Below are 288,358 nucleotides of genomic sequence, written 5' to 3'. Positions count from 1 at the left end.
ACACATCCGGGATCATCGCACCCCTCGCATAGGGCCCTGTGTTATTCCTTGCGGCGATGCAGCATCGCCGCAAGGAACACGGACATGCTGCGATCTGAAAAGACGTGCAGCATGTCCGGAGTCGCAGGGCCGCCGCGTGCGTGTTTCCACGCATAGTGGACACGGGATTTCAAAAAATCCCCTCCACTATGCTGGAACATCTGGACGCTGCGTGTATGACGCTGCAGCCCCACGCAGCGTCAACCACGCAGCGTTTCCTGACCGTGGACACGTACCCTAAGGATGTGCCGCTGCTAATGGGCCACTGCTGTGTACTTGCCCCCCAGGCCAAAACTTGCCAGCCAGCCCCTGGGTCTAAGTGTCTCTTTGGAGTGCAGAAGGTTTCTTTTTTGGGCTTTATTTTTTCTCCCTCATCTATAGAGATGGATCCGGTTAAGGTTCAGGCCATTCATGATTGGATTCAACCCACATCTGTGAAGAGCCTTCAGAAATTTTTGGGCTTTTCTAATTTTTATCGCCGTTTCATTGCTAACTTCTCCAGTGTGGTTAAACCCTTGACCGATTTGACGAAGAAAGGCGCTGATGTGACGAATTGGTCCTCTGCGGCTGTCTCTGCCTTTCAGGAGCTTAAACGCCGATTTACTTCTGCCCCGGTGTTGCGTCAACCAGATGTTTATCTTCCGTTTCAGGTTGAGGTTGACGCTTCTGAGATTGGGGCAGGGGCTGTTTTGTCTCAGAGGGATCCTGTTGGTTCCTTGATGAAACCGTGTGCCTTCTTTTCCCGTAAGTTTTCGCCCGCTGAACGCAATTATGATGTCGGCAATCGGGAGTTGTTTGCTATGAAGTGGGCGTTTGAGGAGTGGCGACATTGGCTCGAGGGAGCTAAACACCGTATTGTGGTCTTGACCGATCATAAAAATCTGATTTACCTCGAGTCTGCCAGGCGGCTGAATCCTAGACAGGCTCGATGGTCCTTGTTTTTTTCCCGTTTTGATTTCGTGGTCTCGTATCTTCCAGGTTCTAAGAATATTAAGGCTGATGCCCTCTCTAGCAGTTTTTTGCCTGATTCTCCTGAGGCCCTTGAACCGGTCGGCATTCTGAAAGTAGGGGTGGTCCTTTCTGCCATTTCCCCTGATTTACGACGGGTTCTTCAGGAATTTCAGGCTGACAAACCTGACCGCTGTCCAGTGGGGAAACTGTTTGTTCCTGATAGATGGACTAGTAGAGTGATTTCTGAGGTTCATTGTTCTGTGTTGGCTGGCCATCCTGGTATTTTTGGTACCAGAGATTTGGTTGGTAGGTCCTTTTGGTGGCCTTCTTTGTCACGTGATGTGCGTTCTTTTGTGCAGTCCTGTGGGACTTGTGCGTGGGCCAAGCCTTGTTGTTCTCGTGCTAGTGGGTTGCTTTTGCCTTTGCCGGTCCCTGAGAAGCCCTGGACGCATATTTCTATGGATTTTATTTCTGATCTTCCGATTTCCCAGAGGATGTCGGTTATCTGGGTTGTTTGTGACTGGTTTTCTAAGATGGTTCATTTGGTGTCTTTGCCTAAATTGCCTTCCTCTTCTGATTTGGTTCTGTTGTTTTTTCAGCATGTGGTTCGTTTGCATGGTATTGGTATGATTTGTCTTTTTCTTCCGCATTTCATCCTCAGACAAATGGCCAGACCGAGCGAACTAATCAGACTTTAGAAACTTATCTGAGATGCTTTGTGTCTCCTGATCAGGATGATTGGGTGGCTTTCCTGCCATTGGCCGAGTTTGCCCTTAATAATCGGGCTAGTTCGGCTACCTTGGTTTCGCCCTTCTTTTGTAATTTTGATTTTCATCCTCGTTTTTTCTTCGGGGCAGGTTGAGCCTTCTGACTGTCCTGGTGTGGATTCTGTGGTTGACAGGTTGCAGCAGATTTGGGCTCATGTGTTGGACAATTTGGTATTGTCTCAGGAGGAGGCTCAACGTTTTGCTAACCGTCGTCGGTGTGTTGGTTCCCGGCTTCGGGTTGGGGATCTGGTCTGGTTGTCTTCCCGTCATGTTCCTATGAAGGTTTCTTCCCCTAAGTTTAAGCCTCGCTTTATTGGTCCTTATAGGATTTCTGAGATTATTAATCCGGTGTCTTTTCGATTGGCCCTTCCGGCTTCTTTTGCTATCCATAATGTCTTCCATAGATCTTTATTGCGGAAATATGTGGTGCCCGTTGTTCCCTCTGTTGATCCTCCGGCCCCTGTGTTGGTTGATGGGGAGTTGAAATATGTGGTTGAGAAGATTTTGGATTCTCGCTTTTCGAGGCGGAGGCTTCAGTACCTTGTTAAATGGAAGGGTTATGGCCAGGAGGATAATTCTTGGGTTTTTGCCTTTGATGTCCATGCTGTTGATTTGGTCCATGCCTTTCATCTGGCTTGTCCTGATCGGCCTGGGGGCTCTGGTGAGTGTTCGGTGACCCCTCTTCAAGGGGGGGTACTGTTGTGAATTCTGCTCTTGGGTTCCCTCCGGTGGTTGTTGGTAGTAATGCAGTTGTCCCTGGGTTGCAATCCTGGGCAGGTGTCCCTGCTGATTGCAGCTCTGACTGGGATATTTAGGTGTGCAGGATTCATTAGCCCTTGCCAGTTGCCCATTGTTCTTGGAGGTTTTGCATCTCTGTCTGGTTCCTCCTGCCCTGCTGCCAAATCAGCAAAGATAAGTGTCTGGTTTTGTTTCTACAGCACACATGCTGTGTGCTTACAATTCAGTACTATTCAATGTTTTTTCTTGTCCAGCTTAGACTGTGTTTGGATATTTCAGTCAAGTTGGATTCTCAGGAGATGCAGATATACATTCCATGTCTTTAGTTAGATGGTGGAATTTTTGTATTATCTGCTGTGGATATTTTTAGGGTTTTAATACTGACCGCTTAGTATTCTGTCCTATCCTTTCCTATTTAGCTAGTGTGGCCTCTTTTGCTAAATCCTGATTTCTGCCTGCGTGTGTCTTTCCTCTAATACTCACAGTCAATATTTGTGGGGGGCTGCCTATCCTTGGGGGTTCTGCTCTGAGGCAAGATAGAATTCCCATTTCCATCTATAGGGGTATTTAGTCCTCCGGCTGTGTCGAGGTGTCTAGGATGTGTTAGGTACACCCCACGGCTACTTCTAGTTGCGATGACAGTTTAGGGTTTGCGGTCAGTACAGGTTCCACCTACTCCTGAGAAAGTCTCATGCGGCTCCAAGGTCACCGGATCATAACAGGTTTCGTATCTTCCGGGTTCTAAGAATATTAAGGCTGATGCCCTTTCTAGGAGTTTTTTGCCTGATTCTCCTGAGGCCCTTGAACCGGTTGGCATTCTGAAAGAAGGGGTGGTCCTTTCTGCCATTTCCCCTGATTTACGACGGGTTCTTCAGGAATTTCAGGCTGATAGACCTGACCGCTGTCCTGTGGGGAAATTTTTTGTTCCTGACAGATGGACTAGTAGAGTGATTTCTGAGGTTCACTGTTCTGTGTTGGCTGGTCATCCTGGTATTTTTGGTACCAGAGATTTGGTTGGTAGGTCCTTTTGGTGGCCTTCGTAGTCACGTGATGTGCGTTCTTTTGTGCTGTCCTGTGGGACTTGTGCGCGGGCCAAGCCTTGTTGTTCCCGTGCTAGTGGGTTACTTTTGCCATTGCCGGTCCCTGAGAGGCCCTGGACGCATATTTCTATGGATTTTATTTCTGATCTTCCGGTTTCCCAGAGGATGTCGGTTATCTGGGTTGTTTGTGACCGGTTTTCTAAGATAGTTCATTTGGTGCCTTTGCCTAAATTGCCTTCCTCTTCAGAGTTGGTTCCGTTGTTTTTTCATCATGTGGTTCGTTTGCATGGTATTCTGGAGAATATTGTGTCCGATAGAGGTTCCCAATTTGTTTCTAGGTTTTGGCGGGCCTTTTGTGCTAGGCTGGGCATTGATTTGTCTTTTTCTTCTGTATTTCATCCTCAGACAAATGGCCAGACCGAGCGAACTAATCAGACTTTGGAGACTTATTTGAGATGATCAAAAATGAAAAATACCCGCGCTAAGAGAATACCTAAAGATGAAATTCTGTCCCAGAGCACAGTCTTTCAAATGAGGCTCCGGTGCATTGGTCCGGTATCGGCAGTATATAGATAAAGCACAATTACCTTGGGAGTCTGCGGTGATGATAAACAATCTTCCGTGCAGCTCTATAGAGGGTGCAGCTTTCTTTGCGAGGTCTTCAGGTAGGCAGGCTGTGTGCGCCGCCCCGGCCGGTGGCAGAACGCCACAAGCACGCCTACCACAAGTAAAGGTGAGCGCTGGTATAGCCGTTAGGTGCTCCGCCGCAGCAGGACCTATCGTGACGTCACGAACACGTGGGTGAGCACGTGATTCGGCTAAGGAGAGCAAGAAGGACCAAAATCCAACGCGTTTCGGAACTGCCGCGTTCCTTCCTCAGGGATCGCGGCAGACTCCCAAGGTAATTGTGCTTTATCTATATACTGCCGATACCGGACCAATGCACCGGAGCCTCGTTTGAAAGACTGTGCTCTGGGACAGAATTTCATCTTTAGGTATTCTCTTAGCGCGGGTATTTTTCATTTTTGATTATTTATTTGTTATTACTATACAAGCAGGGTGGGCTTGTGTTTTTACCTGCAGCTCCTTGGATTGGCGCTACTGGTTTCTTTTACTAACTTATTTGAGATGCTTTGTGTCTGCCGATCAGGATGATTGGGTGGCCTTTTTGCCATTGGCCGAGTTTGCCCTTAACAATCGGGCTAGTTTGGCTACTTTGGTTTCGCCTTTTTTTTGTAATTTTGGTTTTCATCCTCGTTTTTCTTCTGGGCAGGTTGAGCCTTCTGACTGTCCTGGTGTGGATTCTGCGATTGACAGGTTGCAGCAGATTTGGGCTCATGTGGTAGACAATTTGGTGTTGTCTCAGGAGGAGGCTCAACGTTTTGCTAACCGTCGTCGGTGTGTTGGTTCCCGGCTTCAGGTTGGGGATTTGGTTTGGTTGTCTTCCCGTCATGTTCCTATGAAGGTCTCTTCCCCTAAGTTTAAGCCTCGGTTTATTGGTCCTTATAGGATTTCTGAGATTATTAATCCGGTGTCTTTTCGATTGGTGCTTCCGGCCTCTTTTGCTATCCATAATGTCTTCCATAGATCTTTATTGCGGAAATATGTGGTGCCCGTTGTTCCCTCTGTTGATCCTCCGGCCCCTGTTTTGGTTGATGGGGAGTTGGAGTATGTGGTTGAGAAAATTTTGGATTCTCGTTTTTCGAGGCGGAGGCTTCAGTACCTTGTCAAATGGAAGGGTTATGGCCAGGAGGATAATTCTTGGGTTTTTGCTTCTGATGTCCATGCTGCTGATTTGGTTCATGCTTTTCATCTGGCTTGTCCTGATCGGCCTGGGGGCTCTGGTGAGGGTTTGGTGACCCCTCCTCAAGGGGTGGGTACTGTTGTGAATTCTGCTTTTGGGCTCCCTCCGGTGGTTGTAGGTGGTAATGCAGTTGCCCCTGAGTTGCAGTCCTGGTCGGGTGTATCTGCTGATTGCAGTTCTGACTGGGGTATTTAGGTGTGCAGGATTCATTAGTCCTTGCCAGTTGTCAATTGTTGTTGGGAGGTTTAGGACCTCTGCCTGGTTCCTCCTGCCTTTCTGCCAAATCAGCAAAGATAAGTGTCTGTTTTTTTTTCCTGTGGCACACATGTTGTGTGCTTCACAATTCAGTGCTATTCCTTGTGTTTTCTTGTCCAGCTTAGATTGTGTCAGTATTTTCTCAGTCTTGCTGGATTCTCTGGAGTGGCAGATATACATTCCATGTCTTTAGTTAGATTGTGGAACTTTTTGTATTATCTGCTGTGGATATTTTTGGAAGGGTTTTAATACTGACCGCCTAGTAATCTGTCCTATCCTTTCCTATTTAGCTAGAGTGGCCTCTTTTGCTAAATCCTGTTTTCAACCTGCGTGTGTCTATTCCTCTCCTACTCACAGTCATTATTCGTGGGGGGCTGCCTATCCTTTGGGGGTCTGCTCTGAGGCAAGCTAGCATTCCTATTTCCATCTATAGGGGTATTTAGTCCTCCGGCTGTGTCGAGGTGTCTAGGGTATGTTAGGCACACCCCACGGCTACTTCTAGTTGCGGTGTTAGTTCAGGATTGCGGTCAGTACAGGTTCCACCGACTCCAGAGAAAGTTTCATGCGGCTCCAAGGTCACCAGATCATAACAGAGTTCTTGCTCCTATTTATTAGGTCACTCCCCACATTAGTAGAACTGGTGACCTGTAGGGAAAGTTAGTTAGTTGCTGACTGAGCTCCGCTCAGGTAGTTGGTCCCTGACAGGGGTGGGATCCTGTCAGAGAATGAAGGAGAAGGACACGGAGCTGTGCATGCCCTCAGAGCTGCAGCTCCTAGAAAAAGACATTGAAGGCAGAACTGTATTGCAGTGAGCATGCAAGGAAGTCGTAGCAAAGGAGTGGATACCAAAAGGGGACCAGCCCTACACAGGCTGCCTCTTTCTGAGGCGCAGAATCCTGGTAGCCAGAACACCGAGGGAGTAAAGACCTTTATGCCTTGCTCCAGAGACCGGCAGGACAGCTAATTTCACGTTACCTGTCCGCCCTACTCCCAGGGGGCACGGTGGCACCCCTTAGTGGCTGGGGCATTATAGAGTCCCTATAAACCGCCTCAAGCCACCAGTCATACGGGTTTGTCCTATCCTATATGGGGGACAGAGAGAGAGACATTACATCTCTGCGGACCTTATGTGAAGCCTTAGGCAGTAAGGAACTACAACACTACGGCGCTAGAGGAAGGCTACTGATTTCCACCTGGACAAGGGGCCTCTGGACTTGCCTCCAAACTGGCCGGACTCTTCCTGCCCTGTGATCTGGTGCCCTGGACTGTGGATGCTGAAGTCTTCAGTAAAGGTAAAGAGACTGCAACCTTGTGTCCTCGTTTTTCTCTGCACCTCTCACCATCCACCATCTACACACCGGGAAGCCCTGGGGATACACTTCACCTGTGGGAAGGTATACCATCTAGCTGCCTTAACATCACCCCAGCAGACCTCTTGAAGCAGCGTCGGTCACCCTGACCAAATACCACAGGTGGCGTCACGAACATTTCCCCTTTAAAGACCTTTCCCTTTTACACGGACGTCCCAGTGCCACGGACCGGGTCAGCCACAGTGACATCCCCCTGTGAACCGAAGGACCCGGTACCGAGTACCCCACGGCCCTATGGGGGTGCTCCACTGTTCTGGGGGTTTAGTCAGCTCACAGTTTCTGCATTGTTGGCACGCACCTTTAACTGCATTCCTCATTTGTGGGTGATACACCAATCTCTGTAGCCACTGGAATGTTTTCTCTGTACCGAAGTGAGCCCCTCACTCATGAGCATCGGTGGCCACCATCTTGATCGACTTCTCCAGCAGCACTATTTGCCAAATGTCTCCCTCTTTGCGCAACAGCTGCACCTTCTGATATAACAATCCATCTCTCAAGCAGAGTCGTTCCCATTGTCCTAGAATCCGCAGGACAGCGCATTCCTCTCCCTCCGACTAGGAAGTTGCTTCAATGCCACCCACTGTAGCAGTTGAGCAGTCTTTCTTGATCATCTGTTGGATTTGCATCCAGTCATCTTGGGACCTCCCCAGTACCTGATCTTCAGACTCTTGATCGATCTGTCTCTGCATCGCCACCCACGAGGTAGACAGGTTTCGAAATGCAGGAATCTCCTTCGCCTCAAGCTCCTCATCTCAGTCACAGCCAGAACGTTCGTGTGTCACCCTGGAGAGGGTGTTGGCATGAGTTTTCTCATCCTTGGCCCTGTAGACAATCTTGTACCGGTATTTCCCCATGGGGGCCACCCATCGTTGCTCCAGGGCCCCTAGTTTTGCATTTTCAAGGTGGGCTAAGGGGTTGTTGTCCATCCTCATTAGAACCTATGATCCGGATAAGTACTCTGCAAACTTCTCAGCCATGTGCCATACCAGGGCCAACAGCTCCAACTTGAAATAGCTATAATTGTCCGGATTTCGCTCTGAATCATGTAGTGAGCGGCTCATGTAGGCTATCACCCATTCTTTTTCTCCTTGTGCCTGTGACAGGACTGTTCCCAGGCTATGTAGACTCCTGTCAGTGTGAAGGATGAATGGCTGTGAAAAATCAGCATAACCAAGTATGTGGGCTTCAGTGGGGGCCATTTTCAAGGCTCGAAAGGCTTCCTCTTGCCGGTCTTGCCACTAGATGGTCCAGTTCTTTGAGCTGGCCGACACTCCCTTCGGCAGTTCCAGCAAGGGGTTTGCTATATGGGTGAAGTTTTTCACAAATCACTGGTAATAGCCAGTAAGCCCTAGGAAAGCCCATACATCTTTCACCGGCTTAGGAGTGGGCCATTCTTGCACCGCCGCCACTTTCTCTCGTGCAGGTCTTACTCCTTTACTTGTCACAATATGCCCCAAATACTCAATTTACTTATGGAAAAGATGAAATTTATGTGGCTCCACCTTCAGGCCATGATTCTGTAACCAGCTCAACACTAGTTCTAGCCGCTATAGGTGTTCCTCAAAGGTGGGCACGTAGGCAATGATGTCATCAAGGTAGATCAAGGTAGCCTCAAAATTCAAATCTCCCAAACATCACTCTCTTAGGGTATGTGCACACGCTGCGGACTGGTGTGTGGATATTTTTGCACTGATTTTGATAAATCCGCAGGGCAAAAACACTGCGTTTTTGCAGCGGATTTATCGTGGATTTTCTGCGGATTTTCCACGGTTTTTGTGCGGATTCTTCTGCGGTTTTACACCTGTGGTTTTTTAATATGGAGCAGGTGTAAAATTGCTGTGGATTCCGCACAAAGAATTGACATGCTGTGGAAAATAAACCGCAGCGTTTCCATGCGGTTTTTTCTGCAGCATGTGCACAGCGGTTTTTGTTTTCCATAAGTTAACATGGTACTGTACATCGCATGGAAAACTGCTGCGGATCCGCAGCGTCAAAAGCGTTGCGGATCCGCAGCAAAAACCGCAACGTGTGCACATGGCCTCAATTTCTGGAATGTCCCTGGAGTGTTAAGGTACCTTCACACGAAACGACTTTGTAACGATATCGCTAGCGATCCGTGACGTTGCAGCGTCCTGGCTAGCGATATCGTTGAGTGTGACACGCAGCAGCTATCAGGATCCTGCTGTGATGTCGCTGGTCGCTGAATAAAGTTCAGAACTTTATTTGGTCGTCCGATCGCCGTGTATCGTTGTGTTTGACAGCAAAAGCAACGATACCAGCGATATTTTACACTGGTAACCAGGGTAAATATCGGGTTACTAAGTGCAGGGCCGCGCTTAGTAACCCGATGTTTACCCTGGTTACCAGTGTAAAATGTAAAAAAAACAAACAGTACATACTTACATGCGTCCCCCAGCGTCCGCTTCCCACACTGACTGAGCGCCGCAAAGTGAAAGTGAAAGCACAGCACAGCGGTGACGTCACCGCTGTGCCCTGCTACTGCCGGCGCTCACACAGTGCAGGAAGCGGACGCCGGGGGACGCGAATGTAAGTATGTACTGTTTGTTTTTTTTACATTTTACGCTGGTAACCAGGGTAAACATCGGGTTACTAAGCGCGACCCTGCGCTTAGCAACCCGATGTTTACCCTGGTTACCCGGGGACCTCGGCATCGTTGGTCGCTGGAGAGCTGTCTGTGTGACAGCTCTCCAGCGATCAAACAGCGACGCTGCAGCGATCGGCATCGTTGTCGCTATCGCTGCAGCGTCGTTTCGTGTGAAGGTACCTTTAGTCAGACCAAAGGACATGAGATTGAACTCAAACAGTCCCATGGGCAGTTCAAATTCTGTTTTCGTCCGGTCATATATATAAATATACATTTATATATAAATTTTTGCCTATAGTAGTCAGGCTATTAATACTATTCAGTGAGTCACTAGTAATTTATTTTTTTAATATTTTGTAAAATTAGTGGTTATTTCTAGGCCATGGCATATTAATTTTGTATTCAAATCCATTTGATATTATTGTTTTTTCTTTTCCCCACATGGGCATATGGGATGTATCTAATTATTTATATAAACTTGTAACTGATTTTTGAAGTATTATGGGACCAATTAGTGATATATTTACCCTATGATCTTTTTAATGTATTACCTCTCCTTTTTTACTTGTTTTTATAATTGTTTAAATAAAAATTTGTGTTTTATAATTATTTGTTGTTTGTGGGAGTATTCACTTAGATGACCCTTTATAGGTTTTTGTGTATTTATTTATTGGGTTAAAAACAGGATTGTTGTTGGCAGCGAGAAGTGTAGGGTTATCGTGGAGTTAGCAGTGATCGTACAGTGTGATATACACATATTTAATCATGACGTGGATAACCCGTACGCTCCCTATTACGTTTCTGAGGAACTAATTCTTGTGAACAGCCTGCGGCCTCCTCGGATGATTCAAAAAAGAAGAAAGATATGCACACTAGTGGGATCAACCAATAATAGTAGTCTTTATTACAAGTAACATTACAAAAAAGGCAAAGACAAGGACACGCAATTTAAAAACATTTAAAAGACCAAAAGGGCCAAATAGACCAACTTTAATCCCCCAGGAAGGAAAAACAAATCACCAAAGAAATATATATTTTCTTATGTATACATGGGCTCATCCAGCAATAAATAGAACAATATATTAGAGCACATAGCAATATGTGTAAATATGAAACAAATTGACACATACAGGGATAAATAGATTTACATAACAAACACCAATAACCTGTGCTGCCAGCTGTCATCAAATCATACAATAAGAAAGATAACCAACATAGTTTGAACCCACAATGCTGAAGCGATTTTGGTTGGATAAAGGGACACTTCCCCTGATGAAGATGCTCTAGCAGCGTTGATACGCGTGGGACCTTGATTCCCCCAGGACCTTGATTCCCCCAGGACCTTGGTAACCCTGGCATGCATTGTATTCATCTTGATACAGGTCTATACGCACTGATTGTCCAGGGGGTAATTCAGGAAATCTCCTTTCCTTCCCTTTATCCAACCAAAATCGCTTCAGCATTGTGGGTTCAAACTATGTTGGTTACCTTTCTTATTGTATGATTATTGGTTGTGGTAGACAACTGTGCATCATCCAAATAGGCTGTATTGTGATATTTTGTCTATTTTTGCATGTAAATCATGGGTTACCAACTTATATATGGACTTACGCCATCCATTTGAGGACAGCTGGCAGCACAGGTTATTGGTGTTTGTTATGTAAATCTATTTATCCCTGTATGTGTCAATTTGTTTCAAATTTACACATATTGCTATGTGCTCTAATATATTGTTCTATTTATTGCCGGATGAGCCCATGTATACATAAGAAAATATATATTTCTTTGGTGATTTGTTTTTCCTTCCTGGGGGGATTAAAGTAGGTCTATTTGGCCCTTTTGGTCTTTTAAATGTTTTTAAATTGCGTGTCCTTGTCTTTGCCTTTTTTGTAATGTTACTTGTAATAAAGACTACTATTATTGGTTGATCCCACTAGTGTGCATATCTTTCCTCTTTTTTGTTTTCTGTGTTTTTTATATGCACGTGGTTGATCCCTGTGTAATAAATTTGTTGCGGTGCCCGCCCCCTCTCTGCTTTTATACTCCTCGGATGATTCGTCGCCCAATCATATCATTGCCTGGACAGTAGGGGCCAGCTGAGAGCTACTGTATTCGTTACAAAGATCACAGCGCTTGTTTCTGTATGACTCATGGCCTGTGATCTCTGTGATTATTGCATGGTCACTCCAATCTGTTGGGCATGGAAATGCAGCTTTTCCACCTTATGGATACAGACGGTTTCCAAAAGCAGATGGCCATCGCAGTCCCCCCAGTTCCAGTTGCCCAGTCACCATTACTTGTCTAAAAAAGATGTGCCTGTGCTACAGCAAGTCACAGACAACATTACCCGCTCCCTGAAAAATTCTATGTCTGCCAATGTGTATTTCAAGAATGACACCTGGACGAGCAAGCATGAGCCGGGGAGTTACATCTAGATGACTGGGCGACTCTGGTGGCTGTAGGGGCAGTGTTATGACCTGGTGGTTAGGAGCACCCGAAGTGACCTGATGGTTAAAACAGAAAACCTGGGACAAGCTCTGAGGAAGTGGTAACTCTACTGACCGCAATACCTAATCCTATTACACACACTAGAAATAGCCGTGGAGCGTACCTAACTCTCCCTAGACGCCTCTTCACAGCCTAAGAGCTAACTACCCCTAAAGATAGAAATAGCAGCCTACCTTGCCTCAGAGAAATTCCCCAAAGTAAAGGTAGACCCCCACAAATATTAACTGTGAGTTAAGAGGGAAGTGACAAACATAGGAATGAAACAAATTTTAGCAAAGGAGGCCGAATCTTCTCTAGAAAGACAGAGGATAGGAAAGGGAACTATGCGGTCAGTGTTAAAAACTACAAAAACCACGCAGAGTGTGCAAAAAGACCTCCACACCAACTCACGGTGTGGAGGTGCAGCTCTGCACCCCCAGAGCTTCCAGCTAGCAAGGAAATATCATAATAGCAGGCTGGACTGAAACATAGCATGTACTGAAAAATATATTCAAAAATCCAATGAACAGCAAATGACTAGCAAGGACTTAGCTTCTGCTGGAGTAGTCAGGTCATCAGAGAATTCCAAGAGAGATCTGAACCAGTACTGAAACATTGACAGCTGGCATGGACTAACGACCTGGGCAGAGTTAAATAGGGAAGCCAGCAGCAGCAATAAACGAGAGCAGCTGAGAAAGCCAACCTCAAAGATCAGCAGTTCCACTCAAAGCCACCAAAGTGTCCAAGGACAGAACTCACCAAAGTACCATTCACGACCACAGGAGGGAGCCCGAGAACGGAATTCACAACAGTACCCCCCCTTGAGGAGGGGTCACCGAACCCTCACCAGAGCCCCCAGGCCGATCAGGACGAGCCAAATGAAAGGCACAAACCAAATCGGCAGCATGGACATCGGAGGCAACAACCCAGGAATTATCCTCCTGACCATAGCCCTTCCATTAAACCAGGTACTGAAGCTTCTGTCTCGAAATACGAGAATCTAAAATCTTCTCCACCACATACTCCAACTCCCCCTCAACCAACACCGGAGCAGGAGGATCAACGGAAGGAACCATAGGCGCCACATATCTCCGCAACAACGACCTATGGAACACATTATGGATGGCAAAAGAAGCTGGAAGGGCCAAACGAAACGACACAGGATTGATAATTTCAGAAATCTTATAAGGACCAATGAAACGAGGCTTGAACTTAGGAGAAGAAACCTTCATAGGAACATAACGAGAAGACAACCAAACCAAATCCCCAACACGAAGTCGGGGACCAACACAGCGACGGCGGTTAGCAAAACGTTGCGCCTTCTCCTGAGACAACGTCAAATTGTCCACCACGTGAGTCCAAATTTGTTGCAACCTGTCCACCACAGAATCCACACCAGGACAGTCAGAAGGCTCAACCTGCCCTGAGGAAAAACGAGGATGAAAACCAGAATTACAAAAAAAAGGCGAAACCAAAGTAGCAGAACTAGCCCGATTATTAAGGGCGAACTCGGCCAATGGCAAGAAGGTCACCCAATCGTCCTGATCAGCAGAAACAAAGCATCTCAGATAGGTTTCCAAGGTCTGATTGGTTCGTTCGGTTTGGCCATTTGTCTGAGGATGGAACGCTGAAGAAAAAGACAAATCAATGCCCATCTTAGCACAAAAGGACCGCCAAAACCTAGAAACAAATTGGGAACCTCTGTCCGACACAATGTTCTCCGGAATGCCATGTGTTATGATCCCTAGTGGCTGAGGATCACAAATAGATCAGCAAGTGATTAAACTAAGGACGAGCTCTAGGGAGATGGTAACTGGACTGATCGCAAATCTGAACCTATCCAACACAACTAGAGGTAGCCGGTGAACGTGCCTAAAAAATTCCTAGACGTCTCAAGCCAGCCTGAGGAACTAGCTACCCCTAAAGAGAAAGAAAGACCTCGCTTGCCTCCAGAGAAATAATCCCCAAAGATATAGAAGCCCCCAACAAATATTAACGGTGAAGTAAGAAGAAGGCACATACATAGGGATGAAATCAGATTCAGCAAAAGAGGCCCACTAGTACTAGAAAGCTGAAAATAGAGCAGGGGTCTATGCGATCAATAAAAACCCTTACAAAATATCCATCCTGAGATTTCAAGAACCCACACACCAACTAACAGTGTGTGGGGAGAAACTCAGCCCACTAGAGCAACCAGCAAGCGAGGGAAATACATTTTAGCAAGCTGGAACAGAAAACATGATAAACACTGCTGATCAAAAAATGAGCAAACAAAACTTAGCTTATCCTGGATGGACTGGGAGCAAGGTAGTCAGAAGGAATCTGAGTAGCACTGATTACATCGACAGCCGGCAACAAGTGGAAGTAAAACAGAGCTATATAGGAACCTCCCAGAGGATAACGAACCAGCTGATAGCCAGAGACCAGCAGGATAACAGACAAAGCCACCAGGGGGAGCCCAAAGCAAAAGTCACACCATACCACCAGTGACCACAAGAGGGAGCCTGAACACAGAGTTCACAACAGTACCCCCCCTTGAGGAGGGGTCACCGAACCCTCATGAAAACCACCAGGGCGATCAGGATGAGCCACATGGAAGGCACGAACCAAATCGGCTGCATGAACATCAGAGGCGACAACCCAAGAATTATCCTCCTGACCATAGCCCTTCCATTTAACCAAATACTGGAGCCTCCGTCTAGAAATACGAGAATCCAAGATCTTCTCCACCACGTATTCCAATTCTCCCTCAACCAGCACCGGGGCAGGAGGCTCCACCGGAGGAACCACAGGCACCACATACCTCCGCAACAACGAGCGATGGAACACATTATGAATAGCAAATGATGCTGGGAGGTCCAGACGAAATGACACAGGGCCAAGGACTTCCAGAATCTTATAAGGACCGATAAACCGAGGCTTGAACTTAGGAGAGGAGACCTTCATAGGAACGAAGCGAGAAGACAACCACACCAAGTCCCCAACGCGAAGTCGGGGACCCACACAGCGACGGCGGTTGGCAAAGAGCTGAGCCTTCTCTTGAGACAGCTTCAAATTGTCCACCACATGATTCCAAATCTGATACAACCTATCAACCACAACATCCACTCCAGGACAGTCAGAAGGCTCCACCTGACCCGAGGAAAAACGAGGATGAAACCCCGAATTACAAAAGAAAGGAGAAACCAAAGTAGCAGAACTAGCCCGATTATTAAGGGCAAACTCGGCCAACGGCAAAAAAGTAACCCAGTCGTCCTGATCAGCAGAAACAAAACATCTTAAATAAGTCTCCAAGGTCTGATTAGTTCGCTCGGTTTGGCCATTCGTCTGAGGATGGAAGGCTGACGAAAAAGACAAATCAATGCCCAATTTAGCACAAAAGGTCCGCCAAAATCTAGACACAAACTGGGATCCTCTGTCAGAAACAATGTTCTCAGGAATCCCGTGCAAACGAACCACATTTTGAAAAAACAGTGGAACCAACTCGGAGGAGGAAGGCAACTTAGGCAAGGGCACCAAATGGACCATCTTAGAAAAACGATCACACACCACCCAGATGACAGACATTCTCTGAGAGACAGGGAGATCTGAAATAAAATCCATGGAAATGTGTGTCCAAGGCCTCTTCGGGACAGGCAAAGGTAACAGCAAACCACTGGCTCGAGAACAGCAAGGCTTAGCCCGAGCACAAATTCCACAAGACTGCACAAAGGAACGCACATCCCGCGACAAGGAAGGCCACCAAAAAGACCTGGCCACCAAGTCTCTGGTACCAAATATTCCAGGATGGCCCGCCAACACCGAAGAATGAACCTCGGAGATGACTCTGTTGGTCCATCTATCCGGGACAAACAGTCTCTCCGGTGGACAGCGATCAGGTCTATCCGCCTGAAACTCTTGCAGCACACGTCGCAAATCTGGGGAGATGGCAGACAAAATCACCCCTTCTCTAAGAATACCAGCCGGCTCTGAATCTCCAGGAGAGTCAGGCACAAAACTCCTAGAAAGAGCATCAGCCTTCACATTCTTCGAACCAGGCAGGTACGAAACCATGAAATCAAAACGAGAGAAAAACAACGACCAACGAGCCTGTCTGGGATTCAGCCGCTTGGCCGACTCGAGATAAATCAAATTCTTGTGATCAGTCAAGACCACCACACGATGCTTAGCTCCCTCGAGCCAATGTCGCCACTCCTCAAATGCCCACTTCATAGCCAACAACTCCCGATTACCGACATCATAATTCCGCTCGGCAGGCGAAAACTTTCTTGAAAAGAAAGCACATGGCTTCATCACAGAGTCATCGGAGCTTCTCTGCGACAAAACAGCCCCCGCTCCAATCTCGGAAGCATCAACCTCCACCTGGAAGGGAAGTGAGACATCTGGCTGACATAAGACCGGAGCCGAAGAAAACCGGCGCTTCAGCTCCCGAAAGGCCTCCACAGCCGCAGAGGACCAATTAGTAACATCAGAACCTTTCTTGGTCAAATCCGTCAAAGGCTTAACAACACCAGAAAAATTAGCTATGAAGCGACGGTAAAAATTAGCAAAACCCAAGAACTTCTGAAGACTCTTAACCGATGTAGGCTGCGTCCAGTCATGAATAGCCTGAACCTTGACTGGGTCCATCTCAATAGTAGAAGGAGAAAAAATGAAACCCAAAAAAGAAATCTTTTGGACTCCAACAAGACATTTTGAGCCCTTCACAAATAAAGCATTGTTACGCAGGACCTGAAAGACCATCCTGACCTGCTTAACATGAGACTCCCAATCATCCGAAAAAACCAGAATATCATCCAGATACACAATCATAAACTTATCCAGATATTCACGGAAGATGTCGTGCATAAAGGACTGAAAGACTGAAGGAGCATTAGAAAGTCCAAAAGGCATCACCAGGTACTCAAAATGGCCTTCAGGCGTATTAAATGCAGTTTTCCACTCATCACCCTGTTTTATACGCACAAGGTTATACGCACCACGAAGATCTATCTTGGTGAACCAACTAGACCCCCTAATGCGAGCAAACAAATCAGTTAACAATGGCAAAGGATACTGAAATTTGACCGTGATTTTATTCAAAAGGCGATAATCAATACAAGGTCTCAGGGAACCATCCTTCTTAGCCACAAAAAAGAATCCCGCACCAAGAGGGGAAGAGGACGGGCGAATATGTCCCTTCTCCAAAGACTCCTTTATATAACTCAGCATGGCAGCATGCTCCGGCACAGATAAATTGAAAAGTCGTCCCTTAGGAAACTTACTACCAGGAATCAAATTTATAGCACAATCACAGTCCCTATGAGGAGGTAGAGAATTGAGTTTGGGCTCCTCAAATACATCCTGGTAGTCTGACAAAAACGTAGGGACTTCTGAAGGAGTGGACGAAGCAATTGACACCACAGGAGCGTCACCATGAATTCCCTGACAACCCCAACTTGACACAGACATAGCTTTCCAATCCAGGACTGGATTATGAGTCTGCAACCATGGTAGACCCAACACAACAACATCATGCAAATTATGCAATACAAGAAAGCGAATCACCTCCTGATGAACAGGAGTCATGCACATGGTCACTTGTGTCCAGTACTGAGGTCTATTCATAGCCAATGGCGTAGAGTCAATTCCCCTTAGTGGAATAGGGAATTTTAAAGGCTCCAAATCAAAACCACGGCACCTGGCAAATGACCAATCCATCAGACTCAGGGCAGCACCTGAATCTACAAAGGCATTAACCGGGTAAGATGACAGGGAACAAATCAGGGTAACAGACAAAATGAACTTAGGCTGTAAAGTACAAATGGTGACAGATTTATCAACCTTTTTTTTTGCGCTTAGAGCATGCTGAGATAACATGAGCTGAGTCACCACAGTAAAAGCACAACCCATTTTGCCGTCTATAATTTTGCCGTTCACTTCTGGTCAGAATTCTGTCACATTGCATAGATTCACGTGTCTGTTCAGAAGACACCGCCAAATGGTGCACAGGGTTGCGCTCCCGCAACCGCCGATCAATCTGAATGGCCAGAGTCATTGACTCATTCAGACCTGCAGGCGTAGGGAACCCCACCATGACATTCTTAATGGCTTCAAAAAGACCTCTGAAATTTGCAGCCAGGGCACACTCATTCCACTGAGTAAGCACCGACCATTTTCGAAATTTCTGGCAGTACACCTCTGCTTCATCTTGCCCCTGCGAGAGGGCCAATAACGCTTTTTCAGCCTGGTTCTCAAGATTAGGTTCCTCATAGAGCAATCCAAGGGCCAGAAAAAACGCATCCATACTGAGCAATGCAGGATCCCCTGGCGCCAATGCGAAGGCCCAATCTTGAGGGTCACCACGCAAAAAGGAAATAATAATCTTAACTTGCTGAACAGCACCACCAGAGGAACGAGGTTTCAAAGAAAGAAACAACTTACAATTGTTCTTAAAATTCAGGAACCTAGATCTATCTCCAGAAAACAACTCCGGAATAGGTATCCTAGGCTCAGACATAGGACTGTGAACAACAAAATCCTGAATACTTTGAACTCTAGCAGCAAGATGATCCAGACTGGAAGCCAAGCTCTGGACATCCATGTCAGCAGCTGAACTCAGAGCCACACCAAGATTAAGAGGAGGAGAGAAGCTAGCACAGCAGCTAGACACACGGCAACAACAAGAAAAAAAAAAAAAAATTTCTCAAGGCTTCTTTTCTCCTGCTTCTGCCATACAATTAACACTTTGCAGGCCGGCTGTACTGTTATGATCCCTAGTGGCTGAGGATCACAAATAGATCAACAAGTGATTAAACTAAGGACGAGCTCTAGGGAGATGGTAACTGGACTGATCGCAAATCTGAACCTATCCAACACAACTAGAGGTAGCCGGTGAACGTGCCTAAAAAATTCCTAGACGTCTCGAGCCAGCCTGAGGAACTAGCTACCCCTAAAGAGAAAGAAAGACCTCGCTTGCCTCCAGAGAAATAATCCCCAAAGATATAGAAGCCCCCAACAAATATTAACGGTGAAGTAAGAAGAAGGCACATACATAGGGATGAAATCAGATTCAGCAAAAGAGGCCCACTAGTACTAGAAAGCCGAAAATAGAGCAGGGGTCTATGCGATCAATAAAAACCCTTACAAAATATCCATCCTGAGATTTCAAGAACCCACACACCAACTAACGGTGTGTGGGGAGAAACTCAGCCCACTAGAGCAACTAGCAAGTGAGGGAAATACATTTTAGCAAGCTGGAACAGAAAACATGATAAACACTGCTGATCAAAAAATGAGCAAACAAAACTTAGCTTATCCTGGATGGACTGGGAGCAAGGTAGTCAGAAGGAATCTGAGTAGCACTGATTACATCGACAGCCGGCAACAAGTGGAAGTAAAACAGAGCTATATAGGAACCTCCCAGAGGATAACGAACCAGCTGATAGCCAGAGACCAGCAGGATAACAGACAAAGCCACCAGGGGGAGCCCAAAGCAAAAGTCACACCATACCACCAGTGACCACAAGAGGGAGCCTGAACTGTCATGATTCCCCAATGGCATGGGAACATCAGAAACACAAAAATAACAGACTAGCTCTCGGGTGATGGAAACTCAAGCTGACCGTGACCTAAATCTACCACACAACTAACAGTAGCCAGGAAGCATTCCTACGGCTGCCTAGATGCCATGCGCCAGCCGGAGAACTAACTACGCCTGGAAGAGGAAGGAACAGACCTGGCTTACCTCTAGAGAAATTCCCCAAGGATGATAGTAGCCCCCACGTATATTAACGGTGAGTTCAGAGGAAAAGACATACACAGTATGAAGGTAGATTTAGCAAAGCGAGGTCCACTTACTAGATAGAGGAAGGATACAAAAGAGGACTTCACGGTCAGCTGAAAAACCCTTTCAAAAAACCCATCCTGAAATTACTTTAAGACTCCTGTGTCAACTCATGACACAGGAGTGGCAATTTCAGTCCACAAGAGCTTCCAGTAACAGGAAATGACAAAACTGTAAACTGGACAAGAAAAACAAAACAATAAGGACAAGAGTCCACTTAGCTGATCAGCAGACTAGTAGCAGGAACATGCAACTGAATGACTCAGGTTACAATGATGACCGGCAAGGAAGTGACTGGAGAGCAAGGCTAAATAGGGAACTCCCAAAACTGATGGAAGCAGGTGAGCTGAGGCAGAAAAGCACACACAAGTCTCCAGTACCACCAGCCACCACCAGGGGAGCCAAAAAGCGGATCACAACAGTACCCCCCCCTTAAGGAGGGGGCACCGAACCCTCACAAGAACCGCCAGGGCGACCTGGATGAGCCCTATGAAAGGCACGAACCAAATCCGAGGCATGAACATCAGAGGCAGTTACCCAAGAATTATCTTCCTGACCATAGCCCTTCCATTTAACCAGGTACTGGAGTCTCCGCCTGGAAATACGGGAGTCCAAGATCTTCTCTATAACGTACTCCAATTCACCCTCAACCAGCACAGGAGCAGGAGGCCCAGCAGAAGGAACCACCGGCACCTCGTATCTCCGCAACAACGACCGATGGAACACATTATGGATAGCGAAAGATGCCGGAAGGTCCAAACGAAAGGAAACAGGGTTAATAATCTCCAAAATCCTATAGGGACCGATGAACCGAGGCTTAAATTTAGAAGAAACCCTCATTGGGACAAAACGGGAAGACAACCACACCAAGTCCCCAACACGAAGGCGAGGACCAACCCGACGCTGGCGGTTAGCAAACCGCTGAGTCCTCTCCTGGGAAAAATTCAAATTGTCCACCACTTGTTCCCAAATCTGATACAACCGATCCACCACAGCATCTACTCCAGGACAATCCGAAGACTCCACCTGACCAGAAGAAAAACGGGGATGAAACCCCGAATTGCAAAAGAAAGGGGAAACCAAAGTGGCAGAACTGGCCCGATTATTAAGAGCAAACTCCGCCAACGGCAAAAAGGCAACCCAATCATCCTGATCCGCAGACACAAAACACCTCAAATACGTCTCCAAAGTTTGATTAGTTCGCTCCGTCTGGCCATTAGTCTGAGGATGGAAGGCAGACGAAAAAGACAAATCAATGCCCAACCTGGCACAGAATGCCCGCCAAAATCTAGAAACGAACTGGGTACCCCTATCAGAAACGATATTTTCAGGAATACCATGCAAGCGAACCACATTTTGAAAAAACAAAGGAACCAACTCAGACGAGGAAGGCAACTTCGGCAATGGCACCAAATGAACCATCTTAGAAAAACGGTCACACACCACCCAGATAACAGACATCCTCTGAGAGACAGGAAGATCAGAAATAAAGTCCATCGAGATGTGCGTCCAAGGCCTCTTCGGAATAGGCAAGGGCAACAACAACCCGCTAGCCCTAGAACAACAAGGCTTGGCCCGAGCACACACATCACAAGACTGCACAAAAACACGCACATCACGAGACAGAGATGGCCACCAGAAGGATCTAGCCACAAAAATCCCTGGTACCAAAAATTCCAGGATGACCCGCCAGCGTAGAAGAATGAACCTCCGAGATGACTCTACTGGTCCAATCATCAGGAACAAACAGTCTACCAGGTGGACAGTGATCAGGTCTATCCGCCTGAAACTCTTGCAAAGCACGTCGCAGATCTGGGGAAATAGCGGATAATATCACCCCATCCTTAAGGATACCTGTAGGTTCCGAATCACCAGGGGAATCAGGCTCAAAACTCCTAGAAAGGGCATCCGCCTTCACATTCTTAGAACCTGGCAGATATGAGACCACAAAATTAAACCGAGAGAAAAACAACGACCAGCGCGCCTGTCTAGGATTCAGGCGCCTGGCAGACTCAAGATAAATCAGATTCTTGTGATCAGTCAAAACCACCACCTGATGTCTAGCACCCTCAAGCCAATGACGCCACTCCTCAAATGCCCACTTCATGGCCAAAAGCTCCCGATTACCGACATCATAATTTCTTTCGGCGGCAGAAAATTTTCGAGAAAAGAACGCACAAGGTCTCATCACTGAGCAATCGGAACTTTTCTGCGACAAAACCGCCCCCGCTCCGATCTCGGAAGCATCGACCTCAACCTGAAAGGGAAGAGAGACATCGGGCTGGCGCAACACAGGGGCAGACGAAAAGCGGCGCTTAAGTTCCCGAAAGGCCTCCACAGCGGCAGAGGACCAATTGGCAACATCAGCACCCTTCTTAGTCAAATCCGTAAGAGGCTTAGCAACACCAGAAAAACCAGTTATAAATCGACGATAAAAATTAGCAAAGCCCAAGAACTTCTGAAGACCCTTTAGAGAAGTAGGCTGCGTCCAGTCACAAATAGCCCGAACCTTGACAGGGTCCATCTCAACAGAAGAAGGGGAAAAAATGTACCCCAAAAAGGAAATCTTTTGAACCCCAAAAACACACTTAGAACCCTTTACACACAGAGAATTCTCCTGCAAGACCTGAAAAACCCTCCTGACCTGCTGAACATGAGACTCCCAGTCCTCAGAAAAAATCAAAATATCGTCCAAATACACAATCATAAATTTATCCAGATATTCACGGAAAATATCATGCATAAAGGACTGAAAAACTGAAGGCGCATTAGAAAGGCCGAAAGGCATTACTAAATACTCAAAGTGGCCCTCAGGCGTATTAAATGCGGTTTTCCACTCATCCCCTTGCTTAATTCGCACCAAATTATACGCCCCACGGAGATCAATCTTGGAGAACCACTTAGCCCCCCTTATGCGAGCAAACAAATCAGTAAGCAGCGGCAACGGATACTGATATTTGACAGTAATTTTATTCAGGAGTCGATAATCAATACAAGGCCTCAGCGAGCCATCCTTTTTAGAGACAAAGAAAAACCCAGCTCCTAAAGGTGATGAAGAAGGACGAATATGTCCCTTTTCCAGGGACTCCTTAACATATTCTCGCATGGCAGCATGCTCAGGTACAGATAGGTTAAACAAACGACCCTTTGGAAATTTACTGCCTGGAATCAGATCTATGGCGCAATCACACTCTCTGTGGGGAGGGAGAGAACCAATTTTAGGCTCTTCAAAAATATCCCCAAAATCCGACAAAAATGCAGGAATCTCAGAGGGAATAGATGACGAGATAGGAACCAAAGGTATGTCCCCATGAGCCCCCCGACATCCCCAGCTTAACACAGACATAGTTTTCCAGTCCAGTACTGGGTTATGAGATTGTAACCATGGTAATCCAAGCACTAAAACATCATGTAAATTATACAACACGAGGAAGCGAATCATCTCCTGATGGTCTGGAGTCATACGCATAGTCACTTGCGTCCAGAACTGTGGTCTATTACAAGCCAGAGGTGTAGAATCAATACCCTTCAGAGGTATAGGAACTTCCAGAGGCTCCAAATCAAACCCACAGCGCCTGGCGAAGGACCAATCCATGAGACTCAGAGCGGCGCCAGAGTCCACATAGGCATCCACGGTAATAACTGATAATGAACAAATCAGAGTTACAGACAGAAGAAATTTAGACTGTAAAGTGCCAATAGAAACAGACTTGTCAACCTTCCTAGTACGTTTAGAGCATGCTGATATAACATGCGCGGAATCACCACAGTAGAAGCACAAGCCATTTTTGCGCCTATAATTCTGCCGCTCGCTTCTTGACAGAATTCTGTCACATTGCATTTTCTCTGGCGTCCCTTCAGAAGATACCGCCAAATGGTGCACGGGTTTGCGCTCCCGCAAACGCCGATCAATCTGAATCGCCATTGTCATGGACTCATTCAGACCTGTGGGCGTAGGAAACCCCATCATGACATCCTTAACGGCATCAGAAAGGCCCTCTCTGAAATTTGCCGCTAGGGCACACTCATTCCACTGAGTAAGCACAGACCATTTACGAAATTTTTGGCAGTATATCTCAGCTTCATCTTGCCCTTGAGACAGGGCTATTACAGCTTTTTCAGCTTGAATCTCCAAATTAGGTTCCTCATACAGCAACCCTAAAGCCAGAAAAAACGCATCCACATTGAGCAACGCAGGATCCCCTGGTGTCAATGAAAATGCCCAATTCTGAGGGTCACCTCGCAGCAAAGAAATCACAATCTTAACCTGCTGAACAGGATCTCCAGAGGAGTGAGGTCTGAGAGAAAGGAATAATTTACAATTACATTTGAAATTCCGAAACCGAGATCTATCTCCGGAAAATACCTCTGGTGTAGGAATCTTAGGTTCAGAAATAGGAGTACGTATAACATAATCTTGTAAATTCTGAACCTTCGTAGCAAGATTATTTAAACCTGCAGCCAAACTCTGAGGGTCCATCCTTAAACCGGAGAGATCAGAGCCATTCAAGGATTAGAAGGAGAGAAAGGCAAGGCTGTAAATAGAGCAGAAATACAACTGAGCCAACTAAGTAGCAAACATGAGAGGAAAAAAAAAAAAAAAAATCTACAGACTTCTTTTACTCTCCTTTCTTCTGCAAATTACTTTAACAGCGGCCGGTCATACTGTCATGATTCCCCAATGGCATGGGAACATCAGAAACACAAAAATAACAGACTAGCTCTCGGGTGATGGAAACTCAACCTGACCGTGACCTAAATCTACCACACAACTAACAGTAGCCAGGAAGCATTCCTACGGCTGCCTAGATGCCATGCGCCAGCCGGAGAACTAACTACGCCTGGAAGAGGAAGGAACAGACCTGGCTTACCTCTAGAGAAATTCCCCAAGGATGATAGTAGCCCCCACGTATATTAACGGTGAGTTCAGAGGAAAAGACATACACAGTATGAAGGTAGATTTAGCAAAGCGAGGTCCACTTACTAGATAGAGGAAGGATACAAAAGAGGACTTCACGGTCAGCTGAAAAACCCTTTCAAAAAACCCATCCTGAAATTACTTTAAGACTCCTGTGTCAACTCATGACACAGGAGTGGCAATTTCAGTCCACAAGAGCTTCCAGTAACAGGAAATGACAAAACTGTAAACTGGACAAGAAAAACAAAACAATAAGGACAAGAGTCCACTTAGCTGATCAGCAGACTAGTAGCAGGAACATGCAACTGAATGACTCAGGTTACAATGATGACCGGCAAGGAAGTGACTGGAGAGCAAGGCTAAATAGGGAACTCCCAAAACTGATGGAAGCAGGTGAGCTGAGGCAGAAAAGCACACACAAGTCTCCAGTACCACCAGCCACCACCAGGGGAGCCAAAAAGCGGATCACAACACTGAACACAGAGTTCACAACAGCCATGCAAACGAACCACATGCTGAAAAAATAATGGAACCAAATCAGATGAGGAAGGCAATTTAGGCAAGGGTACCAAATGGAACATCTTAGAAAACCGATCACAAACCACCCAGATGACAGACATCCTTTGAGAGACAGGAAGATCAGAAATAAAATCCATGGAAATATGTGTCCAGGGCCTCTTCGGGACAGGCAAAGGCAAAAGCAACCCACTGGCACGAGAACAGCAAGGTTTGGCCCGAGCACAAGTCCCACAGGACTGCACAAAAGAACGCACATCCCGTGACAAGGAAGGCCACCAAAAGGACCTGGCAACCAAATCTCTGGTACCAAAAATCCCAGGATGACCAGCCAACACTGAACAATGAACCTCAGAAATAACCCTACTAGTCCATCTATCAGGGACAAACAGTTTCTCCACTGGGCAGCGGTCAGGTCTATCAGCCTGAAACTCCTGCAGCACCCGCCGCAAATCAGGGGAGATGGCAGACAGAATCACCCCCTCTTTAAGAATACCAGCCGGCTCAGGGACTCCCGGAGAATCAGGCAAAAAACTCCTAGAAAGGGCATCAGCCTTCACATTCTTAGATCCCGGAAGGTATGAGACCACAAAATCGAAACGGGAGAAAAACAGTGACCATCGAGCCTGTCTAGGGTTCAACTGCTTGGTGGACTCAAGGTAAGTCAGATTCTTGTGATCAGTCAGGACCACCACGCGATGTTTGGCTCCCTCAAGCCAATGTCGCCACTCTTCAAATGCCCACTTCATAGCCAACAACTCCCGATTGCCGACATCATAATTACGCTCGGCAGGCGAAAACTTTCTAGAAAAGAAAGCACACGGCTTCAACAAGGAGCCATCAGAACTTCCCTGAGACAAAACAGCCCCTGCCCCAATCTCAGAAGCATCAACCTCGACCTGAAAAGGGAGCAAAACATCTGGCTGACACAACACAGGGGCCGAAGTAAAACGACGTTTAAGCTCCTGAAAGGCCTCAACGGCCGCAGGGGACCAATTCACCACATCAGCACCTTTCTTCGTCAAATCAGTCAAAGGCTTAACCACTCTAGAAAAATTAGCGATGAAGCGACGGTAAAAATTAGCAAAGCCCAGGAACTTCTGAAGACTCTTCACAGATGTAGGTTGAGTCCAATCATAAATGGCCTGAACTTTAACAGGATCCATCTCGATAGTAGAAGGGGAAAAAATGAAGCCCAAAAAGGAAACCTTCTGAACTCCAAAGAGGCATTTAGAGCCCTTCACAAACAACGCATTAGCACGAAGGACCTGGAACACCATCCTGACCTGCCTTACATGAGACTCCCAATCATCTGAAAAGACCAAAATATCATCCAAATATACGATCATGAACCTATCCAGATACTTCCGGAAGATGTCGTGCATAAAGGACTGAAACACAGATGGAGCATTAGAAAGCCCGAATGGCATCACCAGTTACTCAAAATGGCCCTCGGGCGTATTAAATGCTGTTTTCCATTCATCGTCCTGTTTAATACGCACAAGATTATACGCCCCTCGAAGGTCAATCTTGGTAAACCAACTAGCCCCCTTAATCCGAGCAAACAAATCAGACAACAGAGGCAAAGGGTACTGAAATTTGACCGTGATTTTATTGAGAAGGCGGTAATCTATACAGGGTCTCAGAGAGCCATCCTTCTTGGCCACAAAAAAGAACCCTGCTCCCAACGGCGACGAAGACGGGTGAATATGCCCTTTCTCCAAGGACTCCTTTACATAGCTCCGCATAGCGGCATGTTCTGGCACAGATAAATTGAACAGTCGGCCCTTAGGGAACTTACTACCAGGAATCAAATTAATAGCGCAATCACAGTCCCTATGAGGAGGTAGGGCACTGGACTTGGGCTCATCAAATACATCCTGGTAATCTGACAAAAACTCAGGGACTTCAGAAGGAGTGGAAGAAGAAATTGACATCAAAGGAACATCACCATGTATCCCTTGACAACCCCAACTAGACACAGACATAGATTTCCAATCCAGTACTGGATTATGAACCTGTAACCATGGCAAACCCAACACAACAACATCATGCAAATTATGCAACACCAAAAAGCGAATATTTTCCTGATGTGCGGGAGCCATGTACATGGTCAGCTGAGTCCAGTACTGAGGTTTATTCTTGGCCAATGGTGTAGCATCAATCCCCCTTAAGGGAATAGGACTCTGCAAAGGCTCCAAGAAAAAACCACAGCGCCTGGCAAACTCCAAGTCCATCAAGTTCAGGGCAGCGCCCGAATCCACAAATGCCATAACAGAGTAGGACGACAGTGAGCAAATCAGAGTAACAGATAAGAGAAATTTAGGCTGCAAAGTACTAATGGTGACAGACCTAGCGAACCTCTTAGTGCGCTTAGGACAATCAGAGATAGCATGAGAGGAGTCACCACAGTAAAAACACAGCCCATTCTGACGTCTGTGTTCTTGCCATTCAGCTCTGGTCAAAGTCCTATCACATTGCATAGGCTCAGGCCTCCGCTCAGAGGACACCGCCAAATGGTGCACTACTTTGCGCTCGCGCAAACGCCGATCAATCTGAATGGCCAAAGACATTGACTCATTCAGACCAGCAGGCGTGGGGAACCCCACCATAACATCCTTAAGGGCTTCAGAAAGACCTTTTCTGAAAATTGCTGCCAGGGCACTCTCATTCCATTGAGTAAGCACAGACCACTTTCTAAACTTCTGGCAATATACTTCTGCCTCATCCTGACCCTGACATAGAGTCAGCAAGATCTTTTCTGCCTGATCCACAGAATTAGGTTCGTCATAAAGCAATCCAAGCGCTAGAAAAAATGCATCCACATTAAGCAATGCAGGATTTCCTGGCTCAAGGGAGAATGCCCAGTCTTGCGGGTCACCACGCAACAAAGAAATAACAATCTTTACTTGCTGAATGGGATCACCAGAGGAGCGGGGTTTCAGAGCAAGAAACAGTCTGCAATTATTTTTGAAATTCAAAAATTTAGATCTATCCCCAGAAAACAAATCAGGAATTGGAATTCTAGGCTCTAACATCGGATTCTGAACTACATAATCTTGAATCCTCTGTACCCTAGCAGTGAGTTGATCCACACAAGAGGACAAACCTTGAATATCCATATCTACACCTGAGTCCTGAACCACCCAGAGGTTAAGGGGAAAAGAAAGACAAAACAAGTTGCAAAGAAAAAAAAATTGACTCAGAACTTCTCTTATCCCTCTTTTGAGATGCATTAACACTTGTTGGCCAGCTGTACTGTTATGACCTGGTGGTTAGGAGCACCCGAAGTGACCTGATGGTTAAAACAGAAAACCTGGGACAAGCTCTGAGGAAGTGGTAACTCTACTGACCGCAATCCCTAATCCTATCACACACACTAGAAATAGCCGTGGAGCGTACCTAACTCTCCCTAGACGCCTCTTCACAGCCTAAGAGCTAACTACCCCTAAAGATAGAAATAGCAGCCTACCTTGCCTCAGAGAAATTCCCCAAAGTAAAGGTAGACCCCCACAAATATTAACTGTGAGTTAAGAGGGAAGTGACAAACACAGGAATGAAACAAATTTTAGCAAAGGAGGCCGAATCTTCTCTAGAAAGACAGAGGATAGGAAAGGGAACTATGCGGTCAGTGTTAAAAACTACAAAAACCACGCAGAGTGTGCAAAAAGACCTCCACACCAACTCACGGTGTGGAGGTGCAGCTCTGCACCCCCAGAGCTTCCAGCTAGCAAGGAAATATCATAATAGCAGGCTGGACTGAAACATAGCATGTACTGAAAAATATATTCAAAAATCCAATGAACAGCAAATGACTAGCAAGGACTTAGCTTCTGCTGGAGTAGTCAGGTCATCAGAGAATTCCAAGAGAGATCTGAACCAGTACTGAAACATTGACAGCTGGCATGGACTAACGACCTGGGCAGAGTTAAATAGGGAAGCCAGCAGCAGCAATAAACGAGAGCAGCTGAGAAAGCCAACCTCAAAGATCAGCAGTTCCACTCAAAGCCACCAGAGGGTGTCCAAGGACAGAACTCACCAAAGTACCATTCACGACCACAGGAGGGAGCCCGAGAACGGAATTCACAACAGGGCAGTCAGGGAAGGGGCTGCTCCACAAGTCTTGCAATCCCCAAGACTTGCAGGGTGCTTGGTGATGGAGAAATAAACCCCTAGCTAAACTACTAGACAACAGGGGTTGAAGAACTAAACTACTGCAAAACTAAACAAATTAACACCACAACATGGAGAGCTAAACTAATAGATAACAGGGATTGTAGAAATAAACTACTAAATAGCTTGGGTTGGAGAATTAAACTAGTAGACACCAGGGGATGGAGAACTAGTGGCAGCAGACACCAAGGTGTCACTAGACACCAAGTCTTGAAATCCCCAGGGCTTGTGGAACAAACCTCTGTATGTAACAGTTCCTGCAGTGCTTCTGCCTCCTCCACCTCCTCTGGGGTCTCCACCTGCGCCCTCAACCTCTACCTTAATTAAACACATTCCAACACTGCAGAAAGGATCCCTCCCCCACGTCCGTACTGCGCAGCCAGGGCTCACCGTAATCAAGGAGTGTTTACAATAATATGCCTTGGAGATCGCAGTCATACAGATCAACAGTTGTGGACAGCTATCCATGTTGACTTTGAGCAATGGCTGTCTACACTTAACCTGGAGCCAGGGAAGGCCGTGTGTGACAATGGTGCAAACCTGGTGTCGGCCCTATGCTGGGCCAACCTTACACACGTGCCTTTCATGGCTCGCATCCTCAACCTGATGGTACAGCAATTCCCCCACCACTGTCCCAGCCTGGATGCCCTGCAGCAGAAACCACTGTCATGCTGACTTCCACCATTCCACTTCAGTTGGTATAGAGATCTTTCTTACTACCAGTTAACCGGTTGATGTGCGATATGACCACACCGTGGAATTAAACTCTGCATATGTTGTAGCAACTCTGGCAGCAGCACCGAGACCGACGGATTGTAACAGCCTCCTGTTGTATAACAGTTGTCATCCAAAATCTACTAAAGATAGCCTCCCCAGATCACAATTTAAAAGAGTGACCAGAATTGTTTCCAACCCCTCAACCAGAGAAACTAGAATACAGGAAATGACCAATAAATTCAAGGCCCGTAATTATCCAACCAACATCCTCATGACAGAGTCTACTAAAGCTCTCAATGATTCTGATAACATGGCCGCCACTCTGCAAAAAAACCTGATACTTCCTTTTGTACACAACCATCACCCCACCATGCGTAAGGTACACAACCTCATTCAGGGACATTGGCCCCTTCTGAGCAAGGCTTATCCGACCATTCCCATTTTTAAAGATCCACCATTGATGTGTACAAGATGACCCAAAAACATATGGGATAAAGTAGTAAGGGCGGATCTAGGATCACAAAAACCATCTCTCACCAGGACACTAACTGGTCAAAAAAGAACGGGCACATTTCCCTGCTTGAACTGCATGAGTTGCTCAAACATCAAGGGTAAAGAAGTAATACATCCCCGTACTGGGAAGTCATACCCGATCAGAGACTGCTACACCTGTGAAACCAACTTTGTGGTATACATTATCAAGTGCCCATGTGGGCTATTGTACGTGGGTGAAACTACCCAGGCGATAAGGGATAGAATATCCAGCCACAAATCCACCATTAGGTGTGAAAAATTGTGGCTACCTCTACCCCTACACTTTAAGGAGGCTAAACATAACGTAGCCCAACTTAGATTTCAGGTTGTAGAAAAGGTCCCCTGCCCCAGGAGGGGAGGAAACCATATTCAATTATTAAAACAATGGGAAACCTTTTGGATTTACACTCTGGATACCCTTCACCTGAGGGGATTGAACCGAGAAATTGATTGGCTAACATGATTAAACTCTATTTTTCCTAGATAAACTGACCCACTGCACATGTAGCCTCGGCAATTTGCATACTCGAGATGTAAGAGCCATAACCTATAGATTTTCCATAAGTTTAATTTCTTTCAGTTTTTCATTTTTATTTATTTTTTCCATTTTTATTTTTTATTTATTTTTCCACCAGACTTTATTTTTATTTTTTATTTTTTAAAATTTTTCATTATATTTCATTATTTTTTCCATTTCCTCATTTTCATTTTATATTTATATTTATTTTCATTTTATTTCATACTGATGTTACCATTGTTTTCAATAATTTTTTCAATTATTATTTTTTTTTTATATATATTTTTTCAATTACTTAATTAATTTCTTCTATTATTTTTCTATTTATCCATATCTTCCAAATGCCATTTTCTCTTAACCTGGCCATATCTTGCTTTAGTTCCATATGATCACGCAAAATCTCTCCATACATCATTCAGTTTGGACTCCTACCATATATTTCTGTGTATGTACATTATGTGTTGTCTGTTGATCAGCAATTCAACTGTTATTGTGGTTCATGACACTATTATCACATTGCTGTAGCAAAATTTTTATTTTGACAGTGTTATCCCTTCAGCACATGTACCAAACCATCTCCATCCAGCTCTAATCTAGATAGATACTTAGTATACCAGCGATCCGCGTCCCAATGGTTATACAGATGCAGTGGCTGGGGACGGCACTATTGATCCTATATGAGTACACATTGCGCATGCGCCAGCGCCCTGCATTTTACATCCACCCACTGAGAATGATATGGCTCTCCTACCTTCAGCGCACACCGCACATGTGCCGGTGTCTAGCACCATGTCCGGTCACATGACCGACCGGGGCTTTATACAGCTGGACCGCCTCATCCACTGCAGCCTCTCCTCTGCTAAGACATGTCTTGTGTCAGCTCTTCCTACTTAGCCACCAACGTAGGCTCTAACCACGAGGATCACTGCTACAATTGGACGTGAGACAACTCAATTCATCAGATAAGTCACTTTCTCATCTCTTATGGTTTCACCTTACCTTGATTCCGCTTTCTTTTTTACAGTTTTCTCCCCTCATATCCTCCCTCTGGCCACTAAAACAATACAGCGGTATCAGGGTCTGGACCTGGCTGTCTATATATATTGGCAGGTACTGCGCAGCCATATACCCATTGTCTAATGACTCTCTGGGTACACTACCAATTGTATCCCCGTTTTCTCCCCACAGCTATACCCCTGTATACACTTCAGCCCCATTCAGCGATGGCATCCCAGCCGATATATATACCTGGCTCTAGCCACATTTACACTATGCTGGCAAGTATAATATAGCTACTTATCCACTTGTTGGTGACTTATAGGGTCCTGTGAATTCAGATGTGCAACTAACACTTGTGGGACCCCACTACAGCACCACACTGTACTCTGATCCTGTTAACTCTACACACATACCTACCCTGGTGTCTGGGTGTGAGTTGATAGTGCCAAGATTTCCCATGAATGTCACGTCCTGGTTTCCTTTTTTCTGAGTAGTTGCTTTCTACCACAGGAGTACAATACCCTGTAGTCATACCACCCTTGATGTACACCTCTCCATATACTATTCTATATAGCTGCTCAGCTAAGTTATTTTCCCTTTGCTTTTGTCTTTGCTTACTACCCCTTGTCACCCTCAACAGGATCAAACACCTCTAATTCTAGCTGATTTCCACAGCAACACTGCATACTCATCCTAGAAAGAACCTCCATTAAGGGTATGTCTACCTTCTCTAGTGTATAAGATGGATGCTTTGCCTCTGTAACCAGTTTCTCTATAGCATGTCCTTGTATTATACCATACCAGTATGTACCTGTAAAAAACATATATATCTCTAGATATGATTTTTCTTTGGCAAATGGTCCTGACATGTTTTCGAATTTGTATATATGCTTCGGCAACTGTATATATTTATATTTGATTTTGTATATGTTCATTTTGTATTTTTTTGTCTGTTACAGCGATATTGTGATCAAGGCCACGTGTTGGCCGAAATGTAAAAATATTCGCCTATCGCTCCACTACTTCAATATTGTTCAAATAAACTTTCACCTGAGCATTTTCCATGGTACAAGTGCAGTGATTATATTATTCTATGATTGATGGGACCTTTGGCTCCGTTCACTAGCACCGTCACATTCACACCAGTTGAGTGCTAGCCTTTGGTATTTTCTACTCCTTCCAGAGAGCAGAAGAAAAGTACCTCTCACTGTTCACTCCCTATTAAGATCTTATGTTCTGGACAGTGGATCTCTAGTGCAGCCATAATGGACTCTGGCGCAGGGGGTAATTTTATGGATATTGCATTCGCCAAGGAACACGGTATACAGATTCAGCATAGAGCCTCTCCAATTGCCATGGAGACGGTGGATGGGTCACCTTTAATCTCTGGGCCTGTTGATCAGTAGACCATACCTCTTGCCATTTTGTTGGAGCCAGACCACCAGGAGCTGCTTTCTTTTTTATTAATATCTTCTCCTCATTTTCTTGTGATTCTAGGCATTCCCTGGCTGTGTTCACAGAATCCAACGATCAACTGGGAGAACAAGGATAGTACATTTCCAATAAGGAGTGATTTAGCATTAACAGAAAATGTTATGAAGTCCCTTGATTTGCAATCTCCTGAACCGGTATTCAGCTTATCTTCTGTGTATAAGGAATTCTCTGACATCTGTGATAAAAAGAAAGCATATCAGCTGCCCCCACATAAGCATTATGATTGTCCTATCAAATTGCTTCCAGGGGCAGCTATTCCTTTCAGTAACGTATATCCGATGGTGGCTCCTGAGCTCCAAGCTTTGAAGGAGTATATTGATGAAAATGTGGCCAAGGAGTTTATACATCCTTCTTCCTCACTGGCAAGGGTGCCTATCATTTTTGTAAAGAAGAAGGATGGGACTTTAAAACCCTGTATCGATTATTGGGAACTCAATAAGTTGACCATCTGGAATCGGTATCCTTTGCCTTTGATTCCAGAATTGTTGGAAATAATCCGTCATGCCAAGGTGTTTTCTAAATTGGATCTTCGCGGGGCGTATAATCTGATACTTATCCTTCCTGGTGATGAATGGAAGATGGCATTCAGATGTTGGTATGGACATTTTGAATACTTGGTGATGCCTTTTGGGTTGTGCAATGCCCTTGCAACTTTTCAACATCTTGCCAATTATATTTTTAGAGATTTACTGGATCAGTGTGTTGTAATATATCTGGACGACATTGTAATTTTTTCTGACGCTTTACAGGAATATCAAGAACACATTAAATTGGTTTTGAAGCGTTTGCAAGAGAACCATCTTTATATCAACCTGGAGAAGTGTGAGTTTCATTGTACTGAGATACAATTCTTAGGTTATGTCATCTCTCCCCAGGGGCTAAACCTGGAATCTGGTAAGATTCAAGCTATCCTTGATTGACCAGTGCCTAAGAATGTTAAAGAAATCCAGCGCTTTATCGGCTTTGCAAATTTTTATAGACGTTTCATTCAAAATTTTTAAGAGATTGCCAATCTCATCTCTTCTCTGACTAAGAAGAAGAGATCCTTTAAGTGGTCTTCACAGGCTCAGGAAGCTTTTGATCGGCTAAAGTCATGTTTCACTTCAGCTCCGCTTTTGATTCATCCGGACCCTGCACTTCCTTTCATTGTGGAGGTGGATGCTTCTGATTGGGCATTGGGAGCCAGTCTCTCTCAAACAACTGGAGAGAAGGCTCTGCTACAACCTTGTGCTTTCTTTTCCTGTAGACTTACCTCTGCAGAGAGGAACTACAATGTGGGAGACAAGGAACTTCTGGCGATTATTGCAGCCTTTAAGGAATGGAGGCACCACCTGCAAGGGCTAATACCTAAAATCAAATTTTATTTAAACCATTTAAAAATTTTTTAAGGACAAATTGCCACAGAACCTGCAGCCTGCAAAACAAGTAATTTGATCTTAATTAAGCAACAGAACCCCCCCAGATGGCCCTTCCGGACCCTAATAAACCCTTCCTATCATCAGAGGTTGGCACCCTAGCTTGTACGCAATGTGGAGCCCTTGCTCAACGATGGCTTGCCCTGGATGCAACCTGGTAATCCCTAAATAACTAAATAATTAAACGCAACCAGTCAACAACAATTCACCCTGTAAACAGGAGAGGATGGTGTCGTTTAGGTTATGAAGAGAAGAAAAAAGAAAGAAAAAAGGGGGGGAGAAAAAATGGAACTAAGAAGGTGATGTCTATTCAATTGCTGATAACACTTGTCAGCCTTATACTTCTCAGGAACCAAATATGAGTAACTACAGTCAAATTAAGAATAACCAAGAAATCAAAAAACAATTTGGATACCCAGACAAAGATAAATTGCTTCAGGGGCAGATGTGAAGAAATGAAAGGCCTATTCTAACTAGCCCTCCACTCACCCTAATTTGTTTGTTCCTTCCTTGCTGCGGAGGTTGGCACCCTAGATATAAACGCAAATGGAGCCCCCGCTCTCGTTGGCTTCCCCTCAATTACCCTTCACACTTACCCTCTTAACTAAATAAATGATAGGAATAGCCAAAAGGGGAGTGACGGAAATCACGTGTGCAAGGAATGTCTGAAACATGAGTGCTAGGGACAAAAGGGTCAAAAAGCCCAGATCCCACAGTTTAAACTTGGTGCGTTCAAGGGTAATAGTGAAAGGTCCAACCTGGACCAGGAGCAATAATGTGTGCAACACACAATAATTACTTAGAGCAGACACAAGTGCCGATCCACTGGGCTTTTTGGTCTTGCAGATACGGGGTCATACCTCCTACAGCTCAGCCTTGGACTGCTAAATAATCAATGCAGTCACACCTCAGTCAGAGTCACATATTAAGGGTGTCATTGTGTTACACCTCTTTTAGTGTATTCCCCAACAGTGTCAAACAAAGCAATTGTGTCATTATTGCAACCTTCCCCTATTGCACTATATCCAAAGCAGCAAAGTAGCACTCAAACAAAATGAGATCTTATCTGGAGTTCAGATGATAAACAAATGCCTCAACGCGTTTCCCTTCCATGATGCCAGTTCATCAAGAGGCAAATGGATCAACCGATGCCAGAGGATACATGACATACGGCTGTCAGGACATCCTGGTATGTCATGTATCCTCTGGCATCGGTTGATTGATGGGACCATTGGCTCCGTTCACTAGCACCATCACATTCACACCAGTCGAGTGCTAGCCTTCTATGTTCTCTACACTAAGAATCTAAGACTGAACGCTCCTTCACAGAAACTGGGACAGAAGTTCATCGGTCCTTTCAAGATCAGCGTGTCATGTCGGACGCTGTTCAGACCAGGTCGTTCGACAGACAGCGGTAATTCCGCTTTTGACCACTGTTTGCTCATTGGCGTCGGCTAGATTTTATCTAGCTGTTCCGGGGTTAATTTACCTGATCCTCGGATTGGAAGCTGGGCCATGCCCATTGCCTTTAAATAGTTCTCCTGATCATTGGGCGTCGCCGATTATAGCTTCTGTCTTGTGCGTTGTTATCTCGGTCTGGAGTGGAGAGCTGGTTGTTGGAGATTCGTTGCTGGTGGTGTATTTTCCTTAGTCTTATTTACTCCTTCCTATATTTGTATTTATTTTGCCCTGCACATTTATAGTGTATTCCTGAGTGACTGCGGCGTGGTGTATAGTTTCCTTTATCCTTGTCTGTGCTAACTGTGGGTATTGGTGTATTACCTCTTCACTGGGTGGTGGGCGGAGGTTTCAGCCTAGGGTTGAAACAGAAAACAGGGTGAGGTTCGAGGCCTGGACATGCACACCATCAGTGTAAACTCCAGGTAGAGGGTCAGTCAGGATTTCCCTAGTCTGAGGGAAATTGCAGGGGCCCGGGTTATTAGCTCTCGCTCACCTAGTCTTCCCGTGACATTATAATCGGCCCAACAACAAAAAAGAAAAAAAAAAGGGGGTTTCTTTTTTTTTCTTTTGTCATGGATCCCATGACTTCCATAACCCGCGAGTTGGAGGCGCTGTCCCTACAGGTCACTGAGTTGAGGGGGGCAGTTCAGCAACAGGGACTAGCAGTATCTAATGTGCAAGCTGGAGTGACAGGAAGAATTGCTGAGCCTAAATTCCCTTTGCCTGAAAAATTTGCTGGGGAACGCAGTAAATTTGTTTCCTTTCGTGAAGCTTGCAAACTATATTTCCGTATGCGCCCGATCTCCTCGGGTAATGAGGCTCAGCGTGTGGGCCTGGTGTTGTCATTGTTAAGCGGGGATCCCCAAGCATGGGCGTTTTCTTTGCCATCTGATTCTGCTGCATTTGACTCTGTGGAGAGTTTTTTTTCCTCTCTTGGAAAAATCTACGATGAACCTGACAGAATGGCTCTAGCAGAATCTAAGATACGCACTATTCGCCAGGGGGAGCGAGTTGCAGAGGATTACTGTTCTGAATTTCATCGCTGGGCGATCGATACACAATGGAATGATCCAGAATTGCGGAGTCAGTTTATTCACGGGGTTTCTGGAAGGGTTAAAAAAGCCCTTCTGATGTACGAGACTCCTGCTTCTCTAGATTCCGCTATGAGTCTGGTTGTTCGCATTGATCGCCGTTTGCGTCAGGGGGAGCATGAAACACCGCCTATGGGAGAGGGTTTAGGTTCACGTGAGGTTGCTGCAGGTGAGCCCACGGAACCTATGCAAATCGCTGGGGTGTCACATGTTAAGCGCCGAGCCCCTGAGCTCAGGAAGCAGGGAGCCTGTTTTTACTGTGGTAAAACTGGTCATTTTATTAACATCTGTCCTCTGCTGTCTAAGAAAAACGCAACGGCGGAAAACTTCTAAGCTCAGAGGGTGTGGAGGAGACCAATCTGAGCTTATGTATATCCTCCATGGTGGTTTCTCAATGCATGCTCTCTGCTAAGGTTTTTTATCGCTGGCAGTGAGCTGCCAATTACTGTTTTTGTGGATAGTGGTTCAGCCACAAATCTCATTGATGAGGAGTTTGCGCGCACAGCAGGTTTTAGGATTGAAAAACTGTCTCATCCTATCCGCGTGGTCACCATCAATGCTGCTCCTCTCTCTCAGGGGGAGATTACTGAATTTGTGGCTGAGGTGAAACTCCACATTGGGGTTCTACATTCCGAGCGGGTTACATGTAAGGTGCTCAGGAATCTTCCTGCTCAGGTGGTTTTGGGTTTTCCTTGGTTGTCCATGCACAACCCGGTAATTGACTGGAAAACTCAGGACATAATTCAGTGGAGCGAGTTCTGCCAGGAGAATTGCCTGGCCACATGAGTGGCTGCGGTGACTTCAAGCGTTCCGGAGTCACTTCTGGATTTTGTGGATGTGTTCTCTGAAAAGGGTTGTTCAGAGTTGCCACCACATCGTCCCTATGACTGTTCTATCAGGTTTAAACCAGGGGCCAAGTTGCCGAAAGCAAGGATGTTTAACATCTCCGGACCGGAGAGACAAGCTTTAAAAGATTATATTGCTGAAAGCTTGAGCAAAGGGCACATCAGGCCGTCATCCTCGCCGGTGGCAGCAGGGTTCTTCTTCGTGAAGAAGAAAGATGGCGGATTACGCCCGTGTTTGGATTTCAGGGAGTTGAACCAGATTACGGTTCGTGATCAATACCCGATGCCACTGATACCAGATTTGTTCAACCATGTGGCGGGTGCTAAGTGGTTTACCAAGCTTGACCTCAGGGGGGCGTACAACCTCATAAGAGTCCGTCAAGGTGATGAGTGGAAGACGGCTTTTAATACCCCTGAGGGTCATTTTGAAAATTTGGTGATGCCTTTTGGGTTGACTAACGCACCTGCAGTGTTCCAACATTTCATCAATGATGTGTTCTCGCATGTTTTGGGGAAATTCGTTATCGTGTACCTAGATGACATCCTCATATATTCTTGCGACCGTGATGCTCATTTAAATCATGTCAGGCAGGTGTTACAGCTTCTCAGAGAGAATAAGCTGTATGCTAAACTTGAGAAATGTGTATTTTCTGTTCAAGAGTTGCCTTTCTTGGGTTATATTGTGTCTGCTTCTGGTTTTAAAATGGACGCCGCTAAGGTGCAAGCGGTGCTGCATTGGGAACGTCCTGATAACCTGAAAGCACTTCAGCGGTTCCTTGGGTTTTCTAACTACTATAGGAAATTTATCAAGGATTTTTCCATCATTGCTAAACCGCTAACTGACATGACTAAAAAAGGTACCAATTTCTCCGTTTGGCCTGAGGCTGCTGTGCGCGCATTTGAATTTCTTAAGAACAGTTTTGTTTCAGCCCCCATTCTTGTGCAGCCAGACGTATCAAAACCCTTTGTTGTGGAAGTCGATGCGTCTGAGGTTGGTGTGGGGGCGGTACTATCTCAAGGCTCATCTTTGAGTGGTTTGCGTCCGTGCGCCTATTTCTCCAAGAAACTGTCGTCCGCCGAACGTAACTACGATATCGGCAACAGGGAGTTGTTGGCAATCAAGTTGGCCTTTGAGGAATGGCAACACTTCTTTGAGGGGTCGGTACATCAGGTTACTGTTATTACCGATCATAAGAATCTGCTGTATTTGGAGTCAGCCAAGCGTCTGTCCCCCAGGCAGGCTCGCTGGGCATTGTTTTTCACGCGGTTCAATTTTGTCACTTACAGACCGGGGTCTAAAAACACTAAGGCAGATGCTCTGTCCAGGTGTTTTCCGGGGGGTGAACCTCGGGAAGATCCAGTACCCATCCTCCAAAAGGGTGTTGTGGTTTCGGCTCTCACTACCGAGGTTGAGGCTGAGATTGCCGAGGCTCAGGAGGAGGTACCATCTGAGCTTCCCATCAACAAATCTTTTGTACCGCTTCTTCTCCGCTTAAAGGTTTTGGCGGAGCATCATGATGCTGTCCTGGCTGGCCACCCAGGGGTTAGAGGTACCTTGGAGTTGGTGTCACGTCGGTTTTGGTGGCCCAAGATCCGACAGGACGTGGTCTCATACATGTCAGCTTGTATCACGTGCGCTAGGTCTAAGACGCCCCGCTCCTGTCCTGTTGGCACACTACTTCCTCTTGAAGTACCTAGTAAGCCATGGACGGAAATCTCCATGGATTTCATCACTGATTTGCCCTCATCAGCTGGGAACATGGTCATCTTGGTGATTGTTGATCGGTTTTCTAAAATGTCGCACTTTGTGTCTTTGCCTTCGTTGGCTAACGCTAAGACTCTGGCTCAGGTATTTGTGCAAGAGGTGGTCAGACTTCATGGGGTTCCGTCTGACATCGTGTCTGATAGGGGGTCTCAGTTTGTGGCAAAATTTTGGAAAGCATTTTGCTCACGGCTGGGGATCAAGTTGTCTCATTCTTCGGCGTTCCATCCTCAGTCAAATGGTCAGACTGAGCGTATGAACCAAAATTTGGAACAGTACCTACGCTGCTTTGTCTCTGATAACCAGGAGGAGTGGTCTACCTTTCTTTCTTTGGCTGAGTTTGTCATCAATAATCACCGCCAGGAGTCGTCTGGGGAGTCTCCGTTTTTTGTGTTTACGGGCTACATCCTCAATTTTGTACCTTGAGTCAGAGGGGCTCTTCCGGCGTTCCGGAGGAGGATCAGTTAGGAGCACAATTGTCATCAGTCTGGAGGAGAGTTAAACAGCGCCTGTTGAGTGTGGGTGCTAGGTACAAACGTGTGGCTGACAGTAGGCGTGTGCCAGGTCCGGACCTGAGTGTGGATGACTGGGTGTGGTTATTCACAAAAAACATAAGACTCAAAATACCGTCCCTTAAATTGGGTCCACGGTTTATTGGTCCATTTAGGGTCACCGCCGTCATTAACCCAGTAGCGTACCGATTGGAGCTCCCTATGGTGTATAAGATACACAACGTGTTCCACAGGTCTCTTCTAAAGAAGGTGGTGGGTTCTGTGGACGCGGCGCCTATGCCACCTACAGTCTTGGTGGATGGTAATTTGGAGTTTGAAGTCTCCAAGGTGGTTGACTCTCGTGTAGTGCGTTGCTATTTACAGTACTTGGTACACTGGCGTGGTTATGGGCCTGAGGAGAGGTCCTGGGTACCAGCCTCGGATATTCATGCGGATCGGCTGGTCAGGTTTTTTCATTGTCGCCATCCAGACAAGCCGGGTCCTATAAGCCGTGAGGGTCCTGGGGTCCCTCGTAGAAGGCGGGGTACTGTCATGTCGGACGCTGGTCAGACCAGGTCGTTCGACAGACAGCGGTAATTCCGCTTTTGACCACTGTTTGCTCATTGGCGTCGGCTAGATTTTATCTAGCTGTTCGGGGGTTAATTTACCTGATCCTCGGATTGGAAGCTGGGCCATGCCCATTGCCTTTAAATAGTTCTCCTGATCATTGGGCGTCGCCGATTATAGCTTCTGTCTTGTGCGTTGTTATCTCGGTCTGGAGTGGAGAGCTGGTTTTTGGAGATTCGTTGCTGGTGGTGTATCTTCCTTAGTCTTATTTACTCCTTCCTATATTTGTATTTATTTTGCCCTGCACATTTATAGTGTATTCCTGAGTGACTGCGGCGTGGTGTATATTTTCCTTTATCCTTGTCTGTGCTAACTGTGGGTATTGGTGTATTACCTCTTCACTGGGTGGTGGGTTGAGGTTTCAGCCTAGGGTTCAAACAGAAGACAAGGTGAGGTTCGAGGCCTGGACATGCACACCATCAGTGTAAACTCCAGGTAGAGGGTCAGTCAGGATTTCCCTAGTCTGAGGGAAATTGCAGGGGCCCGGGTTATTAGCTCTCGCTCACCTAGTCTTCCCGTGACACAGCGGTATCGTTAGTTCTGTGGCCTGCCATCTAAAGCTGTCGAGGACTATGAAGGTACCCAAGTATTTCATGTCTCTCTATTGAAGGCTGTCTCTCCTAATAGCTTCCAGGGACGCGTTGTGCCCCCTCCACAACCCGTACTGGTAGATGGGCAGGAATAATTCTTGGTGGAGGAAATCATTGATTGTAGAATCCGCAGAAATCGACTTCAGTATCTTATAAGATGGCAGGGGTATCTACCTGAGGAGTACGCTTGAGAACCCGTGACTATCATCTGTGCCCCGCAGAAGATTACTCAATTCCATCAAAGATATCCTGAGAAACCAGGTCCGGGATTGTCCTTAGGCCGCTGTTAAGGAGGGAGTAATGTCAGGACTCTGGATTCCCTGTTCATCTTTTGTTCTTTATAGCCCTTTTTCAAGATGGCGTCTGCTGTCTCGCTCCTGCTCATGTGATCCGCCTTCTCTGTCTTTATAGCCCTAGTTTGCCTTCCAGTCCATGCTTGTGTATTCTGCTTGAATTGCTGGCTCTGTGTTGCGACACTCATCCTCTCCAGAGAATCCGGTTTAGCCCTTCCAGCAAACCTTCCCAGCTCGCAGTGGTACTTGTGCTTCAAGCCTTGTGTCTGTGTTTCTCTGAATCTTCATCAGCTTACCTGCTTAGGACACATAAGGTTGGCCTGCTTCAGCTAATCTGTTTGTGTGCAGTGGCAGTATATTTCACTGTTCTGGACTTCCTAAGAAACTCACAGCTCTGCACTGCTTTCGAGTCTCCTATTCAGAGACTGCCAGCCCTGTTGTGAACTGTGTCTTCTGATCATTATTCCCCAGTGTTGTTACCTCTCCCAAGAGACTCTGATTGCAGCAGTACTACATATGAAATACTTTTAGTATCTCCCTGTTTGCTATGTTTCCTTGAACTGTTGCTCTTGTGCTGCACCTATGTTTGTGTAATACAAACTCGTTAATCATACTCTTGTTCAATTGAATCATTTGTCTCAAGCCAAGAGGTTCCTGAGTGTTCCACTATAATTGTTACAGGGGCATGACGACGGTGGAAATGGGAACGTACAACAGGATCAATAACAGGGCGGTTATGGGACATAGGAGATCCAAGATCTAGCCTACAATGATTACTCATTTACCCAACATCAATTACAAGAGAGTGTTTGATGCTCGTCAGAAGATAGATGTAACAGATGTGCCTTTCAAACTAGGCATAAAAGATGCCAGTGAGAAATTGGATGCTATAGATGCACATAATCTAGAAGATAAGCTCAAAACATTTTCAAACTCAGATCTCGGCTGTTGTATCAAATTTGTAAAAAAAATATAAAATTAATTAATTTTAATGTGGAACAGCTCTGCACATAGAACAATTTCAACGCCACTAAATGAAAAGGTTGGATATAACGGGCTGTATCACGTTTATCAACAGAAAAAAATCAATATTTTAATGTGCTTGAGGTCTGCAGACAGATTCATATCACCACCACAAAATGACATTGTGGGATACGGTGGGCTGTATCATATTCAGCAACAGAAAAAATATTTTTTTTTAATGCGCATTAGGTCTGCAGACAGTTTCATATCACCACAGCACTAAATGACAAGGTGGGATACAGCAGGCTGTTTCACATTTAGCTAGTGAAAAAATATTATTTAGAAAGCTATACACGAGTATAGCATGGAGCACAAAAGAAGCAGTGCACAACACACTTGTATTACATGTCCCCTGCTGGCTTTGTCTGTGGATCTCAGTAATGGCCCCACCAAAAAAATGCTTGAAGGTAAATTTAACAGCCACACTGAACACTAGCTAGCTACACTATATGACTGATATACAACCACCTAGCTACCTATCTAAAATCTTGCTGCTAACAGTACCAGCGTCAGGAGCAGCCTCTCTGCGCTGTAAGGCTATGTTCACACTTTCAGGATTTTCTGCAGAATTTTCCTGAACAAAACCAGACTTTTTCTACAGGAAATCAGCATGAGTTTTTTTTGTGCGTTTTTTCCGGAGCTTCCCAATGCATTAAATAGCTGGAAAAACGGGAAAAATCCACAAAATTAATGAACATGCTGCGTTTTTTAAAGCAATGTGTTTTTTTCGCGGAAAAAGGCGCATTATGTGCACAAAAATTGCAGAATGCATTAAAAATGATGGGATGCCTAATGTATGCATTTTTAAGTGTTTTTATAGCGTTTTTATAGCGAAAAAACGCGAATAATCCTGAACGTGTGCACACAGCCTTACAGTGTCAAAATGGTCCAAATACTAATGAAATGTATGTAAATGTTTGACTTTGAAGTAAGTAATAAAAATGCATTAACACATTCTCTTTCATTATTCTGGCATTTGGCAAATATTAATAATTATGGTAATCCTAGTTGACGTAAAATAGGAAAGGTTTATTCTGATTTCATGTAAAGGCACAGATGATTGGCCTCGGGGAGACCAAAACATCCAACACCGCGGAGACACCATCACGTGTTTCTCAACGCAGTGATCCAGAACACTGCCCCCATCCCTTATGGGAAATATGCAAACGCATGTAGGATAGCTGCGGAGACACCATCACGTGTTTCTCAACGCAAGCAGTGAATAGCCAGACCTTTCCCCGGGAAGGAACAACCACGGGAAGGGCAGCATCCAATAAAGGAAAACATCCAATACAGGAAAACCACCTATGCCAAGCATGGTATCCATCCACAGACAGCTGTTTCGGGGTGTTTGCCCCTCATCAGTGTGGAGTAGGAATCTGGCTATTAGGAGCAGTGCCTAGTAAAAGGCTGTAAAGGCACAGATGATTGGCCTCGGGGAGACCAAAACATCCAACACCGCGGAGACACCATCACGTGTTTCTCAACGCAGTGATCCAGAACACTGCCCCCATCCCTTATGGGAAATATGCAAACGCATGTAGGATAGCTGCGGAGACACCATCACGTGTTTCTCAACGCAAGCAGTGAATAGCCAGACCTTTCCCCGGGAAGGAACAACCACGGGAAGGGCAGCATCCAATACAGGAAAACCACCTATGCCAAGCATGGTATCCATCCACAGACAGCTGTTTCGGGGTGTTTGCCCCTCATCAGTGTGGAGTAGGAATCTGGCTATTAGGAGCAGTGCCTAGTAAAAGGCTGTAAAGGCACAGATGATTGGCCTCGGGGAGACCAAAACATCCAACACCGCAGAGACACCATCACGTGTTTCTCAACGCAGTGATCCAGAACACTGCCCCCATCCCTTATGGGAAATATGCAAACACATGTAGGATAGCTGCGGAGACACCATCACGTGTTTCTCAACGCAAGCAGTGAATAGCCAGACCTTTCCCCGGGAAGGAACAACCACGGGAAGGGCAGCATCCAATAAAGGAAAACATCCAATACAGGAAAACCACCTATGCCAAGCATGGTATCCATCCACAGACAGCTGTTTCGGGGTGTTTGCCCCTCATCAGTGTGGAGTAGGAATCTGGCTATTAGGAGCAGTGCCTAGTAAAAGGCTGTAAAGGCACAGATGATTGGCCTCGGGGAGACCAAAACATCCAACACCGCGGAGACACCATCACGTGTTTCTCAACGCAGTGATCCAGAACACTGCCCCCATCCCTTATGGGAAATATGCAAACGCATGTAGGATAGCTGCGGAGACACCATCACGTGTTTCTCAACGCAAGCAGTGAATAGCCAGACCTTTCCCCGGGAAGGAACAACCACGGGAAGGGCAGCATCCAATAAAGGAAAACATCCAATACAGGAAAACCACCTATGCCAAGCATGGTATCCATCCACAGACAGCTGTTTCGGGGTGTTTGCCCCTCATCAGTGTGGAGTAGGAATCTGGCTATTAGGAGCAGTGCCTAGTAAAAGGCTGTAAAGGCACAGATGATTGGCCTCGGGGAGACCAAAACATCCAACACCGCGGAGACACCATCACGTGTTTCTCAACGCAGTGATCCAGAACACTGCCCCCATCCCTTATGGGAAATATGCAAACGCATGTAGGATAGCTGCGGAGACACCATCACGTGTTTCTCAACGCAAGCAGTGAATAGCCAGACCTTTCCCCGGGAAGGAACAACCACGGGAAGGGCAGCATCCAATAAAGGAAAACATCCAATACAGGAAAACCACCTATGCCAAGCATGGTATCCATCCACAGACAGTTTTTTTTTTTTTTTTTTTTTCCCCTCAGATGGGAAGTTCCACAGTCAGGTAACCAAAACTATAAGGAACTCATCTCCCAAAACAGCGTGCCACACACTTAGTGCCACCGCCATTCCCATCATCATTGGAAAACACACAAAAAATGTTTTAATTAACAACCAAAAACCACTTCAAGATACATTAACAAAATGTTTCCACTTTTTAGTCTTCCAAATTCCCTCTGCATCCACCTCCCCTCTACTCCTCTGATCACATACAAAGCAAAAATACAATTTTCCCAAAATAATTTTTATACAATTTTTAACCTCAATATCCTTCCTTTTAAACACATACACATTTCTCACATCCCACAAAACCTCTTTTATACATGCCATCATCAACCACAATACTCTCTCCTTCTCCCCACACATACCCAATCCAAACATAAAGAGCTCAAAAGACAACAGATTTACCTCACACAGCTCCTTACACAAACGACCCAGACCTGCAATCACACTTCTAGCATACTGACAATTCCAAAACAAATGCACCACACTCTCACTCCCACCACATCCACTCCTCGGACACCTCTCACTCCTCGCTAAACCCCGATTTTTCAGAAACTCCCTCACCGGCAGCACCCCATGCAATGACTGCCATACAATCTCACTCTGCCTATTTGTCATACCATTCACACGTACCTTCTTCCATACTTTCTGCACATCATCCCCTCTTACCATTTTAAAATCTGGCAAGAACAGCCTATGGGCTCGTCCTACAATAATGTCACATTCCATCTCTCTACACTCAATCATCTTATATACAGCTTTCTTCTTTTCTAACAATCTCACATCCACATCACACAGTTCATACTTCACTAGAAATTTGTAAACCCACACATACCACACAGGAACCTCAAAAGCCACTGGGCTCCTAAGATCTCTTTCACGCCATTTCAAACGAAACAAGAAATTTCCAAACAAAAACCTGCACATACATGCATACTTCCCATCCATCCTAATCACACCTAGTACAAACACCATAATATTCACGCCGAAAAAAACATTCAAATTTGGGAAACCCAGTCCCCCCTTATCCAAACTCTTCATAACAATCTCTCTCCTCGCACGCTCCATACATGAACCCCAAAAAAAGACAAACAAAACCCTATTTAATCTTCTAATACACATGTAGCTTGGTGGAAAAACCATCGCAACATACAAAAAAATAGGTAACACAACACTCTTAATAACTAAAATTTTACCAAAAAACGTAAGATCCCTCAAACTCCAAAAATTTAACTTACGCTCCACTCTCTCTTTCACATCCACCCAGCTTTCCTCTCCATCCAATTTCTCTGAAAATTTCACACCCAAAACCTTTATCGCTCCACTCACCACATTCACTCCAACATCATCACTCAGACTCCTTCCCCCAAAATTCTTACACTCACTCTTCTCCCAATTCACTTTAAAAGCAGATGCTCCACAAAAAATAGAAACCAACAACTTCACACGCCGCACCGAACACTCTGAATCACACAGCACACACACATCATCCATATAGCCACTCATCTTCCATTCTCTCCCCCCACCCCCGGGTACTTGCACACCCCGAATCACCTTATCTTTTCTTAACAAACATAACAAAGGCTCAATTGCGCAAATAAAAACGATAGGGGACAAAGGACACCCCTGCCGAACACCCGAAAATACATTTACTCTCCTCCCCACATTTCCATTCAACAACACACAACTATAAATATTCTTATACAAACTTCTCACTCTCTCAACAAACTCAGAAGGAAAACCCATCTTCACCAACACACTAAACAAAAAACCATGCGCCAATCTATCATACGCCTTCTCAAAATCCAAACTCAACACATACACCCCTTTCTTACGATTCATGCAGTCCCACAAACAATCTCTCAACATACACAAACTTCCATGTATTCGTCTTCCAGGTACCGCACAACATTGCTCCTCACCCACCACACTCCCAACCACGCCACACATCCTGTTAGCCAAAAGTTTTGCATAAATCTTATAATCACAATTCAGCAATGTGATCGGCCTCCAATTTTTTAGATTTTTCAAATCACCTTTTTTTGGCAATAACACAACCACCCCTGCACGCATACCATTTGCCACCTCTGCATTCGCCCACATATACTTACATACATCCACAAAATCCTTCCCAATCACATCCCACATCACCCGATAAAATTCCACCGGTAGACCATCCTCCCCCGGTGTTTTATTCAGCGCCATACTGCACACCACCTTCCATACTTCTTCACCCGTCACCTCACCCATCAAACTTTCCCTTTCTATCCTATTCAAACTATTTTCCAAAACACTCAACACCTCACCCTCCAAACCTTCATCCCTCCATTTCACAGCATACAAATCATCATAAAACTTTGCCACTTCCTCACACAAGTCCACGCCACTAACTTCATTTCCATCCATCCCATTCAAAACACTCATACTCTGTCTCTTCCCAAAAACTTTCTTAAAGAAAAACCGCGAACACTTCTCATTCTTCTCCAAATTCTCTAATTTGGCCCTATACACAATACTCCTCCCTCTTTCTAACAAAAAATCATTCACTTCTTTTTTCACTTTCACTAAATCTTCACTCACATCCATCCCTCCCGCCCTCAACTTATACAACAAACTCAATCTTGCATTTAAAAAAACAAACCTTTCTCTCTTTGCAGCCGCACACTTGTACCCGAGTTTTTTAAAAAAACTCTTGGTTTTCCATTTAACCCAATCCCACCATTCACACACATTTCTGAAATCACTCCTGCACCCACACCACTCTGCATAATGTCTTTCATACTCCTCTCTCACCCCCCCTCCTTCCAGCAAACTCACATTCAACTTCCACACACCTTTCCCAGCCACCTCATTAACATGCAAATCCAATTCACACTTCATACACACATGATCCGAAAAAAACACCCTCTCCTGTGCATAACTAACAGGAATCAGATTTTTTGAAACAAAACAATAGTCCAATCTAGACTCCACCCTCCCACTGTCAGAAAAAAACGTATTTAACAACGGAGTTATCTTGCATGCCCGCTGCATATCTTTTAAACCAAAATCACTCACCATATCCATTAACACTTTCCCTGACGCATCTACATTCACACTTCCCACATCACAGTTCATATCACCAACTATCACAACAGGCACTCTTCCTGGAATAAAAAACTTAATTTTTTCAAATAAAACTCTACGCTCCTGTTTATCCACAGGCGCATATACATTAATAACGCAAAAACGAACATTTCTAAACTCAAAATTAGCCAACACACACCTTCCAACCTCAATCACCATATAGTCACACAAACTCACATCATTTCCCTTCACCAAAAAACCCACACCATCATTTTTATTACAGGCACTCCCTGACCACACAGACACACCATGAGGCCATTCACTCCCCTTCACACTATCCACAATCCCACACTCCTGCAGACAAAAAATTCCTGCATTCTGGGTTGCAAAAAAATCCAAAATGGCTGCCCGCCGCCACCTGCTTTTAAAGACCCTCACATTTTGTGATATGAGTACAAAACCCATCACATACACAAAAAAAATACTAAAAAAAAACCAACCTACGAACATGAGATTACTCAACTTACATGAAAAACAAAAAAAACATTTTTAAAGGCAAATGCTATACACAAAATCACCTAGCTACTGAAATAATAGCACATATCTACACAGCACCGCCACTGTCCTCCTCCACCATCTGCGCTGAGCAGCTTTCAGAGCCGCTGACCTCCATACACTCCTCCACACGCGCCTTCTTCTGCCCAGCCTTCCTCTGGGGCCCTCCACCTTCATCACAGATTTCCCCACCACCCTCCCTGGGACACTTTCGACCTCCAGGGTCCTCTTCTGAGGAAAAAACGCCAATGCTTTCTGGATCAGAATCAAGAATCAACGACGCAGCCATCTCCTCCGCCCCAGAAGTGTCAAAATCCATCAAACCACCCAACTCCTCATCTTTGGTAACTGGGGCCTCCTTTTTTTTCTTTTTATTTTTAACCATAGCACGCTCTTCTTGCTTTGCGGCTCTCCAGAATAACTTGTCTTCCAGCTCCTCCTTCCTCCTTTCAGCCTCCTTGTCCTCCTGCCGTCTATCCCGCCGCCTCTCAACCATGGAGGGCGGAATTACCTCAGCGCTTTGCTGCGCAGATGCCTCGCTTTCCTCCCGCTTCCTCTCCTCCCTTTTCTTAACCTCCTCCTCTCTCTTTTTTTCCTCCTGCCTCCGCTCCTCCTTACGTTTTTTTTCTTCCTCCTCCCGCCTCTCCTCCTCTCTAGTTGGCCTCCTTGGCACACCATATGGACAGTCCTTACACAGGTGCCCTGTATTACCACACTGGTCACATTCACGTGGCATCGGACACTGAGCCGCTGCATGGCCTTCTTGCTTGCAGTTACGACAAACCATGCCTTTCTCACACGTATTCTGTAAGTGCCCAAATTGGAAACACTTCCTGCAGTATAGAGGCTGCCCTGCATATGACAGAAAGCCCCTATGACCCGCCACTGAAAAGTTCGCCGGGGGATGGGTGAAACCTCCCAAACAGCTTGGGTCTTTCCTCAGTTTCACACGAAACACATATTTACAATTAAAAATGCCCAAACAATTTCTCTGTTTCTCTCCACTTTTCACATATTCACAGTACCGAGCCAGGAACTGCTCCAGCAGCCTTACTTCTGTGTAAGGATTATACACGGTAACAGTCACAATTTTCTCCATGAGCCCAAACAGAGGCTCCACCCGCACTCCCCCCAGGCAGGGATCACCATCATGGCTTCTTAACCACTCGAAGACAGTTAGACAGCAAGGCTCACTCACAAAGGTAACGTCATATATACCTTGGTTGTGAAATTCATTCACACTGAAAATGTCAGTCCGATGAGCTCCAGCCTTTCCCTCCAGCAGGTCACGAACCACATACACCACGTTGTTTTTGGCACCATCCTCCACGACCACACGAATCGTATTCTTGATAAACATCTTCAGTCTTCACTGCCGATACGAATATCGCAGACGAAAATTAGCAGCACGCTGCAAAGAAATACTCGCACCCTCTGACTGCGACACAAGATCGCAGCCAAAAGGCCGAGAGGCACTCCTACCCACAGACAGCTGATTCGGGGTGTTTGCCCCTCATCAGTGTGGAGTAGGAATCTGGCTATTAGGAACAGTGCCTAGTAAAAGGCTGTAAAGGCACAGATGATTGGCCTCGGGGAGACCAAAACATCCAACACCGCAGAGACACCATCACGTGTTTCTCAACGCAGTGATCCAGAACACTGCCCCCATCCCTTATGGGAAATATGCAAACGCATGTAGGATAGCTGCGGAGACACCATCACGTGTTTCTCAACGCAAGCAGTGAATAGCCAATCATCTGTGCCTTTACAGCCTTTTACTAGGCACTGCTCCTAATAGCCAGATTCCTACTCCACACTGATGAGGGGCAAACACCCCGAAACAGCTGTCTGTGGATGGATACCATGCTTGGCATAGGTGGTTTTCCTGTATTGGATGTTTTCCTTTATTGGATGCTGCCCTTCCCGTGGTTGTTCCTTCCCGGGGAAAGGTCTGGCTATTCACTGCTTGCGTTGAGAAACACGTGATGGTGTCTCCGCAGCTATCCTACATGCCTTTGCATATTTCCCATAAGGGATGGGGGCAGTGTTCTGGATCACTGCGTTGAGAAACACGTGATGGTGTCTCCGCGGTGTTGGATGTTTTGGTCTCCCCGAGGCCAATCATCTGTGCCTTTACAGCCTTTTACTAGGCACTGCTCCTAATAGCCAGATTCCTATTCCACACTGATGAGGGGCAAACACCCCGAAACAGCTGTCTGTGGATGGATACCATGCTTGGCATAGGTGGTTTTCCTGTATTGGATGTTTTCCTTTATTGGATGCTGCCCTTCCCGTGGTTGTTCCTTCCCGGGGAAAGGTCTGGCTATTCATTGCTTGCGTTGAGAAACACGTGATGGTGTCTCCGCAGCTATCCTACATGCGTTTGCATATTTCCCATAAGGGATGGGGGCAGTGTTCTGGATCACTGCGTTGAGAAACACGTGATGGTGTCTCCGCAGTGTTGGATGTTTTGGTCTCCCCGAGGCCAATCATCTGTGCCTTTACAGCCTTTTACTAGGCACTGCTCCTAATAGCCAGATTCCTACTCCACACTGATGAGGGGCAAACACCCCGAAACAGCTGTCTGTGGATGGATACCATGCTTGGCATAGGTGGTTTTCCTGTATTGGATGTTTTCCTTTATTGGATGCTGCCCTTCCCGTGGTTGTTCCTTCCCGGGGAAAGGTCTGGCTATTCACTGCTTGCGTTGAGAAACACGTGATGGTGTCTCCGCAGCTATCCTACATGCGTTTGCATATTTCCCATAAGGGATGGGGGCAGTGTTCTGGATCACTGCGTTGAGAAACACGTGATGGTGTCTCCGCGGTGTTGGATGTTTTGGTCTCCCCGAGGCCAATCATCTGTGCCTTTACAGCCTTTTACTAGGCACTGCTCCTAATAGCCAGATTCCTACTCCACACTGATGAGGGGCAAACACCCCGAAACAGCTGTCTGTGGATGGATACCATGCTTGGCATAGGTGGTTTTCCTGTATTGGATGTTTTCCTTTATTGGATGCTGCCCTTCCCATGGTTGTTCCTTCCCGGGGAAAGGTCTGGCTATTCACTGCTTGCGTTGAGAAACACGTGATGGTGTCTCCGCAGCTATCCTACATGCGTTTGCATATTTCCCATAAGGGATGGGGGCAGTGTTCTGGATCACTGCGTTGAGAAACACGTGATGGTGTCTCCGCGGTGTTGGATGTATTGGTCTCCCCGAGGCCAATCATCTGTGCCTTTACAGCCTTTTACTAGGCACTGCTCCTAATAGCCAGATTCCTACTCCACACTGATGAGGGGCAAACACCCCGAAACAGCTGTCTGTGGATGGATACCATGCTTGGCATAGGTGGTTTTCCTGTATTGGATGTTTTCCTTTATTGGATGCTGCCCTTCCCGTGGTTGTTCCTTCCCGGGGAAAGGTCTGGCTATTCACTGCTTGCGTTGAGAAACACGTGATGGTGTCTCCGCAGCTATCCAAATGCATTTGCATATTTCCCATAAGGGATGGGGGCAGTGTTCTGGATCACTGCGTTGAGAAACACGTGATGGTGTCTCCGCGGTGTTGGATGTTTTGGTCTCCCCGAGGCCAATCATCTGTGCCTTTACAGCCTTTTACTAGGCACTGCTCCTAATAGCCAGATTCCTACTCCACACTGATGAGGGGCAAACACCCCGAAACAGCTGTCTGTGGATGGATACCATTCTTGGCATAGGTGGTTTTCCTGTATTGGATGTTTTCCTTTATTGGATGCTGCCCTTCCCGTGGTTGTTCCTTCCCGGGGAAAGGTCTGGCTATTCACTGCTTGCGTTGAGAAACACGTGATGGTGTCTCCGCAGCTATCCTACATATTCTGATTTCATGTCAGATATTGAGAAAAACATGCATATGTGTCTTTTTATATAGTGTATGTAAACTTTTGGTTTCAACTGGATGTTTAGTCTCACACAGACCGGACATGTACAAAAAATAAACTAAAGGTACCTTCACAATAAGGGACTTTGCAGCGAGAACGACGACGATCCGTGACGTTGCAGCATCCTGGATAGCGATCTCGTTGTGTTTGACACGCAGCAGCGATCTGGATCCCACTGTGATATCGTTGGTCGGAGCTAGAAGTCCAGAACTTTATTTCGTCGCTGATCACCCGCTGTCATCGCTGGATCGGTGTGTGTGACGCCGATCCAGCGATGTGTTCACTTGTAACCATGGTAAACATCGGGTTACTAAGCGCAGGGCCGTGCTTAGTAACCCGATGTTTACCCTGGTTACCAGCGTAAATGTAAAAAAAAAACACTACATACTCACCTTCTGATGTCTGTCACCTCCCCCGCCGGCGGCTAACCTGCACTGAATGTGTCAGCGCCGGCCGGCCGTAAAGCAGAGCACAGCGGTGACGGACATCAAAAGGTGAGTATGTAGTGGTTTTTTTTAACTTTTACAATGGTAACCAGGGTAAATATCGGGTTACTAAGCGCGGCCCTGATCTTAGTAACCCGATGTTTACCCTGGTTGCCCGGGTGCTGCAGGGGGACTTCGGCATCGTTGAAGACAGTTTCAATGATGCCGAAGTCGTTCTCCTGATCGTTGGTCGCTGGAGAGAGCTGTCTGTGTGACAGCTCCCCAGCGACCACACAACGACTTACCAACGATCGCATCGCTGGTCGTGATCGTTGGTAAGTCGTTTAGTGTAACGGTACCTTAACACACTCAAACCTTAATTGAAAGTTTAAATGGAAATCGTATGCATAGGCCACTCCCAAAACCCAGAGTGGAGAAAAAGATCCGTCCAACTACCTTCTTCCAGATCTCTCCAAAAATAAAGACATGTCAGATCTTCCTAAATCTGATTTGGTTAAATAGCTTGACCTAGTTCACATACTCTTTTATTTTGCATTGTAACCACAGAAGTGTCTGCATTTACAGTACAATGCTCTCCATGTTCAGTATGTTTCTATGCACACCCTGGAGGACACGTACCGCCCCTTGTATATGATTCCCCTCACTGCCTCACACTACATAGAGCTCAGAAGGATTTAGCTAGTCGGATATTAATCATGTAATATCATAGACCTAATAGAAAGCAAAATAATTAAATGGGTAAAAGGAGCAATTCTAAGTACACAGTGCTACAGTGGGTATGGAAAGTATTCAGACCCCTTTAAATTTTTCACTCTTTGTTTCATTGCAGCCATTTGGTAAATTCAAAAAAGTTAATTTATCTCACATTAATGTACACTCTGCACCCAATCTTGACTAAAAAAAACAGAAATGTAGAAATTTTTGCAAATTTAACGTGCAACAAATTCTGCAGCACGTTACAATTAAGCAGGGACATCATGTACAAACAATAAAGATCTCACAAAGTATCACAGTTCAAAAATTGCAGGAGGAATGGGGAAACACAATAGGTAGAAAGTGCTTGTCATGTGTGATCCAACTATCAATATAATAAATAGGGCATTTAAAAGAACCTGCATGATCCAGTTACAAGCCATTATCTGTCTACTGTTACCAAGTGTTCCCAAGTGTTAGTGGGTGCAAGAAGAAAGTGGACACAGATGAATAGAAGGGACCAGGTTCTGATTCAAATTTAGAAAGCGGAAACAGGGGAGAGTTAGGTTGGTGTATTGAAGTGATAAGCCTGACTAAAGATATTTGTTTTTAAAACACGTTTAAAAACATGGGGGCTAGGTATTAGTTGTTTTGTGTGGGGTAGTGAATTCCAGAAAACTGGCACAGCACAAGAGAAGTCTTGGAGATGGAGGTGGGAGGTTCAGGTTATTGAGGAATTTTTGTATTCAATCAGCAGCCGAGCATAGAGCACGGGTGGGGTGATAGACAGAGGTGCGGGAGGAGATATAGGGTGGTACAGAAGTGTGGATGGCTTTGTGGGTGAGAGAGATAAGTTTTCATTGTATTCTGTAGCAAATGGGCAATCAGTGCAATGACTGGAACAGGGTAGAGGCATCAGTGTAGTGGTTGGTCAGAAATAGAACCCTGACTGCCGCATTCAGGATGGATTGGAGGGGATAATGTTTGGTTAGAGGAAGACAAATCAGTAGGTAGTTGCAGTAGTCAAGATGGAAATGAATAAGAGCGACCGTAAAAATTTTTGCAGTCTCAAAGGTGAGAAAAGGTTGGATTCTGGAGATGTTTTTAAGATACAGGTAACATGAGCAAGTGAGCGATTTGATATAGGGAATAAAGGAAATTTTTTTGCATTAAATATAACATCAAGTTGCTTGGGAGTGATGGTTCAACCATCCAAGGCAATTGCAATATCGGGTATGAGTTGGTTACTTGAGGGAGGAAACTCAAGAAGTTCAGGTTTGGAGAGATTCAGTTTCAGATAGAATGAGGAGGACATCTTGTTAGAGACAGCGGATAGACAATCTCTGACATTTTAAGGTAGGGCTAATGTCAGGAGAAAAGGTGTATAATTGGGTGTCATCAGCATAAAGATGATACTGGAAACCAAATCTGCTGATTGTTTGTCCAATAGGGGCAATATATAGGGAGAAGAGGAGGTGCCAAGGACAGAGCCTTGGGGAACCCCAACAGTGAAGAAGTGGTCAGATAGGTAGGAGGAGAACCAAAGGAGAATAGTGTCCTTGAGGCTGATAGAGCGGGGGATAGTGAGGAAGAGCTGGTGATCCACAATGTTGAATCCTGTATAGAGATTCAGGAGAATCAGCAAGGAGTAGTGACCATTAGATTTCGCTATTAGTAGGTCATTAGAGAATTTAGTGAGGGCAGTTTCAGTAGAGTGTAAAGGGTCAAGAAAGGAGAGATCTGAGAGATATCGGATTAGCCAAGAGTGGACCAAGGGTCCAGAAGTTTAGAGACAGGTCTATAGTTAGCAGTACAGTTCTGGATGAGGGATTTTTTTTTTTTTAAAGTAAAGGGATTATGACAGCATGTTTGAATGAAGAGGGAAAATACCAGAGGAAAGAGGAGAGGTTAAATATTTTAGTTAGGTAGGTAGTGACAACTAGGAAGTGAGACTGGAGGAGATGTGAAGGAATAGGGCCACTGGTGCAGATTGTAAGGTGAGAAGAAGCAAAGAGCCAGATAAGTTCTTCCTCTGTGAGAAGTTAGAAGGTGGAAGGTGAACTTGAGGTGTGGGAGGGACAGGGATCCAGGCTCTGAGGGGACTGTGCAAAAATGTCCTGACAATTGGTCCTGGTTGTTTTTGTCTAGGAAAAAAGTGGCGAGATTGTCAGTGCTTAGGTTGATGACTGGGGCCTGTACTTTGGGGCTCATTAGGGAGTGGAAAGTTTCAAAGAGTCAATTTGGATTATCGGATAGTGACGTGATGAGGGTGGTGAAATAGACTTGTTTGGCCAGATGGAGAGCAGAGATATAAGTTTTGAGCATGAACTTGAGTCTCCCGCCAGGGCCTAGGGGCACTCGGTACTGGGTCTGGTACTTAAAGGGGATGTCACAGTGGCGATGACCCGGTCCATGGCCCTGGGCACCCAAGTAAAAGGGAATGTCCTTAAAAGGGTTTTGAATAAAGGTTGCGTTCATGATGCCACCTGTGGTTCTCGGTCAGAGGTGACCGACGCTGCTTAAAGGGGTCCACTGGGGTGATGTTATGGAAGCTAAGATGGTATAGCTTCCCACAGGTGAAGCTGGGTCCCCAGGGCTCCCGGTGTATAGATGAAGATGATGGGTAGTGTAGCAAGAAATGGAGGACACAGGTTTGCAGTCTCTTTACCTGGTTTACTGATGAATTCAGGCAGCCACAGTCCAGGGCACCAGATCACAGATACAGGTAGGGTCCAGCCGGCTTGGAAGCGAGTTGGGATTCCCCCTTACCAGGTGGGGTTAGAAACCTTCCTTCTAGCACTGTGGTGAAGTCCCTTGCTGCCTTAAGCCTCTCACAAGGTCCTCACATGTTCTCTCTGTCCTCCAGGTTGGTAAGACACTACCTGTATGACAGGTAGCTCGAGCCTTTTTACAGGGTCTCTATCACGACCCGGGCTCTATACGCTACTGTGTCCTCAGGTGTAAGGGCAGACAGGTGACATAAAATTCAGCTGTCATGCCGGTTTCTGCTGTGCCACTTGGAGTATGACACAACCCCGGTCTTCCGGCTACCGATGTCTGCGCTCAATAGGGTGGTAGCTCAGTCGCAGCTATTCCCCTAGTTCTTCGCTCTCCTGTGCTTCTCTTCCCCTCAATGCTCTCTACAGCTTGTTCAGCGTTTTCTTCTGTCTATTTCCTTTCAGGAGCTGCAGCACCCTGGCTGCATGGCCCCTCTCTCCCTTCTCTCTGACAGGAACTAACTAACTTTTCCTCCAGACCAGAATATATATATATAGGGGAGCCACCCACAAGCTGGGTCAGAGCTCCCCCTTCTGGCCTGGAGTGTGAACATGTTGCATGCTTGTGTTTACCTGATAAAGAAGATCCTTCCTCGCTTCCAAGCGTGACATCACTCTCCCCATGTGGAACAGAATGCCACTGTGACAACCAGGAACCTGGGGTGTCACAAACTTATAGTGGATGAAGTCTTCCGTAGTACGTGATTTTCACCACTGATGCTTGGCACAGCTTGAGCAACGCTGGTGTTTGCAGTGTGTGCTGTGGTCAAGGCAAAACAGGATCATGAGGTGCATTAAAAGAGGTCTGGATACACATGATGAGAGCATTATACTGCCTCTGTACAAATCCCTGGTTAGACCGCACATGGAGTACTGTGTACAGTTTTTGGCACCCGTGCTCAGGAAGGATATAATGGAACTAGAGCGAGTACAAAGGAGGGCACCAAAAATAATAAAGGGGATGGGGGAACTACAATACCCAGAGGGATTAGCAAAATTAGGATTATTTAGCCTAGAAAAAAGATGACTGAGGGGCGATCCAATAACCATGTATAAGTATCTAAGAGGACAATACAAATATCTCTCTGAGGATCTGTTTATACCAAGGAAGGTGACAGTCACAAGGGGGCATTCTCTGCGTCTGAGGGTGAGAAGGTTTTTCCATCAACATAGAAGAGGTTTTTTTACTGTTAGGGCAGTGAGAATCTGGAATTCTTTGCCTGAGGAGGAGGTGATGGCGAAATCAATTGAGGGGTTCAAGAGAGGCCTGGACGTCTTCCTGGAGCATAACAATATTGTATCTTACAATTATTAGGTTACTTAGAAGGATGTAGATCTGAGGATTTATTCTGACGGAATATAGGCTGAACTGGATGGACAAATGTGTTTTGCTAACTATGTTACTATGTTATTAATGTGTAATGTGCTGTATATGCTATGTAACTGCATTTGTACATAGTTAGCTTAGGGACAGAAGGAATTAAAATGGGGGCCGGTCCACCAGGCTTACAGGAGAAGGATTTCCTGTTTTTGCAGCAGAGACGGGGCAGGCTTGCCCGAGGCAGGATCTGCTCCACTGTCGGGAGCAGGGTATACCCCTGTAGGAGAATAACTTACTGCCAAGGACTGCCGGGCAGTGGAACTTTGGAAGTGCCCACCGAAAGACTGTTGGTTCTCAGAGACCGGATGAGAGCCGACCATGCTGCATATTTTGATAGGGAAAGTGCAGGAAGTGTTACCTCATTCATCTCATCTTCATTAAAAGTTTTCTACTGTTGGAACCGAAGCGTGACCTGTGGTATATCTGAGGACGTGTTTTCAGCACGGAGAGCAATCCTGTGATAGAGGTAACTGAGAGTGCTGCAGGATCGAAACTTTATCTGTCTTCCAATGTGCAATGAGCCGGAGTTCTCACTGACTGTGCCTGAGTGGACTCGCCCATGACTACCACCCCGTTCCACCTTGTTACACCTTTTCCACTGTTAGGTCTACAACAAGTAGCCAAGGCAGCAGCAGCAGCTACAGTATATTTGACGTAAAAGACTGGGTGTTTTATCTGCCATTCCAGCAAACGTACGCATTTTAGCAGATAGACGCATCCTGTAAGCAGCCAGGTTCAATCATACCTACTGTAGATTGTGTCAGCCATACTATCTGCTTTACTGTCCGTTTTCTGTCTTCTACAACTTTTTGCTACCACCCGTGCCGATAAACCATGCTCATCTCGTTATCTACTCCCTGTCCATCAATTCATCTGTACTACATTATTTCTATTTTGCCAAGGTAGCCATGGCTGGCTATAAACTGCCACCCATCTCCTTTCCTACCCTGCCCTTACTTTCTACCGTGCGGCTATTGCTACAGCCACAGCCATTGTGTAGCCAAGCCAGACAATACTGCTTCTACCAGGGTTGCCATAACTGCTCATAAAGTGCAACATATTTACAGTCATGGCCAAAAGTTTTGAGAATGACACCAAAGTTATATTTTCACATGATCTGCTGCCCTCTGGTTTTTATTAGTGTTTGTCTGATGTTTATATCACATACAGAAATATAATTGCAATCATATTATGAGTACCAATAGGTTATATTGACAGTTAGAATGAGTTAATGCAGCAAGTCAATATTTGCAGTGTTGACCCTTCTTCTTCAAGACCTCTGCAATTCTCCCTGGCATGCTCTCAATCAACTTCTGGACCAAATCCTGACTGATAGCAGTCCATTCTTGCATAATCAATGCTTGCATTTTGCCAGAATTTGTTGGTTTTTGTTTGTCCACCCGTCTCTTGATGATTGACCACAAGTTCTCAATGGGATTAAGATCTGGGGAGTTTCCAGGCCATGGACCCAAAATCTCTATGTTTTGTTCCATGAGCCATTTAGTTATCACCTTTGCTTTATGGCAAGGTGCTCCTTCATGCTGGAAAAGGCATTGTTGGGCACCAAACTGCTCTTGGACAGTTGGGAGAAGTTGCTCTTGGAGGACATTCTGGTACCATTCTTTATTCATGGCTGGGTTTTTAGGCAAGACTGTGAGTGAGCCGATTCCCTTGGCTGAGAAGCAACCCCACACATGAATGGTTTCAGGATACTTTACAGTTGGCATGAGACAAGACTGGTGGTAGTGCTCACCTCTTCTTCTCCGAATAAGCTGTTTTCCAGATGTCCCAAACAATCGAAAAGGGGATTCATCAGAGAAAATGACTTTGCCCCAGTCCTCAGCAGTCCACTCCCTGTACCTTTTGCAGAATATCAGTCGGTCCCTGATGTTTTTTCTGGAGAGAAGTGGCTTCTTTGCTGCCCTCCTTGAAACCAGGCCTTGCTCAAAGTGTCTCCGCCTCACAGTGCGTGCAGAAGCACTCACACCAGCCTGCTGCCATTCCTGAGCAAGCCCGGCACTGCTGGTAGTCCGATCCCGCAGCTGAAACAGTTTTAAGATACGGTCCTGGTGCTTGCTGGTCTTTCTTGGGTGCCCTGGAGCCTTTTTGACAACAATGGAAGCTCTCTCCTTAAAGTTCTTGATGATGCGATAGATTGTTGACTGAGGTGCAATCTTTGTAGCTGCGATACTCTTCCCTGTTAGGCCATTTTTGTGCAGTGCAATGATGGCTGCACGTGTTTCTTTAGAGATAACCATGGTTAACTGAAGAGAAACAATGATACCAACCACCAGCCTCCTTTTAAAGTGTCCAGTGATGTCATTCTTACTTAATCATGACTGGTTGATCGCCAGCCCTGTCCTCATCAACACCCACACCTGTGTTAATGGATCAATCACTAAAACGATGTTAGCTGCTCCTTTTAAGGCAAGACTGCAATGATGTTGAAATGTGTTTTGGGGGTTAAAGTTCATTTTCTGGGCAAATATTGACTTTGCAAGTACAGTAATTGCTGTTAAGCTGATCACTCTGACATTCAGGAGTATATGCAAATTGCCATTAGAAAAAATGAAGCAGTAGACTTTGGAAAAATTAATATTTGTCTCATTCTCAAAATTTTTGTCCATGACTGTACACTTGCCTGCCCCATCCTAACTCCTCTCTGCTGTGCGACTTGCCACTGCCTAGCCACACATCTCCTGGATGCCTGCTCACTGTGTTTTATAGAGGTAGACAAGGCTGCCTTTGCTAGCTCTAAACTTCCAGACATCTACTTGCCTGCCCTCATCCTAATTCTCTAATGTGTGGCTTTTGCCACTGTAGCTACACAGGCATGCTAACCACATATATCATGGCTGCCTGCCAACTGTGCTTCCTAGTGGTAGATCATACTGCTGTCATTGCTAGCCCTAAGCTGCTACACATCGAAGCCTCTTCTGTACTAACTCTTTAGCGTGTGGCTTCTGCCACTGCCACTATCACTGCGTAACATTTCCAGGTACACATCTTCTGGCTGCTTGCTCCCTTGTTTTATGGTGGTAAACCATACTCTTACTGCCAGGGCTGAATTTCCTGGTCCTAAACTGCCAGACATGTGCTTGTTTGCCTTTGGCCTATACCATCTGGCTTCTGCAAGTGCCACTACACAGCCACACCAGCCACACATCTCCTGGCTGCCTGCCCTCTGAGTTTTATAGTGCTAGATTGTACTGCTGCTACCAGGTCTGCCATTGATGGCACCACACTCCCACACATCTCCTTTCCGGACCCATCCTAATTCTTTACCGTGTGGCTTCTGCCACTGTCCCTGCACTGCTACGCCAGCAACACATCTCCTGGCTGCCTGCTCACTGTGATTTACATTGATAGACTGTACTGTTGATGCAAAATGTACTCTCTTCAGGGAACACAAACAAGAAACCGCTCCCAAAATAGGGCTAATTTTGAAAAGGCTTGATGAGAAGCCTTGCTTCATTACTTTGAAAACAGCTAGTCTGTTCCTATTCTGTAATTTTTTGAAGACTTGATTTACAGCCTTTCTAATTGTTTAATTCTTTTTTGAATAACAGACCAGTTGCAGATCCAAAAAAAAGTGATATTTTTTCATTCCTAGTTGAGAAGCCGTTACTGTTTTGTCTCTCTAAATAAAGGGATAATTTTTGGATGATTTGTGAAAAAGTGACTGTTACTTCATTCAGCAAAGAACAGAGCTCTTAATACTCCTTAAATAAGAATATTTGTTGCACTCTTTGTGTGAAAAACAGTGGCTTCTTATTTTTGCACCTTCTGAGTATAAATACCTGCGAGGTAGGCATCTAGCTCCAAAAAGGGATAATTTTTGTACCGCTCATACAAAACAGCTCAAAACAGGTTCAATATATGCCTAGGAAACCTCAAAGTGTTATACATGTATTTTCCAATAGGTCAATAGGAGGCTTTTTAGTAAAACAATTATAATTTTGGGGACAATTTGTGCTATTCAAAATTTCAAATGATTAACTCATCTCTTGTCATCATGTTTGTAATATGTAGCAGAAAAAAAGTCATAAGTCATAAGCACTTTATAACATAATATGCTGTTTTGCCCATAAGTCAACAATAGCTAAAAATATTCTGACATAGTGTTTTTTTGGAGCACGTTTAATTGTGTGTATATGTGAATTAGCTTTCAACAGTATTGAACGTATATTCAACTATGCTGATCAATTAAAGTTTTGTTTCTACAAAAAATGTATTCAACACAATATATACTGTATTTTATGTGACTAGCAAAATAAAGCAACTGTACAGGCCTGAAGTTGTTTATTTTTTGTAACCCTTTTCATACATGATGCCATCTTAAAAGGAAAATTAAAAAAGTATGTTCAGAATAATAAGTTATTCACAAAAACAAAGTATATTTTTATTTGTTGTCTAATGCAATAATTTTTTTTCTAGGTTTTCTGTCACAGCAGTATAAAAGTCAAAAAAGTCAATATACTGTAGAATTGGTAGCATTCACTATTTGCTATATTGGTGCTACACAGGAAGAATTCTTCAATCTGTGTGGAATATACTTTATCCTATATATGCATGATCTGATATTTATTTCCATATGTCAAGGTGCCAGCAGGATCCGGGATAGAGGCAGGATGAGTATGGTAATAACATTGCACATAGGTGAAATATATACTTAATTATTAGTATTTATAAATGATAAAAAAAAAGCATCAGTGGACATGTTATTGGGCTAGCCGTGATTATGGGTGTGTGGCTATTCTGAAATATCGGGATTAATTGGCTAATTACAAACACATAGGTTAAAGACTAAAGCAGGCCATACAAATGAGATAGAGGTTGGGCAGAGCATGATCAGCTGACGATCTTATGTGTTTAGTTGGCTCCAACAGTAGCCATCAAGGGAAACAGGGACCCAGCAAGTTAAATTTCGAAATGCCGACTCCTTTGTTTCCAAAGAGTGTAATGTGTACCACAGCGGTTTCGCGCCATTGCAATAAACATCCACACTCAGTCATGCTAAGTGTGAGTTTTTTTCTAGCGTAGGGAGAAAAAGCTGTGTATGGCTACTTTCACACTAGCGTCGGACGACGCACGACGAATTGCGTCGTTGCGACGTACCGACGCTAGCAGTGAATGCGCCGCACAACGGGGGCAGCAGATGCTGTTTTTCAACGCATCCGCTGCCCCATTGTGAGGTGCGGGGAGGTGGGGGCGGAGTTCCGGCCGCGCATGCGCGGTCGGAAAAGACAGGAATGACGCACCAAAAAACGTTACAAGCAACGTTTTTTGGTGGCGACGGTCCGACACAACACGACGCAACCGTCGCACGACGGTTGCGACGGTCCGATGCAACACGACGCAACCGTCGCACGACAGTTACGACGTGTGGCAATGCGTCGCACTGCGTCGCTGATGCAAGTCTATGGAGAAAAAACGCATCCTGCAAGCACTTTTGCAGGATGCGGTTTTTCTACAAAACGACGCATAACGACGTGCAGTGCACGACGCTAGTGTGAAAGTAGCCAAAGACGGTCTTAAAGCAGTTGTACCAGATTGGATAGGTACAACTTGGATAGGTGGTAAGTTGTTGATTGGTAGGGGACCCACCACTGGAATCCATACAGATCCCAAGAACATTGCTCTGCAGTAGAACGAATGGAGTAGCAGTTTAGCTTGCACACCACCACCCAATTCATTGCTGATGGAAGTGTCGGAGTTTGACAAGCATAGACAAATATTGAAATACAGATCCCTGTTCTTGGGACCGATGGGGTCTCAGAGGTCATGGTCTCAGAAGTGAGACCCACAGTGATCAGCAAGTTATCCATCACCCTGAGGATAGAGTATAACTTGGCCCGGCTCATTTAACTGTACACAAACATGGAGTTTCTTCCAATAGTATAACACTTTGTCTGCTAATTTCTTGCTTTTTTTTATACCTGACCCTAATTTTCAGTATTGCCTTTTGTCCCAGCCTCTGTAATGTCATCCTATCAGCATTGTGAGTGGTTCTGTATGTGTATAACTGTTATTGCCCACTGCTGTTATTATTATTGAATGTTTGGACACTCACAGAAGAATCAAAGCATGCAGAAATTAGGCAGATGCACAGCAGCATTTAGTTTTCATTATCATTCTATTATAAAAAGTAAAGTAACGATCTATTGAGCCTGGACTGAAGTTAAGACACAATTAACATAGAACTTGAGAAACAGCGCCACTTTTGTCCCTAGGCGGTGTCTGGTATTGTAGTTCATCCTAATTAAGGTGAATGGATCAGAACAGAGCCCATGGACAGAAGTAGCATCTCAAACACTCCTTTTAAGGGTTATTTGTTCTTATGAACCTTGCCATATATTTAACGTGTCGATCAAGGGACTAACTACATAAAGTTTCATATGTCGAACACAAATCAGTGACAATCTTGACATAGTATTTTATGTTCAGCTTAGTCTACATCTTCCATATCATTATTGGGTGATACTTGTTGCAATTCTGTTTTTGAAGGGTTTTGCTCCGTAGGATCTGAGCAGACGGCATCGTGTAACGATTGTGCAGGATTTTCCCCTGAAGTAGCCAATTTGCTGGCTTCTGATTGTAGACATTGCGGACTGCTTTCTTCTGCTTGCTCCTCAAGAGTGTGGGTCACCATAAAAGCATTTTCCAGATCTCTGATGATTTTTTCATCTATTACAGAAGACTCTATGACAGCCCTTTCATCAGCAGCCGCCGTAGCAGAATCCGGGACCTGAGGTACCGCTTCTTCTTCCTCCTCTTCCTCCTCATCTCTTGTCTTGGCATCTTTAATTCTTTTGTATAGTTCAATTCTTTCCTCCTGTAGTGCTCTGCAAAGCTTCTCCAGCCTCTCAATTTTTACAACAAAGCATTCATATTCTTTAGCCCTCATGGTTTTCTGCGGGAAAAATAGGGCAAGAAAGGAAGGTAGAAATGTAGTGTCATTTTGTATAATACGATCACACAACCAATGCTAATGAGGACTGAATACTGATGCATATATCTAGTATACAAAAGTCATACCGACTTGGCCATATTTTGTGAAGGGATCCGTAGAAATGCTAATGCAAACAGAGCCTAAAGTAGAAAGGTTCAAATTATTTTTTTAAATATATCTTTATACCAGTGAGAGCTTTGTTCATCTGATATAGAACACCAAATCTCTGAATAGATCATGGTAAACTGATAAAATTACTGTTGCCGACAACTACTACTACTACTAGTGCTTAACTGAAGGTTGTTTATACATAGAGCTCCATAATAACAAATTATGCATAAAGCATATAAAGGGATTGTCAATGCAAAAAACACTTTGCCCAGGGGACTGGATATAGAGAACATAAACTCAATCATGCTCACAATACTGGAACCCACCTGGATCCAACGCAGGTTGCTCCATTGTCTGCGCAGAGACCTCAAAGGGTGATGTAAATATTCCACCAGCCCCTTATTTATTATTTACGTTACTCACTTATATAGCACTATTAATTCCACAGCACTTTACAGACATCATTACCGTCCTCAATGGGGCCACAATCTAAATTCCCTATCAACATGCATTGGAGTGTAGGAAGAAACTCATGAGAAAATATAATCTTCTTGTAGATGTTGTCCTTGGTTGGATTTGAACCCAGAATGCAAGGCTACAATGCTAACTGCTGCGGCCTGTGATTGCTGGAGCATTCAGATGACCTTGAGCACTGGGTCATCATAAAAAAATCTGATGAAACACGGTTCAAATCACCAGACTTCTGCAGCAAATCATACGCTGTAGCAGTCCAGCAACTGGTGGAACAGTGACATCACTGCTTCCTGTCTCCATGCAGACCAAGGAGTGACCTGCGCTGGAAGTACAGTAGGTGGGTGCAGGTAGGTGAAATTGATTATGTTATGTTTTACATGTCTAGTCCCCTGCAAAATGTTTTGCCTCAACAACCCTTTTTCATCACTTTCTCATAGTGCCTGCCAACAGTTGACATGATGGTAGAAGGTGGATTATAACCTTGAGGGGTTGGCACATGAATACAATTTATTACCTACGCACAAGTTCAGTGACTTAAGCTGGTCCCATCTATCATTAGAACAGGGTGCCTGTATCATCTGGATAAAGTACTGGTCACCCATGAATACAACAGCTCCATTTAAAGTCTATGGGACTGAGATTGGTACGTCCCATAAACATTGAATAGAAATGAAATGCTGACTCATGACAATTGCTTAATTGAAACAGAGGATACAGGATCCTTGCTCCCAATATTTACTGGGGTCAAATAAGTGATACCCCCTATAATACATACATTTATCATCTTTTGTATTCAGGGCCCAACTCCTTGAAAGTCTCCTTAAGAATTATTTCCTTATGATTTGTAAGAGAAAGGAAGATGGCAGATAGATTGTAGTGTGTAATGAAAGAAAGAGACATAAGATAACCTTTCACCTACGTTTTCATATTGAACTGGACACACAATGTAACAGTGGCCGCAGAGTGAAAGAAAACATTTTTTTTCCTTTTGCCTCTCTATAGCAGAGATATTAGCAATCAAAGATATCAAATAATGATCCAGCTCATCTTCTTGATAATAAAAACTTTTACTTTATTCAAATCCTCTTAAAAACATTGTTGGAGATCAAGACAGAATGGGATAGCTGGTCCCACATGAGAATAAAACTTTACGCATTTCGACCCATGTGTGGGTCTTAATCATTAATACCCAACTCTAGGGTATCGGCTCTTGTGAAATTCTCTGGCATCACATATATTTGAGCTAGCTCTTTCCAAGGGTTCAACAGCAGACTTGTCCCCCTTAGATTTATACAGCGCACAGTTACACTTCCTAGACGTATGATGTCTAGAGTGCCGGCAGCCAGCAGTTCTAGGGTCATTTCATCCCCTTCTGTAGGTTCAATCTGGACATTCACTCCTTCTGGTGGCACAAGGGCCCATACTGGCATGGTGAGTATGGTCTGCCCCGCTGGTAAGGTAACAGTGGCTTCCGGAAACATCACCACCGTGCTGAGACACTGGGAGGTGGCTGGCTGGTAACTTCTGGATTTGGCTAACCTGCAGGAGCTGCTGGAATACTCTTTTACTGGTGTGATAGTGAGTTGCTCGAGTACAACTGTTTCTTTAGCCAGGAATTGCCCTACTTCTTTCAAGACATTAATTCCCAAGGTCACAATGGGTCCCCCTCCTCCAGAGCCTTTTACCAACACAATACCTTTTCTGTCCAGCTCTTTCCCACACATTTGTACAAGCCTCCACACCTTTATGACTACCGGGATAGGCAACTGACTGGTGGCCACTAGTTGAATGGTTGGTTCTTTTCTGGAATGGGCAACATCTGGAAAGTGAATTTGATGGACACAGGGTCCCCGGTGACCACTAAGCCCGAAGAGTACTTTCAAACAGCAGATGCGTTGTTCTTTAAACTGTGTCCAGATGATGGGTCTCTTGCAATATCCTCAGAGTTTTCATCCAATCTTTCTGGGGTCTGGGGACACCACCTCCTCTTTCTTTCCTGGTTTGGACAGTCCCGTGAGATATATCCCCTTCCACCGTAAGTCCAGCACTCCACCACCCGTTCTTCTGAAGGGCCATGGATGCGAAGCAGTGGGGCATGAGGGGAGATGTTTCTGCATTCCAACCTTTCTTTACATTGGACCACAGGACCAGGCGTGGTGACATTGGTGGGGGTTCCCTTAATACCACGTAATTTGCCTCTAATTTCCTGGATCTCTTGGTGTATTTCCCAGGCTTAGTCAGGCTCCTTTTTTGCTGCCTAAGAGGTGGCTACTTCATGACTATGTATCATACCTGTCAGGAGAAGGGGGCTTGTCGTTCCAGGACTCAGGCCTCTGCCTCAACCTCCAAGAAGCTTATGTTGGTGTTAGAGCGTAGGCATTCTTTTAGGGCCTGGCTCAAATAGGAGTCTCTCAGTCCACCAACCAGATGTTGCCACAGCACCTCATCTTGGATCTTTTTGGTGATGTAGGCCATCTCTTCCTGGAAAACATTTACGTCCTGGGTCACAGTCTCACTCTCACCTTGGACTTAACTGAAAATAAGCATGCATACGTTGTCTTGGTCCGGGGTGTCTCTGTGCATGTCCTCTAGAATTCGAATCACTTCATATATGGTTTCACGGTCCCTTGGCTGCTGGTACATGAACGTCTGTTGTGCCTCTCCATCCAGGGCAGGGTAGATAGGGCTAACTCCATCTTTATGACATGGGTCATCGGATACATGCGTAACATGCTCCTCAGTATCTTCACACAAGCCCACAACAATATTGCTTCCTGTAAACATTGGGTACGCAGGCCATGCGAATGTATGCGGATTCCTCCGCATGCGTCTCTCTGAAGCTGCGCCGACCGCAACAAAATGCAACATGTTGCGTTCTACACAGTTCGGCGCAGTGTCAAAAAGATGCATGTGGAGGCATACATTCGCATGGCCTGCGTACCCAATGTTGAAGATAGGTACACAGGACGCATGCCGACGTTGGCATAGCTAAATGGAAGAGGTGCGGCAGTGGGCGGGGCTTAACAGAGGAACTTCGCAGCCCTCCGCAGCTCTGCCCAATGCAAGTGTGAAACCAGCTTTAGCAAATCTGTCAACTGACTGAAAAGTGGGCATGATCGCCAAATGAGACTTAGTTCCCACTAATCTTTGAAAATGTGGACCAATGCCTTCCTGCTTCAGTTCTCTTTAAAAAACTTAAAGAACATATCTTACCAGGTTAAAAAGGACCAGCTTTGCATTTATTTTATTTCTGCTGTTCCGCATAGTATTCCTTTTTTTTCTTAAATTATGCATACCGATCGAGAGATATGGGCCTTTTACTTTAGTGCTAATTCTTTTCTAATTGGGAGTGGCTCACAGATTCTCTAGGAGTGTGTCTTTAGGCTGCTCTACATTGGTTTTTGTGAGCAACACCCCTTTGAAAAAATATAAAAATTAACACTAAGAAGGCCTATATCTATGCAACCATATGATGGATTAAAAAGAAACCAAATAGAATATACAGGGAAGCATCGGGAATAAAATGGGAGCAAAAACTGATCCCTTTTGTCCTGGTGACAGGTCCTCTTTAGTGATGAACACGCTCGTTGTTATCCGAGGATCTTGGGTGTGCTCGTATATCATGTTCGAGTCCCTGCAGTTGCATGATTTGCGGCTGTAACACCTGAGACGTTATCGGAGCACATTCGCTTGTCACTAGTAGAGATAATTGAAAATCGTTGGCTCGCTCCTTATTCGGCAAGCTATAGTGCTTATCGAAGAAGCTGCATTAGGAACCCGGCTACCTGGAGCGCTCCAGATAATCAGCTGCTCGGCACCACAGTGTGACCGTCACAACACATGCATGGAGAGCCTATTTGCTGTGACTGTCACACAGCCAAGACACATGCAGCTGCGGCGGCGAACAGCTGATTATCGGGAGCGCTCCAGGTAGCTGGCTTCCCAATACAACTTCTTTGTTAAGTGCTATAGTTTGCTGAATAAGGAGGGAGCCGAAGATGTTCGCTCGTCACTAGTCCTCTTTCGTCCTCTTTTTATCCAGGATTTCAGTGAGTTTCTGCTTTTTTGTCAGAAGTAATAATGCTCTTGTCTAAGGGATGTCTCTGACATTTTAGCTCATAACCATTGTATTTGGCTGGTTCAATACCATACACGTGCTATTCATGGGCTAGACTGGCATTGTTTCTGGGGTAAAAAAAAACCATTCTTTTTTCTAATCCAAGATGTCACAGTGATTAATATGTATGATTATCGTACAGCATGTCATGCGTCATATTTAAGCATTTTGTTTTCAGGCTTATTTTTATTTTTTCTCTCCAGATTGATAATCATCATAAAACCTATGGCACTTGTCAGGGTCAAGTAAAGTTTTCTAAGACAAGAGGTAAATAAATGAAACTGTCAGACTATAAAAGAAAAGAAAAAAATCTAGCAATCCTCAGCACTGCTGGCCAGCGATGATTTGATAGAAAATCTCTCACCTCTTCAATCATGTCCAGCAGAGCTTTATTACAATTTTCGAACCTCGTTTTCCAGGTGTTTGTGTCTTTTTCTAGTTTCTTTATCTTCTTTGTCATCTAGAGATTCACAACACAAATTCCAGTTAGCACATAATCATAAAAACAAATGGCTGGATGCTGCAGAAATAAAATGAACAAGGTGTTGAAGAAAAAATGTCACGGCGCTGAAATGATCACTGTATTTTGACAAAGGTAATTACATTTTATGTCTACTGTTCAAAGAGAGAATTTATTATGTCATTAATATTTTACAAGGCTGTCGGTTCTTGAGAGCAGAGATGATTTATCTTGCATTAAGAACAATACTTTTATTTTGCGATGTATAAATTCTAAAAGAAATGTCCACCTGTTCTAAGGGTCGGAATTTATATGTAGCGTGTACTTGCAGGCCCTGTTATTAGACATTTGTATGTATTGCAACGTGTGTATTATTTCTTGTTATTGCTTCTAGAATATACTTTCCAGCATCCACCATATATAACATTAAGGACTGTAGTGATTACGCTTTAAATGGGAATTGAAATTGTCCTCAATTCACATTCTGTCATTCTTTTGTTCAGTTATTTTGAATATCTATGTATGTACAATATATGGACAAAAGCATTGGCACTCACTTCTTAGGGTAAGTTCACACTAGGCGTTTTTATTTCTGCATCTCATGGCCGGAAAGAAGCTGAAGGAAGAAAACATGTTTTCCATGGTTTTTCTTGCATTTTTTTTTGCTGCGGTATTGGGATGCTAGATTTGTCTCTGGGGCATGCTGATAAAGTTTAGGGCTGAAAAAAATATTCCACAGTATCAGGTTTTGGCACAAAAAAATGCAAGAAAAACATGATACTTGCATTTTTTTCAGATTTTTTCACCATCCATTCAAGTTAATTTGTGAAAAACGCTGACAAAATGCTGAAAGAAGTGACATGCTCTATTGCCCATAAACCTTGCAAAGCACAAAATGCTGATGACAAAAAAAACAAGCTTGTGTGCATTAGATTTCTGAAATCTCATAGACTTTGCTGGTACTGTAAAAAGTAGCTGAAAATTTGCATAAAAACACTGAAAAAACGCCCAGTGTGAACTTAGCCCTATGTCACGTTCACTCTATCAGTATTTGGTCAGTAATTTACATCAGTATGTGTAAGGCTGGGGTCACACATGGCGTAAGAAAATACGCCACGTATTATACGTCCGTACTACGGCCGTAATACGGAGAAATGTCCCCAAAATATTGATCCGTAGTCAGGGTGTTTCAGCGTATTTTGCGCATGGCATCCTCCGTATGTAATCCGTATGGCATCCGTACTGCGAGATTTTCGCGCAGGCTTGCAAAACCGACATCTAATGGATTTATGTGCTCAAATGTTAGGGAAAACATATATACAGTATATATATATATATATATGTCATTGAGACACATATATATATATTCTGTATTTAGATTTCATTCAGCGCGATATCTGTGAACAGCCGCTAATTCAATTGCCGGCTTTTCATTTCTCCTGCACAAACCCGACATGATATGAGACATGGTTTACATACAGTAAACCATCTCATATCCCCTTTTTTTTTGCATATTCCACACTACTAATGTTAGTAGTGTATGTGCAAAATTTCAGCGCTGTAGCTGCTGAAATAAAGGGTTAAATGGCGGAAAAAATTGGCGTGGGCTCCCGCGCAATTTTCTCCGCCAGAGTGGTAAAGCCAGTGACTGAGGGCAGATATTAATAGCCAGGAGAGGGTCCATGGTTATTGGCCCCCCCGTGGCTAAAAACATCTGCCCCCAGCCACCCCAGAAAAGGCACATCTGGAAGATGCGCCAATTCTGGCACTTGGCCACTCTCTTCCCACTCCCTGTAGCGGTGGGATATGGGGTAATGAAGGGTTAATGCCACCTTGCTATTGTAAGGTGACATTAAGCCAGATTAATAATGGAGAGGCGTCAATTATGACACCTATCCATTATTAATCCAATTGTAGGAAAGGGTTAAAACACACACACACACATGATTTAAAAGTAGTTTAATGAAATAAACACAGCGGTTGTTGTAATAATTTATTGTTCTCCCATTCCATTTCCAGGACCTCGCTTGGCAACATAATAAACGCACAAGATACATACCTTCTGCTGTCAGATCTCGTCCCACGAAGTAATCCATCTGAAGGGGTTAACTAATATTACAGGCAGGAGCCCTGCAAATGCAGCTGTGCTCCGTGCTTGTAATCCCCGGGGAATGAATGAAATGTAGGTCATTGACCTACATTTCCTTCAGTCGCGGTGATGCGCCCCCTGGTGGATGTCCTCATATGACCTGGAGCGTGGGAAAAAGTTCCCAGGCTGCAGTTCATGAGAACATCCAGCAGGGGCGCATCACCGCGACTGAAGGAAATGTAGGTCAATGACCTACATTTCATTCATTCCCCGGGGATTACAAGCACGGAGCACAGCTGCATTTGCAGGGCTCCTGCCTGTAATATTAGTTAACCCCTTCAGATGGATTACTTCGTGGGACGAGATCTGACAGCAGAAGGTATGTATCTTGTGCGTTTATTATGTTGCCAAGCGAGGTCCTGGAAATGGAATGGGAGAACAATAAATTATTACAACAACCGCTGTGTTTATTTCATTAAACTACTTTTAAATCATGTGTGTGTGTGTTTTAACCCTTTCCTACAATTGGATTAATAATGGATAGGTGTCATAATTGACGCCTCTCCATTATTAATCTGGCTTAATGTCACCTTACAATAGCAAGGTGGCATTAACCCTTCATTACCCCATATCCCACCGCTACAGGGAGTGGGAAGAGAGTGGCCAAGTGCCAGAATTGGCGCATCTTCCAGATGTGCCTTTTCTGGGGTGGCTGGGGGCAGATGTTTTTAGCCACGGGGGGGCCAATAACCATGGACCCTCTCCTGGCTATTAATATCTGCCCTCAGTCACTGGCTTTACCACTCTGGCGGAGAAAATTGCGCGGGAGCCCACGCCAATTTTTTCCGCCATTTAACCCTTTATTTCAGCAGCTACAGCGCTGAAATTTTGCACATACACACTACTAACATTAGTAGTGTGGAATATGCAACAAAAAAGGGGATATGAGATGGTTTACTGTATGAAAACCATGTCTCATATCCTGTCGGGTTTGTGCAGGAGAAATGAAAAGCCGGCAATTGAATTACCGACTTTTCACTAACAGCGCTGCGTATTTCTCGCAAGTCACACTGCAGGTCCGTGTGGAATCCGTATTTTTCGCGCCCCCATAGACTTTCATTGGCGTATTATTTGCGCAGTACGCTGACAAACGCAGCATGCTGCGATTTTGTACGGCCGTAGAAAGCCGTATAATACTGAACCGTAATATACGGCTAATAGGAGCAGCCCCATTGAGAATAATTGTGCCGTATGTAATGCGAGTTTTACGGACGTAGTTTCTGCGCTCTTACGTCCGTAAAACTCGCATGTGTGACCCCAGCCTCAGCCAAAACCAGGAGTGGGTGATAAATGCAGAAGTGGTGCATATGTTTCTATTATTCTTTTCCTCTGATTGTTCCACTCCTGGTTTTGGCTTACACATACTGATTACTCAAAGAATGAGATATCGCGCTATAGCACTATTTATATGAACCCACCTATTCAATTCAATAGAAGCCTATACTAATATGCCATGGACTAAAGATAGAACAACAATAGCATAACTGATAAAATAAATAAAGTCACAATAATACTATGAGATGTAGAATATACTATATAATAGTGAACTGCCACCACTTCAAGTACCAAGAATAATATAAATAAATGATTAATATATGATTAGTATATGTGCAGCAAATGAGCCATGCTCCTTACCTAAATGGTAGCTTGAAGCGAATAACAGCTGGTACAGCGATGTAAGTAATAGATGTCGGTAACTTGCGGTGCTAGGCGGCAGAAGTAAGTATCAAAATAGCCTGTGCTGTGCTGGTATAACGATACTGGTAATATGGTGCCAGTAGCTGGAAATGCTATATACTTGGCGGCAGGAGTAAGTGTCCAAAGAAAGGGCTGTGCTCTACGAACGCGCAGAGCCAGGAGCACTCCAGCCGGTAGCAGTCCTGGATGCGCGTGTGAAAGAATGGCCGCCGCTGCTAGGCTGCAGCGTGTGACGTCACAAGGGCCTACGGCGTGTAGCACAGGACACAAAGGGGCTAACCAACGCGTTTCGAGGGACTCAACATCTACGTGGCCAAGTGGGAGGAGGTCCACATATATAAGGAAGGCAAGCTACGCCCTGGTCTGGTGATGTGGCGTCGTTTCATCGACGACATTTTGTTTATATGGGAAGGGTCCCAAGCTGAGTTGGGCACCTTTTTATCCGGACTCAATAACAACTCCTATGGACTCGAGTTTACAGCGCATACAAGTGCCGTGGAGGTCAATTTTTTGGACCTCACTATTTATGTAGAGAATGATCAATTGTGTACTAAATGCCACCGGAAGGCGGTAGACTCTAATAGTTTTATACACCTCACTAGCTGCCACCTTCCGGTTTGGCTTACGAATATACCAAAGGGGCAATTCACAAGGATAAGACGGAATTGCTCAACAATTGAGAATTACCAATTGGAATCAAGCTTCCTTACTAAGAAATTTGTGGAAAAGGGGTACCCTAGGCCGTTGTTGGAAAAAACGAGAAACGAATTGGCCGGAATAGATAGGCGTACCCTACTTGTACCAACGTCTAAAGAGGACCCAATGCATGGTGACTTGCCAAAACAAGTGTATGGTCTACCATTTGTCACGCAATTTCATGCGGGTCATAATAAATTTACCCGCATCATCCGCAAACATTGGTCTGTCCTACAGCAAGATAAAGTAGTAGGGGAACTCCTTCCTCCTTACCCTCGATTTATATATAGGAAAGCACAGACGTTGGGGAATCTTGTAGCCCCTACTGTGGCTACTAGTAGCAAAAATGGCGCTCAAACAGCGAACCAACCAATTGCTGGTTTTTTACCATGCGGCGGCTGTTTTGGTTGCCTACATACCTCTTTTAAAAAGACCCGAATAAATACATTTTTTGATACAAATGGTACTAGAGAGTTTTCAATTAAGGACAACATTTCTTGTTTTTCCACGGGGGTTATTTATTATATTAAGTGCCCGTGCGGGAAACTATATGTGGGCCGCACCAAATGCCGCCTTATGGAACGTATCAGGGAACATTTTAAAAATATACAAAAGGGCTTCTTGGGGCACCCCCTTTCTCGCCATTTTAAAGAAAGGCATAATCAATCTCTGAGAAATGTCACTTTTTGCGGCATACAAATGGTCCCTCATAACCAAAGGGGTGGTGACTACCTAATGAAAATGTCCAGGGTTGAATCCCTATGGATTTTTAATTTAAACAGTTTGGCCCCTATGGGCCTAAATTATGAATTGGAATTATATGCGTTTTAATTGTTTCAGTTTTTTTTTTTTTTTTTTCCAATGTTTGCATTTCCATTTTTATATTGGTTTTTAACATAAATTAAAAATAAAAATAAAAATATAAGGTTTAGGTCGAGAAGTCTATGCGTGCTGGGATTGTCCAGTATGCATAGAGTAATCATGGGTTGGTTTTATATACATATATTTATTTATTTATTTATTTATGGATGCTGTATATTTACTAATTATATATGGTATTTATACACCCAATTATCAGTATTATATGTATGGGGTCATTTTTGGTTCCTTCTAATCTCAATTTTAGTTATTAAATAAAGTTGCTTTTAATTTCATTTTTTATTAATAAATAAAATAGCTTTTATGTCTTGTATTCAGGAATTGCCGGCACTTCCACATTATATATATCTTATATGGATCATTGTTAACTAGTGCAAAATGCCATTTTACACCTGTATTATTATATAAATTTTGTCTCCCAAAAGGGTTAACTTGCTGGCTTACCAACCTATATATAGCGATTGGCAGTGAGGGGGCGGTAACCCTGACGAAGAGGGACGGAGTCCCTCGAAACGCGTTGGTTAGCCCCTTTGTGTCCTGTGCTACACGCCATAGGCCCTTGTGACGTCACACACTGCAGCCTAGCAGCGGCGGCCATTCTTTCACACGCGCATCCAGGACTGCTACCGGCCGGAGTGCTCCTGGCTCTGCGCGTTCGTAGAGCACAGCCCTTTCTTTGGACACTTACTCCTGCCGCCAAGTATATAGCATTTCCAGCTACTGGCACCATATTACCAGTATCGTTATACCAGCACAGCACAGGCTATTTTGATACTTACTTCTGCCGCCTAGCACCGCAAGTTACCGACATCTATTACTTACATCGCTGTACCAGCTGTTATTCGCTTCAAGCTACCATTTAGGTAAGGAGCATGGCTCATTTGCTGCACATATACTAATCATATATTAATCATTTATTTATATTATTCTTGGTACTTGAAGTGGTGGCAGTTCACTATTATATAGTATATTCTACATCTCATAGTATTATTGTGACTTTATTTATTTTATCAGTTATGCTATTGTCGTTCTATCTTTAGTCCATGGCATATTAGTATAGGCTTCTATTGAATTGAATAGGTGGGTTCATATAAATAGTGCTATAGCGCGATATCTCATTCTTTGAGTAATCTTGTTTCACGAATAGGTGTGACGGGCGAGTCACGGCACCCGTCTGATATCAGCAGCTGGCACATATCCTATTTCATTAGCGCCAGTGTGGTATTGTTTATTACACATATTGATGTAAGGCTGGTTTCACATTTGCGTTTTTTGCCGCTACTTTTTAGCGCAAAAAAACGCATGCGTTTTTTTTCCTATATTTAACATTAAAAACCATGCGTTTTTTTTGTATGCGTTTTGCCGCGTTTGACGACGCATGCGTCGTTTCTATGCTTGCGTTTGGTTGCAGATTGCAGAAATGCAACATGTAGTAATTTCTAGAGGCGTTTTTTTGCGGCAAAAAAACGTATTGCTGTCTATGTAAACGCATGCGTTTTTAAGCACATGCGTTTGCTTGCGTTTTAATAGAAAAAAACAAGAATACACACTGATAAGCCACCCCCCACCATCCAGGTGATAAAGGGATCCTAACCCTAACCCTAACCCATAAGCCACCCCCCACCATCAAGGTGATAAAGGGATCCAAACCCTAACCCTAACCCTAACCCATAAGCCACCCCCCACCATCAAGGTGATAAAGGGATCCAAACCCTAACCCTAACCCTAACCCATAAGCCACCCCCCACCATCAAGATGATAAAGGGATCCAAACCCTAACCCCAACCCTAACCCATAAGCCACCCCCCACCATCAAGGTGATAAAGGGATGCAAACCCTAACCCTAACCCATAAGCCACCCCCCACCATCAAGGTGATAAAGGGATCCAAACCCTAACCCTACCCCTAACCCTACCCCTAACCCTAGGGATCCTAACCCTAACCCTACCCCTAACCCTTCCCCTAACCCTACCCCTAACCCTAGGGATCCTAACTAGGGTTGAGCGAAACAGATGGGCCAATTTCAAAAGTCGACGACTTTTGGCAAAGTCGGGTTTCGTGAAACCCGACCCAATCTCACTGTGGGATCGGGTCGGCGGTCGGCGATCTTCGCTCCAAAGTCGGGTTTCGTTTTTTTATGTCATTGAGACACATATATATATATATCTATAGTTATATTTACTTCAGCGTGATATAGCTGAAAAGCCGGTAATTCAATTGCCTGCTTTTCATTTCTCCTGCCTAAACCCGACATGATATGAAACATGGTTTACATACAGTAAACCATGTCATATCCCCCTTTTTTTGCATTTTCCACACTACTAATGTTAGTAGTGTGTATGTGCAAAATTTCGGCGCTGTAGCTATTAAATTTAAGGGTTTAATTGCGGAAAAAATTGGCGTGGGCTCCCGCGCAATTTTCTCCGCCAGAGTGGTAAAGCCGGTGACTGAGGGCAGATATTAATAGCCTAGAGAGGGTCCATGGTTATTGGCCCCCCCTGGCTACAAACATCTGCCCCCAGCCACCCCAGAAAAGGCACATCTGGAAGATGCGCCTATTCTGGCAACTTGGCCACTCTCTTCCCACTCCCGTGTAGCGGTGGGACATGGGGTAATGAAGGGTTAATGTCACCTTGCTATTGTAAGGTGACATTAAGCCAGATTAATAATGGAGAGGCGTCAATTATGACACCTATCCATTATTAATCCAAGGGTTTTACGGTGAGTACACAAAAATCCCTATTTCTCCTTTGCCTCATTGGGGGACATAGACCGTGGGACGTCCCAAAGCAGTCCCTGGGTGGGTACAACATCAGATCAGGCTCTGTGTAACTGCTACTTACAAGAGCACTACCACGGCCTGCAGAGTCCGCCTGCGCAGACTCACATCTGCGGAAGTCTGGGAATTATAGTGCTTCAAGACTGCATGCAGACTGGACAAACCTGCAAGCTTGCAGGCGTGCTTTATCGATGCCTGGTACCTAGAGCCCAAGAAAACCTTGATCGACAGAGTGAAGTGGAGTTAGGCTGACGTCTAACCCGGAAAGGACTCCTGGATGGTGTAACGAATCCACCAGGCTAACATGGCCGATGAAATGGCTAAACCCTTCCTGTAACCATCAGGAAGCCTTCCTCTAACCGTCAGGAAGTCCAAATAAGGTGTCCAACCTTCGGAAGGACGCCGTACATGATACGTACCTACTCAGAGCACTCACTTCGTTAAGAATATGAAGAACCTATCCCGTTTTGTGGACTGGTGCCGGAAGAACGATGCCCTTGTAACATTGGGAATACAATACCACCATGGTAACAAGGGACGGGGATGGCCTGAGGACAACCTTGCCTTGATGGTAATAAGGAAAAAAGTCTGAAAGAACAGAGCGTCTAACTCCAAAGACTTGTCAGGATGACGAGATCGCAGAGAAAAAAGGGGCGACCTTCCCTCATAGTAAAGTCTGTCTGGATCAAAAAGGAGACAACTGAAAGACTCCCAGGATCTTTTTTTTTTTTCTCTTTCGGGCATGTGCAGTTTGCGCTGCCCTTCGAACTAACAGCGCAGGTACCAGGGACGTTTATGAAGGAAATGGAGGCGGCGCACAGAGGCCCTGAGTGATGGCAGGGAGGCGTTTGTGTCAGGGGGAAAGACATGCCCCCCTGATAAATTAGAGGTATGAGGGACAAATGATAAAAACGATTATTTCAGCGTTGGCAGGGACAACAACTAAAAGAGCCACCTTGACAAAGTGCAGCATTAGTGCAGCACAAGGTGGTTTCTACAGTTAAAAATGCCTGGGAGGGATGACAGGTTCCTTTTAAGGTCCCGAAGTTCTAATGGTATGTGAAAGGGAAGGACCACATGTGAAAACTCCCTGCTAGAAAGTCCCTACTTGAAGTTTTGTTGCAATAAGATGGAAAAGTACAAGCTCCGTAAACAAAAAGCCCAGAGATCTACTCCGAATGATAGATCTCGGCCCATCAGAGAATGAGAGTTACCTTGTCCATGATGCCTGACCGTGGGTAGCTGCTAGATGATTGACGTATGGCACAGCCGTGGCATTATCCATTTGAATTCGAATGGGGTGACCCGCCAGAGGCAGAGGACCTGCTGTAGGACTAGCCGTATCGTTCAGATCCCCATAACAAAGATCGGGAGAAGAAGGCTGGCATCGGTAGTCACTAATAATCATTGAACTGGAAGGAACTCCCCTGGATGAGGAAGAAGCTCAAAGACCACCCTCAAAAAGCCTGATTGGCCTACAGAAAACAGCTTCCATTGTTGTCACAATTTTTCCTCATGACCCTCCCAGCAAATCGAATGGAATGAGTGATCAAGTAAGTGAGTTCTGAGTTGAAGGGCCACGGCCTTGTCTCAAGGAAGAAACACCAACACTCTGGAAGTGTTTAGGATCATCCTTATATAGGATATCTGCTGGGCTGGAAAAGAGGAGAAAACCTGTCTAGATGAAGCTGCCAGCCCAGGAAAGAGAGGGTATAGCAATTGATATAGACGACTCAGCGTACTCCTGGAAAAGCAGGTAGAAAGTCGACCGTATAGCGCAGGACGACCATGCCTCTAGGGTGCAGGAGGAACATGACGGCTGCCATGACCCTTGCGAACACTCAGGGTGCGGTAGCAAGACCGAAGGACAAGGTCGTGAATTGAAAATGCTGTTTGCGAATGGAAAAGCGAAGGAATTTTTGAAGAGGGGAAAGTAGGAATGTGAAGGTAAGCATCTCGAATGTCGGTGGATGCCAGAAACACCACCCTTTTTCTGTTGAAGTAATGGCTGAGCGGAGGAACTCCATCTGAAGAAGGAGGACCTTGTCCAGCTTGGTAAAAGTTTGAGGTCCAAGATCGGTCTTACTTTTTGGTTCCCCCTTTTGGAACCAAGATCCCTTAGATCTAGACTGTCCTGGACAATTCTTCCACTGCTGCTTGGGTCTATAGGAAACGTGATCCTAGGGAGTGATGTCAGAGGCTTTTTGAACGCAGAGTACGCTTCAATACTCTGAGCTATAATGCCCTTCTGGGTGTAATGGCATTTGCTGCTGACAGTGCCGCTCAACTAGCTGCATCAAAGAGACGTGAACCAGCTAGTCTCCCGCTCAAGAAATTTGATTGACCAGCTGTACTGTCTTCGGGAAAAGGTTACTGATGTGAATCAAAGTAGATAAGGTCTCCGACCAGGAGAATATTGCTCTAGCAACCCATGCGGTGGCTAAGGAAGGGTAGAGCACTCAACACGAGGCTGCAAGACGGAACAAACCAGATTTGCTATCTGACAGTCCGTTGTAATTTTAATTGATGATGATGACCCATCAGGCAGGAATACTGGTAGATAAACCACAGGAGATTCTACCCAGATGATCTGCCAAGTGGCAGAATGGGAGGCTGCATCCAGGTCAGGAAATGCTGTCTCTTGCTACCTCCGCTCTCTTTTGACAGTGCGGAGTTAAAATGATGAACCCTCGATCCACCACCCTCTTAACAGGGAAGTGGAGAGGGATCGTCTGCCTTCTTGCATCATCCGCTAAATAGTTGAGATGTAGAGAGGGGTGCTCGGATGCCAAAAAAGGGTGCCATTGTACATCCACAGAGTTCAGGTCACCGGTTGGACAGGGTTGGTTTCTGTGTCAGGCCTGGCTGCAGAAGAGTATACATGGAGGCGACACTCCATGTGCTCATCTATTGATGGTATGGGGAGATCGGTGCCCTTTAAAAGGACCCGTCGCCCCTTAGAAATAGACCAGGCATGGCATCCCACATTATAGGGTGGTATACGTGGAGGGGACACCCCACGTGTTTGCATATTGCTTATCCAGACACTCCCTGTCCGGGTGAATGACAAATGCTCTGCGAGGGAGTTTAGTCTCCTTATGAGGGACACTGTGTGATCTAGAGTGGAACCATAGCCCTCATCAATCTACAGAGATTGGTTGATGATATAAATAGGTGAATCCATCCTCTTCTGAAGCTCTGGCAAGTCCAGATCCAAGACAATATCCAATCCATATTCAGAGTCTTGTTCTCAGCAAATCATTGGTGAGGGAGATCAGGAAATGAAGCTTCCATTTTCTAGATGCCTGTACGTTTCTAGAATACTTACGGCCCCTGCTAGCCGACAGCTCCCATGTAGGAGAGGAACCATATATATCGGTCCTGCGAGAACACCGAGCCACAGACGGTTCACGGAGGGCTTCAATCTCTTGATCAGAGAAGCCATGGAATGTGGCAGTGATGAAGCCCACTCAGGGGAACTAGGTACTCTGGGATAAGCTGGGATCGGCGGCGGAGGGTTCCTGAGTTCATTTAGGGTGACTGGCTTCAGACTGGTCATGTGCCTTTAAGACAAGGGAATTGTCATGATTCCCAATGGCAAGGAAACATCAGAACACAAAAATAACGGACGAGCTCTGGGTGATGGAATCTCGAGCTGACCGTGAGCTAAATCTACCACACAACTAATAGTAGCCAGGGAGCATACCTACGACTTCCTAAATGCCACGCGCCAGCCGGAGGACTAACTACGCCTGGTAGAGGAAGGAACAGACCTGGCTTACCTCTAGGGAAATACCCCAAAAGATGATAGCAGCCCCCCACATGTAATAACGGTGAGTTAAGAGGAAAAGACATACACAGTATGAAAGTAGATTTAGCAAAGAGAGGTCCACTTACTAGATAGCAGAAGGATACAAAAGAGGACTTCACGGTCAACTGAAAACCCTTTCAAAAAACCATCCTGAAATTACTTTAAGACTCCTGTGTCAACTCATGACACAGGAGTGGCAATTTCAGCCCGCAAGAGCTTCCAGCTACAGAGAATAACAAAAACTGCAAACTGGACAAAAGATACAAAACAAAAGGACAAAGTCCACTTAGCTGATCAGCAGACTAGTAGCAGGAACATGCAACCGAAGGCTCTGGTTACAATGATGACCGGCAAGGAAATGACTGGAGAGCAAGGCTAAATAGGAAACTCCCAAACACTGATGGGAGCAGGTGAACTGAGACAGCAAAGCACACACAAGTCACCAGTACCACCAGCAACCACCAGGGGAGCCCAAAAAGCGGATTCACAACAGTACCCCCCCTTAAGGAGGGGGCACCGAACCCTCACGAGAACCGCCAGGGCGATCTGGATGAGCCCTATGAAAGGCACGAACCAAATCCGAGGCATGAACATCAGAGGCAGTTACCCAAGAATTATCTTCCTGACCATAGCCCTTCCATTTAACCAGATATTGAAGTCTCCGTCTGGAAATACGGGAATCCAAGATCTTCTCTACAACGTACTCCAATTCACCCTCCACCAGCACAGGAGCAGGAGGTTCAGTAGAAGGAACCACCGGTACCTCATATCTCCGCAACAACGACCGATGGAATACATTATGGATAGCGAAAGATGCCGGGAGGTCCAAACGAAAGGACACAGGGTTAAGTATCTCCAAAATCCTATAAGGACCGATAAACCGAGGCTTAAATTTAGGAGAAGAAACCCTCATAGGGACAAAACGGGAAGACAACCACACCAAGTCCCCAACACGAAGGTGAGGACCAACACGACGACGGCGGTTAGCAAACTGCTGAGTCCTCTCCTGGGACAGTTCCAAATTATCCACCACTTGTCCCCAAATCCGATGCAACCGATCCACCACCGCATCCACTCCAGGACAATCCGAAGATTCAACCTGACCAGATGAAAAACGCGATGAAACCCTGAATTGCAAAAGAAAGGAGAAACCAAAGTGGCAGAACTAGCCCGATTATTAAGGGCAAACTCTGCCAACGGCAGAAAGGCAACCCAATCATCCTGATCCGCAGACACAAAACACCTCAAATAAGTCTCCAAAGTTTGATTAGCTCGCTCCGTCTGGCCATTGGTCTGAGGATGGAATGCAGACGAAAAAGACAAATCAATGCCTAACCTGGCACAGACTGCCCGCCAAAATCTAGACACGAACTGGGTACCCCTGTCAGAAACGATGTTTTCCGGAATACCATGCAAGCGAACCACATTTTGAAAAAACAGAGGGACCAACTCAGATGAGGAAGGCAACTTAGGCAATGGCACCAAATGAACCATTTTAGAAAAACGGTCACACACCACCCAGATGACAGACATCTTCTGAGAAACAGGGAGATCCGAGATAAAGTCCATAGAGATGTGCGTCCATGGCCTCTTCGGAATAGGCAAGGGCAACAACAACCCACTAGCCCTAGAACAACAAGGCTTGGCCCGAGCACACACATCGCAAGACTGCACAAAAACACGCACATCTCGAGACAGGGAAGGCCACCAGAAGGATCTAGCCACCAAATCTCTGGTGCCAAAAATTCCCGGATGACCTGCCAGAGTAGAAGAATGAACTTCCGAGATGACTCTACTGGTCCAATCGTCAGGAACAAACAGTCTACCAGACGGACAACGATCAGGTCTATCCGCCTGAAATTCTTGCAAAGCACGTCGCAGATCTGGGGAGACAGCAGACAAAACTACCCCATCCTTAAGGACACCAGCAGGTTCAGAATTCCCAGGAGAGTCAGGCTCAAAACTCCTAGAAAGAGCATCTGCCTTCACATTCCTAGAACCCGGTAAGTACGAGACCACAAAATTAAACCGAGAAAAGAACAACGACCAACGTGCCTGTCTAGGATTCAGGCGCCTGGCAGACTCTAAATAAATCAGATTCTTGTGATCAGTCAAAACCACCACCTGATGTCTGGCACCCTCAAGCCAATGACGCCACTCCTCAAATGCCCACTTCATGGCCAAAAGCTCCCGATTACCAACATCATAGTTTCGCTCGGCGGCCGAAAATTTTCGAGAAAAGAACGCGCAAGGTCTCATCACTGAGCAGTCGGAACTTTTCTGCGACAAGACCGCCCCCGCTCCGATCTCGGAAGCATCGACCTCAACCTGAAAGGGAAGAGAAACATCAGGCTGGCGCAACACAGGGGCAGACAAAAAGCGGCGCTTAAGCTCCCGAAAGGCCTCCACAGCAGCAGGGGACCAATTGGCAACATCAGCACCCTTCTTAGTCAAATCCGTCAGAGGTTTAGCAACGCCAGAAAAACCAGCTATAAATCGACGATAAAAATTAGCAAAGCCCAAGAATTTCTGAAGACTCTTCAGAGAAGTAGGCTGCATCCAGTCATAAATAGCCCGAACCTTGACAGGGTCCATCTCAATAGAAGAAGGGGAAAAAATATACCCCAAAAAGGAAATTTTTTGAACCCCAAAAACACACTTTGAACCCTTTACACACAAAGAATTCTCCCGCAAAACCTGAAAAACCCTCCTGACCTGCTGAACATGAGACTCCCAGTCATCAGAAAAAATCAAAATATCATCCAAATACACAATCATAAATTTATCCAAATATTCACGGAAAATATCATGCATTAAGGACTGAAAGACCGAAGGTGCATTAGAAAGGCCGAAAGGCATTACTAAATACTCAAAATGGCCCTCAGGCGTATTAAATGCGGTTTTCCACTCATCCCCCTGCTTAATTCGCACCAAATTATACGCCCCACGAAGATCAATCTTAGAGAACCACTTAGCCCCCCTTATGCGAGCAAACAAATCAGTCAGCAAAGGCAACGGATACTGATATTTGACTGTAATTTTATTCAGGAGTCGATAATCAATACAAGGCCTCAGAGAGCCATCCTTTTTAGAGACAAAGAAAAAACCGGCTCCTAAAGGTGATGAAGAAGGACGAATATGTCCCTTTTCCAGGGACTCCTTAATATACTCGCGCATAGCAGCATGTTCAGGTACAGATAGGTTAAACAAACGACCCTTTGGAAATTTACTGCCAGGAATCAGATCTATGGCGCAATCACAATCCCTGTGGGGAGGGAGTGAACCAATTTTAGGCTCTTCAAAAATATCACGATAATCAGACAAAAATGCCGGAATCTCAGAGGGAGTAGATGACGAAATGGACACCAAAGGTATGTCCCCATGAACCCCCCGACATCCCAAGCTTAACACTGACATAGCTTTCCAGTCAAGGACTGGGTTATGAGATTGTAACCATGGTAATCCAAGCACCAAAACATCATGTAAATTGTACAACACAAGGAAGCGAATCACCTCCTGATGGTCTGGAGTCATACGCATAGTCACTTGCGTCCAGAACTGTGGTTTATTACAAGCCAAAGGTGTAGAATCAATACCCTTCAGAGGTATAAGGACTTCCAGAGGCTCTAAATCAAACCCACAGCGCCTGGCAAAGGACCAGTCCATAAGACTCAGAGCGGCGCCAGAGTCCACATAGGCATCCACGGTAATAACTGATAATGAACAAATCAAGGTTACAGACAAAATAAATTTGGACTGCAGAGTGCCAATTGAAATAGACTTGTCAACCTTCCTAGTACGCTTAGAGCATGCTGATATAAAATGAGCAGAATCACCACAATAGAAGCATAACCCATTTTTACGCCTATAATTCTGCCGCTCGCTTCTGGACATAATTCTGTCACATTGCATTTTCTCTGGCGTCTCATCAGAAGATACCGCCAAATGGTGCACGGGTTTGCGCTCCCGCAAACGCCGATCAATCTGAATAGCCATTGTCATGGACTCATTCAGACCTGTAGGCGCAGGGAACCCGACCATAACATCTTTAACGGCATCAGAAAGGCCCTCTCTGAAATTTGCCGCTAGGGCGCACTCATTCCACTGAGTAAGCACAGACCATTTACGAAATTTTTGGCAGTATATCTCAGCTTCATCTTGCCCTTGAGATAGGGCTATCAAAGCTTTTTCAGCTTGAATCTCCAAATTAGGTTCCTCATAAAGCAACCCTGAAGCCAGGAAAAACGCATCCACATTGAGCAACGCAGGATCCCCTGGTGCCAATGAAAATGCCCAATTTTGAGGGTCACCTCGCAGCAAAGAGATTACAATCTTAACCTGCTGGACAGGATCTCCTGAGGAGTGAGGTCTGAGAGAAAGGAATAATTTACAATTATATTTGAAATTCAGAAACCGAGATCTATCACCGGAAAACACCTCTGGTGTAGGGATTTTAGGTTCAGAAATAGGAGCATGTATAACAAAATCTTGTAAATTTTGAACCTTCGTAGCATGATTATTTAAACCTGCAGCCAAACTCTGAGGATCCATCTTTAAACATGTGAGCTCAGAGCCATTCAAGGATTATAAGGAGAGAAAGGCAAAGGCTGTAATTAGAGCTGAAATACAACTGATCCAACTATGGAGCAAGCATAGGGGGAAAAAAAAAATAAAAAAAATCTACAGACTTCTTTTTTCTCTCCTTTCTTCTGCCAATAAGTTTAACACAGGCCAGTCATACTGTCATGATTCCCAATGGCAAGGAAACATCAGAACACAAAAATAACGGACGAGCTCTGGGTGATGGAATCTCGAGCTGACCGTGAGCTAAATCTACCACACAACTAATAGTAGTCAGGGAGCATACCTACGACTTCCTAAATGCCACGCGCCAGCCGGAGGACTAACTACGCCTGGTAGAGGAAGGAACAGACCTGGCTTACCTCTAGGGAAATACCCCAAAAGATGATAGCAGCCCCCCACATGTAATAACGGTGAGTTAAGAGGAAAAGACATACACAGTATGAAAGTAGATTTAGCAAAGAGAGGTCCACTTACTAGATAGCAGAAGGATACAAAAGAGGACTTCACGGTCAACTGAAAACCCTTTCAAAAAACCATCCTGAAATTACTTTAAGACTCCTGTGTCAACTCATGACACAGGAGTGGCAATTTCAGCCCGCAAGAGCTTCCAGCTACAGAGAATAACAAAAACTGCAAACTGGACAAAAGATACAAAACAAAAGGACAAAGTCCACTTAGCTGATCAGCAGACTAGTAGCAGGAACATGCAACCGAAGGCTCTGGTTACAATGATGACCGGCAAGGAAATGACTGGAGAGCAAGGCTAAATAGGAAACTCCCAAACACTGATGGGAGCAGGTGAACTGAGACAGCAAAGCACACACAAGTCACCAGTACCACCAGCAACCACCAGGGGAGCCCAAAAAGCGGATTCCCAACAGGGAATACTGGTCATGTGTCTTTAAGACCAGGGAATGCTAGTCAAATGCCTTTAACACCAGGAATTGCTGGTCATGTGCCTTTTAGACCAGGGAATCTTGATCATGTGCCTTTAAAACCAGGGAATACTGGTCATGTGCCTCTAAGACCAGGGAATACTGGTCATGTGCCTCTAAGACCGGGGACTAATATGGATCATTCATGAAAGTACACGAGGGAAGAGGGCAGTATTTCCTTACCCGGCTGCAGAGTCGTTGAGCCCCTTTAATGCAAAAAACCATCGCCTCTGCCGGTCGGGTGGACCAAGATGGCCACCTGGAGTTGCAGAGGTGATAAAGTCTCACAGAGAGCGAGAGCAGCCATTTCGGGGGCGGAGCCACGACGTGATGTGGGCAGAGCCTCGTGACTTCCATGAATAGGCCCAAGCCAGGGCCTAAATTTCTGCAGCCAGTGGGAGCAATACCAGGGGTAGAATAGAGGGGCATTGGGCCGGGAAAAGCAAACGCTCCCGTGCCAGACAGAAAACGCCAGAAAGGATGGGAGGAGCTGCCTTAGAGCGCCATAGTGCGGGCGCGTCTTCTGGGATGCAGCCTACACATCGGCCGAAGCCGGGGGCTACATTTTTGCAGCCAGCTGGAGCGTTACCTTATGGAGGTGGGCCACAGGGAAGCCATGTTAATATCCCACTGCAGAGGCCCATTGCCGACTGGATCCACTCACCATTGGTGCGCGTCCCCGCATGGAGCCGACTGCAGATGACTAGGTTTCAGCCCCGAGGAAAGCACGCACTGTGCTGTTCTGCTGCAGGTTAGGTATTGGAGCGTGGATGGTGCAGGGATAAAGCGATAACCTCCATCCACCATCCCTTTGTTAGGGAGGTGGAGAGGAACCGTCTGCCTCCTTGTGCCATCTGCTTTAACAGTGGTGGTACAGTGGAGGCTGCTCGGACACCAAAAAGAAGGAGCCTCTGCACATCCACGGAGTTCAAGCCCTCGGGTGGACTGGGCAAGTTGTCCGGCAATAGGCCTGGCTCCAGGAGAGGAAGCGTAGAGGCGACACTCCATGTGCTCGCCCATTGCTGGTGTAGGGAGATCGGGACCCAAAGGAACCGTCGCCCCTAAATTGAGCTCAGGCATGGCTTCCCATGTCACAGGGGACACTCCGCGTTCTCGCCTGTTGATGGTTCGGGGGAGATCAGAACCTTGAAAGGATCCGTCGCCCCCTTCACTCCGTTAATTAAAAAAAATAAAAATTTACAGAAAAGTAAAAAATAAAATAAAAATGATGGGGTCTGAATCAGACCCAAGTGCCTCCTACAGACACTAAGCAAGAACTGGTTAGCTGAGAGCCAGCAGGAGGGTGTATACTGCAGGGGAGGAGCGAACTTTCTTTGTATCACTTAGTGTCAGCCTCCTAGTGGCAGCAGCATACACCCACGGTCTGTGTCCCCAATGAGGCAAAGGAGAAAACTCACATCTACACTTAAAATTCTGGTATTAAACCTTTCCAGAATAGTGGAAGCTGTTTTAGCTAAAGAGAAGGAGGTGTGTGGATTGTTGGGGGCAACTTCATATTAACACCTACAAACTTAGAAACATATGCTTTAAAAGCTCCTGTGGGTGTAATAATGTAGAAGTCCCAGTTCTTCTGTGCACATCGCATATCTTCTACTGGCACCAGCTTCTTTATGAATAATTTATAGAAAATGTTCCCACATATTAAAGGGGATGTACCAGTTTTCTTGAAAAATGTCTTGTTATTAGCTGTATTGTCCATAAAATAACAATACTTGAGTACATGTCATTTTATTTGGACAATATATTGTAGAATAATTTGGACAAAGTTTGGTGATTATTTGGGTTATATATTACTAGCTATTGAACCCGTTCTACGCCCGGGTGGCGAGCATTTATATTGGTATATGGTCTCCATCCTGGTATGTGCTGCTCCCATCTTGCTCTCCCATCCTGTCATGTGCTGCTCCATCCTGCGCCCCCACCCTGTCATGTGCTGCTCCATCCTGCATCCCCATCCTGTCATGTGCTGCTCCATCCTGCATCCCCATCCTGTCATGTGCTCCCATCCTGCGCCCCCATCCTATCATGTGCTGCTCCATCCTGCGCCCCCATCAGTGCGGGCGGCTGTGCTGAGTGCGGGCGGCTGTATGTGGCTGTGCTGTGCGTGGGCGGCTGCGCGTGGCTGTGCTGGGTGCAGGCGGCTGCGCTGGGTGCGGGCGGCTGCGCGTGGCTGTGCTGGGTTCGGGCGGCTGGGCGTGGCTGTGCTGGGTTCAGGCGGCTGTGCGTGGCTGTGCTGGGTGCGGGCGGCTGCGTGGCTGTGCTGGGTGCGGGCGGCTGTGCGTGGCGGTGCTGAGTGCGGGCGGCTGTGCGTAGCTGTGGGCGGCTGTGCGTGGCGGTACCGAGTGCAGGCGGCTGTGCTGGGTGCGGCGGCTGTGCGTGGCTGTGCTGGGTGTGCGTGGCTGTGCTGGGTGCGGTGGCTGTGCGTGGCTGTGCTGGGTGCAGCGGCTGTGCGTGGCTGTGCTGGATGCGGTGGCTGTGCTGGGTGCGGCGGCGGTGCGTGGCTGTGCTGGGTGCGGTGGCTCTGGCTGTGCTGGGTGCGGGCGGCTGTGCTTGGTGCGGGCGGCTGTGCTTGGTGCGGTGGCTGTGCTGGGTGTGGTGGCTGTGCTGCTCCATCCTGCGCCCCCATCCTGTCATGTGCTGCTCCACCCTGTCATGTGCTGCTCCTTCCTGCGCCCCCATCCTGTCATGTGCTGCTCCACCCTATCATGTGCTGCTCCATCCTGCACCCCCATCAGTGTGGGCGGCTGTGCTAAGTGCGGGCGGCTGTGCTGAGTGCGGGCGGCTGTATGTGGCTGTGCTGTGCGTGGGCAGCTGTGCGTGGCGGTGCTGAGTGCAGGCGGCTGTGCGTGGCTGTGGGCGTTTGTGCTGGGTGTGGGCGGCTGTGTGTGGCTGTGCTCAGTGCAGGCGGCTGTGCGTGGCTGTGCTGGGTGCGGGCGGCTGTGCTGGGTGTGGGCGGCTGTGCGTGGCTGTGCTGGGTGCGGCGGCTGTGCGTGGCGGTGCTGGGTGCGGTGGCTGTGCGTGGCTATGCTGGGTGCGGCGGCTGTATGTGGCTGTGCGTGGGCGGCTGTGCGTGGCGGTGCTGAGTGCGGGCGGCTGTGCGTGGCGGTGCTGAGTGCGGGCGGCTGTGCGTGGCTGTGCTGAGTGCGGGCGGCTGTGCGTGGCTGTGCTGGGTGCGGGCGGCTGTGCGTGGCTGTGCTAGGTGTGCGTGGCTGTGCTAGGTGTGCGTGGCTGTGCTAGGTGCGGTGGCTGTGCTGGGTGCGGCGGCTGTGTGTGGCTGTGCTGGGTGCGGCGGCTGTGCTGGGTGTGGCGGCTGTGCGTGGCTGTGCTGGGTGTGGCGGCTGTGCTGGGTGTGGCGGCTGTGCTGGGTGTGGCGGCTGTGCGTGGCTGTGCTGGGTGTGGCGGCTGTGCGTGGCTGTGCTGGGTGCGGTGGCTCAGGCTGTGCTGGGTGCGGGCGGCTGTGCTTGGTGCGGTGGCTCAGGCTGTGCTGGGTGTGGCGGCTGTGGGCGGTTGTGCTGGGTGCGTTGGCTCAGGCTGTGCTGGGTGCGGTGGCTCAGGCTGTGCTGGGTGCGGTGGCTCAGGCTGTGCTGGGTGCGGTGGCTCAGGCTGTGCTGGGTGCGGTGGCTCAGGCTGTGCTGGGTGCGGTGGCTCAGGCTGTGCTGGGTGCGGTGGCTCAGGCTGTGCTGGGTGCGGTGGCTCAGGCTGTGCTGGGTGCGGTGGCTCAGGCTGTGCTGGGTGCGGTGGCTCAGGCTGTGCTGGGTGCGGTGGCTCAGGCTGTGCTGGGTGCGGTGGCACAGGCTGTGCTGGGTGCGGTGGCTCAGGCTGTGCTGGGTGCGGTGGCTGTGCGCGGCGGTGCTGGGGGCCAAAGCAGGCAGGGACACCGGCGCGCTGTGGGGGTCAGGTGCCGGAGTCGCCGCTAGCTCAGGCCCCCGGCACTTGCTATAGTTACCTGGGCCTGATCCAGCGCTGCGCGCCGGTCTGTCTTCCGGGTCCTCTGCCTGTGACTGTTCAGTCAGAGGGCGGCGCGCATTAAGCGCGTCATCGCGCCCTCTGAACTGTGAACGTCACAGTCAGGCAGAGGATGTGGACCGGAGGACGGAGGAGCAGCGCGCAACGGAGGAACGGGACAGGTAAATATATCATACTTACCCTCCTGGCGGTCCCTGCTTCTCCGTTGGAGATCGCGGTGTGCGTTCAGTGTTTGCGCATACCGCGATCTCCTGGGAGCGTCGCTCTGTGGGGTCTAGACTGCGCCGGCGCGTGCGCTTGCGCAGTCTATAGAGGCTTCGGACAGAGTGACGCTCCCAGCGTTATATTATAGATAAAATTAATTGGGCACTGCGGTATATGATGGTATTACTTTCGCACTCCTCAGTTGTATTATTTAAGCGCTATGTTGTTATTTGGATGCTAAATGGTTGTATTATTATATGATGTTATCAGTATTATGAGCTAAGTATTAACCAACAAGAGAAATATAAAGCAGGTCAGATAGTGTCAAATCGTGGAGCAGAGCTGGTAAAATAGGCTCAAGTATGGGCATAACCATTACTGTTACCGGCGGCTGCTAATGACTGGATCATACTTATGATTGTGTCTGTAGTCACATTCAGACATAGCGTAATTTAGTAAAGCACTTTTATGTATCTGAATGCAAAGGAAAATTTACCTTCTCCATTTCCTTTTTGAACGTTGTAAAAACCTCATTGCTTTTCGTCAATGAACTCTGGAACTCATCAAATCTCTCGGAGTATAGCGTAATCTGCCAGCAGAGAAAATGAGAATAATTAGCAGGATCTTGACAAACGGCACTTTTGTGGAAAAATTATTCATATTTATTCATTAATGGTATAAATCAAGAATGTAACATTATTCATAACTCTTTTGTCAAAATGTCCCCTATTTAGCATTTTTAATGATCACATATGGTGTTTGGGAATCATAATGATCATATCCATTCAAGAGTGCCACTAGATATTCCAATGTATTAATGTAGGAAGCTTTTCCCCCACATTCCTTGTGGCTGTATTATACTGCAGTATTCATTACCAAGCAGTGATGAAAACCTTTTAAGAACATAATTTCTAAATGTAAAGGTGTCACTGTCCGCAAGCTTACCTAGCGCTTCTGCAACTCCCATACAGGTGAATGAAAAGAACAGAACATATGTGGCCACGTCTCCATTTACAGTGGCAGAAAACCCCATTCTGGGATTTTGCAAAAATGCCTGAGACGGGGACAGCCCTGTAACTCTAAAGCTGGTCATACGCATTAGATAGCTGTCAATCGAACGATGCTTGGTCCGATCGTTCGGCTGACAGTCATCTCTGCCGGTAGTCCCATACACAGGAGCGCTCACTCGGCCGACAGCCATCTCAGCAGACAGTCCTATACACTAGAGCGTGCACTCGGCCGACAGCCATCTCAGTCGACAGTCCCATACACAGGAGCGCTCACTCGGCCGACAGCCATCTCAGCCGACAGTCCTATGCACTGGAGTGTGCACTCGGCCGACAGCCATCTCCGTCGACAGTCCCATACACAGGAGCGCTCACTCGGCCGACAGCCATCTCAGCCGACAGTCCTATGCACTGGAGTGTGCACTCGGCCGACAGCCATCTCCGTCGACAGTCCCATACACAGGAGCGCTCACTCGGCCGACAGCCATCTCAGCCGACAGTCCTATGCACTGGAGTGTGCACTCGGCCGACAGCCATCTCCGTCGACAGTCCCATACACAGGAGCACTCACTCGGCCGACAGCCATCTCAGCCGACAGTCCCATACACAGGAGCGCTCACTCAGCCGACAGCCATCTCAGCCGACAGTCCTATGCACTGGAGTGTGCACTCGGCCGACAGCCATCTCCGTCGACAGTCCCATACACAGGAGCGCTCACTCGGCCAACAGCCATCTCAGCCGACAGTCCCATACACAGGAGCGCTCACTCGGCCGACAGCCATCTCAGCCGACAGTCCCATATACAGGAGCTGCACTCGGCCGACAGCCATCTCAGCCGACAGTCCCATATACAGGAGCTGCACTCGGACGACAGCCATCTCAGCCGACAGTCCCATACACTGGAGCGTGCACTCGGCTGACAGCCATCTCAGCAGACAGTCCCATACACAGGAGCGCTCACTCTGCCGACAGCCATCTCAGCTGACAGTCCCATACACAGGAGCGCTCACTCAGCCGATAGCCATCTCAGCCGACAGTCGCATACACAGGAGCGTCCACTCAGCCGACAGCCATCTCAGCCGACAGTCACATACACAGAAGCGTGCACTCAGCCAACAGCCATCTCAGCCGACAGTCCCTTACACAGGAGCTGCACTCGGCCGACAGCCATCTCAGCCGACAGTCCCATACACAGTAGCGCTCACTTGGCCGACAGCCATCTCAGCCGACAGTCCCATACACAGGAGCGCGCACTCGGTTGACAGCCATCTGAGCCGACAGTCCCATACACAGGAGCGCGCACTCGGTTGACAGCCATCTGAGCTGACAGTCCCATACACAGGAGCGCTCACTCAGCCAACAGCCATCTCAGCCAACAGCCATCTCAGCCGACAGTCGCATACACAGGAGCGCTCACTCAGCCGACAGCGTTCTTAGCCGACAGTCCCATACACAGAAGCGCTCACTCGGTCGACAGCCATCTCAGCTGACAGTCCCATACACAGAAGCGCTCACTCGGCCGACAGCCATCTCAGCTGACAGTCCCATACACAGACAGAGAAGCGCTCACTCGGCCGACAGCCATCTCAGCCGACAGTCCCGTACACAGGAGCATGCACTCGGCCAACAGCCATCTCAGCCGACAGTCCCATACACAGGAGCGTTCACTTGGCTGACAGCCATCTCAGCTGACAGTCCCATTTACAGGATCACTCACTTGGCTGACAGCCATCACAGCTGACAATCCGATACAAAGGAGCGCTCATTCTGCTGACAGGCATCTCAGCCGACAGACCCACACACAGGAGCTCTCACTCGACTGACAGCCATCTCAGCTGACAGTCCCATACACAGGAGCGCTCACTTGGCCGAGTGCTCCTGTGTTTTCAATGAGAAATCCACCAGCTGACATGTCAACTGGCAACTTATCTCAGAGACAAAAATGCGATTGGCAGTCCAAAATTGGACAGCTCTCCATCTGTGAGCAGCATGGTGTAGAGGCAGAGACCCTTATTCTAGTGATGTATTTCTTACTGGGCTGGTTGTTGCAGATTTGATAAAATCACTACCAGTTCTCTGAAATCTTAGCTTTATAACCCCGCCCACACCACTGATTGGCAGCTTTCTATGTACACTGTGCATATGCAGAAAGCAGCCAATCAGTGGTGGGGGCAGGGTATACAGAGCTCATGAATACAAGGGTGCTGGTTTACTAGTTCTATATTTATAACCTGATAAAACTGATTTTATCAAAATTACAGTAAATAGCTCACTAAATGACACATTAAGGAATCAGATCTTCTGCCCCTTTTGCTCTTTGATTAGGTGAAAAAACTTGGTGACAGATTTTCTTATTAATATAATTATCCTCCCATTGAAGGGGCGGTCTTGGAGATAAGCATTTTTAAGTTTATGTGGCTTAATTAAAATGGGTTCCATATCACAATCTCTAGTAAAAAAAGGGAAATCTGGCAATTTTTACACTAGCCCCTGGGACTATTCTAGACTAAGTATTTGTGGTCTTTCAGGAAATAGACATGCATATAATGTAAGATTGTGCTTACCACATGTGTTGGGGGACATTCGCTTGGCACGGAATTCAAGCACACAGACACGATTTTTCACTTAAAACAGTCCATACGGTTTATTAAAAACGTCATAAACCGCACCGTAAGCCAGGTTGCACATCACCGGCTTACACATAGTCCATTACTTCATCACATTTGACTTTACAAAGTATTCACTATTCAAGCCTGTATCTCTCCAGTAACAGGTGACTGCACAGTTCATAGAGCAGATAAACCTCTCTGCGGCATAAATCATTAGTTTGCGTCACTAAACACGCTGATCCTTATCTGACCAGTTGCCGTGGGTGCCCGCTCAGCTCATATAGTATCATAAGCACCAACAGTCTATGGTTCCTTATGGGAGCTCCTGCTCCTCCTGCTGACTCCTTGTCAGTCCTCTCTCCTGGGGAAATTGCCTTACGGGGTTCACCTGGTCGGCACACATCAGTCAGTCCAGAGCCACCGAAGGACGGTAGCTTCCCCATCACAGACCGTCCAGGTCCACGGTCTCTCAGGTGCTCCAGGAAGACTCCACTCACAGGAGCTTCCAACACAGACCATCCAAGACCACAGTCACTCTGTGCTCTTCAAGGATCCAGTCCTACTCCCAGGACCTCCCAACACAGAAGCTTTCCACATTCAGGACATCCATCCCACCTGGGACCGTCCAACACACAGGCATGTGGCCTGTCCGGGTGCTATTCAGGGCGTTCGTCCAACACCCCAGGCCACCAGGTCCAAAGCCCCACCATGTGCTGTTTAGGGAGATAGCACTCCCAACACATAGGCTCTCCAGGACCTTCAGTACATGGACCATTCGGGTCCACACTCAGAGACCATGTGATCAGACCTCAGTCACATTATATGGTTGGAACCACTCCCCTAGATGGGAGTGTGTGTGTGGCTAGTTCAACCCGCTCATCTCTCATAACTAGCCCTGACAGCCTCCCTTCATAATTATACCAACAACTATACTTGTGGGACTACATGTCCCAGAACAACAACATTGCTTTAAGCTGACCGCGCAGAGTAACTTCCTCTGCGACACACATACCGGCCATTCACAACAATGCTGGACTTTGTCTCACCATCATATTTATGCATGCAACTGCCATGCACTCTCACGGCCTCAATACGCCTCCGTGCGTATCCTGGAAAGACCATGCAGTGCCCCCTACCTGTAACAGGTGTCACTGCATCACAATAGCCACAATGGTCTGAACCAGACCCTATCTTTTGTATTGAAGCATCTAATGAGCATGTGCAAAGGTCATTGTGAAGGGAGGGGGAGGAAGGTCAGCTTTGGCATCCCCTATTGTGATTAGTGGATCCTTTGTTATCAGCTGTGTATAGAGGTGTTACCTGGAATTGTAATCCTGCCTGTGATAATATGGCGCTTTGTTAACTGTTCCTAAAAGGACAGGACATTTGTGTCTAAAAAAGCCCCAGTGGCCAGTGTGGAAATTGCAAGATTGCTAATTTTGTTTTGTTTTTTAATACAGATTGCGAAATAAAAACACCTTGCCATTTTTTTTTGTTAAAAAGATACATGTAGCACAAAAAAACTGATTTAGAAAATAAACCATTTTCTGATGACACGTTCCCTGCGTATAAAAAAAAAATTACCTGCATTTTATTTTCCTGTATTTACCTGTGTTTTTAATACTGTTTCTTGATCTTTCAGCATTTTGGTCTGTAGCTTCCATTCTGCAGCCTGAGTAAGCAACTGGAACAAAGACATAATATGATTTAGTTGACAATCACTTGATACATTTTTCTCAATAAAGGTCCAATATTTGGGAAAGAGTGAGAAGTTAAAGGGGCTGTCCATCCTTAATACAATGTGGGGGAGGGAGGTCCTCAGCTAAAAGTGTCTGTTTTTTGTTTGATTTTCCAGGTTGTCTGTAAAACACGTTGGCTGTCTGTACTTTTTAGCTATTTTGTCCTGAATGTACTAGATTGTCAACCTCGACTGATGCTCCACTCTTATTGCTAGCTCCGGTTCCATTCGTGTCAGCTTCGACACATAGAGCTTTCTCACGGTCATTTTGGCAACACAGTCAGTATGTTTTAAGAAGAATCTGTCAGCAGGCTTTTGCTATTTAATCTGAGGACAGCATGAGATAGGGGTTAAAACATTGAATTCAAAGATGTGTCACTTATCAGGCTGTGTGCTGTTGTTTACTTACAATGAAGGTTTTATCACCAGGACACTATCATTTCTGTGACTTTGCTCTGGCCCCTCTTGTGATAAACAGCTCACTGTCAATAGACAATGTACATACAGAGCCTAGTGTGGGCAGGGTTAGCTTTCTCAGCTCTGCTGCATTCTACATTTAAAAACTCTGATTGTGTTGGAACGCGGCACCCAGTAAACTAAGTGATACATAGTTGGATTCAGAGTCTTTTTGCCTACATCAGGCTGCTTTCAGATAAGGTATTAAAAACCTGCTGACAGATTCCCTATAAAGTGAACCTTTCAGCTGATTCATAATGCCCAAAATGTTTAACCCCTTTACCCCCGAGGGTGGTTTGCACGTTATTGACCAGTCCAATTTTTACAATTCTGACCACTGTCCCTTTATGAGGTTATAACTCTGGAACGCTTCCATGGATCCTGCTGATTCTGACTTTGTTTTCTCGTAACATATTGTACTTCACGTTAGTGGTAAAATTGCTTTGATATTACCTGCGTTTATTTGTGGAAAAAAACGGAAATTTGGCAAACATTTAGAAAATTTCCCAATTTTCCAACTTTGAATTTTTATGCCCTTAAATCACAGAGATATGTCACACAAAGTACTTAATAAGTAACATTTCCCACAAGTCTACTTTACATCAGCACAATTTTGGAAAGAAAATTTTTTTTGTTAGGAAGTTAAAAGTTAAACAAGGTTAACAGTTAAACAGCGATTTCTCATTTTTACAACACCATTTTTTTTTTTAGGGACCACATCACATTTGAAGTCACTTTGAGGGATCTATATGATAGAAAATACTCAAGTGTGACACCATTCTAAAAACTGCACCCCTCAAGGTGCTCAAAACCACCTTCAAGAAGTTTTTTTAACCCTTCAGGTGTTTCACAGGAATTTTTGGAATGTTTTAAAAAAAAAATAAACATTTAACTTTTTGTCACAAAAAATTTAATTCAGATCCATTTTTTTTATTTTACCAAGGGTAATAGGAGAAATTGGACCACAAAGGTTGTTATACAATTTGTCCTGAGTACGCTGATACCCCATATGTGGGGGTAAACCACTGTTTGGGTGCATGGCAGAGCTCGGAAGGGAAGGAGCGTCATTTGACTTTTCAACATAAAATTGACTGGAATTGAGATGGGACGCCATGTTGCGTTTGGAGAGCCCCTGATGTGCCTAAACATTGAAACCCCCCACAAGTGACACCTTTTGGAAACTAGACCCCCTAAGGAACTTATCTAGATGTGTGGTGAGTAGTGATGAGCGAGTGTACTTGTTGCTCGGGTTTTCCCGAGCACGCTCGGGTGATCTCCGAGTATTTGTGACTGCTCGGAGATTTAGTTTTCTTTGTGACAGCTGCATGATTTGTGACTGTTAGCTTGATTACATGTGGGGATTCCCTAGCAACCAGGCAACCCCCACATGTACTCAGGCTGGCTAGCAGCTGTAAATCAAAGCCGCTGTGTCAACAAAAACTAAATCTCCGTCACAGTCACTCTGAGACCACCCGAGTGTGCAACGAGTATACTCGCTCATCACTAGTGGTGAGCACTCTGAATCCCCAAGCGTTTCACCGAAGTTTATAACGTAGAGCAGTAAAAAAAATACTGGGATCGGAGTGTCGCGGAGCGGGAACCTGCCGGGGGACCCTGGAAGGTGAGAATATCACTATTTTTTATTTTAATTATTATTTTTTTTTAACAATTATATGGCTCCCAAGGCCTGGAGGAGAGTCTCTTCTCCTCCACCCTGGGTACCAATCGCACATGATCCGCTTACTTCCCTCATGGTGGGCATAGCCACATGCGGGAAGTAAGCGGATCAATGCATTCTTATGTGTGCGGAATGTGTGCTTTTCATCACAAGGAGTGGGCTCACTCACAATTTTGCCAAAGAACACTGCCAGGAATAAAGAATGATATCTAAACATCACCGAAGAGCAACTTGGTGAAGCAGCAAAGTATGGAGTCCAAAATTTATGTTAGTCCGAAAACTTTTGGCCATGACTTTTCACACAGTCAAAAGATATACGTTTAAATATATTAATAATAATATACTAATAATATAATTAATTAGTAAGATTTAATAAAAAAATATTCTTATTGATTCCCAACGTTAGCATGTTTTCCATTTATTATATTCACCAGTTTGTTTTCTAGTTTCATCTACATTTATACGCATTAATATTACAAACTGATGTTCTCTTGTGTTATGTAGAAATATATTCAGTTATAGTCACAAGCTATAAATGTAATATTGAATTTATGCATTATGAGAAATGTAGCAATCTATAAACATGTAATCATCCGATCATCTGCACTTTTTACTATTTATGTCTCAAGATGCACATTCATCATTGTAACCACCAGGTGGCAGCAATAAATTGACAATGTAATGTTGGTGCTTAGACAATTTGCTGCAGTGTTTTCTGGTTGGATTGCAGTAATAAAACAACGCTTTCTGTACTGATTGCGAAGACATTATTCATTTTAATAGAGAATAATATTTTATTGGCAATTTTATTATAAATAACTTGGGAATGTAATATTAATTGAACGCAGTTAGAGCATACTCTTACAAAATGTTTTTCTGCTTTATTGCTGTAGTTTGTAAATTGAGTAAATAGTTTTGGAACGACATGTGGAAAAACCATGCCAAAATAAATGATTTCAGCAAAAAAATAAAAAATACACCTTAACTCAATTTAATGATGTATTGTTGGGCTACAAACCCTAGCATGTCATGCCAGATACTGGCAGCGATACTTTTAGCATTTACTTATGCTTGAATTGAATTGTCTTATTAAGGAAGAATGCAGGACTATTGAATCCAGTTTTTGGGTTGTAAAAGCATATGTGTATATTATAGCATAACAACTGTAATATAAGATTAATAATGCAACTGCATAACCATAGTGGGTGCAGGGGCTGCAGTCTCACCTGGACCCTTGGGCCTACGGAGGTCCTAAAGGTCCTTTTATAGGAGTAGAAAGCCCAAGGCTGATGATTTTTCTGTTTATACTCCTCATATTGCCAGAATTGATCAGATGTGTCACTTTTGTCTCCGGAAGGGCTTGACTTTCTTACAAAAGTTGGGCCTAAAATTCCCCGATTGTGCAATCCCAGCATCCATTTGGTAAAGGTTCAGCAAAGTATGCAGGTTCCCTTTAATAAAATCACCAATCTGGGGCTGACCACTCTTTTAGTAAGTAAAGAGCATCCCCAGAGTGGTGATATGTACTCTTTAAGGGGAAACTGTCACCAGGTTTTGGTACCAATCTAAGAGCAGTATGATGTAGGTACCCTGATTCCGGTGATGTATCACTTACTGAGCTGCTTGCTGTCCTTTTGATAAAATCACAATTTTATCTATTGCAGATCTGCTGAGCTCTGTATGGTCCCACTCACGCAACTATTTGGAATCTTTCTATGTACACTGTGCATAGGCAGAAAACTGCCAGTCAAAGTTGGGGTGGAGTTCATGAAGATGAAGGGCTACCTGACAGAAGGTTTACAAGCTCTCTAGTGATAATCTCCTAATGAAAAGACAGTGATTTTATCAAAACTACAGCAAGCAGTCAAGTAAGTAACACATCGCTGGATCAGGGTTTCTGTCTCTAAATAATACTCAAATTAGGTGGAAAAAAACCCATGGACAGCTTCTCTTTGTGGCAGGGGTGTAACCATTTGTGGTCGCAGGAATCGCCACTTTGACCGAGCCTGGCAGTTGAGGTGACTGCCGACACCAGCAAATACCTCAGCTGGATGTGCATCTTCGGACGCACATTCAGGTGAAGTGTATTGCAGCACACAGACCCATTGGGTTTATGTGCGGTAATACATGCTGCTGACCAATCAGAGGCCAGCATGCACGGCAGTGGATGGACAGCGCAAAGATGACATTCATGGGCTGTGAATTTTGCATTAAAAAGAGAAAACACAGTAGTTTGACAATAAATGGCTTCCCCCAACCACTAACCATGAGTGGAGAAAAAGTTTTGGTGTTATCATTTATATTCTCTGAAAAAAGGCCAAGAAAGTAAAAATTCTGTAATGTATGTATGTATGTAAACCTTTGAGCACCATTGTAGCCCTTAGATCAAAATGTAATGCCCCTGGGCATGGACCTTAGAGATTAAGCATTATGAGCTTGTTTTTTTTTTTTTTGCACAATATGGTATTAATTTTAATGTCACCATTTTATAATGTATTGAATAACTTACATTATTTTTTTTGTTGGAAAAAGGAAAAAATATGTTTTTTATTTATTTTGATGATTTTCACTGTGTAGTATGAATAATATGTTATGAGTTTGTCAGGACAGAATGACTGTTGAAACACAGTGCATGAACTCGGTGCATCATGGCGGGGCCAAACATTCAGGTGCACCTTCTCACCTACTTTACCTGTAGCTCCACACGTTTTTTCTTTGGTTGACGGCTCTCAGGTTTTATAAAGCCATAGAAGGGCAGAAATACAGTAGATGGAAAACAAGTAGGTGGAAATGTGCACCTAAATGTCTGGCCACACCAAGGGTCCACCATTTTTTTGTGCTGACGGAGCTGTATCATTTCTGTGGCTTGTAATTTTAGTTAGTACGATTTTTTGCTGGATAGGGCTTTTAGATAATTTTCTATTCAAGTTTTAGTGAGGCAGAATGAACAGAGAACAGCCATAATAGCATTTCTCATGCATGATAATTAATTACTTAATTTTATAGCATGGGTTTTTACTGTTTTGCCTGTGACAGTAACGTGTAGCTTTTCATTCTTTCTATTCTTTTGGATAGTAAACAGTGTGGAGGGGAAAAATGTGTTTTGAATATGTTTAATTTTTCTGAGCATTTAATTTTTTTCTAGATTTTTTACTCCATTATATTACTTGCCCCCGTAATCCTTAGATTGCTTCTATAATACATTGTGGTGCTTTATTGCTGTTGTGATAAAGTCAGTGGTAAAGCACTGGATGGGAAATATGTATCATTACGCTTAATGATGTGAAACCCAGAATATTTTTTTCCAGCACGTTAAGTGTTGGGAGGAATAAGCAAAGTTGCATAAATGGACTGGTTTTTATGTGGACATCCATAGAGTGGGTGGGAGGATGTCCACCTTATCTCCACCTGCAGAGTCCGTACTGTCGTATGCTGACAGGACCTGCGTGATGTCATAGTCATGTGTTCAGTCATATGGGGGGAGTCACATGGTCAGGGGCTTAAATATCTGGGCTCCAGAGGAAGATTTTCACAGCAGGACAGGAGAGAGGATTCTCTAGTGGTTTGTGTCCTGAGGAGGAAAGACTGAACCTGTGTTGCTGCAGAGTCGGCTGCTACCCACGCACCTATGGACTCTGTTACAGCATTTTGTTTTCTTTGTTGTTTTCCTGTTTTTGCCTGAAGGGCTGTGTTTAGTTTCCCCTCCTTGTTGGTTTATGCTGCCATATAATAAACCAACCGAATATTTAAAGAGACAGTGTTCCTGTTTTCTACCTCCGTGTACCGCTGAGTGAAGAAATACCACACTGTACATAATGACTGACAATCTATCACTGACAGGCTGCTTGTTAGGTCTTGTATAGGCAAAGAACAATAAGCTATATTACATGGAAGACTGCGTTGCTGAGGTGCTGATGGGCTTACAGAGGGAGCTTCTTGCCTAAAACCACTTAAGTGCCATAATCAGAGTTGACTGTAGCATCTGAGGAGTTAAGTGGCTGAAGTCAAAGTGATCTCTGAACCATGCTATTGCAGGAGGCTGCCAGCTGTATATCAGAGCTGACATCCCCAGCCAATGACGCAATCACAGATATTAAGCAGGGCCCTTCCCTGTGCCATAACTGTATGGCCTGATTTAGGAACTACATGATCCTCACAACATACTATTTTAGCTCAGTGGAAGTAAGGATTAAAGATTATGAAATACATATATTATGTAAGGTAGTTAGTAGGTATTACGGTTGCACTGAGGTGACAAGGGTCCACCAGTAACAATGGCCTTGGGGGCCTATTATTTATCTTTATGCTAATTTTACATTGCCTTCATTCACAGTTTTTTATATGCTTCTATATAATATTATAGTGGGTGGTTTGTTGAATGATTATATGCTCATTTTATCTGTACAGTACAGAGTGTATTGTGCCAACTATTGCTCATGTAGAGCAGCTTGAGCCAGCACATGGGCCCACCGGTGGATTCACCTGTTTGCCTGTAGGCCAGTCCAAGCCCGACTGGTATTGACATGGATCATCTGTGATATATGGCAAGGTAAATTTACAGTATGGAATAATCAACTAGATGGATTTGCGTAGGCATAGGCACTGCATTGTTTGCAAATTATGGTCTCAAATCTAAAAAAAAAAATCTTATGAAATGACTGCATCACAAAATATGTTTTTCTTTGCATCAGTATATTTATTAATAGTCAAATATATATAGAGAAATATTTTTATTCCCTCGTATGTTTTCTATGTCATTTATTATCATTTTGGTCAATAGAAACAACTCGAGCTAAAAGAACATTATGTTTTAATAAGCATCTGGGTATGAATTGTAAAACTAAGCAATAATAAATAGAAGTTGCAGCTGCCAAGTAATAGAGAAAGACAGGAAAGTGGAACAGCTGCCTCCTTAATCAAATTGTTTAGGAAGAGTATATGGATAGCTGGTATAGACAGATGGCAATGCCTGAGGGATGTGTCTAGCTGGATAAAAATATGATGATCTGGAGCTGCTAGTGTTGCTACCTTCAATTACTAAAGAGAAATAACACATTTATTTTATTCCAGAACAGCCTCATCATTTATATGGAGGTTTACTCTGTTAGGATTGTGAAAGACATCACGGGATGGCTGGTACATGTATCCCATATCAATAACATCAGTAGGTCAGCCGTCCAGTGCCAACAACATATTGGCCCCGAATAGGGAAACAGAACCGTACAACATGACCCCACCGACGTATTACTCTTCATCTGTTCTCTCCTTGTAATGTCAAGACAAAGCCACTATCACACTTTATATTATAGCATTCCCTCAGGATCTGCATTAGACATTCGTAAATGGGGTGGCCAATTTGTTCTTATTTTACCAAGTTTGTTGGGGGCATAATTTTGTGACACTTATTAGTTCAGCCTTCTTCACAGACTATACAGATCACATGTCCACAAAATGTCTCCTAATGGCCGGTCATGTGACCAGACCTGTCCATCAACATCTTCCAATTGAAAAACATTTCATAGGAGAAAGCTGCTTTGCAATTGGGGGAAGCTGATGGACAAGTCTGGTCACATGTTCCTTCATCAGCTGGAATTTTGTGGACAGGAGATCTGTACATTATATGAGGAAGGCGTTAATGAGTATAGGAAAGGAACCTGTAACACTTTTAGATTAAGTGCATCATATTTTATTAATATACATTAAAATGGAAAACCCCTCTAAGGCCATACATAGCATGGAGAGAAACCATGCGACTTCTATAAGAATCTAGCCCTAGTTGATGCTCACTCCGTTCTACAAGGTGGTGGTAACCTGTATCAGGCAGGGGTCACAGGACCGTTTTTCTCTCATCCAAGAAAATCAGTCCGATTGTGCTAATCACACCCTGATAAGACCCTGATCACAGTTTGATCAAAGTTTCATCAGATTGTGATCTGGTTTTCTTAGAAGTGGATCAACAGATGTAACTCATGCATATCATGATTTGTTTCTCGGACCAACTGAGTCCAAGGAAAAAAATCAGATGTTTGCAGCCCCATAGAATAACATGGGGACAAGTGGTGTCTGTCAAAACGAAGAACAATCGTCTGATTTTTATGGTCGTGTGCATTAGACTGGATTATTAGCAAACAAAGAGGCAATTGGGCCAAGAGTCTTGGAAAGGGGATCAAAAGGGAAACAAATGCCAGGACATTGGCACCACAAAGGGTCCCCATTGTGATATTTTCTTTAGAGTCGCCTTTCTCTTCTTTGTACAGCATTGGTCTTGATATTTACATTTCTACTGACCTATTTTAAAGCTTTGTTAGTTTACATCAGTGTGCCAAGCATCTAGTGCCAAATGTATAATCTACACTACATGAATGTGTAAGTTTGAAATAAAAGACATACAACTGATCTTTTTAGGATGTCGGGCATATTAAAGAAACAATCACTTGTATCAAGGAAAGCAATGAACTAATCGCATCAAACTAAGCCAAACCTTGTAACTCAAGGCCAAATTGCAATAATGAAGATGTCTCATTTAAGTGTCTAAACTATAGTTTATTGTTATATCTGTCACAATGAAAATAATTTGCCACCCCTCTGTAGCCCTTCTAATAAACTCCCATGCGGAGTGCAGAAGTTTACGATACGACGACCGAATGGTAAATCTTTACCGAGTTGTTTAAATACCTGTTTACACAGGCAGATCAAAGCAAATAATGTGTCCTGAGCGATCTGTAGTAGATCGTTCAGTGCTCATAGGCTGCCGTGGTTCTCGGCAATGACAGTCCTGTTTACACAGGATGATGAACCGCTGAGAATGATGATTTTTATGCCATACGAAACATCATTTCACCCTATGAAAAAGCGTTTTGCTCATTCATAGGGTGATCAGCAGCCTGTTTACACTGCAAGATAATTGTGAAATGAGCGCTCTTAAAAGCTATTAGGCTATATTACTTTATCTACGTCATCCTTATATTAAGGAAGGTGCCATTTATGTGTTAAATGGCTCCTTGGGTTATTGCTATAGTATCCTGAGAGTGCGATGAGTAGGGAATTGCTTTATTTTAGATAGAACTTTGATATGAGGTTATGATGAGCAAAGTGATAAGTCTTTTGTGTCGTGCTTTCTTGGGTAAGGTTTAGATAGGCCAGATATTGACAACACTTACAAATTCTTTCTCTCGCTTATGCTTTTCCTCAGCTTCTTTCATCAGCTCTTGGGCCTGCTCTAGCCTGGCATCCACTAACTTCTGTTGGAGCTCTCTCTGTTTAAAAATTTGATCCAGATGCTACAAAAATATAAAAAAAGATGTTATAATATCAGAAAACTTGAAATATTCTCCCATTCTCCAAGAAATCCATAACAGTACTTCTTTAATAAGACTTGATATCTCTCCTGCCCTTTATAATACCTATTACCATCTCAAAAGCCCACAGGATGGATTGTTTTTGAATTGTCTTGCTTTCTCTTAGATTTCCTAGTTAATCATTCCTTTTATATATTACTCTGTAATTTTCATTTAGTTTTTCTAGAATATCATTCATTGAAAATGTTCAAAACAAAACTTTTAAAAAATATCAAAAACTATTCCGGACCAGTCTACTCATGTATTTGGGAACACTGACCATTTATAAGAACTGTGAGACTGCCCTTCTGAATATAATCTGGAAATGCTGGGCTGTACGTGTAGCTGTAAGCTAGAATTATGTCAAAACTCACATAACATTTTAGAATGCAGAAAAGTATTAAGGTTCCAGGCATAAGTATTTAGTTATCCTATTACAAGACAGGGGACCGCTGTGGGTCAGGTTCAGTTACAAAGTGAAAAGTAGCCAAAACCTTGGGGTTTTCCATCCACTTTCTTATTCTCTACGTTTAGGAGGCCTGTCACTGAAATATGCTGCCCTATCTGTCCTTCTCTCTGATTCGATACTGAGTATTGAATGATACATTGTTACCTGTCAATCACTGTTGAGAGAGGAGAAGGAGCAGAGTTCTCTCCTCATGAATAACCGTGACTCCATGTTATTCTTTGATCACTTCTAGTCATCAAGATGTAGAGCACATTTCGAACTGTTTTCGACAAATAGGAGAAAGCACCTGTGCCCTTAATATGCCATGACATATTCTAAGTGATTGACATTAATGTATTTTCCCGGAAAATCTGGAGTCTGAAATATTTGGATTTACAGTCATATTACATTTTCAAATGTAAAATGCTGAAACATTGACACATCTGTAAAATTGTGTTTTGCAGCAACTGAGTAGAAAAACAACTAAAAATAATTTTCGAGCAATATCCAATGCTGATGCTAATCCATCAAAATCTCTTTGGATTTATAGTCATGGTCAGCCAGTTATTTGATATGCTATCAAAACCACAGGCTGACAAATCCTAGATTACTTCCATATGCAAAGGATATTTCTAAAATATAATAAATAAAAGTAATGTCTAGCAAACGACATCCATTGGGTAATATACATAAACAATTATTTAACAATCTTGTCATATATCAATAGCGGACTGTGTAAGGCGAGCCAGTTACATTCCGTTAATATTCTTCATATGGAAGTCATTTATTTCTATTACACGACTCATAGTGTTTGGCATAATTGTATAGTGCACCTGTTGTGATCATAAATCCGGCTCTATCCATATAAAACTCCATGTGGATCATAAAGCGTTTTATTGTCTCCCTTTACAGGTTTGCTTGTTTTAAAGGAAGATTGACAGCTTAGGGCAGCTGTTCCACCTTACCTCTTCTCTGACTTCATATTGGCCAACAATGCTCTTGAGTTTCTCTGCCAGCTCGGCATTTTCCTGGCACAGCTTAGTGTTTCTCTCACTTTGCTGCTCTATCTGACTCTGGATTTCTGCCAGAGTTATCTGGAAATGGTTAGTGATTTCTTTCCGTTTCTCTTCATCGTCTCGAGCTCGTTGAATGGTCTCCTCCTAAAATCAACATTTAGAAATTATGTTACTTGGAGATCTAATTGGATATCATTACTGAATATTTACATTTAGACATTAAATTGTAGTTTTCACCCTTTTACACCAATTTTTTTGCTTGTAAATATGTGTATACGACTTGTACTTATTGTTATATCTGTACTTGTAAATGTATTTATACTACTAATAATATTATTTGTGTTGGGATGTGAACTTGCTCCATGTAGCAAAGAACCAAATATGACTTAGAAATCACAAGAAAAAGAAACATTGTGTAATAAAAACTTAATGGCGGTCATGGAACCTTAAGTGCAGGACTTGTCAAGCTTTTCCCTTCAAAGCTTAGTTGTTTGTGCTGTAGACCACTTCTTCTTCCTAACTCACAAGCTGGAAGTTTTATCATTTTCTATCATGTTACAGATGAAGTGAAGTGACTTTATTAACTACCCCATGGATGTACAGACAATATGTAATTACATGTTTGAGTAAGATATTTAGGTTATTTTAGCTGCTTAAGCTCAGCGCACAGCAGCAGGGAGGAAGTAAAGGGATCAAGTAATTGAAGGCTCCTCCTGATGTGTAAGGCACCATAAATCCTAGCTGCATCTAGTATGATGGTGTGGTAATGCTTTCTATTAAATTGCATTACAGTGTCTGAAAAACTGATATCTCTGTGTAATTTTGGAGGTAGAACTTACGCTCTAAGGGGCTAATTTGCATATTAAAAAGCAGAGATCGGTTTCCCTCCGTTTCTGATCACTAACTCTATAAACCTAGATCCACAAAAAATTAAATTAACTTTGGGATAATAGGGTATTATCAGTAAGAAAAGTAAAATCAGAAGCTCATGACACACAATGTTTTTATCAGTAAAATGGTGGCGAAAACCTACCAAAAACCTCTCACAGGAGGAGTGCAAACATATGAAAAGTGAATATGTAAAATCTGCTAAAATCAGCATATTTTATTTATTACAAAGATAAGACAAAAAAAGCATACCATATTCATTCCTGCAATTCTTTCCAAGTGTCTAGAAGTCCGGTGGTGTTTATAGAGTTAGGTATAGTAATTTAAATTTACTTTTTTGCTTAACTATATTTTAATCATCCCATGAACAACTATGTAAATTGTGAGAGTTAAGGTGGATGTACATTACTCGATTTTGCAGTGTTAACGAGAATCTATCACCAGGTTTCTGCTACCTCATCTGAAAGCAGCATGATGTTGGCAAAAAGAAGCTGAATCCAACGATGTATCACTTAGATTACTAAGTGCACCCATTCTGACACAGAGTTTTTAGATTTAGAATGAAGCAGAGCTAAAAAGCTATCCCTGCCCACACCAGGCTCTCTGTGTAGAAAGTCAACAGACAGTGAGCTGCTTAGATGCTAGACTAATCCACCAACGTTAATTTCGTAGTGATAAATCCTTCACAATTAGTAAACAGCAGCATGCATTTTGACAAGTGACACATCCCTGAATTCTTTATTTCAGCCTATATCTCCTTCTGTCTTCAGATTACATAGCAAAAACCTGCTGATAGATTCCCTTAAAACCATGCCCAATCTGTAAATTTTTACCTATCACCAGTGGTTTCGCTGCATGATTACAAAGACACAACGTGCTTAACGATGCTCACTGAGCGATGCGTAGTAGATCACTCAGTGTGCATAGACTGCCATAGTTCTCATCAGTGTGAGTCCTGTTTAAACAGGGTGATACGCTGAAAAAAGCAATGATTTTTTCATGATAATCTTGCAGTGTAAATGTGTCATGGCTCGACTCTGAGGCTTGATCCGATGTCCTCTGGCTGTGTGGTTGGCTTCCCTCTGTTTGATCACAGCCTGTGTTGTCTCTGTCCAACTACTGATAATATTCTTACCTTTGCTTTGCTGTGTTGCTTCTATGCAAGTGTTTTCACTTCCTTGTTTACTTTATCCAATCACAACTTAGGAGGGACTAATTTTACTCACCCAGTACATGCAGTCTTTGCTTGCTATATTCCAAGCAAGATGGATGCTTGGAGTCCTAGCTCCCCAGTCAAGGATGGTCTTGCTGAGGTTTTCTCCATTACTTCTCCTGCGGTTTGTTTGCGTGTTCTCTTTCCCATCACTCTTCCCATTTTGTTACATTTACAGTCTGGGAGTTTTCATGTATACTGAAAGTCTTTTTGGAATCCTATCTTTTTCTTCCCTCTTTCATGTATGACTGTGTGAACACGTCCTTGGCCTTGTATCTCACCCTATGTCTGGGTGCACTACATTCTGTTATGGTTGTTGTGGGTTACACTCTGTGCATAGTTGAGGGTGCAGTTAAGGACACTTAGGGTCAACCAATGTTGGGTGGGGGCACCATTGTATAATTTTAGGGTGCCAACTCCTGCAGTCAGGCAAGGTTAAGTTAAGGATTTGCCTAGTCTATATAGGAACCTGTGGTGTGTGTTTGTGCATTCCCGTGCGAGTTTTAGGGCCCAGTCATAACAAAATGGACTTTAGCTGGCGCTACCACTGAGCTGCCAAGGCAATTCATTACAAAAGTGTTTATAAAAAGTCTTATTATAGGAGGTTTACCACCCCAAAATAATATCATTTTGGCAAATCATTATATGTACTCACAACTGAGAAGACAAGCAAATATTTTAGGTTCTGTAACTGTTAGTGTTGCTGAATGTCACAAAATAAATTAATACAACTCATGTTACCGGGTTTTGCCATTATTAGCCACCGCCTTTATCTATTTCATTACTGCATTCTACTGACATGAACTTTAGCTTTGAACTCCTCCTGCATATGCCCCAAAATACCTGATATACTTCTGGCATATGGAGCGGTCTGGGCCAATGGACGTCTTTTTTTTACTGATGTTTCCTCTATGTGCAGAATAATGGTCCTCCTGGCTTGAATGATGTGGATGAGTTGTCCTACGTCATCCACAGATCGCTGCAAATCTTGTATCTATGCAGTTAAGTGCAGGCCTGCGCAGGTGCTCTTTGCGTTGCCCTTCTAAGTGCAGAGCAAAGTCCTATAATATGCCAGCAGCTATTAATTCAGAATGAAGTTCATGCTAGCGCATGCGCAGTACTTTGCTTGGCTCTGCCCTTCAACTGCGCAGGTACAAGATGTGCATTGATCTGTGCATGATGTAGTACGCATCATGCACATTAATCAAGCCAGGAGGATGGTGATTCTGCAAATACAAATAAAAAAGACTCCCATCGGACCAGACCTTGCGGCATGCCAGAAATATAAAAGGTATTTTTGGCAAATCGAAGAAGAGTTTAGGACTTGGATCAAGGTCAATGGAAATTACTAGTAGAGCAGATAATGGTAGTGCCTTTAGTTTATGATGGGAAATCCTGGGGCCAAGTTCCCTTTAAAGCTCTGTGTTAAGAAAATGCAATGACAGTTGCAAATACAAGAAATCCCACAAAGCTAGCTGAATTGTTTTGAATCTATGCTTGTCAAAGAGAATAACTGCAAGCTACAAAAGTACAAGTTCATGTAACCCGCTTGCACATGTTTTTTATTTGTTTGGGCCAAGGCAGCAATCAGATTCTATACAGATGTAAGCGATAGGAGATAACTTTATATTTTTCTTCCCATCTTTTCACTGTGGCCTACATATGTTTATTACAATCTCACTATGTAAAATCTAACTGATATAAGTTAAGGTTTATTTTGTATTGTTCCATAGTACATATTGATATTATTTAAGTAAATGGAGAATAAAAACACACAGAAGAGAGACAAAACCAAAAGAAAAAAGAAGACAAATGCACTTGTCAAATGATGACCGTGGTCTTCAGTGTATTTACCTATAAAGCAATCAATTTTACTTTCCACAAAGTTTATGGCCAAAGTTACAATATATCCAATTTTCAATTGCCTTTCCTGGGCCATTATAATGTAGAATCATATTCAACCTACAATGTACTTAGGGTGTTTTTTTTTCTATAGCGCTAACATATTCTGCAGCACTTTACATTTTAGAGGGGACTTGTACAGACAATAAAGACATTACAGAATAACAATAATCACATAAATCAACAGATACCAATAGGAATGAGGGCCCTGCTCCCAAGCTTACAATCTATGAGGAAATAGGGTAGACACGAAAGGTGAATGGTAACAATTTCTTTCTTTGTACGGTCCAGCCATCAATGTAGTAAATAGGGTGTTCATGTAATGCTGCATGAACTGGTAACCAACCTGTATGTGTAAAACAGAAGACACATAGGGCTATTAAATGCATAAAGGGTGTGAGGACAAATGGTACAAGGGTCCTGGTTTTCAAGAAAATTTTATATCGGCGAAACAGGGATAGTTAGATAAATATGTTGAGGAGGTAGGCCAGGCTGAAGAAATGTGTTTTAGGGCACGTTTTAAACTGTGGGTGTTGGGGATTAATCGAATTGTCCTGAGTAGTGCATTCCAAAGAATTGGTGCAGCACATGAGAAGTCTTGGTGATGGGAGTAGGGGGTTCGGATTATTGATTAATCTTAGGTCTTTAGCAGAACACAGGGCACAGGAAGTGTGGTAGACTGAGACGAGGGAGGAGATGCAGGGTGGTGCTGAACCGTGGAGTGCTTTGTGGGTGAGAGTGATAAGTTTATATTGAACTCTGGAGTGAATGGGTAACCAATGCAATGCCTGGCACAGAGTAGAGGCATTGGTGTAACGGTTGGTGAGGAATATGATTTTGGCTGCTGCATTCAGGACAGATTGGAGAGGGGAGAATTTAGTAAGAGGGAGACCAATTAATAGAGAGTTATGGTAGCCCAGGCGAGAATGAATAAGAGGTACAGTAAGAGTTTTTGCAGAATCAAAAGTAAGAAAAAGTTGAATTCTATAAATGTTTTTGAGGTGTAGATGACAAGAGCGAACAACTCATCAGATGTAGGGAGTGAATGAAAGATCTGATCCCAAGACAGCGGACATGTTGCTGGGGAGTAATGATAGAACCACACATGGAAATCACAATGTCGGGCATAGGTAGGTTAGTGGAGGGAGGGAACACAAGGAGTTCTTGTGACAGGTTCAGTTTCAGATAGAGGGAGGACATGATGTTAGAGACAGTGGTAAGACAATCACTGGTGTTTTCTAAGAAGGTCGGAGTGAAAGCAGGAGAAGAGGTGTATAATTGGGTGTCATCAGCATAGAGATGGTACTGAAAATCAAATCTACTGATTGTTTCTCCAATAGGGGCAGTACACAAGGAGAACAGGAGGGGGCTTAATATTGATCTTTGAGGAACCCCGACAGTAAGGGGAAAAGGAGAGAAGGAGGAGCCAGCAAAATATACAATGAACGAACTGTCAGAGAGTTAGGAGGAGAACTAGGAGAGAACGGTGTCCTTGAGGCCGATTATTGAGGCCGAGCTGAGCATAGTCAAGATGAACTGGTGATCCACAGTGTTGAATGTTGCAGAGAGATCCAGGAGAATCAGCATGGAGTAGTGACCATTAGATTTAGACCATTAGATTTAGCTGTTAGTAGTGTTAGAATCTGTTTAGTTTGTTACTATCCGCCATTTTGTTGTGGAGTTCTGGCTGCTGGTCTTTTTCCTCTGGTGCTGGGTTTGTCTTGGGTCAGGTGTTTGTTTCACTCTTTATTAACCAGCATCTGCCTCCCAGTCCTTGCTTAACAGCTGCTTAGAAGAATACAGGACTGCTCTTTCTTGGTACAAGGTTAGAGGAGCCTGGGTTTTTATAAAGCTGGGAAATTTGCATCACGTGGCCTTTCCTAACCATGATAGTGAATAAGTTATAACCCTAACAGGCTAATTAAGGTCTGAAACCTTGGTCAAAGTTATCCGAGCACACAAATCTCCAAGGGTGCACAAACTTTTGCATCAGCCAATTTTCCTTTTTGTGATTTTTAAAATGAAAAAAAAAATATTACAATTTTTTTTTGCTTAAAACACAAATGACATCTGTCATCTTTAACGTTAGGCCTTTTAGAGATCTTTTTATCTTCAACTTGCTTAACTGTTCACAAGAGTGATTTTTGCCAGGGGTGCCCAAACTTTTAAAAGCCACTGTATATTACTAGGGGCAAGGAACATGGATTAGTGATACTAATCTAGTACTGAAATAAAAAAAAACACTGGAATGAACCTTCAAGTTATTCACTACCTCATATCACCTGGAAAGCAGATGCTACCTCCTTAACTACTTTAGACCACTAAGGAAGCAGGCATCAAAGGAGTTGTCACATCTTCTATTTAGAGGTTCTCATGGCTCTCCTGCCTATTGGCTTCCTGTTTGCCAGGGGGCAGCACTCTCCTGATGATTGATGGTTCAGATTAGAGGCAAGTCAGTGACAAAGTTGATGTGAAGTACAAGTCAGAGTTGAGCTGTAAAAAAATCACAACTTCTGATGATCCCCTGGAGCACATTCAAATGCATTATCATCAAATTCAAAGAACATGGTTCAATATCAAACCTGCCAAGAGAGGGCTGCTTACTCAAACTCTCAGCCCGAGCAAGGAGGGCATTAATCAGAGAGGCAGCACAGATACCAAAGGTAACCCTGATGGAGTTGCAGAGTTCCCAAGCAGAGACTGGTACATCTGTCTGTACGACCACAATAAATCATACACTTCATAGAGGTGGCCTTTATGGAAGAGTGGACATAAAAATAGTCTTTACTTACACCCAAAAATTGTAAGCTCGTTTGTCAAAAGACATGTGGGTGACTCCCCAAATGTATGGAGGAAGGTGCTGTGGTCAGATGAGACCAAAATTGAAGTGTTTAGCCACCAAGGTAAACGCTAGGTCTAGCATCAAACCAACACATCTCATCACTCCAAGAACACCATCCCCACACTAAAACATGGTGGTGGCAGCATCATGCTGTGGGGATGTTTTTTAACAGAAGGGACAGGAAACATGTTCCAAGTCAAGAGGAAGATAGATGGTGCAAAATACAGGGATATTCTTGAGCAAAACTTGTTTCAGTCTGGCAGTGATTTGAGACTGGGATGGAGGTGCATCTTCCAACAAGACAATGACTCAAAGCATACTGCTAAAGCATCACTCGAGTGTTTTAAGGGGGAATATGTAACTGTTTTGGAGTGGCCTAGTCAAAGCCCAGACCTTAATCCAAATAATAATCTGTGGTCAGACTTGAAGATTGTTGTTCACCAGGGGAAACCATCTAATTTGAAAGAGCTGGAGCAGTTTTCCTTTGGGGAATGAGCAAACATCTCAGTGGAAAGATGTGTAAACCTCAGAGATTTATCCAAAACAATGTAGCTGTAATTGTCGCAAAAGGAGGCTCTACTGACTTTAGGGGGGTGAATAGTTATACACACTGAAGTTTTCAGTTATTTTGTGCTATTTGTTGTTTGCTTCATAATAAAAAGAAAACCAAATGTTCACAGTTGTAGGCATGTTCTTTACATGAACTGATGTAAACCCTAAAAAGAATACTGTGAAATTCAAGGTTGTAAGGTAGCAAAACTCAAGGAGTGCCAAGGGTGTGAATACTTTCTCAAACCACTGCATAGCTTTGCCTCTGCATTACAGAAGGAGGCAATAGCACTTAATCTGGATGGATGCAGCTTCTAACCAAGGTGACGAGCCACCTCTGATAGATTGTAGATGTGACTAGTAACCTAAGTAACAAGCAGTAAACTGTGAAATGAAAAATCCCTCCATTCCTGAGAATATAGAGGATTTTTCATTAGAATTTCTTGTTTTTACACCCACCTTGCATTTTTAATCATTTAAGAACATGAGACAACCCTGTAACCTCTGCACTACCCTAAACCACTAAGGAAGCAGGCATTAACCTCACCACTGCACTAAACTATTATGTAATCACACATTAACTTCTCTACTAGACAGACAACCAAGAAAATGTGCATTTACCTACTACTATAGATCACCAGGAAAGCAGGTGTTACCTCCTTCATTACTCTAGACCACAAAGGAAGCAGACATTAAAGTTAACCTGTCATTAAATGGCCAAACTACGGGAAGCATGAGTCAGAGTCTGGTTTTGAGATCCAAGTACATATTGACAGGTTTCCTTTAACCTCACGACTATCCTAAGCCACTAAATAAGTACCATAAGTATTAATCTTACCTTTACTCTAAAGAATTAGGGAAGCAGGCATTATAGAGTAACCATTGTTTAAATTTTTATTTCATTATTCAATAGTCCACATGAACATAGCAACTTTGTAATACAGTTGTGTGAAAAAAAAGTGTTTGCCCCTTCCTGATTTCCTATTGTCTTGCATGTTTGTCACACTTAAATGCTTCAGATCACCAAATAAATGTAAATATGACATAAAGATAACACAAGTAAATACAAAATGCAGTTTTTAAATGAAGGTATTTATTATTATGGGAAAAAGAAATCCAAACCTACAGAGTTTCTTATTTTCATGTGTACTATTCATTTATGAAATAAAAATTCAATTGACGGTTATATTTTAAGCTCTCTACTACTAAAATAGACCAACAGGAAAGTAGGAATCAACCTCTTCACTATCATAACCCACCAGGAAAGCAGACACTGCCTAATCCACTACTGAAGATCACTAAGGAATCAACCATGAAATTCTTGCCTAGATCATACGGTAAGCAGTCATTACTGCATTCACTACTCCAGACCAATAAAGAAGTAGGCATTAACCTTTTCACCATGCTACACTTTATGCCGCAAGTTCTATAGTTTTTCTGGAAGAATTAGAGCAACGTGCTGTACTTTTTCTATTACACTTGGGGCCTGTCCAAATGGAAAAAAAAAACTGACCCATAGAATGGCTCATATGTCTTGAATCACATGGCAGAATAACAGAAAAAAAGAATACTCAGGGGAGAAGCAGAAATAAAATAACAGCAAGAACTGGCCACGTATGACCAAGTAAGATGCACTTTGTTAGTTAGATTGTCCTCAGGTTACAATGGTTGTCCTGGAAAGAACTAATATGGAAATATGAGAGGCCACCTATTTATTTGCTATAACTCTGAATAATAATGTGCTTAGTAAAAATGTTTACTGAATTCCTAGAAAAAGGAAAATGTGCCGATAATACACAAGACATAAGAAATTCAAACTGCTGTTCACAATGTTATCAGTGTAAACCATAGTATATGCTCTAACAGACAATAGAATAATCTACCTTGAGTGTTTTGTTGTGTCTCTGCAGCTCCCGACACAGACTCTCAAGTTTGCTTCGAGCAAGGATGGCTTTATTATGCTCACTCTGTAGCTGGTCTTTTTCCTTAATAAGTTGAATTTGGCGTTTTTGCATTTGCTTCATCTGCTTTTGCTCTGTACGATGCTCTTCAAGCTACATGGATACAAAAGTACCAATAACAACATTTTATATGAAGGTAAATGACAGATAACCAAAGCTTTGCATATAATCTATCTTAAAACTAGATAGTATAATATTTCTAATTTATGTGATGTGTGAACTACTAATCCGTCTTAACTCAACCGTCAATCTACTAAAATGCTTGCGCATGCCCTCATCATCTCCCGATACTGCAACATCCTTTTCTGTGGCCTCCCTGCTAACACCCTTGCTTCTTTCCAGTCCATCCTTAACTCTGCTGCCTGACTAATTCATAATAATAATAATAATAACCTTTATTTATATAGCGCCAACATATTCCTCAGCACTTTACAGTTTAACAGCTTCAAACACAACAGTCATAGGTAACAACGTTAACAATACAATAATAAAGCAAAATAAGACAACCCTGCTCATGAGAGCTTACAATCTACAATGAGGAGGGGGAGATACAAAGTACAGGTGTGTATTTACAATGATGTATTTACAATGATGGTCCAGCCATCTTCAGGGGGTGGGGGGTAGATGGAGATAGTGAATTGGCTACACACACACAAACATAAAATGACTTTGAATAGTTAATGTGGTAGGCTGCTCTGAGCAAATGTGTTTTGAGCGAGCGCCTAAAACTATTCATCTCTCTCCTCATCTAAATTCATCTCTCTCCTCGCTACTCCTCCGCTTCCCACCTCTGCAAATCTCTTCGCTGGCTCCAATTCCCTCAGCATATCCAGTTCAAATTACTAATCCTGACCTACAAAGCCATCCATAACCTGTCTCCTCTCTCTCTGAACTAATCTCCCGATATCTTCCCTCACGTAATCTCCGGTCCTCCCAAGACCTCCTTCTCTCCTCCACACTTATTCGCTCCTCATCCAATCGCCTCCAAGACTTCTCCCGAATATCCCCCATCCTCTGGAATTCTTTGCCCCAACACGTCCGACTATCAACCACATTCGGATCCTTCAGACAGAACCTGAAAACCCACCTCTTCAGGAAAGCCTACCACTTGCACTGACCCCGCTGCCTCCTCACCACTACCGAAGCTACCACCTCACCAACACCGGAGCTCCTGCAACCTTCAACCTATTATCTTCTTCCCCACCATCCTGTAGAATGTAAGCCCGCAAGGGCAGGGTCCTCGCCCCTCTGTATCAGTCTGTAATTGTTAGTTTGCTTACTGTAAGTGATATCTGTAATTTGTATGTAACCCCTTCTCATGTACAGCACCATGGAATCAATGGTGCTATATAAATAAATAATAATGATAATAGCAAAAAAAATCCGTACGTCATGTGGATAAATGACACATGTGAATAGATGTAACTATTGATATCTTTTGGACAACTATTATCTTCCTACTTTCCAGCTGCCTCAAATTCACCTGACTGTAGGTCCTCTAGAAAACTTCAGAATGTTCCTTAGTCACCCAAAAAATCTTATTTTTAAAGGAGAACCTGAGACATGAAATACAAAAATTATGAAGATTTTATTATTCCAAGAAAATTACCAATAATAAACATATACAATATAAAAATGTATATGGGTACAAATAATAATAATAATGTGGACCACCAATAAATTTGGTCAAACTACACAAGAGACATCAGCATCAGTTAGCATTCTTATGTCCGATTGTTCCATTAATTACCCCCTGAGGAAGCGACATCCACACCAAACTCGCGTTGGGGTACATGGAAACAGTCCAAACAGGATCCCTCACCAAATGGGTAATTAACCTTTTACTAACTACAATTGTGTTACATATATAGCATGCACCAGAAACGTACTTTACACTTAGAAAATAGACTCCGCATCACAGCGTTTCCACTAGATTGCTCCTATGTCATAATCTGGTATAGGGTAATGAATGGGACAGTTGGACATAAGAATGCTAACTGAAGCTGGTGTCTCTTGTATAGTTTGACCAAATTTATTGATGGTCCGCTTTGTTATTATTCTTATTATGTAGTCCTGACCAGGCCTCCGGACCCTGTTCATTCATTGCACCTATGGATCAAAACCTTTTGTACCCATATACATTTTTGTATTGTATATGTTTATTATTGGTAATTTTCTTGGAATACTAAAATCTTTATAATTTTTGTATTTCATGACTCAGGTTCTCCATTAAAAATAATTCATTAAGAGTCTATAACTAGATGGGTACAGTATTATCTTGGAACTGGTATTTTTTCCTTACCCTCAAAAATCTGTTTAGTATAACACAGTAATGGATAGCTCTACACTGTTTAAGGCAAGTGCCACTGACTGCAGTCCCCATCTTTCCCCAACTTCCCCCCCAGGTAGTGTACGATTTGACATCCTCTCTCACCTTCAGTTAAGGAAAAATGTTTGGTTAGGTTACCTTTTCAATGTGGCTAATTACAGTCAGAGAGGCTAGTAAAGCCCGTTCCTTGCTGTCGAAACAGCCCCCTGGGTGCCAGTCTCTTTTTTTACTTTTGGGTCCTGGAGGTGCTCTCATCCTGCTCTCCTTCCTTTTGGTTAAAAGAATATCTGATCCCTTTATCGAACAGTTGCATGAGTGGTGAAGGAAGTTAAGCACTGGCTACAAACCCTCTTTAGGGCACAGATAAAGCACCAAGTTATTCATGCATTCGCGTGAATTCCCTACCTTTTTTTTTCTTGTGTGTTTTTAACAATTGTTATTTCAATGTAGAAATTGAAATCACAGCAGCTGTTTCAATTAAAGGAAGAAAGCAGTGGAATGTTTTGACTACGTAGGCTGACTTGCCTGTTGAAGAGCTATATTGCATTTGGCTGCTAGTTTTTCGTTTTTCAAAGTTTTTAGTGCCTTCTTTTATTGCTATACTATAAATATATATTATAGTAAAGCTGTGACCGACCTTCATCCATCAACTTGTGTGAATGTCTTTATTTGTTCTATGGGGTTTTCAGAGGGAGGAGAGGCACCTGGTGTTATCATTTTGGGGTCAAAGTAAATGAAAGACAATGAGGATAAGGATGAAACAGCAGCTAGCTCAGTGTTTCAACGTAAGAGCACAAGTAAGAGATTTGTAACGAGGGTAAATGTCAAATTCTAGTCATTTTATATCTGTGTGCCAAACCATCTGTACATCATGTAGGCAGCGGTATTTTTAGAAGGCATGCTATGATAATGTAGTGCTCGCACATTGCCTTGTCAGAATAGTTAGCTGGTAGTAATAATAATAGTTTTCTTCTTTACTGGAGGAGATGCCAGTGACAGAATTGGACCATGAAGACACTGATGTTGACATCAATGTGTACATTGTGGGGTCAAAGCACAGGGCCACACTACTTATTATAGGGGTGTCTATATAACTGTAGTGGGTGGTGCCAGATGTGAAGAGAGCAATGAGGCCATGTGAGGTGCCTGAGAAACCTTTCTTTTGTCAGTGGGGCAGTAGGTCTACGCCTAGAAATAAAAAATGTGCTGGTGAGCTATTATAAGCTGGAGCAAGTTATGATGTGCCTGAATGGAAGCTATACAGTTAGACGTTTGAAGCTGAGGAACAGAAAAAAGGAGACAATCAAGCTTGACAGGGATTTAGCATATTGGCTGAATTAAGATATTCCAAGTTTTTATCGTCTATATAGATGAGAACGTAGCTTCATCAAGCAGATGTCTCCATTCCTCTAGAGCTAATTTTATAGCTAAGAGCTCACATTCACCAATAGAAAAAATGCATTTTAGCTCAGAGAGTTTCTTGGAGAAAAATCTGCAGAAATTACTTTTTGAATCAGAGGAATTTTGTGACAGAACTGCTCCTATACTAATAGCAGAGGCATTCACATCAAGGAAGAACAGCCTTTCAACATTAGCATAGTGTAAGACTGGAGCAGTGGAAAAATAAGATTTACGTTTTTGGAAGGCTGGAAAAGCGGAATGCTCCCAGTACAGAGAATTAGAGTTTTTCCGAGTAAGGGCCATGGGAAGATCTACTACTAGAAATTACCACACAGTAAATTTTAATGAAATGGCGATAATAAATTTCCAAGCCAAGGAATCTTTGGAGGGCCTTCAGACCAACGGGTTGTGGCCAATCAAAAATAAAATAAACTTTTTCTACAACCATATGCAAACCTTAAGATGAGATGATATATCTGAGGAAAAGCAGTTTATGATGCTCAATGAAACATTTCTCCAGCTTGTCCTAAAGTTTTTTTTATTGCAGTCTCTTCAGAACAAGGCGAACATGAAGATGGTGCGAGAAAAAACGCAATCAAGCTCATCGTTTAATCTTTGTGAACCAGAAACTCCTAATGGAGTCAGATGGACCAAACTTGTATATGGAAATATGATATTCCAGCATCACAGAGAAATCCAATTAAAATGTCTGGAATATTTTAGATACATTTAAATTCCAGAGCCCATATTGCTGGTCTATGCATTTCTGACACGTGTCCTTAGTCACAGTCTAAAACCACTAAATAAGCTCTTTCCTTAAAACAACTATCAAGATTCACAAGGGTCATTTGCTTAATAAAATCAGCTGGACTTGCTCATGCATCAAAACTCTGCAAAATAGCATAAATCTCACAATCAGACATCATTTCTAGTGCATAAGTATTATTAGACAAAATCTCATAGCACAAGGCTATGGTCATGACAAGGGGCACATCTGTCTGTGATATGTAGGCCAGCGATGTGGGCTCAGGGATTTAATGTATCCAAAACATACTGGACATTTTATAATTTTTTCTCCTTTCTGTGGGAATTTTGTATTTTTTCAAATGAAGACAGTGTGAATCTGAATTTCTTGAAAAAATTAAGATATCATCCAGATAAAGTAGTGAAAACTTGTACAGGACATCACTTAAACTTTTATTAAGCCCTTCCCGACACTGGACAATGTAAATAAAATACGTAGAGTAGGACTTCCCCTGTTGTGAATTCGGTTTGTGGGCTCCCCCGGTGGTCTGTTATGGTAGTGTCTCTTATGTGCCTTCCTCCATCTCTGATTACCTGTCGCCACCCTCTAGGGGAGTTTCCTATTTAAGGCTGCTTGGCTGTTAGTCACATGCCGGCCAACAATGTGCTAGTAGCATTCTGTTGCATTCACCTGCCTCAAGTTCCAGTTCAGCTAAGTTGAATTTTGTTTCTTGTTTTGCTATTTTTGTCCAGCTATCTGCAATGTGACTCTTCAGTGCTGGAAGCTCTTGTGGACAGAAAATTACTACTCCAGTGGCATGAGTTGTCACTGGAGTTTAAAGTAATTTCTGGATGGTGTTTTTGAATAGTGATTTTTAGGTCGACCGTGAAGTAACTCTTTCCTGTCCTTCTGCTATCTAGTAAGCGGACCTCACTGTGCTAAATCTGCTGTTCATCCTACGTATGTCATTTCCTCTGAACTCACCGTCAATATCTGTGGGGGCCTACTATCATCTTTTGGGGTTCCTCACTGGAGGTAAGGCAGGCCTGTATATTCCTCTTATAGGGGTAGTTAGATCTCCGGCTGGCGCGTGGTGTCTAGGGCATCGTAGGTACATCCCCCGGCTACTGTAAGTGTTGGGTCAGGTTCAGGTCACGGTCGACCTTAGTTTCCATCACCCGAGAGCTAGTCCGTTTTGTATTTTTTTCCCATGGTCATTGGGGTAACCATAACAGTTTGGCCGGCCAGTAAAAAATCTATGTGTTAAAATATGCACTAAAGTAGGAAGGAGAAGAAAAGGTTTTTTTTTTTTCTGTGTTTGAAAGTGCACCTTAGTTTGATCATTTGTATTCCTTGCTTAAACTGCAGTCTTCAGCCTTTTTTTTTCTCCTCTCCTCTTAACCTCTGAATGCTTGGGTTACACCCATTTGAAACATGGATCCACAGAGTTTAGTTGCGGGTTTGAATAACCTTGCGACAAAAGTACAGAACCTACAAGATTTTGTTATACGTGCTCCAATGTCTGAACCTAAGATTCCTCTGCCTGAATACTTTACCGGAGACAGATCCCGGTTTTTGAGTTTCAGAGAAAATTGCAAATTGTTTTTGTCTCTGAGATCTCACTCTGCTGGTGATCATACTCAACAAGTTAAAATTGTTATCTCTCTACTGCGCGGCGACCCACAAAGTTGGGCATTTGCATTATCGCCAGGGGATCCTGCGTTGTTAAATGTAGATGCGTTTTTTCAGGCTTTGGGGTTGCTTTATGAAGAACCTAATTTGGAGATTTTGGCTGAGAAAGCCTTGATAGCTCTTTCCCAAGGGCAAGATGAAGCTGAGATATACTGCCAGAAATTCCGTAAATGGTCGGTGCTTACTAAATGGAATGAGTGCGCTTTAGCAGCTAATTTCAGAGAAGGTCTCTCTGATGCCGTGAAGGATGTCATGGTGGGGTTCCCTGTGCCTACAGGTCTGAATGATGCCATGAAATTGGCTATCCAGATTGATCGGCGTTTGCGGGAGCGCAAATCTGTGCACCATATGGCGGGGTCTTCTGAGGAAGAATCTGTGCACCATATGGCGGTATCTTCTGAGCAAAAACCTGTGCACCATATGGCGGTGTCTTCTGAGCAAAGACCTGTGCACCATTTGGCGGTGACCTCTGAAAAGGCATTAGAGCATATGCAATGCGATCGTGTTTTGTCTAGAGGCGAACGTCAAAATTACAGGCGCAAAAATGGATTGTGCTTCTACTGTGGAGATCCAGCTCATGTTATATCAGCATGCTCTAAACGTATAAATAAGGTTGATAAAAAGGTTGATAAATCTTTTTCTACAGGTACCTTGCAGTCAAAATTTCTTTTGTCCGTGACATTGATTTGTACCTTATCATCTGTGACTGTGAATGCTTATGTGGATTCTGGCGCCGCTCTGAGTCTCATGGATTGGTCCTTTGCCAAGCGTTGTGGGTTTGATTTGGAGCCGTTGGAAGTTTCTATTCCCCTGAAGGGTATTGATTCTACACCTTTGGCTAGCAATAAACCACAATATTGGACACAAGTGACTATGCGTCTTACCCCAGACCATCAGGAGATTATTCGTTTCCTTGTATTATATAACCTACATGATGTCTTAGTGCTTGGATTACCATGGTTACAGATTCATAATCCCGTCTTGGACTGGAAATCTATGTCTGTGTTGAGCTGGGGATGTCGGGGTATTCATGGGGATGCACCTTTGGTTCCTATTTCTTCATCTACTCCCTCTGAGATCCCAGCATTTCTGTCAGATTTTTATGATGTCTTTCAAGAGCCTAAAGTTGATTCTCTCCCTCCCCACAGAGAGTGTGACTGCGCTATTGAATTGATCCCCGGTAGTAAGTTTCCTAAGGGTCGCTTGTTTAATTTGTCTGTACCTGAACATACTGCTATGCGGGAGTATATCAGAGAATCCTTGGAAAAGGGTCATATTCGCCCCTCGTTGTCTCCACTAGGGGCAGGATTTTTCTTTGTAGGTAAAAAGGATGGTTCATTGAGACCTTGTATCGACTATCGACTTTTGAATAAGATTACAGTTAAATACCAGTACCCGTTACCTTTACTGACTGATCTGTTTGCTCGTATAAAGGGGGCTAAGTGGTTCACTAAGATCGATCTACGTGGTGCGTATAATTTGGTGCGGATTAAGCAGGGGGATGAGTGGAAGACCGCATTTAATACGCCTGAAGGCCATTTTGAGTATTTGGTAATGCCTTTCGGTCTCGCAAATGCCCCTTCCGTTTTTCAGTCCTTTATGCACGATATTTTCCGTGAATATCTGGATAAGTTTATGATTGTGTATTTGGATGATATTCTTGTTTTTTCGGAGGACTGGGAATCTCACGTTCAACAGGTCAGGAGAGTTTTTCAGGTTTTGCGAGCTAATTCTCTTTTTGTAAAGGGCTCAAAGTGTAGTTTTGGAGTTCAGAGAATTTCCTTTTTGGGATATATTTTTTCCCCTTCATCTATGGAGATGGACCCTGTCAAGGTCCAGGCTATTTGTGATTGGATGCAACCTACTTCTTTGAAGAGTCTGCAAAAGTTCTTGGGTTTTGCTAATTTCTATCGCCGATTTATAGCGGGTTTTTCTGCCATTGCTAAACCTTTGACTGATTTGACCAAAAAGGGTGCTGATGTTGCTAATTGGTCCTCTGCGGCTGTGGAGGCCTTTCAAGAGCTTAAGCGCCGCTTTTCTTCCGCTCCTGTGTTGCGCCAACCTGATGTGTTACTTCCGTTCCAGGTTGAGGTGGATGCTTCGGAGATCGGAGCAGGTGCAGTTTTGTCGCAGAAAGATCCTGACTGCTCAGTAATGAGACCATGTGCGTTTTTCTCCCGAAAATTTTCGCCCGCTGAGCGAAATTATGATGTGGGAAATCGGGAACTTCTGGCCATGAAGTGGGCGTTTGAGGAGTGGCGTCATTGGCTTGAGGGTGCTAGACACCAGGTGGTGGTCCTCACTGACCACAAGAATCTAATTTATTTTGAGTCGGCCAGGCGTCTGAATCCTAGACAGGCGCGCTGGTCGTTGTTTTTCTCCCGATTTAACTTTGTGGTGTCATATCTGCCTGGGTCCAAGAATGTGAAGGCGGATGCCCTCTCTAGGAGTTTTGAGCCTGACTCGCCTGGTGATTCCGAACCTACCGGCATCCTGAAGGATGGGGTGATATTGTCAGCTGTCTCCCCAGACCTGCGGCGTTCTTTGCAGGAGTTTCAGGTGGATAGGCCTGATCGCTGTCCGCCTGGTAGACTGTTTGTCCCTGATGATTGGACCAGTAGAGTTATCTCGGAGGTTCATTCTTCCGCGTTGACAGGTCATCCTGGAATTTTTGGCACCAGGGATTTGGTGTCTAGGTCCTTCTGGTGGCCTTCTTTGTCTCGAGATGTGCGCATGTTTGTGCAGTCTTGTGATGTTTGTGCTCGGGCCAAGCCCTGCTGTTCTAGGGCCAGTGGGTTGTTGTTGCCCTTGCCTATTCCTAAGAGGCCTTGGACGCACATCTCTATGGACTTTATTTCTGACCTTCCGGTTTCTCGTAGGATGTCTGTCATCTGGGTGATTTGTGACCGTTTTTCCAAGATGGTTCATTTGGTACCTTTACCCAAATTGCCCTCCTCCTCTGAGTTGGTTCCTCTATTTTTTCAGAATGTGGTGCGTTTGCATGGTATTCCTGAGAATATAGTGTCTGACAGGGGTACTCAGTTTGTGTCTAGATTTTGGCGGACGTTCTGTGCCAGGATGGGTATCGATTTGTCTTTTTCGTCTGCATTCCATCCTCAGACTAATGGCCAGACTGAGCGTACTAATCAGACCTTGGAGACTTACTTGAGGTGTTTTGTGTCCGCTGATCAGGATGATTGGCTTGACTTTTTGCCATTGGCAGAGTTTGCCCTTAACAATCGGGCTAGTTCTGCCACTTTGGTTTCTCCATTTTTTTGTAATTCAGGGTTTCACCCTCGGTTTTCGTCCGGTCAATTGGAGTCTTCGGATTGTCCTGGAGTGGATGCTGTGGTTGATAGGATGCATCAGATTTGGGGACAGGTTGTGGACAATCTGAAGTTGTCCCAGGAGAAGACTCAACAGTTCACTAATCGTCATCGGCGTATTGGTCCTCGTCTTTGTGTTGGGGACCTGGTGTGGCTGTCTTCTCGATTTGTTCCTATGAAGGTCTCGTCTCCTAAGTTTAAGCCTCGGTTTATCGGCCCTTATAGGATTCTGGAGGTTCTTAATCCTGTGTCCTTTCGTTTGGACCTCCCAGCATCTTTTAATATCCATAATGTTTTCCATCGGTCATTATTGCGGAGGTATGAGGTACCGGTTGTTCCTTCTGCTGATCCACCTGCTCCTGTGTTGGTTGAGGGTGAATTGGAGTATGTGGTGGAAAAGATCTTGGACTCCCGTGTTTCCAGACGGAAACTTCAGTATCTGGTTAAGTGGAAAGGTTATGGCCAGGAGGATAATTCTTGGGTGACAGCATCCGATGTTCATGCTCCCGATTTGGTTCGTGCATTTCATAGTGTTCATCCAGGTCGCCCTGGTGGTTCTGGTGAGGGTTCGGTGCCCCCTCCTTAAGGGGGGGGTACTGTTGTGAATTCGGTTTGTGGGCTCCCCCGGTGGTCTGTTATGGTAGTGTCTCTTATGTGCCTTCCTCCATCTCTGATTACCTGTCGCCACCCTCTTGGGGAGTTTCCTATTTAAGGCTGCTTGGCTGTTAGTCACATGCCGGCCAACAATGTGCTAGTAGCATTCTGTTGCATTCACCTGCCTCAAGTTCCAGTTCAGCTAAGTTGAATTTTGTTTCTTGTTTTGCTATTTTTGTCCAGCTATCTGCAATGTGACTCTTCAGTGCTGGAAGCTCTTGTGGACAGAAAATTACTACTCCAGTGGCATGAGTTGTCACTGGAGTTTAAAGTAATTTCTGGATGGTGTTTTTGAATAGTGATTTTTAGGTCGACCGTGAAGTAACTCTTTCCTGTCCTTCTGCTATCTAGTAAGCGGACCTCACTGTGCTAAATCTGCTGTTCATCCTACGTATGTCATTTCCTCTGAACTCACCGTCAATATCTGTGGGGGCCTACTATCATCTTTTGGGGTTCCTCACTGGAGGTAAGGCAGGCCTGTATATTCCTCTTATAGGGGTAGTTAGATCTCCGGCTGGCGCGTGGTGTCTAGGGCATCGTAGGTACATCCCCCGGCTACTGTAAGTGTTGGGTCAGGTTCAGGTCACGGTCGACCTTAGTTTCCATCACCCGAGAGCTAGTCCGTTTTGTATTTTTTTCCCATGGTCATTGGGGTAACCATAACATTCCCCATTATGAGAATGCCGTGAAGTGGCGGGGTAGCTCAAATAATTGATCAATTGTTTGCTAAATGTCTCATATTTGAAGTACAGATAGAATTTAGTATGTGCATGTGCACCTTATGTATTGTGTCCTGACCATAAGCAGCGCTGGCTTCTCCTCTTTTTTGTTCTCACATGACTGTCGGTAGATAGTGAGAAAAATTATAGCTCTCAAAATATGACTATGCAAAAACTTTTTGCACAAAAATCATTTTTAGTGTGTGATAGTAGCCAAACATAAAAAATAAATAAATCTGATATCACTGTAGTTGCACCGTCCCAAAGAATAAAGGTATCTAATCACTTATACCACACAAGGAATGGCGTAAAAAATAAATAAAACCAATTCTTTACCTGCTGTTGATTTGTTCATTTTGAATCACAAATATCACAGTAATGCTAGATTCACATTTATCCTGCTCTCTATGCCAGATTTACATGTAAATCTCTGAAATACGTGATTCAGATGGAACCCTCGGCGGAAGATTCCCTGTAATGGCAATAATGTTTGTAAAGTGCTGTGAAATTAATGGAGCTATATATATGAGTAAAATAAATAAATAAAAAATAATGAGGCATATGGAGACACAGTGGACACCGTCTGGCCTGTTATCCTCCAGCGATGTCCTTCTTTTTAAGGATGCATAAAGTGCAGTCAGCCACAGTTCTGTGCATTCCTGAAAAGAAGGACAGTGCTGAACCGAGGCCAAATGGAGTACAAAGTAACTCTGCTGCCTCATTATAATGAATGGATCCCTCAGGGGTTACATATAAATCATTTGGAGATTTAGATGGAAACCTTAAAGGAAGTGCTCAGCGTAGAGCACAGGATAAATGTGATTCCACATGATATGTAAAATGATATGATATGATATGTAAAACGTTCCCAGTAAGTAAGCTAAGTGTGGTAGGAAGAAGGGTGGTGGGGTGATATTATACATTAATAACAGATGGTGTAATCAGCGGCATATTACTGTTAAGGAAAGTCACTGCAGTCAAAACATTGAACTCTCAGCAGTTGGCCTTAGGCCTTAGTATCTACCTAGAGAATTTACATTGCAGTAGTCATGTATATACCTGCCAGTTCCCAAGATCACTTTTCTGACTTCCCTACATGACTATCGTCCAGTGGCTTTAACATCGCATGCTATGAAGTCGTTGGAGAGAATAGTACTTGCCTATTGCGACCACCTACAGTTTGCGTACCAGCAGAGATTGGGGGTGGATGATGCGGTAGTGTCTCTGCTACAAACAGTCCATTCATTCTTGGACAATGATGGAACTGCAGTGCGTGCCATGTTCTTTGACTTCTCAAGTGCTTTCAATACCTTACAGGGCCCTTACTGGAAAATAAGTTGACTGATATGGCGGTAGATGAGGGAATGGTGAACTGGATAAACGACTATCTGACGGACAGGTCACAGTTTGTAAGGATGGGAGAGGTGGTATCTGGCAGTGTATGGAGCAGTGTTGGAGCCCCTCAGGGTACAGTGTTGTCGCCCTTCCTCTTCACATTGTATACAGCTGACTCTCAGTATAAATCAGATCTCTGTCACCTCCAAAAATTCTGAGATGACTTAGTGATTGTAGGGGGCGTTGTGGGGAACCAAGGGGAAGAGGAATATAGAAGGGTGGTTTCTGACTTTGTGGATTGGTGCCAGACTAACTGTCTAGAACTAAATGTGAAGAAAACCAAGGAGATGGTGGTGTGTTATAGAAGGAAAAAGGATGACTACTTACCAATCACTATTGCTGGCCAGGAGGTGGAGATGGTTGAGAGCTACAGATATTTGGGGGTTCACCTTGACGGCAAACTTGATTGGAGGTATCATATGGCGAAGGTTTACAAGAAGGGAATGAGTAGACTACATTTTCTATGGAAGCTCAGGTCATTCAATGTGTGCAGTAAAATGCTTGAAATGTTTTACCAGTCCATTGTGGCAAGAGCCATCTTTTTTGCTATTATTTGCTGGGGCAGTAGTGTGCGAGTAGCTGATGCTAATAAGCTCAACAAACGTATCCAGAAGGGAAGCGCGGCTATTGGCCTCCATCTTGACTCTTTTGAGGAGGTAGTGGAAAATAGGATTCAGATGAAGTGTAGGGCTATAATGAACAATAATACAAACCCACTATACGAACTGTTCTTGAAGCAGAAGAGCACATTCAGCAGTAGTCTAATCCTTTTTAGGTGCAAGAAATCGTTTGTATCCACTGCTATGGGGATATATAACAATTTCCTAAGGGTGAAAGACGACAATGACCTATGGCTGGTGCACTAATGGCAATGATCAGAGATTTAAGTACCCGCATTCACCCAAATTTGTTTGTTACGTAATGTGGTTAGTCATGTGCAAGATCTGTATCTAGTAATTACTTTATGTAATGTTATTTGTAATGTTGTAATGTTGTAATGTTTGAAATGCTGTTTGTAACTCTGCTGTAATACCATAATTTCCCTCGGGATCAATAAAGTGTATCATATCGTAAATGCTTTAAATCAATCTACAAAAAAGCAAGTCCCTACTGAAATCTGTCATCTGTCAATGGAAATATAAGGGGCTTCCACATTACTGATAGCACAAAGGCTCTGGTAAAGCAATATGGCTCCTCGCCCTCCAAAAGAAATCCAGCGACTCCTGTGCTCCCAAACCCAAATGCCCCCCTCCCTTCTGAGCCTCACTGTGCTTAAACCATATCTAACTTCCACATGTTTGGCATGTCTGTAGTGATAAGATCCTACTTTATTATGTCTACAGAAGTACAAACTGGGAATAATGTACAGGCACTACAATGGCAGATTTGCAATTTTTACTGCTGTTTGTTTCTGGAGAACACTTGTGAAGTCAAAACCATCACTATACCTGTAGATATAAATGTAGATTCTCAGAGAGGTGTAATTTCCCAAACAGGGTCAGTTGAGGGGGGATTCTGCCCTTTTGGCACTTAGGGGCTCTGTATATGGAGTCCGCAAACTATTATGTGGTAACTTGTTCTCCAAGAGTCAAATAGCACTCCTTCCCTCACGAGTCTCGCCGTGTCACTAAGCAGTACTGTACAGCCACATTTGGGATATTCTCACGTTCAACAGAAATTGTGTGACAAATTTTGGTGACATTTTTCCCCATTTCCCCATGTGGAAATGTAAAATCTGGGGATAAAAGTAAATTTGTGGTAAAAACGTTATTATTATTTTCTCACTGCCCAATGGTATAAAATTCTGTGACACACACGTGGTGTCAATATGATCACTGCACTCTTAGATGAATTCATTGAGAGGTGTAGCTTGTAAAATGGGGTCATTTATGGGGGGTTCCACAGTTCTGGCACTTCAGGGCCTGTTCCAATGCCATTCCAGTAAAACTGAACTACAATATGGTGATTCTTCCCTTTTGACCTGTGCACTGTGCCTCAAAAATAGTTTTCTACCACATATAGGGTACTAGATGGTAGCCCGATTCTAACGCATCGGGTATTCTAGAATATGTATGTAGTTTATTTATGAAGATTTTAGAATAATACATTGAATACACAGGATTCGGCCGAACTACGCCTGTCGCTGATTGTTCGCGGCCGGCCATGTAGTATATAGCACAGCCACGTAGTATATAATAGCCCACGTAGTAAATAGCACAGCCACGTAGTACATAGCACAGCCACGTAGTATATTGCACAGCCACGTAGTATATAGCACAGCCACGTAGTATATAGCACAGCCAACGGAGTATATAGCACAGCCCACCGAGTATATAGCACAGCCCACCGAGTATATAACACAGCCCACGGAGTATATAGCACAGCCCACGGAGTATATAGCACAGCCCACCGAGTATATAGCACAGCCCACTGAGTATATAACACAGCCCACGGAGTATATAGCACAGCCATGTAGTATATAGCACAGGCCACGGAGTGTATAACAGCCCATATAGCATATAACACAGCCACATAGTTTATAACAGCCCACGTAGCATATAACAGCCCACGCATGCAGAATATAACACAGCCCACATAGTGTATAACACAGCACACGTACTTTATAGCACAGCCCACTTAGTATATAGCACAGCCATGTAGTATATAACAGCCAACGTAGTGTAGAACACAGCCATGTAGTATATAGCACAGCCCACGTAGTATATTGCACAGCCACGTAGTATATTGCACAGCCACGTAGTATATTGAACAGCCCACGTAGTATATTGCACAGCCCACGTAGTATATAGCACAGCCCACTTGGTATATTGCACAGCCCACATAGTATATTGCACAGCCCACGTAGTATATAGAAATGTGGGCATCATATCCCTGTTAAAAAAAGAATTAAAATAAAAAATAGTTATATACTCACCTTCCGTTGGTCCCCGGATCCAAGCGAAGCGTTTACCGATGCTCCTCGCATGCTCCGGTCTCAAGAGTGCATTGCGGTCTTGCGAAAAGATGACGTTGCGGTCTCGCGAGACCGCTATGTGATCATCTCGCGAGATCGCAAAGCATGGAGTGGTCACTGGAGCGTCACGAGGAGCAGGAAAGGCCTGTTCTGGATCCGAGGGGCCGACGGACGGTGAGTATATAACTATTTTTTATTTTTTTTATTATTTAATATTAGATCTTTTTACTATTGATGCTGCATAGGCATAGGCATCAATAGTAAAAAGTTGGCCACACAGGGTTAATAGCAGCGTTAACGGAGTGCGTTACACCACGGCATAACGCGGTCCGTTAAAGCTGCCATTAACCCTGTGTGAGCGCTGACTGGAGGGGAGTATGGAGCGGGCACTGACTGCGGGGAGTAAGGAGTGGCCATTTTGCCCCTGGACTGTGCCCGTCGCTGATTGGTCGTGGCTGTTTTGCAGCGACCAATCAGCGACTTGGGATTTCCGTGACAGAAAGAAAGAAAGACAGACAGAAGGACAGACAGAAAGACAGAAGTGACCCTTAGACAATTATATAGTAGATTTGTGTACCCAGAAGAAATTGCGAAACAAATTGTACCATTCATTTCTCATGTAATCTCTTTTGAAAATTAAAAACTTGGGGAAACAGCAATACTTTAGTGGAAAAAAATGATAATTTTCCAATGATTTAGCAGATTGTTATACAATTCTGCGAATTGCCTGAGAGATAAAAATGCTTACTACACCTCTAGATATATTCCTTGAGAGGTGTAGCTTCCAAAATGGGGTCACTTATGGGGGTTTCTGCTATTTTGTCATGTCAGGGGCTCTTCAAATGTGACATGGCATTCGCAATCTATTTCAGCCAAAGTTGCGTTCCAGAATTCAATTGACGCGCCTTCGCTTCTGAGCCCTGCCGTGTGCCCAAGCAATAGATTTCCACTGCATATGGGTTATCGGTCCATTCAGGAGAAATTGATCTATAAATTGTTTGGTCTATTTTCTCTTGTTACCTTTGCAGAAATGAAAAAAATAGAGCTAAATTAACATATTTGCAGGAAAAAAGTAAAGTTTTCATTGTTCTCTTCCATATTGCTTTAATTCCTGTGAAGCACCTAAAGGGTTAATACATTTCTTGAATGGGATTTTCAGCACTTTAAGGCTATGTGCACACGTAGGTCAGGTCCTCTGCGGGTTCTCCCACAGCGGATTTCATAAATCTGCAGGGCAAAACCGCTGCGGTTATCCCTGCAGATTTATCGCGGTTTGTTTTGCGGTTTCCGCTGCGGGTTTACTCCTACTATTGAGAAATACGTAAACAGGGCGGCACAGTCTATATTGTAGAGGTTATCTCCAGCCTGCTACCTCCTTTCTGGGTGCTCGGCAGCGATTGATACAGCCATACAATATTCCACTATAGGTGCTCCTCAGAAAAAAAGTGACCATCTGCGTACTCCGTAAATAAGAAAGGATGAGGGCACTCACCAGTCTTCAAGAAATTCCAACTTTTATTGGCAACATTTCCAGATAAAATTCATGGCCAGGAACGACGGAGCCTGAGCTCGTGTGAGTAGGGGAGAACAGGGACGATGGCCGTTTCGCGCTGTGCTTGCGCTTCTACGGGTCAATTAGTGCAAGGGCAAGACAGCGGAAATATAGTGCCGGCCAGGACACCTCCCTCCACCACCAAAACCCTCCCACCATCCTAAAACACACTTACTATAAAAAGCACAATTTAAAACAACATCACACAATATGTGTTTACTTATGAACTACGAATAATGGCTGTAAATATAAACCAAATTAGTAATCTCACGCACACAATACATGCATGTGATTATAAAAAGCGAAATAACATTCCTTAAATTACTTGTGTCACAAACGGCATCTTCTTATGTATATTTTAAAGACTATCATCTAATTTCATTGCCACCCCAGTTAGAGAAATATCGAAAGATCCACCCTATCATTAAAGCCCAAGGGTCCCATCGCATTACTGCGCATAATCCATCTCGCCTCGGCTCTAAGAAGCAAATTATCTAAATCGCCCCCTCTGGCTGGTAATCTGACCTTCTCGATCCCCGCAAAGGTAAGGCACTCTGCACTGCCCCCATGTCTCTCTCTTACGTGGGTAATCAGGAGCGGTACCCCCTTACCTGTTACCACCGACCTGCAATGCTCCCGAAAACGGACATACATTGATCGTATAGTCTTCCCTACGTAGTAGTATCTACAAGGACAAAAGACCACATAAACTACGTGGTCTGTCCTGCACGTTATAAAATCATTCACTACATGTTTCAATGCCCCTATATGAAGGGTCCGTTCCGTTACATGCTGCCTACACATAGAACAGTGTCCACACTTGAAATTGCCTTTCGGCACCACAGTACTTAGCCAATTCTGATTAGACTTAGTGATCCGTTTTTTTACTAATTTGTCTCTTAATCTGACACTTCTTTTGTTGGCTATCAAAGGACCTCTGGCTACAACACTTGCCAATTCCTTGTCCTGTCCCAAAATGTGCCAATTTCTCTTGATAGCCAACCTGATCTGTCGGTCCATATTACTATATGCAAAACAAAAAGTAAATCTTTTCCCCATATCGGCACTCTGTGTTGCTGACTCGTACTCACTGCCCATCTGTCTTTCTCTTGTTACTCTCTCCTTTGCTGACAATAATAAATTCTCTGGTTAACCCCTCTTTTTCAATCTCTGCAACATTTCCTCCAATTGGCGTTCAAACCCCTCCTCGGTGTTATTGACTCTACTTACCCTCAAAAACTGACTGCGAGGCAAAGCCTGCTTTGTATGCACAGGATGAAAGCTCTTATAATGCATCATCGTATTCGCTGCCACAGGTTTACGGTATAAAGATGTACAAATTTTATCCTTCTCAACCTCCACTAGCACATCTAGGAATTCCAGACGCTGTCCTCCAAACATTGACGTGAAAGCCATATTCATACTATTGCTCACATTCAGGTAGGCTACAAAGTTATTAAAAACCTCCTCTGTACTATCCCAGACCACTACTACATCATCTATATATCTCTGATAGAATTTAATATGCTGCAGAAAGATGTTACTATCCGCATAAACATATTTTTCCTCAAAAAGGCCCAAAAATAAATTTGCGAAAGTACAAGCTGCCGGAGTCCTTATCGCAGTCCCCACCTTCTGTACATACCAATCATCCAGAAACATGAACGCATTGTGCGTGAGAATGAAATCCAAACCCTCGCACACAAATCCAATGAATTCACGACTTTTATTTGTGGTGCACAGAATCTGCTCAACGGCCTCCACGCCTATATTCTGAGGGATCCTCGTATATAAACTTTCCACGTCTATTGAGGCTAAGGAATAATTTTCCTGCCACTCAAAATTTTGAATACTGTTAAGGAAAGCATTCGTATCCTTCAGATAGGCGGGAATATCTTTCAACATTGGGCGCAACAACCAATCGATGTACTGGGATAGGGGCTCCTACTATTGATGCTGCCTATGCAGCAATATGCAGCATCAATAGTAATGTTAAAAATAATTAAAAAAATGGTTTATACTCACCCTCTGACGTCCCGATCTCCTCGGCGCTGCACGCGGCGGTCTGGTTCCAAAGATGCTGTGCGAGAAGGACCTTCGTGAGGTCACGGTCATGTGACCGCGACGTCAGGGTCATGTGACCGCGACGTCACCGCAGGTCCTGCTCGCACAGCAACCCTGCGACCGGACGGCCGTGTGCAGCGCTGAGAGGTGAGTATATCATTATTTTTTATTTTTATTATTTTTTTTTTACACAAATATGGTTCCCAGGGCCTGGAGGAGAGTCTCCTCTCCTCCACCCCGGGTACCATCTGCACATGATCCGCTTACTTCCCACATCGTGGGCACAGCCCCATGCAGGAAGTTAGCGAATCAATGCATTCCTATGTGTGCAGAATCGCAGCGATTCTGCACAAAGAAGTGACATGCTGCGGAATGTAAACTGCTGCGTTTCTGCGCGTTTTTTCCCGCAGCATGTGCACAGCGGATTGCGGTTTCCATAGGGTTTACATGTAAATGTAAACGCAATGGAAACTGCTGCGGACCCGCAGCTGCAGAAACGCTGCGGATCCGCGGTAAAACCCACAAAGTGTGAACATGGCCTAAGGGCTGCAGTTTTTTTCAAAAGTGTCACTTTTGGGTATTTTCTGTCACATAGGCCCCTCAAAGTCACTCCAAATGTGGCGTGGTCCCTAAAAAATTTGTTTTGTAAATTTTGTTGGAAAAATGAAAAATTGCTGATTAACGTTTAACCCTTCTAACTTTGAAACAAAAAAAATATTTTAAAAAAATGATGCTGCTGTTAATTGTAACTGTTATGCAGTAAATGTTTTTTTTAATCTATTTTGTGTGGTATAACTGGTTTAAGGGCATAAAAATTCAACGTCTGCAAAATTGTGAAATGTTCACATTTGTTATAAAATTTTTGATAATTTTATAAATAAACGAAAATTATATTATCCAAAATTTATCACTAATGTGAAGTATAACGGTTCTAGGATGTTTCGCCTCCAGCAGTTCGCCCCCAGCAGTTTGCCCCTAGCAGTTCACCCCCAGCAGTTCGCCCCTGGGTACATTTCACCCCCGCACATTTCATCCCCAGCCTTTGGCCCCCAGGATGTTTTGCACCGGCACATTTCACCCCCACACATTTCGCCCCCAACAGTTTGCCCCCAGCAGTTCACCCCCAGCAGTTCGCCCCCAGCAGTTCGCCCCCAGCAGTTCATCCCTGGGTACATTTCGCCCCCGCACATTTCGTCCCCAGCATTTGGCCCCCAGGATGTTTCGCCCCTGCACATTTCACCCCCGCACATTTCAACCCCAGCAGTTCACCACCAGCAGTTCGCCCCGGGTACATTTCGCACCCGCACATTTCCTCCCAGCATTTGGCCCCTGGATGTTTTGCCCCCAGCAATTCACCCCTGGATGTTTTGCACCCACAGTTCGCCCCAGATGTTTGCACCCTTGTGGTTCATGAATTCCCGTCCATCATCAATATTTCGCCCCCAGCCGTTCGCCCCCGGCAGTTCGCCCCCAGATGTTTGTACCCTTGTGGTTCATGAATTCCTTTCCATCATCAATGTTTCACCCCCAGCCGTTCGCCCCCAGCAGTTCACCCCCGGATGTTTGTACCCTTGTGGTTCATGAATTCCTGTCCATCATCAGTTTCACCCCCAGCAGTTCGCCCCCGGCAGTTTGCCCCCGGATGTTTGTACCCTTGTGGTTCATGAATTCCCGTCCATCATCAATGTTTCGCCCCCAGCAGTTTGCCCCCAGCAGTTCGCCCCTGGAAGTTTCACCCCCGAATGTTTCTCCTACAGCATTTTGTCCCTGCATGTGTCGCCGTCTGATATTTCGCACCAAACATTTTGACCCCAGATGTTTCACCCTCAACTTTTGGGGTTAACATGCAGGGATCAAAACATCTAAGGCTAAACAAACCTGGGGTAAAATATACAGGACCCCAATTGCTGGGGATTCCTGTGGCTGCCTTTTCAGCAGCTCACCCAGTGTCTCTTCTGGCTGGCCTTAAAGGAGTAGTATCACCCTAGAACAAAAAAATTGGACATACTTACCTGTTGCAGCTGCAGCTCCTTGGGTCATGGAGTGCAGTCTATCAGGTTCCCCGTGATGTCTTCTCCTGCTTCTGGCTGTCTTTTCATCTTCCCTGGATCACTGATCCATGAAACATGATAAATGCCGCAGCAGTGAGACCGAATGTCTCCAGGCCACTCACTGACATGACATCACTCCTGCCCTATTCATCAGTCAATCCAGGAGGCAGGATGCCTCTCCTGTCACCAAGGAATTGCATATATAGATCAATAGTTGGCGGTTTGTAAGTAGAGCGCTCATAGTAGTCCCAGGAAGGGGAAGGTAGACAGCCGAGTCCCCGCAGCTCCAGCCGGACACCCCCAATAGAGGATATAATAACAGGTTATAGAGGAAAAAGCCGGTCCTAGGAGCGCAGAATAAAGGACTCTGACATCAGGTTGAGTTGAGCCACAACGCGTTTCAACGGCATACACCGTCTCACCTGAAGAAGACAGTGTATGCCATTGAAACGTGTTGTGACTCAACTCAACCTGGTGTCAGAGTCCTTTATTCTGCGCTCCTAGGACCGGCTTTTTCTTCTATAACCTGTGACGAAACATTGATGACGGACGGGAATTCATGAATCACAAGGGTACAAACATCCGGGGGCCAAACTGCCGGGGGCAAAACATCCGGGGGCCAAATGCTGGGTATGAAATGTGCGGGGGCAAAATGTACCCAGGGGCGAACTGCTGGGTGCGAAATGTGCAGGGGTGAAATGTGCAGGGGTGAAACATCCTGGGGGCCAAATGCTGGGGACGAAATGTGCAGGGGCAAAATGTACCCAGGGGCGAACTGCTGGGGGCGAACTGCTGGGGGCAAACTGCTGGGGGCGAACTGCTGGGGGCGAAACATCCAAATTCCAAGTATAACATGTCATGAAAAAACTATGTCAGAGTCACTGAGATCTGTTGCAGCGTTCTAGAGTTATTACCTCATAAAATGACACTGGTCAGAATTGTAAGTAAGCAAAAAGCATCCGCCATCTTGTTGTGGTTTTCTGGCTGCTGGTCTTTTTCCCCTGGTGCTGGGTTGTCTTGGTCAGGTGATTGTATCACCCTTTATTACCCAGCACCTGCCTCCCACTGGACAACAGTGTTAATCCGCTAGAGTTCTGGCTAGGTGCTTAGACAGCTTTCTGTGTTTGATATTTTGCAGTTCTGGGATCTCTGGTTCTGCTATCTTTTGTTTCTGTTTTCAGTTTGTTCCTGCAGCCTTCTCTGTGTTTCCTATTAGGAGGTGACCTGTTTTTTGTACCCAGTCCTTAGATCTTTTAGGGACCTCCTTCCCATTATCTATAGGTCTTCGCTTAGTTTAGACTAGGATCGTCAGTGGGTCTATTCGCAAGCAATGGGTCACCCACTCCATCGTAGGGTTTCAGCCTAGTCTTAGTGCAGGGTCAGCTTTGCCCCTTCTCTCCTAGTTCTGTGCTGCAGTTTCGCAACACTTTCCACAGATTCTCGATTGGATTGAGGTTTGGACTTTGACTTGACCATTCTAACACCTGGATATGTTTATTTATGAAACATTCCATTGTAGATTTTGCTTTATGTTTGGGATCATTGTCTTGTTGGAAGACAAATCTCCGCCCCAGTCTGAGGTCTTTTGCAGACTCCAACAGGTTTTCTTCAAGAATGGTCCTGTATTTGGCTCCATCCATCTTCTCATCAATTTTAACCATCTTCCCTGTCCCTGCTGAAGAAAATGCAGGCCCAAACCATGATGCTGCCACCACCATGTTTGACAGTGGGGATGGTGTCTTCAGGGTGATGGGCTGTGCTGCCTTTACGCCAAACATATTGTTTGGCATTGTTGCCAAAAAGTTTGATTTTGGTTTCATCTGACCAGAGCACCTTCTTCCACATGTTTGGTGTGTCTCCCAGGTGGCTTGTTGCAAACTTTAAACGACACTTTTTATGGATATCAGATTTGTGCATTGTACGACTGATTGTTGTCATATGGACAGACTGTCCCACCTCAGCTGTAGATCTCTGCAGTTCATCCAGAGTGATCATGGGCCTCCTGGCTGCATCTCTGATCAGTCTTCTCCATGATTGAGATGAAAGTTTAGAGGGATGGCCGGGTCTTGGTAGATTTGTAGTGGTATGGTACTCCTTCCATTTCAATATGATCGCTTGCACAGTGCTCCTTGGGATGTTTAAAGTTTTGGAAATCATTTTGTATCCAAATCCGGCTTTAAACCTCTCCACAACAGTATCACGGACCTGCCTATTGTGTTCCTTGGTCTTCATGATGCTCTCTGTGCTTCAAACAGAACCCTGAGACTATTACAGAGCAGGTGCATTTATACGGAGACTTGATTACACACAGGTGGATTATATTTATCATCATTAGGCATTTAGGACATTGGATCATTCAGAGATCCACAATGAACTTCTGGAGTGAGTTTACTGCACTTAAAGTAAAGGGGCCTAATATTATTGCACGCCCCACTTTTCAGTTTTTGAATTTCCACAAAAATTTAAAATAACCAATACATTTTGTATACAACTTCACAATTGTGTTCCACTTGTTCTCGATTTTTCATCAAAAATTTACATTTGGTGTCTTTATGTTTGAAGCATGATATGTGGGAAAAGGTTGAAAAGTTCCAGGGAGCCGAATACTTTCGCAAGGCACTGTATATATATATATATATATATATATATATATGTATATATATATATATATATATATATATATATATATATATATATACCGTATATATATATATACATATATGTATGTTTGCATGAATATTTGAGGCCATGGATCCATTATATGTCCATCTTCCAAGCCGGAGAGAAAATCTTGCCATGCGGATTACATACGAATGTCACACGAATACTTTAATGAGGAAAAATTGCATCCTCACATTGCACATGGATGACATACGGATCAGTGTTGGGGAACATTTCTGCGAATCTCGGCCATGAAAAACAGACCATATTTTTATACATTGTGTGTGAAGCCGGCCTAACAGAATGTCCAGAATTGTTTATGACCACCAGGTATTGTTGAACAATTCAAAGGATTAGCTTCACTGGCATCTTTAGGCTATGTGCACACGTTGCGGATTGGTGTGCGGATTTTTCCTCACTGTTTTTGCAAAATCCGCAGGTAAACCGCACTGCGGATTACCCGCGGATTTACCACGGTTTTTGTGTGTTTTTTGTGCGGATTCCACCTGCGGTTTTACACCTGCAGATTCCTATTCCTAGAGGAGCAGGTGTAAATCGCTGCAGAATCTGCACAAAGAATTGACATGCTGCGGAAACTACAATGCTGGTTTTCCATGCATTTTTTTCCGCGGTATGTGCACTGCGGATTTTGTTTTCCATACGTTTACATGGTACTGTACAACACATGGAAAACAGCTGCAGATCTGCAGCGTCAAATCCGCAATGTGTTCACTTTGATCTGACTGGATAGGTTGTCATAGAACAAAGCCAGATATGTATCATTGTTCAAGGCCAATTCAGCAGACAGGGAATGTAACTGGATGGCAGAAGGTCCAACAGAGTAAGGGTACCGTCACACATTGAAATTTTCATCGCTGCGACGGCACGATTCGTGACGTCGCAGCGTCGTATGATCATCGCTCCAGCGTCGTAGACTGCGGTCACACGTTGCAATCACGGCGCTGGAGCGATGCCGAAGTCCCCGGGTAACCAGGGTAAACATCGGGTTACTAAGCGCGGCCCTGCGCTTAGTTACCCGATGTTTACCCTGGTTACAAGCGAAGACATCGCTGGATCGCTGTCACACACAACGATCCAGCGATGTCAGCGGGTGATCAAGCGACGAAAGAAAGTTCCAAACGATCTGCTATGACGTACGATTCTCAGCAGGGTGTCTGATCGCAGTAGCGTGTCAGACACAGCGATATCGTAACGATATCGCTAGAACGTCACGAATCGTAACGTCGTAGCGATGGAAATTTCAATGTGTGACGGTACCCTTAGTCCCTTGTCTAATCCAGACCTTGTTTGTTAAACACTCTACGGAAGGCAGACAGAAAGGATGGTAGAGAATGGAACATAGGATAGTCCTTTTCCCACAGACATGTGACTCAAGACAAAGCATTTCCATTTAAAAAGGAAAACATATGCCAATATTGACTGGGCAGAAAGATATTGTGTGTTAGAAAGTTCAAAGTGCACTGGGCATTGGTTTACAAACCTCCAACAGACTTTAGGATCTACATCAAAATGGGCAGGAGAAGGCAAATGTGGCTACGGAAATGTAGGCTGTGGAAAGTGCTGAGGAGCAAGAGTTTTAACCACAATAGTTTGAGGCAGTGCATCCATGAGGGCTGAGAGGTCATGTATAGCTTAGACAGCTTCCCAATGACTCATAGAAAATTGCATAACCAGTCAAGGTAATTCCTTCAAATCCAATTGCAATAATATTCATGCTGCTGCACCTTGGAATCCATGGTCTGAGTCTCCTGGTATGGGATCATCTTCTGAGGTGGATTCTCTAAACCATTGGTCATGGGGAGGGACAAGCAGACAGGACTTGCCAGATGGCATGTGGATCAAAGAGGACTAGTACAGCATGATATGCAGAATGACAGGTAGTCAGGCAGTGAAGAAAACATCAATAGACACAGAAGCCATGAGTGTAAAACAAACACAGTAATTGTAGATGTATGGTCAGTCCATGACATGCAGCAATCAAAGGGTAAAAGTTTTGCTACCAGAAGACAGATGGTCCTTGTCAAAAATGAAGGCAGCAGTGATAAATATGCAAACTGAATACTTGGTAGAGAAGATGCACACTATTGCAACAGCATTTGTAGTGTGAACAGGGGTGGATTAAGGGTAGCCAGGGCCCCGGGCTGTTCAGACACTGTGGGCCCCCCCGGTCATGTGACGGGGGCTCATGTGACGGGGGGGGGGTGTCATGTGACGGGGGGGGGGGGGTCATATTATACCCGAACCAGATTATTCCAGAAAAATGGCCGGGCCCTACTCTACTGTAACCTATTAAATATTTGTTAAAAGCTGCAATATAATTTAGGTATATTTTGACCAATAATATCACATACAAGGAACAAATACCACCGCGCCATGACCAGACCACAAATTACAAACACAGTGATCGAATAATATCACATACAATTAACAAATACCACCGCACCATGTCAAGACCACATATTACCACCACTTGGTGACCAAATAGCACATTCAAGGGACAAATACCGCAACACCATTTCCAGACCACATATTACCACCACATAGTGACTGAATACTACAATACAGATCAGTGATAAAAAAAACAACACAATACTATCACCATAAGTGCCAGTATTCACAGGAGATCTGTACTTAGTATGCAGTGTCTGTGTAGAGGTAATACAGAAATCACTGGTGACATTATACACAGGAGCTCTGTATATAGTGTATAGGTAATACAGTGATCACTGGTGACATTGTACACAGGACCTCTGTATATAGTATAGTGTCAATGTATAGGTAACACTGACTCACCAATGACGTCTCTAGGTGAAGTCCTTCATCTTTCATCCAGCACAGACCGCCATCATTTCTTCCAGCCAGGACTCGTTTCTGCAGGAAATAACACAGTTATCTCGAGCTCTGCTTGCAGAACACATTACTTAATTTTTCACAACTTCTACATTACACATGGAGAAAAAAAGGCGATATAGAGTCACTCTGCACAGTAACAGGACCGCCCCCCCATTTAAAACAGTGTCCTCAAAAAATAAAATAAATACATCACTGCAGTAATAATATCCCTTAATTAGCCCCTATGGTAATAATATTCCTCACCCTGGCCCTGTGTGTCTCATTCCTGGCTCCAGCCATATGTTCTCCCATCCTGCACTCATGAGTATCCATTCTACCCCATGTGATCTCCCCATCCTGCCCCATCTGTCTCCATCGTATTCTCCTGCCCCATGATCCAATCCTGCCCCATGTCTTTCATTCTGCCCCGTGTCTACATTCTGCCCATGCCTCCAGTCCTGCCCCCAGTGTGTCCAGCAATCTGCCCCAGTATGTCCAGCATATTGCCCCAGTAACCAGCAATCTGCCCCAGTGTGTCCAGCATTGCCCCCAGACAGTGTCTCCAGCAATCTGCCCCAGTGTCTGACTCCAGCATATTGCCCCCAGACAGTGTGTTCAACAATCTTCCCCAGTATGTCCAGCATATTGCCCCAGTGTGTCCAGCATATTACCACCAGTGTGTCCTGCAATCTGCCCCAGTATGTCCAATTGTCCAGCATTGCCCCCAGTGTGTCCAGCAATCTGCCCCATTGTCTCCAGCATATTACCCCCAGTGTGTCCAGCAATCTGCCCCAGTATGTCCAGCAATCTGCCCCAGTGTCTCTAGCATTGACCCAGTGTCTCCAGCAATCTGCCCCAGTGTGTCCTCCAGCATTGCCCCAGTGTCTCCAGCAATCTGCCCCAGTGTGTCCTCCAGCATTGCCCCAGTGTATCCAGCAATCTGCCCCAGTGTGTCCTCGAGCATTGCCCGTGTGTCCAGCAATCTGCCCCAGTGTCTCCAGCATTGCCCCAGTGTCTCCAGCATTGCCCCAGTGTCTCCAGCATTGCCCCAGTGTCTACAGCAATCTGCCCCAGTGTCTACAGCAATCTGCCCCAGTGTCTCCAGCAATCTGCCCTAGTGTCTCCAGCAATCTGCCCCAGTGTCTCCAGCAATCTGCCCCAGTGTCTCCAGCAAGCTGCCCCAGTGTCTCCAGCAAGCTGCCCCAGTGTCTCCAGCATTGCCCCAGTGTTTACAGCAATCTGCTCCAGTGTCTACAGCAATCTGCCCCAGTGTCTACAGCAATCTGCCCCAGTGTCTACAGCAATCTGCACCAGTGTCTACAGCAATCTGCCCCAGTGTCTACAGCAATCTGCCCCAGTGTCTCCAGCATTGCCCCCAGTGTCTACAGCAATCTGCCCCAGTGTCTACAGCAATCTGCCCCAGTGTCTAAAGCAATCTGCCCCAGTGTCTCCAGCAATCTGCCCCAGTGTCTCCAGCAATCTGCCCCAGTGTCTCCAGCATTGCCCCAGTGTCTCCAGCATTGCCCCAGTGTCTCCAGCATTGCCCCAGTGTCTCCAGCAATCTGCCCCAGTGTCTCCAGCATTGCCCCCAGTGTGTCCAGCAATCTGCCCCAGTGTCTCCAGCATTGCCCCAGTGTCTCCAGCATTGCCCCAGTGTCTCCAGCAATCTGCCCTAGTGTCTCCAGCAATCTGCCCCAGTGTCTCCAGCATTGCCCCCAATGTGTCCACAGTCCACCGTTAGCTTATAAAAAAAAAACAAAAAAAAAAACAAAAAACCAGTCTCCTCACCTTACCAGCGCTCCACGCGGCGAGCTCCCTCCAGCAGCTCACACTCGCCGGCGACTGACAATGACGTCAGACGCCGGCGACGTGTGAGCTGCGGCCGACTTCAGCTGCCAGCCTCCAATTGGCTGGCGGCTGTTGTTAACTATTGAGGTGCGGGCGCGCGCGCACGCACGTCAATAGGAAAGCGCCGCAGCGCCGGAAGGGGCCCGGTGAGCAGATGAGAAGGGGCCCGATGCGGACCCCCTCTCTCTGCCCACCGGGTCTGGGGGGCGGGGCACATAAATGCCGGCGGGCCGGGCATTCAGTCACACTCCGGCGGATTATCAGAGGGTCAATCTGCGGTGGCCCAGGGCCCCCCCAAGCCACTGGGCCCTGGGCTACCGCCCATATTGACCCTCTGATAATCCGCCCCTGAGTGTGAACAACACCACACAAGAGATTCTTCTGCTTATTGCAAAAGAAGGGTCAACTGAAAGTCTGAGCCAGCAGTGAAATGCATACATTTTGGCTGAAGAAATTATTGTTAGCTGACTGAAATGGTGAGGGGGACTCTAAAACACACGACAACTGGAAATAAGGCTTACTGAATACTCAAAACACATATAGCTGTCTGAATTGGTCTTAAAAGGCATTGAGTGATGATGTCACATGAGTTTGAAGGGGAAATTGAAAAATTTGAGCAGACCACAGCAAAGAGAGGTGGCCTTAGCTTATGGGTTAAAGTGGGAGGTTTAGGACTTCAACTTTGAGGAAGTTGGAGACCTGTGGGAGATTGGCAGCCCATTCACGAGAAAAGTGACATAGAATTTGTTCTAGTTCTTTAAAACTGTAAGCTTAATGGGGAAGCTAAAGAGAAAAGTTCTCAATGAGTTCTTGGGTGCTAAACTCAATGATTACGATAGTGTGAAGTACTGATATCATTATTCAATACCTAAAGACTGCCTTATCTTAGAAATTCAATTGGAAATGTTTCTGTCATTAGCAGTTTTAGATTTACAGTCTTTGATTTGCAAACATAACATGTGCATATAAACTGTTTCTTTATTACTGTATTATCAAAGTTAACGAGAAAACTCATGCAAGGTCTGAAATGATGAATATATTCTTCATTCAATACCAACCAGTCCAGCATACTTCTTTGTCAAGGCTTCCAGCTTTTCCTCAGGCGTGTTCAGTTTGTTCAGGCTTTGGGCCAGCAGAGCAGCCTCTTTACCTTAAAAGTATAATATAACAATTCTTAAACATCTAGACTAATACGATTACAATTTACAGATGCAGCAAACGTTAACTTGACAATAATTTAACACGTTATATACCATTAAAAGAAACCAAAGCAAAATAGAAATATGTAGCAAGGTATTTGCTCTACGCTTCAAATTAAATAGTCAAGTAAATAAGGACATAAGAGTGCAGCTCTAAGGCTATGTTCACACGTTGCATTCTTTCAGCGTTGTTTTCTTTGCAGGCAAAACCTGCTCTGTTGGCAATAAAGAAGCAATGTCAAAAAATCAGGTTTTGCTGAGTGTTTGCCCAAATTTGCTGCGCTTTTGGTTCGTTTCGCTTTTTTTTACTGCGGTTTTGTAAGGGTACATTTGTCTCCTGTGCATGATCTTAAAGTTTAGTGCATATAAAAATAATTTGATTCAACTTCATCAGGTTTTGGCACCAAAGACGCAGTAAAACCTGATACCTGCATTTTTTTGCAGCGTTTTTTGCACTACCTATTGCTTTCAATGGGTGAAAAATGCTGAAAAAAACGCAGAAAAAATGCTGAAAGAAGTGCCATACAGCATTTTGCAAAAATGCAGCTCTTTAACAAGACAGTCAGGAAAATAACGAAGCTGTGTGCATGAGATTTCTGAAATCTCATAGACTTTGCTGGTACCCTGAAACGCTGCTGAAAATTTGCATTAAAAAAAACGCAACGTGTGAACATCACCTAAATGTGTAGGGGTTGCAACTGGGTCTTGAGATTACTGTAAAGGATTTGTTGAATCTTCTGATAAAAGTCTGCACTCATTGTATGGGACTGCAGACTGCTGAATACTGACAGCGTGCATTCTATCGGTAGTATGCAGTTTGCATAGTTCTGCCCACAGTCTAACAACCAAAATATGCCTCTCTTCCCGCAATACCAGTGAATTGAGAGAATCACATACTCGCGGTCACATGACCACTCGCTGTCACCAGCCTTTACTGGAGAATCCTGACAGTATGCACACCGCACGCTGTCAGGATTTAGAGGTCTGCAAACACATTGAGTGATGGCAGACTTTTATCAGAAGAGAACTCCTTTAGCAGTTCCTTTGCCATATAAGGAGGCTTCCTGGCCAAAACGCGTGCCGGGGAGGGCGCCCTGACATCCATCCCAGGCCTCTACAATTAACCAGGTAAACCATCTTATAATCTGTACATTACTTTTAGCTGGATAAGGTATGCGTTAATACATTATACAGACCTCTTTAGGCCACATGGGATTGTGCAATGCCTATTCAACCAGATAGTATTCAGACCATACTTATGGTAGATAGATCAGATAAATACTTAGATATTATTTTTGCCAGTGCGCCCTATTTTCTGTATGTGCATGTTTTATCTTTCCCTCTTGTTCCTTATACTTTGATTATGTCCAGTAAAATGTTGTACTTTACATTATTTGGGATACTTGATTGTTTGTTTTTGGGTCTTTGTGGTACAGTTAGGTCCATATATATTTGGACAGAGACAACATTTTTCTAATTTTGGTTATAGACATTACCACAATGAATTTTAAACAAAACAATTCAGATGCAGTTGAAGTTCAGACTTTCAGTTTTCATTTGAGGGTATCCACATTAAAATTGGATGAAGGGTTTAGGAGTTTCAGCTCCTTAACATGTGCCACCCTGTTTTTAAAGGGACCAACAGTAATTGGACAATTGACTCCAAGGCTATTTCATGGACAGGTGTGGGTAATCCCTTCTTTATGTCATTGTCAATTAAGCAGATAAAAGGCCTGGAGTTGATTTGAGGTGTGGTGCTTGCATTTGGAAGGTTTTGCTGTGAAGTAAACATGCGGTCAAAGGAGCTCTCCATGCAGGTGAAACAAGCCATCCTTAAGCTGCGAAAACAGAAAAAAACCCATCCGAGAAATTGCTACAATATTAGGAGTGGCAAAATCTACAGTTTGGTACATCCTGAGAAAGAAAGAAAGCACTGGTGAACTCATCAACGTAAAAAGACCTGGACGCCCACGGAAGACAACAGTGGTGGATGATCGCAGAATAATCTCCATGGTGAAGAGAAACCCCTTCACAACCGCCAACCAAGTGAACTACACTCTCCAATAGGTAGACGTATCAATATCCAAATCTACCATAAAGAGAAGACTGCATGAAAGTAAATACAGAGGGTTCACTGTACGGTGCAAGCCACGCATCAAGAATAAAAAGGCTAGATTGGACTTTGCTAAAAAACATCTAAAAAAGCCAGCACAGTTCTGGAAGAATTTTCTTTGGACAGATGAAACCAAGATCAACCTCTACCAGAATGATGTAAAGAGAAAAGTATGGCGAAGGCGTGGTACAGCTCATGATCCAAAGCATACCACATCATCTGTAAAACACGGCGGAGGCAGTGTGACGGCTTGGGCATGCATGGCTGCCTGGGTCACTAGTGTTTATTGATGTGACACAGGACAGAAGCAGCCAAATTAATTCTGAGGTATTCAGAGACATACTGTGTGCTCAGATCCAGCGAAATGCAGCCAAACTGATTGGTCGTCGTTTCATACTACAGATGGACAATGACCCAAAACATAAAGCCAAAGCAACCCAGGAGTTTATTTAAGCAAAGAAGTGGAATATTCTTGAATGGTCAAGTCAGTCACTTGATCTCAACCCAATTGAGCATGCATTTTACTTGCTAAAGACTAAACTTTAGACAGAAAGGCCCAGAAACAAACAGCAACTGAAACCACCGCAGTGAAGGCCTGGCAGAGCATCAAAAAGGAGGAAACACAGCGTCTGGTGATGTCCATAAGTTCAAGACTTCAGGCAGTCATTGCCAACAAAGGGTTTTCAACCAAGTACTAAAAATTAAAATTTTATTTTAAATTATATAATCTGTCCAATTACTTTTGGTCCCTTTAAAAACAGGGTGGCACATGTTAAGGAGCTGAAACTCCTAAACCCTTCATCCAATTTTAATGTGGATACCCTCAAATGAAAACTGAAAGTCTGAACTTCAACTGCATCTGAATTGTTTTGTTTAAAATTCATTGTGGTAATGTCTATAATCAAAATTAGAAAAATGTTGTCTCTGTCCAAATATATATGGACCTAACTGTATATTCAATAGCAATTTATCCCAGTATCTCACAATAGTCCTATGATATGTTCTGTATAAATTATCACCCTGACAATTACATGTATAGGTGAGCATACATTGTGGCTCCCATGAGTTGTTCATGGTACATATTGTTGTGAACTCTGTTTTTGGGCTCCCTCTAGTGGTCACAAGCGGTACTGTGTAGTGTTGTCTTTCTGCAGGTTGGCAGCATCAGCTGGTTCGTTATCCTTGGTTGGTTTCCTATTTAGTTCACCTGGATACTCAGTTCCTTGCCTGCTCTCAATGTATTCAGTGCTCTTCAGATTCCTTGTGACTACCTTGCTCCCAGTCTCTCCAAGACAAGCTAAGTTTTTGTTTGATCATTTTTTGATTATCAGCATTTATTATGTTTTTAGTCCAGCTCGCTAAAATGTGATTTCCTCACTTGCTGGTTGCTCTAGGGGACTGAGTTTCTCCCCCCCACACCGTTAGTTGGTGCGGGGGTTCTTGAAATCTCAGTGTGGATTTTTTGTAAGGGTTTTTTACTGACCGCACAGACCCCTTTACTATTTTCTGCTATCTAGTATTAGTGGGCCTCATTTGCTAAATCTGTTTTCACCCCTGTGTATGTGCCTTCCTCTTACCTCACCGTTATTATATGTTGGGGGCTTCTATTTCTTTGGGGATTATTTCTCTGGAGGCAAGAGAGGTCTTTCTTTCTCTCTAGGGGTAGTTAGTTCCTCAGGTTGGCTCGAGACGTCTAGGATTTTTAGACACGTTCACCGGCTACTTCTAGTGTGTTTGGATAGGTTCAGATTTGCGGTCAGTCCAGTTTGCCACCTCCCTAGAGCTTGTCCTATGTATGTTACTTAGCTGGAGTAATTTGTGATCCTCAACCACTAAGGATCATAACAACATATAAGAAGATGCCAGTGCTTTAAACGGAATATGGAAGTTTGTGGGTCCATTGGCTTTATGTCATAAGTGAATATATTTTAGAAGTATATGTTTTAGGCTGCCGTCACACTAGCAGTATTTGGCCAGTATTTTCCATCAGTATTTGTAAGCCAAAATCAGGAGTGGGTGATAAATGCAGAAGTGGTGCATATGTGTCTATTCTACTTTTCCTCTGTTTGTTCCACTCCTGGTTTTGGCTTACAAATACTGATGTAAAATACTGACCAAATATTGCTAGTGTGACGGCAGCCTTACACGACAATTGCACTTCGTCATGTATGTGCAATACTCACTGTTGTACTCAGTTTGTGTGTTAGCATATTTATATACTGTATGTTAGATAGAAAAAAATGGAACAGCACATACATGTGGGTGCACAGGCCTCCAAGCAACTAATTCATATACTTGTCAAATATACAGGGATCAAAAAACTGGAAGGCAGCACTCCAGGTTGTAGCAAAAATATAAGTGGACTATATTGGGCCCAAACTGCGTGGTGCAACGTTTCGGCTTCCAAAAGCCTTTCTCAAGCAGCGGATACACCCTAAACATGCTGACTATGGCGTGTATGCTAAATACAATAGTACAATAGTGATTATAGCAATGCACACCTGGGTGAGTGATAATACATTAATGCGATGCACATGATGCCACTTGATTTATAATAAGCTATATATGCCTTTTTACTGTCTGTCTAATTGTCACTGAGCATTTTAACCCCTTAATCCCATATGACGTACTATCCCGTCGAGGTGCGGTGGGCCCGTATGACCACCGACGGGATAGTATGTCATATGCGATCGGCCGCACTCACGGGGGGAGCGCGAATGATCGCGGCCGGGTGTCAGCTGACTATCGCAGCTGACATCCGGCACTATGTGCCAGGAGCAGTCACGGACCGCTCCTGGCATATTAACCCCCGACACACTGCGATCAAAGATGATCGCAGTGTTCCGGCGGTACAGGGAAGCATCGCGCAGGGAGGGGGCTCCCTGCGTGCTTCCCTGAGACCCTCGGTACAAGGCGATGTGCTCACCTTGTAACGAGCGTCTCCTCCCGGCAGGCCCCGGATCCAAAATGGCCACGGAGCTACATCCGGGTCCTGCAGGGAGGTGGCTAACCAGCGCCTGCTCAGAGCAAGCGATGGTAAGCCTGTAGCCCTGCTTGTCAGATCGCTGATCTGACACAGTGCTCTGCAAAGTGTCAGATCAGCGATCTGACCCTATAACATGATGACCCCCCTGGGGCAATGTTATAAAGTAAAAAAAAAAAAAAAGAGGCAAAAAACAACGCTTTATTATCATACCACTGAACAAAAAGTGGAATAACATGCAATCAAAAAGACGGATATAAATAACCATGGTACCGCTGAAAACATCATCTTGTCCCGCAAAAAATGAGCTGCCACATAGCATCATCAGCGAAAAAATAAAAAAGTTATAGTCCCTCAGAATAAAACAATGCAAAAATAATTATTTTTTCTATAAAATAGTTTTTATCATATAAAAGCGCCAAAACATACAAAAATTATATAAATGAGGTATCGCTGTAATCGTACTGACGTGAAGAATAAAACTGCTTTATTAAGTTTACCAAACGTGGAACGGTATAAACGCCCCCCCAAAAGAATTTCATGAATAGCTTGTTTTTGGTCATTCTCCCTCACAAAAATCAGAATAAAAAGTGATCAAAAAATGTCACGTGCCCGAAAATGTTACCAATAAAAACGTCAACTCGTTCCGCAAAAAACAAGACCTCACATGACTCTGTGAACCAAAATATAGAACAATTATAGTTCTCAACATGTGGAGACGCAAAAACTATTTTTTGCAATAAAAGGTGTCTTTTAGCGTGTGACAGCTGCCAATCATTAAAATCCCCTAAAAAATGCTATAAATAGTAAATCAAACCCCCCTTCATCACCCCCTTAGTTAGGGAAAAATAATAAAATGAAAAAAAATGTATTTATTTCCATTTTCCCATTAGGGTTAGGGCTAGGGCTAGGGTTAGGGCAAGGGTTAGGGCTAGGGTTAGGGCTAGGGTTAGGGTTAGGGCTAGGGTTAGGGTTAGGGCTAGGGGTAGAGTTAGGGTTAGGGGTAGGGATAAGGCTAAGGTTAGGGCTAGGGTTAGGGGAGGGTTAGGGCTATGGTTAGGGTTAGGGCTAGGGTTAGGTTTAGGGTTAGGTTTAGGGTTAGGGTTAGGGCTAGGGTTAGGGCTAGAGTTAGGGCTAGGGTTGGGGCTAGGTTTAGGGTTGGGGCTAGGGTTAGGGTTTCTGTTACAATTGGGGGTTTCCACTGTTTAGGCACATCAGGGCTCTCCAAACGCGACATGGCGTCTGATCTCAATTCCAGCAAATTATGTGTTGAAAAAGTAAAACAGTGCTCCTTCCCTTCCGAGCTCTCCCGTGTGCCCAAACAGGGGTTTACCCCAACATATGGGGTATCAGCATACTCAGGACAAATTGGACAACAACTTGTGGGGTCCAATTTCTCTTGTTACCCTGGAAAATAAAAATTTGGGGGGCTACAAAACCATTTTTACGGAAAAAAAATGATTTTTTATTTTCACGGCTCTGCGTTATAAACTGTAGTGAAACATTTGGAGGTTTAAAGCCCTCACAACACATCTAGATAAGTTCCTTGGGGGGTCTAGTTTCTAATATGGGGTCACTTGTGGGGGGTTTCTACTGTTTAGGTACATTAGGGGCTTTGCAAACTCAGAGTGATGTCTGCAGACCATTCCATCTAAGTCTGCAGTCCAAATGGCGCTCCTTCCCTTCCGAGCTCTGCCATGCGCCCAAACGGTGGTTCCCCCCACATATGGGGTATCAGCGTACTCAGGACAAATTGGATGACAACTTTTGGGGTCCAAATTCTCCTGTTACCCTTGGGAAAATACAAAACTGATGGCTAAAAAATAATTTTTGTGGGAAATTTTTTTTTTATTATTTTCACGGCTCTGCGTTATAAACTGTAGTGAAACACTTGCGGGTTCAAAGCTCTTACAACACATCTAGATAAGTTCCTTAGGGGGTCTACTTTCCAAAATTGTGTTAATTTTGTGGGGTTTCAATGTTTAGGCACATCAGTGGCTCTCCAAATGCAACATGGCGTCCCATCTCAATTCCAGTCAATTTTGCATTGAAAAGTCAAACGACGCTCCTTCCCTTCTGAGCTCTGCCATGCGCCCAAACAGTGGTTTACCCCCACCTATGGGGTATCGTCGTACTCAGGACAAATTGTACAACAACCTTTGGGGTCCATTTTCTCCTGTTACCCTTGGTAAAATAAAACAAATTGGAGCTGAAGTAAATTTTGTGTGAAAAAAAGTTAAATGTTCATTTTTATTTAAACATTCCAAAAATTCCTGTGAAACACCTGAAGGATTAATAAACTTCTTGAATGTGGTTTTAAGCACCTTGAGGGGTGCAGTTTTTAGAATGGTGTCAAACTTGGTTATTTTTTTATATCATATAGACCCCTCAAAATGACTTCAAATGAGATGTGGTCCCTAAAAAAAATGGTGTTGTAAAAATGAGAAATTGCTGGTCAACTTTTAACCCTTATAACTCCCTAACAAAAGAAAATTTGGGTTCCAAAATTGTGCTGATATAAAGTAGACATGTTGAAAATGTTACTTATTAAGTATTTTGTGTGACATATCTCTGTGATTTAAGGGCATAATAATTCAAATTTGGAAAATTGCAAAATTTTCAAAATTTTTGCCAAATTTCCATTTTTTTCACAAATAAACGCAAGTTTTATCGAATAAATTTTACCACTATCATGAAGTACAATATGTCATGAGAAAACAATGTCAGAATCATCAGGATCTGTTGAAGCGTTCCAGAGTTATAACCTCATAAAGGGACAGTGGTCAGAATTGTAAAAATTGGCCCGGTCATTAACGTGCAAACCACCCTTGGGGCTTAAGGGGTTAAAGCTAATGCACTACTTTTAATTGTATAGATAACACGGATTGTATGAAATGAAAGGGATTTCTTTTGTATACAAAGATATTGTTTGACTAAAATGTTAATTTCACTTTATTGATATGTACCTCTATATATATGCTTGTATGCACTTGTAGTCCACTGCTTGAGAAAGGCTTTTGGAAGCCAGAACGTTGCACCATGCCGTGTGGGCCCAATAAAGTCCACTTATATTTTTGCTAAAACCTGGAGTGCTGCCTTCCATTTTTTTGGTCTTTGTATATTGTATGTTTGCAAACTTAAACAGTCAAAGTAGACATGATGTGATGGATTTTTTAATAGTCCATAGATAATGTGGTTATATGCAATCAATAGCTTTTTTTGACAAGTATAGAAAGATATCTTCTGGCTGGAAAAATATAATTCCCACTAGAGAATTAGCAAGCATCACATCAACTATCCACAGTTTTTCCTTATCTGTACAGTAAATGCTATGTGGATGACAAGAAGAAGCAAAGGTGGTTTCATTTGTTTCATTTGTATTCCAACTACAGTATGTGACGATATCTCCAATGAGGGAGAAGAGCATTTTCTAGCTTGTATTTTCTGAAGGCAGGTTGCCTTTTGTCTTGTGTAATGTATTCTTCTTTTGGTTTGTAATTGGTCATTACAATAGATTATTACAAGAATTGTTAATTTGAAGATACACCCGTGCCTGTTAACAATTTAAATGTCACAGTCACTCTCTGACCATAGCATTTAAAAGGACGTACACTCTTGATTGTGTGCACCAACTTCCCTTGGTTCCTCTGCTATGCGATCGTGAGGGACCTATGGGTTACTATTAGTGATGAGCGAATATACTCGTTACTCGAGATTTCTCGAGCATGCTTGGGGTACTCCAAGTATTTTTTAGTGCTCGGAAATTGCAGCTGAATGATTTACAGCTGTAAGGCTGGATTCATACTGCGTTTTAGGCGTCCATTAGATGGACTACGTTACACCGCGGCATGACGCGGTGTAACGCAGTCCGTTAATGCCGCCATTGAGGTCAATGTTGGACGCATCGCTAGCGCACGCCCACAATGGGCGTGCGCTAGCGATGTGCCGTCATTGAGTGACGGAAACTGGGACGCGGGCTGCAGCATTTCTGGGTCCGTCACTGCTAGCGCAATGTCATGTCGGCACTTGAGTTAACAGCAGCCCGTTAACACATGTGTTGAACGGGCTGCTGTTAACGCAATGTGAACCTTGCCTTAGTCAGCACAAGTACATGTGGGGATTCTCTAGCAACCAGGCAACCCCCACATGTACTTAGCCTGGCTAACAGATGTAAATAATTCAGCTGCGGCATGAAAAACTAAATCTCTGAGCACTAATAAATACTCTGAAGACCCCCGAGCATGCTCGAGAAATCTCGAGTAACGAGTATATTCGCTCATCACTAGTTACAATGAGACACCCATTGTTGTCATCTCGTTCCTCCTATGTAGCTCGGTTGTAGGTCGAGCGCCATAGGAGACTGAAATTTTCACTATATGCTGCAATAGTGTGGCATTGCAGAACATTGTACGAGCAATCAAATGATCATAGATTTTAAGTTTCTTAAGGGGACTAAAAAATAATGTAAGGAATAAATAAAAAGTTTTTATATACAGTACCATATATACTCGAGTATAAGCCGACCCGAGTACAAGCCGAGGCACCTAAATTTGCCACGAAAAACTGGGAAAACGTATTGACTCGAGTATAAGCCAGGTATGCATTGTCCCCTCATCCCTGTCCTGGTATGCATGTGGCTCCCCATCCCTATCCTTGTATGCATGGCTCCCTGTCCCTGTATGCATGGCTCCTTATCCCCGTCCTTGTATGCATAACTCCTTATCCCTATCCTTGTATGCATGGCTCCCCATCCCTGTATGCATGACTCCTTATCCCCTATACCTGTATGAATGGTTCCTATAGAAAAAAACCTTCTACTTAACTTCCCTGTGCACCCTCGCTGCATCTCGTTCCGACGCCAGCAGCTCTTCCAGCTGAGCTATCACGTGTCCCCCCTCATTAAGGTAATGAATATTCACTCCATGTCTATGGGAGTGGAGAGATATGAATGTTCATTACCTTAATGAGCAGGGGACATATTATCGCTCAGCTGGAAGAGCTGCTGGCACCGGCCGGAACGAGATGCAGCGAGGGTGCGCAGGGAAGTTTCTGGATGTGTGCTGGAAGCCAGTGGCTGCAGCTGTAACTGTGCGCTATAAGAGAAAAGAATATTCACTGCCAGCACAGTGAATATTAATTTCTCTTTAGCAGTGGGCACAGACTTTAGCTGCAGCCACCGGTCCCCCTCCCCCACCATCTTTCTGGGACAATGACTCATGTATAAGCCAAGGGGGCATTTTCAGCACAAAAAAATGTGCTGAAAAACTCGGCTTATACATGAGTATACACAGTATATAATATACAATTCAAATCACCACCATTTTCCACCATTAAAAATAAAGAAGGGAAAAAACATATTTGGTATCGCTGTGTATGTAAAAGTATGTTCTAATAAAATATGGAATTAATTAACAAGATCTGTAAACTCCGCAAAGAGAACAAAAAATAAAAAAAAAACAGAATTGCATTTTGTTGTTCATCTAATCTTCCTAAATTGCTTTAATAAAAAACAATATGTTCCCCAAGTTAGAATCAATAGAAACATCACCTCACAGAGCAAAAACCTCATTTAGACCCATCAGCAGAAAAATAAATATTTTATGGGTTTTGTAAAATAGCGAATATAATTTTTTTACAATATATTACATTTTATTTCACCTCATAAAAAAAAATTGATTCATGTCTGGTATTGTCGTAATGAGACTAACCTGGGCAATTGTGTTTCCAGGTAACTTTTACTGAACAATGAATGTCGCAAAACCAAAAAACAATGATGGAATTACATTTATTTACCATTTCATCACACTTGGAAATGTTTTACCGTTTTTCAGTACATTGTATGGTAAAATGAATAGTGTCTTCAAAACTATAACTTGTAGAAAAAAACAAGTTCTCATATGTCTATGTTGACACAAAATTTAGTGAATTATGGTTCTTGGAAAAAGGTGAACAAAAAAACAAAAAGCATAAGAATTAAAATTTCCCTGGTCCTTAAAGGGTTAAAGTTGGAAATTTACTTTATGGCCACATTTTATGCAGACAGACTGCCTTTGAGTTGCATTTATGTTCAGTTGTGCTCAAATGTTTACATAACCCTGGCAGAACAGCAGCAGAGAGTAAATTCTGATTTTGTTACATAGCATGTGTTAGCAATCAGGTTAATCCTTTTTTTAATTGATAGATTGGCCGATTCAGAACGTGGCGATACCAAATATGCGTATGTTTGATTTTTTAAAAAAATTGTTTTATTTTGAATGGGGCGAAAGGGGGATGATTTGAACAAAACAGTTTTGAACAGCTGACATGTGTCAGGAAAGCTGTGGGCTCACCGCGGGAGCCCACATTAAACTGAGAGATACCACATGTGCAGTACATGTGTAAGGAGGTGACAGAGGCCATTATAAGCCTCCCTATCTTCGCACAGTATTCATATTAAATGTGTGAGGTTGCCTAGTGTTTGTTAATGCAAATGTGTTCATGTAATGCTGCTGCAATGTGTATACACTTGATAGGTGTTGTTTATAAGATTAGGGATAGCATAGGACAGTAGTGAGAATAGGTATAGTTACAGTGCCTTACGAAAGTATTCGGCTTCCTGTAACTTTTCAACCTTTTCCCACATAACATACTTCAAACATAAATATACAAAATTTAAATTTTTGATGAAGAATCAACAACAAGTGGAACACAATTGTGAAGTTGAACGAAATTTATTTAAAATTTTTGTGGAAATTCAAAAACTGAAAAGTGGGGCGTACAATATTATTTGGCCCCTTTAATACTTTGATGCACCACCTTTTGCTGCGATTATAGATGCAAGTCAATTAGGGTATGTCTCTATCACTTTTGTACATCAAGAGACTGAAATTCTTGCCCATTCTTCCTTGGCAAACAGCTCAAGCTCAGTGAGGTTTGATGGAGATCGTTTGTGAACAGCAGTTTTCAGCTCTTTCCACAGATTCTCGATTGGATTGAGGTCACCTGGATACGTTTATTTGTGAACCATTCCATTATAGATTTTGCTTTATGTTTGGGATTATGGTCTTGTTGGAAGACAAATTTCCTCCGTCCCAGTCTCAGGTCTTTTGCAGACTCCAACAGGTTTTCTTCAAGAATGGTTCTGTATTTGGCCTCATCCATCTTCCCATCAATTTTAACCATCTTCCCTGTCCCTGCTGAAGAAAAGCAGGCCCAAACCATGATGCTGCCACCACCATGTTTGACAGTGGGGATGGTGTGTTCAGGGTGATGAGCTGTGTTGCCTTTACGCCAAGCATATTGTTTGGCATTGTGGCCAAAAAGTTAAATTTTGGTTTCATCTGACCAGAGCACCTTCTTTCACATGTTTGGTGTGTCTCTTAGGTGGCTTGTTGCAAACTTTAACCCCTTTACCCCTAAGGGTGGTTTGCACGTTAATGACCGGGCCAATTTTTACAATTCTGACCACTGTCCCTTTATGAGCTTGTAACCCTGGAACCCTTCAACAGATCCCAGTGATTTTGACACTGTTTTCTTGTGACATATTTTACTTCATGTTAGTGGTAAAATTTCTTTGATATTACCTGCATTTATTTGTGAAAAAAAGGAAATTTGGCGAAAATTTTGAAAATTTCGCAATTTTCCAAATTTGAATTTTTATGCCCTTAAATCACAGAGTTATGTCACACAAAATACTTAATAAGTAACATTTCCCACATGTCTACTTTACTTCAGCACAATTTTGGAACCAAAATTTTTTTTGTTAGGGAGGTACATTATAAGGGTTAAAAATCGATCAGCAATTTCTCATTTTTAGGGACTACATCACATTTGAAGTCACTTTGAGGGGTCTATATGATAGAAAATACCCAAGTGTGACACCATTCTAAAAACTGCACCCCTCAAGGTGCTGAAAAACACATTTAAGAAGTTTATTAACCCTTCAGATGTTTCACAGGAATTTTTGGAATGCTTAAAAAAATGAACATCTAACTTTTTTTCACAAAAAATGTACTTTAGCTCCAATTTGTTTTATTTTACCAAGGATAACAGGAGAGATTGGACCCCAAAAGTTGTTGTGCAATTTGTCCTGAGTATGCTGATAGCCCATATGTTGGGATAAACCACTGTTTGGGTGCATGGCAGAGCTCGGAAGGGAAGGAGCGCTATTTGACTTTCCAATGCAAAATTGACTGGAATTGAGATGGGACGCCATGTCGCATTTGGAGAGCCCCTGATGTGCCTAAGCATTGAAACCCCCCACAAGTGACACCATTTTGGAAAGTAGACCCCCTAAGGAACTTATCTAGATGTGTTGTGAGCACTTTTACCCATCAAGTGCTTCCCAGAAGTTTATAATGTAGAGCTGTAAAAATAAAAAATCATATTTTTTTTTTAAAAATGATCTTTTCACCCCCAATTTTTTTCCCAAGGGTAACAGATGAAATTGGACCCCAAAAGTTGTTGTGCAATTTGTCCTGGGTATGCTGATACCCCATATGTTGGGGTAAACCACTGTTTGGGTGCATGGCAGAGCTCAGAAGGGAAGGAGCGCCGTTTGACTTTCCAATGCAAAATTGAGTGGAATTGAGATGGGACGCCATGTTGCGTTTGGAGAGCCCCTGTTGTGCCTAAGCATTAAAACCTCCCACAAGTGACACCATTTTGGAAAGTAGACCCCCCAAGGAACTTATCTAGATGTGTGGTGAGCACTTTGAACCCCCAAGTGTTTCACTGCAGTTTATAACGCAGAGCCGTGAAAATAAAAAAATCTTTTTTTTTCTACAAACATTATTTTTTAGCCCCAAGTTTTGTATTTTCCCAAGGGTAACAGGAGAAAATGGACCCCAAAAATTGTTGTCCAATTTGTCCTGAGTACGCTGATACCCCATATGTGGGAGAAAACTACTGTTTGGGCGCATGGCAGAGCTTGGAAGGGAAGGCGCGCAGTTTGGAATGCAAACTTAGTTGAAATGGTCTGCAGGCATCACATTGCGTTTGCAGAGCCCCTGATGTACCTAAACAGTAGAAACCCCCACAAGTGACCACATATTGGAAACTAGACCCCCCAAGGAACTTATCTAGATGAGTTGAGAGAACTTTGAACCCCCAAGTGTTTCACTGCAGTTTATAACGCAGAACCTTGAAAATAAAAAAATTATTTTTTAGTCCCCAGTGTTGTATTTTCCCAAGGGTAACAGGTGAAATTGGACCCCAAAAGTTGTCCAATTTGTCCTGAGTATGCTGATACCCCATGTGTGGGGGGAACCACTGTTTGGGCGCATGGCAGAGCTCAGATCTAGATGTGTTGTGAGAACTTTGAACACCCAAGTGTTTCACTACAGTTTATAATGCAGAGACGTGAAAATAAAAAATCATTTTTTCCCACAAAAAATGATTTTTTTTAGCCCCCCCAATTTTTATTTTCCCAAAGGTAACCAGAGAAATTGGACCCCAAAAGTTGTTGTTCAATTTGTCCTGAGTATGCTGATACCCCATATGGTGGGGTAAACCCCTGTTTTGGTGCACTGGAGAGCTTGGAAGGGAAGAAGCACTGTTTTACTTTTTCAACGCAGAATTTGGTGGAATTGAGATCGGATGCCATGTCGCTTTTGGAGAGCCCCTGATGTGCCTAAACAGTGGAAACCCCCGAATTCTAACTGAAACCCTAACCCAAACACACCCCTAACCCTAATCCCAACCCTAACCATAACCCTAACCACACCCCTAACCCAAACATGCCTCTAACCCTAATCCCAACCACATCCCTAACCCCAACACACCCCTAAGCACACCCATAACTCCAACACACCCCTAACCCTAATCCCAACCATAACCCTAACCACACCCCTAACCCTAACACACCCCTAACCCATATCCCAACTTAAATCCCAACCGTAAATTAAATCCAAACCCTAACCCCAACTTTAGCCCCAACCCTAACTTTAGCCCCATCCCTAACTGTAGCCCTAACCCTTACTTTAGCCCCAACCCTAACCCTTTCTTTAGCCCCAACCCTAACCTTAACTTTAGCCCCATCCCTAACCCTAACTGTAGCCCCAACCCTAATCCCAACACTAACCCTAATCCCTACCTTAACCCTAACTTTAGCCCCAACCCTAACCCTAACTTTATCCCCAACCCTAACCCAAACTGTTGCCCCAACCCTAACCCTAACTGTTACCCCAAACCTAACTGTAGCCCCAACCCTAACTGTAGCCCTAAGCCTAATTTTAGCCCCAAACCTAACCCTAACTTTAGCCCCAATCCTAACCCTAACTTTAGCCTCAACACTAACCCTAACTTTAGCCCCAACCCTAACCCTAACTTTAGCCCCAACCCTAACCCTAACCCTAATGGGATAATGGAAATAAATACATTTTTTAAAATGTTATTATTTTTCTCTAACTAAGAGGGTGAAGGGGGTTTGATTTACTTTTATAGCGTTTTTTTAGCGGATTTTTATGATTGGCAGCTGTCACACGCTAAAAGACACTTTTTATTGCAAAAAATAGTTTTTGCGTCTCCACATTTTGAGAGCTATTATTTTTCCATATTTTGGTCCACAGAGTCATGTAAGGTCTTGTTTTTTGCAGGACGAGTTGTTGTTTTTATTGATACCATTTTCGGGCACGTGACATTTTTTGATCGCCATTTATTTCGATTTTTGTGAGGCAGATGTTGTGAATTCCGCTCTTGGGCTCCCTCCGGTGGTTGTGAGTAGCACTTTTGTGAGTTCTGCTCTTGGGCTCCCTCCTGTGGTTTTGAGTGGTATAGCTGCTTCTTGGATTTAGCATGAGCAGCTGCTTCCACTGATCATCTTTCTGGCTCGGCTATTTTAGTCTGGCCTTAGCCCTCAATCAATGCCAGTTGTCAATTGTTCCTGCTTGGAGCCACTGCTCTTTTGGATTTCCCTGACACTCTGTCCAGTTCAGCAAAGATAAGTCCTTGCTTGTCCTTTTGCAGTCCATTTGTTGTGGACTTTATTGTTCAGCACATTCTATGTTTTGCTCATTTGTCCAGCTTATCAGTGTGGATCTATTTGGCTAAGCTGAAGCTCTGGGCTGCAGATTTTGCCCTCCACACCTTTAGTCAGGTGTGGAGATTTTTGCATATCTCTGCGGTGGACTTTTTCTGGTTTTTATTACTGACCGCACAGTGTTCTTTCCTTACTATGTATATAGCTGGAAGTGGCCTCCTTTGCTAGATCTTGTTTCATGCTGCGTGTGTCATTTCCTTCTCCTCTCACAGTCAATATTTGTGGGGGGCTGTCCTATCCTTTGGGGATTTTCTCTGAGGCAAGATAGCTTTCCTGTTTCTACCTTTAGGGGTAGCTAGTTCTCCGGCTGTGACGAGGTGTCCAGGGAGTGACAGGAACATCCCACGGCTACTTCTAGTGTTGTGTTAAGATCAGGAACTGCGGTCTGTATAGTTACCACCTGCTCAGAGCTAGTCGCATGTCGCTCCTAAATTACCAGTCCATAACAGTACAACTGGCCAACAATGAGTTGAATGCATCTCAAAAGAAGGAAAAGAAAAAGAGTTCTGAGCCATTTTTTTTTTCTTTAGTCTGTTTTGTCTTTTTCCTTCCTCTTAATCTCTGGGTGGATTTGGGCGTGGACATGGATGTTCAGGGTCTGTTTTCTCGTGTGGATCAGCTTGCTGCAAGAGTTCAGAGTATCCAAGATTATGTTGTTCAGACTCCAGCCTTAGAGTCTAGAATTCCTACTCCAGATTTGTTTTACGGGGATAGATCTAAGTTTTTGAACTTTAAAAATAACTGCAAATTGTTTTTTGCTCTGAAACCCCGTTCCTCTGGTGACCCCACTCAGCAAGTTAAAATAGTTATTTCTCTGCTGCGTGGTGACCCTCAGGACTGGGCATTCTCCCTTGAGTCAGGGGATCCGGCATTGCTTAATGTAGATGCATTTTTTCAATCGCTCAGATTATTGTATGACGAACCTAACTCTGTGGATCATGCGGAAAAAACCTTGTTGGCTCCGTGCCAGGGTCAGGAAGCGGCAGAATTATACTGCCAGAAATTTAGAAAATGGTCTGTGCTCACTAAATGGAATGAGGACGCTCTGGCAGCAATTTTCAGAAAGGGTCTTTCTGAAGCCCTTAAAGATGTTATGGTGGGGTTCCCCACGCCTGTTGGTCTGAGCGAACCTATGTCTCTAGCCATTCAGATCGATCGGCGCCTGCGTGAGCGCAAAGTGGTGCACCATATGGCAGCATCCTCTGAGCGGAGTCCTGAGCCTATGCAATGTGATAGAATTCTGACTAGAGCGGAACAGAGGGGATACAGACGTCAGAATGGGCTGTGTTTTTACTGTGGTGATTCAGCTCATACTATCTCTGATTTCCCTAAGCATATTAAGAGGGTCGCTAGATCTGTTACCATTAGTACTGTACAGCCTAAGTTTCTCCTGTCTGTGACCCTGATTTGCTCATTGTCATCTTTCTCTGTCATGGCATTTGTGGATTCAGGCACTGCCCTGAACTTAATGGACTTAGAATTTGCCAGGCACTGTGGTTTTTCTTTGCAACCTTTGCAGAGCCCTATTCCTTTGTGGGGTATTGATGCTACACCGTTGGCCAAGAATAAACCTCAGTATTGGACTCAGTTGACTATGTGCATGGCTCCAGCACATCAGGAAGATTGTCGTTTTCTGGTGTTGCATAATTTACATGATGTTGTTGTACTGGGTTTTCCATGGTTACAAGTACACAATCCAGTGTTGGATTGGAAATCGATGTCTTTGACTAGTTGGGGTTGTCAAGGGGTACATAGTGACGTTCCTTTAATGTCAATTTCCTCTTCCCCCTCTTCTGATGTTCCTGAATTTTTGTCAGATTTCCAGGATGTAGTTGATGAGCCCAAGTCCAGTTCCCTTACTCCACATAGGGACTGTGATTGTGCTATTGACTTTATTCCAGGCTCTAAGTTCCCTAAGGGCCGACTTTTCAACCTGTCTGTGCCAGAACATACCGCTATGCGGAGCTATGTTAAGGAGTCCTTGGAGAAGGGGCATATTCGGCTGTCTTCGTCACCATTGGGAGCGGGATTCTTTTTTGTTGCCAAGAAGGATGGCTCCTTGAGACCCTGTATTGATTATCGCCTTCTTAATAAGATCACGGTCAAATTCCAATACCCTTTACCTTTGCTCTCTGATTTGTTTGCTCGGATTAAGGGGGCTAGTTGGTTTACCAAGATTGACCTTCGAGGGGCATATAATCTTGTTCGTATTAAACAGGGTGACGAATGGAAAACTGCATTTAATACGCCCGAAGGCCATTTTGAATACCTGGTGATGCCTTTCGGGCTTTCTAATGCTCCTTCTGTATTTCAGTCCTTCATGCATGACATTTTCCGCAATTATCTTGATAAATTCTTGATTGTGTATTTGGATGATATTTTGATTTTTTCCAATGATTGGGATCTCATGTGAAGCAGGTCAGGATGGTATTCCAGATCCTTCGTGATAATGCTCTATTTGTGAAGGGGTCTAAGTGCCTATTTGGAGTTCAGAAGGTCTCTTTTTTGGGGTTTATTTTTTCTCCTTCATCTATAGAAATGGATCATGTTAAGGTCCAAGCCATTCATGACTGGATTCAACCCACATCTGTGAAGAGCCTTCAGAAATTTTTGGGCTTTGCTAATTTTTATCGCCGTTTCATTGCCAACTTCTCTAGTGTGGTTAAGCCCCTGACCGATTTGACGAAGAAAGGCGCTGATGTGACAAATTGGTCATCTGAGGCTGTTGAGGCCTTTCAGGAGCTTAAGCGCCGATTTACTTCTGCCCCTGTCTTCCGCCAGCCGGATGTGTCTCTTCCTTTTCAGGTTGAGGTTGACGCTTCTGAGATTAGGGCAGGGGCCGTTTTGTCACAGAGGAATTCTGATGGTTCCTTGATGAAACCATGTGCCTTCTTTTCCCGAAAGTTTTCGCCTGCGGAACGCAATTATGATGTCGGCAATCGGGAGTTGTTGGCTACGAAGTGGGCATTTGAGGAGTGGCGACATTGGCTTGAGGGGGCCAAGCACCGTATTGTGGTCTTGACCGATCATAAGAATCTGATTTACCTCGAGTCGGCCAAGCGGCTGAACCCTAGACAGGCTCGATGGTCCCTGTTTTTCTCCCATTTCGATTTTGTGGTTTCATATCTTCCGGGATCTAAGAATGTTAAAGCGGATGCCCTCTCTAGGAGTTTTTTGCCTGATTCTCCTGGAGTCCTTGAGCCGGTTGGCATTCCTAGGGAAGGGGTGATTCTTTCTGCCATCTCCCCTGATTTACGGCGGGTGCTTCAGGAATTTCAGGCTGATAAACCTGACCGCTGTCCTGTGGGGAAGCTGTTTGTTCCTGATAGATGGACAAGTAAGGTAATTTCTGAGGTCCATTGTTCGGTGTTGGCCGGTCATCCTGGGATTTTTGGTACCAGAGATTTGGTGGCTAGGTCCTTTTGGTGGCCTTCCTTGTCACGGGATTGTGTATTTGGATGATATTTTGGTTTTCTCCGATGATTGGGAGTCTCATGTGAGGCAGGTTAGGATGGTATTTCAGGTCCTTCGTGCTAATGCGTTGTTTGTGAAGGGGTCTAAGTGCCTCTTTGGAGTTCAGAAGGTTTCTTTTTTGGGTTTCATTTTTTCTCCCTCGGCTATTGAAATGGACCCTGTTAAAGTCCAGGCCATTCATGATTGGACTCAACCTACATCTGTAAAGAGCCTTCAGAAATTTTTGGGCTTTGCCAATTTTTATCGCCGCTTTATTGCTAATTTTTCTAGTGTGGTGAAGCCTCTGACCGATTTGACGAGGAAGGGCACTGATGTGATGAATTGGTCCTCTGCGGCTGTTGAGGCCTTTCAGGAGCTTAAACGTCGTTTTACTTCTGCCCCTGTGTTGCGTCAGCCAGATGTTTCTCTCCCTTTTCAGGTTGAGGTTGATGCTTCTGAGATTGGGGCAGGGGCCGTTTTGTCTCAGAGAAATTCTGATGGCTCTTTGATGAAACCATGTGCTTTCTTCTCCAGAAAGTTTTCGCCTGCTGAGCGTAATTACGATGTCGGCAATCGGGAGTTGTTGGCTATGAAGTGGGTATTTGAGGAGTGGCGACATTGGCTTGAGGGAGCCAAGCATCGCGTGGTGGTCTTGACTGATCATAAGAATCTGATTTACCTCGAGTCTGCTAAGCGGTTGAATCCTAGACAAGCTCGGTGGTCTCTGTTTTTCTCACATTTTGATTTTGTGGTCTTGTATATTCCGGGATCTAAGAATGTGAAGGCTGATGCCCTTTCTAGGAGTTTTTTGCCTGATTCTCCAGGAGTTCTTGAGCCGGCTGGGATCCTCAAGGAGGGGGTGATTCTTTCTGCCATCTCCCCTGATTTGCAGCGGGTACTTCAGGAGTTTCAGGCTGATAAACCTGACCGCTGTCCTGTGGGGAAACTGTTTGTTCCTGATAGATGGACTAGCAGGGTAATTTCTGAGGTTCATTGTTCGTTGTTGGCTGGTCACCCTGGGATTTTTGGTACCAGAGATTTGGTGGCTAGGTCCTTTTGGTGGCCTTCCTTGTCGCGGGATGTGCGTTCGTTTGTGCAGTCCTGTGGGACCTGTGCTCGGGCTAAGCCTTGCTGTTCCCATGCCAGTGGGTTGCTTTTGCCTTTGCCTATTCTTGAGAGGCCCTGGACGCATATTTCCATGGATTTTATTTCTGATCTTCCTGTTTCTCAGAAGATGTCTGTCATCTGGGTGGTTTGTGACCGGTTTTCTAAGATGGTCCATTTGGTACCGTTGCCTAAGTTGCCTTCCTCCTCTGATTTGGTTCCATTATTTTTTCAGCATGTGGTTCGTTTGCATGGTATTCCGGAGAATATTGTGTCTGACAGAGGTTCCCAGTTCGTTTCCAGGTTTTGGCTGTCCTTTTGTGCTAGAATGGGCATTGATTTGTCTTTTTCTTCAGCATTCCATCCTCAGACAAATGGCCAAACGGAGCAAACCAATCAGACCTTGGAAACCTATTTGAGATGCTTCGTGTCTGCTGATCAGGATGATTGGGTGACCTTTTTGCCGTTGGCCGAGTTTGCCCTTAATAATCGAGCTAGTTCGGCTACCTTGGTTTCGCCTTTCTTTTGTAATTTTGGTTTTCATCCTCGTTTTTCTTCAGGGCAGCTTGAGCCTTCTGACTGTCCTGGTGTGGATTCTGTGGTGGACAGGTTGCAGCAAATTTGGACTCATGTGGTAGACAATTTGACGTTGTCTCAGGAAAAGGCTCAACGTTTTGCTAACCGTCGTCGGTGTGTTGGTCCCCGGCTTCGTGCTGGGGATTTGGTCTGGTTGTCTTCTCGTCATGTTCCTATGAAGGTTTCTTCCCCTAAGTTCAAGCCTCGCTTTATTGGGCCTTATAAGATTTCTGAAATTATCAATCCGGTGTCTTTTCGTTTGGCCCTTCCAGCTTCTTTTTCCATTCATAATGTGTTCCATAGATCCTTGTTGCGGAGATATGTGGTACCTATGGTTCCCTCCGTTGATCCTCCTGCTCCGGTGTTGGTTGAGGGGGAATTGGAATATGTGGTGGAGAAGATTTTGGATTCTCGTTTTTCGAGGCGGAAGCTTCAGTATCTGGTCAAGTGGAAGGGTTATGGCCAGGAGGATAATTCTTGGGTTGTGGCCTCCGATGTTCATGCTGCTGATTTGGTTCGTGCTTTCCATTTGGCTCGTCCTGATCGGCCTGGGAGCTCTGGTGAGGGTTCGGTGACCCCTCCTCAAGGGGGAGGGTACTGTTGTGAATTCCGTTCTGGAGCTCCCTCCTGTGGTTGCTAATGGTATTTTTGTGAGTTCTGCCCTTGGGCTCCCTCTGGTGGTTTCGAGTGGAACTGCTGCTCCTTTAGGTAGCTGTGGCAGCTGCCTTCACTAATCGCCTTGCCTGGGTTTGTTATTTAAACCTGCTCTGGGCTTTAGTTCATGCCAGCTGTCAATGTTCTTGGTTGGATTTGGTTCTCTCCTTGGATTTCTCATATGGCCTGTCCTTGTCAGCAAAAGATAAGTTTTTGCTAGTTTTTGTTTGTCCATTTGCTTGGACTCTATTGCTCTGCAAATATGTCTCTTTTTGTCCAGCTTGTCACTATGTCATATTCAGGCTAGCTGGAAGCTCTGGGAAAGCAGATTTGCCCCTCCACACCGTGAGTCGGTGTGGAGTTCATTTTTGTAAACTCTGCGTGGATTTTGTAGTTTTTAATACTGACCGCACAGTATCCTTTTCTCTCTGTCTATCAAATTTAGTATTGGCCTCCTTTGCTGAAATCTGATTTCATTTCTGTGTATGCCATTTCCCTCTTCACTCACAGTCAATATTTGTGGGGGGCTGTCTTTCCTTTTGGGGTTTTCTCTGAGGCAAGATAGCTTTCTATTTCCTTCTTTAGGGGTAGTTAGTTCTTAGGCTGTGAAGAGGTGTCTAGGGAGAGTCAGGAACATCCCACGGCTATTACTAGTGTTGTTGTTAGGATTAGGGACTGCGGTCAGTAGAGATACCACCTTCTCAGAGCTCGTCCCATGTTGCGTTTTAGCCACCAGGTCATATCAGTGTGGCCTCTTAGCCACCAGGTCATAACATTCCTCCTCTGATTTGGTTCCATTGTTTTTTCAGCATGTGGTTCGTTTGCATGGCATTCCGGAAAATATTGTGTCTGACAGAGGTTCCCAGTTTGTTTCCAGGTTTTGGCGGGCCTTTTGTGCTAGGATGGGCATTGATTTGTCTTTTTCTTCGGCGTTCCATCCTCAGACAAATGGCCAAACTGAGCGAACTAATCAAACCTTGGAAACCTATTTGAGATGCTTTGTGTCTGCTGATCAGGATGATTGGGTGGCTTTCTTGCCATTGGCCGAGTTTGCCCTTAATAATCGGGCCAGTTCAGCTACTTTGGTTTCGCCTTTTTTTTGTAATTTTGGTTTCCATCCTCGCTTTTCTTCAGGGCAGGTTGAGCCTTCTGATTGTCCTGGTGTAGATTCTGTGATGGACAGGTTACAGCAGATTTGGACTCATGTGGTAGACAATTTGACGTTGTCTCAGGAAAAGGCTCAGCGTTTTGCTAACCGCCGTCGGTGTGTTGGTCCTCGGCTTCGTGTGGGGGATTTAGTCTGGTTATCTTCTCGTCATGTTCCTATGAAGGTTTCTTCCCCTAAGTTCAAGCCTCGGTTTATTGGTCCTTATAAAATCTCTGAGATTATCAATCCAGTGTCTTTTCGTTTGGCCCTTCCAGCCTTTTTTGCCATCCACAATGTTTTCCATAGATCTTTGTTGCGGAGATATGTGGTGCCCGTTGTTCCCTCTGTTGATCCTCCTGCCCCGGTGTTGGTTGAGGGGGAGTTGGAATATGTGGTTGAGAAAATTTTGGAGTCTCGTTTTTCGAGGCGGAAGCTTCAGTATCTTGTTAAGTGGAAGGGTTATGGCCAGGAGGATAATTCTTGGGTGGTTGCCTCCGATGTCCATGCTGCCGATTTGGTTTGTGCTTTTCACTTGGCTCATCCTGATCGGCCTGGGGGCTCTGGTGAGGGTTCGGTGACCGCTCCTCAAGGGGGGGGTACTGTTGTGAATTCCGCTCTTGGGCTCCCTCCGGTGGTTGTGAGTAGCACTTTTGTGAGCTCTGCTCTTGGGCTCCCTCCTGTGGTTTTGAGTGGTATAGCTGCTTCTTGGATTTAGCATGAGCAGCTGCTTCCACTGATCGTCTTTCTGGCTCGGCTATTTTAGTCTGGCCTTAGCCCTCAATCAATGCCAGTTGTCAATTGTTCCTGCTTGGAGCCACTGCTCTTTTGGATTTCCCTGACACTCTGTCCAGTTCAGCAAAGATAAGTCCTTGCTTGTCCTTTTGCAGTCCATTTGTTGTGGACTTTATTGTTCAGCACATTCTATGTTTTGCTCATTTGTCCAGCTTATCAGTGTGGATCTATTTGGCTAAGCTGAAGCTCTGGCCTGCAGATTTTGCCCTCCACACCTTTAGTCAGGTGTGGAGATTTTTGCATATCTCTGCGGTGGACTTTTTCTGGTTTTTATTACTGACCGCACAGTGTTCTTTCCTTACTATGTATATAGCTGGAAGTGGCCTCCTTTGCTAGATCTTGTTTCATGCTGCGTGTGTCATTTCCTTCTCCTCTCACAGTCAATATTTGTGGGGGGCTGTCCTATCCTTTGGGGATTTTCTCTGAGGCAAGATAGCTTTCCTGTTTCTACCTTTAGGGGTAGCTAGTTCTCTGGCTGTGACGAGGTGTCCAGGGAGTGACAGGAACATCCCACAGCTACTTCTAGTGTTGTGTTAAGATCAGGAACTGCGGTCTGTATAGTTACCACCTGCTCAGAGCTAGTCGCATGTCGCTCCTAAATTACCAGTCCATAACAGGCAGAATGAACAAAACCCAGCAATTTGTGGACTTTTTTGGCGTGTTTATACCGTTCCACATTTGATAAAATTGATAAAGCAGTTTTATTCTTCGGGTCAGTACGATTACAGCGATACCTCATTTATATCATGTTTTTATGTTTTGGCGCTTTTACAGTATATGATAAAATAGATTTTATATAAAAAATTATTTTTGCATCGCTTTATTCTGAGGACTATAACTTTTTTATTTTTTGCTGATGATGCTGTGTGGCAGCTCATTTTTGCGGGACAAGATGACGTTTTCAGCGGTACCATGGTTATTTATATCGGTCTTTTTGATTGCGTGTTATTCCACCTTTTGTTCGGCGGTATGATAATAAAGCGTTGTTTTTTGCCTTGTACGGTGATCACTGAAGGGGTTAACTAGTGGGACAATTTTATAGGTCGGGTCGTTAGGTATGTGGCGATACCAAATGTGTACTTTTATTGTTTTTTTTTTATTTAGGCAAAGAAATGTATTTATTGGAATAATATATATATATATATATATATATATATATATATATATATATATATGTATATATACCGTATTTTACGCTTTGTAAGACGCACTTTATTTCCCCCAAATTTGGGGGGGAAATGTGGGTGCGTCTAACAAAGCGGATATACCGCTTACCATTACAGGCTGGGATGAGGGGGTGTCCGCCGCTGCTACCGCCCGCCGCCGCTGTCGCCCGCCGCCGCTGTCACCCGCTGCCACTGCCGGGGTTGTCCGCTGCTGCCCCGGGTGATGCTGGAGGCTCCGGTGCTGCGGGGGGCTCTGGCGACATTTTGTGAAAGACCAGAGCCCCCCGGCAGTTCGTCCATGCGTTCTAGTATGACTAACTCCTGGAAAATGGCCGCCGGAATCTCGGGAGATGAGATTTCAGCACTGAGATCTCATCTCTCGAGATTCCGGCGGCCATTTTCCCGGAGTCAGTCATACAGGAACGCATGGACGAACTGCTGGGGGCTCTGGTCTTTCACAAAATGTTGCCAGAGCCCCCCGCAGCACCGGAGACAGCCCTGGAGACAGCCCTGCAGCACCACAGCCCCCTGTAGTACCAGAGCCCCCTGCAGCACCAGAGCCCCCTGCAGCACCAGAGCCCCCTGCAGCACCAGAGCCCCCTGCAGCACCCCTCATCCCAGCCTGCAGCACAGCAGCCCCCATGCAGCACCGAAGCCCCCCTGCAGACCCCATCATCCCAGCCTGCAGCAATGCTCCACTCCTGCCTCCAGCAACGACCCTGGGACCCTGATCCACCGCAGCCACAACCCCTGGTAAGCAATAAGACGCATGGATTATAAGAAGCCCCCTCAATTTATTAAAAAAAGTTTTTTCCTATTTTTCTCCTCAAAATTTGGGGTGCGTCTTATAATCCGGAGCGTCTTACAAAGCGAAAAATACGGTATATATATATATATATATATATATATTTTTTTTTTTTTTCCCTTTATTTAGGTTTTTTTTTTTGTTTTTCTTTTACACTTGTAAATATTTTTTTTTTACTTCTTTACATTGCCCCGGGGAAGACATCACAGTAAAGTGATAGATTGCTGATCTGACACTTTGCAATGCACTGTGTCAGATCAGCGATCTGACAGGCACTTCAGGGAGGCTTGCCGGGCCTGCTCTGAGCAGGCGCTTGGAAGCCACCTCCCTGCAGGACCCAGAAGGCCCCCCACGGCCATTTTGAATCCGGGCCTTGCTCCAAGGGTTTCAGGGAAGCACGCAGGGAGCCCCCTCCCTGCGCGATGCTTCCTTGTGCTGCTAGAATGCTGCGATCATGTTTGATCGCAGTGTTCCGGGGGTTAGTGTGCCAGGAGCATTCTGTGACCACTCCTGGCACATAGTGCCGGATGTCAGCTGTGATAATCAGCTGACACCTGGCGGCGATCAGCCGCGCTCCCCCCGTGAGCGTGGCTGATCGCATATGACGTACTATCCTGTCGAGGGTCAGATAGGCCCAGGTCATCTCGACTGGATAGTACATCTAAGGTCAGAGAGGGGTTAAACTGCACTTTTTATGAATGTCTTTGAGAAATGGCATTCTTCTTGCCACTCTTCCATAAAGGCCTGATTTGTGCAGTGTACGACTGATTGTTGTCCTATGCACACACTGTCCCACCTCAGCTTCTCTGATCAGTCTTCTCATTGTTTGAGATGAAAGTTTAGAGGGACGGCCGGGTCTTGGTAGACTTGCAGTGGTATGATACTCCTTCCATTTCAATATGATCGCTTGCACAGTGCTCCTTGGGATGTTTAAAGTTTTGGAAATCATTTTGTATCCAAATCCGGCTTTAAACTTCTCCACAACAGTATCATGGACCTGCCTGTTGTGTTCCTTGGTCTTGATAATGCTCTATGTGCTTCAAACAGAACCCTGAGACTATCACAGAGCAGGTGCATTTTTATGGAGACTTGATTACACACATTTGGATTATATTTATCATCATTAGCCATTTAGGACAACATTGGATCATTCAGAGATCCACAATGAACTTCTGGAGTGAGTTTGCTGCTCTGAAATTAACCCCTTAAGCCCCGAGGGTGGTTTGCACGTTAATGACCGGGCCAATTTTTACAATTCTGACCACTGTCCCTTTATGAGGTTATAACTCTGGAACGCTTCAACGGGTCTTGGCGATTCTGACATTGTTTTCTCGTGACATATTGTACTTCATGATAGTGGTAAAATTTCTTTGATATTACCTGCGTTTATTTGCAAAAAAAATGGAAATTTGGCGAAAATTTTGAAAATTTTGCAATTTTCCAACTTTGAATTTTTATGCCCTTAAATCACAGAGATATGTCACACAAAATACTTAATAAGTAACATTTCCCACATGTCTACTTTACATCAGCACAATTTTGGAACCAAAACTTTTTTTTGTTAGGGAGTTATAAGGGTTAAAAGTTGACCAGCAATTTCTCATTTTTACAACACCATTTTTTTTTAGGGACCACATCTCATTTGAAGTCATTTTGAGGGGTCTATATGATAGAAAATACCCAAGTGTGACACCATTCTAAAAACTGCACCCCTCAAGGTGCTCAAAACCATATTCAAGAAGTTTATTAACCCTTCTGGTGCTTCACAGGAATTTTTGGAATGTTTAAATAAAAATGAACATTTAACTTTTTTTCACAAAAAATTTACTTCAGCTCCAATTTGTTTTATTTTACCAAGGGTAACAGGAGAAAATGGACCCCAAAAGTTGTTGTACAATTTGTCCTGAGTACGCCGATACCCCATATGTGGGGGTAAACCACTGTTTGGGCGCATGACAGAGCTCGGAAGCGAAGGAGCGCCATTTGACTTTTCAATGCAAAATTGACTGGAATTGAGATGCGACGCCATGTTGCGTTTGGGGAGCCCCTGATGTGCCTAAACATTGAAACCCCCCACAAGTGACACCATTTTGGAAAGTAGACCCCCTAAGGAACTTATCTAGAGGTGTGATGAGCACTTTGACCCACCAAGTGCTTCACAGAAGTTAATAATGCAGAGCCGTAAAAATAAAAAATCATATTTTTTCACAAAAATTATCTTTTCACCGCCAATTTTTTATTTTCCCAAGGGTAAGAGAAGAAATTGGACCCCAAAAGTTGTTGTACAATTTGTCCTGAGTACGCTGATACCCCATATGTGGGGGTAAACCACTGTTTGGGCGCATGGGAGAGCTCGGAAGGGAAGTATCACCGTTTGACTTTTCAATGCAAAATTGACAGGAATTGAGATGGGACGCCATGTTGCGTTTGGAGAGCCACTGATGTGCCTAAACATTGAAACCCCCCACAAGTGACACCATTTTGGAAAGTAGACCCCCTAAGGAACTTATCTAGATGTGTTTTGAGCGCTTTGACCCACCAAGGGCTTCACAGAAGTTAATAATGCAGAGCCGTAAAAATAAAACAAAATTTTTTTTCCACAAAAATTATTTTTTTAGCCCCCAGTTTTGCATTTTCCCGAGGGTAGCAGGAGAAATTGGACCCCAAAATTTGTTGTCCAAGTTGTCCTGAGTGCGATGATACACCATATGTGGGGAGAACCACTGTTTGGGTGCATGGGAGGGCTCAGAAAGGAAGGAGCGCCATTTGGAATGCAGACTTAGATGGAATGGTCTGCAGGCGTCACATTGCGTTTGCAGAGCCCCTAATGTACCTAAACAGTAGAAACCCCTCACAAGTGACACCATGTTGGAAACTAGACCCCCTAAGGAACTTATCTAGATGTGTGGTGAGCGCTTTGACCCACCAAGGACTTCACAGAAGTTTATAATGCAGAGCCATAAAAATAAAACAAAAATTTTTTTCCCACAAAAATTATTTTTTAGCCCCCAGTTTTGTATTTTCCCGAGGGTAACAGGAGAAATTGGACCCCAAAAGTTGTTGTCCAATTTGTCCTGAGTGCGCTGATACCCCATATGTGGGGGGGAACCACCGTTTGGACGCATGGAAGGGCTCGGAAGTGAAGGAGCGCCATTTGGAATGCAGACAGATGGAATGGTCTGCAGGCGTCACATTGCGTTTGCAGAGCCCCTAAACAGTAGAAACCCCCCACAAGTGACACCATGTTGGAAAGTAGACCCCCTAAGGAACTTATCTAGATGTGTGGTGAGCGCTTTGACCCACCAAGGGCTTCACAGAAGTTTATAATGCAGAGCCATAAAAATAAAACAAAAATTTTTTCCCACAAAAATTATTTTTTAGCCCCCAGTTTTGTATTTTCCCGAGGGTAACAGGAGAAATTGGACCCCAAAAGTTGTTGTCCAATTTGTCCTGAGTGCGCTGATACCCCATATGTGGGGGGAACCACCGTTTGGATGCATGGGAGGGCTCGGAAGGGAAGGAGCACCATTTGGAATGCAGACTTAGATGGAATGGTCTGCAGGCGTCACATTGCGTTTGCAGAGCCCCTAATGTACCTAAACAGTAGAAGCCCCACACAAGTGACCCCATTTTGGAAACTAGACCCCCCAAGGAACTTATCTAGATGTGTTGTAAGAACTTTGAACCCCCAAGTGTTTCACTACAGTTTATAACGCAGAGCCGTGAAAATAAAAAATCCTTTTTTTTCCCACAAAAATTATTTTTTAGCCCCCAGTTTTGTATTTTCCCAGGGGTAACAGGAGAAATTGGACCCCAAAGGTTGTTGTCCTATTTGTCCTGAGTACGCTGATACCCCATATGTTGGGGTAAACCCCTGTTTGGGCACACGGGAGAGCTCCGAAGGGAAGGAGCACTGTTTTACTTTTTCAACGCAGAATTGGCTGGAATTGAGATCGGACGCCATGTCGCGTTTGGAGAGCCCCTGATGTGCAGAAACAGTGGAAACCCCCCAATTATAACTGAAACCCTAATCCAAACACACCCCTAACCCTAATCCCAGCAGTAACCCTAACCACACCTCTAACCCTGACACACCCCTAACCCTAATCCCAACCCTATTCCCAACCGTAAATGTAATCTAAACCCTAACCATAACTTTAGCCCCAACCCTAACTGTAGCCTTAACCCTAGCCCCAACCCTAGCCCTAACTCTAGCCCTAACCCTAACCCTAGCCCTAATGGGAAAATGGAAATAAATACATTTTTTTTATTTTTCCCTAACTAAGGGGGTGATGAAGGGGGGTTTGATTTACTTTTATAGCGAGTTTTTTAGCGGATTTTTATGATTGGCAGCCGTCACACACTGAAAGACGCTTTTTATTGCAAAAAATATTTTTTGCGTTACCACATTTTGAGAGCTATAAATTTTCCATATTTTGGTCCACAGAGTCATGTGAGGTCTTGTTTTTTGTGGGACGAGTTGACGTTTTCATTGGTAACATTTTTGGGCACGTCACATTTTTTGATCGCTTTTTATTCCGATTTTTGTGAGGCAGAATGACCAAAAACCAGCTATTCATGAATTTCTTTTGGGGGAGGCGTTTATACCATTCCGCGTTTGGTAAAATTGATAAAGCAGTTTTATTCTTCGGGTCAGTACGATTACAGCGATACCTCATTTATATTATTTTTTTATGTTTTGGCGCTTTTATACGATAAAAACTATTTTATGGAAAAAATAATTATTTTTGCATCGCTTTATTCTCATGACTATAACTTTTTTATTTTTTTGCTGATCATGCTGTATGGCGGCTCGTTATTTGCGGGACAAGATGACGCTTTCAGCGGTACCATGGTTATTTATATCTGTCTTTTTGATCGCGTGTTATTCCACTTTTTGTTCGGCGGTATGATAAAGCATTGTTTTTTGCCTCGTTTTTTTTTTTTTTTCCTTACGGTGTTTACTGAAGGGGTTAACTAGTGGGCCAGTTTTATAGGTCGGGTCGTTACGGACGCGGCGATACTAAATATGTGTACTTTTATTGTTTTTTTTTATTACTTAGATAAAGAAATGTATTTATGGGAATAATATATATATATTTTTTCATTATTTTGGAATATTTTTTTTTTATTTTTTTTTACACATTTGGAAATTTTTTTTTTTACTTTTTTACTTTGCCCCAGGGGGGGACAATACAGATCTGCTAGTTTGCATAGCACTCTGACAGATCACCGATCTGAGAGAAGTGCAGGCTGCTTCACAGTGCCTGCTCTGAGCAGGCTTCTGTGAAGCCACCTCCCTCCCTGCAGGACCCGGATCCGCGGCCATCTTGGATCCGGGTCTGGAGCAGGCAGGGAGGGAGGTAAGACCCTCGCAGCAACGCGATCACATCACGTTGCTGCGGGGGGCTCAGGGAAGCCCGCAGGGAGCCCCCTCCCTGCGCGATGCTTCCCTGCACCGCCGGCACATCGCGATCATGTTTGATCGCGGTGTGCCGGGGGTTAATGTGCCGGGAGCGGTCCGTTACCGCTCCTGGCACATAGTGCCGGATGTCAGCTGCGATAGGCAGCTGACACCCGGCCGCGATCGGCCGCGCTCCCCCCGTGAGCGCGGCCGATCGCGTATGACGTACTATCCCGTCACCGGGAATTAAGTCCCGGGTCACCTTGACGGGATAGTACGTCATACGGGATTAAGGGGTTAAAGGGGACGAATAATATTTTACGCTCCACTTTTCAGTCTTGGAATTTCCCAAAAAAATTTAAAATAACCAATAAGTTTTGTTCAACTTCACAATTGTGTTCCACTTGTTGTTGATTCTCCACCAAAAATTTACATTTGGTATCTTTAAGTTTGAAGCATGATATGTGGGAAAAGGTTGAAAAGTTCCAGGGAGCCGAATACTTTTGCAAGGCACTGTAGCATAAGGGGTTTTCCAGGCGGGGAAGAGTTACTGATGGGAGTAGTGTAGGGCAGTTGTATAGTGATGCGACTTCCTGGTTAGAGGACAGTATTGATGCAGCAATAAGAGAGGACAGTCTAATAGCCGTGGGGGTGAAGCTGCTAAGACAGAAGGGTCCCCAGGTTGAGTGGCGTGCAGGCGGTCGCCAACTTAAACGGTAACCATTCCGAAGAAGATCTGTGGCCTACAGCCAGGATTAGGTGAAGCTGAGATGGCAAGCCTTTTACCTTTTTCTTTTAGAAACCAGACAAGGGGAATGGAAGGAAGCTGGTGGGCCCAAAGGCACAGACGGGACAAGGTTTGTCCAGGAATAGCAGTGATTGCCAAAATGGGACAGGGAAAGCCATAGGAATGACACTATGTATGCACTGTGCCGCATCAGTAATGAAAACCCTGCTGATGAGTAAAGTTAAACTGTTAAGAATGGACATTGTATCTGAAGTTGTTTGTGAGACCTGTGGATCTGGAGTCGTAATGAAAGAAGCAGAGGGGATTCCGGCAACCAATGTGAGTGTTCTGCTGCACACATTGCACATACAACAGAAAGGGCATTATACTTCATTTGTGGGGTGCCAGGGTGTGGGAACACTACAGCACGTTGCCACGACTACCACCCTCGCCACCTTCTACATGTACGGCGCATGTCGTGTAGAGGTTAAAAGTTGAAAACCCTTTAAAATTAAAAAGTAAAGGTGTGATATTATAGTCTATCTGAGGTATTTAGTAAAACCAGTTGAAGTAAATAATATGCCTTCCTCATTATCCCATTGCATTTGTCAGGAAACATTAAATGCAAAAATGTCTGAGTCCTTGTTCACATTTTTCTTTTTGTTTAGCATGTATATCAGGAAACCTCAAAGTATACAAGCTAAATGTCCATGGAGCTCTACTGGTTGCCTAACAGAGGTCAGAGCAATGTCCGTTTGGACTCCAGCTAGCCAGTATATGTTGGTAGATGACGCTATAACATCCCGTGGAGTCTGGTTAAAAACTAGAGATCATAATAGCCTACGACCTATGATGGCCACCTATGTCACCATATATAAACTCATGTGACGATGAATACAATAAAGATTACTCCATGACCTACAGAGGTCAGCGAAAGGATCAGGGTATGTTTCCACGGTCAGTAAATGCTGCAGGTCTGATGGTGCATTCATCCGCAGAGTCAACCCCGCAGTGGACAGATGTTACAGCATAGTGGATGGGATTTCAAAAAATCCCATCTCCACTATGCGTGCAGGGATGTCAATTAATCTTGCGGAGATGCAAGATAAATTTTACGTCCAATCTAGTGGGCGTGGTGATTCCGCACAGTTCAATGAACATATATCGAATCACCTGCGTTCAAAAGCCGGCAGCGCTTTGGACACAGCGGACATGTGCTGCGTCCAAAGCCCTGCCGGTTCCTGACCGTGGAAACATACCCTTACGGAAGCGTCTATCATTGCAGGTTAGGAGGAGGCATTATAGCTACAAAAAGAGGTTAAGTGGGCTGCAAAAAAGCTTAGCTCCCCAAAAGTATAGCTGATAGCCTCCCTTGTCTTGAGTTGACACCATTACAAAGAGGGTGGGTAAAGCACAGGGAACAACACCCAGAAAGAAATGTTACTTTTAATGATAACATTTTTAATTTGGACAGTCTATTGAGATTTTCCAATTAGAAAACTTCAGTATCTACCTGTCACACTTAGAAGAGGTTGAAGAAGCCCCATATCCCTTTAGTCCACAGCTGTGAACTGCCCTGAAAATACTGCTGAAGCTTTGCAGACCTGTGGACTAGAACAGTTGGATGGGTTCCATAGCTTTTTTTCAGAGTAAAATGGGTGTCAAAGTTGTTCTCGGTGCTGGTCACCTTTGGGGTGGCCCTGTTGCTAATACCCCCATGAATTATGTTTCTCACCATTCTGCTTCAAGGTGATATATCAACAAACTGGAGCAAGTTCAGAGGAGAGCGACCAGAATGGTGACTGGTCTGCAAACCATGTCCTATGAGGAACGTATACAGGATTTGGGAATGTTTAGCTTGCAAAAAAGAAGACTGAGAGGAGACTTAATAGTTGTCTACAAATATCTCAAGGGCTGTCACATTGTAGAGGGATCATCTTTATTCTCATTTGCACAAGGAAAGACTAAAAGCAATGGGATGAAACTGAATGGGAGGAGACACAGATTAGATATTAGAAAAAACTTTTTGACAGTTAGGGTGATCAATGAGTAGAACAGGCTACCACGAGAGGTGGTGAGTTCTCCTTCAATGGAAGTCTTCAAACAGAGGCTGGATAGACATCTGTCTGGGATGATTTAGTGAATTCTGTTTGAGCAGGGGGTTGGACCAGATGATCCAGGAGGTCCCTTCCAACTCTACCTTTCTATGATTCTATGACCCAACTATATTCCCATACGATGGCACAGCCCTGCGCTTAGTAACCCGATGTTTACCCTGGTTACCAGTGTAAAACATCGCTGGTATCGTTGCTTTTGGTGTCAAACACGACGATACACGCCGGTCTGACGACCAAATAAAGTTCTGAACTTTAATCAACGACCAGCGATATCACAGCAGGATCCTGATCGCTGCTGCGTGTCAAACTAAATGATATCGCTAGCCAGGACGCTGCAACGTCACGGATCGCTAGCGATATCGTTTAGTGTGAAGGTACCTTAATTCTTCCTCCTCCCTCACCATGGCAAGTGTTGTCACACAGGGCCAAAGAACCTCCACTCCGTTTTTTCTCATAGACTTGTATTAGCGACGGATTGCGATGGATGGCCTCACGTTTCATCCATTGTTTGATGGATCCATCGAAAAATTGTTTGTCCAGCAGCTGGAGACGACGGACAAAGTAACGTTTTTTGTGTATGTCGAAAAATCGGACAGCGATGAATTCGTTGCCGTCCGTCGTTTGCTCGAATGGGAGCCTTTGGGCGCCGGATCCGTCAAATGACAGAATCCAGAGACGGATTCTGTTTTTTTTGTAACTGAGCATGCTCCGATTTATTTAGGATCCAATTAGGCAGATCGGCTAGTCAGATCCGTCGAAAAAACAAATCCGTCGCATCAGATTTTCACAATCTGCTACAGATCCGTCGATCCGTCAAGCCATCAGACTGTGACTGACAGCAAAAAACTGATGTGTTAAAGGGGCCTTACATACCAAGCACACCCCATCTTTCTCAATCCACCGTAACATCTCTGTCTGCACCTCTCTCACAGTCCAGCAGCTTGTCGTGCTCACCCTGCTCCACCCTGTGTCAGCACAGTAGCAAACTCTTGTTTGTGCATTTGTGCTCACGTAAAAGTTTTTTTACTCTTACACATGGCAAAGTTAACAGCTTATATTTCACCATCTTCAATCTACTTATAATAATAACATTTATTTATATATAGCAAACACATTGCTCATAGCTTTACGAGTCAGCAGTTCATATAAAAGAGTCAAAAGTTACCAAGTGTAAGATAATCAAACAAAGCAAAAATGATTATGAGTTTGCGCTTCAGAACTTAAAATCTACAATGAGGTGGGGGGGTGACACCAATTACAGGTGCTTATTTACAATTATGGTTCAACCATATTGAGGAAATGTTTGGTAGATAAAGGCTGCATGAGCCTCTTTGGTACAGTTGAGTTTGATGGCGAATTATGTTCAGAGAAGTAGAGAATAAGCTATATATATATATATATATATATATATATATATATATATATATAAAAAGGACTTCGATTAGGGAACGTGATAGGCCGCCCTAAACAGATGTGGTTTTAGGGAGTACCTAAAAATGTCTATGTTGTAGTTATACTCGTAATTTCATGGGGGACAAAAGGTCAGAGGTGAGTCATCTAGGTAGGAGATTGAATTGAACTGGACAAAGTCCAGATCAGGGGTGTTACCGTCTTTGTGTGTCTCAGAGTTTGAAAGTTGTGAGAGGTCAAGAGAATTGGCTAGAGATAAAAGTTGGGATGCAGTTGGGGAGGTGGTTATCAATTCTGCGGACATGAAGTGTGGCAGCAACGCATAAAAGTGGTTAAGGAAGTTGGTGAGTGAACCTGAGGGCTGGTATATGACTGTTACTCTGAGGGAGAGGGGATGGAACACCCTGATGGTGTGAACCTCAAAAGAAGAATGGTGTCCAATCAGCCTGCATTTATTTATTGGGTTAAAAACAGGATTGTTGTTTCGTAGCGAGGAGTGTAGGGTTATTGTGGTGTTAGCAGTGATCATACGGCGGGATATATGTCATGGTTCCCAATGGCAAGGGAACGTAAGAAACATATAAATAACGAACGAGCTCTCGGGTGATGGAATCTCGAGCTGACCGTGAGCTAAATCTACCACACAACTAATAGTAGCCAGGGAGCATACCTGATTAACCCTAGATGCCACGCGCCAGCCGGAGGACTAACTACCCCTGGTAGAGGAAGGAACAGACCTGGCTTACCTCTAGGGAAATACCCCAAAAGATGATAGCAGCCCCCCACATGTAATGACGGTGAGTTTAGAGGAAAAGACATACACAGTATGAAGGTAGATTTAGAAAAGAGAGGTCCACTTACTAGATAGCAGAAGGATACAAAAGAGGACTTCACGGTCAACTGAAAACCCTTTCAAAAACCATCCTGAAATTACTTTAAGACTCCTGTGTCAACTCATGACACAGGAGTGGCAATTTCAGCCCGCAAGAGCTTCCAGCTACAGAGAATTACAAAAACTGCAAACTGGACAAAAGATACAAGACAAAAGGACAAAGTCCACTTAGCTGATCAGCAGACTAGTAGCAGGAACATGCAACCGAGGGCTCTGGTTACAATGATGACCGGCAAGGAAATGACTGGAGAGCAAGGCTAAATAGGAAACTCCCAAACACTGATGGAAGCAGGTGAACAGAAGCAGCAAAGGCAAACAAGTCACCAGTACCACCAGCAACCACCAGGGAAGCCCAAAAAGCGGATACACAACAGATATACACATATCCATGTGTTCTAATCTGGATGTGGATAACCCAAACGCTCACTATTACTTTTCTGAGAACTAATTATTGTGACCAGCCTGCGGCCTCCACGGATGATTTGAAGCCCAATCGTGTCATTGTCTGGACGACAGGGGCCAGCTGAGAGCTATTCGCTACAAAGATCACAGTGCTTGTTTCAGAATGACTCATGGCCTGTGATTATTGCATGGCCAATCCAATCTGTTTGCCACGGAAATGCAGCCTTTTTGCTTTATGGATACAGATGTTTTCTGAAAGCTGATTGCCGTCGCAGTCCCCCAGTACCAGTTGCCCAGTCACCATTACTTCTCCAAGAAAGATGTGCCTGCGCTACAGCAACAAGTTTCAGACAACATCACCTGCTCCCTGAAAAATTCTATGTCTGCCAGGGTGCATTTCAACAGTGACACCTGGATGAGCAAGCATGAACAGTGGAGTTACATCTAGATGACTGAGTACCAGGTGACTCTGACGGCTGTAGGGGCAGTTGACAAAGGAGCTGCTACACAAATCGTGCAATCCCCAAGGCTTGCAGGGCGCTTGGGGATGGAGAAATAAACCACTACAAACCATAAGATGGATCACTAAACTACTAGACAACAGGGGTTGGAGAATTAAACTACTAAACAGCTAGGATTGTAGAACTAAACCACTTCACACCATACGATGGATAACTAAACTAATAGACAACAGGGGTTGGAGAACTAAACAACTAAACAGCTATGATTGCAGTACTAAATAAATTGACATCAGAACATGGAGAACTAAACAAAGAGACAACAGGGATTGGAGAACTATACTACTAAACAGCTTGGGTTGGAGAACTAAACTAGTACACACCAGGGGATGGAGAACTAAAGCAGTAGACACAAAAATGTCACTAGACACTAGTGTTGAGCATTCCGATACCGCAAGTATCGGGTATCGTCCGATACTTGCGGTATCGGAATTCCGATACCGAGTTCCGATACTTTTGTGGTATCGGGAATCGGTATCGGAACCATATTCATGTGTAAAATAAAGAATTAAAATAAAAAATATGGATATACTCACCTCTCCGGTGGCCCCTGGATCTTACCGCTGTAACCCAGAGCCTCCGTTCCTAAGAATGAGCGCGTGAAGGGCCTTCGATGACGTCGCGGCTTCTGATTGGTCGCGTGACCGCTCATGTGACCGCTCATGCGACCAATCAGAAGCCACGACGTCAGCCGCGACGTCATCGAAGGTCCTTCACGGGCTCATTCTTAGGAACGGAGGCTCCCGGTTACAGCGGTAAGGTCCAGGGGCCGCCGGAGAGGTGAGTATATCCATATATATCCATATACTCACCTCTCTACTGCTACAGGCAACACACATGAAGGAGACCCAATGTGGAATCTACACATTTACAAAAATGTATTTGCACGCACCGGCAAAGCGGCATCAATTTCAGCACAGTAGAAATAGTATAATAGGGACCGACAGGTCTTCCACTACACCCAAACCAGCAGCTGGACATCCAAGCAGGACTGTTCACATTTCCACAAATTAGTATTAACATCTCCAGCAGCAGCAACAGCAGACACATAAGCCCCACTAAAGATATCAGAGACTGCAATTATGCAACACACTAAAAACTATAACATCCAGTAACAGAAGTTGACAATTGTCTTTGGATAGGATGTCACATTAGTGGTTCACTAGTGCTTTCAGAAACATTAAAACCTACCCCACATATGCCTCGAACACCAAGCCTAATCTTCCTTCCTCCGCGACCTTGCTTTTTCCCAGTCATGCTGCTCAGATAGTGTGCTAAAAGCACACTATTAGCAACTAGAAATAGATTTTTTACTCTGCACAACCTCTGCACCCAGCTGAATTTCAGCAGTATAAAATTGGTAGGTGAAATATTGCATGATTAATCACGTTACTAACAGCAGAAAGAATTGTTTCAGTGTCGAGGAGACCCGTATGACAAAGAAGATCTGCTCCAAAAAATTTCAAAGTGAGATGTCCCCTACTGTATGACATTAGTAACAGATTTTTGTTTTTTTTGGTGTGGATGAGGCCTGTGTAACATTGACTAGATGTTCCAAACAATTTCAAAGGGAGATGACCACTACTGTATTAGGTTAGTAACAGATTAATTTTTGGGGTCCTGTTGATAAGGCCTGTATAACATTGACTAGATGCTACAAACAATTTCAAAGTGAGATGTCCCCTACTGTATGACGTTAGTAACAGAAGAATTTTTGGAGGCCTGTTGGTTATGTCTGTATAACATTGACTAGATGATCCAAACAATTTCAAAGTGAGATCTCCCCTTTTGTATATAGTTAGTAACATAAAATACATTTTTTTAGTGTGGATGAGTCCTGTATTATCTATACGATTGTCTGTGGAGTGGGAATGCCCTCTTTCCTACAGTTGCTGCTGGTAAGGTGCAGGTTTGCTGGAGAAATATGGCCGACATGTCGTTACATGAACTGATCAGGAAAATGGGAACATACAGGATCAATAGCAGGGCGGCTAAGGGAAGTACAAGATCCAGGATCCAGCCTACAATGATTACTCATTTACCCAACACAAAATACCAGAGAGCATTTGATGCTCATCAGAAGATTGGTGTAACAGATGCGCGTCTCAAGCTAGGTATACAAGATGCCCGTGATAAATTGGATGCCAAAGATGCACATAATCTAGAAGAAAGGCTCAAAACAGTTTCAAACTCATATCTTGGCTGCTCTATTACATTTGTAAAATATTTAGCTAGTGAAAAAATATTAATTAGAATGCTATACTCGTGCATGGAGCAGTAGCAGCAATAGAAGCAGTGCACAACACAATTGTAGAACATGCGCCCTGCTAGCTTTGTCTGTGGACCTCAGTAATGGCCAAAAAAATGCTGGAAGGTAAATTTAACAACCACACTGGACACTAGCTAGCTACACTATCTGACTGATGTACAACCACCTAGCTAACTAGCTAAAATCTGGGATACAACAGGCTTTTTCACATTTAGCTAGTGAAAAAATATTAATTAGTATGCTATACTCGTGCATGGAGCACAATAGAAGCAGAGCACAACTCACTTGTAGGACATGTGCCCTGCTGGCTTTGGATGTGGACCTCAGTAAAGGCCCCCCAAAAAGTGCTGGAAGGTAAATTTAACAGCCACACTGGACACTATCTAGCTACACTATCTGACTGATATACAACCACCTAGCTAACTAGCTAATATCTTCCTGCTAACAGTGCCAGCATCAGGAATAACCTCTCTGCGCTGTTACAGTGTCAAAATGGTGCTAAAACAAGATGTCTGCTTTTTATATGGAGGGGGACATGTAATTTCTGTAGCAAATGACACAAACCGTAGTGTCAGGACATTGTGGATGTTTCCTGTGCCCTGATTGGCTAGCCGCAATGTGCACACATAAAATTAAGGAAAAAAATAGACTGTTTACCTGAGCGCCGCACCTCTGAGCTCTGCAAACCCCCTCTCATCATCAAACACGTGCCACCGCTCATGATACACCACCATTATCTTTGCTAAAGTGCTGAAAATACTTTTGTGGCAACACAAATATGTTCCCGCACTTTTACCGAATGTTACCTATTTTTTGCAATTTTATATAATTTTTTCTTCTGTTTCCGATCACGAATCCGAATGTGTCCTATTCATGTCGAACTTATGTTTGGCGATGGTTTTCCGAACAAATTCGCTCATCATCACTAGTTATTAGTAAAGTAATAAAAATCTGTAAAAGTCTCTACAGCTTTAGAAAAATCACAGACACAACAATTTTCTTTTACGGACATGGGAAAAAAAATGCCTTATTTTTATAGACTCTCCAGGAATTTCTCTCTCCCTATGTATACCTCCGATGGAAGGTACGAAACATAGCATGGAGATAATAGACATCTGTCCGTGAGGGTCTGGCTTATCGTATGGCACAGCAGTGAATGTGAAGTCCTATGACAAGGAGACCAATAAACTCATAAAGAATTTATTTTATTGGTCTGAACATGGGGAAAAGCCTATTGAATGTTCACGAGGAGTCATTTTAATTAGAACAACAGATACAATTTCAAATGATCACACAAAAAGGTTGTACAAGAAATAACCCAAAGACTGTACAATTCACAAAACAAAACATGCATTTTAATGACAGAATCATCATTGAAGGTGATAATAATGTAGAGAAGATATGCCCATATGTTTATTTGACTGAAAGATTAATGTTAAATTGAATGCATCTTTTGTATTTCAGTATAATATATCAATAATCATTTGTAACGTGTGTTAGACTTGGACATGGCCATCTTTGAAAACATGCACACTTATGCCATGCTTCTGTTCTGCATGAATGAAATCAATTATTCCACTTACTGTGACATATCGAAGAATACAGTGCTCTAACTATTTAGCTTCACAGAAGAAAAGAAGAAAAAGCCTTATTACCATACCCATGGAAACCATGAATTTGGGTAATCCATGGATTCATTTGCAAATCTAATGAGCAGGCATAAAAAGACTCACATCTGCTGAATATGTGCAAGAAATGTTTATGACTTGAGTCTTCATAATGGTCTATGATTATCAAGCATAAAAAAAGATTCTAGAAAAAAATCCAAGGAGGTCTCTAGACAAAACACAGTGACAGAGATTAACTCTACATTCCACTAAGGCTTCTGCTTTTAATATTACAGTTGGTTCCTTTCTCTAATTGATAGAAAACTTAATTTGGAAAGGGAACAAGTGGGATAAAATAACTGTGTGCTATAATGTGAAATGGTAATGTTAGAATAGGTTCTTCTCTAAGTTTCATAACACGCCGTATATTAGAAATGAAATGAAGTCAAATTAATATAATTAATAATAATTAAACATCTTTTTATTCAAGATAAGTGAACCTACGATTGGCATAATAATTTAGTAATCATTAAAAAAGAGGAAGCTATATTATGTCTATATATGACATATCACAGTAGGACAGATTTACAGAGCATATTGCTCCACAGCTCTGTACTAAAAACATAATGCACATATTTACAGTAGTGTTCAAAATAATAGCAGTCCAATATGACTAATCAGATTTAACACTGTTTTTGGCATAAATTATATCACCGCATGTCAAACAATTTACCAGTTGGTGCAGTAGATTCTAAGAAAACCAAGAGACTCAGCATTCATGATCTGCAGGTTTTTGAGTACGTGTATTAGAATAATTAATTGAAAGGGGTTGTGTCCAAAATAATAGCAGGGTGAAGTTCAATTAGTGAGGTCAGTCATTCTGTGAAGAAACAGATGTGAATCAGGTGGCCCTTATTTAAGGGTGAAGCCTTGATATGTTGTACATGCATTTCTCCTTGAAAGCCTGAGAAATATGGGTCGAGACATTGTTCAGAAGAGCGTACTTTAATTAATACGTTGATTTGAGAGGGTAAAACTTATAAAGAAGTGCAGACAACGATAGGCTGTTCAGCTAAAATGATCTGCGATGCTTTAAAATCGAAAGTCAAATCAGAGAGATGTGGAAGAAAATGGAAGACTACCATTCAAATGGATGGAAGCATAACCAGAATGGCAAAGGCTCAGCCAATGATCAGCTCCAGGATGATCAAAGTCAGTCTCAAGTTCCCTGTGAGTACTGTGACAATTAGAAGACGCCTGTGTGAAGCTAGTCTCTTAGCAAGAAGTCCATGCAAAGTCCAATTGTCAAAAAAAGGGTATGCACTGTGTCACAGACGTGGTTTGTGAAACCACTGTGCCACGGACCATGGAGAGCCTGGAGGGGCATGACTAAGCGAGCACCGAACTGTTCACTACAGCCCCTGATGGTGAGGCTAGGCTTGGCTCCCAATGAACGCCAGGTGCCAGTCCAACAAAATTGAGGCTTTGGAGTGGCCAGCCCAATTCCCGAACCTTAATCCGATAGAACACTTGTGGGGTGACATGAAAAATGCCATTTCTGAGGTAAAGCTAACAAATACCAAAAAAATTGTGGGATATAGTCCAAGCATCCTGGGCAGGAATAACAGCTGATAGGTGACTGAAGTTGGTTGACTCTATGCATATAGATCTGAAGCAGTTCTAAAAAACTGTGAGTATACAACTAAATATTAGGTTAGTGATTCACATGAATGCTAAATCCACAAAAAAGTACATGTTGTGAAGTTGTAAAGACAAATGCGGACACTGCTATTTTTTAGAACAATGTCCATTTTTTGTTATTTTCTGTAAAGTAGTTAAAAATTATATACATTTCTCTTTGTGTTTTGAATTAAAAACAGTGTGCAATGTTCCCAAAGCATGGAAATAAAAACTAGCATAAAGTTTTTGTGATTAACTCATGTTTTTGAATACACTTCTATTATTTTGAACATTACTGTAAGCTATACACTCCTAAACATTGAAATTGCAACACCAAAAAGGAAAAGTCATTAAATTATGGAAATCACATTTCCGATAGACAATGTTAATGATATGCAAATCACGAAAATACTAGAAACAACATTTTCAAAATATCTTGATTTACTCACTATTGAGTACGAGTGCCAAATGCAGAAATGAACTTACTCGCCTTGGCACGCTATCAAAGAGGTTATTAATGGTTGTTTGAGGAATGTTCTGCCACGATGAATGGCAGTGTGGTGGTTATAGCTAATAGGGAAAGACAGTGTGGCAGTTATATCTAAAAAGAGTGGCAATGTGTCGGTTATAGCTAACAAGGGAGAACAGCGTGATGGTTATAACTAATAACGGTAGACAATGTGGTGGCTACAGCTACAAATGTCAGTGTGCCAGTTACAGCTAATAAGGAAGGACAGTGTGGGGGTTATATTTAACCCCTTCATGAACCCAGCTTTTTTCAGTTTTGCATTTTCGTTTTTTGCTCCCCTCCTTCCAAGAGCCATAACTTTTTTTATTTTTCTGTCAATATGGTCATGTAAGGGCTTATTTTTTGTGGGACAAGTTGTACTTTTGAACAACATTGGTTTTAAAACGTCGTGTACTAGAAAACAGGAAAAAAATTCCAAGTGCGGTGAAATTGCAAAAAAAGTGCAATCCACACTTGTTTTTTGTTTGGATTTTTTGCTAGGTTCACTGAATGCTAAAGCTGACCCACCATTATGATTCTCCAGGTCATTAAGAGTTAATAGACATGAAACATTTCTAGGTTATTTTTTATCTAAGTGGTAAAAAAAAATTCCAAACTTTGGAAAAAAAAATAAAATTGCACAATTTTCCGATACCAGTAGCGTCTCCGTTTTTTGTGATCTTGGGTTGGGTGAGGGCTTATTTTTTGCGTGCAGAACTGACGTTTTAAATGATACCATTTTGGTGCAGATACGTTTCTTTGATTGCCCGTTATTGCATCTTAATGCAATGTCGAGGCGACCAAAAAAACATAATTCTGGCGTTTTTTTTTCTCGCTACGCCGTTTAGCGATCAGGTTAATCCTTTTTTTATTGATAGATCGGGTGATTCTGAATGCAGTGATACCAAATATGTGTAGGTTTGATTTTTTTTATTGTTTTATTTTGAATGGGGCAAAAGGGGGGTGATTTAAACTTTTATGTTTTATTTATTTTTTTAAAACATTTTTATTTTACTTTTGCCATGCTTCAATAGGCTCCATTGGAGGCTAGAAGCTGGAATAGCCTTATCGGCACTGCTACATAGGAGCGATGCTCAGATCGCTCCTATGTAGTAGATTTACTGCATTGCTATGAGCAACGACCACAGGGTGGCGCACACAGCAATCCGGCATCAACAACCATAGAGGTCTTCAATAGACCTCTGGCTGTCAAGCTGACAAATTGCTGACCCACGATCACGTGACAGGGGTCAGCGATGTGCGCATTTCCAGCCCGATGGCCGGAAGCGCTAGTTGAATGGCTGCTGTCAGCGTTTGACAGTGGCATTTAACTAGTTAATAGCGGCGGGTGGATCGCGATTCCACCTGCCGCTATTGCGGGCACATGTCAGCTGTACAAAACAGCTGTCTTGTCCCGGCTTTTATGCGGGCTCACCGCCAGAGCCCGCATCAAAGCAGGGGGTTCTGACATTGGACGTACTATCCAGTCCGAGGTAAAAAAGGTGTTAATAAGGGTGGATAGCACTTTGATCAAGTATGCTAATTACAGTGCTTGGTGTGCCGATGGTGTAGTCATTAAGGTTCAGTGCACCATTTTTCCCAATGGTTTTGCATACTCTGCCATAGTAACAGTGCACATAACCCCCCTAAAGTCAGTACTTTGTAGAGCCTCCTTTTGTGGCAATTACAGCTGCAAGTCGCTTTGGATAAGTCCCTATGAGCTTTACACATCTTGCTACTGGGATTTTTGCCCATTCCTCAAGGCAAAACTGCTCCAGCTCCTTCAAGTTACATGGTTTCCTCTGGTGAATAGCAATCTTCAAGTCTGACCACAGATTCTCAATTGGATTAAGGTCTAGGCTTTGACTAGGCCACTCCAAGACATTCACATGTTTCCTCTTAAACCACTTGAATGTTGCTACAATGAGCTTCTTGGCCACATCTAAGGTGCACTAAGCACAAAAATTCTTACTAGAGTCCTATGGGCCCCAGGGCAAATTTTTGATTTTTGACCCCACCACCACTAGCATGTTGCTCAATTGTGTTGGCTAAGTGGTGCTGATAAATTTTATGCTTGTACACCATAAAAAACTAATATAAATACAATTTAGAAATATGACAGAAAACATAACAATAAGATAATTTTCTAAGTAATACATACAAATAATATTCTTACGGTTATCAAATAACAAATACAGTGGCTTGCAAAAATACTAAAATATTCACACCCCCTTGGCTTTTTTGTGTTTTGCTAACTCACAACCTAGAATTTCACTGTTTATTTTGAGGATTTGAATCAGTTCATGTAAAGAACATAATAAGTCCGAAAAAAAGAAGAAAATACCAAAAGTATATTGGCAATAAACCCGAATACCAAAAAAGCTCAAGACACCAAAGTATTACAAAAAGGGACAATATTATAAATATTGAATCAATACTTTATTAAGAAGAAAATCACATGTAAAGAAATGCACATTAAAAAAATGTAAAAAACACAAAACAAGGGCACATTAAAAATATTAAAACAAAAGGTACAGGGGGAGGGGTATTAGATCTTATAGTGAGCTAACATAGATATTTATTACACTTGCACTTTTTACTTGCTAATATTATTTACACCTAGTGACATAAGAGATTTATATATAAAAAGACTCTTCGTATCAGTTCATATGAACAATCATGTGTGTGATTATTTGAAATGAAATTTTCCTACATATTTAAAACCAATATTCAATATAGCTGTGGTGGCTGAATAGAGAATTTATTGGATTAATTTATATTATATCTTACAGGACATACTCCTCCCCCCTCTGTAGCTTATGTTTTAATATTTTTTAATGCGCCCTTGTTTTGTGCTTTTTACATTTTTTATGTGTATTTCTTTATATGTGATTTTCTTTTTAACAAAGTATTGACACAATATTTGTGGTACTGTCCCTTTTTGGAATATCTCTTTTCCGTTTCATGTAAAGAATATGCCTACAACTGTGAACATTTGGTTTATTTTTTGTGATATAAACAAGAAATAGGAAAAAATAAATGAAAACTTCAGTGTACATAACCCCCCTAAAGTCAGTACTTTGTAGAGCCTCCTTTTGCGGCAATTACAGCTGCATGTTGCTTTGGATAAGTCTCTATGAGCTTTACACATCTTGATACTGGGATTTTTGCCCAATCCTAAAGGCAAAACTGCTCCAGCTCCTTCAAGTTAGATGGTTTCCTCTGGTGAACAGCAATCTTCAAGTCTGACTGCAGATTCTCAATTGGATTAAGGTCTAGGCTTTGACTAGGCCACTCCAAGACATTTACATGTTTCCTCTTAAGCCCCTTGAATGTTGCTTTAGCAGTATGCTTCTGGTCACCAAACTCTCATCTCTCCAATCTGTCTTGAATGCAGCAGCCACGATCATATTCCTCACCAACCATTACACTGATGCCTCTACCCTGTGCCTGTCATTGCACTGGTTATCCATCTACTCGTGTAAGGCATGGCATATAGCTTTCTGGGGATGTCACAACAACATATCATGTGGGAAGAAGTCAAGGAACAGAAGGGACCACCATCCTCCTATATGGCAGCCCCTCCCTCACAAGCCAGGACTTTCATCTGACTGGCAACTGACTCTTATCTTCTACATAATTTGTACTACCACTATTTGCACATCTGACCATCGTATATTTATAACCATTGTGTATATAGTGTTTTGTCTAGTGTGTCCCTAAGGAGATTAAATATATAATTTAATCTTGGGCTGCTCTTTTATCTCGACCCACAAATTCACATGTCTGTATTTTCGGCTGAACTTTCCATGCTACTGGAGCTGGTTTCTGGCCCATTGATTCCATTAATCGACCTGGCTTATATCTAATGAGGAACTGGTGGCAGTCCTACAGGGTTGACCAGGGGCTGTTTCACTGGTGCTAGTGAAAGGGGCCTCTCAGCCTGTATGGGGCTGTGAGCCAGTGTAGTGCCACATCAGTGACTGCATGGGCCACATCCTCTACTCCCCGTGCCTCCCTAGGCCCAGGTGGACAGGGTTCTCTGTGAAAAATTGTGCCAAGATGACCTTATGTGTCCCCAGGGGGTGTGGAATGTAACACCACCTCCTGTGTCTCCACATGGCTTCCCATCCCCGACCATGCAGGGAAACTGAGGTACTCACCACCCCAGGATGTGCAGTGAGCTCTTTGTCCTCTGCTTGCTGTGTTCTCTAAGCTCTGTGTCCTCTACTGGCGGTGCATGTTTCTTGGCTGCATGCTTAGGGTGCATGAGTGGGAACTTCCTGATTCTTAAAGAGACAGTTCTTGCGCTTCTAATGTGTCCCCAGCCTGTTGCTGAGAGGCACTTGGTACATAAGGCAGGTGACTGAGCAACATTCTCTTTCAGTACGTGTGCAACTACTTAGTTGCCAGGTCCTTTCCTGTTTCTGTCTCTTGCCTGAACTTGTTTCCCTAGGTCTGTATACCCAGGCCTGAACCCTGAATCTGTACCTGCATCTAATCTTTCCTGTTTCTGCCACCCTGGGGTCTCAATACCAAGGCCTGAACCCTGAACCTGTACATGTATCTGTCATTGTCTGAATTAGGACCAATCCCTGAACCTGTTTTTCTCTAAGTTTGGATTTTTCCTAAACCTGCTGAGTTTGTACCTGTACCTATTCCTAAACCTGCAGTGTCTGAACCAGTACCTATTGCTAAACCTGCAGTGTCTGAACCTGTACCTATGTCTAATACTTTAAATGTCTGAACCAATACCTATCTCAAAAATCTGAAGTGTCTGAACCAGTACCTACCCCTATTCTGTTGTCGCTGTGAAACATTAGAGATCTGTGTGTACACTTGCTACTTCATTGTAAGTCCCCTTTTTCTATCTGGTCCTGTGTGTACCTGTCCTTGTTTTGGTCTTGTGTGAACTTCATCCTGTCTACCCTTTGTGTACTTGTCCTTGTAATTGTCCTGTTCTTACCTGTTCCTGTTCATTCCATGTGAACCATGTCATGTCTCACCTGTCCACATCTGTGGTTCCCTATCTGTCTGCAGTTCCCTATCTGTCTGCAGTTCCCTGCCTGTCTGCGTCTGCAGTTCCCTGCCTGACCACGTCTGTGGTTTCCTGCCTGACCACATCTGTGGTTTCCCTCCTGACCGCATCTGTGGTTTCCTGCATGACCATGTCTATGGTTTACCGCTTGACTTGATCTGCGGTTTCTTGCTTGACTGCGTCTGTAGTTTCTTGCTTGACCACATCTGCGGTTTATGGCTTGGTTGCATCTGCGGTTCCTTGTACATCCAGTCTGAACTGGGTCCTACTCATTCCTGTATTCCAGTTGTACCTGCCAGTCTCCCAGTCCTTTATGAAACATTTCCTGTGCATCCATTCTGAACTGGGTTCTACCCATTCCTGTATTTCAGTCGTACCTGCCAGTGACCCAGTAATTCCTGAAACTGTTCCTGTCCCTCCAGTCTCAACTGGCCGGTATATCAGCTGTGCCCGCCTGCCTGCCAGTGTATCAGCCATGCCCGCCTACCTGTCAGTGTATCAACCGTGCCCGCCTGGCTGCCATTATACCATTTGTGTCTGCCTGTACCCGCCTTCCTGTACATCACCCTTATCTGCCAGCACCTGTCTGCATACCAGCCATGGCTGCTGGTATCTGTCTGTCTATGAATTAGCTGAGCCAGACAGTACACCTACTGTACCTGCCTGCGCCTGTCGATACAGTGTCCTGTCCCCTTGTGGGTCAGCTGCTACTGCTAGACACTGTTCTGGAGTGTTACCTGGCAGGTACGGGCCACGCAAGCCTGACCTCAACACTAGAGTCTCCAGTGAACACCAAGGTAGCTGTTCAGTCACGTTCCTGTCATGATCTCAATGGCAAGAGATCATAGCATCAGCATATATAGGAACTAGCTCTTGGAAGATGGAAACTGAGCTGACCATGAACTAAACCTAACGCACAACTAGCAGTGGCCGGGTAGCATGCCTACGTTGATTCTAGATGCCCAGCACCAGCCGGAGGACTAAATAAAGCTAGCAGAGGAAAATATTAGTCCTAGCTCACCTCTAGAGAAATACCCCGAAAGGAGACAGAGGCCCCCCACATGTATTGGCGGTGAATCAAGATGAAATAACAAACGTAGTATGAAAATAGGTTTAGCAAATTTGAGGTCCACTTACTACATAGCAGAAGACAGAAAGGACACTTTCATGGTCAGCTAAAAACCCTATCAAAACACCATCCAGAAATTACTTTAAAACTCTGGCATTAACTCATAACACCAGAGTGGCAATTCCTGTTCACAAGAGCTTTCCAGACACAGTAACGAAACTACAGCTGTGAACTGGAACAAAAATGCAAAAACAAACATGGACAAGAGTCCAACTTATCTAGTAGTTGTCTAGGAGCAGGAACAAGCACAGAGAGGCTTCTGATAACATTGTTGACCGGCAAGCAACTAACAGAGCAGCAAGGTTATATAGCGACTCCCACATCTTGATGGGAACAGGTGAACAGAGAAGATGAAGACACCAGTTCAATTCCACCAGTAGCCACCGGGGGAGCCCAGAATCCAAATTCACAACAGTACCCCCCCCTCAAGGAGGGGGCACCGAACCCTCACCCGAACCACCAGGGCGATCAGGATGGGCCCTATGAAAGGCACGAACCAGATCAGAGGCATGAACATCAGATGCATTCACCCAAGAATTATCCTCCTGGCCGTATCCCTTCCACTTGACCAGATACTGGAGTCTCCGTCTGGAAACACGAGAGTCTAAGATTTTCTCCACAACGTACTCCAACTCACCCTCAACCAACACCGGAGCAGGAGGCTCAACGGAAGGCACAACCGGTACCTCATACCTGCGCAATAATGACCGATGAAAAACGTTATGAATAGAAAAGGATGCAGGGAGGTCCAAACGGAAGGAAACAGGGTTAAGAATCTCCAATATCTTATACGGGCCGATGAACCGAGGCTTAAACTTAGGAGAAGAGACCCTCATAGGGACAAAACGAGAAGACAACCACACCAAGTCCCCAACATGAAGACGAGGACCAACACGACGACGGCGGTTAGCAAAAAGCTGAGTCTTCTCCTGGGACAACCTCAAATTGTCCACCACCTGCCCCCAGATCTGATGCAATCTCTCCACCACAGCATCCACTCCAGGACAATCCGAAGATTCCACATGACCAGAGGAAAATCGAGGATGAAACCCCGAATTACAGAAAAACGGGGACACCAAAGTGGCAGAGCTGGCCCGATTATTGAGAGCGAACTCCGCCAATGGCAAAAAAGCAACCCAATCATCCTGGTCAGCAGACACAAAACACCTCAGATATGTCTCCAGGGTCTGATTAATCCGCTCAGTCTGGCCATTCGTCTGAGGATGGAAAGCGGACGAAAAAGATAAATCTATGCCCATCCTAGCACAGAATGCCCGCCAAAATCTAGACACGAATTGGGTCCCTCTGTCAGAAACGATATTCTCAGGAATACCATGCAAACGAACAACATTTTGAAAAAACAGAGGAACCAACTCGGAAGAAGAAGGCAACTTGGGCAGAGGAACCAAATGGACCATCTTAGAGAAACGGTCACACACCACCCAGATGACAGACATCTTCTGAGAAACAGGCAGATCTGAAATAAAATCCATCGAGATGTGCGTCCAAGGCCTCTTAGGAATAGGCAAGGGCAACAACAATCCACTAGCCCGAGAACAACAAGGCTTGGCCCGAGCACAAACGTCACAAGACTGCACAAAGCCTCGCACATCTCGTGACAGGGAAGGCCACCAGAAGGACCTTGCCACCAAATCCCTGGTACCAAAAATGCCAGGATGACCTGCCAACGCAGAAGAATGAACCTCAGAGATGACTCTACTGGTCCAATCATCAGGAACAAACAGTTTATCAGGTGGGCAACGATCAGGTCTATCCGCCTGAAACTCCTGCAAGGCCCGCCGCAGGTCTGGAGAAACGGCTGACAATACCACTCCATCCTTAAGGATACCTGTGGGCTCAGAGTTACCAGGCGAGTCAGGCTCAAAACTCCTAGAAAGGGCATCCGCCTTAACATTCTTAGAACCCGGTAGGTATGACACCACAAAATTAAACCGAGAGAAAAATAATGACCAGCGCGCCTGTCTAGGATTCAGGCGCCTGGCAGTCTCAAGATAAACCAAATTTTTGTGGTCAGTCAATACCACCACCTGATGTCTGGCCCCCTCAAGCCAATGGCGCCACTCCTCAAAAGCCCACTTCATGGCCAAAAGCTCCCGATTCCCAACATCATAATTCCGCTCAGCGGGCGAAAATTTACGGGAAAAGAAGGCACAAGGCCTCATCACGGAGCAGTCAGAACTTTTCTGCGACAACACTGCCCCAGCTCCGATCTCAGAAGCGTCGACCTCAACCTGAAAAGGTAGAGCAACATCAGGCTGACGCAACACAGGGGCAGAGGAAAAACGGCGCTTAAGCTCCCGAAAGGCCTCCACAGCATCAGGGGACCAATCAGCAACATCAGCACCCTTCTTAGTCAAATCGGTCAACGGCTTAGCAATATCCGAAAAACCAGCAATAAATCGACGATAAAAGTTAGCAAAGCCCAAAAATTTCTGAAGACTCTTAAGAGAAGAGGGCTGCGTCCAATCACAAATAGCTTGAACCTTGACAGGATCCATTTCAATGGAAGAGGGGGAAAAAATATATCCCAAAAAGGAAATCCTCTGTACCCCAAAAACACACTTAGAACCCTTCACACACAAAGAATTAGACCGCAAAACCTGAAAAACCCTCCTGACTTGCTGGACATGAGAGTCCCAGTCATCCGAAAAAATCAGAATATCATCCAGATACACAATCATAAATTTATCCAAATAATCGCGAAAAATATCATGCATAAAGGACTGGAAAACTGACGGAGCATTTGAAAGACCAAAAGGCATCACTAAATACTCAAAGTGGCCCTCGGGCGTATTAAATGCGGTTTTCCACTCATCCCCCTGCCTGATTCGCACCAAATTATACGCCCCACGAAGGTCAATCTTAGAGAACCACTTGGCCCCCTTTATGCGAGCAAACAAATCAGTCAGCAACGGCAATGGGTATTGATATTTAACAGTGATTTTATTCAAAAGCCGATAATCAATACATGGTCTCAAAGAGCCGTCTTTTTTTGACACGAAGAAAAAACCGGCTCCTAAGGGAGATGACGATGGACGAATATGTCCCTTTTCCAAGGACTCCTTTATATATTCACGCATAGCAGCATGTTCAGGCACAGACAGATTAAATAAACGACCCTTTGGGTATTTACTACCCGGGATTAAATCTATGGCACAATCGCACTCTCGGTGCGGAGGTAACGAATCAAGCTTGGATTCTTCAAAGACGTCACGATAGTCAGACAGGAACTCAGGAATTTCAGAGGGAATAGATGATGAAATGGAAACCACAGGTACATCCCCATGAGCCCCCTTACATCCCCAGCTCAACACAGACATAGCTTTCCAGTCGAGGACTGGGTTGTGAGATTGCAGCCAAGGCAATCCTAGCACCAAATCATCATGTAGATTATACAGCACCAGAAAGCGAATAATCTCCTGGTGATCCGGATTAATACGCATAGTTACTTGTGTCCAGTATTGTGGTTTATTATTAGCCAATGGGGTGGAGTCAATCCCCTTCAGAGGAATAGGAGTCTCCAAAGGCTCTAAATCATACCCACAGCGTTTGGCAAAGGACCAATCCATAAGACTCAAAGCGGCGCCAGAGTCGACATAGGCGTCCGTGGTAATAGATGACAAAGAGCAAATCAGGGTCACAGATAGAATAAACTTAGACGGTAAGGTGCAAATGGAAACAGATTTACCAAGCTTTTTAGTACGCTTAGAGCATGCTGATATAACATGAGTAGAATCACCACAATAGAAACACAACCCATTTTTCCATCTAAAATTCTGCCGCTCGCTTCGGGACAGAATTCTATCACACTGCATACTCTCTGGCGACTTCTCAGTGGACACCGCCAGATGGTGCACTGGTTTGCGCTCCCGCAAACGCCTATCGATCTGAATAGCCATTGTCATGGACTCATTCAGACCCGCAGGCACAGGGAACCCCACCATAACATCCTTAATGGCATCAGAGAGACCCTCTCTGAAAGTCGCCGCCAGGGCGCACTCATTCCACTGAGTAAGCACAGACCATTTACGGAATCTTTGGCAGTAAATTTCCGCTTCATCTTGCCCCTGAGATAGGGACATCAAAGTTTTTTCTGCCTGAAGCTCCAAATGAGGTTCGTCATAAAGCAACCCCAAGGCCAGAAAAAACGCATCCACATTGAGCAACGCAGGATCCCCTGGTGTCAATGAAAAAGCCCAGTCTTGAGGGTCGCCCCGGAGCAAGGAAATCACAATCCTGACCTGCTGTGCAGGATCTCCGGCAGAGCGAGATTTCAGGGACAAAAATAATTTGCAATTATTTCGAAAATTCTGAAACCCAGATCTATTCCCCGAGAAAAATTCCGGCAAAGGAATTCTCGGCTCAGATACAGGTGCATGACAAACAAAATCTTGCAAATTTTGTACCTTCGTGGCGAGATTATTCAAACCTGCAGTTACACTCTGAAGATCCATTGCAAACAGGTGAACACAGAGCCATTCAAAGGAGAGAAAAAAAAAAAAAAAAAAAAAAAATTTCAGCAGACTACTTATTTCTCTCCTTTCTCAGCCAAGGATTTTAACCCTTTAGTGGGCCGGTCAAACTGTCATGATCTCAATGGCAAGAGATCATAGCATCAGCATATATAGGAACTAGCTCTTGGAAGATGGAAACTGAGCTGACCATGAACTAAACCTAACGCACAACTAGCAGTGGCCGGGTAGCATGCCTACGTTGATTCTAGATGCCCAGCACCAGCCGGAGGACTAAATAAAGCTAGCAGAGGAAAATATTAGTCCTAGCTCACCTCTAGAGAAATACCCCGAAAGGAGACAGAGGCCCCCCACATGTATTGGCGGTGAATCAAGATGAAATAACAAACGTAGTATGAAAATAGGTTTAGCAAATTTGAGGTCCACTTACTACATAGCAGAAGACAGAAAGGACACTTTCATGGTCAGCTAAAAACCCTATCAAAACACCATCCAGAAATTACTTTAAAACTCTGGCATTAACTCATAACACCAGAGTGGCAATTCCTGTTCACAAGAGCTTTCCAGACACAGTAACGAAACTACAGCTGTGAACTGGAACAAAAATGCAAAAACAAACATGGACAAGAGTCCAACTTATCTAGTAGTTGTCTAGGAGCAGGAACAAGCACAGAGAGGCTTCTGATAACATTGTTGACCGGCAAGCAACTAACAGAGCAGCAAGGTTATATAGCGACTCCCACATCTTGATGGGAACAGGTGAACAGAGAAGATGAAGACACCAGTTCAATTCCACCAGTAGCCACCGGGGGAGCCCAGAATCCAAATTCACAACACGTTCCTGCGGGGAAGACTGGTCCGTAGCAGAGTGGGGCCATGATCCACACTCATGCTAAACAGTCTGGGCTTGAGCATAACATGGAACGTCATGTTCGTGCAATTGTGAAGACTGTACCGCGTGATCCCTCTGATGTAATAGTGACATCAGGTGGGGTGGCAAGGTGCGGGTTCATCACATGTGGTGGCAGCACTGGGATTCTGTGTGATCTCTCTGGTGCCATCCTTGATACCTTAATATTGTCCTCCTTTGTGGCCCCATATATGAATGTTGTCCCCCTTTTTGGTCCCAAAAAACAACCCATTCTCTTACCTGTTACTGGTCCCACAATGTGCAGTTTGATCTTGCTTTTTCTATAGACTCAGGTGGTGCAATGAAGTTCAGTCATTGGACTGTCTCAGATGGTATGCATGTGTTCTCTGCAATTGCGGGCCATTGAAAGGTTGAAAGGCCTTCTGCTGTATAGTTAGTGAGGTGCAGTAAGCCAGTGTCTCTCCGCTCCACAATAGTTTTCAACTAGATGTGTTTTGCCGACCACTGACAGGCTCCCTCCTCCTTAGGACCTCTCCTCTCAATCCCTGTGACAGTGATCATTACGCCCCTGCTAAGCACTCTATTTAGCATATGTGATTTAACTTAAGTTTTTGCAGAATGGAGGCAGTGATTGGAACACTATGGCCACAATTCATCAAAGTCATTACACCTGAATTCTGGTGTCAATGACTTTGAAAAGTTGCAAAAATTTTGCGACTGTTAGTATTTTCATGCCAGTTTCAATCGGTGGAGCTTGGGTGGTACAATGGTGCAATGGTGGCTAGTGTTGAGCGATACCTTCCAATATGCAAAGGTATCGGTATCGGATTGGATCGGCCGATACCCAAAAAGTATCGGATATCGCCGATACCGATACCCGATACCAATGCATATCAATGGGACACAAAATATCGGAATGGTTCCCAGGGTCTGAAGGAGAGGAAACTCTCCTTCAGGCCCTGGGATCCATATTCATGTATAAAATAAAGAATAAAAAAAAAAAATATTGATATACTCACCCCTCTGACGGCCCCGGCTCTCACCGGTCCAAGCGTCTGCCTCCGTTCCCTAAGAATGCAGAGTGAAGGACCTTCGATGACGTCGCGGCTTGTGATTGGTCGCGTGACCGCTCATGTGACCGCTCACGCGACCAATCACAAGCCGCGACATCATCGCAGGCCCTGCACTCACTCATTCTTAGAAACGGAGGCTGCCGGTTACATCGCTAAGGTCCAGGATCCGCCGGAGGGGTGAGTATATCAATATTTTTAATTTTTATTATTTATTTTTTACATGAATATGGATCCCAGGGCCTGAAGGAGAGTCTCCTCTCCTCCAGACCCTGGGAACCATACGCACCGCACACTTCCGATTCCGATTTCCGATATCGCAAAAATATCGGAACTCGGTATCGGAATTCCGATACAGCAAATATTGGCCGATACCCGATACTTGCAGTATCGGAATGCTCAACACTAATGGTGGCATAAAACCACAGCTTGCCTAATTTATGAAGCGCTGTGGTCATTTCTTACTGCAGAAATCTTATTCCAGTCCTCATGGGGTTTTACGTTTCCTGGGATAAACGCATTAGGTTAAAGGTTGAACTTGATGGTCTTCTTACATATCTTAAAACTATGAAATTATGAATTAGTTTAGAGCAGATGAAAATATTGTTTAAAATGTAATCACATACCTAGGCCTTTTAACATTTTCTTATCCTGCTTTTGGTCTTTATTTGATGCAGAGTCTTTGGCTGATGAAGAAACTGATTCTTTTGGTTCCTCTGAATTTGCATCCTCAGTATCTCCATCATCATTCAATTGTTCTTCTTTGATTGGAAATGCAGCGTTCTCATTCTCAACACTCACAGAATCAGAAGAGGCATAAGTCTGAATTATATCTTCCAGCTGCCGGCTCAGTTCATCTGAAATGTCATTCTCAGCTGGTCCACTTGTGTCACCTTCACTAGGTTTCAAATCAGTTACTTGTTGTGACTCTTCATCAAGAGGTGATAAGTTCTTTTGATCAGGAGAAACTGGGATATTTACAGAATCCTGATTATCTGGTTTATTGTGACCATTCTCACTGTCATTGTTGTTCTGCATATTGTACCTAGAAAAAAAGATGATACATGACATTATTCAGTTTACACCAAATGATATCTTTTTTAGAAGAAGATATTATAGGGAACACTCAATGTCAGGCAGAAGCTGAAAAGTCCAGTAAAACGTATAAATATGGTATATAGTTTGGCAGATATGACATTTACAGATGGTTTGAAGTGAATAGAGGCTTTCTATTTCAATGAAAAGTTGGCAAAATTATGATTTTTCAGAAAAAAACAGATAACTAAAGAGGGAACAAATAATAATAAATAAAATACTGCAATTATAGCGCAATAAGTAATCTGACCAATAGTAGCAATTTCTCAGTCAGAACAATGGATATAACAAATATTGGTAATGTTAATAAAATAATTTTGAATTTAGATACCGATTGTTAAGCTTATAGTCAGCGTTAGAGGCACAAGATATGTAGGGGGCAAACGACCTACTGTGGAATGACTTTACAAAAAGTTCTAGAATAAAGAAGTGTTATTAGAGTTCTAATTCTTCCCTCAGCAGAATGTATCGATATCAGTAAGTTTAGTCTATTTTTAATAGTCAAGTAGTGCAAATTCACACCCCTAATTTTCTCCCCTGTGTAGACATAGTTATCTGTTTAGATTTAGTTCTTATGATGTTACTATCTGGTGTTAGTTATCTGTTTAGATTTAGTTCTTATGATGTTACTATCTGGTGTTCTTTTTAACTAATTTTATATGTTTTTAATTTTTCAGGTACATCCCTTGTAGTATCCTTGGACTTGTGTCCATGACAATCATTGTTCAGGATCCAGTCAATGTCTTGTGCATCACTGGGAGTTTATATTTGGTGTTTGCTATAGTTTTCTTTAACTTATCGCGTTATTTATGTATCCTTTGTGTTCTTTCCATATAAACCGTAGCAAATTTTGGTGCGCCTTTCTATTTTTATTTTTATTCCATCTTCATTTTATAATTCTTTTATCAGGTCTTAGTTTCACCTTCACTTTGTTTTTTCTGGTCACTTGTCCACCAATGATTTGACCTGTTTTGGTGGCTTTCTATTCATTTTTACACTTCACATTTTATCATACATGATTTTTTCATATGTTCTACTGTCTTATGTTCATATCCATTCAAATGCTTTTACTATATTTCATCACATGTGTCATCAGCTCATTATTTACTCATATTTTATTTTATTGTCTTTATTTGTCTGTTTATATTGGTATATGTGAGGATATACAGTATGTGTATGCATGTGTATGTATAGGTATGCATGTACCCAAGTTAAATCTGAAATGTTCTGCTCCCCTTCGTAGAGACATAATGTTAAAGGGTTTACTTGTATTAAACAAATCACTTTGCATAAGGATGTTATATAGGGACGTCACACTCTCAGGATCCCCTTCATTTGGATTAGAGAGCTGGTTTTCCAAGTCTAGAGGACGCAGAAAGTCAGCATAGTAGATGGACTGCTCATTGATATTGTGTAAAGCTTTATTTCTACTCCTGCATTCCTGAAGAGGAAATAACATCTCAAGCCCACTTCACCTTTGATAATAGCAGATTGTGGTATGCTAGAATACAGGGAGCCAGAATATGATTATTTCATCCAGCCTAAGCAGTTTATCCAGTTAATCGTTAATTCACTATTTAGAGATTACTTGATTGAAGATCCATGCAGCATGAACTACATTGGACATAACTAATCATTTATTATGCTTGCCTACATAGGACAAACATATTCTGCAGCGCTTTACAGACATCATCGTCACTGTCCCGTTTGAGGCTAAAATAAAAATTATCTCTCAGTATGTGGGAAAAAGCCCACATAAACACAGAGATCATACAAACCCATACAAACTTCTTAAAGAAATTGTTTTTGGTGGTATTGGAACCCAAGATCCCGTTGCTTTAAATTGACAGTCCTAACCACTGAGCAACCGAACTATCACATGTCTCAGAAGACAACTAAACAAGTACCAGTATAACCATTTAAGGTGACTCTACATTATGGATAATAGTACTAAACCGAAAAAAAGGAACTGGAGTATAAGTTGGTATGTGTGCAAAATAAGAGATGTTCACACTGGCCTTTAAACAGACAAAACCTAATGCAGAAGGAAAATTAACATATATCCTGCTGTAAGTAAATTAGTAAAAGCAATAGTGCAAATAAATAGCATAGGATACTTAATAAACAGCGTTTTTGATTTTAAAAAAAGCATCAAGGTGCACCAGCGTCAAAGTGCACCTAAATCGGGATGGTCATAACCTTAGAAACCATATGTTATTTACATGCACTTTTGCTTTTACTTATTTACTTACAGCAGGGTATATATTCATTTTACTAACTCCAGTTAATTTTTTTAGTCTAGTTTCACATTATTGCACTTAGTGCAGGTAAAGGTGTGGTCTCCCTTTCTTCGAACTAGACATTACATTTATGTAGCTTCCCATTTGCTGTGTGTCCCACTCGACAGTTATTCACATTGATGACACTTTGACTCATGGTAAGATTTTAATACTAGAGGTTAGGACAATTCCGATTTGGGTACAGCTTGATGCTGGTGGAATGGCTTTTATTCTTTTTTTATCTAAAATAGTGTTTACTAAGTGCCCTATGTTATTTATATGCACTATTGCATTTACTTATTTACTTACAGCAGGGTATATGTTCATTTTGCTTTTATCATATGTTATGTTTATTATGGATAATAAAAAGGGATCATGACTGAATAACTCAATCAGTCGCCATAGAGGTAACACAGTGGCCAGTAGCCTACCAAACCAGATGAGAGTGGTGTGGGATGGAAGAGTGGTGGGAAATCCATGGGTGATTGAGCTCTATTTATATTTTTATAACGCACCCAAAATGTACGATAATTAAAGGAAGGGTTAAAAAATTTGAAACTTTCAGTTAAAATAGACAATATCCATGTTTTTCCATTATCTGAACTACAGGAAATATTTTTTTCACTTCTTGAGAGCCTCTCCAATAACAGATAAGTTAAAGTTCCCATAATGAGGAACTTTAAAAGTTTCAACCAAAAGGTTTTGCTGTGTGTCGCTCATTTTTTTCTGAATATGTTATAAGGTCATTTGAGAATCATAGTGACTTAGATTGCAAAAAGACATAAGTAAAATAAATTCAACCTTTCTCCACCAGTTATACATTCTATATTGCTAGATTATGATTGGCAGTGAAAAAAGCAACCAGCCCTTTTATACAGTGGGTACAGAAAATATTTATACCCCATTAAATTTTTCACTCTTTGTCTCATTGCAGCCATTTGTTAAATTAATAAAAGTTCATTTGTTTTTCTCATTAATGTACACTGTGCACCTGTCAGTGTTTTACCCCTCAGGATGTCTGGGATGCAGTTACTGACAGCTCGGCCATCTAATATGCTACAGGGGCGTGCTGAAGTTGTCACTTGTCAGTACTTTGATTGACAGCATGACCATCCAATCTGGTTCAGAGGCGTGCTGAGCTGTTGGTGTGTTTATTGACAGGTCAACTAGCCAATCTGTGACTGGGAGGCGTCGGCTCTCTCTGGTGTTCACTATCCCGGGTAATTGCGTCCCTACTTAACTGAGCAGCTTTCCCCAGACCACTGCCAGATGTACATTCATCTTGTGAGGTTTGTGCTTTGTGCTCCCTGTGCCTTGAGTTCTGTTTGCTTGATCTGTTGCCTGACTTTGGACTTCGCTCTGACCATCCGCTTGTTTAGCCCCTTCAGCTCTGATCCGTTACCCTCCTGGCTTCTGACCTTGGAACGTTACCTGACTACGCTTTTGTCTCTTCCTTCTGTTTATGATGTACCCTCCTGACTTCTGACCTTGGACTCCCTGACCACTCTGACTGGCAGCTTAGCTGTGAGAAGTGACTAGCGTCATATCTAGTCTCTTCAACAGTAAGTCAAGCTTTTGTCTTGGACTCAATGATAGCGGCAGATCAGTCATTATTTACCTTCTTGATGTTGCAATTTCACTGTTGCAGAATGTGGATAGATGGATAAAAAAAGATGTATCTGTGTATTCAGTGTTTCCATATATCTTGGCCCTTACAGAGTGCTGCTGTTATGCCCTCAGCCGTGGGTCCGGTCTCCGCTGTGCAGGGAGACAGGCACCTATCACACAGCTCCACTGGTACTCTTCACCCTGTTCGTGGCTCCAGATGATCAATGGCTCCTTTCTCTGCTAGGAACCTGCATCCCCTTGGCAGGTCTCCTGGAAATGCTCTTAGGAGGCATGCCCCGCTTCCTGCACATACTTAAAGCAGCAGGGCACCTGTTCTCTGTTAGAGTTGTCTCTGCTGCGATGCTCTGTGCATAAAAGGCATCCTCCCCTTAAGGGAGATGCCTGGGCAATGTGTTCATTCTCTAGCATTGTTGCCTTCTGCACAGGCCACACTCTGCTGTGCTTTGCGATTGGAAGTCTGTTGCTTTGCATTATAATATCTCTGACTCCCCAGAATCCTCTGCTAGCAGTTCCCCATGCTGGATTCCTCTGGGATCTATCCTGATACTACTACCGGCTGGATCAGTCTTTCTGGGATTACATGGAACTTCTGGGATTCTCTCCCCCGACAGAGCCAGTATTCAACAGTCTTCTATCTGGCATGTACGGGTTGTCTCTCTGGTCCAGGATTCGCAGCATTAAGGCCTCCTGGTGTTATGATGGGGGAAATCCCTGTATAGGGGTATACCTTGACCAGTGCTCCAGTATGTAGTACAGTGTCGTGATCCAGAGGGTCTTCCTCTCAGGCACCTTTTCCCTTTTGTTAACCCCTTCACCCCGGAGCTTTTTTCGTTTTCGTTTTTCGCTCCCCTTCTTCCCAGAGCAATAACTTTTTTATTTTTCCGTCAATATGGCCATGTGAGGGCTTATTTTTTGCGGGACAAGATGTACTTTTGAACAATACCATTGGTTTGACCATGCCGTGTTTCAGAAAATGGGAAAAAAATTCCAAGTGCGATGGAATTGCAAAAAAAGTGCAATCTCACACTTGTTTTTTGTTTGGCTTTTTTGCTAAGTTCACCAAATGCTAAAACTAACATTCTACTATGATTCTCCAGGTCATTACGAGTTCATAGACACCAAACATGTCTAGGTTCTCTTTTATCTAAGTGGTAAAAAAAAAAAATAAAAAAAAAAAAAAAAATTGCGCCATTTTCCGATACCTGTAGCGTCTCCAATTTTCGTGATCTGGGGTCAGGTGAGGGCTTATTTTTTGCGTGCCAAGCTGGTGTTTTTAATAATACCATTTTGGTGCAGATATGTTCTTTTGATCGCCCGTTATTGCATTTTAATGCAATGTTGCGGTGACCCAAAAAACGTAATTTTGGCGTTTTGATTTTTTTTCTCGCTACGCCATTTAGCGATCAGGTTAATCCTTTCTTTTTATTGATAGATCGGGCGATTCTGAAAGCGGCAATTCCAAATATGTGTAGGTTTGATTTTTTTTTTATTGTTTTATTTTGATTGGGGCGAAAGGGGGGTGATTTGAACTTTTATATATTTTTTATTTTTTTCATTTTTTTAAACACTTTTTTAAATTTTGGCATGCTTCAACAGCCTCCATAGGAGGCTAGAAGCATGCACTACATGATTGCCTCTGCTACATAGAGGTGAAGCACAGATCACCTCTGTGTAGCAGAAATGCAGGGTTGCTTTGAACGCTGACCACAGGGTGGCACTCAAAGCAATCTGCCATCAACAACCATAGAGGTCTGAAGGAGACCTCTGGTTGTTATGGCAATGCACCGATGACCCCCGATCATGTGACGGGGGTCAGCGGTGCGAGCACTTCCGGCCTCTCGCACATGTAAGCTGTACAAAACAGCTGACATGTCGCGGCTTTAAGGTGGGCTCACCGCCGGAACCCACCTCAAAGCGGGGATTCTGCCAGCTGACGTAATATTCCGTCAGCTGGCAGAAAGGGGTTAAACTTCCTTTAATAAATATCTTCTTTTTTATGAAGCTCATTCTCCTGTCTCTTGAATATCGGGTATACAGCTACCACTGCACGATAAGTGGTCTAGTGAGTCCACTATACATCATGACTCCCTGTGGGCGTAACAGCTGCTATGTTCTTATTTTTATATGTTATGCAGCTATTGCGCTTGCACCTGTTCATTTATATGGAAATTCTGGTAAGGTTTTTTGTTTTTTACAGTTTACTATTGGAGGTTGTGACTGACTCTTTTCTCTTCCCATCAGCCCAAGGGTGCTTTTCATTAGTGCTGATTCCTTCCTGGCCATTCAAATTGTAGGCTTATAGCTTAACAGAGGCAAATTTTGTGGGACAGTTACCCATCAGAGGGAGGTCACCTTGCCATGGTTGATGGGAAAACATGAATTGGTCAATGTATGGACTAAGAAACTTCATTTTTTGTAATTACATTTTATTTAGCAAAAAAGCAGTTTAGATCTCATGTATTCAGTGTTTGCTTTTATCTTGGCCTTTACAGACTGCTTCTGTGTTCTTTTTTTATATGTCATGCGGTCATTGCAGGTTGCACCTGTTCACATTACATTGAGGTGCCGGTCAGGTTTTTGCTTTTTATAGATAGATAGATGTTACCAAACTACAAAATACTCCTACAAATGTGGGCCATTGATTTTTAAACAAGATTTATTTTGCACACTCAAAAAAGGTAGTTTCTCTGTCCCCCATGATGGCACCATGGAAAGAGGGGATCCGCCCATCAAGGACAGGAACCTACAGATAAAAAGGCAGTACCTCTCTCCCGCATCAGTTTGGTTTCCTGTCCTTGATAGGGAACCTGCAGCAAGCTTACCTAGAATTATTGTGGGATGCTGGGGCCAGTCAGACCGATCCAGGCAGCGGGGGTTCCCTGCCTTGGCTGGCGTGGTTACCCGAAGCACCACCGCTGCGGTTAGCGAGCCTCTGGGGTGTGCAGGGAGAGGCGGCAGGGAAGAGGACCGCGAGACCGCCTCTACTGAAAAATCCTCTTCATGGTGACAGGTCGCCGTCAGCATGCCACCACGGTGGTCCCTCCGGGGGGGTGGGAAGCAGGTTCAGGTAGCTGCCTCCCCCAGAACGAAGGCTGCCGTCACTGGGTCTTCTGGGGATCTGGGAACTACACACGGAGAGGCATGTCTCTTTGTTGGGGTCGGCGCCACCACAAAGCATCTCTGGGAAGCCGGTCAGTGTGCAGGCACAACCGCGATGACGCAATAGCCGCTGGTCAGCGCGCAGGTGCAGGGATAATGGCGCGCTGGCATGGGGCAGGACTGGGTAATCCAGTCACAGCACTATTTAAGGGGGACAGTGCTCTGGCCTGGTGCTTCTAATGGAGCTCGGCCACTGTTCCCCAGGAGCCATGAGTGATCTGGACCTGCCGGAGTTGAAATCCCCACAGTCCAGTTCACCACCTTAGCAGCAGCAGCAGCAGCAGCAGCAAAAATGGCAGCCCCAGGAGAAAGGGAAACAGGCTTCCACCACCAACAACATGACACACCGGGAAAGGGCATTCAGGATCCCAGCACAGCAAAAGGATCCAGCGTAGCGTCCGGCATAAGGGAAAATCCTACAGCAGATACGGATCATCCCCAACCCGTACTAATTGTCCCGCCAGGTGGTGAGTGATGTTCGTGAAACAGGGCCCTAATTTTTCTGTTTTGTCTTTTTTTCAGGGGAGGAAAAGTTCAGGGAAATCCAAACACAGGATCTGTGTGCTCAGTAGGGAAGATTTGCCCTCCACGTGGGAAAAAAGACTCTGCAGCTCATGTATAGAACAGACAGTCTGTGAAGGGCTGCCGGGGTTTGCAACAGAACTTAGATCACTAATTAAAACCCAGGTGGAGAACACCATTAGGTCCCTTCAGGAGGGTAAAAAGAGAAGGAAAACCAGACACAGGTCCCCTGAACCCAGGTCTAGTGACACGGATAGTGAAGAAGGGGATTCAGATACCTCTAATTCATCATCAACATCATCTTCCACTGGGGGTCACAGTTGTTTTCCACTGGAGGAGACAGATAGCCTCGTTAAGGCAGTTAGGAACACAATGGGATTAACTGATCCTCACCCCAAAAAATCAGTTCAAGATATTATGTTCCGGGGTCTTGAACAACAGAAAAAGAGAGCCTTCCCACTTAATGAAAAAATCCAGGCCTTCATTAAAAAGGAATGGAAAAAACCCATAAGAAAGGCCCTACTTACACCCTTCGAGGACCCGACATGCTCTTTTTGGGAAAAAGCTCCCAAACTAGATGTGGCCATCGCCAAGGCATCTAAAAAATTAGCGCTCCCTTTTGAGGCTATGGGAGTCTTAAAAGACCCCATGGACAAAAAGGCAGATGCATTCCTGAAAGGTTCATGGGAAGCAGCCGGGGGAGGGCTAAAACCAACAGTAGCCGCCGCCTATACATCCTGTTCCCTAATAGCCTGGCTGCATCAATTAGAGTCCCAGCTTAAGGGGAAAACATCTCGAGAGTGACATTATGTTGAACACTTTGCCAGTAATGAGGGGGGCTGCCGCTTTCCTGGCAGATGCATCCGCAGACTCTGTCAGACTTGCTGCCAGTTCAGCAGTCTTTTCTAATGCAGCTAGATGTGCCCTTTGGCTTAAATGTTGGCCGGGGGATCTCCAGACCAAATCAAAGCTATGTACTATTCCCTGTGAGGGAGAGTTCCTATTTGGTTCCATCCAGGATGACATCCTGGATAAGGCAGGGGATAAGAAAAAGTCCTTCCCTAAACTCTCTTACCCATCCTACAAGCAGCCCTTTCGGAGTAAGAGGTTTATCAATAGAAAGCCACCAAGAACACAAGATAGATGGGAAGACAAAAAGAATAAGAATAAGGGGTTCATGTTCATCAAAAGCCCCACTGATAGTAAAAAACCCTCCCAATGAACTCTTGCACAAGGTGGGGGGAAGGTTGTCCCTCTTTCTCTCAGCCTGGGAGAAAAGAACCTGGATACTAGACATAATAAAGTTGGGACTAAAGCTCAAATTCCACATCCTCCCTCAACCATCCTTCCTGATAACATCTTGGAGATCCTCAATGGACGAACAACTAGCTTTGGAACAAGGAGTTACGAGACTGTTGGGAAAAGAGAGTTCTTCTGGAGGTTGCACGCCAAGAAAGAGGGAAAGGGTTTTACTCTCCTCATTTCCTCAGAAAGAAACCAGATGGGTCCTACAGCACAATTATAAACTTAAAGAGTCTGAACAAACACCTAAAAGTGCAGCCATTCAAAATGGAAACAATAAAAACATCAGTAAAAATGTTGTTTCCACTCTGTTTTATGGCTGTGCTAGATCAAAAGGATGCATATTATCACGTCCCCATCCACAGAGACTATCAAAAATTTCTCAGGGTAGCAGTCCAAATCAAGGGGGTAATAAGGCATTACTAATTTGCAGCCCTTCCCTTTGGACTGGCTATAGCACCTCGAGGGTTCACCAAACTGGTAGCAGAGGTAATGGCTCACCTAAGAGAGCAAGACACCCTAATCGTTCCATATCTATATGACTTCCTGGTAATTGGCAACTCCCTCCAACATTGCAAAACTCAGTTAGAGAAGGTCATGCATTCCTTAAAAAACTTGGGCTGGCTTCTTAACCTGGCAAAATCCAAATTAGTACCAAGCCAGGTACAGGAATATCTGGGCATCACACTAGATTCTGTCCATCAGGAATGTCGTCTACCCTTAGAAAAAATCCAAAATATTGTAGGGTTGGTGTCTTGGGCAAGGGATCTCCCCTCCATATCCTTACGAGACGCATTGTCCCTTCTGGGATCCATGACAGCATGCATCCCCGCGGTTCAATGGTCTCAGTTACACACAAGGGAACTTCAATGGCAGATTTTGTCAGAGGAGATTTCACTAGAAGGAAATTTAGAAGGTCGGTTCAGTTTATCATCAAACACAGCACTCTCACTCGAGTGGTGGGTGAAGATGAGCAATTTGACCCCAGGTGTCCCATGGGTAGTTCTGGTCTCAAAGGTGGTGACCACGGACACAAGCCCCAGGGGTTGGTTGGCCCATCTGGACGATCTTATAGCTCAGGAGGTCTGGTCAGACAACCTGAGAGCAGCATCTTCCAATATGAAAGAGCTACTGGCAGTGAAATTTACACTCTTAAGATTCCTTAACTCCCTTCACTCACATCATGTCAGGGTATTCTCAGACAACCGTGTAGTGGTAGCCTATTTAAATCACCAAGGTGGTATCCCAGTCACTAATGGAAGTAACAAAATCAATCTGCCAACTAGCCGAGGACAATCGGGGGTCCTTGACGGCCCTTCACATAAAAGGGTTAGACAATTACAGGGCAGACTTCCTGAGCCGGTCTCGCCTGAGACAGGGAGAATGGGAATTAAACCAGTCAGTAGACAATCAAATCTCAGAAAGATGGGGGACACCAGACATAGATCTGTTTGCAAACAATCTGAACCGGAAGGTGGACACCTTCTGCTCCATAACTCCATTAGGGAACCCTGTCGCATTAGATACATTCATGATTCCATGGAACTATTGGCTAGCATATGCATTTCCCCCAATCGCGCTAATACCAGCAGTCCTGAGGAAAATACGGGAAGACAGAGCTTGAGTAGTCTTGATAGCCCCCTTCTGGCCAAAAAGGATTTGGTTTTCATGGGTGAGGAGGATGTCTATTTCTGACCCTTGGGTACTCCGTGATCTTCCAAATCTCCACTCCCAAGGACCTGTAGCGCACCCACAGGTAGCAAGTTTACACGTGACAGCCTGGAATTTGAAAGGGGGCTACTAAGGAATAAAGGGTTCTTGCCCGGTCTGGTATCAACTCTTCTACAAAGCAGGAAACCAATAACCACCAAACAGTATGGTAAAATCTGGAAAAAATTCCTTTCATCTTCAGGCTCTAGGGTGAATGAGTGAGTTCCTCTTAGAGCCATATTAGAGTTCCTGCAGAAGGGGTTGGAACAGGGTCTGGCCACAAATACCCTAAAGTTCAGGTCGCGGCTTTGGGGGCTTTGTTCAATTACGATCTGGCAAAGAATCGGTGGGTTTCCAGGTTCATTAAAGCGGCAGAGAGGTCTAGACCCCTACCCTTGCGGAATGTCCCACAATGGGATCTAAATTTAGTCCTTACAGCCCTAACTAAATCTCCATTTGAACACTTGGCGGATGCTCCCTTGAGAATCCTATCCCTCAAAACATCCCTATTGGTTGCTCTTACTTCAGCGCCCAGGGTCAGTGACATCCAGGCTTTATCAGCTATCCACCTTTCATGCAGATCTTGGATGATAGGGTTGTTCTCCAAACAGACCCAGCCTACCTTACAAAAGTAGCTTCTCGTTTCCATAGATCACAGGAGATTTCCGTTCCCTCCTTTTGCCCTAACCCCAAAAATGAGGAGGAAAAAAATCTTACACACGTTAGACGTTAGAAGTAGTGTTGAGCGATACCGTCCGATACTTGAAAGTATCGGTATCGGAAAGTATCGGCCGATACCGGCAAAGTATCGGATCTAATCCGATACCGATACCCGATACCAATACAAGTCAATGGGACTCAAGTATCGGACGGTATCCCTGATGGTTCCCAGGGTCTGAAGGAGAGGAAACTCTCCTTCAGGCCCTGGGATCCATATTAATGTGTAAAATAAAGAATTAAAATAAAAAATATTGCTATACTCACCTCTCCGACGCAGCCTGGACCTCACCGAGGGAACCGGCAGCGTTCTTTGCTTAAAATGCGCGCGTTTCCTGCCTCCCGTGACGTCACGGCTTGTGATTGGTCGTGTGCCGCCCATGTGGCCGCGACGCGACCAATCACAGCAAGCCGTGACGTAATTTTCAGGTCCTGAATGCCTAATTCTGGGCATTCAGGACCTGAAATTACGTCACGGCTTGCTGTGATTGGTCGCGTCGCGGTCACATGGGCGGCATGCAACCAATCACAAGCCGTGACGTAATTTTAAAATGCGCGCGTTTCCTGCCTCCCGTGACGTCACGGCTTGTGATTGGTCGCGTCGCCCATGTGACCGCGACGCGACCAATCACAAGCCGTAACGTAATTTTAAAATCCTGAATGCCTAGAATTAGGCATTCAGGACCTGAAAATTACGTCACGGCTTGCTGTGAATGGTCGCGTCGCGGCCACATGGGCGGCACGCGACCAATCACAAGCCGTGACGTCACGGAAGGCAGTAAACGCGCGCATTTTAAGCAAAGAAGGCTGCCGGTTCCCTCGGTAAGGTGCAGGCTGCGTCGGAGAGGTGAGTATATCCCTATTTTTAATTTTAATTCTTTATTTTACACATTAATGTTGTTTCGATACCGATACCCGATACCACAAAAGTATCGGATCTCGGTATCGGAATTCCGATACCCGCAAGTATCGGCCGATACCCGATACTTGCGGTATCGGAATGCTCAACACTAGTTAGAAGATGCCTGATTCATTACCTAGAGGCCACTAGAGTGTATAGGGAGGATAGATCTCTTTTTGTATGTTTTCAGGGTTCTCAGAAAGATAAAAAAGCCTCCAAAAGCATATTAGCAAGATGGATCAGAGACGCCATCCACCTTCTGGGTGGAAAGAGCTGGTGCTTCAATTGAAGCAATTGGTCCTCCCCCTCTACATTCTTTAAGCACTATCGGTTGGAGCTAATCTCTTCTTCGGACCTTACCTTTGGGAAAAGGGTTCTGGAAGTGGTGGTCCCTCCCTAAATGTAGAGTCTCTGCAATTCTCTCTGTGGTGCTGTTATGGGGGACAGAGAAAAATATAGTTACCTACCGATAACGGTATTTCTCTGAGCCCATGACGGTACCCGTACATTCCCTCCCTTCATGTGCGGGTGTGCACACTAGTTTGAAATTAGGCTGCTATGTAAGAAATAACCACGCGGTATCTCTACTAAAAACCTTAGTAATGTTGAATTTTTTTTTTATTTATTAACCTAACACTCCCTTCATGCTCTGTATACAACTGATGCAGGAGAGAGGTACCGCCTTCTTATCTGTAGGTTTCCTGTCCTTGATGGGAAGATCCCCTCTCTCCGTGGTGCTGTCATGGGCTCAGAGAAATACCGCTATCGGTTAGTAACTATATTTTTTCCTAACAAACTCATTCAAACCATGTTGCAAAAATAAGTATAACCCAATGAATATCTTATGAGCAAAGCTAAAGTTTAGACTAAATAATCCTAATTAACAAGAATTCAACCACAAGTAAGTATAATTGTTCATTAAACAGGTGTCCAGCAGATACTCGACCAGGATATTACTTAACATAGAAAACCTCTTCCCATTTCATAATGTCAGTAATGGCACCATATGGAAGAGAAATGACAAGCTCTGAGAAAGCAAATAATTGCTTTACACAAGAAAGGTTAAGACTACATGAAGATCAGCAGGGCTTTACTTATCAGTCAGAATACTGTAGCAAAAGTGATGCAAAAATTCACGGACTAGTTATCAAATCATATCTCCAAATATATAACTAATAATTCACTGTCTAATCCAATTGGAGTAATAGATAGTGTTGAGCATTCCGATACTGCAAATATCGGGTATCTCACAGATGCGCCATTTCTGGGGCGGCTGTGGACTGGTATTTGTAGCCGGGGGGGGCAATACCCATGGCCACTCCCAGGCTATGAATATCAGCCAGCAGCTGTCTGCATAGCCTTTACTGGCTATTAAAATAGGGGGACCCCCCAAAAAATGTCTGTGGGCTGATATTCATAGTCTAGAGAGGGGCCATGCATATTGGCCCCCTCCGGCTACAAATACCAGTCCACAGCCGCCCCAGAAATGGCGCATCTGTAAGATGCGCCAATTCCGGCACTTAGCCCCTCTCTTCCCACTCCCGTGTAGCAGTGGGAAATGGGGTAATAAGGGGTTAATGTCATCTTGCTATTGTAAGGTGATATTAAGCCGGGCTAATAATGGAGAGGTGTCAATATGATGCCTATCCACTATTAATCCTACAGTAGTGAAAGAGTTAAAATAAAGACAGAGCCAGAAAAAAGTATTCTAATATTCTTAATTTAACCATACTTACCATACTTCAGCGCCTGCAAAAAACGTACAATAATAAACCGTATACTACCTGTCCGCCGTAGTCCAATTAATAACGAGTGTCCCACGACGATCTCCCCTATAGAACAGTGACATCGGGTGATGTCACTGCTCTATAGGACCCTCAGTGACACACTGACAGGAGACAATGGCTCCTGCAGTGCATCACTTTCATTTTTTTAAGATCGAGTCGGGTTTTGCAAAACCCGACTTTGTCCAGAGTCGAGTCGAGTGCAGTCGCCGATTATCGCTAAAAGTCGGGGATCAACCGAAACACGAAACCCAATGCAAGTCAATGGGGAAGCATAGTCGACAGTGAGTGGAGGCCAGGAAAACACCTACAGTGCCCATTTTAATGCCAAAAACATCCATTCTTGTTTCTGAAGCTTGTCAATCTTAATTAACTTTATAATAATAGTTGGGCATTGGAAATTGGGGGTCATTTGGCAAAAGTTGTGGGGGGTAAGGCTGGTTCAAGGTTTTAGTGGGCCCAGGAAACGTGGACTACGTCACGGCAGTGGAGCAGTGAGAGGTAAGTATGTCAAGTTTGCAAGTGCTGTGATCCTAAGCAAGCAGGGGGTCCCACTCGATGGCATTGGCACTGGCACAGGGCCCCTCAAAGTACAGCGGTGTGTTTGCACGGCGGGGGCGCCTCCCACCAGCAGCGACACTTTTGCGTACTCTGAGGGGCCCTGTGCCAGTGACGTCGCCAACGAGTATGCCCCCCCACCTGATGAAGGAACCTGCACTTTCATCTGCACCTTCCTCTTTGTCCCTGTGTAAGGTGGTATAACATGCGGGAAGGGGAACCTTACTTTCAGCAGGGTCAGATTCTGGCTGTGTAGAGTGCAAGGGGAATGTAGTGGTCTAGGTCAAAGTACCAGCAGACTCATCTAGCAGTGGCTGGGCAATGGGCAGGATGAGGCGGAAACACAGATATAGGGCCAAAGAATAAAGTAGGCTAAATGCAGTTCAAAATTGGTAACAGGACTAAACAGGCGGCATTGCTTTGTTCAGTGGAGTAGCAAACCCAGGAGCAGCAGACACTGTTTTAAGGGCCCAACCACACTAGTAGGCCAAATGCAGTTTAATATCTGCTACTATAGGCCAAAAGCCTAAAGACTGAAGCTCAGCTTTATACAGTGGAGGACAACACCAGGGAGCGGCAGACCCCGTTAGTAGGCCGTAACCACCAAGCTTTTTAAAAAACAGCACTTAATGAGAGCCAGAAGGTTGAAGCTCAGCTTTATTCAGTTGAGGTCAACACCAGGGAGCGGCAGACACCGTTAGTAGGCCCTAACCACCAATTTTTTTAAAAACAGCACTTAATGAGAGCCAGAAGGTTGAAGCTCAGCTTTATACAGTTGAGGACAAACACCAGGGAGCGGCAGACACCGTTAGTAGGCCCTAGCCACCAATTTTTTAAAAAACAGCACTTAATGAGAGCCAGAAGGTTGAAGCTCAGCTTTATACAGTTGAGGACAAACACCAGGGAGCGGCAGACACCGTTAGTAGGCCGCAACCAAAGTTGAAGGCCAAATGCTGTTTAATATCTGATACTATAGGCCGAAAGCCAGAAGGTTGAAGCTCAGCTTTATACAGTTGAGGACAAACAACAGGGAGCGGCAAACAGAGGTATTAGGCCCCAAACACCAATTTTTTTTTAAAAAAGCACTTAATGAGAGCCAGAAGGTTGAAGCTCAGCTTTATACAGTTGAGGACAAACACCAGGGAGCGGCAGACACTGTTAGTAGGCCCTAACCACCAATTTTTTAAAAAACAGCACTTAATGAGAGCCAGAAGGTTGAAGCTCAGCTTTATACAGTTGAGGACAAACACCAGGGAGCGGCAGACACCGTTAGTAGGCCGCAACCAAAGTTGAAGGCCAAATGCTGTTTAATATCTGATACTATAGGCCGAAAGCCAGAAGGTTGAAGCTCAGCTTTATACAGTTGAGGACAAACAACAGGGGGCGGCAAACAGAGGTATTAGGCCCCAACCACCAATTTAAGAAAAAAAATAAATAAATGAGAGCCAGAAGGTTGAAGCTCAGATTTATTCAGTTGAGGAGAACACCAGTGAGTGGCAAACAGAGGTATTAGGCCCCAACCACCAATTTTTTTTAAAAAAGCACTTAAGGAGAGCCAGAAGGTTGAAGCTCAGATTTAGACAGTGGAGGACAATTTGAATTAGGGACTGCAGACAGACTTAGTAGGCTGTCCCCTGTGGACCATGCATCCACCACATTAACCCATTGCGCCGTAATGGACACGTAACCTTCCGTGGCCATGCCTACAGGTCCATGTGTCTGTTGTCAGGTGCACCTTTGTACTCACAGATTGCCAGAGTGCATGGACAATGCGGTCTTTTACATGCTGGTGGAGGGTTGGGATGGCTTTTCTCGCAAAAGAAGTGTCGACTGGTTAGCTTGTAGCGTGGTACAGCGTAGTCCATCATGGCTTTATTAATATTAAATAAAATATATAAATAGGCTCTATGAACTTTTAAATAGGTTCCAGGGGTACACGGGCAGCATTGGTGTGGTCAGCGGAGGAGGATTGCAAGGAGGGACCGCAGACAGGCTAACGAAGGCCTAAAATAACAAAAAATAGGCTCAAGGCAGTTTTAAATCGGTTACATGGATACACAGGCAGCATTGTGGTCAGCGGAGGAGTATTGCAAGGAGGGACCGCAGACAGGCTAATGAAGGCCCGCAGACAGGCTAATGAAGGCCCACAGACAGGCTAATGAAGGCCTAAAATAACAAAAATTAGGCTCAAGGCAGTTTTAAATCGGTTACAAGGATACACAGGCAGCATTGTGGTCAGTGGAGGAGTATTGCAAGGAGGGACCGCAGACAGGCTAACGAAGGCCTAAAATAACAAAAAATAGGCTCATGGCAGTTTTAAATCGGTTACATGGATACACAGGCAGCATTGTGGTCATTGGAGGAGTATTGCAAGGAGGGACCGCAGACAGGCTAATGAAGGCCCGCAGACAGGCTAATGAAGGCCTAAAATAACAAAAAATAGGCTCAAGGCAGTTTTAAATCGGTTACATGGATACACAGGCAGCATTGTGGTCAGCGGAGGAGGATTGCAAGGAGGGACCGCAGACAGGCTAATGAAGGCCCGCAGACAGGCTAATGAAGGCCCGCAGACAGGCTAATGAAGGCCTAAAATAACAAAAATTAGGCTCAAGGCAGTTGTAAATCGGTTACATGGATACACAGGCAGCATTGTGGTCAGCGGAGGAGTATTGCAAGGAGGGACCGCAGACGGGCTAATGAAGGCCCGCAGACAGGCTAATGAAGGCCCGCAGACAGGCTAATGAAGGCCTAAAATAACAAAAATTAGGCTCAAGGCAGTTTTAAATCGGTTACATGGATACACAGGCAGCATTGTGGTCAGTGGAGGAGTATTGCAAGGAGGGACCGCAGACAGGCTAATGAAGGCCTAAAATAACAAAAAATAGGCTCATGGCAGTTTTAAATCGGTTACATGGATACACAGGCAGCATTGTGGTCATTGGAGGAGTATTGCAAGGAGGGACCGCAGACAGGCTAATGAAGGCCCACAGACAGGCTAATGAAGGCCTAAAATAACAAAAATTAGGCTCAAGGCAGTTTTAAATCGGTTACATGGATACACAGGCAGCATTGTGGTCAGCGGAGGAGGAGGATTGCAAGGAGGGACCGCAGACAGGCTAATGAAGGCCCGCAGACAGGCTAACGAAGGCCCGCAGACAGGCTAATGAAGGCCTAAAATAACAAAAATTAGGCTCAAGGCAGTTTTAAATCGGTTAAATGGATACACAGGCAGCATTGTGGTCAGTGGAGGAGTATTGCAAGGAGGGACCGCAGACGGGCTAATGAAGGCCCGCAGACAGGCTAATGAAGGCCCGCAGACAGGCTAATGAAGGCCTAAAATAACAAAAATTAGGCTCAAGGCAGTTTTAAATCGGTTACATGGATACACAGGCAGCATTGTGGTCAGCGGAGGAGGATTGCAAGGAGGGACCGCAGACAGGCTAATGAAGGCCCGCAGACAGGCTAATGAAGGCCCGCAGACAGGCTAATGAAGGCCTAAAATAACAAAAATTAGGCACAAGGCAGTTTTAAATCGGTTACATGGATACACAGGCAGCATTGTGGTCAGCGGAGGAGGATTGCAAGGAGTGTCTGACACAGTTAGTACTCACAAAAAATAAATAGATGTTAATGTCTCGCAAAACAACCAAAAAAAAAGTGTTGCATACTTAGGTACAGGGGTTGGCTCATCTGCTGAGTTTCTGACAAAGTAATTTGGCAGTAAGTATTTACTGGTGTCAATATAGGACACTGACCCAGACTACTTTAACTAGCATCATAGATGTCAACAAATTGGTATTGTCAGTGCCAGGCATTGAATTATGTCAGCGCATAGACTAAACATTGGTGGAGCTGTGCGAGATAATTTTGCACGTGGTAGAGCACAGTTTGAGCTGGGGGGGGAACTCTCTTGTGGCCGGCGGTACCGTCCCAGGGCCCCTCATGTTACAACGGTGTGTCTGACGTTGGGTGCGCACCACCACCGCCAGAGACACTTCATTGTACTATGAGGGACCCAGTGGCAGTGCCGTCGACCAAAAGCGGGCACACCCACCTCTTCAGACAAACAGCACTGTAACGGGTGCTTGCGCCAAGTGGCGAGACCACGGCCCCGTGGGGGGAATTTTCCCATTGAGGGAGGTGTAAATATGTCGTATGCTGGGCAAACAGCTGCTGCAAATTAAGAGATTGGAACACTCAGTAAGACCAGTCCACAAGCAAGACCTTTTTATAGGAAAGCTAGGTGTCAGCTGGGAAAGGTGGGGCAAAATAATTTGAAATCCAGGAGTGGTTCATTTTAATAAAGGTGAGATCATCCACATTTTGGGTAGCCAGACGAGTCCTTTTTTCGGTTAATATTGAACCAGCAGCACTGAATACTCTTTCTGATAGCACACTAGCTGCTGGGCAAGCAAGCTCCTGCAATGCATATTCTGCCAATTCAGGCCAGGTGTCTAATTTGGATGCCCAGTAATCAAATGGGAATGACGGTTGAGGGAGAACATCGATAAGGGATGAAAAATAGTTAGTAACCATACTGGACAAATGTTGTCTCCTGTCACTTTGAATAGATGCTGCAGTACCTGTCCTGTCTGCGGTCATTGCAAAATCACTCCACAACCTGGTCAGAAAACCCCTCTGTCCAACGCCACTTCTGATCTGTGCACCTCTAACACCTCTGCCCTGTAGCCCCCTGCAGCTTGTGTGAGAACCTTCACCGGCGCTGTGTGCTGGGAATGCCTGAATCAAACGGTCTACAAGAGTAGCTTGTTTGGTTGCTAATATTTGTTCGAGGTTCTCATGTGGCATAATATTTTGCAATTTGCCTTTATAGCGAGGGTCAAGGATGCAGGCCAACCAGTAATCGTCATCGCTCATCATTTTAATAATGCGTGGGTCCCTTTTGAGGATACGTAAGGCATAATCCGCCATGTGGGCCAAAGTTCCAGTTGTCAAATCTGTGGTTGTGCTGGTTTGAGGGGCAGTTACAGGCAAATCTACGTCACTTGACTCCCTTAAAAAAACAGAACCCGGCCTTGCAACGCCACTAATTTCTGTTGGCCCAGGAGAAGCTTCCTCATTAAAAAAGTACTCATCCCCATCATCCTCCTCATCCTCCTCCTCCTCTTCGCCCGCTACCGCACCCTCTACACGGCCCTGACCAGACAATGGCTGACTGTCATCAAGGCTTTCCTCTTCCTCAGCTGCAGACGCCTGCTCCTTTATGTGCGTCAAACTTTGCATCAGCAGACGCATTAGGGGGATGCTCATGCTTATTATGGCGTTGTCTGCACTAACCAGCCGTGTGCATTCCTCAAAACACTGAAGGACTTGACACAGGTCTTGTAGCTTCGACCACTGCACACCTGACAACTCCATGTCTGCCATCCAACTGCCTGCCCGTGTATCCTCCCACAAATACATAACAGCACGCCTCTGTTCGCACACTCTCTGAAGCATGTGCAGTGTGGAGTTCCACCTTGTTGCAACGTCGATGATTAGGCGATGCTGAGGAAGGTTCAAGTATGGCCAAGTATTACACAGTGGTTTTCGGTGGCACACAATGAGAGACAGATGCCACACACAGGACTGGCACAGAGGCAGACTTGCCAATCTTTATCTCCCACTAATTATTTTTTTTTTAAAGGGGAGAATTTACCCCCCCAAAAAAATGGCCAAGTATTACACAGTGGTTTTCGGTGGCACACAATGAGAGACAGATGCCACACACAGGACTGGCACAGAGGCAGACTTGCCAATCTTTATCTCCCACTAATTATTTTTTTTTTAAAAGGGAGAATTTACCCCCCCCCCCAAAAAATGGCCAAGTATTACACAGTGGTTTTCGGTGGCACACAATGAGAGCCAGATGCCACACACAGGACTGGCACAGAGGCAGACTTGCCAATCTTTATCTCCCACTAATTATTTTTTTTTTAAAAGGGAGAATTTAGAAAAAAAAAAAAGGCCCAGTATTACACAGTGGTTTTCGGTGGCACACAATGAGAGACAGATGCCACACACAGGACTGGCACAGAGGCAGACTTGCCAATCTTTATCTCCCACTAATTATTTTTTTTTTTAAAAGGGAGAATTTACCCCCCGCAAAAAAAATGGCCAAGTATTACACAGTGGTTTTCGGTGGCACACAATGAGAGACAGATGCCACACACAGGACTGGCACAGAGGCAGGCTTGCCAATCTTTATCTCCCACTAATTATTTTTTTTTTAAAAGGGAGAATTTACCCCCCGCAAAAAAAATGGCCAAGTATTACACAGTGGTTTTCGGTGGCACACAATGAGAGACAGATGCCACACACAGGACTGGCACAGAGGCAGACTTGCCAATCTTTATCTCCCTGCAGTAATCTCAGGAAAGTATGGCAGGCAGCTATAAAAAGGACTGCTGCACACAAAAGTGGGGACCAACACACAAGATAGCTGTGCAGAAAGGAAGGAACAACAGGATTTGTGCTTTGAAAAAAGCAGTTGGTTTGCACAGCGGCGTACACACAAAGCAACGCAGCTATCAGGGAGCCTTCTAGGGCAGCCCAATGAGCTACAGCGCTGAGGAAAAAAAAATGTAGCTTCCACTGTCCCTGCAAACAAAAGGTGGTGTTGGACAGTGGAAATCGCTACAGCACAAGCGGTTTGTGGCTTTATGTACCCGCCTATCACTATCCCTGCTTCTGAAGAAGCGGCAGCAACCTCTCCCTACGCTCAGATCAGCAGCAGTAAGATGGCGGTCGGCGGGAACGCCCCTTTATAGCCCCTGTGACGCGGCAGAAAGCAAGCCAATCACTGCAATGCACTTCTCTAAGATGGTGGGGACTGAGATCTATGTAATCACGCTGCCCACACTCTGCGTTCACCTTCATTGGCTGAGAAATGGCGCTTTTAGCGTCATTGGAACGCGACTTTGGCGCGAAAGTCGCGTACCGCATGGCCGACCCCACACAGGGATCGGGTCGGTTTCATGAGACGCCGACTTTGCCAAAAGTCGGCGACTTATGAAAATGACCGATCCGTTTCGCTCAACCCTACTCAACACTAGTAATAGAAGTAATTTCAAACATAAGCTTTAATATTTCATTTAATATAGACTATTTACAACATAAGTCACAAATCATCTCTCAGTACCCAGGATATTGACCATTTTATTACTGTCCTGCAAACTGATCAATCAATACATATTACTAATGTGAGTATTGTTATATTTTTAATTTATACTTATGTCAAAATTGTGAGAGTCAGTATTAAATAACCTATACCACACTAAGACAAAAGATGACACAATCATCCACTCTACTGAGGAACTTGATTTCCTGCTGGTTAAATTCTTCTGGAATCTAAGTGTCAGTTGTCATTGATATAATTTTTTAACAACTAGTGATGGGTGAGCACTAAAATGCTTGGGTGCTCGTTGCTCGGGTCTAGCAAATTGGAGTGCTCGGGTGCTTGGCCTGAGCAATGAGCCCAATGTAAGTCTATGGGAAAGCCAAGCATTTTGGCCGAGACTTCCCCCCGGGGGTCCTTTTAGGGTCTAAAAACGTCTGAAATCGATGGGAACTGTGCTCAAATGACATAGGAACATCATGAGGAAGACCCCTGGAAGCATTTCTGACTCCCAGAGTCTTACGCCACTTTTACAGGCGCACAATAAAACATACAAAAAAGAGCCCAAAATTGATTTTCCTGGGAAATATGTTAAGGAACATCTTTTCAAGGGTAATGATATGTATGTAAGGCAAAATAAATATCCCAAAATAAAAATGTTCCTCCACCTCTTGGGCTATGTTCACAAGTAGTGTTTTTGATGCGTTTTTCAACTTTAGCATTGCTTTCAACCAAGACAAATGCATTTACTGGGAAATGTCATTGTAACATTTTACAATCTTATTTGGCCATGTGGTGTGTGACACATCATCAGTCTATTTTTATAGGGCCAGCAGTCGGCCCTCGCTATTCTTAGAGAGCCATCAGTGGGCTATACTTTGTTGTTCCCATTATTAAACAGTGGGTCCCTTATACTTATGTGTATGTGCTGACCAACATTTCCCCCTGGGGGGTACACCTCAACATAGTGTGTACACAATTTTTTATGGGCATCAAAAACACCCTTTAACACAATAACTTGGCTGTTGCATCATGGAACACATTCACCATGGCGATCTAGTGGTGGTGTCTGAAGAGAAGTGGAGGATGGCCTCCTAAAAATTATTTTCCCAATTTAAAGTAGCGGGTCTCCTTTACTTGTAATGCCCATACACTAATGTATGGGCTGACAAACATTTCCCCTTGGGGGGTACACCTCAACATAATGTTTAAACATTTTTTTTACAGGCATCAAAAACACCCTTTAACACAATAACGTGGCTGTTGCATCATGGACCATGGTCACCTTGGTGATCTATTGGTGGTGACTGATGAGGATGAGGAGAAGGAGGAGGATAACAGCAAATAGGCAAAATCAGGAAGCGTATACCCATGTGTGGGTGTGAAGAGGTGCATGGGAATAGATCTCCCAAAAAGTGACAATGGATTTGAGGTTATGCATTGCTGTTATCATTCGGTGATGTAGGGTAGTCTAGCTCAATCGAGCCATTGTTCATTTTTATAAGAGTCAGCCTGTCAACATTTTCAGTTGACAGGTGATGTGCTTATCAGTTATAATTCCTCCAGCGGCACTAAAAACCCACTCTGACAAAACACTAGCAACAGGGCAGGCCAAGACCTTCAAGGCATAGAGAGTCAGTTCATGTCACGTGTCCAGCTTGGATACCCAATAATTAAAAGGCACAGGGGAATCACGGAGGATGTTGGTATGGTCAGCAAGGTACTCCCTCAGCATCTTCCAAAACTTTGCACTCCTTGCGAGAGTACCCCATGCCTCAAGACCAGTGCGGTGGGAGGGTCTGAGAAAACTCTCCCAGAACTTTGCCAGTGTTCCCCTGCCTCTGCTGGAATGGAGATGTGTCTCTCTCTCCTGTACTCCTTGGTTGTCCAATGAACTGTAACCTCTGCCACCAGTGTTTTCAGAAGGAAATTTTTTAAATAATTCCACAACAATGGCCTTCTGGTACTGCACCATTTTAGTAGACCTGTCTGCCTCTGGAAGAAGAGATTAAAAGTTCTCCTTGTAGCGTGGGTCTAGAAGTGTCACCAACCAGTAATGACTGTCACTCAAAATTTTGAGAATACGAGGGTCACGAGAAAGGCAGCACAAAAAAAAGTCAGCCTTATGTGCCAGACTGCTAACAGGCAAGACTTCAGTGTCCTCACCAAGAGGATGACTGACCATGCTCTCTTTCTCCTCCCTGTCCTCAGGCCATCCACGCTGAACAGACAGTATGACAGTTGTGCTTGTAGTACCGTCTATAGCACATGAAAGTAGCTCCTGTTCTTCTTCCTCATCCTCTTCCTCATTGTCAACCAATCCACGTTGGGATGACATGAGGCTGGGCTGTGTATAATCACCCTGTATGGTTCCTTGCTCCATCTCTTCATGCTCTGCCTGCAATGCATCCTCTTTCATTGTGAGCAGAGAGCTTTTCAGTATATAGAGAAGCGAGATGGTGACACAAATTATGGCATTATCGCCGCTCACCATCTTGGTGGACTCCTCAAAGTTTTGTAAGATGGGGTACATATGTTTGACATCAATGTCCACTCCTGAGGTCTTATGTGTGGAGTCTGAACTGAATACCCATGGCCTTGCTGATGTTGGTAGTCAACAACTGCCCTCTTCTGCTCACAAATCCTTTCCAACATATGCAGTGTAGAGTTCCAATGGGTGGGGACATCACACACCAATCGGTGAGCCGGAAGCTGCAAACATTGCAGAAGCACGGCAAGGGCAGTGGAAGCTGTAGCTGACTTTCTAAAATGGGCACACAGGCAGCATACTTTCACAAGCAGACCCAGCAGCTCCGGGTAGCTTTTAAGAAACTGTTGAACAACGAGGTTAAGTACATGGGCCAGGCATGGTATGTGTGTGAGCTCGCCTCATAGCCACCATCAGGTCCCAGCCATTGTCACACATGACCATGCCTGGCTGTAGGTGTAATGGTGTCAGCCACAGATCTGCCTGCTCTTTCAGTTCACAAGTCTTCAGTATTGTGTGGTTTGTCACCTAAGCATATTAGCTTCAGCACAGCCTGTTGCCATTTGGCTGAGGCAGTGCAGCAGTGCTTCTAGCTTGTGACTGATGTGGTCATTTTGGAGATGGAGGCTGAAGAAGAGGAGGAGGTGCAGGAGCTGTAGACTGTGGGGGCAACCCTGATTGACGTAGTGCCCGCAATCCTCGGCGTCGGGAGGACATGTTCCATTCCAAGGTCCAACTGGGTCCCGGCTTCCACTATGTTAACTCAGTGTGCCATCAGCGAGATGTACCACCCCAGCCCACAAGAACTTGTCCACGTGTCCATGGTTAGGTGGACTTTCCCAGTAACAGCATTGTTGAGGGCCATCAAATTGCGGAAACCTTTCAAGCACAAGCAGATGAGAAATGTGTGAATTTAGTACTGTTGCCTGTGGGGCATTAGCTGCGTATTTACGCTTGCGTTCCAAGGACTGGAGTATGTTCAACTGAACTCTGCGCTGGGACAAGGACATGGAACATGCTTGATGATGGTGCTAGTTGAGTGTGTGCAACGACAAGTTCAGGGCAGGAGGGATCTTCACAGGCACCATGGATAGGGATTGGCATCCACACACAGCAGCGGAAGAAGCAGTGTTGTCACCCACAGACAGTGTTCCTGGACCCTGGAGTTTGGCCCACAAAGTCAGGTGCTTTGCTGCCATGTGCCTGATCACACTGGTGGTGGTCAGGCTGGAAGTTTTGCTACCCTTGCTGATGCAGGCATGGCAGATGGTGCAAATGGCTTGTTTGGAGTTATCGGCAGAGTCTTTAAAAAACAACCAGACTTGGGAAGACCTAACAGTTGTACTGACAACTTCCGTCATGTTGGTGTTACGAGGAATGGTTGACTGCCTTCTGTCTGCGGCCATCACACTGCTTCTTCCTGCCTATTGGGGTGCTACATCTCCCTCCAACTGTGAGATGCTGTCTTCGCTCTGCATGTCCTCCTGCCATGTTGGATCAGTTACGATATCATCCACCACCTTGTCTTCCACTTCCACACCCTGGTCCTCCTGCTGACTTTCTGGCAATTGTGTCTCATCATCGTCCACCTCTTGTGACATGTTCCCACCATTGCCTTCGTATGACTGTGGCTGCTCAAATATTTGGGAAACGCTACATACGATTTCATCTGGTCCCACTTCAAGTGTACCAGGCAAGAGGCCCGAATCTATAAATGAAAAGTGAACAGCTCTTCAGAATGTCCAAGTGTAGGATCAGTTGTCTCCAGGCACTCGGCATGGTGGCAGGAAGGACAATCAGGGTGAGGAATATGGAGTCCAGACTCACGGCTACTCAGACTTGACCTTGTGGATGTCAGGGTGGTGGTAGTGGTGGCAAATGAACTGGAAGCTTTATCCGCTATCCAACCAACAACCTTTTGACACTGTTATGAGTTTAAAAGTGGTGTTCTGCGGTCCCCTAGTAATTCGGACTGGAAGATCGTCGAGAAGATGTGGGTGTTTGTTGTGGCACAATTTCAGCTGCCCACGGCCTTGGCCTCTGCATGCACCATCACCATCATGTCCATTTCCCCTATTTTAAATGCACTACAATATTTTCCACGTTCACTCCAAATGGCTGAAATTGGAGCGAACTTATATTTTATTCGTGTGCGGGAAAACCACAGTTTAAAATATCTGGCCTGTAGCTAACAATTTTTTTCCCAGCAAACTGGTGTCAGTAACTAGGCTAAGGCACTGGAAAAACAGTTGAATGAAGGCCTCAAATGCCACAATTTGTAGCCAACAGAGGCCTGTGACAGAGATACTACACTGTAAAATATGTGGCCTGCATTTTTATTTTCTTACAGGAAAATAGTTTCAAGAACTAGGGTAACACACAGCAAGACAGTTCAATATAGGCCTGAAATGCCACAATTTGTTATCTTTCAGATAGATGAGGCATGTGACGGAGATACCACACTGTAAAATATGTAGCCTGAATTTTTTTTTTACAGCAAAATGGTGTCACTAACTAGGGTTGCACACAGCAAAAACAGTTCAATGTAGGCCTGAAATGCCACAATTTTTAGCCCACATATAGATGAGGCGTGTGACAGAGAAACCAGACTGTAAAATATGTGGCCTGTATTTTAATTTTTTTTACAGGAAAATAGTGTCAAGAACTTGGGTAACAAACAGCAAAAACAGTTCAATATAGGCCTGAAATGCAAACATTTTAGCTCACAGATAGATTAGGCGTGTGACGGAGATACCAGACTATAAAATATGTGGCCTGTACTTTAATTTTTTTACAGGAAAATAGTGTCAAGAACTAGGGTAATACACAGCAAAAACAGTTGAATGGAGGCCTGAAATGCCACAATTTCTAGCCCACAGATAGATGAGGAGTGAGACGGAGATACCACACTGTAAAATATGTGGCCTGTATTTATTTTTTTTTTTACAGGAAAATAGTGTCAAGATCTAGGGTAATGTGACACCCCAGGTTCCTGGTTGTAACAGTGGCATTGCTTTCCTCACGGGGAGAGTGATGTCACGCTTGGAACCAAGGAAGGATCTCTCTTATCAGGTAAACACAAGCATACAACATGTTCATACTCCAGGCCAGAAGGGGGAGCTCTGATCCAGCTTGTGGGTGGCTCCCCTATGTATATTCTGGTCTGGAAGGAGAGTGAGTTCAGTTAGTGAGTGCCAGACAGCAGACTAGAGCAGTTTGAGGCAGAGAGGAAAGAGAGGGGCCGTGCAGCCATGAGAAGTGCTGCAGCTCCTGGAAGGAGATAGAACAGAGAAGAGAACAAACTGTATGAGTGTGTAGGGGAAGTGGAGCGCAGGAGAGTGAAGAACTGGGGAGTTAGCTGCGACTGGGCTACCTCCCTATTGAGCGCAGACACCGGTAGCCAGAAGACCGAGGTTGTGAGGGACTCCACATCTCACAGCAGAAACCAGCAGAACACATGGATTACAAGTCACCTGTCCACCCTTACACATGGGGACACAGTAGTGCATAAAGCCCAGGTCATGATAGAGACCCTGTGAAAAGGCTCAAGCTACCTGTCGTATGGGTAGTGTCCTACCAACCTGGAGGACAGAGAGAACACATGAGGACCTTGTGAGAGGCTTAAGGCAGCAAGGGACTACACCACAGCGCTAGAAGGAAGGCTAACCCACCTGGTAGGGGGACTCCCAACTCACTTCCAAGCCGGCTGGACCATTGACACTTGTGATCCAGCACCCTGGACTGTGGCTGCCTGAATTAATCAGTAAACTAGGTAAAAAGACTGCAAACCTGTGTCCTCCATTTCTTGCTATACCATCCACCATCTTGATTTATACACCGGGAGCACTGGGGACCCAGCTTCACCTGTAGGAAGCCATACCATCTTAGCTGCCATAACATCACCCCGGTGGACCCCTTTAAGCAGCGTCGGTCATCGCTGACCAAGAACCACAGGTGGTGTCACGAACAAACTCTATTCCTAAAAACCCCTTTAAAGACTTTTCTCTTAACATGGGCGCCCAGGGCCATGGACTGGGTCATTGCCGCCGTGACACATCCCTTTAAGCACCGGACCTGGTACCGAGTACCCCTAGGCCCTGGCAGGAATCTCAGTAACAAACAGCAAAAGCAGTTCAATTTAGGCCTGAAATGCCACAATTTTTAGCCAACAGATAGATGAGGCGTGTGATGGAGAAATCAGACTGTAAAATATGTGGCCTGTATTTTTATTTTTTGCAGCAAAATAGTGTCACTAACTAGGGTAGCACATAGCAAAAACAGTTCAATGTAGGCCTGAAATACCACAATTTTTAGCCCACAGATAGATGAGGCATGTAACGGAGCAGCAGACTGTTAAATATGTGACCTGTTTTTTTTTTTTACAGGAAAATAGTGTCAAGAACTAGGGTAACAAACAGGAAAAACAGTTCAATATAGGCCTGAAATGCCACAATTGTTAGCCCACAGATAGATGAGGTGTGTGATGGAGATACCACACTGTAAAATATGTGGCCTGTATTTTTTTTTTACAGGAAAATTGTGTCAAGAACTAGGGTAACACACAGCAAAAACAGTTGAATGGAGGCTTGAAATGCCACCATTTTTAGCCCACAGATTGATGAGGCATGTAACGGAGATAGCACACTGTAAAACATGTGGCCTGTATTTTTATTTTCTTACAGGAAAATAGTGTCAAGAACTAGGGTAACACACAGCAAAATCAGTAATTCAATATGGGCCTGATATGCCCCAATTTTTAGCCCACAGATAGATGAGGCGTGTGACGGTGATACCACACAGTAAAAAATATCTGGCCTGTATTTTTTTTTGGACAGCAAAATTGCGTCAATGAGTAGGCTAAGAGACAACAAAAACAATTCTATGGAGACCTGAAATGGCACAATTTTTACGGCAATGATATGCAATCTGTGTGTCGGACCAAACCCAGTGTAAAATATGTGCCCTGTAGCTAAATATTTTTTGGGGCAGCTAAATATTTTTTGGGCAGAAAAATTGTGTCAAGAAATTGTATAAGACACTCCCAAAAAAATGTTACAGTACCACAAAAATGGCAGAATTTTATGCGTACTCAGATGTGACCGCTGGGATGGACAAACCCGTTTAAAATAGCTAGATTTTCATGCTGTACTATGAAAAGGATCTGTGTTATGATCCCTAGTGGCTGAGGATCACAAATAGACCAGCAAGTGATTAAACTAAGGACGAGCTTTAGGGAGATGGTAACTGGACTGATCGCAAATCTGAACCTATCCAACACAACTAGAGGTAGCCGGTGAACGTGCCTAAAAAATTCCTAGACGTCTCGAGCCAGCCTGAGGAACTTGCTACCCCTAAAGAGAAAGAAGGACCTCGCTTTCCTCCAGAGAAATAATCCCCAAAGATATAGAAGCCCCCAACAAATATTAACGGTGAAGTAAGAAGAAGGCACATACATAGGGATGAAATCAGATTCAGCAAAAGAGGCCCACTAGTACTAGAAAGCAGAAAATAGAGCAGGGGTCTATGCGATCAATAAAAAACCCTTACAAAATATCCATCCTGAGATTTCAAGAACCCACACACCAACTAACGGTGTGTGGGGAGAAACTCAGCCCACTAGAGCAACCAGCAAGCGAGGGCATTACATTTTAGCAAGCTGGAACAGAAAACATGATAAACACTGCTGATCAAAAAATGAGCAAACAAAACTTAGCTTGTCCTGGATGGACTGGGAGCAAGGTAGTCAGAAGGAATCTGAGTAGCACTGATTACATCGACAGCCGGCAACAAGTGGAAGTAAAACAGAGCTATATAGGAACCTCCCAGAGGATAACGAACCAGCTGATAGCCAGAGACCAGCAGGATAACAGACAAAGCCACCAGGGGGAGCCCAAAGCAAAAGTCACACCATACCACCAGTGACCACAAGAGGGAGCCTGAACACAGAGTTCACAACAGATCTGGCTGTATTCTGCAGTCCCAACTAGTGTTGAGCATTCCGATACCGCAAGTATCGGGTATCGGCCGATACTTAGCGGTATCGGAATTCTGATACCGAGATCCGATACTTGCCGCGTATCGGATACCGGAATCGGAAGTTCCCAGGATTCAAACTGCAGAAATTTGTACGAAATCAGCCAATGAGAATGATTCCAAGTGTGGGCACATCCTGTTCAGCATGGAGGGCCTGAAACTACTGGCAAGGCTGTGATTGGCTGCTGAAATGATGTCATGATGCAGTTTAAAAGTCGCTGGCGCCATTTTGCGCTCACTCTGCTGTGAATTCAGTTAGTGACAGGACGCTGTTTGCTGACTGAGGGCCAGTTTAGAGATAGCGATTTGCTTCTTTGTGCTTTTCAAAGGCTAATTTAGCAACCGCTGTGTTCACCTACTAATCACCTTGCTTTTGCCTTGTAGCGCTGTTTTCACAGCGATCTGCAAGGTCTGTGTGTGTGTGTGTGTGTGAGTGCAGCCCACTCTCTAGTCTGAGTGCAGCCATAGGCCATCCATAGCTGGTTGTATTCAGTTCAGGGAGGGTGGTTCATTGCCTCATACTGTTCTTTTTTTTTTTTTCCAAGTAGTGTAGTCTGCTGCACATTTTTTCAAAAAATTCCTATTAGTGTCTTTCCACCCGTCTCCAGCTAACTTGTGGAAAAACACTACATAGGATAACGTAGAGGAGGGTTTTTGGGCCTTGCAGCGCCGTTTACGGCTGTCTGCATGGTCTCTGTGTGACTGCAGCTCTCTCTGTTGTCAGTTCAGTCCCAAAAAATAAATAAATAATAAAGTTCACCAAACACACCAGTGACACCACTTAACATTTGTGTAGGCCACATTAGCACATATTAAAGTCTAGTCCACACTTTAGAAAATTAGTGTTTCTTATACCTGTTAGGAGTTGGTCAGGAATAAGCACACAAAGCCGTTAGTACTTTTCTGCTTATCTTTATCAGTCAACCAAGATGAAGAAGGCAGTGAGTAAGGCACGTGGGCATGGGCGCGGAGCAGGGAGAGGACGTGGGGATTCTGTGCCTGCTGCGGGCACCGGTGACTCATCAGCACCCACTTTCACCAGGGAACAGTCCTTCATGCGCAGCTTTTTCTCTCTTCCTCTGAAGAGGCGGGTGGGCCAGTGCTTCCGGTCACCACATCGCAGGCCGCATCCGCTGATGATGACACTCAGGTGCCACTTTCTGGTGCGTGCTCTGCTGCTGAGACTACCCAGGAGGAGCAGTTGGGGGCAGAGGGTAGTGTAGATGATGAGGTCCTTGACCCATCTTGGCGTGAGGGACAGGAAGGTGGTGGGAGCAGCTCTGAGGAAGAGATTCCCCGTACGGCCCAAAGAGGGAGAGGGAGGGGGAAGACTGCGGATCCTGCAGCCTCCGCTTTGGCACCCGTTAGGAGCATGTCTCTTCCAAAAGCCAAAAAGGGCACTCCCAAGACTTGCAGTGCCTGGTCCTTTTTTGACACAGTTGCAGATGACATTTGCTATGTCAAATGCAAGGTGTGTCATCACAAAGTAAAAAGAGGTCGAAATGTCAGCAACCTCAATACCTCCAACATGTGGAAACATGTGCGCAACAGGCACGCGGCGGAGTTAGAAAAACACACTGAAGAGCTAGGCCAAACAACAGCGGCAGCTACCACCTCTTCAGCTCGTGTTGCCTCTTTCTCCAGCTCACACGCAGCTGGTTCGGCTTCCTCCCAGGATCGCCGTGGAAGAACCTCTGGCCCTGTTGTCCAGAGACCCGCTGTAATTCCACCCGCAGCACCACGTTCCCAGTCATCCACACACTCCCAGCCCAGTGTACAGCCATCGGTAGTACAGGCATGGGAGAAAAGGCGGCCTTTCTCGTCAAACCACCCACGAGCACAGGCTCTGACTGCAGGCATTGCCAAACTTCTGTCACTGGAAATGCTGTCATTCAGGCTGGTGGAGACTGACAGTTTCCGTGACTTGATGTCATTGGCAGTCCCACAGTACAATGTGCCCAGCCACTTTTACTTCAGCAGGCAAGCCGTCCCTGCCCTGCACAAGCATGTGGAGGGACACATAAAACACGCGCTACTGAATGCCGTCAGTAGCAAGGTCCAACTCACCACCGATGCGTGGACCAGTCAACATGGACAGGGGTGATACCTTTCCCTCACTGCCCATTGGGTTAATGTCGTTGAGCCGGGTACAGATCGTGCGAGTGGCGCAGGACGTGTCCTGCCCACTCCAAGGATTGCAGGAATCCATTCTGTACGCATTGACTCCTCCTCTTACACCAGTTCCTCAGAATCATCGCTTCAGGAGCCGTCACAGTCCACCTCCACATGGACCCGTGATGAACGTTTACCTGTTACGACCGACATGAGCACAGCCGTGGCCAAACGTCAACAGGCCGTCTTGAAATTAATTTCTTTGGGGAATCGAAGCCACACAGCGCAGGAGCTCTGGAATGCCATCAAGCAGGAGAGCGATGTGTGGTTTGTGCTAGCGAATCTCCAGCCAGGCATGGTAGTGTGTGATAATGGCCGAAATCTGGTGGCAGCTCTGGGCCTCGGCAACCTCACTCACATCCCATGTCTGGCACATGTGCTCAATTTGGTCGTGCAGAGTTTTTTGAGGGACTATTGGGATCTTGATGCACTGCTGCACAAGGTCCGCCTAGAGTGTGCTCATTTGAAGTGTTCCAGCACTGCAAAAGCGCGCATTGCGGCTCTGCAGCGCCGACACCGCCTGCCGGAACATCGCATCATATGTGACCTACCTACCAGGTGGAATTCCACGTTACATATGTTGGAGCGGCTGTGTGAGCAGCAGCAAGCTGTAATGGAGTACCAGCTGCATCAGGCGCAAAGAAGTCGCACTCCGCGCCGTTCAGACTTCACAACCACAGAGTGGGCCACTATGAATGATGTCTGCCAGGTTTTGCGTCCCTTCGATTATTCCACGCGGATGGCGAGTGCAGATGATGCACTAGTCAGCATGACTGTCCCCCTTATCTGCCTGCTTGAAAAATCACTGCAAGCGCTAAGGGATGATGTTGTGGAAGAGGTGGAGGATGAGGATTCACCATTTCCATCATCTTCTGGACAGTCAGCGCCACGTGGTTACTCACAAATGCGTAGGCAGGGGACAGTTTGTGAGGAGGATGAGGAGGAGTCAATGGAGGAGGAAGACATCCGTCCAGAGGAGGGAGTTACACAATTGTCCAGTACTCAGTGTGTACAGCGAGGGTGGGGTGATGACGAGCGGGCAGAGATCACGCCTCCAGCAGGGGACAGCGTTTCTTGGGCAGTTGGCAGTCTGCAGCACATGGTGGATTACATGCTGCAGTGCCTGAGAAACGACCGCAGCATCGCCCACATTCTCAACATGTCTGAATATTGGGTGTTCACCCTCCTCGATCCTCACTACTGCGACAACGTAGAAAGCCTCATCACACCGTTGAACCGGGAGCGAAAAATGCGGAAGTACCAAGACACACTGGTGAATTCCATCATCTTCTCCATTCCAAGTGAGAGAAGTGCTGCTAGTGCATTACAAAGTAGCTCAGTGCGTCCAGGCAGTGGTGGAGGCTCTGCACAAAGAGGGAGCAGAAGCAGTGCCTCTGCCCAAGGCAAGAGCAGTATGGCCCAACTGTGGCACAGTTTTCTGTGCCCGCCACAAAAGTCAACACCATCACAGACGGCTCCAGTCAGCAGGAGGCAACGGTTCCGTCAGATGGTGACAGACTACATGTCTTGCCCTCTTGCTGTACTCCCAGACGGCTCTTCCCCTTTCAAGTTTTGGGTCTCAAAGCTGGATACATGGCCAGAGCTAAGCCAGTATGCATTGGAGGTGCTGGCTTTCCCTGCGGCTAGTGTATTATCGGAACGCGTCTTTAGTGCTGCAGGTGGTGTACTAACTGACCGTCGCATGCGACTATCCTCCGATAACATTGACCGGCTTACTTTCCTGAAAATGAACAAGGCCTGGATCTCACAGGAATTTGCCACTCCTCTTCCTGATTAAATAATTAGGTGACTGTCTACGTTATCCAGGTCTCCTGTTGTGTTCATCTTTCTACCACCTGAACTTAAATTCCTGGGCTACAACACCGCCAGTTGAGGCTCAGAAGTGCCGTCTGCACAGTCAAAACATACGACCCAGTGTTATTGGGTTTCAGTAACGTCAGCTGATCCCCAGCTGTGTAGCCGGCAATGTGTCCTGCGACCGCCACACTGACACAACAATTGAAATGTAAGGGAACCTGTCCCCCCCCCCCAAGGCGTTTGTTACTGAAAGAGCCACCTTGTGCAGCAGTAATGCTGCACAAGGAAAAGGTAGCTATTTTTGTTTAGCTCCTTGCACACGCAGAACTTAACACTTATAAAATGTGTCCACTGATACCGTAAAACCGTCCCGGAGGTGGGACTTTCCTTCGTAATATGACGCAGCACAGCTGTCATTCCTACCCCCTTGGCGCCGTGCCCCGGCTCCTCAGCGTTGTTTGAATCTGTCCCGGAGCCTGCACTGTTATGTTATCCCTTGGCCAGGCACACTTAGCGCTGCCCATCTTCTGACATCAATTGGTGTCAGGCTGGCTGCGCCTGTGCGTCCGCGCTGGCCGAGAGCCCGCCTCGCATTGTCTTCTGATTTCATCCCACTGGGGGCCTGAGATCCATGGACATGCGCAGTGCATATCTGAACCTCCACGCCGTAGGGAGGGGAGTGAGAGGCGAGGATATGCACTGCGCATGGCCACGGATCCCAGGCCCGCGGTGGGATTACATTAGACGACACTGCGAGGCGGGATCTCGGCCAGCGCGGCCGCACAGGCGCAGCCAGCCTGACACCAAATGATGTCAGAAGATGGGCAGCGCTAAGTGTGCCTGGCCAAGGGATAACATAACAGCGCAGGCTCCGGGACAGATTCAAACAACGCTGAGGAGCCGGGGCACGGCGCCAAGGGGGTAGGAATGACGGCTGTGCTGCGTCATATTACGAAGGAAAGTCCCACCTCCGGGACGGTCTCACGGTTTCAGGGGACACATTTTATAAGTGTTTAGTTCTGTGTTTGCAAGGAGCATAATGAAAAGAGCCACCTTTTCCTTTTGCATCTTTTGTGCTGCACAAGCTGGCTCTTTCAGCTACAAACGCCTTGGGGGGGGGGGTTAAAGGTTCCCTTTCGGCTTTCTCCAATCAGGCTTCAGCCTACATTGTGTTCCTCTGCTTCTCCTGCTGTCCCTGGGCTCCAACACCGCTAGTTGTTGCCTGGTAGTGCTGTACGCACAGACCCAACAGTCCCTCCTCTGTTATTGGGGTTCAGTAACGGCAGCTGTTCCCCTGCTGTGTGTGTGGCAATCCCTCCTATCTCCTCCACCTCCTCCTCCTCCTCCTGTCCCTGGGCTCCAACACCGCTAGTTGTTGCCAGGTAGTGCTGTACGCACAGTCCCAACAGTCCCTCCTCTGTTATTGGGGTTCAGTAACGTCAGCTGTTCCCCTGCTGTGTGTGTGGCAATCCCTCCTATCTCCTCCACCTCCTCCTCCTCCTCCTGTCCCTGGGCTACAACACCGCTAGTTGTTGCCTGGTAGTGCTGTACGCACAGTCCCAACAGTCCCTCCTCTGTTATTGGGGTTCAGTAACGTCATCTGTTCCCCTGCTGTGTGTGTGGCAATCCCTCCTATCTCCTCCACCTCCTCCTCCTCCTCCTGTCCCTGGGCTCCAACACCGCTAGTTTTTGCCTGGTAGTGCTGTACGCACAGTCCCAACAGTCCCTCCTCTGTTATTGGGGTTCAGTAACGTCAGCTGTTCCCCTGCTGTGTGTGTGGCAATCCCTCCACCTCCTCCTCCTCCTCCTCCTGTCCCTGGGCTACAACACCGCTAGTTGTTGCCTGGTAGTGCTGTACGCACAGCCCCAACAGTCCCTCCTCTGTTATTGGGGTTCAGTAACGTCAGCTGTTCCCCTGCTGTGTGTGTGGCAATCCCTCCTATCTCCTCCACCTCCTCCTCCTGTCCCTGGGCTACAACACCGCTAGTTGTTGCCTGGTAGTGCTGTACGCACAGTCCCAACAGTCCCTCCTCTGTTATTGGGGTTCAGTAATGTCAGCTGTTCCCCTGCTGTGTGTGTGGCAATCCCTCCTATCTCCTCCACCTCCTCCTCCTGTCCCTGGGCTACAACACCGCTAGTTGTTGTCCAGAAGTGCTGTCCGCACAGAGCCAAACACCTCGCCAATGTGTTAGTGGGGTTCAGCACCGCCAGCTGTTCCCCTGCTGTGTATACGGCAACGTGTACTGCGACCGCCACGCAGGCACAACAAGTTAAATTTAAGGGAACCTGTCCCCCCCCCAGGCGTTTGTTACTGAAGGAGCCACCTTGTGCAGCAGTAATGATGCAAAGGGAAAAAGTGCCTCTTTTCGTGGTGCTCCTTGCACATGCTGAACCTAACACTTATGAAATGTGTCCCCTCCTACCGTGATACCGTCCGGTTGGTGGAACTTTTCTTTGTGACGTGACGCAGCACAGCCGTCATTCATACCCCCTTGGCGCCGTGCACCGCCTCCTCAGCGTTGTTTGAATCAGTCCCGGAGCCTGCGCTGTTAGGTTAGCCCTTGGCCATGCATACATTTTGCGCTGCCTGTCTTCTGACATCATTTGGTGTCAGGCTGGCTGAGCCTGTGCGGCCGCGCTGGACGAGATCCCGCCTTGTAGTGTCTTCTGATTTAATCCCACTGGAGGCCTGAGATCCATGGACATGCGCAGTGCATATCTGAACCTCCACCTCTCACTCATCTCCCTACGGCTTCTTCAGACTGTGCGGTGTCAGCTGATCCCTAATAGCATGCCACGGCCGTGACACCGCACAGTCTGAAGAAGCCGTAGGGAGGGGAGTGAGAGGTGAGGATATGCACTGCGCATGGCCACGGATCCCAGGCCCGCGGTGGGATTACATTAGACGACACTGCGAGGTGGGATCTCGGCCAGCGCAGCCGCACAGGCGCAGCCAGTCTGACACCAAATGATGTCAGAAGACGGGCAGCGCAAAATGTGTGCATGGCCAAGGGCTAACCTAACAGCGCAGGCTCCGGGACTGATTCAAACAACGCTGAGGAGGTGGCGCACGGCGCCAAGGGGGTAAGAATGACGGCTGTGCTGCGTCACATCACAAAGGAAAGTTCCACCAACCGGACGGTATCACGGTAGGAGGGGACACTTTTCATAAGTGTTAGGTTCAGCATGTGCAAGGACCATAATTAAAAGAGCTAAGTTTACCTTTTCCAGCATTAGTGCTGTACACGATGGCTCTTTCAGCTACAAACGCCTGGGGGGGGGGGGGGGGGGTTAAAGGTTCCCTTTCAACTTGCTCCAGTGCAGGCTTCGGCCTACACTCTTTTCCCTCTCCTCCTCCTGCTGACCCTGGGCTCTAACACCGCCAGTTGGGGCCCAGATGTGCTAGCTGCACAGAGAAAAACACCAGCCAAAGTGTCAGTGGGGTTCAGCACCGCCAGCTGTTCCCCTGCTGTGCAGCCGGCAACGTGTCCTGCAACAGCCACGCAGGCACAACAGACCCAAAGCTGCCGCCAGTGCAGGCTTCGGCCTACACTCCGCTCCCTCTCCTCCTCCTGCTGACCCTGGGCTCTAACACCGCCAGTTGGGGCCCAGATGTGCTAGCTGCACAGAGAAAAACACCAGCCAATGTGTCAGTGGGGTTCAGCACCGCCAGCTGTTCCCCTGCTGTGTAGCCGGCAACGTGTCCTGCGACCGCCACGCAGACACAAGAACTGAAATTGAAGGAAACCTGTCCCCCCTCCCCCAGGCGTTTGTATGTTTTCCAGCCACCTTGTACGGCAGTAATGCTGCATGTGTGCAAGGTGGCTCAGAAACTTATTCTCCTCGCACATGTGGAACTGAAAACACGTCTAAAATGTGTCCTCTGTGTGACCATTTAACCGTCCCAGAGGTGTGACTTTCCTTTGTAATGACACGCAACAAGCTCCTTGGTAGCGCTGCCCGTCTTCTGGCATCATTGTTTGGCTGCCTGTGCCTCTGCGGCCGCCCTGACACACACAACGCCCCTCGGTGTCTTATTTATTTGGACTGCGAGGGTGTGATTGATGGGCATGAGCAGTGCATATGTTCGCCTGTCCCTCATCTCCTTCCGCCATCTTCAGACTGTGCGGCTTCATGGCCGTGGCATGCGATAAGGGATCAGCTGACGCCGCACAGTCTGAAGCGGGTGTAAGGACCCGAGTGTGAGAGGCGAACATATGTACTGCGCAAGGCCATGAATCCCAGCCCCGCAGTGTTTTAACTATGTAAAGATACTGCGGGGCTGGGATTCATGGCCATCGCAAACCGCAACGGCCGACATTAAATGATGTCAGAAGATGGGCAGCGCTCACAGCGCAAGGCCAAGGGATAAAACGACAGCGCAGACTCCTGTACAGCAAATAACAACGCTCAGGAGGCTGCGCCCAGCACCAAGGTGGGATTCTTGACATCTGTGCTGAGTCTCATTACGAAGGCAACTCTCGCCTCCAACACAGTTTGACTGTATAAAGGGCTAAATGTTATACGTGTTTCATTCAGCGTGTGCAAGGAGAAAAATTAAAAGAGCAACCTTTCACTTGTGCAGCACTAATGCTGCATAAGCTGTGGCTCTTCTAGTTTGGAACACCTTAGGGGGGGTTTAAGGTTACCTTTGAAATTGGTTCAATTAGGCTTCGCCCTACACTCCGCTCCCTCTCCTCCTCCTGCTGACCCTGGGCTCTAACACCGCCACTTGGGGCCCAGATGTGCTAGCTGCACAGAGAAAAACACCAGCCAATGTGTCAGTGGGGTTCAGCACCGCCAGCTGTTCCCCTGCTGTGTAGCTGGCAACGTGTCCTGCAACAGCCACGCGGACACAAGAACTGAAATTGAAGGGAACCTGTCCCCCCTCCCCCAGGCGTTTGTATGTTTTCCAGCCACCTTGTACGGCAGTAATGCTGCATGTGTGCAAGGTGGCTCAGAAACTTATTCTCCTCGCACATGTGGAACTGAAAACACGTCTAAAATGTGTCCTCTGTGTGACCATTTAACCATCCCAGAGCTGTGACTTTCCTTTGTAATGACACGCAACAAGCTCCTTGGTAGTGCTGCCCGTCTTCTGGCATCGTTGTTTGGCTGCCTGCGCCTCTGCGGCCGCCTTGCCCCACACAACGCCCCTCGGTGTCTTATTTATTTGGACTGCGAGGGTGTGATTGATGGGCATGAACGGTGCATTTCTTCGCCTGTCCCTCATCTCCTTCCGCCTTCTTCGGACTGTGCGTCTTCATGGCCGTGGCATGCGATAAGGGATCAGCTGACGCCGCATAGTCTGAAGCGGGTGTAAGAACCCAAGCGAGAGGCGAACATATGTACTGCGCCAGGCCATGAATCCCAGCCCCGCAGTGTTTTAACAATGTTAAGACACTGCGGGGCTGGGATTCATGGTCATCGCAAACCGCAACGGCCGACATTACATGATGTCAGAGGATGGGCAGCGCTAACAGCGCAAGGCCAAGGGATAACACGACAGCGCAGACTCCTGTGCAACAAATAACGATGCTCAGGAGGCCGCGCCAAGCACCAAGGTGGCATTTTTGCCAGCTGTACTGCGTCTCTTTACGAAGGGAACTAACGCCTCAAAATCAGTTTGACTGTGTAAGGGCCTAAATGTTATACGTGTTCCTTTCAGCGTGTGCAAGGAGAAAAATTAAAAGAGCAACCTTTGACTTGTGCAGCACTACTGCTGCATAAGCTGTGGCTCTTCTAGTTTGTAACACCTGAGGGGGGGTTAAAGGTTACCTTTAAAATTCGTTCAATTAGGCTTCGGCCTACACTCTGCTCCCCCTGCAGAGCCTGGGCTCTAACACCGCCAGTTGGGGCCCGGTACTGCTAGCTGCACAGAGAAAAACACCAGCCAATGTGTCAGTGGGGTTCAGCACCGCCAGCTGTTCCCCTGCTGTGTAGCCGGCAACGTGTCCTGCAAATGCCACGCAGACACAAGAACTGAAATTGAAGGGAACCTGTCCCCCCTCCCCCAGGTGTTTGTATGTTTTACAGCCACCTTGTACAGCAGTAATGCTGCATGTGTGCAAGGTGGCTCATAAACTTATTCTCCTCGCACATGTGGAACTGAACACGTCTAAAATGTGTCCTCTGTGACCATTTAACCATCCCGGAGGTGTGACTTTCCTTTGTAATGACACACTGCAACCCCCTTGGCAGCGCTGCCCGTCTTCTGGCATCATTGTTTGGCTGCCTGCGCCTCTGCGGCCGCCCTGACACACACAACGCCCCTCGGTGTCTTATTTATTTGGACTGCGAGGGTGTGATTGATGGGCATGAGCAGTGCATATGTTCGCCTGTCCCTCATCTCCTTCCGCCTTCCTCAGACTGTGCGGCTTCATGGCCGTGGCATGCGATAAGGGATCAGCTGACGCCGCACAGTCTGAAGCGGGTGTAAGGACCCGAGTGTGAGAGGCCAACATATGTACTGCGCCAGGCCATGAATCCCAGCCCCGCAGTGTTTTAACTATGTAAAGAAACTGCGGGGCTGGGATTCATGGTCATCGCAAACCTCAACGGCCGACATTACATGATGTCAGAGGATGGGCAGCGCTAACAGCGCAAGGCCAAGGGATAACACGACAGCGCAGACTCCTGTGCAACAAATAACGATGCTCAGGAGGCCGCGCCAAGCACCAAGGTGGCATTTTTGCCAGCTGTACTGCGTCTCTTTACGAAGGGAACTCACGCCTCAAAATCAGTTTGACTGTGTAAGGGCCTAAATGTTATACGTGTTCCTTTCAGCGTGTGCAAGAAGAAAAATTAAAAGAGCAACCTTTGACTTGTGCAGCACTACTGCTGCATAAGCTGTGGCTCTTCTAGTTTGTAACACCTGAGGGGGGGTTAAAGGTTACCTTTAAAATTCGTTCAATTAGGCTTCGGCCTACACTCTGCTCTCCCTGCAGAGCCTGGGCTCTAACACCGCCAGTTGGGGCCCGGTACTGCTAGCTGCACAGAGAAAAACACCAGCCAATGTGTCAGTGGGGTTCAGCACCGCCAGCTGTTCCCCTGCTGTGTAGCCGGCACCGTGTCCTGCAACAGCCACGCAGACACAAAGCTGCCGCCAGTGCAGGCTTCGGCCTACACTCTGCTCCCTCTCCTCCTGCTGACCCTGGGCTCTAACACCGCCAGTTGGGGCCCGGTACTGCTAGCTGCACAGAGAAAAACACCAGCCAATGTGTCAGTGGGGTTCAGCACCGCCAGCTGTTCCCCTGCTGTGTAGCCGGCAACGTGTCCTGCAAGTGCCACGCAGACACAAGAACTGAAATTGAAGGGAACCTGTCCCCCCTCCCCCAGGTGTTTGTATGTTTTATAGCCACCTTGTACAGCAGTAATGCTGCATGTGTGCAAGGTGGCTCATAAACTTATTCTCCTCGCACATGTGGAAATGAACACGTCTAAAATGTGTCCTCTGTGACCATTTAACCATCCCGGAGGTGTGACTTTCCTTTGTAATGACACGCTGCAACCCCCTTGGTAGCGCTGCCCGTCTTCTGGCATCATTGTTTGGCTGCCTGCGCCTCTGCAGCCGCCCTGACACACACAACGCCCCTCGGTGTCTTATTTATTTGGACTGCGAGGGTGTGATTGATGGGCATGAGCAGTGCATATGTTCGCCTGTCCCTCATCTCCTTCCGCCTTCCTCAGACTGTGCGGCTTCATGGCCGTGGCATGCGATAAGGGATCAGCTGACGCCGCACAGTCTGAAGCGGGTGTAAGGACCTGAGTGTGAGAGGCGAACATATGTACTGCGCCAGGCCATGAATCCCAGCCCCGCAGTGTTTTAACTATGTAAAGACACTGCGGGGCTGGGATTCATGGTCATCGCAAACCGCAACGGCCGACATTAAATGATGCCAGAAGATGGGCAGCGCTAACAGCGCAAGGCCAAGGGATAAAACGACAGTGCAGACTCCTGTACAGCAAATAACAACGCTCAGGAGGCTGCGCCCAGCACCAAGGTGGGATTCTTGACATCTGTGCTGCGTCTCATTACGAAGGGAACTCCCGCCTCCAACACAGTTTGACTGTATAAAGGGCTAAATGTTATACGTGTTTCATTCAGCGTGTGCAAGGAGAAAAATTAAAAGAGCAACCTTTGACTTGTGCAGCACTACTGCTGCATAAGCTGTGGCTCTTCTTGTTTGTAACACCTGAGGGGGGGTTAAAGGTTACCTTTAAAATTGGTTCAATTAGGCTTCGGTCTACACTCTGCTCCCCCTGCTGACCCTTTGCTCCAACACCGCTAGTTGGGGCTCTAGGAAGACAAGCTTGAATAGGTCCCCATCCTGGTTCCAGCACCATCAGCTGGTTCCGGGCAGAGCCTTTGGCTTAGGTGCCTCCTTCTGGGTATCCGAGTTCCACCAACGTCAGGTGGTCCTTGGTAGTGCTTTCAGCACGGGTACCTCCTGCTTAGTAACCGGGTTCCAGTAACGTCAGCTGGTCCTCGGTAGTTCCATTGGCTCTTGGACCTTTGGCTACCCATCCGGGTTCCAGTACCGTCAGCTGGTTCTCGGCAGTGTCTTTTGCTCTTGTACCTTCTGCTCCCCATCCTGGTTCCAGTACCGTCAGCTGGTTCCGGGCAGAGCCTTTGGCTTAGGTGCCTCCTTCTGGGTATCCGAGTTCCACCAACGTCAGGTGGTCCTTGGTACTGCTTTCAGCATGGGTACCTCCTGCTTAGTAACCGGGTTCCAGTAACGTCAGCTGGTCCTCGGTAGTTCCATTGGCTCTTGGACCTTTGGCTACCCATCCGGGTTCCAGTACCGTCAGCTGGTTCTCGGCAGTGTCTTTTGCTCTTGTACCTTCTGCTCCCCATCCTGGTTCCAGTACCGTCAGCTGGTTCCGGGCAGAGCCTTTGGCTTAGGTGCCTCCTTCTGGGTATCCGAGTTCCACCAACGTCAGGTGGTCCTTGGTAGTGCTTTCAGCACGGGTACCTCCTGCTTAGTAACCGGGTTCCAGTAACGTCAGCTGGTCCTCGGTAGTTCCATTGGCTCTTGGACCTTCGGGTAGCCATCCGAGTTCCAGTTCCATCAGCTGTTTCTCGGCATTTTCTCAGCCTACTTGTACCTTCTGCTACATTTCCAAGTTCAAGACCCTAAAGACGACGACCCGGAAGACCACCCCTAAGATGACGACGACACCAGAGACGACAACCACTGAGATGACGACGACCCTGGAGACGATGACCCTGAAGACCACCCCGATGACGACGACCCCAGAGACGACGACCCTGGAGACGACGACGACCTGGAAGACCGAGAAGCAGAAGAACAAGAGGCTGCAGAACAAAGAGCAGAAGAACATTAAGCATAAGACTAAATATCAGAGCAAAATATATTATCTAAATTATAAGCAGAAGAAGACTAAGCAGTGTATGGGGGTGAGTCCGTTCCTCCTCGTGGTGCCCCTGGATAAAGCCTGATGCTGCAGGCCAAACTGAACGCGGACAAATGTAACTCTTTTGTGACAGGCAGAACGGAAGGTGTAATCTTCAAACTTTTATAGATAACAACTACGGGAATGCCTGTCACAAATAAGAATATGATGAAGAAGTTGAATACGAAGAAGATAATAGTTAAATAAAAAGAATATGAACAATGTAAGAAAAAAAATAATAGGTAGAAAATGAAGAAGAAGATGAATAAGGTGAAGAAGTTGATGTCAAAGAAGCTGATGATGAGGATAATGAAGAAGAAAGTGTGGGAGAAGTAAAAAAGAAGGTGAAGGGCGTGGAAGTAGTGAAACATCAATATCTGGCAAAATAAATAAAAAATTAACATAGTCAAAATCTTTCTAACGCCGAACGTCATAAAAAAATATAAAACTCCTGCTATTCTATTTGATTGGGCTAAACCTCTGTGCCTTTAATGTCTCCGCCACCTCCCCCAATACATCCTACATTACTCTTAGTTGTTTTCCTTCATGTAGAATTAACCTACAAGGAAAGAAAGGGTTTATTTTAATTCCGATATTTTCATCCCATTGACTTGCATTGGGATCGGGGATCGGTATCGGATTAGATCCGATACTTTGACGGTATCGGCCGATACTTTCCGATACCGATACTTTCCGATATTGGAAGGTATCGCTCAACACTAGTCCCAACATGCAAATGGAGAAAAAAATGTGAGCTCTGGATTGCTTTGGATTTAAATAAACAGGATTAAGATGCAAAAAAATAATTCCTGGCCAATGATACCTGGACCTAGATATATATGTAATAGGCATAAGAAGTAGGCAGTAATGGAATGGACCCTCTTGATGTATGCAATGAAGTATGCCACATACAATGCTTGCCTGCTACTGCTATCTGTGTACCCACGTACACTCCCTGCCTAACTAGAACTGCAAACTATGTACCCCGTAATTAGTCCTTAGAAGGACTGTTGGTTTAGCTGGATTTGTATATTTAGTTATGGTATTCCCACTGTAACTGATACACCACCTATTTTCTCCCTATTGCTGCAGCAAATCTCCGTACCCTGGTGATTCCGGAGCTGACTGTGCCGAGCAGGGCGGTGCCAGGTCTGATATAGACCTGATGACGCTGTGCGGCCAGCCAATCACTGTAATGCCACATCCAACATGGCTGCGGTATTACAGTGCATGGCAGACAATCCCTGCATGTTGATTAGCGCTCTAAAGAGCACCAAACATGCAGGCTGGGGACCCAAGCTCCTGCCAAATAATCCTGGAGATGCTCAGCGTTCGCCGAGCACCGTGAGTACAGCGATGCTCGGGCATGTACCGAGCATTACTGAGTATGCTTGCTCATCACTAGTAACAACTATAACTCTACTAAAAAGGTCCTGAACCATACTAAGATAGCAGAGGTAGTTAGTACATTAACCACTAATAGTTTTTTTTTAAGGAATTGTGTTTCCTACTGCTATAATCCTACAGGAACTAGGAACAGCATTCATAGATACAGTCCTAAATTCATAACCTTAGGAACAACACTGATATCCACATCAATGTTTACACGCTGCATGCGCACCAGATTATATCCCAGTTCTTACTGGTGAAAGGTCCTATTTAAAAAGTATGTCTCATATATTTATGACTATTTTTATACAACTATGTAACTATGTATGTTCTCCCTGGATTTTCATAGATTTCCTCCGGGTGCACCGGTTTCCTCCTACATTTCAAAGACATACTGATAGGAAATTTGGATTGTTAGCCCCAGTGGGGACAGTGATGGGACAGTGATACTGTATGATGGTACTATATAAACAAGCACGACAAATAAAGAAGAATATTTTTAATATATGCCACTAATCTCTTTACCAGCAGAACCATTTTGAATATTTAGCTTCAGAGAAAAGGAGAAGTACATGGGATCAGGAAGAAGTGAGTACTCAATGTAGTCGCTGACTACTAAATTCTTGACAACTAGACACTAGACAGCATTATGGCTGACACTTACAGGACATTCTTCTTGAGGTTGGTTGTGGCTTGAATCAATGGCCATTCTCATTGGTTATGTGTTTCTGCAAATGGAATATTAGGGGAATTATGGCTGATACTTGGTGTATATTCCGCCCCACGCTGCTTTTATATTATGGCCTTCATCAAAAGTGATATAGAACTGTACAAGTCTATATCCACATGCCATTTGAGGACTGCGTTTAACTACTCTATGATATCCGATGGGAGGCTAAATACTTTTGCTTGATTATTCTTGATTGTGGCTGGGAATAATGTGCACCCAACTATCAATAATTAAAAATGTCCAAAATTACGTTGGACTGCTGCAACTAAAAAAAACACTCATGTAATTTAAGGCTCTAACACATCTGTTTCTCTGGATAACTGCATGGCCAATATCAATGAAAATGCTTTCAGCTGTTGTCATATGTAAAACACACCGCATTGTGTGAGCACAGCTTTAGGATAAATTTGCAGCTTTTTGATTGCTAATTACATTTCCTTTGGAAAGAAATGTTCTACACAGATTCTCGTCATCTGGTTGCACAGGTAGCAGCCACATAATTATAGTCAAAGACTTTTCTTATACCATATGCAAATGAAAGTGATTATTAAGAGGAAAATTAGCATTATATTTATTTAGCAGGGAGTCCTAAGATACTCTAATGAGTATTTTGGGTGTTTTGTATGATTGCTACGCAAAACCACAGAGGATACAGGCAATGGTTAAATACACCAGATCTACATATAGTATTTAGCCTATACTTAGATAAATTACTGGTAATTATTTTATGTTTTTGAATACAAATGATAAATCTTAAGAATCCAGAAATTTAAAATCAACTGTGTTTACCTTGCATGTTTCTTTGTTATAGTAGTCCAATATTAGATCCATACACACTGTCTATTGCAGGTTCTCAATTTTGGGTTACAGAACTACAGGCCGCACCAATATTACTGGCAGACTGATTTTGCATGGCTGTCATGTGAACCCTGCCTTTTGCATTTGTGATTGATTCCATCATTTTCCAATGATCGTTAGGTGTGGCTGGTAACAAATTTTGGTAAAGAAGTTAAACCTGGTACTCACAACAGACATGGTACAATGAGAAATAAAAAAAAACCCATACCACAAAAAAATGTGGGAGCTGCTAGCAGCAGCACCACAGAGATTTGGCAGCAATAGTCCTGGCAGTATTATCACAAAATGAAGATAACAATTCGCTTACTTTACTTCTGGCAAGCATATCAGTGGGAAGAAAGTGGAGGGCGTAATGGACAATATGTCACATTGCTCATCTCAGTCACAGCATGATGATGTAGGCTCTGACAGCGGCACCATCAGCTTGAGTCAGTGATCTGTTTCGTCCATCTCCTTTGCCATCATAACACGAAATGTTGTATGGAGCGGAATTTCTATTCTGGCAATGAAACGTGTTTCTGTCCTGCCCCTTAGTCCCCTAACCTACAGCACTTTGGGGGCTAAGTAAGATACTACACCAGAACGTGTTCTTCCAGTTGATTTATTGGAAGACATGAACAGTTAGCCTTTGTGCTCAAAAGACAAGGTGATGGAGGAGATGGAGGACCCAAGCCAAGCTGCATTGCTGGTTTGCGATCAATGGTGGTAGGTGCACTAGAAGTTGTAGTAGCTCTCTAAGCCATGGCAAATCTCAAGGTGGGAATCAGGAAAGGGGAGAAGGGGCCCATGACATTACCCCCAGAGAGGCAACTGTCTGGGATGATGTTGACAATTCTGTGGTGAACAAGAACATTCTTTGTCAGTTTGCAGACTCTGCAAGAGGAGACTAAGCCATGAACATCCTGATTTATATAAACTATGAACCGTGGCTTCTATCAGCGCATGAAGTTACATCACCTGCTCATTTGGGAAAAGTAATGCAGTCAGCAAGCAGAGCAAACCTCAAGTTTACCTGCTTCCCTTTTTTGTCACTCCTATCTATTTGTCAACCAGGCTGCAACCTCATGTAGTGTCTGGTCAGTGTCATCATCACCATCATCATTTTTATCCACCACTACTGCTTGTTGTACTCCAAGTACACAACCTCCTCCTTCTCCATAGCATTGGAAAATATCAATCCCTGATTGTGTGTCTAGGAAACAGACATTTGCCCGCAGTGGTCTGGTGGTTTGCCAGTTACACTCTTCCCTGGTCAAGTTTCTGCCTTTTGAGAAATGATGGTGTGTGCTCAGACTCACTGGCAGATACCAAGCCATCATTCATTAATACCCACAGAAAGCTCTTACATACAAGAAAACGTAGGCCGTTCTCTCGACTTGTCTCTGACCTCCAAATTACACTGATACCTGGTGCAATAAAAATGGGCAGGGACAATACATGAGTTTCATGGCAAGCTGGGTGAATATTTGTAGTGGCAGCAATGCACCATTGCAAAGGGACAGGTGGTGAAGCCTCCGCAAATGGGAACTTGAACCATTTCCAACACCAGGCAGTGGTGATCATTCTCCTCATACAATTCCTTCCCATCCCACTCAAAAGACATAACCCCATCCCCAACAGCCAGGGGGTAAAGATTTAACATCACACTGACCTCCTCTTTTTTGCTCAGGCAAGGTAGATCACAGTCAAAAAGGTTTTACAGCTTGAAAGCCTGAGGGAAGTTGTACAGTGGCCCATTTGCTTCTGTACATCAAGTTGCAACGCTCATGCTGATCGGATTCCCATCACCTTCAGCTTGGAATTAATAATAATAATAATAATAATAATAATAATCTATATATATAATTGTCTAAGGGTTTAATTGTCTGTCTGTCCTGAAAATCCCGCGTCGCTGATTGGTCGAGGCCAGCTGGCCTCGACCAATCAGCAACGGGCATTGTCCTCCACTGCTGTCAAGTGCCGCCATTCTGTTGTCTAGGGGTCTAATTGTCTGTCTGTCTCAGAAATCCCGCCTTGCTGATTGGTCGAGGCTAGGATGCGTAATCTCACAGACACCCTCACCAACCGGAGACACCACAACAAACTGTTGTACGACAGGAACAACATGATCGCCAAATTCATAAAAAACGAATGCTCTACCAACTAAGGCACGACCAGGACAATATTCAACAACTTGCACATTACGTAACAGACAATGAAAGTACAATTCATGAACAGTACTGTGGGAATATGAATGCAGTTTGCTCTAAATGCGACTCTCTGAATTTCATTGATGAAAAACCATCTGACAATCAGTTTACTCAATGCTGCCAAAAAGGAAAAGTTATGCTACCGAGACCTCACTACTCAGATCTGTTTGAGCAGTTAATGAAAGGAATGCATCAACACAGAAGAAATTTCATGGAAAATATCAGAAGCATCAACAGTTCTCATGCGTTTGCTTCATTCGTTGCCAACATTGCACCGCCCCCTGGATTCGGACCGTATTGTTTTAAAATTCACGGCCAGATCTACCACCGCACTGGAACACTTCACCCAGAAATAGGACAACCACCAAAATTTGCACAATTATACATCACTAGATAGTGGCCCGATTCTAACGCATCGGATATTCTAGAATATGCATGTCCACGTAGTATATTGCCCAGCCACTTAGTATATTGCCCAGTCACGTAGTGTCACGGATAGTGTTGAGCGATACCGTCCGATACTTGAAAGTATCGGTATCGGAAAGTATCGGCCGATACCGGCAAAGTATCGGATCTAATCCGATACCGATACCCGATACCAATACAAGTCAATGGGACTCAAGTATCGGACGGTATCCCTGATGGTTCCCAGGGTCTGAAGGAGAGGAAACTCTCCTTCAGGCCCTGGGATCCATATTAATGTGTAAAATAAAGAATTAAAATAAAAAATATTGCTATACTCACCTCTCCGACGCAGCCTGCACCTTACCGAGGAAACCGGCAGCCTTGTTTGCTTAAAATGCGCGCGTTTACTGCCTTCCGTGAAGTCACGGCTTCTGATTGGTCGCGTGCCGCCCATGTGACCGCGACGCGACCAATGACAACAAGCCGTGACGTAATTTTCAGGTCCTGAATGCCTAGAATTAGGCATTCAGGACCTGAAAATTACGTCACGGCTTGTGATTGGTCGCATCGCGTCACATGGGCGGCACGCGACCAATCACAAGCCGTGACGTAATTTTCAGGTCCTGAATGCCTAGAATTAGGCATTCAGGACCTGAAAATTACATCACGGCTTGTTGTGATTGGTCGCGTCGCGGTCACATGGGCGGCACGCGACCAATCAGAAGCCGTGACGTCACGGAAGGCAGTAAACGCGCGCATTTTAAGCAAACAAGGCTGCCGGTTTCCTCGGTAAGGTGTAGGCTGCGTCGGAGAGGTGAGTATAGCAATATTTTTTATTTTAATTCTTTATTTTACACATTATATCGATCCCGATACCGATTCCCGATACAACAAAAGTATCGGATCTCGGTATCGGAATTCCGATGCCGCTAAGTATCGGCCGATACCCGATACTTGCGGTATCGGAATGCTCAACACTAGTCACGGATATTCATTGGTCGCGGCCTCTGTCTGTCATGGAATCCAAGTCGCTGATTGGTCTCGCCAGCTGCCTGTCATGGCTACCGCGGCCAATCAGTGATGGCCACAGTCCGATCAGTCCCTCCTTACTCCCCTGCAGTCAGTGCCCGGCGCCCGCTAAACACTCCCCGCAGTCACCGCTCACACAGGGTTAATGCCAGTGGTAACAGACCGCGTTATGCCGCGGGTAACTCACTCCTTTACCGCCGCTATTAACCCTGTGTGACCAAGTTTTTATTATTGATGCTGCCTATGTAGCGTCAATAGTAAAAAGATGTAATGTTAAAAATAATAAAAAAATAAAAAATCATTATATACTCACCTTTCTCCGCCTTTCCCGCTTCTCGCGACGCTCCGGTGACCGCTGCATGCAAGCAGCAGGTTCCAGTGGCAAGGATGGTATGCGAGAAGGACCTGCCATGACGTCATGGTCATGTGACCATGACGTCATCACAGGTCCTGCGCTCATACCAACCCTGGGACCAGAAGCTGCCGCATGCACCGCACACAGGGCCAGGACTTCAAAGGGCCTTCGGAAGGTGAGTATATGTTTATTTTTAAGTCTGTATACTACTTGGCTCTGTGCTGTATACTACGTCGCTGTGCAATATACTACGTGGCTGTGCAATATACTACGTGGCTGGGCAATATACTACGTGGCTGGGCAATATACTACGTGGCTGGACAATATACTACGTAGCTGGGCAATATACTATGTTACTGGGCAATATACTACTTGGCTGGGCAATATACTATGTGGCTGGGCAATACACTACGTGGCTGGGCAATATTACGTGGCTGGGCAATATACTACGTGGCTGGGCAATATACTACGTGACTGGGCAATATACTACGTCGCTGGGCGATATACTATGTTACTGGGCAATATACTACGTGGCTGGGCAATATACTACGTGGCTGGGCAATATACTACGTGGCTGGGCAATATACTACGTGACTGGGCAATATACTACGTAGCTGGGCAATATACTATGTTACTGGGCAATATACTACTTGGCAGGGCAATATACTATGTGGCTGGGCAATATACTACGTGGCTGGGCAATATACTACGTGGCTGGGCAATATACTACGTGGCTGGGCAATACACTACATCACTGGGCAATATACTACGTCACTGGGCAATATACTACGTGGCTGGGCAATATACTACGTGACTGGGCAATATACTACGTAGCTGGGCAATATACTATGTTACTGGGCAATATACTACATGGCAGGGCAATATACTACGTGGCTGGGCAATATACTACGTGGACATGCATGTTCTAGAATACCCGATGCGTTAGAATCGGGCCACCATCTAGTAGTAATAATAATAATAATAATTTTTTATTTATATAGCGCCAACATATTCCGCAGCACTTTACAATTAAGCGGGGACATGTACAGACAATAAATTCAGTACAAGTTAAGACAATTTAAACAGTGACATTAGGGGTGAGGTCCCTGCTCGCAAGCTTACAATCTACAAGGAAATGGGGGGACACAATAGGTGAAAAGTGCTTGTTATTTCAGGTCTGGCAATTATAATAAATAGGGATTTTTCATATAAAGCTGCTTGATCCGGTCATCAGCCCGTGTGTTTAAGTGCAATAGTCAAGTATCAAGTGCAGTTATCATGTGCATGGAGGGTGTGGAGACAGATGAATAGTAGGGTGCAGATTCAGAATAATATTTGGAAGGAGGGAACAGGGCAAAGTTAGTTTACTGAGTAGTTGATGTGGTAGGCTTGTTTGAAAAGATGGGTTTTCAAAGCGCACTTGAATAGGTCGGGGCTAGGTATAAGTCTGATCGTCTGGGGAAGTGCATTCCAGAGAGCTGGCGCAGCACGAGAGAAGTCTTGGAGACGGAGGTGCAAGGTTCGGATTACAGGGGATGTTAGTCTTAGGTCATTTGTAGAACGGAGGGCACGTGTAGGGCGATAGACAGAGATGAGAGAGGAGATATAAGGTGGTGCAGAACTGTGGAGAGCTTTGTAGGTGAGAGAGATGAGTTTATACTGGACCCTGTAGCGAATGGGAAGCCAGTGTAATGACTGGCACAAGATGGAGGCATCGGTGAAGTGGCTGGACAGAAATATGACTCTGGCTGCTGCATTCAAGATGGATTGGAGAGGGGAAAGTTTGGTAAGAGGGAGACCAATCAGAAGGGAGTTGCAGTAGTCCAGACGAGAATGAATAAGAGCGACAGTATGAGTCTTAGCAGTTTCAAAGGTGAGAAAAGGTCGGATTCTGGAGATGTTTTTAAGATGCAGGTGACAAGAGCGAGTGAGTGATCGGATATAGGGAGTAAAGGAAAGTTTGGTGACAAATATGACCCTAAGACAGTGGGCATGCTGCTTGGGAGTTATGATTGAAACACAAAAAGTTCAGTTTTGGAGAGATTTAGTTTCAGATAGAGGGAGGACACGATATTAGAGACAGCAGACAGACAATCCTTGGTATTTTGAAATAGGGTAGGGGTGATGTCAGGGGAAGAAGTGTATAATTGGGTGTCATCAGCATAGAGATGATACTGGAACCCAAATCTGCTGATTGTTTGTCCAATAGGGGCCGTGTATAGAAAGAAGAGGAGGGGGCCTAGGACTGAGCCCTGTGGAACCCCGATAGTAAGAGGACGAGGAGAGGAAGAGGAGCCGGCAAAAGATACAGTGAAGGAGCGGTCAGAGAGGTAGGAGGAGAACCAGGAGAGGGCTGTGTCCTTGAGGCCTATGGAGCGGAGCATAGTGAGAAGGAGCTGGTGATCAACAGTGTCAAATGTGGCAGAGAGATCCAGGAGAATCAGCGGAGCGAAATGACCTTTGGATTTAGCTGTTATTAGGTCGTTAGAGACTTTAGTGAGGGCAGTTTCAGTGGAGTGTAAAGAGCGGAAACCAGATTGTAAGGGGTCGAGAAGAGAGTTATCTGAGAGATAGCGGATTAGACAGGAGTGGACCAAACGTTCCAGGAGTTTAGAGATGAAGGAAAGGTTAGAGACAGGTCTGTAGTTAGCAGTGCAGTTCTGGTCCAGGGATGGCTTTTTAAGTAAAGGGGTTATGATGGCATGTTTAAATGAGGAGGGAAAGATACCTTAAGAAAGAGAGAGGTTAAATATTTTAGTCAGGTGAGTGGTGATGACTGGTGAGAGAGACTGCAGGAGATGTGAAGGAATGGGGTCACTGTTGCAGGTTGTAGACTGAGCTGAAGTGAGGAGCTTGGAAACTTCTTCTTCTGAAACAGGCTCAAAGATGTCTAGTGAGCTTGAGGTGCGGCAGGCAAGGGGATCCAGGCACTAAGGAGATTGGGGTGAGATATCCTGATGGATGTGGTTGATTTTTTCTAGGAAATAAGTGGCCAGATCCTCACCACTGAGAATGGTGATGTGGGCCTGTACTTTAGGTTTCAGGAGGGAGTTTAAGGTTTCAAAAAGTCATTTTGGATTGTTGGGTAGTGAGGTGATGAGGGTGGTGATGTAGGATTGTTTGGCCAGATAAAGGGCAGAGTTATAGGTTTTGAGCATGAACTTATAGTGGATGAAGTCTTCTGCTAAGAGAGATTTTCTCCACTGCTGCTCTGCATACCTTGAGCAACGCTGAAGAAAGTGTGTTTGCATAGTGTGCCAGGGCTGCCGTTGTCTGTGTCGGGTCTTTCTGCGTGTAGAAGGTGCTGCTTCATCTAGGGCATTCTTCAGTGTATTATTGAAGTGTGACAATGCTAAGTCTGTACAGGAGATAGAGGAGATGGGGGCTAAAGATGTGTGGAGATTGTCCATAAGCTGCTGGGTATTAATGTTACGTGTATTCCGATAAGTGTGGTAAGTGGGGGTGTCCTGGGTGAGGAGACAATTCTTGACAGAGAAGGAAAGAAGGTTGTGGTCCGAGAGCGGGAGAGGGGAGTTAGTAAAGTCGTGCAGCGATCCGGGACGGGAGAAAACCAGGTCCAGAGTATTCCCATCCTCATGCGTAGGAGAATTAGTAAACTGTGAGAGGCCGAATGAAGAAGTTAGAGAAAGAAGATAAGAGGCAGATTGGGAGAGGGGATCATTGATGGGGATGTTAAAGTCTCCCATGATGAGGGTGGGGATGTCACAGGATAGAAAGTGAGTAAGCCAGGTGGCAAAGTGGTCTAGAAATAGGCGGGAGGAGCCTGGAGGGCGATAAACAACTGCCACTCGCAAGGAGAAGGGCTTAAAGAGTCTGACGGCGTGGACTTCAAAGGAAGGAAATGTAAGTGAGGGAACCGGGGGGATGACCTGGAAAGCACATTGTGATGAAAGGAGCAAACCAACACCTCCACCCTGCCTGTTCTCAGGTCTGGTGGTATGTGAAAATTTCAGCCCACCAAACGAGAGAGCGGCAGCTGCGGTGGTGTCTGAGTGCTGGATCCAGGTTTCTGTAATAGTCAGAATGTTAAGGGAATTAGAGAGGAAAAGATCGTGAATGTAAGTTCCATAGCAATGCCAGGAACATTCTTACCATCTTATGATGGCGTCACAGCCCACTGGAATTCAAGGCTGCATATGTTGGAATGTCTGTATGAGCAGTATAAAGCAGTGATAAACTATATGAAGCAGCAGTCAAACTGAAGCATAGGTTATTTTGAGATCCTCCAAAACAGTTGATGATGTAAGCATGTACTCTTCTGAAGCCCTTCAAAGAGGAGACCAAATTTTTCAGTAGGGACAAGTATGGAATCAACGCTGTCACCTCCTTCATATTTTACCAGATTACAAGAGGGCGTAGAGGAAGAAAAGTCATTTACAAGTTCATGCATCAGTTGTGGACCCTCAAGATCCATTCTACGTGTAGCATTTGGAGGAGAAGAGGGAGTTGAGCTGGGAGGATGAAGAAGAGCAACAGATACCAGTGGAAAGGGAAATAGAGTTGACACAGTCATGGTACAAGGTTAATTGTCAGAGTAAACACGACAATGACCATTCTGGTCATTCTGATTAACAGTTGCTGCCTGGTGTTGAAAATGAATCAATGAGCCCCATCGGTTGCACTGGCCAGTATGGCAAGCTGGAATGCTTGTGGGATTACAGGTGTATTAATACCATCAGGCAAAGGAATTACTATTTGCTTTTAGACGCTAACTATAAATGCAAAATAAGGGAATTTTTCTAGCTTCAGACAGGTACTTCAAATTGGCTTATCACCAGGATAAGTTGTTTTATGTGCTCTGCAAAAATTTTGCAGAACAGATTTCTACTGACCGCACGACTACTCTATTCGATCCTTACAGACCCAATGTTCACCCACCTGTTCCAGTCTTAGACTTACAAGTAGTTGAGGAACCAGCAGCAACAACAGTTACAGTATCTTTGACATGATATACCAGACCTCATTACCATTGTGCCACCCTGAAAAACCAGCTGAGTATCCAGGTTCAGTTGTGCCCAGACTGTGTCCTTGGTCAGGGTCAGACAGATACCTTGAGCCAGGATCCCATAATCTTCTGGGTCTGCAGTTTGGACCAGTGGCAAGAACCTACCCACTTTGCTATTGGCATACTGTCATGTACAGCCTCCATGATAATGTCAGAAATGGTATTCAGTATGACATGTGGCTTTGTCATCCAAAGCAGACCAGATTATCCACCACAAGCGTGGAAAACTTTACATTTCTCAAAATGAATCAGGCATGTAACAGTACCAATTTTCATTCAGCTATGGCCGATACCAATAATTTAATTAATTCAACCATACCATCTGCCTACCTTTGCCCTTTTTGTGTCTTCAACACAACCTTCTGCTACCACAAGTGCTGATGTCCCATGCTCACCTGGGTATCTACTGTCCATCACTTCATTTTTGCTGTAGTAACACTGTTTCTGGGGCTGTCATTGCAGGCCCTATGCTGCCAGACATCTCCTTGCCTGCCTGTCCTAATTCTCTTCTGTATGACTTCTGATGCTGCCACTGCCAGTGCACAGCCATGGCAGCCACACATCTCCTGGATGCCTGCCACCTGTTTTAGATTGCTAGACTGTACTGCTGTTGCCAGGACTGCCCTTGCTGGCTCTCACAATGCTGGCTGCCAGACATCTTATTGCCTGCCTGTGGAAATGCTTCACTGTGCAACTTCTGCTGCTGCTGCCACTGCTGCTGTACAACTACACTAGCCATACAACTTCTGGCTGCACAGTGTGTTTTTAGTGATAAATTGTACTGTTGATGTGATCTTTAGAAAGTACACAGCTCACAAAGCCTTGTAATTTTTTGAAAGGCTTGGGCTTCTTGACAAAAAGCTACTGTTCTTCACTTTTAAAACAGCTAGACTATTCCTGCTCCTTAAAAAAAGGAATAGTTTTGGATCGCTTGATAAAAAGTCTTTGTAATTGTTTACTGGCTTTGAGAATAGCAAACTAGTTGCAGATCCCCAAAAAATACTTTTTCTATACTTGTTGAGAAGCAATTACTTCTTGACTTTCAAAATTGCTTATCACATGTTTTTCCTCTGAAAATGTAGGAAAAGCTTTTGAACACCTTGTGAAAAAACTTTCCCTTCTTCATTTAACAAAGAAAAAAGCTCATGTAACTCCCCAAACATGGATACTTTTTGTACCACACTGTGGGAAAAAGCTATGGCTTCCTCCGTTGCAATGCTTTCAACATCAGTAATGCAGTTTTCCCACAAAAAGGGATAATTTTTGGACTATTTCTACAATTTAAGTAGCCTAATATGCCTGACAGTGTAGTGTGTCATTAAATAACTATTTACTTGCCACCAGGTTTCATTTGTTTTCACCTAGCCAGATAAGTTGAGGTCACTTGGACATTTATCATTAATGAGGCTTTGAAAAAAAACCCAGCTTAAATGGGGTTCAATATAACCCTAGGAAACCTGTAATTATTAGTCTTTTATTTTTGGGACAAGTATTGGCTTTGCAGTAACTTTTTTAGCCACAAATCAAATTATTTGGGAAAATTCAGCTAAGTTGGCAAGTTTTAATTTCTAATGGTTTGATCATCTCTCTATTTAAATTAAAATTTAAATTAAATAATAAAAAACCCTCTCATTTACACATTGCAATATGCAGTTGGGATGATTTTGTGTACATATGCTAGTACGATGGTATACATTGCAACACGTGTAAGTCACAATCTATTACTGGTTTACTAAAGTAGCCACAATTTCATTACTGATCAACGCTCATATAAATAAGCATTGCTAATTCAAATTCTGCAGTGGTCTGCCCGAAAAGAATGCAACATTTTTATTATATGACAAAACATTAGGGTGAAGGAAAGTGTCGCCCCCTGAGGAAGCAACAGCGAAACACATGTTTGGGTGGATAATCATCATTCTGGTGGCTTGGTATACCTTTTTATGCTGTCTCTCCAGTGGGGTAAATTTCAGTCTTTTCTCATCTAGTGAGGTCTTGCTTGTAATTTTATACTTATACCATATTTTGTGGATTATAAGACGCTCCAAATTTTGAGGAGAAAAAAACTTTTTTCATAAAATGGTAGTGGTTCTTATAAACCATGCGTCTTATTGCGTACCGGGAGTGGTGGCTGCGGTGAAGTGGGGTCCCAGGTTCACTGCTGGAGGAGGCAAGAGTGGAACATTGCTGCAGTCCACAGGCTGGGATGAGTAGGTGTTCGGATGTACGCCGCTGCCGGTGTTCGGTGGTACGGGGGCTCTGCCGATATTTTGTGAAATCCCAGAGCCCCCGCACTTACATGGTTTACTATGCGGTGGACTCCGGGAAAATGGCTTCATCTGTGCATGTGCCGCCCCCGGCAGCCATTTTCCCGGAGTCCACCGCATAGTAAACCATGTAAGCGCGAGGGGCTGGGTTTTTACAAAATGTCAGCAGAGCCCCCCGCAGCACCGAACACCGGCAGTGGCACACATCTGAACACCCCCCTCATCCCAGCCTGCGGCCTGCAGCAACGTTCCACTCTTGCCTCCTCCAGCAGCAACCTTGCTCCTGCTCCACCATGGCCGGTAAGGTATTTCAGCATTATAAGACACACCACCATTTTTCTCCCAAAATTTGGGGGAACAAAGTGCATCTTATAATCCGAAAATAGCTTTTTTTTTAATATGTTAGGAATTATTACAAGTCCATAGTGCATTTATGATAAGTCCTTAGAACATTGTGCTGTTTATTGTTTGACTCATATGCTTATTACACATGTAAGGTATATTATTTTTATAATTTAGTAGTGTTTGCTCTTTTTTCATGTTTTTATCTTATTTAGTCTACATTCACATTAGCGTTCGGCGCCGCAGCGTCGCCGCATGCGTCATGCGCCCCTATATTTAACATGGGGGCGCATGGACATGCGTTGTGCTGCGTTTTGCGACGCATGGCCGCAAGCGTTGGGCGCAGAGAACGCAACAAGTTGCATTTTTTTTGCGTCCAACTTTCGGCAAAAAAGGACGCATGCGTCGCAAAACGCAGCGTTTTAGCGTGCGTTTTGTTGCGGTTTTGTTTGCGTTGTGCGTTACGTCGCCGACGCAGCGGCGCACAACGCAAATGTGAACGTAGCCTTAGTTCACATCTTGTAAATGACACCTATTAGATAGAGCAGACTCCTCACTTAAAATATCACAATATATTCTGTTACCTAGTTAACTTTATTATATGTTTACGTATGACTTTGTTTTTGAGCCGTCAGATATTTAATTAGGTGGAATACATCATTATGTGAACACTTGCCTGCCTCTTCACGTCTATTGTAAGTAAACAAGGGTGAGGTTGTTTTTTTCCATGTGGCTAGGAATCATATCTGCTAAAGAAAGATATTTATAGCTGAACCTACGAGCGCCTCTAAATGTGAGATCTAAAGCCAACCATCCACAATTTTACATGTATATTATATTTACATATTACGATATATTTAGACATAGAAATAAATCCCCAAATTCTTCACCAATTCAAAATCGTTACTTGCTACCAGCAACAGGTTACAGAACTAATTGTGGTAACATGTTATATAGGTTTTCAATCCCTGGTTGCAAATAACAAAGTTCCCATGACAAACATAACTTGAAAATGGTGCATATGGTAATTGAGACACATTAAGCAGATTTATTGAGATTGGCAATTTATACTCCAGTCTAAAAAAAAAAAGATTACTTTATAACTAGTGATAGGCAGATCAATTCATGAGACTCCAGATCATTGGTAAGTTCAGTAGTCTCTGGCCGCTGGATGGAAGGTCCGCGTATCTCTTATTTATTATGCTTTTGTTTATATAGCGCAATCTGGAATAAGATACATTATTATCGCTGTCCCCAATGGGGCTCACAATCTAAATTCCCTACCAGTATGTCTTTGGAATGTGGGAGGAAACCGGAGAACCCAGAGGAAACCCACACAAACACGGGGAGAACATACAAACTCCTTGCAGATGTTGTCCTTGATGGGATTTGAACCCAGGACCCCAGTGCTGCAAGGCTCCAATGCTAACCACTGAGCCACTGTGCTGCCTATGCTCTTATCTTCAGGGATCCCTGACACGGCTTTTGATTAGCTGAGCTGGCGTAATGTCATCTGGGCACCTGCCGCATTGATGATGTTGCCCTAGCCATGGCTAATCAAAATCCGCGCCTGGGATTCCAAAAGGTAAAAAATGTGCAAGTTTCCCATCCAGCAGCCGTAGACAACTGAACTGGCCGATAGAGCGAAGTGACACAAATTGATCTCCCCATTTCCACTTTCAAATTTTCAATTTCTTTTACTTTTTTTCTTGCTTACCCTGAATCTTAACTTCAGGGCAGTGATCCTTGTAGGTTTGAGCCGCTGAGACCTCTCTGCTCATGCACCCTCAGATGCTGCCTTAATACTTAAATGGTCGATATCTTGCATCATGTACTCGTCAAAGTTTGTTGGCCAACTCTATCAGCGATGAACTGTGCACAGGACCTTACATATAAACAAGGATTTCAACAATGGACAAAAAATTTGAACTAGGGAAGTGAAGCAAATAATTTTGTATTATGCCTTTCATAGAAGTAAATAAACCATATATTCATATGCCAGCAATCACATCTATCACCACAGACTGTAATATTTTGCCAGCTGGATCGGTAAAGAGTTCTAATTAGGAAGTGACAAGTGTAATTTTTCCGTATGCAAATATCACAGGCTCGAATATAAACAGTGTTCATAGTCGGCTCTTAAGCGATTGTGTGCTTTGCTAATGTTAGCAAGTGTGCTCCTATGTTCTCTCCTCTGCAGCCTTTTAGACACATGACACCTGTGCAGGCAGGAGTTATTTTCGGCAGCACTTAAATCGTGCCCACGATTTGTTAAAATTATAACTGAAAATACGTTTCAAAGAGAATAAAGAAAATATGAGGCATAATATATTCTCTATGATATAAAATGTAACATCAACACAATGCAAATCATACACCAAAACAATCTACAATACAGCACGTAGTATAGAAAATAATGCATAAATAACTAAAGCAAGTAATTCTAACAGAAAAGGATGAAAATTAATTTAATATAGTAATTACTTTATCATAGACAAGTTTATTAAGGTTGTATAAAGATACATTTTATCACCAGCATTCAATAGTTCAACTGAACTGAACTTGCATCCCAATAGAGCCTAGAATGATCATAATTTGGTAAAGTTAAACCCCAGGAGGTCTGAGTGTTACAGCCATGGTACAAACACTAAACCAGAAATATGAAACCATAGAAATATGAAAGCATCCTTATATACATGAACTTCAATATAATTTTATACATTGATAATCTCTAGAAAGCCACAATGTTTTAATCTTATTTAGTTCACATATATTAGATTGAGTGTACTCAGTCCCTAAAAGACCAGATATATTGAAATTGTTGTACTTTACATGTAGATATCACAAATGAATTACTGCATATCATCTTATACTGATAGTGAAACGATTATTCAGGAAGGATATTTTATGCCACATAAAATAGAAAAATACAATAAAAATGTAAAGATTATTTATTAAAAATAATTGAAAATGACTTACCAGATCAGTATTCAAGGAGCACAGAAAGATGGAACTTGTTAAGACCAAAGCCAAACAAGAGAGAGGTCAAGAGACAACTGGAGCTGGAGGCTGGACATTAGGATTAAAGTTATGGAGGGGGAAGGGGGGAGTAAAACAGATGACACTGTGTCAGAAGCACACTAGATGCCAAATTTAGAAGGGTCCATTTAACAGCTGATAGCTGAGGGGATGAACTGTGAGAAGGAATACCCATCATGACTATAGGCCTTGACAGTGAACAGTTATCCCGCATTGACTCTTTTTGCACATTAGGAATCATCAAAAGTAGATCTTTGTAAAATCATTCTAGTGGAATTGAAATCAACTCCATTTTACAAAAATCTGTATTCTTAAGTGCAAGCTCTGATTTGTTGTAAATTGCTCTGTGCAAGTTAAGCAACAAGGCAGATAGCTGTATACAATTTTAATAAATTTCAGAGGGCCGGCAAAAGGTGAAAAAAAATAGTAATTTCACCACTCACCTCCCAGCAACCTCCACTGCACACTCACCCAAGAATGGTCCTCACTTTGCCTTTTTTTACCGCCACCACACACTGAAACCCCTGGCCTCTTCATGATTTACCTGGACTTTATGATGTGCACTGCAACCTTATGACATGCACTCTAGGCCGGGAATTCCATCAACCACTAGACCCAGGATGTCTCTGTGCATGCTACAGCCCACGTCAGACTGAGACATCCGAAAGAATGACCATAAATTAAAATGTGGGTACTACCATGAGTCCTGTGTCATGCCAACTGTACACATCTTGAGGTCATTCATGTGTGGGGTGGCTTTTCATCCATGGAGTGGGCTCACTCATAATTTTGCCAAAGATCATTGCCATAATAGCATCTAAACATCCCCCAAGAGCAACTTATCCCAACGGTCCAGGAGAAATTTATGAAGCGCCATGACACAAGGCAAATATGATAACAAAGTGGCTCGGTGAACCATAACATTGAAATTTTTCGTCCCATGCCAATAAAACTACCCAGATTTCAAACTCACTGAGAACCTGTGGTCAATCCTAAAAAGTGGGTGAACAAAAACACAGAAATTGTGATAAATTCCAAATACTGATGATTAGGAAAGAATGGGCTGTCATCAGTCAAGATTTGGTCCAGAAGCTACATACAGCTGCCAGGGTGAATTGAAGAAGTCTTGAAAATAAGGGACAACACTGTAAATATTGAGTCTTTGCATAAACCTGATCTGTCAATTCAAGTATAAAACTGTGTGAAATGCTTTAATTATACTTCAGTAACCATAGAAATAGCTGACTAAAAGACCTAAAAATACTGAAGCCGCAAACTGTGTGTCAGTCTCGAAAGCTTTGGCCACGATTCTAGACACACCCGTGGACTTGAGTCATTGTGGCAAAGTGGCATTGTTTCTAGGAAAAATAATTTTTTTTCCTAATCTTGGAAACCTATTGCACTAGCAATCATTATATCAACAAAATAATCATGACATGCACACTCTGTTATTTTAGAACTGTGTACTAATACAACAGCATGTGCATGTCATGTACGCTATTACAATGTTCTACTTACATTTTAATGCTCACCCAAGTGTGAAACAGGGAGCATTGTGGGTTGATGTATATTATAATTAACTGGACCAGGCTGGGAGTAGGCTGACAAGATGTGATGATTGTAGAACAGGATCGTAAAAAGAAGTGGCACAGGAGTCAACAGTGAGGGAACTATAGGCGATGGAACAATGTAGGAAAAGGAGCCAGCCACAGAGGAGAGCTGTGCCATCAGCAAGGTGGAGGCGGAATCAGCAGTCTGCTAGAGCCTTTTGATGGTTCCTCCTTCTCTTTTTTTCACTGTGTTTTACAAATAAGTTAAACTTTCATTTCTTCACAGGAGATAGCTGTGAGCCACATGCCAGGAGCTCTTGAGCCACGTATTGATCACGAGCCATGGATTGGGGATCACTAATCTACTGCATGGCACATTTACTAACCTGGAAGATTGGGGTTCTTAATGTCTTTACATTTTCTTTAATTTCCTTACTATTTTCTTGCCTTATGCAAATATTCTATTTGTCAGCATTATTGATTTTTTTTACATTAAATTGTTTGTGTTTAACCCCTTCACCCCGAAGCCTGTTTTCAACTTCCTGACCAGGCCATTTTTTTCAATTCTGACTTCTGTCACTTTATGAGGTCATAACTCTGAAATGCTTCAACGGATCCTGGTGATTCTGAGACTGTTTTCTGGAGACATATTGTACTTTATGTTAGTGGCAAAATTTATTTGATATGACTTGCGTTTATTTGTGAAAAAATGGAAATTTGGTGAAAATTTAGAAAATTTAGCAATTTTTAAATTTTTTGTTTTTATGCTCTTAACCCCTTTCTGACATCTGACGTACTATCCCGTCGAGGTGGGGTGGGCCCGTATGACCACCGACGGGATAGTACGTCATACGCGATCGGCCGCGCTCATGGGGGGAGCGCGGCCGATCGCGGCCGGGTGTCAGCTGCATATCGCAGCTGACATCCGGCACTATGTGCCAGGAGCGGTCACGGACCGCCCCCGGCACATTAACCCCCGGCACACCGCGATCAAACATGATCGCGGTGTACCGGCGGTATAGGGAAGCATCGCGCAGGGAGGGGGCTCCCTGCGGGCTTCCCTGAGACCCCCGCAGCAACGCGATGTGATTGCATTGCTCCGAGGGTCTCCTACCTCCCTCCTCGCCGCAGGTCCCGGATCCAAGATGGCCGCGGCATCCGGGTCCTGCAGGGAGGGAGGTGGCTTACCGAGTGCCTGCTCAGAGCAGGCGCTGGTAAGCCTGCAGCCCTGCACAGCAGATCGCCGATCTGACAGAGTGCTGTGCACACTGTCAGATCACCGATCTGTAATGTCCCCCCCTGGGACAAAGTAAAAAAGTTCAAAAAAATTTTTTCCACATGTGTAAAAAAATAAATAAAAAATAAATTCCTAAATAAAGAAAAAAAAAATATTATTCCCATAAATACATTTCTTTATCTAAATAAAAAAACAAAACAATAAAAGTACACATATTTAGTATCGCCGCGTCCGTAACGACCCAACCTATAAAACTGTCCCACTAGTTAACCCCTTCAGTAAACACCGTGAGAAAAAAGAAAAAAAAAAAACGAGGCAAAAAACAACGCTTTATTACCATACCGCCAAACAAAAAGTGGAATAACACGCGATCAAAAATACAGATATAAATAACCATGGTACCGCTGAAAACGTCATCTTGTCCCGCAAAAAACGAGCTGCCATACAGCATCATCAGCAAAAAAATAAAAAAGTTATAGTCCTGAGAATAAAGCGATACCAAAATAATTATTTTTTCTATAAAATAGCTTTTATCGTATAAAAGCGCCAAAACATAAAAAAATTATATAAATGAGGTATCGCTGTAATCGTACTGACCCGAAGAATAAAACTGCTTTATCAATTTTACCAAACGCGGAACGGTATAAACGCCTCCCCCAAAAGAACTTCATGAATAGCTGGTTTTTGATCATTCTGCCTCACAAAAATCGGAATAAAAAGCGATCAAAAAATGTCATGTGCCCGACAATGTTACCAATAAAAACGTCAACTCGTCCCGCAAAAAACAAGACCTCACATGACTCTGTGGACTCAAATATGGAAAAATTATAGCTTTCAAAATGTGGTAACGCAAAAAATATTTTTTGCAATAAAAAGCGTCTTTCAGTGTGTGACGGCTGCCAATCATAAAAATCCGCTAAATAACCCGCTATAAAAGTAAATCAAACCCCCCTTCATCACCCCCTTAGTTAGGGAAAAATAAAAAAATAAAAAAAATGTATTTATTTCCATTTTCCCATTAGGGTTAGGGCTAGGGTTAGGGTTAGGGCTAGGGTTAGGGCTAGGGTTATTGCTAGGGTTAGGGTTAGGGCTAGGGTTAGGGCTAGGGTTATTGCTAGGTAGTGTTGAGCATTCCGATGCTGCAAGTATCGGGTATCGGCCGATACTTGCTGTATCGGAATTTCCGATACCGAGATCCGATATTTTTGTAATATCGGATATCGGTATCGAAACAACATTAATGTAAAAAGGTGTAAAAGAAAGAATTAAAATAAAAAATATCGCTATACTCACCTGTCCGACGCAGCCGGGACCTCGGCGATTGTAAGCGGCAGCGTTGTTTCTTTAAAATTCGCGCTTTTACATGCTTACGTGAATTCCCGGCTTCTGATTGGTCAGGGCGGCCATGTTGCCGGGACGCGGACCAATCACAGCAAGCCGTGACGAAATTACGTCACGGCTTGCTGTGATTGGTCCGCGTCCCGGCAACATGGCCGCCATTAACCAATCACAAGCCGTGACGTCACGGGAGGCTGGACACGCGCTTATTTTGAAAAGCGCGCGTGTCCAGCCTCCCGTGACGTCACGGCTTGTGATTGGTCACGGCGCCATATTGCCGGGATGCGGACCAATCACAGCAAGCCGTGACGAAATTACGTCACGGCTTGCTGTGATTGGTCCGCGTCCCAGGAACATGGCCGCCATTAACCAATCACAAGCCGTGACGTCACGGGAGGCTGGACACGCGCTTATTTTGAAAAGCGCGCGTGTCCAGCCTCCCGTGACGTCACGGCTTGTGATTGGTCACGGCGCCATATTGCCGGGACGCGGACCAATCACAGCAAGCCGTGACGTAATTTCGTCACGGCTTGCTGTGATTGGTCCGAGTCCCGGCAACATGGCCGCCCTGACCAATCAGAAGCCGGGAATTCACGTAAGCATGTAAAAGCGCGAATTTTAAAGAAACAACGCTGCCGCTTACAATCGCCGAGGTCCCGGCTGCGTCGGACAGGTGAGTATAGCGATATTTTTTATTTTAATTCTTTATTTTACACATTTATATGGTTCCCAGGGCCTGAAGGAGAGTTTCCTCTCCTTCAGACCCTGGGAACCATCAGGAATACCGTCCGATACCTGAGTCCCATTGACTTGTATTGGTATCGGGTATCGGTATCGGATTGGATCCGATATTTTGCCGGTATCGGCCGATACTTTCCGATACCGATACTTTCAAGTATCGGACGGTATCGCTCAACACTATTGCTAGGGTTAGGGCTAGGGTTAGGGTTAGGGCTAGGGTTAGGGCTAGGGTTATTGCTAGGGCTAGGGTTAGGGCTAGGGTTATTGCTAGGGTTAGGGCTATGGTTAGGGCTAGGGTTAGGGTTATTGCTAGGGTTAGGGCTAGGGTTAGGGCTAGGGTTAAGGCTACAGTTAGGGTTGGGGCTAAAGTTAGGGTTAGGGTTTGGATTACATTTACGGTTGGGAATAGGGTTGGGATTAGGGTTAGGGGTGTGTCAGGGTTAGGGGTGTGGTTAGGGTTACCGTTTGGATTAGGGTAAGGGGTGTGTTTGGATTAGGGTTTCAGTTATAATTGGGGGGTTTCCACTGTTTAGGCACATCAGGGGCTCTCCAAACGGGACATGGCATCCGATCTCAATTCCAGACAATTCTGCGTTGAAAAAGTAAAACAGTGCTCCTTCCCTTCAGAGCTCTCCCGTGTACCCAAACAGGGGTTTACCCCAATATATGGGGTATCGGCGTACTCAGGACAAATTGGACAACATCTTTTGGGGTCCAATTTCTCCTGTTACCCTTGGGAAAATACAAAACTGGGGGCTAAAAAATAAGCTTTGTGGGAAAAAAAGGATTTTTTATTTTCACGGCTCTGCGTTGTAAACTGTAGTGAAACACTTGGGGGTTCAAAGTTTTCACAACACATCTAGGTAAGTTCCTTGGGGGATCTAATTTCCAATATGGGGTCACTTGTGGGGGGTTTCTACTGTTTAGGTACATCAGGGGCTCTGCAAATGCAACGTGACGCCTGCAGACCAATCCATCTAAGTCTGCATTCCAAAGGCGCTCCTTCCCTTCCGAGCTCTGCCATCCGCCCAAACAGTGGTTTACCCCCACATATGGGGTATCAGCGTACACAGGACAAATTGGACAACAACATTTGGGGTCCAATTTATCCTGTTACCCTTGTGAAAATACAAAACTGGGGGCTAAAATATCATTTTTGTGAAAAAAAAAATAATTTTTATTTTCACGGCTCTGCGTTATAAACTGTGGTGAAACACTTGGGGGTTCAAAGTTCTCACAACACATCTAGATAAGTTCCTTGGGAGGTCTAGTTTCCAATTTGGGGTCACTTGTGGGGGGTTTCTACTGTTTGGGTACATCAGGGCCTCTTTTTTTAAATGTAACGTGACGCCTGCAGACCAATCCATTTAAGTCTGCATTCCAAATGGCGCTCCTTCCCTTCCGAGCTCTGTCATGCGCCCAAACAGTGGTTCCCCCCCACATATGGGGTATCAGCGTACTCAGGAAAAATTGGACAACAACTTTTGGGGTCCAATTTATTATGTTACCCTTGAAAAAATACAAAGCTGGGGGCTAAAAAATAATTTCTGTGAAAAAAAAGAGGAATTTTTATTTTCACGGCTCTGCGTTATAAACTGTAGTGAAACACTTGGGGGTTCAAAGCTCTCAAAACACATCTAGATAAGTTCCTTAGGGGGCCTACTTTCCAAAATGGTGTCACTTGTGGGGGTTTTTAATGTTTAGGCACATCAGGGGCTCTCCAAACGCAACATCTTAATTCCAGTCAATTTTGCATTGAGAAGTAAAATAGCGCTCCTTCCCTTCCGAGCTCTGATATGCGCCCAAACAGTGGTTTACCCCCACATATGGGGTATCGTCGTACTCAGGACAAATTGCACAACAACTTTTGTGGTCTAATTTCTTATCTTACCCTTGGGAAAATAAAAAAATGGGGGCGAAAAGATCATTTTTGTGAACAAATATGATTTTTTATTTTTACGGCTCTGCATTATAAACTTCTGTGAAGCACTTGTTGGGTCAACGTGCTCACCACACATCTAGATAAGTTCCTTAGGGGGTCTACTTTCCAAAATGGTGTCAGTTGTGGGGGGTTTCAATGTTTAGGCACATCAGGGGCTCTCCAAACGCAACATGGCGTCCCATGTCAATTCCAGTCAATTTTGCATTGAAAAGTCAAATGGCGCTCCTTTCCTTCCGAGCTCTGCCATGCGCCCAAACAGTGGTTTACCCCCACATATGGGGTATTAGCGTACTCAGGACAAATTGTACAACAACTTTTTGGGTCCATTTTCTCCTGTTACCCTTGGTAAAATAAAACAAATTGGAGCTGAAATAAATTTTGTGTAAATAAAAATGAACATTTAACTTTTTTTCAAACATTCCAAAAATTCCTGTGAAACACCTGAAGGGTTAATACATTTCTTGAATGTGGTTTTGAGCACCTTGAGGGGTGCAGTTTTTAGAATGGTGTCACACTTGGATATTTTCTGTCATATAGACCCCTCAAAATGACTTCAAATGAGATGTGGTCCCTGAAAAAAAATGGTGTTGTAAAAATGAGAAATTGCTCGTCAATTTTTAACCCTTATAACTCAATAACAAAAAAAAAATTTGGTTCCAAAATTGTGCTGATGTAAAGTAGACATGTGGGAAATGTTACTTATTAAGTATTTTGCGTGACATATGTCTGTGATTTAAGGGCATAAAAATTCAAAGTTGGAAAATTGCAAAATTTTCAAAATTTTCGCCAAATATCCGTTTTTTTAACAAATAAACGCAAGTTATATCAAAGAAATTTTACCACTATCATGATGTACAATATGTCACGAGAAAACAGTGTCAGAATTGCCAAGATCCGTTGAAGTGTTCCAGAGTTATAACCTCATAAATGGACAGTGGTCAGAATTGTAAAAATTGGCCTGGTCATTAACGTGCAAACCACCCTTGGGGGTGAAGGGGTTAAATTAGAGAGTCATATCATACAAAATAGTTAATAAATAACATTACCACATGTCTGCTTTACATTACCACAATTTTGGAAGCATAATTTTTTTGTTAGGAAGTTATAAGGGTTAAAAGTTGACCAGCGATTTCTCATTTTACAACAAAATTTGCAAACCCATTTTTTTAGGGACCACCTCACACTTGAAGTGACTTTGAGGAGCCTATATGACGGAAAATGCCCCAAAGTGACACCATTCTAAAAACTGCACCCCTCAAGGTACTCAAAACCACATTCAAGAAGTATATTAACCCTTCAGGTGCTTCACAGGAATTTTTGGAATGTTTAAAAAAAATTTAACTTTTTTTCACAACATTTTTAATTCAGATCTAATTTGTTTTATTTTACCAAGGGTAACAGGAGAAATTGGACCACAGATGTCATTGTACAATTTGTCCTGAGTACGCCGATACCCCATATGTGGGGGTAAACCACTGTTTGGGCACACGGCAGAGCTCGGAAAGGAAGGAGCACCATTTTACTTTTTCAACGCAGAATTGGCTAGAATTGAGATCGGATGCCATGTCGCATTTGGAGAGCCCCTGATGTGCCTAAACAGTGTAAACCCCCCCAATTCTAACTCCAACCCTAACCCCAATGCACCCCTAAGCCTAATCCTAACCATAACCCTAACCACACCTCTAAACCGAACACACCCCTAACCCTAATCCCAACCCTAACTATAACCCTGACCACACCCCTAACCCCAACACACCCCTAACCCTAATACCAGCCCTAATCTCAACCCTAACATAACCCTAACCACACCCCTAACCCTAATCCTAACCCCAACCGTAAACATAATCCAAACCCTAACTTTAGCCACAACCCTAACCCTAACTTTAGCCCCAGCCCTAACCCTAACTTTAGCCCCAACCCTAACCCTAACTTTAGCCCCAACTCTAACCCTAATAGGAAAATGGAAATAAATACATTGTATAATTTAATTATTTTTCCCTAACTAGGGGGCTGATAAAGGGGGGTTTGATTTACTATTTATACTGGGTTTTTATAGCGGATTTTTGTTTGGCAGCTGTCACATGCTAAGAGATGCTTTTTTTTGCATCACCACATTTTGAGAGCTATAATTTATCCATATTTTGGCCCACAGAGTCATGTGAGGTCTTGTTTTTTGCAGGACGAGTTGACATTTTTATTGGTACCATTTTCGGGCACGTGACATTTTTTGATCGCTTTTTATTCCGATTTTTGGAGGCAGAATGAACAAAAACCAGCAATTCCTGAATTTCTTTTAGGGGGGGCGTTTATACTGTTCTGCGTGTGGTAAAATTGATGAAGCAGCTTTATTCTTCGGGTTAGTTGTTGTGAATTCTGCTCTTGGGCTCCCTCCGGTGGTTGTAAGTGGTAGCGCTGCTGTCTCTGAATCGCAGCAATTATCAGGTGTGTTCACTTTTTGCAATTTTGACTGGGCTATTTAGTCTTGCTTCACCCTTTAGTCAGTGCCAGTTGTCCATTGTTCCTGGAGGATTCACATCCCTGCCTGGTCCCTTCTGCTTTGCAGTTCATTTCAACTAAGATAAGTTCTGGCCTTGATTTTTGCTGTCCACATGCTGTGGCCTTATTGTTCAGTTCTTTTCTATGTTTTGTCTTGTCCAGCTTGGTCTGTATAAGGATTTGTTTAGCCAAGCTGGTGTCTCTGGAGATGCAGATATACCCTCCATATCTTTAGTTAGCTGTGGAGATTTTGTATTTTCTGTGGTGGATATTTTCTAGTGTTTTAATACTGACCGCATAGTACTCTGTCCTATCCTTTCTATTTATCTAGACGTGGCCTCCTTTGCTAAATTCTCATTTCGGTCTGTGTATGTTTTTTCCCTCTCCTCTCACAGTCAATATTTGTGGGGGGCTGCCTATCCTTTGGGAATTTTCTCTGAGGCAAGATAGTTTTCCCTTTTCTATCTCTAGGGGTAATTAGTCCTCCGGCTGTGTCGAGATGTCTAGGGAGCGCTAGGTACATTCCACGGCTACTTCTAGTTGTGGTGTTAAGTTCAGGGTCTGCGGTCAGTACAGGTACCACCTTCTCCAGAGTACGTCTCATGCTGCTCTTAGGCCACCAGATCATAACAGTTAGTACGATTACAGCGATATCTCATTTATATCTTTTTTTATGTTTTGGCGCTTTTACACAATAAAAACTATTTTACATTAAAAATAATTGTTTTTGCATCGCTTTATTCTGAGAGCTTTAATTTTTTTATTTTTCTGCTGATGATGCTGTATGGCAGCTTTTTTTGTGTGGGACAAGGTGATGTTTTCATTGGTAACGTGTTTATTTATATCCGTCTTTTTGATCACATTTTATTGCACTTTTTGTTCGGCAGTATGATGATAAAGCATTGTTTTTTGCCTCGTTTTTTATTTATTTTTTGCGGTGTTCACTGAAGGGGTTAACTAGTTTGATAGTTTTAAAGAGCGGGTCATTACGGACGCAGTGATACCAAATATGTGTACTTTTATTGTTTTTTTTAATTTACATAAATAAATGGATTTATTGGAAAATATTTATTTATTTATTTTTTTCTTTATTTGGGGATTTTTTTTTTTTTATACATTTTCTATATTTTTTATTTACTTTCTAACATTGTCCCTGGGTGGGACATCACTATATTACATCAGATTGCTGATGTGACACTTTGCATAGCACTGTGTCAGATCAGCGACCTGACAGGCAGTGCAGGAGGCTTTCCGGCACCTGTTCTTAGCAGGCGCCGGGAAGCCACCTCACTTCAGGACCCGAAAGGAGCCCCATGGCCATTTTTGATCCAGGGACTCCTTGGAGAACACCGGAACAACGCAATTGCATCGCGTTGTTCCGATGGGAGAGCGCAGGGAGCCCCCGTCCCTGTGTGATGCCCCTCTATGTCGCTGTCACTACTAACAGCGGCATCAGAGGGGTTAAATGCCCATGATCGGTGCTAGCACCGACCGTGGGCATTGCTGCGGGGTGTCAGCTGTCACATACAGCTGACACCTGCACGTGATCGCCGCTGTGCTCACTGTGAGACCGCGCGATCATGCCACCGTACTACACTGTGTTCCAAATTATTATGCACAAAGAGTTTAGGAGTGATAAGGTTAGAATTTTTTTGTTTGTCATTTAAACTCATTGATGGTGATGTGTGTCAGGGCTCTTTATATCACTGAAAGCAATTGCAGATACGTGTGCAAATTAGTTTGGCAGGTGTGTCCAAATAAAGGCAAGACTACTTAAGAAGGCTGTTCCACATTATTAAGCAGTCTACACTTTTTGCCAAACTAGGAAAGAAAAAGGATGTGTCGGCTGCTGAGAAGCAACAAATTGTGGAGTATTTAGGTCAAGGCATGACTACAATCAACATTGCCAAGACACTTCATCATGATCATCGCACAATCAAGAAATATGTAGCTGATTCCCAGCACACGCGTGTGCATGATGATAAGGAAAAATTGAGGACTCTTTCCAACAGGCAATTGTGTAAGGTTAAAAGAGCAGCTGCAAAAATGCCTTGTCATAGCAGCAGACAAGTTTTTGAAGCTGCTGGTGCCTCCAACGTCCCCAGAACAACAAGATGCAGTGTTATGGTTACCCCAATGACCAGGGGAATAAAAATACAAAACGGACTAGCTCTCGGGTGATGGAAACTAAGGTCGACCGTGACCTGAACCTGACCCAACACTTACAGTAGCCGGGGGATGTACCTACGATGCCCTAGACACCACGCGCCAGCCGGAGATCTAACTACCCCTATAAGAGGAATATACAGGCCTGCCTTACCTCCAGTGAGGAACCCCAAAAGATGATAGTAGGCCCCCACAGATATTGACGGTGAGTTCAGAGGAAATAACATACGTAGGATGAACAGCAGATTTAGCACAGTGAGGTCCGCTTACTAGATAGCAGAAGGACAGGAAAGTGTTACTTCACGGTCAACCTAAAAACACTATTCAAAAACACCATCCAGAAACTACTTTAAACTCCAGTGACAACTCATGCCACTGGAGTAGTAATTTTCTGTCCACAAGAGCTTCCAGCACTGAAAGGTCACATTGCAGATAGCTGGACAAAAATAGCAAAACAAGAAACAAAATTCAACTTAGCTGAACTGGGACTTGAAGCAGGTGAATGCAACAGAATGCTACTAGCACATTGTTGGCCGGCATATGACTAACAGCCAAGCAGCCTTAAATAGGAAACTCCCCTAGAGGGTGGCGACAGGTAATCAGAGATGGAAGAAGGCACATAAGAGACACTACCATAACAAACCACCGGGGGAGCCCACAAACTGAATTCACAACAATGCAGGGTCCTTCAGAGGTTTGCAGCTGTGCGTAAGCCATCCTGTTGACCACCTCTATCCACTGCACACAAGCAGAAACGGCTCCAGTGGCCAAACGATACATGAAGACTGACTTCCAAACTGTTTTGTTCACCGATGAGTGCCGTGCAACGCTCGATGGTCCAGATGGATGGAGTGGAGGATGGCTGGTTGATGGACACCCCATGAAAACACGGCTAAGGCGCCAACAAGGAGGTGGAGTAATGTTTTGGGCTGGAATCATGGGGAGAGAGATTGTCGGCCCCTTTATGATCCCTGAAGGGGTAAAGATGAACTCCATAATCTATGTGGAGTTTCTAAAACAACACTTCCTGCCATGGTTCAAGAGGAAGAACCGTGCTTTCCGCAGCAAGATCATTTTCATGCATGATAATGCACCGTCTCATGCTGCAAAAAACACATCTGCATCTCTGGCTGCTATGGGCATAAAAGAAGACAAACTTGTGGTGTGGCCACCATCTTCCCCTGACCTCAACCCCATTGAGAACCTCTGGAGCATCATCAAAAGGAGTGTCTATGATGGCGGGAGGCAGTTCACATCTAAGCAACAGCTCTGGGAGGGTATTCTGTCCACATGCAAAACAATTGAAGCAGAAACCATCCAAAAACTGACAAATTCAATGGACGAGAGAGTTCAGAAGCTTCTTTCGAACAAGGAGTCCTATGTGCAAATGTAACATCACCTAGAATAAACTTTTCACTTGAAAACTGTTTGATTTCATTTTGTAATAAGCTGATAATGCTTATAACTTCACAATTGACCATTTTTTTGTTCAAAATAAAAAAAAAAGGTTGAAAACTCTGCTGTGCATAATAATTTGGAACATGCATTTTGAGTGTTTATTTTTTTTAAAAAGATACTGTTTTCATAGCCAGTTTGTTCCAAAACATTGCAATTATGCTAGAATAGTAGATGACTGGAAAATAACAATGACTGCAATTCAGATAGGTAATTTAGAGAAAATATGAGGAAATATTATTTGCATAATAATTTGGAACACAGTGTAGTACTGCGGTTTGCGGGAACTCAGTTCCCGCAGAGCAGTACTAGTGCGGCGCATGTCGTGAAGGGGTTAAAGGAAACCTGTCACCCCCAAAATGGAAGATGACCTAAGTCCACCGGCATCAGGGGCTTATCTGAAGCATTCTGGAATGCTGTAGATAAGCCCCCAATGTATCCTGAAAGATGAGAAAAAGAGGTTAGATTATACTCACCCAGGGGCGGTCCCGCTGCCGTCCGGTCCGATGGGAGTCACGGTGCAGTCCGGGGCCTCCCATCTTCTTACGATGATATCCTCTTGTCTTCTTGCTGCGGCTCCGGTGCAGGCGTACTTTGTCTGCCCTGTTGAGGACAGAGCAAAGTACTGCAGTTCGCAGGTGCCTGGAAAGGTCAGAGAGACCCAGCGCCTGCGCACTGCAGTACTTTGCTCTGCCCTCAACAGGGAAGACAAAGTACATCTGCGCCGGAGCCGCAGCATGAAGACAAGAAGAGGACGTCATCCTATGAAGATGGGAGGCCCCAGACCGGACTGCGATGTCCATCGGATCGGACCACCCATCCAGTTGAGCATAATCTATCCTCTTTTTCTTATATTTCAGGATACATCGGAGGCTTATTTACAGCATTCCAGAATGCTGTAGATAAGCCCCTGATGCCAGTGGGCTTAGCTCATCTTCCATTTTCCATTTTAGGGGTGACAGGTTCCCTTTAAAACATTGTATTTTTTTTTATCACATTTCAGATTTACCTTAGTACAATTTGTCTCCACATTGTGATGTGTGACAAATTCACTGTTAAAGTGCTGTAGGGAAAATATGTTTGACTATGCCTAATGGTGTCAGTGATATAAAACCCATAGTTTTTCCTCCAGCACACTAAGTGTTGTGAGTGGTGAAGTTAATTTGCATAATGGGCTGACTTTTATGTGGACATCCAAAGAGTGGGTGGGAGAAGGTCCACCTTATTTCCACTTCAGGGTGTGGTCTGGGGCTTAACTAGCTGGCCTCCAGAGGCAGCAGTGTTCAGTGTCGGGAGAGGAACATTCCAGAGAAGTGTTTTGTGCTTTTTGTTTATGCCTGACCCATGGGCCTTGCTAACCTTGGCTGATTCCCGCTAATGCAAGGACTGTACCTTGTGCTACAGTTTTAATTTGGTGTTTTGCCCAGAAGGCCATGTTTATTTTGTGCTAAAACTTGGTTTAAGCCGTATCTAATAAACCAAGTGCACCCTTAACGCCACAGTGTTCTCATGTCTACCTTTGTGTGTAGTCGAGTAAGCCGCTCTACCACAGATGTTACAGATGTTACAATTCTGGTGTGTTCATCTACTATTCCAAGAGAATGGAGTTGTCTTCTTATTAATTTATCTGAAAACAGTATTTAGCAACAGCTTTATGCATCAAGTTTCATTGGGAATGATACGTTGTGATCATTGGCCTTGTTCCTTTGGTCAATATTATTGGCACCTGATGTATGAATAAGATCATGCGTATTTTGTTTACAAGTTCTGTTATATGCTAATTTAATTTGCCTATTGCTATAGCTACTTGCACAAAATCTATTTTGAAAATCTAAGGCTCTCTTTTCAAAATCATTATTTGATGAACTTATCCGGCGAACCCTAAAGAATTATCACGTTGGCATGGACTTGATGACTTGTGGGGAGTGGGCCAATTCTGTGTGCAAAACAGAGGTTACGGTCGTCTCCTTCCAAAAAAGGTCTGTTTGTAAAAATCCATTGTTGTCATGTTTCACTAGGACATCAAAAAAATCTGTCACATTTGGATGAGATTTATACGTTAAATGCAAATTCAAGTCATTTGTGTTAAGGTCATTGAAGAAGGTAGCCAGCTGTTGTGGACTTCCCTGCTAGATCAGGAACACATCATCAATGTACCACAGCCAAAAGAGGACACGGTCCATTGATGGGTGCTGATCTGACAGGAATAGGTCTCTCTCCCACAGCCCCAGGAACAGGTTTGCATATGAGGGTGCAGAGGCTGCCCCCATGGCTGTCCCCTGGAGCTGTAGGTAGCGGGACCCACCAAAAAATAAAAAATGATGCTTTAAATCAAAACCCAGAATATCCTAAATAAATTGGACTTCCTCTGCTGTGGAGGTGGTCATAGATAAATAGTAGGCTACCGCTTTGAAGTCATCGTCATGTCGGGTGCTGGTGTAAAGTGCTTCGACATCACAAGTGACGAGAATCACCTCATCATCTATACTGATGGAATCTATTTTTTGTAAGAAGTCTCCTGTATCACGAATGTATGATGGTAAGGTTTCCACCAAAGGTTTCAATTGTACATAAATGTATTTACGTAACCTCTCAAGAAAGTTTCCCACACCTGATACGATAGGTCTAGGTATCTTACAATCCTTATGTACCTTCGCCAGGAGGTAGAGGGTTGGAACCCTGGCCTCTGCTACAATTAGTGTGTCACGTAGTTGTTTAGAGATGATCTGTCTCTCATATGCCAAATCCAAAATCCCGAATAGTGCCTCGGCATAGGTTGTCAAGGGATTATATGTCAAATTGTCCCTATAGATCCTTGTTGGAATATTTTACAATTCCTCAAAGACTAGTTTAACAAAGAGTTCTACATTAGGGCATGCGGACAAGGGTGGGATCTTACGTAAATTCTGGTACAGGCAGTGGGGTATCTTACCCATGTCCACTCTTTCATGTTCCTTAGAAGGTTCCTCCAGAGTTTGTAGAGCCAATTGTTTCTCAGTTGTTGGAAACATCTTATGTAAATCATCATTGTGGAAACATTTCTTGAATATTAGGATATGACTGAAAATATGAAGATCCTTAATTACTGTAAAAATGTCAAGATGGAAGCTAGGTGAAAAAGTGAGACCTCCTAATACCAAAGACAAATCGAGAGGTGAAAAAACATGATAGGACAGATTTATTACCTTAAGGTTGCTAGATTCACTTTTGGATTGTATTGATTTATTGCCCTTCTGTCCAATTTCCCAATGGCATGCCATCTTCTTTCTTCCAAGTCGTGTATTAATAAAGATTTCAGAAGATTGTGAGACATCTGATTGTCCACTGACTGATGATAGAGATGAAACAGATGCCGATCTATTAGGCTTGGGATTAGATGTCAGTTTTCTCCACCTGTAAACTTTTTCTTTAATGAGACCATTAGTTTCATTCCATTCCTATGAGTTGTCTGTTTCAATTTTAATCACATCTTTATCTTTGTGTTTATTTGATTTTATTGTGCTTGTTTTTATTTTAGAGCAAGGTGGTATTGAATTTTGAGCGGACCATATTGACCCAGTTGAGTGTCACATTGACAATACCTTCAAGTGTTCATTTCCTGTGGGAAGATGATTGGGATCTGTTTTTTTCTTTAGTGTCTAAGGGTACTGTCACACAGTACCATTTTGATCGCTACGACGGTACGATTCGTGACGTTCTAGCGATATCGTTACGATATCGCAGTGTCTGACACGCAGCAGCGATCAGGGATCCTGCTGAGAATCGTACGTCGTAGCAGATCGTTTGGAACTTTCTTTCGTCGCTTGATCACCCGCTGACATCGCTGGATCGTTGTGTGTGACAGCGATCCAGCGATGTGTTCGCTTGTAACCAGGGTAAACATCGGGTAACTAAGCGCAGGGCCGCGCTTAGTAACCCGATGTTTACCCTGGTTACCAGCGTAAACGTATAAAAAACAAACAGTACATACTTACATTCCGGTGTCTGTCCTCCGGCGTCTCAGCTTCTCTGCAGTGTGAGCGCCGGCCAGCCGGAAAGCGAGCACAGCGGTGACGTCTGACGTCACCGCTCTGCTTTCCGGCTATGGCGCTTACACAGTGGAGAGAAGCAGAACGCCGGAGGACAGACACCGGAATGTAAGTATGTACTGTTTGTTTTTTTTACGTTTACGCTGGTAACCAGGGTAAACATCAGGTTACTAAGCGCGGCCCTGCGCTTAGTTACCCGATGTTTACCCTGGTTACCCGGGGACTTCGGCATCGCTCCAGCGCCCTGATTGCAAAGTGTGACCGCAGTCTACGACGCTGGAGCAATAATCATACGACGCTGCGACGTCACGGATCGTGCCGTCGTAGCGATTAAAATGGTACTGTGTGACGGTACCCTAACTCTGGAATCTTTGTTGAATAAGAATTATCTATAGGCTGGACAAGTAATATGTATGGAACCCTGTATTCTTATAACCTGGCTAAGATACTATAATTGGAAAATGCCCTACCGGAACAATTACAATCTATACTGTGTCTCCCTATCAATTAATTGTTCTTTTGTGAATGATTGTGGGGTTATCTAGACTAACTCTTCCATCTTTCTATCTCCTGTCTAAAACGCTTGTTTTATACAGATATATACGACTTTTTTCTTTTTTGTGTTTGGTTCATGCAGTTTGTCTTTTCCAATACTCCCCCCTCCTTTTTCCTTTTTTCTTACCTATTTAGTTTATCCATTGTTTATTACTATATACTTTATTAATTTATATCATCATTATTATCAGTGTATCTTGTATATTTACTTTATCACTTTATATATATATATATATATATATATATGTATATATATATTTATGTATATCACAATTATATTAATAAGTCACGTATCCTTCAGGACACTTTATTTTTTCTCATTGTCATCTATTATGTTACTGCCGCATTTAACACTAACTCTGTTTTTTGTAATTTAACTGTGAATAATTTTAGATGTCACTTACTTATTTATACATAAGTATTTTATTTACTTATTTACACATTATACATTATTTATCGATGTGTTTATTGTTTAGTCACAGTAGGTTTATGTGATATATACTGTTGAATTCACACTTCATACACTTATATTTTGTATACCATCACCAATAACACTTTCCCGTTCTTTCCCATTAAGATCATATAATTTGTGATTCCGCAGGTAGTCGCAGAGAGATGGGAGGTATAGGATATGTTCTTCTCTCCCTCTGCACTCTGGGGCGCCACTGTGCACACGCGCCCGTCGGTGCGGTCTTAGGAGCATCCTGGGGCGTGTCTTTTGGCCCATCACTCCGGTCATGTGACTCAACCCTCGCCCACGTGTTTACGTGGACGTGGTCTGACTCACGCCCGGACCACCAGTCCTGATGCGATCTGGAATGCCCCCCCTTATGCCGGAGCGTCGTGTGCCACTATAGTGAGGCACATCAGATTGCACTATGGACTTAGGATATAATTATTATTTATTTATATAGCACCATTAATTCCATGGTGCAGTACATGTGAAAAGGGGTTACATACAGGGTTATAGATATCGTTAACAGTAAACAAATTTACAATGACAGACTGGTACAGAGGGGAGAGGACCCTGTCCTTGCGGACTTACATTCTTCGGGATAATGGGGAAGAGACAGGAGGTCGGTGTGCTGCAGCACTGGTGGTTGGTGAGGCGGCAGCGGCTCGGGTGGTTGGTGGGGTGGCAGCTCAGGTGGTTGGTGAAGCGGCAGCTCTGGTGGTTGGTGAGGCAGCAGCTCGGTGGTTGGTGAGGTGGTAGAATGGTTATTGCAGGCTGTAGGCTTTCCTGAAGAGATGGGTTTTCAGGTTCCGTCTGAAGGATCCAAGGGTGGTGGATAATCAGACGTGTTGAGGCGTGGAATTCCAGAGGATGGGGATATTCAGGAGAAATCTTGGAGGCGGTTGTGTGAGGAACGAATAAGTGTGGAGGGAGCAGGAGGTCTTGGGAGGGTCGAAGATTACGTGAGGGAAGATAGTGGGAGATTAGTTCAGAGATATAGGGAGGGGACAGGTTGTGGATGGCTTTGTAGATCAGTGTTAGTAGTTTGAACTGGACATTGTGAATGGAGGATCTATTTGATCTAATAAAGGGGTGGTTACCTCATGCATGGGCCATGTGGTATGTGTGGTGTGTTTTGATAACGCCCCTAGAGCATGCAATTGGGTGTTCATGTAAGCAACACTCCCCAAACACTCAACGTGGTACCTTTTGGTAACACCCTTAGAGTATGCAATTGAGTGTTTAGGCAAAAAACACTCCCCAAACACTCAAGTAATCCGCCCCATTGATCTAAATATCAAATCCCAGATACACCTGAATATTGTGTTGAGCATTCCGATACTGCAAGTATCGGGTATCGGCCGATACTTGCTGTATCGGTATTCCGATACCGAGATCCGATATTTTTGTGATATCGGGTATCGGTATCGAAACAACATTAATGTAAGAGAGAATTAAAATAAAAAATATTGCTATACTCACCTCTCCGACGCAGCCTGCACCTTACCGAGGGAAGCGGCAGCGTTCTTTGTTTAAAATTCGCGCTTTTCTTTCCTTTACGTGAGTCCCGGCTTGTGATTGGTTGCGTGCCGCCCATGTGACCGGGACGCAACCAATCACAGCAAGCCGTGACGTAATTTCAGGTCCTTCAGGATTTTAAAATTACGTTCCGGCGTTGTGATTGGTTGCGTCGCAGTCACATGGGCGACGCAACCAATCACAGCAAGCCGTGACGTAATTTCAGGTCCTTAAGGATTTTAAAATTACGTCCCGGCTTTGTGATTGGTTGCGTCGCAGTCACATGGGAGACGCAACCAATCACAAGCCATGACGTCACGGGAGGCTGGACACGCGCGCATTTTAAAATGGGCGCGTGTCCAGCCTCCCGTGACGTCCCGGCTTGTGATTGGTTGCGCCGCGATCAACCAATCACAAGCCGGGAGGCTGGACACGCGCGCATTTTAAAATTTTAAAATGCGCGCGTGTCCAGCCTCCCGGCTTGTGATTGGTTGACCGCGGCGCAACCAATCACAAGCCGGGACATCACGGGAGGCTGGACACGCGCCCATTTTAAAATTTTAAAATGCGCGCGTGTCCAGCCTCCCGGCTTGTGATTGGTTGACCGCGGCGCACAAAATGAGTGAGGATGAACTAAACCAAACAAGGGGAAACTGCCAATGTTGTCAAAACATCAATTATTGCATAATAAGTTTGGTCGAATTTGCAGGATGTGTCTCACATTCCCATGTATCACCTCTCAGCTGATGTATTATACAAGCCTCCCGGCTTGTGATTGGTTGACCGCGGCGCAACCAATCACAAGCCGGGACGTCACGGGAGGCTGGACACGCGCCCATTTTAAAAAGCGCGCGTGTCCAGCCTCCCGTGACGTCACGGCTTGTGATTGGTTAATGGCGGCCATGTTGCCGGGACGCGGACCAATCACAGCAAGCCGTGACGTAATTTCGTCACGGCTTGCTGTGATTGGTCCGCGTCCCGGCAACATGGCGCCGTGACCAATCATAAGCCGGGACGTCACTGGAGGCTGGACACGCGCGCTTTTTAAAAAGCGCGCGTGTCCAGCCTCCCGTGACGTTACGGCTTGTGATTGGTTAATGGCGGCCATGTTGCCGGGACGCGGACCAATCACAGCAAGCCGTGACGTAATTTCGTCACGGCTTGCTGTGATTGGTCCGCGTCCCGGCAACATGGCCGCCCTGACCAATCACAAGCCGGGACTTCACGTAACCAAGTAAAAGCGCGAATTTTAAACAAACAACGCTGCCGGTTCCCTCGCTGAGGTCCAGGCTGCGTCGGACAGGTGAGTATAGCGATATTTTTTATTTTTATTCTTTATTTTACACATTAATATGGTTCCCAGGGTCTGAAGGAGAGTTTCCTCTCCTTCAGACCCTGGGAACCATCAGGAATACCGTCCGATACTTGAGTCCCATTGACTTGTATTGGTATCGGGTATCGGTATCGGATTGGATCCGATACTTTGCCGGTATCGGCCGATACTTTCCGATACCGATACTTTCAAGTATCGGACGGTATCGCTCAACACTAGTTGTTAATGAACCTCCCTTTGTTATCAGGTCATTGATTGGTCCATTATAAACAATATAAATTTGCTCTTGTTGGTGTGATGCCACCCCAGAAGAAGGCAGGAGCCAAAATGTGTGTTGGGGCTGGCACCATCACCCACAAGAGGTAATGTTTGTACTCCATTGAACATCTGCTTTTTGGATTTCTTGTACTTTTCTTTGTGAATATTATGACTACATGATTTTCTCTTTTGTATACATTACCTTGGAAAAGTTTTTTCTAGTATATAATATATTGTGTACAGCCTCTATTTGATATATGGTGGGTGTTAACAAAATTTGTGTTTTTTATTATTTTTGGTTCATGTGTACATTTTTCTTTTGCGGATTTTATATTACTGTACTGAACTGCATACATGTGCATCTTTTTGTTTTGGCATTTTATCCCTTTACATAGTTGAAATTTGGTTTGTTTTGACATGATGCCATAATTGTTGACTAAAACTCCCCCCCCAATACCAATGCCTTTATACAGTAATACCAATAAACTGTCATGACTACAGCACAATATGACCTTTTTTCTTTTTTGAAACTTCATATCTCTAGTGACCCTAGCTAATGAACTTGCATTCACTTACCCAACTATTGCTGGCGAATTGTCATCATTATCTCTCGGTGCACCTCCACAGCTATATATGCATTATTTTTAATGCTGTATCTTTAGTATCTTGTATGTTGCCTTTATTATCTAATGATTGCCACTTTGCCATTATTAAATTATTTACTATATTTTTATCAATTTGATTTGTGAAACTTCTATTGTTTTGTTTTATTGTATTTAGATGGCTATACCTTTTTCTATTATATTTTTGTGCATGAAATATTTGCTTCTTCTTTATTTACATTCAAAATGATTGTAGCCAAACTTTAGGACAATTAGTTTACAATTGCTAAAAAAAGACCAGTTGTTGAAGCAATATAATGAATGGAAGGGCTCACCTGTAGCAGCTGCTGCTCTTAATAGCATGCCGATGCATATACCTACTCAAAGGAGTGAATAACCCAAGGAATGTATTGGTAAAAATATAATTATTATTGGATTATAATATA

General features: G+C 44.5%; 1 protein-coding gene across 1 annotated transcript; it reads right to left on the bottom strand.

The window, feature by feature from the left end:
• Positions 1-65,339: 65,339 nt before the first annotated feature.
• Positions 65,340-266,258, bottom strand: TXLNB (taxilin beta). The gene is made up of 10 exons (XM_077289239.1): positions 266,180-266,258; positions 204,536-204,954; positions 147,824-147,915; positions 118,424-118,594; positions 109,096-109,290; positions 107,506-107,625; positions 98,083-98,157; positions 93,354-93,446; positions 71,040-71,135; positions 65,340-65,934 (listed from the first exon to the last, which is right to left on the bottom strand). The coding sequence occupies exons 2-10, from the start codon at positions 204,945-204,947 to the stop codon at positions 65,470-65,472; spliced, it is 1,719 nt and encodes a 572-aa protein (XP_077145354.1). The 5' UTR covers positions 204,948-204,954; positions 266,180-266,258; the 3' UTR covers positions 65,340-65,469.
• Between the last annotated feature and the right edge of the window lie 22,100 nt (positions 266,259-288,358).

Source organism: Ranitomeya variabilis, chromosome 2, assembly GCF_051348905.1.
Source record: "Ranitomeya variabilis isolate aRanVar5 chromosome 2, aRanVar5.hap1, whole genome shotgun sequence".
Classification (NCBI taxonomy): Eukaryota; Metazoa; Chordata; class Amphibia; order Anura; family Dendrobatidae; genus Ranitomeya; species Ranitomeya variabilis.
The sequence above is the reverse complement of the archived record's forward strand: the minus strand, read 5'-3'. Positions and strand labels throughout refer to the sequence as shown.

Coding starts and splice junctions, on each gene's coding strand:
- TXLNB (XM_077289239.1), bottom strand. CDS start 204,947: ATGCAGAACAACAATGACAGTGAGAATGGTCACAATAAACCAGATAAT. Junction 147,916..204,535: donor GAAAATGTTAAAAGGCCTAG/GTATGTGATTAC, acceptor TATACTTTTAAG/GTAAAGAGGCTGCTCTGCTG. Junction 98,158..107,505: donor ATAAGCGAGAGAAAGAATTT/GTAAGTGTTGTC, acceptor TCTTTGTTCCAG/TTGCTTACTCAGGCTGCAGA.